We start from the raw sequence: 276,750 nt of genomic DNA on the forward strand, positions 1-276,750 counted from the left end.
GGACTTAAGAATTATGCAGTTCACTAAAAATTCATACTGTATATCATCAGTTCTAAGGTCTCTTCACTGGTTCCCAGTAGACAAAAGAATCTACTAAAAATTTTTTTCCCTATAGCTATATCGATCATGGCTATGCCATCTAACGTCTCAGTAACGTGTGGATTCTAAGAAAACAAAACAAAGCAATAACGAAACCTATACGTTCTTCAGCAGATGCACTTCGTGTAAAAAAAAGAAAAAAAATCAATTTAAATCAACCGCTCATGGGGGTGATGGAACATTAATATTATTTTTTCAATAGTTGAATCTTTGGAACGATCTCCCTACCTAAGACTCTTCCCAAAATTGAAATGTAAAGAGATGAAATGAAATGTATTACCCATAGTCCAAAACAGTTTTGGCAAAAAGAACCGGCAATAGCGTGCAGGCTAGTCGAGGCCAGTCCTTTCAGTGATATGGATTATATTAACGTATCTACAATATTAAGAGAAGCAATGTTATATGTACATATTTACAGGTTTTCATAGGGGATCATTAATACATGATTTGATAAGAGATACTTTCGTAATGATTTCCAAAAAGTGTTACGGGTGTTCATCTTGTATCACCCCTAAATGTAATATCGACCCTAAATGTAATACATCTTAACCCTAAATGTAATAACAACCCTAAATGTAATACATTTTAACGCTAAATGTAATAATCGAGTCAACCCTAAATGTAATAATCGAGTCAACCCTAAATGTAATACATTTTAACCCTAAATGTAATAACCGGAGACAACCCTAAATGTAATACATGTCAACCCTAAATGTAATATCGACCCTAAATGTAATACATGTCAACCCTAAACCATCATTATCTATGTAATGAATTCAATGACGAAATATCTGTCACACATTGACATGGCAGCAAATCACTGTCCGAAATATTAGCCTCATGACATTGTTCACGACTCCTGGTAATCACGACTATACTTACACGAAACTGGGACAATAATTGGTCTTGGGGAGGGTACACGAAATAAATCTAAAAATGCCAGTAAAGCAAAAAGAAATAGATGTATTTTTTATCATCTTTGAGTCACCATTTATATATTGACTTTTCTATGATATATGAATGTATGAGTAAGGCAAACTGACTTAACTTTTGCCCATTTTTTTTTTCAAAAAAAAAACCTCTAAGCAATAATGAACACTGAATAAAGATTGGAATACAAAATGTTTATGTGATAGCATGATAAAGCTAATAGATTTAAGAACTATGTCACATGGACCTAATTAACTTTGCAGCAAACGATAGATTTAATATGACTGTGTGGTTTTTACCTGGGTAAACAACAAAAACAAGTCTAACCAACTATTATCGTTCTTTCAAGAGTGCGAGAGAAAGTTGCGTCATATCTCCTTCGTATACCCCCTGACATTTTGCCCGATATTCTGCGTTGCTTACCCTCTCTATAATCAGGTGTATACATTTAAGGTCTTAATTACATTAAGCGTTGAATATATTATATTTGATAGGGTTGACATGAATTACATTAAGGATTGTTATTACATTTAGCCTTAAAATGTATTACATTTAGCGTTAAAATGTATTACATTTAGGGTTGTTATTACATTTAGCGTTAAGATGTATTACATTTAGGGCCGGTATTACATTTAGCGTTAAGATGTATTACATTTCGGGTCGATATTACATTTAGAGTTGAAATGTATTACATTTTGGGTTGTTATTACATTTAGGGTTGAGGTGTATTACATTTAGGGTCGATATTACATTTAGGGTTGAGGTGTATTACATTTAGGGTCGATATTACATTTAGGGTTGTTATTACATTTAGGGTTGAGGTGTATTACATTTAGGGTCGATATTACATTTAGGGTTAAGATGTATTACATTTAGGGTCGATATTACATTTAGGGTTAAAAAAGTATTACATTTAGGGTCGATATTACATTTAGGGTTGACATGTAATACATTTAGGGTCGATATTACATTTAGGGTAGACATGTATTACATTTAGGGTTGTCTCCGGTTATAACATTTAGGGTTAAAATGTATTACATTTAGGGTTGACTCGATTATTACATTTAGCGTTAAAATGTATTACATTTAGGGTTGTTATTACATTTAGGGTTAAGGTGTATTACATTTAGGGTCGATACTACATTTAGCGTTGATATTACATTTAGGGGTAATACACATCTTTCTTACATCCTGTGGAAATCCTCTCAAATCATACTGCCCGCATCTGACATGGAGTGTTTACCAGTTTCACATCTGATTTTTTTTGGTTGGTTTATAATTCATTTTTTTCAAACCATGTATCATAATTATGCTCAATTTCAAGACAATAATCGGAGACATTGTGCGGTAAAGTATGATGCTATGGATTAGGTCAAACATTACAGTTGCAATTACAAATTGGTATATAGTCTATAAACATCAAGCATTTTAAACTATGAAATAAAGGGCCATGCATGCTCTCTGGTTCCTTTGAAACAGATTGCACGCACTGATTATTTTTTGTAATGAAAATATAGATTGAACATATGAATGGTATGTACATCCCCAAACTTCTTGTCCATAAGACATACACAGGATAAGGGTGTTATGTAATGATTGTAAGATTTGTCTATAGGCACAAGTTGTCTAATTCTACATATGATTCCAATTGTTTTAGCCATTGATCCAATTAAACCTACTTCAAGAAAAGTGAACAATGAACATATTTGTGAGAAACATGTCATATTAATTTTTTTGCCAATTCAGTGAAACTTTTGTCACACATTGTCAAGACGTAATATAGACTTATTGGGAGAACCATGCATTATGGCAGATGTATACCAGTCGTCATGGCGACATACATTGCTAGGTCTTTTTGTTTTGTTTTGTTTTGTTTTGATTTTTTTTTACTACTTCCCTAGAGAAAATAGTAAGACTGACGGGACAAGGATTTTCATGGTAGGAATATGTTGTTGCTTTCAGTGCTCTTGACCAATCATAATAATAGGACAAGAAATAATTTTTGAGGGATATCAACAATCGATCCAGTCAACTATAAGAGTAGATAAAGTTATCTTTGATTCATACGCTCATGCATGCATCAAGCTATATGCATAATCAATTCATTGTGTGCGTGTGTGTGTGTGTGTGTGTGTGTGTGTGTGTGTATGTGTGAGCATGTGTCTTGTTTCAGTCAAGTTCATATGCCCATACAAACAATATGACAAGTTGATCAAGATCAAGAAAGCTGTGATTTATTCTTTTCCGAAGTTGTGATCAAACACAAATTGGCAATCTGTGATGAAGCATGTGAACTCACCTTCTAATTGCCCTGTGCAATGAATTCCACAAAATCTCTCTCTCCGTCTTTTACTTGATGTCAGAATATGTATATATATATATATATATATATATATATATATATATATATATATAATTATATATATATATAATACATATGTATAGTCATTTACCTTAGGCGCAAGGAGACCGCTACCGACGGTTTCACGTCCTTCCACTGGACGATCTTCCGTTGGGCGATCTGGACTATAACGCTCTGCTATATATTAGCATAGAGCATCTTTTCCTGAATCTTTCACAAACTCTTCGCACTTATATACATATATATATATATATATACAATGTATATATATATATATATATATATATATATATATATATATATGTACATATATATTTGTATTTATACGTGTATTTCATATATAAATATACATATACTAGCTGCCTCGGCAGCTAGGCTCGGCGTCCTTATCGGCCTTGTCAAGAACTGTAGATTTTTTTTTTTATAGTTTACGCAATTGTGGGATATGTATTTTGATGACAGTGTCGTTTAACGGTGTATAGTTTACATTTGTGTTATTGTTTTGAGCAAGTAGAATTATTGTTTGGGGAGTATTGAGTAGTTGTTTTTAACTGTAAATATTATGGTAGAAATTTGTTTTTATTTTCATTTCTGCATAGAACTTTTTTGTTTTGTTTTGTTATAAGTAGTTATTATATAGGGTTTTTTTAATTTTATTTTTATCTTTTTGGTATACAGTAGAATTGTATTTATTATCTTGTGTAGTATTGAGTAATCTTTATTTAGTCTGTTTTCAATTGATTTTAAAAGATTTTTTTGCACATTATTTTGTGTTGTTGAGAATTATCATTGGTTGTTTTATGTAGTTATGTTTGTAACTGTAATTTTTTGCGGTTTTTGTGTTTATTTTTTGGCATAGAATTGTTTTGGGTAATTTTTAGTAGTCCTTATGTAGTTGTTCATCTATTGATTTTTCTGTAGATTTTTTAATTTTTTTATTTTTTTACAATAAAGGGCAGTTCTTTGATTCACGTGAAATATTACATGCACTTCAAATATTTTCTTGATTCATGTGAAATATTTCACACACTTCAGTTATTTTTTATTCTTATCATACACTCAATTATTTCCATTCATCTATGCATTGTACATTTTTTTTTTTTTCATTTCAATCATCTCCATTTTTTATGTTGGACTAATTGCAATATAAGCTTTTTTTTATGAAAGACACATTCAGTCCACAAATCATTTTATATCATTCATAAACAATAGTAAAAATGCAAAGGTCAAGAAGTTACTTTTGTAAGTGTGTTTATACAAAAAGCCCCTCCAGATCTACATTTAAAGTGTTTTCAAATGATTATTTCATACCTTTGTATCTCATACTATATCTACTTTGCATGAGAATAACAAATCACACATTTTCATTCTTGGATATAGATTTTGGAGTCTTTAACGTAAAACTGTTAAAGCCGTTGTAAACACCCCCATTTACCCAAATCGACGTGGACCATTCAATTTTTCAATATACGCAAATCGACGTGGACCAGTTTCACACCCCCATTTACCTAAATGGACATGGACCATTTTTCTGCTTGAGCGCACCGAGCAAGTGCGAGCAGCAGCAGCAGCAGTAGGTTCGAAGACTTTTATATAGATACTTTTCCCATCTATTTCATTCATGTAGTACTTTTCTTCATTGTATTTAATCATACTGCCACCTTGAACTTGAACTTGAACTTGAACTGCCACCTGAAATTAAGAACTTTCACATTTTGCTCAACATCTACTGCAACCTTTCAACACTGTGGTTAATATTTCTAGTTCAAATCACCCCAGTCTTTTGTGCTGTATGTCAAATGCATCAACTACTCAATTAATGCAGCATCAAAGCTTACAGACATTCACATATCAACAACACACACTAGCCTCAATGCTTCGCTCTGTTTTATTTACATGTACATTAATTATATTTTGTCAAGTGAAAGGCACCAAATTTTTTCCTCACATAGTCGTGGAGATGACAATAAAAGTACATTCTGTATTCATTGTGCTACATGACAATGACCTTGATTTCCTATTTTCAATAAGTACTTTGCTCTGCATGCTTTAGCTCACAAACAAGACACAAATATGGACAAAGACTGTCATGTTTTTAGAGTTCTATTACAAATATGACAAACTTTCAATAACATAATTGAATACTCGTCTTGCATGAACAAAAAAAAAAAAAAAGATTTTTGTTGCTATGCAAGTTTTATGAAAATGAAGCTGGACTTGGTGTTTGAATTGGTGTATATACCATAAAAGATTAACAGTCATTGACTAATCTGTAAATCTTGCCGAGTTCTTCATTTAAAATTTTGACTGTCCACTGAAATACCACATGTCCATTGCGTAGTATACTGTATGTGTTAAAGTTCACTTTAAGTTCAGTGGGCAATCTGTAAACCATTCAACTCTCTCTCTCTTTTTTAAACTCTCTTTTAGTTGTCACATCTTAATTCGCATAATATCTCTGTGATATTCAGTTTTGGCTGTTGTGGGATGTGGACATGAATTTCAATCTCAAAAGAAGAAAAAAAATACTATCAACTTGTCCTGACGATATTTCACAAACTTGGAATTTAGGGTTTGATTCAAATATACAACAGAAATGCTTCATGATGAGCTCGTATAAGATATTTCGATTCCAGCTTCCACAGGGGGATAACAGATTTGGCTGCAGAAAATCACTAGATGAAGAATTCATCCCTCTATCATCATTTGAGTAGTTAATGTAATGTACTAAGTACAGTGCTATCATCAAGACTGTCTGTGCAAGAGATTTACCAGTATCAAAACATCGAAAAAAAGAAGATAAACCATTCTATTATTAAGCTCCGGAGAAAGTGTTGCCCAGTTTATAACTCGTTTCATCGTGTCACCAATAAATCTTCTGGCATGAACTAACATGATAAGTAGCTGTAGAGGCCAATAATTATCCAAAAGATGCTGCATACAATGTTTGCTGGCTCACAGACTTTCCAACCAGTAATATCGTAATATCTTCTTCAATAATCACATACACACTTGCAGATTTGAGCACTCTCTTCATTGTAACATGTTTCTGTTCCTTTTTTTTTGAAGAGCCCCCCACCCCCCCCCCCCCACAAAAACAACAAACAAACAAACCTCTTTAAATTGAACGTGAGTTTGAATGCAAAATGTTTTGAAGTTGACTTTAATTCCAAAGTTGTTGTAAAAACAATCTTGGTTGCTGTTGCTGTCCACAAACTGAATAAATTGATGTTATGGAAAAAGTCCTGAATTTTTCTTTTGCTATTCTGTGAACTACTTTGTAAGTCAACATGTGTATAGGTTGACAGATTTTCTCTAGTCCTGTGTATGCTGAAATACCATGTATTGTATTCGATATTGATGAAACCTGGTATGGAGCCCCTTCATATTTTCTACCAACTTTGGTGATTCATTCAGACAAATTATGAAAAGGATGATTTTTCTGCCAAGATGCCCAATTGGGTAATCCCTTGAACAGCTATGAACCAAGCTACCTGTCCCCTGTAATGATAATGTAAACACAGAAACACCGGGTACTACATATACAGAGTACTATTTCAACTTATGCTTCAGCTTTTATTACAGTATCAGTGTTTTGCATATTTGGGGTATAAATGTACAGCTTGAATGTTAATTTGTTTCTTCCTGCAATTGAGAATAGTCCTTTCACAGCATTGATATAAACTCTGATCATGCCATCTAATATCTAAAGTGACACAGTTTTTCAATTCTGGGTAACATATTGCTTCCTCCCCCATGTGATACCTGCTACTGATACAGTTAAGAACAACTCGCATTCATATTCAATACAGCATAACATGGCTGTATATCTCTGGATCTGGAAAGATAATGTCCAAATTTCAGTTTTGGTCCTGGAGCCTTACCCTATCAGGTAGGGAACCTACGAATGACTTCTACCAAATGAGTTTACAATCTCATCACACACATTCAAAGACATTAAAGAAGAAAAAAAAAAGTAAACCGCTGGGCCAAGTCTAGTCTAAATATGTTCCCCTTTTGGGCCACAACTGCTACTGTATTACAAAGACTTACAATCTTGACCTCCTCTGTGAGTGTGTTTACACAATACACCTGGCTGTGCTACTTCTGGATCTGGACAAGAATATACATGTACAACGTGTATTTGAAATTTTCAGTTTTGGGCAATTGGGGCTCTGTAACTGGACACATGCAAGGTCCACTTGCAAAGTTTGAATAACTTTGTATCTCTGGTTTAAAAAATTCCAACCAAGTTTGGTAACAATTTGACTTTGGGTGAGAATCTAAAAAAAAAAAAGAAGCACAATGGATGATGAAATATGCATGATGCACAATAAAGAAAAAGCATTTGTGAAAACCTGCATGGAACGTTGGTTCACGCTCACTCAAGATATATACATGTATTTACCATGCAACCTTCCCCTCACCTCCCTATCTCATCCTTCACAAACCACAAAAGTGATTGCCCAGCTCAAAACCCACAGAAAATAGGCCAAAATAAATTTCCCTTTTCTTAAGAGTGAGCTCTAAGCTTTAAAATGGTATATAACTTGTCAAAATTGGACCATCCTAACCCATTAAAAAATGATTGAAATAAGATGCATGTTGGGAGGTGCAGTTTTATTGAAAAGAAGGAAAAGAGGATGTAAAGATTAGGGTCAATAGGCATGCTGTGCATAAGTGAAAAAAAGGACACTATGTTCTATTTCCCAGTGAAAGCAAGGCCTTTCAAAAAATTATGGTCCAGAAAAACTGCTATTTCAATTTTGGGTTTGTTTTAAGCTGCCAAATTTTGACACTAGGTACAGAAAAGATTAAAGGCAGCCGATCGCCATCCCTAATGGTACGTAAACTCCGAACGACCGAAGTTTGTGCATGCAATTGCGCAATGCTACCACTGAGACAAGTGTGTGTGTGTGCGTGTGTGTGTACGCATCATACACAAACATTGAGCTGCGGTGATTGAAGGAGAGAGGCCAGAAGACGCTGCGGCGTGTGTGTGTGTGTGTGTGTGTGTGTGTGCGTGTGTGTGTACGCATCATACACAAATATTGTCACCGCGAGCTGCGGTGATTGGAGGAGAGAGGCCAGACGACGCGTGGCTCTTTTGGCCTCTCTTCATGCGCATGCGCACTGAGAGTGGGCGTCCATTCGGAAGCTCTCGTGGCTCGCTGGGACAGCCATTTTGGGTTAGGAGATAAGCACAGGGAGCTTTCTTGTAGCCTACCGTATTTTCGCTGACCCATTGAGCCAGCGCTATTCTCATTCGGGGGTCACTACATTTGATACAGAATGGGGGAGGCAGCGTGTTGCGTTCGTCTCCGTGCCGCACAAACCACTCGCCACGACTGAGTGTCTTTAATCTTTTGGGTGAGACAAACTTTGAAAATTTGGGTCGGTCAACCCAGGTGTCATATTTTGGCCCATCACAGAGAATTCTAATATGCAACTTTTTGTGGGTATTGAGGGGAGGTCACAAATATCAATTTAATTATGTCATCTTTCTTGACATATCCCGTGGGCAGGAAGAACGAACAGCAGAGAGGAAGCTGCCTTCTATCTTCTAATGTAAAGTGGCTCTACTTTCACTTCATTAAGTTCGCAATCATGAATGCACTTGACTGAAACAAGACTTATTTGGAATTACAAAATAGTACAAATAGATTTTAGCTTTGTTAGACACAACACACATGCAAACAAAACAATAACAAAACACTTAAACCTTATGATGTATGCAGAGAAATGTATATACAGCAAGCCAACACTGTTGACAACTGGCAGTTCTAATTCATGTTTCTTGACAAGAGGCCTTTTCTTCTTTGATATATTCCCCACACTGATCTTGTTGCTATCAGCAATAGTGCAGATCAGTTTTTAAGCAATACTGCTCCCTGCCCAACATTATTCTGACCCATTCACTTATATATCCACAACCAAAATCCAGCATTTCTCTTTCTTAGGCCAATTTCCAGGGTACACAACCTTTTAACCCTGATACTCCTGTCATTTCATGGATGCATTGCATCCTCTCCTCCCAAATTCTTTCTACAATTGGATATTTCTAGCTGAACTTATGACTGGCAAGCTGCATGTTAGTCAAATTTTGGTGATCATCCAGTTTGAGCTCTGATCTCAAGTGATTTTTGCCCTAAATTTAACTGGTAAATCTGCACATCATGTTGCATACCTTGACTGAACATCAGCAATTTCACTTCGAGACTTTTGTTTTGTTTTGTTTTGTTTTGCTTTTTAATCAGATATTGAATTAGAATTCAATCGAATTGACATAGTTCACATGGCTGCTAAGGAAGCACCCATGGGACCGAAGGACTAGGCAATGAGGATAAATTGCCTTGCCTAGGGGCACAACAGCTGAAGGGAATTCATGATTGACAGTAGTTTTATCCACAGAGAGTCACAACAGCTCCACAATGTCTCAATGAGATCTTAGGTATGTGAGTGGAAAAGCCTGAAATTGGTAATGCTACCTCCAGCCTACACAGACAGCGGCATAAAATAAAAGGCTGAGACAAAGACAACACCGTAAGCAGGTAATCAACAGAAACTAGGATTTGCATTTAGTTAGTAGCATTCTAAAATAAGCATCTGGTATGCAATATACATTTACATTGTAGCTGGCAAATGGACACATTGTAGCTGGCAAATGGACACATCCTCAACTGTCCTTGATACAGAATACTGTAAAACATGATATTTTCGTGTATTGGAGCCAACGGCCTTTTTTGTGGCATGAAATTTTTGAGTTGCCTCTAACAGTCAATGCATATACTCAGTAGTATAAACAAGAACTTTTGTGTGCATTTTAATATCGCGAATCTTGGCTCTCGCGAATTTTGTGAAATCAAAATGCACGCGAACATTCCTCGTTTTACAGTATACAGTACATTCACTTATAGGTGCCTGGGAATAAATTGCTACTTTTGTAAATAAGACAACTAACAAAGCTTGTTCTAGAAATGACAGAATAGCATACATCATGGCTTGTTCATAATTGTTCTCCATTATGAGACAAAAGACTTGAGAAATTTCTGCATATTCTTTGATGACAGAACTCCCTGCTGGTATATTTAATAATACATGAGTGTTCTTTTGGGCTTTTAACTAAATGATTTGTTTCTGAGAATAACAATATCAAATTGGCACAAACCATCATACAACTGATTTAAAGAAATAATAATGCACTGATAGCACTACAGTCATGAGACAATTTTTGGAAAAACAAAACAAAACACAAAAAACTCTTTCTCCAGAACATAATCATACAAAAGCAAATCTGAACATAACCTACACAACAAAAACGAAACACAGCATGAGTCCAAAATCCTGATTGTTCCAGTCATTTCAGTTGGCAAACATTTACTCTTAAGTAAGAAATAATCATGAAATAAATATGTACAAACAGAATTACTCTTCAACATAACAACACGAAAGGCTGGGCTCATTGGGGGAAAATTATCCCTACATAATCTGTATACAAAATCCTTCTGTCTTGACAAATGAAAACTTTAATCACAATATCAATGACTACAAAAATGTAACTTTAAAAACTAAGAACACGTTCACTCATCACTTTATAAGCAAAAGTAAAAATGTCAAATTAAAATCTCCAAACAAACGTAGAGGCAAAAAGTTTGAGCATTAGGGCTAAATATACTAATCTTTGTTTCTGATCCAATGCAATAATATACATGGCAATGTAATAAGAAGAGTATGTGAAAGGGTGACTAAACACTCTTAATACAGGAACAGTAAGCTCCTTTCCAAAATGTGTTGTAATGACTTTGTGATGACTACACCTACCAGATATGTTTACATTATGTGCATTGCATCATAATTTGTATGTTCTTCTCTCAGGTTTCTTAAAATCCCAAGGGAAACATGTTTGCACAAAAATATACCTCACGAGTCAAAATATCTACTCAATCCTGTACTCAAATGTCCTGAACAATCTCAGTAGCAACTCCTCTCTTTTCAACAAAATAAATTTGTGCTATCTATGAAATCACAAATTTACCCATACTACCCTATCATACTCTGCATATATCCAGAATATATTAAGTTTGGAAGTATTGGTGAGGATCTGACAGTAAAGCAGGACACATTGAATTGCAAGCAAGATGTTATGGTATTCAATCAATGCAATAAATGTGAACTGCATTAAAAGACACAGTTTCTCCAGGGGGAAGAGGAATAGCACATATGTGAAGAGATTTGTCTGCTAATATGGGGTCCCATACACTATCAATGCATGTGAGTTTCATGTTCTGAAGAACACTATGCCATCCTACACAAATTCAGACTGTTCAGCATGCAATCATTGATAGCCACAGTTGATGCAAAATGAACTTCACAGATCATGAATGACACACACTGCAGTGACACATGCCAGCACTTGTGTACTGTATGTTCTGTGAGTAAAAAGTAAAACAAAGTGTGGGTCACTGACAGTTAAGGTAATTGTCATGTTGACATGAGGGCTACCATTAGTTCATCTTTACATGAGATTGTATTTTCTTGTGTATTTTTTTTTTTAACACGTCCCTTCAAAAAGCACTTGGATGTATCGGAAATAAAGTTTCTTACCAGCATATCACTTACAAGATGAACACGCAATGAAATAGACTGAGCCAAAATCCCTCATTGAGGTGGCTTCTCATAAATCTGAACTCGACACCGAGTTGCCCTTTAGTGGATAGCTCTACCTGATGCCCAATGAACAGCACGCTGTGTAAATTAAACTGATGGAAATGCAATTCATGTGAACTGTGCAAGGAATTTTTTCAAAATGAACATATCTTTGCAAACAAACAAACATCAATTTCCAGGTTAGAAATTATGATTCTTCTCATCAGATTTTTATATATTTTATATCCTCTCATGCACTACCAAAAATACTTTAATGAAAGAAAATTACATGCACATACTTCCTAGCTGCACACTTTGTAAAGTTTAAGTATAATAATCTTGGATCCCTGCTTTTTACATTCACATACAAATTCGATGTTGTAAGTTTTGTGAACAAAAGAGTGAAACATCTAAATTCTAAAATCAACTGTTCACTGAAAGTAAACAGATTTTGCCCCTGAAAAGATCAATTGTCTGATATTACTGCATCAATAAAGTCAATTTAATGAAATAATGGACCTTTTCATCTCCAACATGTTGTTTCCAGAATTCACTTTGCAGTTGGCCTTTGACCTATAGGCTTGGCCAATTCAAAATCAAACATCAACTGACAGCAACAGATACACCTGGAGTGTCAGCTGGATGATCATTTATATCTGACCAGTCCTGTCTGTTAATAACTGCACAAACATGACAATGGTTTGAAGGAATGTTTTAAATGCTACAAATGTCAACATTTCGGCTAAATCAGAGACAGAGAGAAGAGAGAGAGAGAGAGAAAGTGAAAGCAGAGGCAGCCTTATTTGGCATCCCTGTCATTCTGTGGGAATAACAGATTTACAATTAGTTGAATGAAATAGTTATGGAGCTAGCACAAGAGCTGAGGAAATTGGAGAACTGTGCCCTTTGGTGGAAAAGGCTGATAAGTGGGCATGCCAAGATGTTTCAGTGTGGGTTAGAGAAACATGACAAGATTTAGCTTCTAAAAGAAAAATTCAAGCAGTATTGCAAACCCATTTAAAAAAGGAAAAGAAAAAAAACCAACAACCTGGAACTCAGCCAAACACACAAAGAACAAGCTTTAATAGCCATTTGATGGTCCTACAATCACAGGCAAACAAGTGTCCAAGAGGAGGTCATGTTTAGAGGATAAATCAGGCAGGCCTATTCTGCAGAATGAAATCCAATAAAACCTTTGCTTGCAAGGGTCAAAGTGTGAAGTAGAACAAAGACTGGCATACAGTGCTTGTCAGTGCCATGGGACGAAAGTGAGAAGCACACAACACTTGTCAACCACACAGGAAAGAATCTCTATTCCTCAAAGTGTTTGTGCTTATTACCAGTGGGGTATCAGGCCAGCAAGTTTGGTGAAAATCTGACCACCTTAAAAGTACATCAGCCATTCTGACATGACTGGCTAGAGAGAGGGCACAAGGTCTACGACAATCATGTCATCCATAAAGTCCAGACAAAGTCCAGGATGATGTCATCACGAGCCCCTCCCTGCACATTCTATGTCAAGGTAATGGATTGGATGTATGAGTGGGGATATAATGCAGCACGAACTCAGAGAACAGAATGTCCAGGCTAAAATCAAGGATTACTTCACCAGAAGGATACAAGCTAAAAGCAGACAATGCAGTACTGCCAGCTCTAAGTATGCACATCTTGTTACTACCATGGCACCCAACATGTGACCAGATAACAGAAATTACCCGACTTGTATGAAGCTAAAACAGATTTATCATTCCAAGATCATTGACAAAATATCCCACTCTGTGGTCACTGAAGCCATAAAAATTAAAATTTATAGTTACTGGGAAATGCTGACAAAGAAAGACACAATTTGCATGTTTAAACGGGGGAAAATACTCATTTCATTTGTGCACTTGATTTTAGAATTATTGACCATATACTCACAAATAATGGACTGATGAATAGTCATCGTAATTCCACTAGATCAACATGCATTGGACATAACAAGAAGCAAATTCTACTGTTGCATCAAATCAAAGAAAAAGTATCTTTAAAAACTTGTAGCACTTCCTCCCACACTATATATGTGCCAAGGGCTTCATCATTAAACCCTTAAAGGGATGGTACAGTATTTAGGGAGATGAGAATTGGGCTTTTAACTATTTGCGAGATTCCAAAAAACAATTATGATATAGTACAGAGCATACCATTTTATGAGGAATTCAAAGTTTATTTGATGAGAATTGGGTTTGGAATGACTGAAACATCCAAAAACAAAGTAAAACAAAGCGATTGTAATAAAGTGTGGGTCCCACACTTAAAAGATATCACTCTTTTTTGGATATCTCAGCCATTTCAAAACCAATTTTCATCAAATAAATGTTGAATTCCTCATAGAATTACATGCTCTTTCATATTTCATAAGAGGTTTCTCATTATCTCACCAAAAGATGGTAGAAACCTGAAATGAGTTCTCAACCAAAACTATACGATCCCTTTAAACTTAACATTAGCATTAATATGTTGCCATATATGTCATTACAATAGGGAGAGAGAAGCCCAGAAAAGGTTATCACTGTTGCCACAAAAAATATCATTCATGTACTTATTCACAGCTACATGCTTGCGGTATGCACGGTGTCATCCACATACATGTATTTCAAGGCGATTTCTCATTTCTGCAGTGTTCAGGATATATTCTTGTTTGAAATTAACCTACTAATGCTACGCACTTTTGTATTTTAAAAAAAAAGAGATAACCTTTACCATGTTCATATTTTACATTATGTACAGGCATTTCATTCCACTATAATAAAAGTGCATTTACATTGTTACTTTTTTCTGGAGCTCAATACCTCTCCATAAAACTTTATTCATATTGTAAATTTTGGCACATATTTCCTGGGGGTCATCTGTTGAATATGATTAAAATATGACTGAAAACAAGAAGAAAAATTACTTAACAGAGAATAAATTGCTGATCAAACTCTACCAATTAAAGTGGGACAAGACTGGCATTCCAGTAAGACTTGTGGTATTCCAACTCATGTATCATCTCTTCACAAATACAAACAGACACATTGTATATTGCAGCGATGATTTCAACTTTGCTTGAGTGAAAAACAAGCTCTGAAGCAGTCTTGTTTCAAAGGGGAAATCATGAATCTCATTCACTGTAATTTGTCAAAGACTGCCATCACTTCTTCATACCGATGGCAGCTTTTCTTGGGCACATGTTTGCCACGAGTGATATTCATAGTGCTCCCACTCCAAGGAAGCCTGACAGCACAGCATGGCATCCTGGTTGCCTGGCTTCCAATCGCTTGTATCTGGACTTGACTTCTTGTGGTAAACCACTCTCAGTCTAGGAGTGCTAGAGTTTCCAAGTTTGCCCACCAGGTTTATCGCTTCCGTCTACAGAGTCTCTTGTGCTCTTGGTGCCAGTGGACCTGTTGACAGCTGATACTGCAGTAGGATGTATTCCAGCAGCAGTGGTACATGGCCTCCTTCTCACAGTTAATACACTAAGAAAGAGGAAAGAGTAGATAAATATATCTAACAAGTTTTTAAAAATTCTCATTAACGTCAAATGGTTCTCTTCATCAGAGTATAGAACTGAAGTATGCAATTTATCTGCTACATGAAATTCACCTTTGTTTGGTGTAACCATCCACCACTATAGTCAACGGACAGTGACCATCAACACCACCCATTCAGGACTTGTGCCACAGGTCCAATCATTGAACAGTGTTTCTTTTGCTGAACTTCAAGGTCAACAACCATTTAAACCAACATTTCATGTCATCATTGACCTGCACACGATCATTTGCTTTCACTAACCATAAATGCCAGCATGAATGTCTGCTCATCTCTCATGTTTCTCAACACATCACAGCCACAATATTCCACTTGTACTACTTCAGAAGCTTCATAAGTGTTGTCCACTTGTAGCTCTAACTAAAAAGCAGTGCAATGATGTCATCGCTTATACTGTGCTTACCCATTGTTTCTTCTTTGTCTGTGAAATCTCATCAGTCAGCTTCTGAATCTGCTCACTGTAGTCTTTCTTGCATTTCTGGTCTGTCTCATTTTTAGCCCTCTGTACCTCAGCAGCAAGCTTCTCCTTGGCTTCTTTCAGTAGCTTTTCTTTTTCAGCCTGCCATTCCAACTTGGCCTGAAAGAAATACATAATATGACAAACGCATTTACTTGTACAAGCATCCCTTTACATTGCGCTAATATTAAGACTTAAAGGGGACATGTGTCATGCTAGTGTCAAGCTCTTCTCTAGAATTAAAGCCCTTGAGTATATACAATTTATGACAAGTTGTTCAGTTAGTCTGGGATTTGTCAAGTAGATTAATAGTTTAGTTTGTTGTTATTTTAAGAGTTGCATGTATGTTTTATATGACTATATGCAGCAAGCAGATAAGGTTCAAGCAGAAACTATTGTCATATTAGTAGTGTGAGAAGCAACTGTGAAAATATCTTTGCCTCTCCAAATGTTATTGAAGTTTACTAACAGCAGCTATTATGTACAATACACAAGTTACCTTCATCATGAAAATATAAAGCAAACTAGAAAAGCACTCTGTGAGTGCAGGCCTCAGCCAAGCAGCTCATTTCAACCCATACACACATGCTGAAAATTGCCCAATAATGATTGCTAAAAAAAGAGAAAACAATAATTATAAGCTTAGAAGTGTTTACTGAAGCTTCCTGCTGCACAGCTCCTCAAGCAGAGCATGCACTGTAGTACATGTAAGCAAACCTCCAATATGCGCAGCTTGAACTCCCAACTTCATTGACTCTAAAATATGCAACTTTGCATAATCATACTCAAATATGTAGTTTCCCTTGGGGTATTGTCTAAGTCTCCACAAATCAGATAGTGAATAATTTTTAAATGAGCCTCATCTGACATGCTGTTGGACAAAATCAATGAAGCATCTTCATATCAAATACTAGAGAACAAAACCTCATATCTAATGTCCTTTTCCTGTTCTTACCTTTTCAACCGCCTCCCTGACTGCCCTGTCTAATTTCTTTTTGAAATCAGCTTCCAGCTTTGCCCTGAGCTCTGAGACAGCTGTGTCCTCATCGCTGACTGTGTTCTTGTCATCACACTCTCCCTCATCAACAGCTGGGGACGGTGTGTTTTCTTCAGGCTCTGCATCATCCATCTCCTCTTCTTTCACTTCATCTGGAGTTTCTGACTGCATCTGTACATTCAGGATAAGTTTTCTGAGAGTAATCACAGAATGATGGATTCACCACATTCATCACACTCTGGCAACATTCTCAAGAGCACGACACATTTCCCATCACATCTGTCCATCTCACTATGCATCTTTCCAGGAATCATTGCATCTTCAAAAGTCAAATCTTCCTGTCTTTGGAAGGTTAGACAGTCTAACATTTTTTTCTGCTTAATGCTCATGTGTCTTATTTCTCTCTCAGTCTTTGTTTCAAAGCGTCAAATGTTGTCAGTGTTAAAGCATTTGTTTATGACATTGACCCGACATGGAGTTATCAACTGGACTTACATTCATGTGCTTCCTACCCCTGCATGTTTGTTTCACTTTCAGGTTACTACTCTAGCCCCTATGTAAATAAGTGAAGATGTAAATGGTTCCCACTGAAAGACATGTTGCTGTACAAGCAACAGAAAGAAATCTGCACAGAAGGATTTTAGCCCATATTTGGCTTTCTCACAGGCTCTTCTGAGTCCCATACCATCCTTAGTTCAGGAGTGTTTGCAGCTTGAGATTTCCTTTGCCTCATTAGTTACTTGTCCTGTTCCTCTCACCCCCCCCCCCCCCCTTGGTTCTATTCAACAAACTTATTCTTAGGGTGGACTTTTCCCTTTAATACTAAGAGTCTGGTGTTATGTGTCACTTAGGGAGAGTTCCATATCAACAGACAGTCACTCTCTCACAAACTTTGTAATTATGCTATTGTTAAACACTTAGCACTAAAACAAGTATGAATACACAAATAGCCACAATATATAAATAATTTTACAGTTCAGATTGAGAGAGGAGAGAAGATGAGTCACACTCACCCATTATAAAAGGCTAAGTCTTCTCTGAGGTACATTGAGGTGTGAACACAGTGTTGCACAAATAACAATCCTCAATATAAAATACAGAAAGCCTCTTGTGGACTTCATGAGTATCACATGATGATATTGACTATGGTACAAACAAAAGTCAGAGCAGAGTGTGGACTGACCGTTGTAGCAGGCGTCTCCAGCTTCTGTTTCTTGACCTGTGGCTCATCTACACCCTCAGGGGATGTTTGACTGGTGCTCACACTGTGGTCCTTGGTACATTACAAGCAAAATGGAAGAAAGTCAGAGTGATATTAACTGCACCTGATTACAGAAAGCAACATTTCTACATGAAGGATGTCTACATAGAAGCTTTCTGAAAATGGACATTCTTCTCAAGGAAAGAGAATACAGATATGGCACTAGAGGGTGCTGTGACTGAAGTAGCTTTTGCATGCATTGTAAATGTGTGATTAAACACACATACAGAAAACAACCATATTTGGGAAGATACAAGCAAGATACCTGGTAATACAGTGTGCAATGGAATTGCTGGATAACTCCATTCCTTCCATTGTTATCCTGGTTCATATCCTGTATAAGCTGTTATTTTCGCGAACAGATATTTTTGATAATGAGCTGGACATAGACATTTTCGCAAGATGTTGCTTTTGCGAATTGACACCGAGGTTTGCAAGTGCACTGGTAGCCTGTAGCGCATACCGACATTTTCGCATGTTGTTAAATTCGTGGTCAAACAGTGATTCGTGAAATTTGCGAAAATTAAACCCTCACTAAAATAACAGCTCATACAGACAATGGTCACAATGAATGCAATGGAAGATAACATACTGTGATTCTAATACACTTCAACTGGTATCATCACATGCATACATGTATACTATGTAAGATCAGCCCTCAAATGAGGACCTATGTATAGTCATGTTGAATGTGCAAAATGTTATATTTTTCATTTTAATAATGGGCTCCTGAATGTGTTTCTCGCAGACCTCACATCTCCTCACTACTTGTTTCCTATACTAACACCTGTAACAATTAATATGATTCATTTATATCATGTTCCCAGCAGCTACAGCAGCTCAAAAACATAGCATGGACCAAAACATGGTGCATCATAGGATTTTGGCTATTTTTTCCTCAGCTCTCAAATTCGGTTATGTCTGGCTAAGATTTATCATGGTGTATCATTGTATCTGTGATGGACCATCCATATGACAAAGGGGCTGCTGAGTTCAGGAGGCTCAAAGGTATGCTGTAATGGTTTGGCCCATTGTCTACTGCAGATGCCAGTATGTTCGCTCTCGACCTGTCATATTCTGATGGGGTTCCTCACACTCTGATTAAAGTCTGACATGTTTTTCATGTGCTGCCAAGACTTTCTACAAATAAAATGTGAACAGCAAGTGGCTTTGGAACATGTTTGTGTCCATGGTACACATATATATGTTGTCTCACATCCATCCCATTTTGGCCAGAGAGGCCTGAAATGTGATTTCTGTGGCCGCCAGGAACAAAGTGCAAATGAAGCATGCATAAAATTTAAATCTAAAGTAATGTCTTGATCAATTCACCAAGTTTTTTAACATCATACAGATCTACTGTGACATGAGCAACATACACATGCATGTGGCACCACAGTCTAATCGATCCTTATTGAACTGTACGAACCACCCCACATGAAACCTTATATGTGGGCATTACACTAAAATGTGCAGTTATTGCCCAAATTCATATCCCTTGCAACAAGTTTGCTGGGGCTATGACATCAAGAGATAGATTGCAGTTGAAAATGACAGTCTCATAGTTTGGATAAATGAAACACTAGAAAAATAGTGTTGCAAAATAGTCCTATTCCAAGTTTACAATGAATATCAAGTCAGGATGCCTTTGACCATGTGAATGCAGAGAAATAGGCAGCACAGTAAACTTGAAAGTATTTTGTGACCTCTTTCTTATTAACAAAATGAACAATGCAAAAAACTTGATGGTGAACACACTATCATCATAAACACATTACATACCCCTAAACACAGTTATGCCAGGTGCCAGATCATCTTACTCTCTCACTGTCTCTCACACATGTACATACACGCACACACTGCATGTGGACAGAAGCACATAGATATGACTGCCAGCACATTGTCACCATGCTATGTAGTCCCACTAACTATGTCTTTCTCCCCAATGGCAAATGCTATGACTGCTTTGCGAGCAGAAGTATTGGTTAGAAAGTAACCATTCTGGCAAACAAAAGATTTTACGATGATTATCTTTATGAATCCACTTATCACATTCATATATGAATGAGGAGCAATGGAAGTGTGCCAGCTGAAATATGAGGTTCTGATATGTGGTGAAATAAACATGTATATGTTCTATTACCTTCAATTTTGTTCCTAGTAATGTGGTTTTTGATTATTGGGTAAGTACTGTAAATACTGATATCTCAGTTTGAGCACCACATCGTTTACTGGCTACAGTGAAAATGTCAAATAATTTTAGTCTAATGGTACCTAAGAGAAAGTGAGCCTCATATTTCAAAACAACATGAGAGATTGTGGATGCTTCTGTAATTGGGTTACATATGTTGACAATATGACGATATGTTGACAAATTTGCACTGGGTAAGGCTCTTGAACTTACAATCTGAATATTGGCTGATGGTCTGGGAATTACTACCAGTTTTATACATGAATATAGAGAAAAAAGAAGAAAGCAGGAAGGAGGAAGAGAAATGGTGGCATAATGCATTCTGGTATCAGGATGAAAGCTCACCTGTCCAGCGTCTGTAGTCGAGCTGAGTTTGACGACATGCCTTGCCTCACTCTGGTCATCCTCCTTGTCCTCTCCTTCTTCTACACTGTCTGCAGTTCCCTCCATGCTGTCCTCTTCCTCCTCATCATCATTCTCCTCACCCTCACCAGAACTCACACCCTTTGCCTTCTTATTCAGTCTCTCAGCTGTCTTGTCCTTGGTTTTTCGTTTCCTACCAGATGATGGTCCCTCCTCTTTGGTGCCCCCTTTTTGTTTCACAGCTTTGCAGGCATCCTGGTACTTTTGCATCTCATCAACTGCTGAACGCCATCCCTGTGTCACCTTTATACGGAGATTCTTTCGGTCTGTGTCGATATCTACCACATGCACCTTCTCTATCCATGCTCTTGAAGAAAAGGGAGAAATGTACTCAGTAGTACATGAACAGAGGGTGCAAGTCATCCAACGAATAGCAATTGGTTTACTAGTCAAATTTTTGAAATACTTCCAGTAATGGCTGGGATTTTATACTCAATCAGTACAAGCAATTAAGTGTGTTTTTCAAATTATCACTAATAGCTCAGTCAGCCCATGGCTGCTTCTTCCTGTCTGTTGTTGTTTCTCTGTGTGTTGTTCTTTTCACCACAGCATGTGAACATGAGAGCATGACACATATCCCTTATACCTTCTTGCCAGGGATGGTGGACTCACCTTATACTGTATGACAGCTTCAGTATGTCACGTACCAGTGAACATATGCTTATGAACAATAACATATCGACAAAAACAATACTGTAAGAACCCTGTCAATATCTGGGTGACATTTATTCAAACACTTGTTAACAACTTGGTAAACTGAACCTGCTTTTACATGGAAAAGATCCCCCCACCCCCATACTCACCTTTGATGCCGGGACCCAAAGAACCTGACATCAACTTTATCTTGATTCTTTTGCAATACTTTAGCTGGCCAGTACCCAAATCCTGTCATCTGAGCCCAGACCAGCTCATGGGGAGGATTCTACAGCGAGATAGATAGATAGAGAGAGAGAGAGAGAGAGAGAGAGAGAGAGATAGAGAGAGAGAGTGAAACTAGGGTTAGAGGGTAAGAAAATAGCATTGAATCCATGTTTCCATTTAATAGTTCTTGAAGGTACTCTCTATCACACAAATACATCTCTTTGACATTCATCCAAGTATGGCAATCAAGATATGACATGACTAGCAATATCCTAAATATACCATTATAAGATATGCACAACATCTACAACCTCAAAAGAATGAAGTTACAATGCTCATCAATGTACCTCTCTCTACTTTTCTTCTTTCGATTCAGTCACCCTGACACGTGATTGTTCATGTTTTTCACAGAGGCACAGCAACAAGTTTTGTTGATGTATCACCTTGTCCTTGTACAAGTACAGAATTTACAAAAATTTCTTGTCATAGTTTGTCTTCTGTAAATTTTGATTGGATATTTACTCTTCCCAATGTTTCACACACGACGTAATCATTAAATCAAGTCACATAATTCATGTTTCTGTGTTTTGGCGCGACATCTTTATCATATTTTTTTCCTTCTATTCATTGTTAGTATTTCACAAGCTAGAATAGATTCTTTTTCAATTTATCTCTTTGTTGGTCAGATCACAATACTTACTTGGACATGGAGAATTGTAAAAAGCCTCCTACATTGTAATTATCTTTACTATTATTGAATCCTTTAACTGGCAACTAATAATTTTGTACTTTGCATTTGTTGGTTGTGCTTTCACTTTCATTTTTTGCCACATCTTTGTACACTAGGTTTAGAGCTCCCTGCATGTTCATCCCCCCCCCCCACCCTCCAATCATGTTGTTGCTCTTTCACTCTATTCCTTTCTTTATCCTTGTCTTGTTCTTATCTTGTTTGATGTTGCCACCCTATTCATCTTTATCCTTCACAGACTGCCTTGTATGATCCTTGGGATAATCGCTGGCCCACGTCTGCCTTTTGTCTGTTCACCCCCTTGCTTTAATCCCCTTTCTTATGCCTGTTTGGCTCCCTGCCTTTGACTTCTAACCCATCCTTTTCCATTTCATTGTTCTGTGTCCCTAGCCTTCTTCAGACTGTGTTTGTTGTGTGTAGTCCATATGTATGATTGCTTTCCCTACATGTTTATCATTTTGCCTCTGATGAAGATTCTACTAAGATCAGGAGCTCAGATCCCTTTTGACTCTGACTTCATTGCTTACAAATGTGAAAGTGATATTTGAACTCCGACATTAGTCTAAGTAAAAACTGGATCTGCTACCACATCTTGTTCTCCATGCATTATGCTTCCTGAATTATTACAAGACCAAAACATGTCACACAAGTTGAAGTGTCAAAAAGTAACGATAACTTGACCAGATCTATCCTAAATGGACCAAGTACACTGTCCAAAAATACAAAGCTGATCCAATTCATGCTATTGATGATACTTTGTCTGAACTGTGACTTTCCAGCATTTGAGCTATCTCAAAAGGATGACTAGTGAGTCTTTTGTCTTTGTAGCGTGTCGCTTGTGCCCTGTTCATAGGGAATTGGCTTTTGTTTGTGTGAGCGGCGCACCTGAGCCACGCCAGCTGAAATTTTCCGTCGGCAAAGCACAGGGGAATCAGTATGCCAGGAGTAAGTTAACTCTTTATGAGTCATGGTATAAACTCCCTGTGTGCCACATTATTCTAAGACAGTAATGCAGTCATGCTTTGGGAAAACATTCTGCTTTTTCAAATCTATATAGCTTTTATAGATTTTTGTTACCCTGGACATGTAATGAATAAATTTGTGGTGAATATGCCAAGCAATGCTTTGATGTAAATTGTATGACAAATCTATGATTGTTTTTCTTTCAAATGACTAGTAGCTATTACACAAGGCAAGTGCCAAAATGTGTCTCACCAATTTGCGTAGAAGAAATTAATGTTTATCTAAATCCCGGAAATTCATTGACCCCGCCTATGACCTTTGACCTTGTGGTGATCTTCAACTTCCCAAGGGACATTTACCAGCCAAGTTTGGTCACAAACAGGAATATGGATCAAAAGCTATGAGCCATAATCAAAACGCGCAGTAAAAACTTAACATTGAGCCCTTAAAGTTTGTTGACCCCTGTCTGTGACCTTTGACCTTGTGATGAACTTCATCTCCCCAAGGGACATCTACCATCCAAGTTTTGTCACAAACGGACATAGGGATCAAAAGTTATTTGCCATAATCAAAACGTGCCGTAAAAACTAAACATTGGGCCCTTAAAGGTAGGGAATCCCATTTGCATGCCTTAAATGAAGAGTTGTATAAATACAGTGGTATGTTGAAGAGAGTATCATTTTAGAAACTCCCATAAAGTACTGAAAGTGGAAGGTAACATTTAGTACACTTTTTGACCGTTAGATTTTGAATTGAATTTTTTTCGGGGCTCACCGTAAATTCCAGTACATTACTAGGCTACCTTTGCAGACCCATGCACTGCATGTGTGTCCATCATGTATATTTTGTGAAGAAAGTTCATCAAAACTTACAAACATTTCTATATACATTCTTGCCACACACTCTATATGTTATTACATCAGCTCTTATACTTTTAGATTTGTGTTTATAGATAAAAAATACAGAAGACTGCAACAAAAAGGCTTAAGTGTGGCTGACACACAGAACTACTGAGTAGTTGAGTTTTGTGCATTATTCAAATTGTAGATAACTGTTGACTTCCATATTTCTCAGCAGTGGTCTAAACAAGTCCCCTGAGGTTCATATTTAATGTTTTGCTGCATTTTGGGAGGTCTGTAAAAGGTATCCCCTACCTTTAAGGTTCGTTGATCCCTGTCTGTGACCTTTGACGTTGTGGTGACCTTGAACCCCCCAAAGGACATTTACCATCCAGATTTGGTCACAAACAGACATATAGATCAAAAGTTCCCATCCATAATCAAAATGCGCTGTAAAAACTGAACATTGGGCCCTAAAAGTTTGTTGACCCCTGTCTGTGATCTTTGACCTTGTAATGGCCTTCTACTCCCCAAGGGACATCTACCATCCAAGTTTGGTCACAAACGGAAATATACATCAAATTTTATGAGCCATAATCAAAATGCACTGTAAAAACTTAATATGGGGCGCTAAAGTTTGTTGACCCCTGTCTGTGACCGTTGACCTTCAAGTGACCTTCATGTTTGGTAAAATGTGTAACTTTGAATAACTTCCCTCAATGTTTGATAAAATTAAAGTCCTCAGTAGAGAGTTATTCAAGTTTTTGTAACGTTACAGATGGACGACGGACGGACGGACAACGGACGGACGGACGCCGTAGGCGATCTCTTAGTCTCCATGCACCTCCAGTGGGCTCAACAAAAATCATTGTATAGGCATGACTTTCGCACACAATACAGTGACAAAACTTAGAAATTACTCACAAATCCAGTAGGGCACACCGTTTCAGCTACAATGTTGGTAGTTAACTGACTATAAACGAATCAAACACAACTTTGCATTTTGTCAGAATCAAACATGATACCCCGGTCACACAGCACTCCACGTCTAAATCATGTACAAAAAGTTATGAAAATCTGGTGGACGTGGTCGTAAGTGGTAATTTTTTGGTCAATTTTGGTTTGGCCGTGCTTTGTACAGGGTATGGCCATTGGCGGCTGTTCCACTGCTGAAGCACTACCTAGGCACGGCTAACCACGTCCAGCCACGTGTATGTACGCAAAAAATCCATTTGTCAGTGATGAGCCGCTAAACACATGCTATTTCCAGTGATACCAACGCGTAACACGCGTCAGATGACTGTGCATCTGCCCGCTAAATTTTCGCGTCTAACCGCATCTCCCCAAGTGTTAATCACTGCTGGAACTAGGATTATCACGTGTGTTTCACGTGTGTTGCACGTCTTTACCACGTGTGCCAACCGTGGTTGTCTGCGGAGTAAAATTTTGAGCAGTTCAAAACTTTTTACCGCGTCCCGACGCCGTTCCGATTTTTCCCCGCCTCCTGCCACGTCTATAAATCGACCATAGCTCGTCTTAAACTCGACATCAAAGCGAACAACATCATCTGCTTCACGGGAGACCACTTTTAGACGGGATTTGGCCGTGATTAAGCCGTAAAGTGCTGTGTGACCGGGGCTTAAAGTTGTGTTTGATTCATCAAAGTTGCATTTGATATTTGCATAGGATATCAAACACAAGTCTTTTCAGCAACGCTCTTGCATTTAAATGCAAGGTTGCACGCAATTTGGGGCAATGACATCACTAATCGAGTTCCTCTAAATGTCAGTGTGATGCATTCTACTGGACGTTGCCCTCTTGGGAATTAGTGGGAAACTTGTTGTGGCATCCTGCCTGACAGACTTCAATCAGGACAGAGTCAATCTAACCACACATGCACTGTTCTCTGAACTCTAGCCAACTGTTAATCCTTGTGTTTTGGGGTAAGTTTTTTTTTTAATATGTGTGTGTGTGTGTGTGTGTGTGTGAGTATTTTGTTCATATTACCTTTAATATCTTGTGTGGGTCCAAGTATGAAACAGATACTGTATTATGAGACTGGAATTGATCTTCTACCCTTGTATCCCGTAAAGCAAACAGGCCCAGTACATGCCTCTGGTCATAAATGTAATCATTCATTGAACCTCATATGTATGACTTGTCTTTTTTTTTTCTTTCTTCTTTGACTTGGGAAAATAAAATAAATCTATGATTTATTTACACAAAATTCACTGGAGTCCAGGGCAGTTTTTTATCACGATAAAGTTAAAAGTCAATTGCGAAATCAATGATAACATTCCAATCTGCTATAACTCTCAATCGACTATAAGTTTAGGTTTTACAAAGAGACTTAACAGTCAATTATAGTTATAGTTGATTTATGACTTATTATTGATTTAGTCAAAATAAAAAAAACACAGGACGAGGCTGGTTTCCGGTACTGTCTGCTTAAAAACAATACAATACATTAAAAAAAATATGAATATTCATGATTGTTTGCCACTGCCACAGAAGCATAGTCTGCTAGTGCGCCACAGTAGCGCTACAGCCGCTGCAATTAAGTATGTTTGCAACAGAACTGCAAAATACATCATTCTGCATTGTATTGACGAAAGTAGGTCGATAGATCTAGCACACCTCGAGCTTGACAAAAACCTGCGTATGCACGTCATACTCTTAGTAATGATACACAATACCAAAGAACCTACGCACTACGTAGGATCTTTGATGATATACATTGTACTACATAGTATTCACTGACATGGATAATCTGACACAGAGGATTTTTGCAGTGGGACTGAAGGTGAAGGTCGTGTATGCACTGTGTCAAGTCTTGTGTGTTAGGGTTTTGGAAACTTGCGAGAGCGTGGTGACTAGCTTTTTTTTTTTTACATCTACGGCGCAGATCGGCTTTGAAAAGAATAGATCGCAAGTCTACACGTCGAAATTCTAGACCTAGTAGTCTAACAGTGTGGTACTAACAACCCGCTGTAACATTACGCCTAACTGGTTCTACAGATATAGATCGTAATGTCGTACTGGTTGTACTATAGAATTAAACTCTTTACTCTTTGTATAGGCCTACTAAACTATTAATTAGTATCTATCGACAAACTAGCTCTACGTAGGCCTACACACGTCAGAAATCACTGTTTTCCTCGCATATTCTTTGGCAAGATATGCATTGCACACGGACGCAGTTCCAGCGCTCAGTTACTTGCCCTTGCTGGCGATGGCTTGATGGGCGGGCGGGCCGAGGCGCCGGGCGCGCAGGGTGGGATTGAGACTGCTGTAGATTCTAGGTGTTTGCGTGCAGCAGTCGCGTAAGCAATGCATGCCGATCGTGAATTTCATGAAAGGAAAAGACCATAACTAGATAAAAGAAATGTAACTACATGTTAGAGAAAGTGGGCAGTTAACATACAAACATTTGTGACAGGACCCCAGCTAGACTAGGAAAGTGTGACACTCATCTTTCTTCTATAAACTGCCTTACCATGTCTCTACTTCTAGTTGATTTTCTATCAACTATAAAGTTATCATGGATTTGGAGCAGTTGTGAAAACTTATCTATAGTTGATTTGGGAGGAAGTTAAAGTTGTTTTCAACTTTGGGTCTCTTGATAAAACGGACTTATAGTTGATTTGGAAGTTAATCGTTGATCTACGGACTTATAGTTGATTTTGGAGATTAATCATTGATTTTCTGGACTTTAAAAATTAATTTTACCTTTTGATAAAACGGGGCCCAGGTGTATTTTTTGGGGATCATAGTAGTCTACCATGGGTAAGCCTGTGTGACATCATGTCATACATGTATACCTCATACCGATATTCACTCCAATGACCCAGTCATTTTCAGCAATCGTGGTAAAGACATTTATACAACGGACAGATCTTGTTAAAAACTTCATCAAATGATGGATGGCAACCCCCAAATAAAATGCTTTTGAAACTAATACATCATATCTAGGGCATAGAGAGTAATAGGAACTGTGGATGCAATTTGCTTTAGCATTTAGACTTCAAAGTAATTCATTTCCCATCCAATATTTCCTGTTCATAAATGATCAAACACACATGGTACACAGCATCATGACACCTTCCATGTGTATTGCTTAAAACAACATACTGAATCTACACTTTATGTCGCAAACTGGCAACATATTAGAACGAAAAAGACTTACACAAGGTTTGCAGAACCAGTCATGCTGTGTCCTGTCATTGGACATGATGTAGCAGTCTTTACACAACCGAATCTCAGAGAGCTACAAACAAAATACAAGAAGACAAAGATCATATGGGACAGTGGAAATAAAAGACAATATTTGGGTTTCAGAAAGACCTAGACTGTCTCTCTTCTGACTGGAATATACATAGGTTGAACAGTTCTGGTATTCTGTATATGCACAATGATAAAAAGGAAGTAACACACACTTTTAAAGTTTGTGACACAAAATCAAGCAGGAAAACTTCTATGCATGAAATTCTGGCTGTGTTGAACTACTTGTAGTTGAACAAGCTTAAATTTAGGGGTAAAGGGATGTGGCTGCTAAATCATCAACCCAAAACGATTATTTTTTTCTTTCATTCAATTTCTTTTTAACCAATGGGAGAGTTGCATTTTGATGTCATCATGACATCAGCTCATTTGCTTAATGGGGTTGTAACCAATCGCTATTTGGTGAAACTTCAAAATTTTATTTTGATAAATTGTAATATAAATTGTATTATTTCAAGTCTAGTTTTGGTGAAACTTTCTCCACTCTGTTCATCTGACTTCACACTAGTCATTGAAGTCAACTTGAATGTGGTGTGGAATAGCACTTTTAAGCCGTTGAGGACGAGTTCCGAGTATACTCGGGCAAGTGACTATGGGAATTGCGTGTTGTAGCAAAATCAGTCCGTCCTCAACAGGTTAAGTGCCCACTACGGATTTAGCCAGTGCCAAGCTCCTAATCCTCCTCTGTGTTCGATTCATTCAAACATGAAGGATGACTAACAGTGGGTCCAATCACAAACATCCAAAATTAACAATTTTTTAAATCTGATGCTTGCAATAATGGTATTCTAACCCTCAGGATACACATTGTCATGCGATCATCGGTCCAGCTTGATTTTTGTGGAAACTCTCACAATTAATTTGCCCTGAGCAGTGTGTGTGAACGACGCATGAAGACCATGCCGACCTTGTGAAAATATAATGTTGCATTCTGACGGATGAAAGAGGAAATACATGTTACAGGCAATAAATCTGGAGCAATTCAACTGCCATGCAGTCGACTAGGATGCCCATGCTACTCATGCAATCACTATATGTGCTGTACATATGCAAGGCCTGTCATTTACATTTTGAGTTCACAGATTCTGGTCACTGAAAAAAGATTGACCTTTAACCCTCTCTGCACAAAATAAATGTAACTTATGAATGCAATCTAAGGCCAGAAAATAACATTCTAACTAAATTTGGGTGATCTAACTTGTATGACTTTTACTTTTGAGTTTTTACATTGTACTTGTCATTTCAAGCAACTTAATAATTATTAATGTCTAATTTTCTCATATATGATATTACCCTGAGACATTCCTGCAAGAAGTTGCACACTAGCTGGAAAATAACCATCTAAACCAAAGTGCAGTGACCTTTGCCTTCTTACTGCCATAATTTCAGAAATGTAATGCCTTTAGTATCATTAACAAGCAGAGATATGCATGAGTAAAAGAAATGTCAAATACTGATCAATTCTGACTGTATATCACTGGTTTGTCGTCGTTGCAAACTGTAATTATCATTAGGCCAAAAAAAAAAAAAAAAAAGATGTTGCATTGGAGTAACGGGTCACTGAAAAATAGGGTAGGTAGGTAGGGATTTTTTTATTTTTTTATTTTTTCCTTCTAATAAATCCCTCCCAAAATTTCCCCCGGATCGAGTACCCCCCTTCGGCGACTGCCCCCCCCCCCCCCCCAAAAAAAAAAACCTAAAACAGTGAACCTTGCCTAAATCGAACTTGCATAAGTCGAATAATCGCCTAAGTCAAAGGTCTTATAAAGTTCTCTTCTCTTTATATTCTATTGTTTTAAAGACAAATTTTCTTTAAATCTAAGCTATTTCTTCAGTCCTATAACAGATTCGGCTTTAATAGGCAAGGTTGACTATGACTGTAGCTTTTACAACAGCTCTAAAACGTGAAAATTCTATCGTCAAATGCCAGGAAATCCCATATGAAGACTCTTTATTTTATTTTTTTTTAACCAGATAACTCCATGATAAACCTGCATTGAACTAAAGTTTCGCATAGTGATGGTTCCTGTGTAATAATAATAAACAGTCAACATACTACACCCAAGTCAAGACTGTACAGCTTCATTTCAGGCAGCCAGCAGGAGGCTACTGTAACCCTATTGCTCCGTAGATCCTTTACACCTGTCGATGTCCCGCTGGCCCCAGCTAAGAGACCCATTCATTGCTGGCACTGCTGTTAGTGCTCAGTAAACATTGTACAACTGCTGCACCGAATGTGCAGTGTTCATCTATTCTACAAATCATTTATGAGGCCGATATTACTGGAACTATACCCCTACACAGAATTTAAAGATGTTGAAATCCCTATCCTGAATGTTTTCACTTCATATTTTACTATTTTGACTTAAATAAGATAGATGCAAATTGACCCATGTGTATGATCTTTTCATCGCACACGGAGATCTCTATTACAGTCCCACATATTTAGATTCGTGTAAGTTCTCCACACAAGAAACCTATGGCAAAACTGTACACAACACATTGCAGTCTGAATGCAAAGTATACACTGTATAAATCTTGATAGAGTCTCGTCCGTGTTGGAAACAGATGATGTACTGATCAAGCGAAGCTATGCGACTTCCCGCGTACATCCCCAGAGCCGTTTTCACTTCTGGGTTTTTGCGATCGCGATTGCAATCAACAAGATACTTGATATCGATAGCAAAAAAAAAAGAAATGAAAAAACATAGGGTCGGCAGAATTTTTAGGGTCGGGCGGGTTACGCCAATGCAACAATTTTTTTTTTGGCCTTATTATTAATTTGAACATAATTCAGAGCACTTCGACTCACATCATACAGACAGTCTTCAAGAATCAACATGCACAGCCTAAACCTGTCACTGTCAGTCCCATAGTAGATGGCTGCGACATGGGTCATGGCGTCTGCATCACCCTGGAACTCTTCAATGGAACGGTACTTCTTCTCAGTCAATTTCTGTGCAAGATATATTTCCAAATGGTTATATGGTGCAACATAAATCTTCAAATGGTTAAGTGACATAATTAGCAACAGGGTAGTTTGATTGTAATCATTTAATTCAGGACGTTTGCCATTTGCTGCAAGCTGATTACTGATCTAACTTTCTCCATTCAGCAAACACCAGCACATCTGATACTATGTCTCCCATCATCTGTAAGAAATTAGGAAGTGACATACAATCACTTATCTACTCAGTAACAATACCTTAGTGTCTCACGGCCATATGAAAGATAACAGCATGTGAGAAGTTCAGGATTAGCCAAAATAGCATCAACTTCACCAAAGACAAGTCTAGATTAATAAATAAACAAACTAGAAATGTCGCTATGGCGACTGGTATGCCTCCGCCATAATGCATGGTTCTCCGCATAACTGGCAAAATATTAAAACTAGAAAAGCACTCCGAAAGCGCAGACCTCCGGCAAGCATGCAAATCATTTTCACCACTGATCTTGTTCTTCCACAGAGATATTTCCACCCATGCTGTGCTGAAAGTCGCCGATTTCCCAATATAGAAGAATTTGTTACGTCATAAACCCTCAGCTGCACAGCGCGCCTCACCCCAGCAGAAACTAGAGCACGCACTTTAGTGCGCGCATGCAAACCTCAAATATGCGCAGCCTGAACTCCCAAGTTCACTGACCCTCCCTGCCAAAATATCAAAAATCCTTCATAAATTCCCCAAAAATTCTCGGATCACTACCAAAAGTTAATCATTTGTTACTCGTGTCATTCTCAACCATTCCTGCAAGTTTCCTCTCAATCCGTTGTCTACTTTTTGAGTTATTTTGCGCACAGACAAACGAACGAACGAACGAACGAACAAACCAACGGTAACGAAAACATAACCTCTTCCCTTGGCGGAGGTAATGACAGGTTTGTCACAAATGCATTGAGTGTTCACTTTCCTTGAACTAGGTTTATTTGGATGAATGGCTATACTGTCTAAGAGTGCAGGTATTTGGGGATTTGAGGATTTGTACCCAACTTTTGACCCTTTTATAAGTTTAAAGAAGAAGTGAAATTTAGCACTTTCACTTGACCTTTGACCTTTTGGCAAGAAACTGCCAAGAGAATCTGTATTGGATAATACATGCATACACTAAGTTTCAAGAAAAAAATCCTGCAGGCATTGCATAGATAAGAGAGAAATAATGACATTTTGATGAATTGACCTTGACCTTTGACCCCTGACCTTTGACTCATGACCCCTAAATTCCCTACATGATCACTGCCAGTCAGTACATGCATATATACTAAGTTCCATGAAGACACTTTGAAATATTTATGAGATATGGAGAAAAAAGTGAAATTTTAACATTTTCACTTGACCTTTGACCCTTGACCTCATGACCCAAAGCTCTCTCTGGGGAATCTTTATTTGGTAGTTCATGTATACACCATGTTTCAAGAAAATACCTCCAGGCATTGCATAGATATAGGGGAAATAGTGAAATTTTGAGCATTTGACCTTGACCTTTTGACCTTTGACCTTAAGCATGTGCGCCCAAAAGTTGATAGGCACAACTTCGCCCACTCATACATATACATGCCAAGTTTCATTAGGATACCTCTAACAATGTTTTAGATACGCTGTCCACAAAATTGATTACAGACGGAAGGACGGACGAAAGACGGACGGACGGACGGACAACCCGAAAACATAATGCCTCTTTGTGGAGGAGGCATAAAAATTGAAAATGATGACGCATCATCCATTTTCAAAGTACAGGTAGACAAGTAACCTTGTATTACTCAATGAAAATTTTGGATACTGGGACAGTCTAAGAAAAAGAGCTTTTGGTGGGAGCACTGCATATATTATTCGCTTTCATGATATCAATAATGTATGGAAATGTATCACATACAGGCACTTGGGGGGCATCACCCGATATGCAATACAAATTATTTACACTGCAGAATTAGGGATCCTTACCTGCATCATTGTGGCAAGATCTACATGGTGATAGACCAAGTTGTAGTAGTTTGGCAATTCATTCAGGTTGAGTTTCTTTGTCAAGTCTCGAGACTACAGTCAGCATACAAAGGTAAGAGAAGCATCATCACAGTAAACTTGGGTTGAAATTGTGAAATGTGTCCACTCCATTGAGTGTGATGATCATTTATAATATGAAAGAATGCCTGATTCATATGAGCTATTTAAAAAGAATGAAGGACATATTGGAACCACTGTATCTTTACCGTAAAATTAAAAGTACAGTAAACAGGAGATTTGGCTCAAGTAGAGTCTGGATGTCTAGGCCTTCTCAATTGCATTTTTGTATACTGGTAATACAATACCTATAGCCTTTCACAGGGGTGGGCAACAGAGCAATTAACTCACCAAAAGCTCTGTGACAGAAATGCTAATTTGCATAAATATCCAATTTGTTCCCCAAAATTACTACCAGCATGGCACAGCTCATATCTCGTCTCAGCAATCATGGAATGAAATAATTTAAATGTCAAATTTGATGAAAAAGAAAGCTCTTATTCTCTCAACAAAGATGGAGGGCGCTACAAACTTCCAAAAGTCTATGACCCGCTCACCGACTGAATGTGATCAAGGCAAAGACGGATCATTCCGCTGATGAAGGCTGTATAGCATCATCAGCTGAAATTTCTGGAGGCAAATATTTTGTATTGAGATTAAAATCTTAACACCAATTTCATTACTCTCACCTGTTTGTACAACAAATTTTAGGTGAGCCATGGCTAAAAATGTGAAAAACACGTTGTAACAAGACTCATTTAAATTTATTTGTTGGTTCTAATACCTTCACATATGTGACTGTGCACCTCAAAACAAACAAAAAGTCGCCAGACATGAATTTTTAGTTAAGAACATATTCTAAAAGAGCAGACTTTAAGCTTTAAAATGATGTATAACTCGAATCAAATGGACTCTCCTAACCTATCTAAATATTGGAAAGAAAGCACAAACTCATGACAAGTGTGAACTGAGAAAAGAGGCTCTGAAGTACAATGTCTATTCAAGCGCTTAATCTTTACAAAACCGTGCTGGCTGTGCGATGAATGGGACAAAAAACAGGAAGTAAACCACCAGAGTAACGACAATGAAGGGATTATCAGAATAAAATGAAATTAAGCATGCCTCATTAACACATTCTGTCCATAATTAATGCCAACTTTCAAAAGAGTAGCACTATCCTTTCAAAAGTTATTAGAGTTGAAAGTGAAGAGTGTGGACAAGGTTTTTTCAGAAATGAAAAAGAGATTCTAAAGACACACATAATCACACTATTCTACCAAAAATGTTCGAGATAAACTGCTAAAAAACACACTTTCCTGCCCGTTTTATGATACCAAATTTTATCATAATGTAAAAGAAGACCCGCTCTTTCAGAAAATATGAAAAAGTCAAGTTCGGCTAGGTTGACCCATTTCACATATTTTCAGTCCTCACGCAAAATCAGTGTGTGCGACTTTATGTTCGTTTTGAGGTGCACGGTCACATATGATTGATGAATATATAACAAAGCTCTGTTTCAAATATCTTTCCATATCTATGCACGAAACGGTTGTGTTGGGGGGTAAAATTTCAATGCAATGTCATTCACGAACCTGTGATTGTTTGCACCGTACACATGATGGGCTCTGTGTAGTCCCACTTACTAATTCACGTGCAGTGCTTAGGCAGAATTGGTTATCATGTGTGACAGGGCACTGATCTGGATGCTGGCAGTATGACATGCCCGACTCTCACACAAGAGTCACGCATGTGCATAGACTTATGTACTTCCCTATGTCCCCCATAGTCATACATTTTGAGTCTTTTCTATAAAATAATACCTTATTTTTCTATTCTTTTCCATGCAACACTAACAGAGACTCCAATCCCAAGCGCCTTCTGATCTGGAGATTCTCCCGCCTGAAACTCCTTGCAAACGGGAGACTCCAAATTTATGTGCGCGAAGTGCACATCACGAGCGCGAAGTCCCTTGCGGCCTGGGTGGGCCCTGGAAGCTTTAGGGTTTCAGATGCTCTCTCGTGCTATCTCATGCTTATTTTTTGACATACGATGATACTAAGTAAGATATAACTTCAAGCGGGAGACACAGAGCCAGGGCGGGAGGAATTGCATCTCAAGCAGGAGAACGGGAGATTTTGCAAAAACGGGCTTTCGGCGGGAGATCTCCCGTCGAAAGCAGGAGAGTTGGAGTCTCTGCACTAATCATTACCGAATATAAAATTCAAAATCAGGAGATATGTTTAGGAGGAAACATCAGTTTACGACTTTGACTTAACTGATGCTCACCGACTATTACTGGTCAGTACATCTTCACAGCAGATATATTAACCCTAATCAGGCCAGGCTTTTTTGGCGATGCTAAAACTGGATGGGGGGGGGGGGGGGGGTTTCTGCCCCCCCGAGATCTCGGCCATCGGTGGTGTGATCGCGATGAAATTTGGCATGTGTGACACCCACGTCATAATCTACAAGATTGTGTCATAAGATTTTTTGAAACAACCAATTTCTAATTTTAATTAATTAATTATGCAAATTTAGCTCAAGATCATATCTTAGCCTATTTCAAAGCATTAAGAGTCTACTTTTTGGTCTGTATATCTGTTTTAGCATATTCAACAATTGTGCATCACAAAAACTTCCAAAACTCGTTTCAATTCTTATGTATTTCATTGTTTTTAGAATTTCTTATGTATTTCTTTGTTTTTCAACTTTTGTTTTTTCTTTATTTCTTATTGGAAATTGTCACTGACCACTTTTCTACCATAATTAGCATACAATTAATCAATGAAAGTGATTAATTGTAAAAATAATCAGGTTTTTATGACTTTCATGACAGAGCACTGTTTTCCATCGGAAATGTACACAAAATCACAAGATTGTGCCCGTTTTGGGGCGACGTGCCGTTAAAAAAATGGGCATGGCTTTGAAAAAGTATGCGCTGACGTTGCAAATTTGGTCTCAAAAGTTGCGCGAGACTTGAACGAAGAAAGTCAAGGGGCCTTGCGACGAGGCTTTCTTGCGTTACAGAATTATAGCACGAAACGTTGAGGAGGGGGCGGATTCTGCCCCCCCGGCCCTGTTAGGGTTAAGATTATTTAAAAAAAGTTAGTTCAGCACTTTCCCTTGATCTTTGACCTTTTGACCTTTGAGGCAAATCCCCCCCCCCCAAAAAAAAAAAGAGAAAAAGAAAATTTCCACATAATCTAGGTTATACATGCATACACCAAGTGCAAAGAAAAAAAAAATTGCTGGCATCACATAAATACATGTATGAGGGAAATAGTAAAAATTTGAAGTGTTGCACTTGACCTTTGACCCCTGACCTTTGACCCTATGAACCCTAGATTCTCTAGATAATAACTGCCAGTCAGTACATGTATATATACTACTTGTATGTTCCATGAAGATACCTTGAACAATTTCCAAGGTACAGAGAAAAAAGCGAAGTTTTAATATTTTAACTTGACCTTTTGACCTTTGACCTTTGACCTCATGACCCAAAACTTTCACCAGAGAATCTTAATTGGGTAATACATGTATACACTAAGTTTCAAGAAAATATCTTCAGGCATTGCATAGATATGGAGGAAATAGTGAAATAAAAAAGCTAGTATAGAGCCATGGGTAGATAGATGACTGAATACAGACGCTCTACAAGAAGAAGTCTGGAGCCCTTTGCATTAGTGTACAAACCTTATCTTTCATTCTGTTGATGACATGGTGAAGAATCTTATTAAGCTCCCACTTGCTTGTAGACACACTCTTCTTCCTACAAGCCTGCCACAGACAAAACATGAGGACACAGGACATTCATTCAACCTGGGGTTTCATTGAAATGATCTGGTGATGTATTTTCCATGCCTGGACTTATCAATCATGAAACATACTTGTTGAGACTTCTCAACATTCTATAAATGTAATACATTCAAACCTGCCCAGACTCCTGCCTAATCAAACCAGCAACCACAAATTTTGCTTTCGCTGGACAGCCATAAACTTGGCAAAATGACAGCTCAATTTTTCAAGAAGTGTCAGTCAGCTCAACATGTCTACATTCTTTTCTTTTTTTTTGCAAAAAAAAGAAAAAAAAATGAACAGTCCTATTTTAGCTTTCAACCCATCCATCCTCTTCAGTGCCTTTTAGTCCTAATGCCTCTTTTCAGAACTATGTACCGTATCTGCAAGTGTATACTAATAGTAAGCAGCACCTTTTTCCACTGGATTACATGCTGAAAAGGGGGTGTGGCTTATACACTGGTACAAGAAAGATTAGTCTAAAACCTGAGCATTCCATGTAATTATCCAACATTTGTGTGCCACTACCTCCACAGACAATTCTTGCCATTAAAACCAATTTTCCCATTAGGGACCTATATAGGGGGGTGCAGCTTCTATGCCAGAAAATATGGTAAGTTCAATGGCCTTTTAAGGGCTAACAAATGTAAAGGCCCTTTTCAAGCTTAGCATGATACTGAATGAGAAACATCCAGCACAGAACAAGCATAAATAATGATAATGATAATAATCGTAAACATGTATGTAACAAACACACACAAACAAAATTACATGAAGTGAAAGTGAAAGAGTGACAAATAGCAAATAACAAGCACACTGTCGGTATATATGTTAATTAGTACAGATATTGTTGTCAAATAGAATGTACAGTATCTCTGTGGGAAAATCAATATGACCTTATCATATCTACAAAGGACAGTTCAAAAGGTAACAATGGTCGGTAAATACTTGTATTTTTCTTTTTGTTCATGTAAATGACTTCATAGTACAGTAATCTCCATTAACCTGCTCTTCTTGAATAAAATTCAACTGCTGGAGTCCAGTTTGCATATGTATATCATTTGTTGCTATATTGGACAAGCTTCAAACATGCTTTCAGGTTGTCAAGAACAACCTCTGTTTAAAAGGTATGCACACAGTTTGAATATGTTATGAAAACTACCTACTCCGCAGAGTACCTGATAAAGGGGTATCTGGCATGGAGACATCTGCATACAATTTTTTTTTTTTATTTAAACACAAAACTTAGGGACAAATTATAGATCAGCTCCTTGAAGACTGGTCTGATATCAACCAAATGCTTTGGGAACTGGGTCTCCCGCGTATCAACTGTAGGGGGAATCACCATGTTTTTAAGGAACCTATATTTGTAGAAAAGGAATGAGGGATCTAATCATTTGGCACCCGTCTCCTGGTACATCATCACTAAGACTTGACTCTGACTATCACCTTACCTCACAGTATGGGCAGATCCAGAGGCTGAGAACCTTCTCTGGTTCAACGTTGACACATTCTGGATGGTAGACACGATAGCAGGTGCCACAGCACAACACTTCACCTCCCTTGTGACATTTGAAGCAGTACCAGTCATGGGGCTCTTCTGACTACATGTTTAAAAAAAATGAGTTGAACTAATAATCTCATTATCAAAAGCTGAAAATGCTCTGAATATCATCGTGATTGACAAATCATTAGAGCATGAACATAAAAACACATAAAAATCACTTTCAGATTTCAAAGTTATCAGTACAGTATCACTCCATGAGTAGCCCAATTTCTGTTGCTATGAAATGTGGTAAGTCAACTGGTGGCTATTGTACACAGAAGGGAGCAATAAGTCAGTGTGTAATCAGCTCACATACAAAGTGGTACAAATGACCTTTCTCTTTTTCTCAGTTGGTTAGGCACTTCACTCGTTTTCAAAGCGGCATAATGCATAAGCTTGCCAGGACGTAACAACTAATGGAATTTGTGTTCAAACAAAGAATGAACTTGTGTTTAGACCAGATGACCAGAATAGTATGTCAGTTGACATATTAGCAGGCATCCATCTCATTGTTTTGTATTGAATGCAATAACAATCTTTTTCTTTTGATAATGCCAAATACCAGGCTTGCTGTCAGGAGGATGTGCTGCAAGCACATTTAGAAAAGGATCACATGAATAATCATGACATCACAGATACTTACACTCAGTGAATTAACAAACCAAAATGCCTGTCGGTACAAATGACCTTTTTCTGCTCATGTGCAAAGTGGAATTATGAACTGGAACTGGTCTATTCGGACATCATATCACTGTCTGACTGGACACACAAGAGAAGTCAAGATTTTCTAATTTGTCTTGCCCATGTCAGCACTGGATTATCCAGTTGACATTACATGAAATCGCGTGTCCCCAAAATCTGTGACACAATTGTATTATCCATGTCTTTATTGCAATGAAGAGGCCCGCAGTAGCGTAGCTCAAAATTTATCAAAGTGAAACAAATGCAAACTTCCTAAAAATTAGATGCTGTTAATGCATGCCAAGGTATTTGATTCACATGCCAAAGCAGTTAGCTAACTGACAACTTTCACAGTAAAGAAGCATGGAAAATACTTTATTTCATTCAGAGTAAATCTCTTTATTAAATGCTTTAAACTGTGTGATCCTTACAACTTTGCAAAATATATGACATCATCAATCAACTTTCCACTTATGTTCTTACTTCTTCTGTCCTCTCTTCAGCACACCAGAAACCATCCTGGGTGGTCCCAGCCCTGCTGCCAACCTTGGACTTGGACAGTTCCTTGACCAGCAGGTTCTCCTTGACAGCATGGACAATCTGGCGCTGCGTTTCCTTGGCAGAGCAGCTGTAGTGTTTGCTCATAAATGCCACAATACGCTCCATGTTGGCCACCTGCCGCTGCTGGCGTATAAAGGTAATGGCCTCCCACAACTGGAGGATGACCTGGGGATCCGACATGCGTCGCTTAACTGTCTTTACCATGGTTGAATATCACTGTCGATGTAATAAACATTGTGTTAAATGTAGGACATTAACAAGAAGTTTCTATATTCCTAGCCCTAGTAAACTGCTAGATGAACTTAGTGACAATATAACGTTTATAATAGGTTAGCTAGCGCGGCACGCGAATACATGTGCCTGTGCGTGATGTCTTGATCCGCGGAATAAAAACACGCACTCTTGTTAGTCATGCGAAAATATCCACTTTTACAGTAGCTGGCTGTATAATACACTGTTGCAGGCTGACACTTGATTCTGTGGCACGCATTGGCACGACTCGAGTCTTGCTAGTGCGCAAACTAGTGGTAAACTGGCGTGAAGTGCGCATAAATCCGTCGTGACTGCGTGCCATGTTGGGACGAGAATTTTGAAATGTTCAACATTTTGGTCACGACAAAATTTCGGGACTAGGTCGTGAACTATGCTCAAACTGTTCGTGAACTTGTCGTGAACTCGTCGGGAGGATGCGGGAGGATGAGTGCCAGTGCGTGGCAGTGCGCGCCATGCCACGAATGGTTCACGAGTAGTTCACGACATGTTCACGAATTGGTGCGCGTCGCAGCGTGGCCGTGCCATCCCACTGACACGGTCACGTGTACTTCACGCATTGATGGCACGACTAGTTTACAGACTTCATGAACAGTATGCGCATGGCACGAGCAGTTCACGACAAGTTCACGAGCAGTTCACGAACAGTTCATGACTACTGCGCGACAGTGGCGCTCGCGTCGGTGCGGGGGTATATATAGGGCAAGAAACGCAAGAAAGTCCCCTCACCCACCCCCCCCCCAAAAAAACGACATCCTTTGTTTCTTGCGTTTCTTTTCCGTTTCTCTTTCTTTTCGTTTCTCTTTTCGTTAACTTCTAGTTCTTTGTTTCTTCTCCCTTTTTTGGGGGGTGAGTGGGGGAGGGGACTTCTTTTCTTTTATTATTCGTTTTCATTTCTCCTTTTCTTTTTCTTTTTTCCTTTTCTTTTCCGTTTCTTTATTCGTGTCTTTTTTCGTTTCTTCTTTTTTTTTCTTTTGTCGTTTCTTTTTCGCTTTTGTTTTGTTTCCTTTTTACTTTTTTTTTTGGGGGGGGGAGTGGGGGAGGGGAGTTTTGTTGTTTGTTTGTTTCATTGTCCTTTATTTTTTCGTTTCTTTTTCATTTAATTTTTTTTTGTTTCGTTTCGTTTTCGTTTCTCTTTAACTTTATTTTAAGGTTAAAAAGAAAAACAAGTGTTTTGAAATAAGATAACAATTTATAAACATGAAAACAGCAAACAACAAATATGTACAAGTATTCAGCATGTTGTCTCTTCCGCAACCAATCCAAAAATGACCAGGGGTTGGGGAGGCCCCCTTTTTATATGGCGTGCCCAAGTCAGCCTGACACTGTCCGAATTGCGCAAACTCGTCGTGCCGATGCGGGAAGTGCGTTAACTATGGGCAAACTATGCGCAAACTATGCGTGAACTCGTTGTGCCAGTTTGTGTCAATGTGGACACTGATGGGCACGCGTTCGTGAACTATTTGTGAACTCGTCGTGAACTATGCCTGAACTAGTCGTGAACAGTGCGGGAGCCTCCCAGTTCGTGCCCCAAAATGGCACGACTTGCCACGACAAAATCGTGGCCAAAAGTCGTGCAAGTGTCAGCCTTGCATTAGCTAGAGACTGGCTTCTGTACTGATATACAGTAATGCTCAGTGACACATCCCATAACTGACAATGAATACTTTGAACAGAATTTAAAAGATCTGGAAGCTGTTATCATGACTATTGAAGGCATGGAACCATGTTAAGATTGTACATGTTCCAAATCTTTGTTATGATAAAATTTATGCAAGAGTGCCATAAGGAAATTAAAAATTCTTGAAATTATATGTAGTGAACAGTATTCAACATTTAATGATTCCTAAATCATTGCAATCTGACTAAAATATCTCAGTTCAAGGTGTGCCATTTGTCCATCTGGTGATGAGTTATTGTGGCAATATGCACTAAAGTAGAATAAGTTCAATGCAGCCTGCCCACAATGTGTGAATAAACACATTACTATTTTTTTTTCCAGGATTGTTGATCATCTAACATTTCATAATAACATTTGAAAACTAGAAAAGCATTCAGAGAACGCAGACTTCCAACAAGCCAGTCAACCTATTGTTTAGTCAACTCAGCAGAGCATGCTCTTTGCGCGTATGCATACCTCCAAGAGATCAAAAATTCTTCACAAATCGGGATCCAGATTCGGATCACTACCAAAATTTAAACATTCTTTGTGTCATCATCAACTTTTCCTGAAAGTTTCATTCAAAACTGTTCACAACTTTTTGAGTTATTTTGCAAACAGACAAACCAATGCCGATGATCACTTTAATACACATGTAACCGCCTTCCTTGGTATAGGTAAACAATGTGATTGTAGCACATCCAACATATTGGGCACATATCTGCTTAGAGATATATTTTTCAGCTGTGCTTCAATTTATGGATGATGACAACAGTTTTGTATATATTACACACAGTCAGAGCATGTACCAATACAGTACATATATGTACTGCACTGGTACGATAAGCTATCACTGACACAGTAATGGTGGATATACATGTAATCAAATGCAGAAAATTACTTCCAATGTAATATCAGTGAGTCATCAAATCCTGTTTGAAGGGGACTAAAAAAGTAACCTTGTTTAATAATTTGCGTAATAATGTACTTGTGCATATGATGATCCTCCATGTAGTCATGAACCTACACGTATGTTCCAACACATTTGGGACAGAAAATAATTATTTTCAACAGATGTCACTTGTATTGTGAACATGAAAATACATTGTAAGGGGTTGTCTTTTCTTTAACTCTACAATGTATCTCTGTCACAGGCCGATTTAATCGGCCTGAAGCCTGCTACGAAAATGCTCTGGCTGATTCAGTTGGCCCTACTTTGACAGATTACTCCAAAGGCTTTGATGCTCCCACTCTATAAACTCATTTGTGATTGGCTGACGGTGTAAGGAAATGATATCTAGTGTGAAAGAAAGCTTCCTCACCTTCAACCAATCAGGAAAGCCTTCGCAAATTCCAAGAAGTTGCGAGTGGAGAATTTGATGGCAAAGGTGCAATTCGACGGATTGCATAATTTGTATTATAAATGTACACAATCAGGAGCTAGCAGTCAGGTCTGTATGCTGGCTGTAATCTATGTGCTATGTGATGATCTCATGCACCCGCATGCAACATGTGGAGAGACATTTTCACGGTTCGCTTGTGCAATTCTGGTAATTTAATGCGAATTCACTGTGCAGCAAGCATGGGTAGAGCACATCTATGTGGTAATCACATCTAATTTTTCTGTTTTTATCACAATAGAAATGCAATTCCAGAACTTACTTTGATAAATTGTACTTCTATTCCCAACAGGTAGCAGTTGCTAAGAAAACTTACAAAACTAAGTTGTTTCAAGATAGGCTCCCATGTTATTTGTGTTCTATGATCAAATAGAGCTCGCACTGTGCACCGGCACAACGTTGCATTGACTCATTGTTATGGAAATCAAATAGCGCTTGCACTGTTAGGTGAGTTTTCAGATGCGATAGCAGAATTGATGACAAATTTTTAAAAAGTGCCCGCATCCTCCTTTTTTTCAAAAAGTTGAAACAAAATATCAGGGCTGCACACTAGCACCGGTTTGACGGTCCCAGACCGGTAAAAGTCATTGTCCGGCCAGTAACTTTTCAGGAAATCCACAAGTTACCAGTTCGACATGACCAGTAGAAAATAGAATTGGCAAGGTCAGTAGATAGAAAAAAAAAAACAAGGAAAAGTAGAAATTACGCGGTGCGTAACATATGTCCCTGCCGGAAGTAGCATTTTGTAACAAAATGTGCAATATAGGTAAAAAATCAAGGTCAAAGGTCAAAGAAGTCAAAGGTCAAAATTCTGTGTAGAAGTTGTGAAGCCCTCACCTAGTGCCATCACATAAAGCAAATGGAATCGAAATTGGGTTAGAAATGGCGAAGGAGTAGCATTTTGTAGCCAATGTACAATATAGGTCAAAAATCAAGGTCAAAGGTCAAAGAAGACAAAGGTCAAAATTCTGTGCAGAAGTTTTGAAGCCCTCACCTAGTGCTATCACATAAAGCAAACGGAATCGAAATCGGGTTAGAAATGGCGAAGGAGTAGCATTCTGTAGCAAAATGCACAATATAGGTCGAAAATCAAGGTCAAAGGTCAAAGAGGTCAAAGGTCAAAATTCTGTGTAGAAGTTTTGAAGCCCTCAACTAGTGCCATCATATAAAGCAAACGGAATCGAAATCGGGTTAAAAATGGCGAAGGAGTAGCATTTCGTAGCAAAATGTACAATATGGGTCAAAAATCAAGGTCAAAGGTCAAAGAAGTCAAAGGTCAAAATTCTGTGTAGAAGTTTTGAAGCCCTCACATAGTGCCATCACATAAAGCAAACGGAATCGAAATCGGGTTAAAAATGGCGAAGGAGTAGCATTTTGTAGCAAAATGTACAATATAGGTCAAAAAATCAAGGTCAAAGGTCAAAGAAGTCAAAGGTCAAAATTCTGTGTAGAAGTTTTGAAGCCCTCACCTAGTGCCATCACATAAAGCAAACGGAATCGAAATCGGGTTAGAAATGGCGAAGGAGTAGCATTTTGTAGCAAAATGTACAATATAGGTCAAAGGTCAAGGTCAAAGGTCACGACTGAAATTCTGTGTAGAAGTTTCAAAGCTCCCATGTAGTGCTATCATATAAAGCAAACAGAATCAAAATTGGCTCATAAATGACAGAGAAGTAGCAAATTGAAGATTTTGATCACACACGGACGCACACACGGACACACGGATGGACGGACGGACGGACGGACGGACACACGGACGGACACACACACGTACGGAACCCGTTTCATAGTCCCCTGCTCGAACTCGTTCGGCGGGGACAAAAAAGCAGCCCCGATCAGGGAGAAATAGTATACAAATGATGCACAGGATAGAGTGCGTTAGTGGAGGCGTATAGCGCACTGGAGGGTATTTACAATTGTGAAACATGCACGAGGCGAAGCCGAGTGCATGTTTCACAATTGTAAATACCCTCTAGTGAGCTGCATCTCCACTAACGCCACGAAATAATCCTGTGCATCATTTGTTTTATAAAATGGGTCGAAAACTAACAGCATTTTTCACGTACCTTTGTGGGTCAATACCAGTCAGCTACATGTAGCACTCGCTCGAGAGAGTCGAGTCAAGCACGTCGCACTCGGAAATCCCGCACATAAGTACTGTACGTATAAGAGTACTGTATACGTATGCCACATAATATGTTATGCACACAAGAAAGGCCGGCCGGCAGCCCGAACTAGAAGTTGTTTATAGGATTGACAGCGCGTATAGTAGCGCGCGACGCACTTGTAACAACTGATTGAGTGCGCACTGGTACTGCAGTGCGATGGTACTAAAGTAATCAAAGCCCACGTGACTCATTTCAGCGCTTCCTATTGGCTACGTTCTTGAACCCATTTTATAAAATGCAATATATCGCATTGTTCAACAAGTTTTACTTAAGTTTTCGTTTATGTCTACCGTTGCAATTTGTACAGTAAACATATTAGTTTTGAGCGTAAGCAGTCGACGAGCGAGATGGTTATTCACACTCGCTTGCACATTGGCGCTGCTCACGCACTTCCATGCCATGCAATACATGCAATTAAGTATGTACAATGTAACTGCTGAACTAATTCCCCGACCCCCGTTTGTTCGTTCGTTTGCTTGCGATCGGTGGTCATGCCAGACAAGGAGTATTGATAGAAGCTCGCGCATTTCTGTGGTCATTTTACTCACAATTTTTTTACGCAAGATCCGGTCCTGGCTTCGCGGCAGCGTGGCAGTTGACATGTTAGAACTAGCCTAATCAACTTGTGCCGATTTTTAGAAAAAGTAAAAACATATTCAGCAGTAAATACTAGAGAATATCTGATTGCGTTTATTCTACCTTTACACATTTCACAAGTATATTTTCATTCCTTCAGAATGGTCTCATAATGAAGAAAAGCGCAAAAAAGTATCACAAAATTGGCCCTGCCGCGTACCTTTCAAGAACACTATGCACAAAATGTGAAGAGATTATCGGGAGAAGAAAAATAATTCATGAAATCATCGCAGTCCCGCTCACATTTGAGGTAGAAATCGGCCCAAAAAGGATCATGAATTTGGGCACGTCCTACACCTTTCAAGAACGGATGTACGAAATGCGAAGAGATTATCGGGAGAAAAAAATAAAAAACACATTTTTCAATCCCTTTTGGCGCGTGCATCATAAAAGATTATACAGCTGGATAACAATTCATGAAATCATCGCAATCCCGTTGAAATTTGAGGAAACAATAGGCGCTAAAAGAATCTCGAATTTGGTCCTGCATGTCGTGTTGGTCATCAAAAACTATGCACAAATGCGAAGAATTATCTGGAGAAAAATACAGTGAAACCCCGTTATAACGAGGTCCGTGGGACCGGCGATATTACCTCGTTATAACCGGTACCTCGTTATAACCGTACGCATCAAAAACAAAGAAAAACATAAGCATGACGTCATATGCCCATCAATCAAACTTAAGAACGTCCTTTGCGTTGCTATTACACAATTATGGATCGCTTTTATTGAGAGAATTGAAGGGAAATTATTTGTGAATTGAAAAAAAAAGACGAACAAAGTAGGGGTTGAAATGCGTTAATTCTTTATTTTTCTTCCAAATGTCTCATCGCATAATAGTTGTTCATACCATCTTGAGAAGTAGGCCTACTCGGCAGGATCATATTCGTGATTCTTTCTACATCTATCTCTTCCTCTTGTATTGAACCATTCTGAAAGAATGATGTCTTTTCGTTTGTGAAATGTAGTGTGAACTGACAATGAACAAAAAATCAGATTCTATAAAATGCGCTTGTTACGTTTTTTCAAGCGCAAAAACAGTAGAAACACACATACGTTGTTTACCGTAACTTGCGACGTATTTTACGCTGATGGTGCCCAACGGGAATGCGATGATTTCATGAATCATTTCGGCTGTAATCATATACAATGTATGATCGTTGCGCCCGAAGGGATCAAAAATGCGTTCTTTATTTTCTTCCAAAAATCTTTTCGCGTTTTGTACTTCCGTTCTTGAAAAATATGCGGCGGGATTGAATTTGGAATTGATTCTTTTTTACGCACAGCTGTACCTGTTGGTGCCCAGCAGAAATGCGATGATTTTATGCGTTATTTTGGCTGTAATTATATGATCGTTGCGCCCGAAGGGATTAAAATACGTCCTTTATTTTCTTCCGAAAATCTTTTCGCGTTTTGTACTTCCGTTCTTGAAAAAATGCGGCGGGATTGAATTTGGAATTAATCCTTTCTACGCTAAGCTGTACCTGTTGGTGCCCAGCGGGAATGCGATGATTTGATGAATCATTTTGGCTGCATGATCGTTGCGCCCGAAGGGATTAAAAAATATACGTTCTTTGTTTTTTTTCCGAAAATCTCTTCGCGTTTTGTACATCCGTTCTTGAAAAATGTGGGCCAGGATTAAATGTGGAAGGTTGTGATCCTTTTTACGCAAATCTGTACCAGTTGGTGCCCAGCAGGAATGCGCTGATTTCATGAATCATTTCGGCTGTAAACCTATAGGTAGTATGATCGTTGCGCCCGAGCCTCTTTTACTTTCTTCCGAGAATCTCTTCGCGTTTTGTACATCCATTCTTGAAAAATATTTGACAGGATTGAATTTGAAAGGTTGTGATCCTTTTTACACAAATCTGTACCTGTTTGTGCCCAGCGGGAATGCGATGATTTCATGAATCATTTCGGCCGTCATGGCTGTAGTCTTATACAATATAATAATGATCGTTGCGCCCGAAGGGATTTAAAATGCGTTATTTTCTTCCGAATATCTCTTTGCGTTTTGTACATCCGTTCTTGAAAAATATGCGACAGGATTGATTTTTGAAGGTCGTGATCCTTTTTACACAAATCTGTACCTCATAGACCATTCTGAAAGAAAGAAAAATCTTCATAGTGAATTGCAGTGTTACTAGAGTTATCGATAATGAACAAACCTAGAGCTATTCAAACTGTTAAATGCGTTTTTTCTTTTCTGAACACCGACGCAATTGAAAGTAGATTAACAAACGTTTTATTCAACTATTTTACGCTACTGCCACAGGACGCGTATCTCGCGAAAAAGGAAATCGAATTATTTTATTCAATAACTTAGTATAAGAGGAACATCGGAAGGTATTTCTGTGTTTTATTGCGTGGTTTAGAAGAAAACACGGACGGAACGGTACTCTGCAAAACGGGAAAGAGACTTGGATAGCGTGAATTTGGTTTTCAATGTTTCGTTTGTCGCGTGTTTGAAAGCAGCAAGTCAAGAACATGGAACCTCGTTATATCCGATCAAATTGCTTATGTTTTTCTTTATCATGATGCACCGAAATTGTCCTCGTTATAACCGGAATCTCGTTATAACCAAACTCGTTATAACCGATTAGTTCCGCCATAGGTTTACACGCGAAGGAAAACGGGACCGACGCCGTCACCTCGTTATAAGCGGTTCCTCGTTATAACCGAACTCGTTATAACGGGGTTTCACTGTAAAGAACACATTTTCAACCCTTCTGGTGCGTGTATCACAAAAGATTACAGCCGAAGTAATTCATGAAATCATCACAATTCCGCCGATATTTGAGGTAGAAATAGGCGCAAAAAGGATCGTGAATTCGGCTGTACGAAATGCCAAGAGATTATCACGAGAAAAATAAAGGACACATTTTCAACCAATTTTCTTGGCGCGTGCATCATAAAGATTACAGCCGAATGATAATTCACGAAATCATCGCAATCCCGTTGAAATTTGAGGAAACAATAGGCGCAAAACGGATCTCGAATTCGGTCCTACATTCCGTGTACCTTTAAAAACGCATGAATGCACAAATGCAAAGAGATTATCGGGAGAAAAATAAAGAACGCATTTTCAAACCTTCAGGTGCGTGCATCACAAAAGATTGCAGCCGAAATAATTCATGAAAATTAATCATCGCAATCCAGATGATATTTGAGGTAGACATAGGCACAAAAAGGATCGCGAATTCGGCCGTGTCATATACCTTTTAAGAACGCATGTACGAAATGCGAGGAGATTATTGGGAGAAAAATAAAGGATACATTTTCAACCCCTTTTGGCGTATGCATCATAAAGATCACAGCCGAATAATAATAAATGAATAATCATGGCAATCCCGTTGAAATTTGAGGAAACAAAAGGCACAAAAAGGATCTCAAATTCGGCCCTGCATGCTGTGTTTTTTTAAAAAAAGCATGCACTAATGCGAAGAGATTTTCGGGAGAAAAATGAAGAACGCATTTTCAACCCTTCTGGTGCGTGCATCACAGAAGATTACAGCCGATTGTGAAATCATCACAATCCTGCTGATATTTGAGGTAAAAATAGGCCAAAAAAGGATCGTGAATTTGGCCGTGTCGTATAATCTTTTAAGAACACATGTACGAAATGCAGAGATTCTTGGGAGAAAAATAAAAGACACATTTTCAACCCTTTTTCACTTTTGGCACGTGCATCATAAAGATTACAGCCGAATAATGATTCATGAAATCATAGCAATCCCGTTGCAGTTTGAGGAAACAATAGGAGCAAAAAGAATCATGAGTACGGCCGTGTCGTATATCTTTTAAGAACACATTCACGATCACGAAATGCGAAGAGTTTATCGGGAAAAAATATACTGTAGGACACATTTTCCACCCCTTTTGGCGCGTGCATCATAAAAGATTACAGCCGAAGTAATTTATGAAATCGTCACAATCTTGCTGATATTTGAGGTAGAAATAGACAGTGCAAAAAAGATCGCGAATTCGGCCCTGCCGCGTACCTTTCAAGAACGCATGCACAAATGCTAAGAGATTATCGGGAGAAAATAAGAACCTCTTCTGGCGCGTGCATCAGAAAATATTACAGCTAAAATAATTCATGAAATCATCACAATCCATCAGAGCACCACGAGTGTGAAATACGCAAGTTAAGTAACGTATGTTACTCTGTACGTGCGCCGATGTTTAGAAAAAGTCACAAACGCATACAATCTGATTTTGTTCATTATCATTTTACAATGTAATTCACAAACATTTAATTCTTTTAAAATGGTTCTACACACGAAGAAGAGATAGGAGTACAAAGCATCACAAATTCGACCCTGCAGTGTACTTTCAAGAACGCATGTACCAGATATGCGAAGAGATTTTTTGAAGAAAATTACAGACCACATTTCAATCCCTTCTTCTTTTTTTCTTCTTCCTTTTTGTATCAACAAATCAATTCGCAAATGATTCCTTTTTGTTCCTTCTCAATGTAGTGATCCATAAAGGCTTTCTTGTGCAATAAACAATGCAAGTTTACAAATATTAATCTGTAAAACATGCCTTTTTATTGGGGGGGGGGGGGGAGGTACATGTAATAGTAGCCGACAAAAAACATGAAATAAGTTTGCAAGTCATTTAATGCTTTTTTAGGTTGTTGTTGTTGACCAGTAAATTTTTCTGGTCGGACCAGTAAAAAATGGTAAAACGGGGTATTTACTGGTACGACAGAGACAGGTCAGACCGGCAGAAAAAAATGGGTTAGTGTGCAGCCCTATATACAAATATATATATATATATATATATATATATATATATATATATATATATATTTTTTTTTTTTTTTTTTTTTTTTTTTTTTTTTTTTTTTTTTTTTACTTGGCCTTACACACAAGTTGATAAAATGACTAGAGGTTGACTGTATGACTGACCATTTTACCAACCATACACTATAGTTAACAAGAGGCCACTGAACAAGAGACGGCAAAAGTTCCTCTTGGGACAGCCACCCAAAGCTAAATACCCCACCACTCACTTGCCAAATGTGCCTGCATCCATGCACAAGCTAACAAGAGTAGGGTAGTGTAGAGTGTTCAAAATAATTGGGGTTGCTGTCCAAAAAGGAACTCTTTCCCAGGAGGCAGTTTTATCACTCTCAGTTTCTATATCAAGTGTATATAGGAGGGGATTCCGTAAAGTCAGATGCAGTCTCCGCAGAAAATATTCCTTTGAGAACGACCAGATACAGACTGATCTTTTGGTCATCAGTGTCTACGGAGGAGAACTGTAAAAGTAAAAAAATGATCAAAGACTCCTCCGGACAGACAGATTTTTCTGTCTAGATGGTCTACTATTCAGTACTAAGTGCAGTCTACAGATTCACTAACTGCGACCAGCAGCCCCAAACGCGTAGCGTAATGGCCGGGATTGTGGACTGTAGCATTCAGGATCATGACAGGGGTAGTATCGCGGATAAATATCAACTTAAATTCAAAAAATTTCTTCAATTTGAAGACTTACAGGTGAAGTTGAAGTGTTGACAACAGGTAACGTACAACGTTTGGTTCTGCCAATAGTCCCTTTCTGTTCGAATTGATGACTTAATGTGACTGAATTGACGGCCAGCACATGGGCACACATCACATGCGCACAAATTTCAAATCCATTGACTGGATAAGATGTCTGTGTGCGCATGCATTGGCCATTAATTCAGTGTAGCTCTCCCAGGTTCCTCTCAACCAAGTCACATTAAGTCATCAATTCGAACAGAAAGGAACTATTGGCAGAACCAAACGTTGCACGTTTATAGTACCAGTCAACACTTCAACTTCACCTGTAAGTCTTCAAATTGAAGAAATTTTTCGATTTGAAGTTGATATTTACTCGTGATACTACCCCCTGTCATGATCCTGAATGCTACAGTCCGCAGCCCCAATACGCTACGCGTTTGGATCTGCTGGTCATGGTCGCAGTTACAGATTCACATACTGTATACGCTATATATTTCGCGGGGGTTTTATTTTCGCGAATTTCGCGAGTCGGGAGCTATTCGCGAAATTAACAACACGCGAAAATATTACCTTCCAGAATGAATCCCTTGCCTTGATGATACGAACATTTCAGTACTAGAATACCATGTCACGGCTTACCGAACAGACCATACTGGCTAAGCTTGTTTACGCACGTCCACGTCTACTTATACGAATACTGTAGAGAGCCAATCCATTATCGCAAGGGGACCACTCATCAGAAATCTAGTGCGATGGACTTAACCACTTCAAAAATGTTGAATTCTAACTTACTAGTTCGCAGAGTTTGGCAAGTGTTTTTCATGCAGTGTATAACTAGTATCATTCTTATACTATTATAGTAAGTTGAAAATTCACACTTTCTTTGCCACTTCATATTTTCTCTGGTCCTCCAATCGCGAATTTAACCACTCGCGAAAATGTGTGACATCGGCAATTCGCGAAAATTTATGTACGCGAAAATTATAGCGTATATAGTACTCTGCAGTTAATTACCGGTACTGCACTAAATATGATAAAGGAAGTCAAAGGTATTCAAGTTGACATACAGTGGAACTACATTGTAGTTTACTGAAAGTGGGAGGGCCATTGCAAGATTACATTGTATGTAGATTGTTTTTCCAGGGGCCCGACTTTAATTACGAGACAGGTGAATAGACTAGCGATCTAATACAGTACTATACTTAGTAGTAGACTTGTAGCAGCGCCATACTGCGTTACCATGGTGACCACAGTGCACTGCTCTGTCCTGAAAGTGAAAAATGTGCAAAACCCTCTTGCAGCTTGTATTTACATTGATTTAGGAAAAGAGAAGGAAAGTCTGTTTAAAACTAGGACGGGTGCCTGATATTGTATTTGTACAGTTTTTACCCACGCCGATGAAAATCGGCAGGGGGTTATGTAAAGGGTTCCGTATGTTTGTTTGTTTGTTTGTTTGTTTGTTTGTTTGTTTGTTTTTTTGTTTGTTTGTTTGTTTGTTTGTTTGTTTGTTTGTGTACAAGATAACAAGAGAACGGGTAAACGGATTTGCACGAAATGTTCAGGGAATGTTTGGATAATGACAGGAAAGAATCGATTAGATTTTGGTGATAATCGGTTGACCCTTGCAAATTCTGTGTGACCTTGAAGTTTTGACCCCATGGTATAGTGACCATTCCGAAAATTTCCCGTTTCTCACTTTGCGATTTTCCGCTACCATACGAAGACATAAACTCCCCAACGATCCGACTTCGCTGCTCAAATGTTCGTAAGAATTCCGAAATTTACGTTTAGGCCTATTTGAGGGACTATGTCCTTCTAGATTTATGAAAGTTCGTTCTCCGTCATCACAAACTGGCCCATATTTTGATGATTTTTCAAATTAACATTGATTGTTTTTTTCGTTGGAGGAGCATTTTGCTCGGTCGCAGTCACACTGCACGATATGCGTGCTCAATTTCAATGCGTGTGCAAGGCCGCTGAAAATGCATCGCGCTCTACACTGTTGGTGCAAAATTGCACCGGGGACGTTGCGGCGCTCGTTGGTGGCCGAATACTGGTGCAGTAGACATTTGCATTCAACCATTGCATTGAATAATTCCCGTAGACACTAATCATAGGGGTAATTGCCTAGGGGGTACGTAAATTTTGTTTTTCTTTTTTGCTTTTGTGGATACCATCAAAGATCGTACACTCATACGACCTTTGATATTTGATGATTTTTCAAATTAATATTGATTGTTTTTTTCGTTGGAGGAGCATTTTGCTCGGTCGCAGTCACACTGCACGATATGCGTGCTCAATGTCAATGCGTGTGCAAGGCCGCTGAAAATGCATCGCGCTCTACACTGTTGGTGCAAAATTGCAATGGGGACGTTGCGGCGCTCGTTGGTGGCCGAATACTGGTGCAGTAGACATTTGCATTCAACCCTTGCATTGAATAATTCCCGTAGACACTAATCATAGGGGTAATTGCCTAGGGGGTACGTAAATTTTGTTTTTCTTTTCTGCTTTTGTGGATACCATCAAAGATCGTACACTCATACGACCTTTGATATCATCACACTCTCGGCTAACTGCGACAGCCGCCACACGCAGTGTGGCGGCTGCGCCGTGCTCCCATTTCAGATCTTCATGTTGAACAAACGGGTGCCTTTGCGGCGCTATATTTCCTTAAATTTTCAACAGAAACTACTAGGAATACTTACATGGGTCGATGAAACCTAAATGACTATCATCGGCGACTGTTTGAGGCATTTCATTGCTTGTGATGCACAAAATGATGTCTTATAAGCAGCTCACCGATGTTCACAGAATTCACAATCACTCGCACAAGCACACAGAATAGGGGAGCTCTCACATTAGCGAAACTGGGGGGAAGCCGCCAGGACCGCGCCTGGCGGCGCGGTCTCCGGGGCTAACTCTCGGCTTGCTATAATCAAAATATCCCGCAAGAAAACGGCGTATTTCTCGATTTTTACCGCTTTTTCCGCGACCCGTCGCGTAGACAATACTCTTAAAACTGGACTTAATTCGCGCGCGCTTGGAAAAGTTCCGATTCTGCACTTTTGACGGTGGAATTTGGGATTTTCGATGGATTTTTGGAGGAGACTTAAGGACTTTCCTGTACGTGAATGAGTGTTAATACCGTATGTGTAATTATGTGATTTGCGTGTGATGTGACTGTAGAACCAAAGATCGTACACTTCAGTGTACGATCTTTGGTAGAACTCACTGGCTGGTGATAAAGCACACTGGCAATTAAGTGGCCGAATTCTGGTAGATGACCGAATGCACATTATGTTTACCCCGACTTTGTACTTAGGCGTGGGTCTGCCGCCTTTGACGGCCCCTCTCTAGTTTATTATGATATAGGCAGCAGAAGTGGGCACTGCAAAATGTCACACTGCAGCACAGCACTACAGCTGACAGTTGACCGCTCTGCCTGACCTTTTGATAAAGTACCCCTTGGCCCAAAGCCTCATTATCACTGACCATAACAAATCACCACCTCTTAGGGAAGAATACCACCACTGACCCCTCACTCTTTAGTGTTTCCGGGGTCGTTTTTCTTCCAAGTTCAGGGCAAATAGATCTCATTGTGTGTATGAATGAAAACAGATAAGATGACAGGGAAATATACCAGTTGCTGTCTGATTGATGCGTCCTAAAAGCCAGGCAGCTAAAAACAAAATCTGACCCCAGACTGGACGGAGACTTCGTGTGCATCTTTGACCCCTGAAGAGGAAGTGAATTTGACCACGACTTCCACTTCGCTGTCATGATCAAGCCATATAAAAACCCCGAAAACTCTGAAATAGCAGGACTTTGAAATTGCCATTGACTGTTGATTATGCTGCCCGAGATCAGCTCGTCTAGCTGATATTTTCTCCTCAACTTCATGACTTTTGGCTGAAAACTGTGAGAGGACTTTGTTTCGTCAGGCAGTCCTTATTTCTCCACAATACTGGGCTGAAAATTTTGAGAGGACTTTGTTTCGCCTGGCAGTCCTTGCTTTTCTGCCCTATGCCTCAACAGCCTGGAAATAAGCATCTTTCCCGGGAGGAGAACAGCACCGCAGCCCAAAATCAGTCTTTAATTACAACCGGCAATTAGAAACTGTTGACTCTACACATGTATTTATAAGAGGATAATGTTTGCTCAATCTTTTCCAATGACTGTCACAATGCGGCATCTACATCATTTCAGGCAAATCTGACTCCTTGCCTCATTCATACCGAGCATCCAGTCGACCTCATCCCGTTCCCGTTTCATCTCGCTCTGGACCCGTCGTGTTCGAGTTTTTCGCCCCAACTCAGCCTTCGCGCTCATCTTCGGCGACGCCATCCTCGCGAAGTGACGCACGCCATTTCAATGGATTTTCGCGGAACATTCCGGGCTTTACATAAACTGGAGATTTCGCGCCCTGATACACCGTGTTAGATTATTGGTGGTGAATGTTTTGGAATTTCCTAATTCGGATAATATCTGTGGATCCACATTATTGAGCTTGATGTTGAATAAGTCAAGAGGGGTAATGTACATCTGTTCAATTTATACTTAGTTGTAAGCATTATTCTGAACGCCAGAATAATATAAGATTTTTGTCTGTCACGGCAACGCTATAAATGACAGAATGTCGATACAGGCATGATCCTGATCGATTGTAAATAAAGTCCGTTCAATTAAGAAGGCCATTGCAAATGTAAACTGAACTGTCTCACATGTGTTTACTTTAACCCCGCTGTCTCGTAAACAATAAGTTGAATAACAAAAATAGGGGAATTGGTTATGGCATGCCTTGGTTATTGACCCTTGCGCATGCAACTTAAGCAAAAAACAATAACAAGCACTCTCACAATTACAACTACCAGTATACCAATTCTTCCTAAATCTGTAGAGGTTTAGTTTAGAAACGTCTAGAACCCAAAGTCTACACACACTGCACTGCTTTTTAGTAATTTACATTGTATATCTCACAACCCAACACTCACGCGAGACATTACACTCTAACGATACGTCGTCAATAGCCATCCACCAGAACTTGTGGTTGGAGTTTCACGATACAATATACCTAAAAACATTTTCATTAGATTTTCAATAGATTCATCGTGTTTATGGAAAGCCATGATGAAGTAGTACCACGATAAAACCCACTGCACAGGTCTTTAACGTTAGGGAGTTAAATCCCTTACCCGCACCAAGCCAGGGACGGTGCACTACCTAAGCTATGCCGCATGCAGCAGCCATATACTTGGCGTTATCAAGAAGGCAATGATTCGTTCGATCCTGGATCAAACGTCCAGAATTACTCTCCATGTCATAACTCAATCATCATTTTAGACTCTGCGTCTTGTAAACACATTATACTTTGGAAGTGCCTTATAAAACTGTTATGTAAATGCTAAATCCAGTCGCTTACCGATGGGATGCTATCACATCGATCGACAATCAATGCAAGGAACTTCCGTGTCCTCTTCAAGCTTCATGAAACACGTACGTGTACGTGTAGCGCGTACAAAAAAATACACCGCGTTTACTACCCAGCGAGCGAGCGAGCCTGTCTAGCTAGCTGGCCCAGGTTGGCCCTGTCACTGCATGCGATAACGTAGCCAGCCATACCTCCGCTGTACATATTCATCGTAATAAAAGATACATGTACCACCACCACGTCCACAACCGAACCAAGGATGTCAAGACAAAACAGTCAAGATATCATAGCACAACTAAGAGCGAACCACGGAATCTATGGGCAAACGCGCACTAGTAGTTCCATACCTCAAGATCTGTATTGCATTCGTCTCCTGTAAACGAGTTGCGCGGTATTATCCAGACTGATGCCATTTTCAGACACTTTGTCACGGAACACTTCACGACAAGTTCTACTAACTACTGTAGTAAATCGTGATGTGTTTGTTCATTTGTTTGTTTAAGAACGACTTTTAACTGTAATTTTCATCAACATAGTGATTACTAGCAATGAATGTGAGATAGGCTCAAATTAATCTGAAGTGACTAATTTCTACGGGGAAAGAATGTATTGAGTACGATACCGTGGTATATTCGTATAAGCCGATTCGCAATCTCGGCGCGCATTGCATTGTGGGTTTATGTCAAAGGTCATTGGAGATAAACAAACTTATAATAATCGTAGTCTGCACTTGAATCGTACGTGTGTACAGTGACGATTAGAATTCAGAAATGAATATTTAACTATTTATCGAAAATGGAGGCAAATGGGACGGAAAATGAACGTCAGCTAACCTTGGAAGAAATCAAATTTTGGAAAGTGGACGCTTTAAAGGATTTTCTTCGCATAAGAGGACTAAAAACGACGGGTTTGAAAGCGGAGCTGCAAGCGTTAGTCTACAGCGCAGTGCGATTTGGATACAGTGTGAAACCAAGCGAAGTTGAAGAAGAACGATCGCGGTCAAAACAGTATGCAGAATTGTTGTTCATAAACGGAAAACAAATTCCAGATCCGTTGGCGGACCTGAAAGATGACTGGTTGCCAGAAAAAGAAGGAGTGAAGTTTTGGCCACCCGTTAGTTATTTTGAAATAGCCGAGTGGTTGTTAAGCGAGGCGCCCTGCCCCAGTGAAGCAAGTAAGATGGAACGGAAATCGCGTGGTACTAGACCAAAAACGTTGCAAGAAAGATTACTCTCAGACTACAAAGAGGGAAAGGCCTTCTCTTACTTCAACAGCAAGTGGCTCCACGAAATATTCTACCACCCAATTTCAGCGGAAAGTGAAGTTTCTGTGTTGAAAGCACAATGTACTCCCTCATTGGCAGTAAAAAACATACCTCACAGCGTGTGGGTTGCCATTGACAAGTCCTCCGGAAAAATCTACAGTGCCTACTGTAGTTGCTTTGCTGGGTAAGAATCACACAAATTATGCAATGATGTTGTTGCCAGATAAACTTGCACTTAGACTCTAGTAAATTGCTGAATAATAGTTAATACGAAGGTAGACTATATTGTTTGGGACTAGGTGACTTAGGTCTAGATCTATGTGCCGTACAAATGGGCATCTAAATGAACCGTTTGATTTAAAAACCCAAAATACTTACCTTGTCTCTTCTTGCGTCCAGTTGTGGAAAATTTAGGTTTTGATGAGCGCACTGTATTTTTTTCTCCTATCCAATTGAATAAGCAACTTACACACACTCCTGCAAACACCATGTAACTCTATGGCCAACACAAATTTCAGCACTGCCCTCTATCTGACAGATTGATTTATTTAATTTGGGGGGGGGGGGGGGGTCCGCCAGTGCTAATCCCTCGAGTCGAGATCTAGTATATTTTAATAAAATATGAACAAGATCAGTGATCAGCATGATGTGAAGCACATCATCAAGATATAGAGTCTACATGTAACATGTATCCAATTGAAGGAGTGGGATGAAAAAAAGGATATTTTATCACTAGGGTGTACAGGACAATATTTTCCACAAGTTCGATAATGTTCATTTCTGTCTCCAACTATAGAAACTGCATGACACGTAAATTTGCACAGCTCATACCAATGGCTCCCCGACTGGGTAAGAGTAGGATGATACCTCCGTTTTGAAGTTTAAAACTATTATTATATTGTTGTCTATATATGTTAATTACATTATGATTTGTATTCTACTTTCTACAGTCTGGGATCTTCATGCAACCATGTTGCTGCACTGGTTTTCAAGTTGGATCATGCCTTCATGACTGGAGTGTCGCAAAATCGACATCTACCATGCACATCGAAAGTCTGCAGTTGGAATGTGTACAGTGGGGGTGCAGCTGCAGTTCTTCATGGCAAGCCAGTGTGTGAGATGCAGTGGGTGAAACCAAGCTATGGAAACAAAAGTAAGCATACTTTACTTCCTATTTTCAATACCCCCCCTTTTTTTTCTTTTTTTTTTAATCATTACATTAATTCATCCATGGATTATGAGTAATGGTTAGGAGGGATGGCATATTTCCCGATCAGAATCTTATTTCCCACCTAATTGTCCGGGAAATATAAATTTCTCCCATTGACTTTCTATTGTTTGGACAGGGTTCGGGAAATATGACCAAAAGTGGAAAATATGCCAGTGCCTGATGCCTGATGGTTAGCATGATCAAGAATTGATTTAGACCCCAAATTTATGATAAAGGAGAGGAGTAATAGAAGGTAACTTTTTTGTTTAGAATTGAATTATCTTTCTCCCTCGATAAATAGGCCAATATTTTGTTATTGTACATGTATATTAAAGGCATAGTTTAACAGTTTCTAGATTTAAAAAATCTGAGCTGCATGGTCCTACATGCTATCAGAGTATGTGATGGGGTGTAAAAATGCACCTGTGAAAAAATTAGGCTTCAATGTTATTATTTAGTGCTTCAAAAGAGTGAAAACCTAAAAGATCACCCCATAGACTACAGTACTGGAGTTATTATAGCTAGCGATAATAACTACAACTTTCATAGATATCTTGATAATGACTGGTTTTCTTTCATTATTTTTGCATTCTTGGCTGTTTTTTCATCCATCTGAACATGATTAGAGAGGTCAGGCTACACAGTTTTAGAATTTTTTAAATCGATCAGTTACGATGTTAAACAGTGGCTTTAAGCCGTGTGTTTTATCAAAAGAATTGGAAAACAAAAAACTACAATAAAGTATGAATCTAGGATGTAAATTTTTACTACTTGTTTAATAACTTCTGATATTTAATGAACTTTAAAAAAGTATATTTAGGTTGAAAGGCCTCTGAAGGAAATTATCAAAATTATTTATTATGTATTTTGGGGTTCAATGTTGATTCCATATTTTTTTCTCTAATACAGGGAAACGCAAACAGCCAGTCAACACAGCAGTAAAGAGGCTATTCAACCCAATGGGAAGCAAGGCAATACCACCAGCAAGACAACTTGCGAATGCCATGTACCCAACTTGTGAGAGATCAACAGTATTTAAGTATTTACAGGATGAAGAAAGCCACAATGTGTCACCATCTGTGAACTACTCTCCTGAAGTAGACTTCAATCTGGGACAAGAGGTAGAAGTTGAAACAAAGAATTCAGTCGATCCCGACTGTCTGACAACTTTAGGTGGCAGGTATGAGACTGTAGAGTCGTTCCTGAATGGTTTGCCTACGTGTGGGCAAGTCCAAGATAAGGTCCCCTCAGAAGGCAAAATTTCATCTTTGCTCAATATTGACATGTTTGGTATCATTTTGAAGCTTATGAGTTGAAGTTTTGATTTCCATGGAGGAAAAAATTATATTACGTAAATTTATGCAAATTTCAAGGGCTTCATTTGCATAAATGTGAAACACAGCGTTACGTATGGGACATTTATAAAAATTCATATTAATTCAAAGGAAAGCAAATGATATTTGATTAATATGTGGACATAAGAAGTTCATCAAATAGTTTAACTTGGTATGAAAATTTAGGGATTATGCAAATGATTATGCAAATTAGCTCGTGTCCTATCATGAGATGTCCCATACGTAACAAATTGAGGTCATTCTTTTAAGTTTTTTCTGAAATTGCTAAGGTTATATTAATGCCCTTTTGGAAAGTTCTAATTTATTGTTTAGAGAAATTAAATACCATAGAAAAAAGAAAAAACAGTAAAAGGAATATTTTTTATGAGGCATTGAAATAATGTTACGTATGGGACAAATGCGTTACGTATGAGACATCCTCATACATAATGCATGTGAATGCACGTAGCTAGCTGGGAAAGTCTCTCAGTACACAAATGGTCAATCATCCTGAAGAAAGCATCCCAACATTGTAGCTACTTTTTGAGTTATAGACACTTCAAACAAAACATGTACTTGACTGAACAATTTTCAGAAAGGGGGAGGGGAAAATGGCAAAATACACAATGAAAAATCAGCATTAAAGGGATGGTATAGCTTTCTGCAGAAATGGGGATTCAGTTTTCAACATTTAATGAGATGATTAGAAACCAGTTATATGAATTACTAAAGAGCATACAATCCTAAGACTAGAGGAATTCAAAGTTTAGTGATGGAGATCCAATTTGAAATGGTTGTGATATAAATATTTAAAAAAATATAAAGTAAAATGATTTTTGTTTTTATTGCAAGTGATACACAAATTTTCCTTATTCAGGTTTCAATAATAGCCACGACAAAATTCATGGGTATACATACTGAGGTGTGACTCGAATCAATGACCTGACTGCTAGACAGACATATCTACTCGATCACTGGGGTTCCACGCAGCAGGTATTGCTTATTTATAAAAATTAATATTTCTTGTGTCAAGTTGTTTTTTATTGAAACGAAATGGCAAACTGCCCTTCATCAATGGAAGTAAACACTTGAAACTATTCAATTTTTCAGTAGTAACTATCCTGATAAAAATAGGGAATACATACATGTACTCAGGTTGGTCATAAAAATATAGAATATGACTAAATATGATTATGATGGTAAATATTTGGGGAATATTGTTCCCTTGTCAATCTGGATCAGTATTTGAGTAGTTTCAACAGATTCAATTTCAATAATTATGCAAAAATTTGCTTATGGGTATTTTGCAAAATTCCTTTGCAAAATACCCATAAAAATGTCTCTCCACACACTAAACGAATGGGGGACAAAGGGCATGCATACTCAGGTTGGTCATAAAAATATAAAAATATGATTGAATATGATTAGGATGGTGAATATTTGGGGAATACTGTTTCCTTGACAATCTGGATCAGTATTTGAGTAGTTTCAACTGATTTTACTTCAATAATTATGCAAAATACCCATTAACATGGTTCTTCACACACTAAATGAATGGGGGACAAACTGTCCCATACGTAACTGTCCCATACGTAACACGTCATGTCTGTCTTTAATTAGAACCTGTAATTAGAGCTTTTTGCCTAATGACACGAAACTTACCTGTGATAATCTTGAGTGTTGTGACTTTCATCACAGTGAGTTACAAGTTGTAGAATGAAATACTTTCAGAGAGTTTTGAGGTTGAAAAAAATGTTCAAAAAAACAAAATTTTTCTGGTCCCATACGTAACGGCACATATTTTCTCTTCTAGAATATAATTGTGAAGGTCATTTTTCTCCATTTTTTGCATGATTATACTTCTCCTAGATATCAATCACCATGATAAAGTTTAATATGATCAAAAGCCATTAACACTATTTTTCAGGTCATAAAAGTCTCTGAATGTCCCATACGTAACGCGCATGTTATCTTGGACTTGCCCGTATACACAGGAGGAAGTTAATGTCGTGGAAGAACATACAAGAGGCCAAGCAGAAAATATACAGTGGGCAAAATTTCGTGCAGGAATGATAACAGCATCTAACTTGAAATCAGCCATTACAAGGCAAGCTACGCTCGATGATCCATGTTCTTCCAAAAGTCAGGACACAAAACCTATCATAGAAAGACTGATGGGTCGTTCTACTATTGATCGAAATTTACCGAATCTGAAGTATGGACGGATAATGGAGCCAATCGCAAGGAATGCATATGAAACAATCCAAAAAGAAAATGGCCACCAAAGTGTACAGGTAAAGGAGTGTGGTCTATTCGTCCATCCAATCAAGGTGTTTCTTGGAGCTTCACCTGATGGATTGGTTTCTTGTAAGTGCTGTGATGAGCCTGGAGTCCTAGAGATAAAGTGTCCTCGGACCATTGCCTTTGAGGAACCAACAGCTGAGAATCTCGACTATCTCACCATGGTAGATGGAGAAACAAAACTGAAAAACAATCACCAGTACTATTATCAAGTTCAGTGCCAAATGGGGATCACTGGACGCACGTGGTGTGACTTCTTTGTATACACCCAATCAGGATTCCATCTAGAGCGCATTTTTTTTAATAGAGAAATGTGGAACAAAGCGATGGATGTGGCCGAGAAATTCTTCTGCCAACACATTGCCCCTGAACTTGTCAGTAAAAGCCATGAACCGTAGCATAGTGTGTGCAGCAACTGTATTGAATATTGACAGTACTATGAATGGAATATAACTTAAAATATCTGGAAAATATTTATCATTCACACTACCTTTTACCCCTTAACTCTTTATGCGTTACTTTAAGATTACTTAAAGAGTGATATCCAAGAAAATGAACTTAAATACTTTTCTGAGCACATTAACCCTCTCAGTACCAGACCTTGCAAACTCCATTGACTTACTAGACATCTACATGCCTATGGTAATGAGAGGGTTAATAGTGCATTGAATTGGTCCCCCAACAGACCCAGCACCTTGGGAGAAAGGTATTGATTTTTTCGATTGTTCATTCCCAGAACAATGAGCAGTACTTCCTGCCTTTGAATTTCATGACAATTGTGCAAAATTGCGAACGTAACGCATAAAGGGTTAATGGCAGACAGAGACATTTGCAGCCTAAAATGTGAGATTTCTTCGGTTATTTATGTCTTTCACATAAAGCAGTTATCAATCTAGAACCTTGAATTAGTACTTTGTAATATTTTGTCTGAGCTAGTTCAAGGGGACATGACAAAGTCTCATCATTTTAAATTTTATCTGGTTAAAATGTATATTGCGATATCAGGCGACACTAGTTGATTAGTTTTCATACTTTACAAATATTGTATTAAAGGTATGATTCTAAGATTTCACACACATTTTGAGAAGAGTTAACATTTATTCATGCAAAGTTTTGTGACTTTTCAAGGTGTATGAACATATCAGGTTTTAGGCTGCAAATGTCTCTATCTTTAAGATATTTTTGCTAGTATCATTAATTTTCTGATTTTATTCATAGATGAAATGAAAAGATACGTGAACTTGAAATATCGAGGTAATTTTATTGGTCGTAAGCATATTGTGAGTTTGCACTGTTCAAGGAAACAAAAATCGTCATTGCTATACCTGCTACTACATGTACATGTACTTACATACATGTACATGTACATCACTGGGAAATACCTGTGCCTTGCCTAAATGACTGCATACAGATTCACACTCTTTTCTCATAGATTATTAATATCAAAATGCAATTATGCTTGCCATTTTTTATGCTTCAAGAGTTATTCACAATGACCCTGATGAGAACGATGTATTTGCTTTAATATGGAATTTAATAGACGCTAGTCTGAGATATGGAATTTAAGAGATGCTACTCCGAATCTTCACACAACTCGAATAATCGTATAAGTCAAAGAAAAATTCTGGTTCAGATAGGTGTAAACCAGTATTTATTTTATTGTGTAAAGCAACATTTGTGAAAGGATTTTTTTCTTGTTCATTTGTATTCAATTTCAGCGAGGTTGACTGCACGTATTCGTGTACTGTTCTACCTCTCCCCCCCCCCCCACCTCCCCCTTTTCTCACTTTTTTTTAGTGCTCTCTCAATCTCTCTCATGCATTCTTCACCCTCTCAACCCTTTCACTCTATTACTGCAGGCAGCTACTTATGACTTTAAAAGATAACTTGTGTAAGTACAGCACATAAGAATTTGAAGACTCAAATACAGGTGCATATTCATTACATGCATCTTTCTCTTTTAATGACATGGCCATATTAAAAAAAACATCTTTCAAATAGTTCTTTACATTCAAATTCATCATTCATGTAACCATTTTTAAAGGGAATTACTCAATGTGCAAGCACAAGTGATGGTGGGATAAACGTGACAAAACAAGTAGACTGGGAAAATCATGAGTGATCTATGAGGTTACATGTACATGTAATTTCTCTGCATTCTTGATAGCTGTTTCAATACAATGTCAGTATTACACCTACATGTACATGTAGGTAAATGTGTGTGTATTCTTCATTCTTAATTTATTTCCATCCAGTATCAGTACTAGACCTGTGTGCTCCCTAGATATAATTAAAGCAACAAACTTTAATGTACAAGACTAGTAGCCTGTAACAAAGTTTAAAACCTTTAAAATGATGGTAAAGGTTATCAGGTTTTTCATCAAATTGTAACTAAAGCCCACCGCGTACTATTGCCAAGATTCACCGGTCTTAAGACCAGAAGTGTGACGTCACAACCTTGTCAGTCTCCAGTCTTAAGACTCGGTCTTAAGACCAGTCTTAAGGATTTGACATGTCAAATTTTTTAAGACTGGCCATTGACCCACTGTGCAGAAAATGTATGCAATTTCATGTTACTTCATGGCTGAAGACCATCGTGTAGTGTTCAGCGGGCATTAAGGTTATGTGTTTTACTAAATTTTATCGGGTGTACTTATGTATACAGAAAAAGATCTACCTCCTCAATGTCTGAGCTTCAATGCATTGAAGACTGGCTCACTTCTAATAAAACAAAACACCTGAACATGTAACTGAATTACATTTTGTTTCATTTGTATAAATTTCTGTACAGACTCTCAGTAGTCATGGAATCACAAGATACATACATGTATTACCAAGTGCGGACCTAGAGCCAAAGATTATAATCATTATACAGGGAAACCCCGTTATAACGAGGTCCAAGGGACCGCCAATTTTTCCTCGTTATAACCGGTACCTCGTTATAAACGTATGCATTTTTGTACCATTTTGATATGTGCAAATGAAAATGGGACCAGTAAAATCTCCTCGTTGAAAGCGATATCTCGCTATATCCGAGCTCGTTATAACGGGGTTTCCCTGTATACTGACATATAATGTACAATTAAGCCCCCCTCTTCCCCGTAGAACCGCGCCTGAATATTACAATAATTTTCAAACAAGTGTTCAGCATTACTCCCACGTGCCGAAGATTGTGACTTGGCCTTGAACCAGAACAGCCTGGTGGGCAAGTTCCTGCCCTGCATGCAGTAGATGGCAGGTTTGAATCCCACTTCCAGTTTTTTTGTGACTTGGTGACTTGCGATATTCATTACAGATCGAACATGCGACCTTCACCACATGAGAGTAATGCCGAAATTTGTTTAACAAATTACAGTTCACTCCTATTAAAGCTTCTTTATTTACTATACAGGGCGGCCCAGAAAAAAACGGCCTAACCTATTTTCCACGGATTGTTTTTGCAATGAATGGTATCAGTGGATAAGGTAACATCTGATTAGAAAAGTGACACCAAGATGAGCAAATTTGGTTGAGTAGTTTTCATTTTCTAGTACATTTTGTCAGGTAATGTCGAGCCCTAAAAATTTTCTCGTCGGCTAACCCTAAACTGAAAATAGTGGATATTTGAGCGTACCACAGTTGTTTAGGGTAATCTGATTCAGTTGATAAATTGTATTGACTAGAGACTACTCGTAAGAATTGATCAACTTAATCTGATTACTCTTTCTAGCTGTGGTACGCCCGGATTTCCACCATTTTCAGTTCAGGGGTAGCCGACAAGAGAACAATTCTAAGGCGTGACTTTGCCCCACACAATGTACTATTAAATGAAAACTGCTGAACCAAATTTTCTGATCTTGGTGTCATTTTTCTCAGAAGACGTTACCTCATCCACTGATACCATTCATTGCAAAAACAATCCGTGGGAAATAGGTTAGGCCATTTTTTCTGGGCCACCCTGTATAACAATTGGTCAAAGTTAAATGATAAACACATTAGAAACCATTTAGCACCTAAAAGCAATGTTAGGTGCATTACATCAACAGCACCTAAGACAATGTGAGATGAAATTTAGAATGGATTGAGCATTGATTCTATTACACAAGCCAGGATTTGGAATGAGTGGGGGCACAAAGAGCAAATATAAAATTGGCACAAAATGACAATTAGATTTAGCTATATTAGTGTACACATTCAATGTTTTGGTGAATTCAAAAATTTTTTACTTGATCTACAGAAAGTGCTGGATTTTGTCCCAAAACACAATTAAACCTACTAGTACTTGCAATCATTTTGTACAACATATTTTCATTTATAATTATGACAAATGGCAAAATATCACTATAGGACCCTACATGTAGTACATACAATACCTATATGGGAACAATTCAATATTTCCAAAGTTTTCGGTATTTTCTTTTGAAAATGATTTAACAAAGCATTAAAATTATTCACCCAGCACCACAAAATAGCACATTTATAAAAAAATTTGATTTCATTCAATTTTTGCAATTTACCATAACTATCTTGTGGCTTAAAATTACAGAGGGAGCGCGCATCAACTTTGTCCCCTGCCTGGATCCACCACTGTGTTGTTTTGCTGTCTCTTTCAAAGCACGAGAGGGGGGAAAAGGATATGAAAGAAAATATTTTCGAAGAAATACTTTGTAGTATATGTAATTTTTTTTTTTTAAGTACAAAAGCAGTAAGACATCACTTTGAAGAATTGAAACTTTACTCTGTTTTGGATATATATGTACATCTTTTCCATTACAATTTTTTTTCAGTTATTTGACCTCACAAAAATATTTTGAATCATAGTCATGACATAAAACTACCACAAAAGTTTGTAGTCCACCTGAACATCACTTAATAAGATCTGGTTGCAGATTAACTAGAGCTGCACATACAATCAATATATCATCTGCGCTGGGTACAAGTGTGAGAGGCATTGTGTTGTTTAAGATTTTAAAATCTTTCAAACGATTAATTGCTCTCTCCACATGAATTCTAAGATTGGCAATAACTTTTGTCTTTTGCACTTTACTCCTTGTCATCTGACGCTTGCCTTGTGCAGCTGGTGGTATTTCAAGCGTAGCATGGTGCAAGAGTAATTCTTCCTGTATTGGAAATCCCCTATCGGCCATTACAACATCATTTGGGTCTAGGAGGCTTAGAAACCCACTTTCTCTGAAGATTGCAACATCAGATGCTCTTCCTCCGTAGGCTTTTGACAAGAAGGAAATATGCCCATTTGGCGTGATCCCAACTAATACTTTAATGGTATTATGTTTCTTATAATCTGACCAAGTTGATGCCTGCAGGTCAAGTGATCGTGGCCTCTCAATGAATATTTCCGTGCAGTCAATTATGGATCTAATGTTCCGGCAGTGCTTCCTAAATTGTATGGGCATATTAAGAGAGATGGATGATCTGTTTGGCCACACAATCAGAGGTTTTAGGGTCATTGCAAGGAACCTTAACCAAGTTGTAATTATCTGGGAGCATGTGCTGGATACAATTCCAAACAGCAATGCTAGAAACTGGACAGTCAAGTCTAATCGAAGACGCATCAGAACAAGTAGAAATTCATCCTTGAGTTGCAATTTTCTCCTTGGACCAGATTTCTTTGGGGTACCCTTGAATGGACGGCCTTTCCTGCTACATTTAGCACTCTTCCAGTAGCTCATTGTCTTTGCATGAGGCTCTACAAATTTGTACATGTCCTCAAATGCTTGTTTGGAGCTGATACCTGTACAATGGTTAACATCTTTGTCAGTACTTATGTTCTCTGCACATATAAGTTTCTTTCTGCAGCTCTTTGGTCCTTTGTTTTCAGTTTGTCTTGAAATTAATTTGTGTTGTAACTCCTTGACTCTGTGTTCAAGAGAAATAATTTTTGCCTGTTTTTGGATGCAGCCTACACAATCACAACTAGGCTTGCAATCACACTTGTAAGTGTACCTGTGATCCTCTTCAACCTTCACTGAAGCAGCCATGCCAATAGATGGACTTGGTGTTGAAGATGTAGTGGGAGTACGGCAAACTCTTTTCCTAGATTTGGTTGGCTCTTCACGATCTCTTGGTGGTGCACGCTTTGGTGCTATTTGCGGTGAAAGTTTGTATCCAAGATGAAGTACAGGATCAGGATGCGCCAAGGTTGGTTTCCCATCCGGGAAATGTTTCGAACACACTCTATCATGAGGTTTGTTTATCCAGTTTTTACCAGTTGATTGATCCTTTTGGTTCATAAGCTTATTCCATCGCCTTCTGCCATCTTGATCTTGCTTCTCAGTGGGAAATGGGAAGAGATGAAATGGAGGATCACAATCACAACACCCTAGTCCATTGAAAGTTTGATGCTTGGAGCATTTTCCCTGCTTCCACTTATCCAGCTGATAAGATCCATTGCTACAGCCGACAACTGCACACAGCTTCATGGTGATTCGAGCTGAAGTGGAAGAAAAGGAAACAAAATAATTTACGATACTATCTATCCAAACCATCTTTATGTGTAAAAACTAAAATGTGCTGGCTCTACTGCCCAGCACACAAAAGTAGGCATAATTAATCATCTTCTAGGCCCAACTGAATTAATGCATAGCTAGTTGGGCATTGAACATGAAAGAAATATAACGATACACAAAAAAATATATAGCAATATAGACCAACATGTAAGGATTTTCGATAGTTACACCGGAAAGGGTTCTGTCAATTAAAAAAAAAATGAAGGAAGCAAAGACCAAAAAGTAGGTTGCATAAAGAAACAGTGCACAGTACCATGCCGGTGCTTGTCAAATCCACCACCACCATCCTGCGGAGAAGTTAGAACAATTGGAATTGTGAACCAAATCGACTGCTCCCCGCAGAATGGGGGAATCAGGCACTGTGCATGGTTATGCAATATTACTTGCAAGCCTCTTTCATGCTCTGACGCTAGACATAGATCTGATGACTCACTCTCCACAAATGTAAACAAGATGCTAAGACATACACGCACACCGTACACAATATTAAACATAACAACTTTACACTCACACCTTCAACATCTTTCTCACAGTGACAAAAAAATGTGCTCTCTCATCCAAAGACTCCCATTTAATTAAGGTTTTACAATAACATGTCATACTCATACTATAGGCTGAGTTTACACGTAGATCTATAGTCTTCTCTAGACCACTTCTACAAGTACAAGGTCAAATTACAAGTAATATGACCTTATACGGGCACGAACGTAAAATACAGTGGCATTTGTTTGAGTGCACACTCGTGTACAAAAGTCCCAAAACCGTACGGGATCATTTTGGTGACTATGGAATTAAAGTAGGTATAATTTTTTTTTCTTTTAACATTTGGATGTTACTGTTAGCTTATGTTTTCAGCACTTTCTGGATGTTTGATATTGATGTAAACTAACAATGAATTTGAATTTGCAAAAAGTAATTTAAAAGAGTAAATATTTGAAGCAAATATTCATGAAGAAAAGGTGGTGTCATTTACCATTACTGGGTATAGTAAGTGGTCTATGAGTGCTCTAGACCTAACAGTCTACATAACAATCAAATCGACAGAATTCAGAATTCAAACATAAGAGTATTTTTGTCAAAAATCCAATTAATGCAATCTCAAACATCAGTTCCTGGCCTGTACGTAACCATGAATAAATATTGCACCTGAAAACATATTCAACATTAGGCCTAGAAATCTATGCCATTTATAGAAGTTAGAACCTCATTCTTAACAACACTAACAGTCCCATCCATTATCTTTAATATGTGATGTTTTGTCTGAAAGCCACGTTATCCGGCCTACCTGTCCTAGCCTGGACCTAGCCCCGGGGACCGCGCCGCTTCGTGCGACGGCTGTCGCAGTTAGCCTGGACCTAGTCTAAAACTGACTATGATTGAAGATCGTCTAAAATCTCACAACGCAAAAAAATAAAAAAAATAAAAAAAATAAAAAAAAAATACATGATTCATTAATATAGGAATATATAGATAAACAGATTATCAAAGGCCTAGAGTCAAGATTCACAGAATGTCGGCAAAAATTACCGTTCGTTGGTCCGCCAACATCCACAATGCATTCACGAATCACCTGTCGATTCGATCGCCCGGCCCGAGCCGCGCACGCATTGACTGTTTGGTTAATTTATCTCCAAACCCGATTTTCTCGCGCATGCGCAGTTACAACTGCGAAAAGGCTTATACGGGTGCTGTTCGTTATTCTGAAGGTTCGTTATTCCGATCGAAGGTTCGAATCCGAAACACACACCTAGAGGTTCTTACTAGTAATCTGAAAATGAAAAAGGGTTCGTTAATCCGAACATTTGTGGCGTTATTCCGAAGGTCCGTTAATCCGAAAATGAAATAGGGTTCGCTATTCCGAAGGCTCGTTTATCCGAAAATGAAATAGGGTTCGTTATTCCGAAGGGTCGTTGATCCGAAGTGATATAGGGTCCAAAGGAACCTTCGGAACAATGAGCTTTGTTTCATTTTCGGATTAACGAACCTTCGGAATAACAAACCTTATTTCATTTTCGGATTAATGAACCTTCGGAATAACAAACCTCGTCACATTTTCGGATTAACGAACCTTCGGAATAACGAACCTTCGGACTAAAGAACCTTCGGAATAACAACCTTCGGAATGACGAGCTGTAACCGAGTATACACAGACTAAAAGTAAAAAGAAGGAGAAGAAGAAAAGTAAAAGTAAAATAAAAAGCAATTAAAGTACAATGTAGAATCAATTGGAATTGTAAAAATTATGTCATTCATTTGTATGGGCAAGCGAAGTTGTGTGTAATGAAAGACAACTGAAAATCACCAGCGTTTTCATGCAACAGTGGAGTTTGCCAAGGTGAAAACTTATCCCCAATACTCTGCAATATTTTTAAATGACTACCGGTAACCGGTTTGGGTAAGCAAATTTTTAGTGAAAAGTAAACAGGGGTAGAAGCTCTTTAAAAAAAAAAAAGAAAGGTGTTGTGAATCACAATGAAATTAAATATTTATGAATTTGAAACTGTGTACTCTGTTATACATGTATATGCAGATAATGCCCTAATTTTTCTGAATCTGCATGCAAACTTTCAAAAATGCATTAAATGCCCTATCCATCTACTGCTACAAATAAATGGGTAACTATGCAAAGTGATGGACTTTGAACAGAAGTGCATTAGTAGGCGTACGTACTCCTTGCTGTGTTCCATCTTGTCAGTGGACATTGAGGAATAGCGCCCTCTTAAAATGAAATTCACGGGGCTGCCAACTCTCACTCATTGAGAGTGAGACGCACTCATTTTGGTCCTTTCTCACTCTATAACTTTATTTCATTTGCATGCACTTCTATTGATATCACTCATTTTGACTCCTAAATCATAGCATTGGTCTATGGGAGTCTCTCAACTAGCTTCCAATGTTGGCAGCCCTGAATTCATCTTACAAAATCAGATTGAGCATTTGGAGTTCAGAATCTGTTCAGTATTTGTAGCCCGCCCTGAAAGTTGTTTGTCTAAATTAAAGTAGAAAATGACAGGAACGGGACATTGAAATAACTTCTGATCAAAACTACATGTGTAGGAAAGTTATCATTATTATTTTTTTAATCAACCAGGCACAAATTAACAACTTTGTAATGTAATAATCATATGAGCTCACCTTCCTATTGCTCTGTGCATATACAAATATCCATTTTCTCCTTGTTCATTATTGATGATGATGATGATGATGATGATGACATATATATATATATATATATATATATATATATATATGTATATACATACATATGATAACATTTATATGTTCATATACATATACAATGTATATACATAGGCCTAGGTGCCTACACACACACATATACTTATATATTGCAATCAGTGGTTGCATAGTAAAATATGGAGTTTGTATTGAGGGTGCACATATGATAGAAAATTTACTTGGTAGGAAAATGTCCTATTTTACAAATAGGGGCTGAGTTTGCAAGTGACATCGCAGAACTGCCAATTTGTGTTTGATCAATGACAACTTTAAAAAGTCATGACTTTCTCAGTTTTTAGCAGAATTTGATCAAACTTTCATCCTCTTGTTCTCCTCATTTTAGTGCTTCTATTAAAAATAGATAGGTTTCCAGGGTGAAGTATTGGCTGCATTTGTGTTATTCAAGCCAGTTTTTCATAATAGATTTTTCTGTTCTCTCTCTCTCTCTCTCTCTCTCTTTCAATCAGTTCATCATGCAGCCACTGATATACCGTTATGTCGCTCCCCCCCCCCATAAAAAACAAACAAACTACAATTGCAATTTCCATGATAACTTTGAAAATAAAGAATCAATCCAAATGCAATTTAAAGGTATGAAACTATAACTTATTACCTGCACCGTACAGAATCTGATTTGCTTTAGTGGTCAAAGAGAAACAAAGGTCTAGAGAGCATGTATGGAATCCCTTCCCTCCAAGTTCTGTCCACTGTGTTCACATATTAACCCGTTCCATACTGAATTCTGAAATGCCCATAGACTTTAAATATGCATGCCACCAGGTTCCTGGTATGAAACGGGTTAATACACATGACTTAGCATCCAAGTGCTATACTGGGAAGAAACGGACTCAATGTTACACATTGCTGTGTGACCACCAAATTGAATGGGGCTTTCTGCCAAATGTTGGTCAAGTTATAGTTTCATTATCTGAAACAGCACTTATATTGTTTAATCATTTTGAAAGTTATCAATGTGGAATCCAATTGCAATTTTTTTTTTCTTTTTGGGGTGGGGGGGGGGGTGGGGGACATACTGGAGAATACTGGTAGTTGCCATCACCTGAGTTCACACACACATGGCATAAGTAAAGTGAAATGAACATTAGAATGACAATTATAGTGAGATTAGACAAATGTTCAAAAGGATACAGCCAACAGAATACAATAAGTAAACTCACATGGCAACCTATGGTAATGTTTGATTTCTACAGAAGTGTCAGTCATATGTATGTGACTCAATTGATGCTTCAGGAAGCCTCCTCTCTCAATACATATCACAAATATATCCTTGCATATCAAAGTCAATCTGTCAAATACACCATATTCAATTAACTTTAGTTCTGCTTGTTTGCATGCAAAGAAAATGTGCAGCGCTCTGCATGCAGTATGTACATAATAGTTGGGGAATATAATGATTTTTATCATGTTCCATTTTGTGCCATATAAAAGGAAACTCTTCCTGCCTCTATACAGTCATGATTTACAATTTGTCTGAATGTTTAAACTTCTGGCAAACTTGTTCTTGTGCCAATGTCCTTATTCAAAGTAACATTCCCTTAACCCTAACTTACCTGGGGGGGGGGGGGGGGGGGGGGGGGGGGGGGAGGGCCATAATGGCCCCCCCCCTCGACGAATTCCGTGACCATTCCGGTGCGCAAAATTTTTTGACCGCGCGCTCGCTGACTTTTTACTTTCAGGTCTCGCGCAACTTTTGAGACCAAATTTGTCACGCCCGGGCATACCGTTCCGAAGCCACGCCCCTTCAAAAAATTTTCGTCAACCCCAAAATTGCTCAAAAACGTGATTTTGTGTACAAAGTCAATACAAATTGTGTTTTTTCAATTAATTCATATAAAGAGTCATATTTTTAATTTTCACTGCTGAAATCAATTTATTTTAGTATAATTATGCTTCAAAAAATGTGTATGACAAATTCTGCTGAAAAAAACAACAAAAACAAAAGTTCGAAAAAACAAGGAAATACATAAAAAAATTGATAAAACAATAAAAAACATAAGAAATTAATTTTGATACTGAATTTTTTTTTACACACACATGTTTGGAATGTCACTAGGAATATTCACACCAAAAATTAGCATTCCATAAGCTTTTGTAAGCCAATTACAGACGAAAATGAGGTTTTTGCTTATATTTGCATAATTAATTGATTTAAAATAGAAAATGCAAATTTTTTGAAAATTTAACTTAACAGTCTTGTAGATTACATCCGGCTTTATGTTCATGCAAAATTTTGCGGCGATCGCGTGATCAACGGCCGAGATCTGAAGGGGGGGCCATAATGCCCCCCCCCCCCCCCCAGGAATTCAAGCTCGCTAAATAGCCCAGGTAAGTTAGGGTTAAGGAATTGATTGCCTCTTCATTTCACACACACACACACACACACAAAACAACAACAACAACTAGGAATGGAATAAAAATGAAGTCAGTTTCACACATTATGAGCCATATTTGAATACTTGGTTCACTTGATATCAATATGCACATGCAAATAGCCACAACTAATAATATTGAAAGGACTTATTCTAAAATACTTCTACCATTGTTTGTTTCAGACTCTGAAATCCATACTTATCCTCAAATTTTGAAGCTAGCTTTTACTTCTTGGTAATCTTTCCTGTTTTATGTTCGACATTGTAATTGAAACAGTTGTATAAAGCTACAGTGTCTAATGGTATCAGACATGTGAATATCAAATAATTGTTTGAAGTTTAAAAAGAAGAAAACTAGATAACTAAGCACACAAAGAAAAGTAAGCAGATATATGGTAGAATAAATAGATGTATGTGCTACCGTAAAATGGAGGTGGAGAGGGATTATGTTGATGAGGCTTTGCCTTAGTCAATATTACACTGATGTGACAGCTTAAAAAAACTGTCTTGCTGTTTTTAAACATTTCTGTTGGTTTCTGATGGTTTTATTTTTGTTTTTCATATCAACTTCCTCCTCCTCCCCCTCCCCCTCTTCCCCCTACCCCCACCAAATTAAATCCTACTTTGAAAGCTGTTTGCTTAATCAAAAGAATTGCTTTAACTTAACCTTGTCTGCTCATGTTTGTTTGTACATTTACAGAATATCATATATGTAAAATATGCACTTTAGAAACTTAAGAAGAATATGCTATGAACTCTACAATTGTCTTTTTTTTCTTCTTGCTTTACACTCTGAGGCTTTGCATAATGTGGAGGGGTGCTCATGGAGAAATGACCCATTGTCAAATTACAGGAAGAGTCACTCAGGAAGCATGCATAATCAATTGTCAGTTATGAGACTTATGAGTCTGCAAGGGGTCCAAATGTTGTTGGATCTGGACTTTGAGCCATGTTATTTGATGCAAAATATGTACCATGTACAGCCAAATTCTGCAGAAATTCGTTAACTGTGTCTAGGGCTGAAATACAGAATTTGGCCGTAGAGGGTCAACTTGGATGATCAACAGATATCCAACTAGAAAAGCACTCTGAGAGGGCAGACCTCCACCAAACAGATCATTTCCACCACTGATCTTGTTCTTCCATAGAGATCAGTGATCTCCACTCATACGTATACATGATGAAAATTGCCCCTTTTCCAAAAATAGAAATCTTTTGTTTACATCATCAGCTTTCAGCTGAGTGGGGCCTTGCCAAAGCAGAGCACACACTTCAGAGTAGTGTGCGTATGCAAACCTCAAAAATACAAGCAGCTTGAACTCCCAAGTTCATTGACCCTACCTGCCAAAAGATTAAAAAAATCCTTCAAAAATTCATAAAAATTTCCAAATAACAACCTAAATTTAATCATCTGTTCCATGTGTCATGATAAAACTTTCCTGTAAGTTTCATTTAAATCTGTTAACAACTTTTTGAGTTATTTTGTACACAGACAAACAAACAAATAAACAAACAAGCTAACGCCGGCAAAAACATACTGTAAAACATGATATATTCGCGGAATGACATTTTCGCGAATTGGAGCCGACAGCCTTTTTCGTGGCATGAAATTTTCACGAATTGCCACAGGCGTTCAATGCATATAGTGTAGACAAGAACTTTCGTGGGCATTTTAATTTTGAAAATCTTGGCACTCGCGAAATTCATGAAATTAAAATGCACGCGAATATTCCTCGTTTTACAGTAACCTCCTTGGCGGAGGTAAATATACGTGTGGGTTGAGTGAATGCAACAATATTAGGAAAACATATCAGTGAAAGTTTGTGGAAAATGGGACAGCCCATTCAAAATTTGTGAATTTTTAAAGTTATAGTGCAGCCATCATTGGATGAGAAGACTACTATAGTTTGTGACATCACATACTATGAAGAACAATATGTGACCGTCCACCACAAAACAAACAAAAAGTCGCACCCCTTGATTTTATGTGAGGACTCAAAAAAGGTGAAATGGGTCAACCAAGTCAATATTCAGTTTTCCATATTTTCTGAAAGAGCAATTTTTCTTCTACATTATTCTGAAGTTTGGGATCATAGCATCAATAGGAAAGTGTGTTTTTAGCAGTTTTTCTACTACCCTTTTTGGGGAGAGTAGAATGATCAGTTATGTCTTAGAGGCCCCTTTTCATTTCTTGAAATCCTCTGCACACTCTTTACTTTCAAGTCTGATAACTTTTGAAAGGATAGTGCTACTGCTTTGGAAGTTGACACTAATCATGGACAGAATGTGTTGATAGAACATGCTCAATTTCAGATTAATCTGTTAATCCCTTCATTGTTGTTGCTCCATTGGTTTACATCCTGTGTTTTGTCCCTTTCCATGCACAGCTGGCACAGCTTGTAAAAGATCAAAGGACACCAAAACCCAAAGAGAATGTGGATTGAGTGAAAGCAGCAACATTAGTAGAACACATCAGTGAAAGTTTGAAGAAAATCGGACAATCGTTGCAAAAGTTATGAATTTTTAAAGTTTTGGTGTTGGAACCACTGGATGAGGAGACTACTAGAGGTTATGATGTCATCTGTGGACAACAATATAAAGGAAATATAGCGAGAATTCCACAAAAATTCATTTTTCATAAAAGTTTCACATTCCATCAACTTGATACTGACATATGTTAAGGGCAGAAATTATTCCCCCTGCTTTCTGAAAGCAGTTAGTCATGTGCTCTTTCATTATGCTAGAAAAGTGATTTTTTGTGGAATTCCTTTCATATTTTCTTTATATTGTTGTCCACACATGACATCATAACCTCCAGTAGTCTCCACATCCAGCAGTTCCAACACCAAAACTTTAAAAATTCATAACTTTTGCATCGATTGTCCGATTTTCCTCAAACTTTCACTGATGTGTTCTACTAATGTTGCTGCTTTCACTCAATCCACATTCCTCTTTGGGTTTTGGTTTCCTTTAAAGCGCTTGAATAGACCCTGTACTTCAGAGCCTCTTTTCTCAGTTCACACTTTTCCAGAGTGTGTGCTTTCTTTCCAGTATTTAGCTATGTAAGGGGAGTCCATTTGAATTGAGTTATACATCATTTTAAAGCTTAGAGTCAGCTCTTTCAGAATCTGCCCTTAACTAAAAAGCTGTGTGTGGCGACTTCTTGTTCGTTTTGTGGTGCAGGGTCACATATGAGGAAAAAAGATAAAGTACATTGAACATATTTCACTTTTCTACCATAATGAAAGAGTACTTGACTTACCTCTATTAGAGAGCAGAGGGCATAATATTATCCTTAACATATGTCAGTAACAAGTCAAGCGAATGTGTACTTTTCTTCATATTTTCTTTATACCGTTCTTTGCATATGATGTTACAAACCGTAGTAGTCTTCTCATGAAGTGATGGCTGCACCAAAACTTTTAAAAATTCATTAATTTTGAATGGATCGTCCAATTTTCCTCAAACTTTCACTTATGTGTCCTATTAATATTACTGCATTCACTCAATCCACATTTAAATTTTACTTTTATTCCACTTTAGGTTCAACAAATAATCAGAGTGAGTATCATAGTTTGAAATGGACTGCAAAAAAAATTGATCTACACTAGACAACACATGTAAGCTTTTTCCACTTTTAATTGCAGCTCATAGCAATCCATCACATCACAAGTGAAAATGCATTCATCTTGAACATTCTGTCATAAACAAGAATACATCATTACAATACATATGGTTATGTGCACATGACATGGCAGACACTTGCTAACGAGTAGCTTGACTATGGTTACATGCTTATTGACAATTCATTACACACAGCAGACTACTGGGCACAAACATGAGAATATACTAAGTGCCACTTTTTGTAGATTATGACTTGAAAGGTTGACTACTATTAGCTTGTTTATCAATGTTACTTTCAATATTTGAAGAAGTAAGATGGCACATTAATTCAAAGAAGCTTTAGCTGAGCAGAAAGAAAAAAAAAAATCAATAAACCACCAACTCCCCCCCCCCCAAAAAAAAAAAAAAAAAAAAAAAAACAAAACCAAACCAAACCAAACCAAAACACCACCCCAGCACATTCAACCCAGAATTCCCCACTACCTGACACAGCAATAACTTTGTCTTTATGTCACTGGGGAAATTTGAAGTGCTACAGTACAGTTGGAATATGTACATCAACTTTTAATATACAATCAATATTCAAATAATTGAACAGATTGCCACTTTGCATTAAGAAATCTGTAAAGACTGATTATGTACAAGAACCAAGATGATATTAGCATGGTATCGATATGCACTTCATGGACAAATAATTCAGTCATTAATATATCACAACACTGAAAATAAACTTGTCAAAATAGAACATGGTAAAACAGATGCAGAAAGTCTTCTAAGAACTGTCTTTTAAACTGCAATACTTACAGACCGTAGGCACAAAAACAAGTTATAAATATAATATACACAAGGCATGAAAAAAATGTAAGTATAGTAATATAAAAAAGTAATTGCTTTACTAAGATATATAGTCTTTACACAGAGATGTAGCCTTTAAAGGGAAACATATCATGATTTCACCATGCAATGGCTGAATAACTGGCTATAAAGAGATGTAGCTTCATGTTAGTGAAACTGACACTGCTTTAAGAGCACTAAAATTGACTTCCATACTACTACTTGGTATTCATCACTGGCTTCACAGCAGTTCTTAATAGTATTGGCAGGCGCTACTTTCTATTCCTAAGATTCTTTAATCTAACATTAGTGATACTCTTCACAATAAAGTTAAGGTTACAGTTCGTTATTCCGAAGGTTCGTTATTACAAAGGTTCTTTAGTGCGAAGGTTTGATATTCCGAAGATTTGTTAATCCCAAGGTTCGTTAATCCGAAAATGTGACAAGGATTGCTATTCCGAAGGTTCATTAATCCGAAAATGAAATAAGGTTCGTTATTCGAAGGTTCGTTAATCCGAAAATTAAACAAAGCTCATTATTCCGAAGGTTCATTACGGACCCTATTTCATTGTCGGGTCAACGAACCTTCGGAATAACGAACCTTTGGAATAACGCCACAAATGTTCGGATTAACGAACCTCTAGGTATAGGGAATTTGTGTGTTTCAGATTAACGAACCCTCGGAATAACGAACAGCACCCAAAGTTAAAACATCTCCCACACTTATCTTCTATAGAATTTGGAGATTAATTAACAGCAGGACATTTTGTTGGGAATTTCACATGGATCATGAAAATATGGGATGGCATGTAGAACGATATGTACATTACAGCATTAATGCAGGGCTTGACATGAGTGGAAGCCCAGCGGCCTAGGGCTACCAAAAATTTATATCAGGCCACCAAATTTCCAAAAAAGCTGTTGGTGGACCAAGCGAGCAACTAAAATTCAAAATGGCGCAAACCAGAGGAAAAAGGTTAGCGTTCATCTCTGAGTAATGTAAATATTACAATACAATTACCTAAATCGGCCTACATTTGTAACTTCATGAACAAGAGGCAAGACTCCGAACATTCAAGTTGATGGTATCAAAATATATTTTGAGAGAAATTATATTGTGGTATTATGGATCAGTTGGTTTAGAATGTGAAATCTTTCAAAAGCAGTCATCTCTAAATGTCCACTTTGCTCTAACTTCATTAAAAAAAAAAAAAAAATCCCCACAAGGACAGACCCACAGTACCACTCTGTACCCAAAAGGGATCCACAAGATACAAGACATACACACTTCTATTTCTTCCCTTAACATCTAAAAAACAGTAATTGTAGATGACGTTATGATTTCTGATAAAGGTATGTCTTCTGAGTTTCATGTAATTTACCTACAATGAACAAGATGCAAGACTCACTACATCAATGCATACAGTCTTCTAGGAACTTACCGGTAATAAAATAATTTTTGAAAAATCGCGATTTCCTCCTTGTGTAGCAACACTAAAATATCAAACTTATGTCCCCAGGAGTACTGACACAAACAAAATCCCATAGCTCTGCAGAACACAGTAAACATAAAATCTTAATGGCTTTAAATGGCACATTGTCAAGACACGATAAAGCATGCATACATGTATACAAACTGTTCTTATCTATACTATGTATACCTGTGCTGTTGGGGTGACAAAACCTCGTATCTAAAAAATGTGAAATGTTCAGGAGAGTGTAAAAACATGTCCGTAACGCTTCTTAAAATGAATTATGCAGATTCTTGCAAAACTGAGTGGACATGTTGTGTGATATCACATTTCAGCTTTGCATTTTAATGTAGAACAAAATTTGACCTTCACATAGTGTGCTACAAAAACTTTTACATCTAAAACGTTACAGACAATACACTATAAAAGAGGTGGAAATTTAAAAAAAAAATAAATGCTCATTTTTCAAAAAAGAATTATTTTCTTCCTATACCAAGAAGGATGATGTTCAAAATGAGTCATCAGCTATATTATAGCATTTATAATTACCTGAAAGTCATTGTATAGTGAAAATTCCTACTTCAGATGACTAACATGGAAATTATACAGAACACACTATTTCAATAGCTAGAATTTTTTTTTTCAAAATTGGACCAAATTTCTTTATCATATCAGTTTGATATGACCCTTTCTGAATACTTTCCAGGGTAAAACAAAGTTGTTTCTTGATTTTCATTTCTTCACCCTTGGGTAACATTTTTCATGGAATTGCCTGTAGGATTTGGACAGGATTATTTAACAATTAATAAAAAAAGTGATTTAAAAAAAAACCCCACCAAACTTTGAAATACTAGGTCTTGTCAACCAAGTGACAATACGCAAGATATGAATGAAGAGAAAGCAAGAAGAACAGTACATTATATGACCAAGCACAGTCCAACATGAGAAACAATTCTATGAATATCAGTCATAAATTTGAGAATGTAGAAAGAAAAAGTGGAGAATTCATTCAGACGTGATTCTATAGATCCAAAATAACAGAGACAAAATACTACTAATTTGCCATTTTATGGTCCTATAAACCATAGGACCACAAGATGGTAAATTAGTAATATATGTATATGTGTTTAAACACAATTAAACGTGTGTAAAGATGTCACAGCATTACTTGAATTTTAGAACTGCCATAAAAAGCAAGTCCATATCTGATCAATTACAGAAACATGTGCCATATACAGTATTCGAGAATAGAGGTCTTGTATTAAACACAAGAAATATAGATATCAATCTTCTCAACATTATGCTTTGTCCTTGAATATGTAGATAGCTATTTTTTCCTGAAGTAGCTTAGAAGTGAACTAAAAACGTAAAATATTTAACTAGAGATGCATTCAGGACATAGAAAGGGCTTTCTCCTATAAAAGACAGCAAGCAAAGAAACTAGCATATGTACACAATCATAAAAATATATCAGCCTATTTAACAGCCTATCTGTCTCCTTTACCTTATCATACCAAAGTTCTGAAATAATGATTCCATATCAAATGTTCTAAATTACAGGAAGCCACCCAACCTCTCAACGGCTTTGTTACCATAAACATGAGGGCATCGTCTTGATCTAAGCAGTCAGTAATAATCTTAAATAAATTTACAACAAAGTATTTCATCATTTTAAATACCGTTGTAATTATAGCTCCACACCTTAAGGTAAACAACTATTAACTAAAATGGTTAACAAGACAGAACTTACATTTGATAAAAACTATTACAAGTGCACTTGTGAATGTGAAAAAAAGGCATGTGAAAGCACCTCATAACACACTAAAGCAACACATCGAATAAAAAACTGCTTTCATGCAAATGAATGCTGATTTCAAGTTTCCTTCTCCTCTCTTTGTGGCTATAAAAAGTAATAAAGTAAAAAGAAATTAATTAATTTCAATAAAGACTGAACATATAGTATGCATACCAACAAATTTTGTTCTTTGCTGACAAATTAGAGAGCAAGAAACAAAGGAGTCTTTTCCCATGGGGAGCTGATATTGCTTAACATTTCTTCATTACAAAGCCTTTGGGCTACAATGATTACTAAGCTCTGTAATTTACAACTCTATACAATACATAGCCTGGTGCAAACTCCCTAATGCACACAAACAAATACATTCACAAAACATGGACATCATAAGTGGATTGTATAACATTGCACATTGAAAACGTAATATCACAAAACTGAAACTATACACAATTATTAGGAAGTTAATTCTCAGAGGAGTCTGCATTCAGCAATTATCATAACATACATAGGAGTGATCTGATTGCAAAATGTTGACCTGGATTTATCTTGCTTGCAATGAAATATCAGAAAAAGAAAAACAGTAACATGACATTTGTTCTATAAGTTGTTGTTTTTCAAGAAGTCAAAAAATTCTTGGTTTCTTTCCTTTCTCCTCCCATAGTACATGACCCTAAATACACCATGATTCAGTCCATGGGAAGGGGTAGATGAGCCCAAACTATCATTTCAGAGTTAGAAGCTTTACTCAGTCTCAGGTTTGCTCAGTCAGACTCAAATGCAGCATTTCCCAACTGCAATATGTACAAGACATTTGGCTCTACAAAACTTTGCTTGCAGTAACCAACATGCGAAGTGAAACATGCCATCACATTTGACGATTAGCGCGACCTAAACAACAAGGTTAATTAATCCAAGTTACTCTGAAAATTGAAAAACCTGTATCATATATAAAAGCAACAATACGGGGTAAAGTGATTCATCATCACAAAACTATGAGGCAGTGTGAGGAACGTTGAAGAGTACTGTTTTCATACCTACTCTCACATCCAGACATAGTTCTGGATAGTTGGAGGGTTTGGCATTCAATCCTTATTCAGCAGACACAGCTCAGTTTCTAGACTAAAAGACACACTACCTTTACAATAAATGCAAGGTGTGTAAATCTAATGACAAGTATCACACTTTTTCAGAGACACAAAACACACATTTGCTCCACACACTAATTTCACTACCTTTTCCATCATCTACACACTACTAGCTTGCAATTCACTCATATTAAACTCAGGCAAACCTTAACCCATTGAGGACGGGCTGATTTGGCAACAACACACATTTGCCATGGACACCTGCCTGAGTATACTCGGGACTAGTCTTCAAAAGGTTAAGGTCTCAGCACTCATAAAAACACGAGATCAAACTAGAGACTGAATACAAGCTTATCAAAGGCAAATAATCTCTCTTTTTTATGTACATGCAATATGTCAATTCATAGCAAACCTTTATTTGATCTCGGACTACTCACTATTTGCATTTATTACAGCATTGTTCACATTCTCTAGCACATCACAGACACTTGTATGTACAGCTTTTGAGTAAATTTCAATATTGATGCATCAACAGATTTCTGAAGGTAACATGACTGGTAGGTATGTTTTCAATAGGTAACCTTGCCTAGCCTTACCAGAAACAATTTCATCCATATTTTCATGAACATCTTCAAAAAAAAAATTCTAATGCCACAGCAAGCTGGATGATTCATATTGTAATCACTTATAAATTCATGCTAATTGTATATTGAGTCAGAAACTCAGGTGATACTTCTTTCCTAATGCTTTTTCAGGAGTATATTTGCATTGATCTTATCAATTTCAACCAGAAATCAGATGATTTATATCAGGAATCGTGAATATTTAAAGATATTTCCTGCAAAATTGAAGTTGGGTGAGAGGCGGCAGAGGCAGAAGAGAAAACAGGAGTGAATAATCACATTGCACAGGGAGTGAAGCAACCTTATTCATGACTACCAGTACTCAAATGCTTTCTTCACACTCATAAATTAACAAGTACAGCTGTATATCATGACACTATTTTATTGCGCTGTACAACAAATGTGACACAAGCTTCTGACTTTTTCTCTCTTTTTTGTCAAGATTGAGATCAAAAGATTTAGCATTACATAATTGAAGATGATTGTAACAATATGGCAGTACTTCTTTTGAAATACATAATGTGAATACAGACTTTGAGGCCATTTCAAGAGGTTTGCAATTACAGCAATTTGCAATGATTTCATTTACTAAGGCAACAGACAGGAAACAACAATTAAGTTGTGAATATTCAAAATGTCACTGCAGTCGCTGCAATTTATTGCAATTTACAGTGCTTGCAACACCATTATGAAATGGGATACAGAATGAGCAAATTGACATTAACAGAAATGTTTCAGATCGACGGAGAGCTGAATGATAGTTGTATCACACCATTACAAGGGACTTTACTGTTACAATGTACATCTCAACTTGAGGCGAAATTGCTGATGTCTTCATATGTATGGCAGTCAGCTGATCTTTAAGTATGGGCTTGAAGTTCAGCCTTCATGGCTCAACATGGGTTGGAAGCTTACTGTTCATGATGTGTGTGTGTGTGTGTTGCCCTTTAAGAGCTGTTTGAAATTGACAATGAAAACTCCCAAATGGTGTCAGCACAATCCACATCACATGTCGATAATCGTGTCCCAAAAATGGCTTTCAAGAAACATTATGTAAATCATAACATTTTATCATTATGTCTTCTGTTATAACTGCAAAGGGTAATAAGTTCACAGTTATCCAATAATGGACAACTCGTAAGTTACAAATGGAACATGACTTTCGGGAATAATTCATATGCTATCTTCATCAGACAATATATGAGTGAAGTTAAAAACTCCACAATTATTCATAAATACACTTATACGATCCACAAATTGACAAAAAGCCATTGCTTTGCTAACTGAGAAAGCATGCTGTATCTATGTGTACAGCCAAACACTGGAGCTTTGTTGTGTACAGCACACAAAACAACATGCATGACCAGGGAGCTTGTTTTTTCTTCTCCTTCATCTTCCAGGAACAGTGTTTTTCAAACAAGCAAGCATCCTGTTTAATTCAATTGTAAATCATGCATTTAGTTAAAAGTAAAATCTGAATCTGAAGAAAGTTAGCAAAGATTGTTATCGTGTACATCTGGCCCAAATGGCATTTTTATATTTAAGCTGGCAATGCTGGGTAAGCTAAACTGTGTAACATTCTACTCTGGCTCTCTAGCATGTTGGAGAATGCTACCAGTCATCAACTGAGTTCATGCAAGTTTACAATCTCCAAACCACAGAAGTAATATTCCAGTTTGTTGTAAAGTGTTCAGTTTTTGTTGTCTACAAGTCCTCTGCAGTTTTCACTTTTCTGGTAAGGTGAATATATGAGCTACTTTCTGAAAGCCTCCAAACTGCTGGTTCATGCTGATACTCAGTTGACAGCCGCCCTGATCTCTATGACCAGGTAAACAAAATGACTGGTGATGTAGGTCACAGAATCATGGTAACTGGATTACTGAATAAATTAGAGAATACAAGGCTCATGAAGTTTGACCCCGTTTACAGTGAGCGAAAAGGCTGGGTACGGCCGCGGCCGAGCCCAGTCTTCATTTCAGTGTAAACGCGCAAAAGGCCAAAACAGCCACGCTCTGGAGGTGGTCTCGGCCGCGGCCGAGCCCGGCCTTTTCTCCGTGTAAACGCAAACTGGGCCAAATGCAGTACCAAATTTAGTCTGGCTTCCAGACCCTCTGTCCGTACTATTTCACTGTTCAGGATATTAATGCCCTCAATGTCGAAAACTAGTATAGTTTAAGGTAGTTTTGTCCTGCAAAGGATTTTTCCTTCGGCAAAGGTGGTGACTTTGTCGACGCCGCGGAGTCCAGTTGGCAAAAGGTCCGGAAACCAGACTATACGAAATTGCGTTTGTTACCAAGCAGAGTGCCACTACGACAAAATATTGAAAGGTTTGAATTGAAAGCCCGGGCCGAGCCCGGCAGTGTAAACGGACAAAATTGCCGCGCTCGGCCCAGCCTCGCACTGTAAACGGGGTCTTTGCTGCCTTGCGGTTCATCAAGCATTCTTCAGTCTATGTACAGTGCAGATAATGTATCCTCCTTGTGGGTCCAAACAAACTGAAGTGAGCATACTGGAATTTTCAATCTGTCCCCTCGATATCTGTTTAACAAGAAGCAGTGTAAGTGTACATCAGAATCCCTTGTATCCGATGGGTGGTTGCCAGAGATGCTATACCTCAACAATCTCAGCTTCGTCTACCTTGGTCATGCCCTCAACAGAATCAATGGTTTTGGTAGGAATCTCATCCATGGTGGTCTGCAGGGTGGTCATAGTGTCAGTGTTGGTGTCAGTGAAGGAAGCAGCAGGGACTGCTGGCTCAGGAGGGATGTGCTGGATAGAGGCAATGCGCTGCATCTCTGGTGACAGGTGGTCTTGGATGCTTTGCAAGTAACTCTGTCGTGGATAAACGTAGAAAAATAAGATTTGAAATGATAACTGTACAATCACACAACCCAAAAAACGTCATTCTTCTTTCTTCTTTTTCCTTCCTTCTTTGTGATATACATTGTAGGTGATGTGAAGCAAGTACAGAGTACTTCAATGTGGCAATATGAATACCCTAAAAATAGTGCAAGATACACTAAGCCTATAAGAGTCTATTTGATACCAATTTCATTTTATTTACACTCATTCCATTTACAAAAATCTGAATAAAGGGTACCACTAGGCAAAGGACTTTGTGTGTTTGATATATATAATAGACACACCACTCATAAACATGAAGTGTGACTATTTCATCTAAAAATTACTACCAACTCAACAAAAGGACAATATTTGTTCAATCTTCTGCTAGGTGATGCTCCACAATGATACATCTCTCCATGCATTCATGCAGCATCATGAATCAGTATATCACTGGCCCCTGCATGCACCAGTCAAAACCAATGCAAGTGCATGCATAATAATAGCTAGCCTGTACCAGGTCTACTCTATCTGTGTGCAAGTTACTAATACTTCAAAGCACTATGATACTGTTGTGCTGCTTGAAATTTCCTTCTGACATTGAAAGTATGAGACTCTACATTTCTAATGCCTGGAACCATGATTAGTCATTTACAGAAATTTATAGATTTTAAACCTTAATAACAAATTCTGATGTAGAACGAAGTTCATCGCCACATCAAATTGAAAGGTGTACATGCATTGGTAGCAGTTCCACATATTGCATTTCTGTTCATCAGAACAGCCACAACTCAGTCATCCTCTTCATTGAGTTGTAAAGAAGACTTTTCTTTTAAAGACAGGAGAAGGTTTACAGGTTTTTTCCAAGTATTTCTCACTTGTGAATTAATTCAATTATCTTTACAGTCATCCATGGAGAGTTTTTCTTTTTGTTTCTTCAAAAGTGCATGTTTATCACTTGCCTTCATGAACCTTTCTTCAAAGAAGATGCACCATGAGCATTATGCAGTTTCAAAATCATCCAAAATAATTTTATTCACATCTTCAACAAATTCACTCAAAATTACTTTATCAAAAGAGAATTTATTCTACTATTAGTACTAAATATAGTATAATACAAGGGGTAGATACTGTTCGTTAGGAGGAATAGGCAAAACAACAGACTGACTAAGTTTTTCATGCTTTCCTTAGGTAATGACTAAATCTACGATTGATGAAGTTGTGCGCATGACTCTGGCCTGACCATCAATAACTAGCACTAAGTTGCAGCTATCAAGCAAGTCTATAAGGCACTTCATTTGCCAGAAATTTGTATCTTATCTTATTACCATTAATATCACCCTGAATAGAATGTACTGTATGTCATCAGAACTGGATGAAAGAAATCAACCTCAGTTCATATCAGTGATGTGATCGTCAGTTATATATTTGTTTGAGAAAACACAGACTTCACAATCCTTTCTTTATCTGTCTGATTTTAGAAAAACCTTTTTTTTTTTTAAAATCTGTTTATGAAAATCAACTCATGTGGAAACATACAATGTAATGTGGAAATCTCTTTAAAAACTGAAAACTGAAACTATTGAAACAAAACCAATTAAAAAGAGATTGCTGTCCTGCTACACATCTAACTGCAGAGGGGCCAGACAAGGGTACTTGTTTCCACATTCCAGCAGAACTTTGCATACAGGGCATACACATACTGCCAGAGAAGGCTTCTCTGGCAGGCCTCATGTACCGGAAAAGAGAATGACTAATCGATACCCCATCTCTTCATCTCATCCCACAACCTGTGAGAGTTTCAGGCTGTTTGAACTGGCAATGAGTGGCCTAGAGGGTAACTCCATGGATGGGCTTTTTCATGAATTAAATCAATATAGCATGTAGGTTGAGGTGTATGTGCAAGAATTTCATTTGCCTCAAAAACTGAATTCTTGCCATGGTATGAAAACACATGCTTTCCAAAACAAATGCTTTCCAAAACAAATCACCAATCTTTGTAAGTTTGTATATACATCTTGTAAAGTCTGTATTGATGACACTGTGAATCCATCAAGTGCAGCATTTCAATTTTCATTCAAGTGTATGACACAATGTGCCTGGTTGATACCATTTGCTGACCGAGGAGTCAGTATCATTCGTCTGTTTTTCTTGTGTGGGTACAGGTGGGGGACCACTTCACAGGGTTAGCACAGACTCTTTGTGATGAATGACCCTAATAGAAGGTGGGACCCAGCTTTTATTACAATTGCTTTGTTTCACTTTGATTTGGATGTCTCAGTCATTCCAAAACTGATTTTCATCAAAAAACTCTGAATTCCTCTTAATAGAATGGCATGCTCTGTATCATTTCATAAGTGTTTTTTTTTTGCACTTCACAAAAAGTTAAAGGCCCAATCCTTATCCCCACAAATACTGTACCATCCATTTAACTGCAATCTCCCGAGGAAAAAAGTATCAACACACCAGTGACTTTGAAATTCTGCAGCTCGTCTTTCAATGCTCACTCAAAAAAAATCAAACCCTAATCTATATCTCCAGTTCTTCAACAAGTTCTAAGGTCTCTTCACTGGTTCCCTGTGAAGAAACAAATCTCCTTTAAAATCCTTTTGCTGATATATCTTCACCCAATCATATTAATGAGTAAATCAGTCACATGCAGGTGCACTTATATTTCATGTACCAAAAGTGAAACATACATGGGGTGATTGAGCATTTTTTCTTAACACGTCTCAAGCTGTGAAATGATCTCCTAAGACTATTTGCCAAGTTTTCACAATCAAGGCAAGTTTAAAACAAAACTCAAAACACACTTGTTCAACCTTTAATCACTTATGCCTTATTTGTATTAGTAATTGTTGCCTAATTGCTTCTCTGTTCCTGTGTATCATGTCATGTGTAGTTGGTTGTTTGTATGTAAGTGCTATGAGCATCAAAAGGTGGACCTGTGTGCTATACAAGTAGCAATCATTACTATTATCATTCTGGTGTCCAAATCACAGTTAATCTACAATTAACTGTAACACTGTCACATGATTGAAACCTGGAGTTGCAAAGGATTTCTACCTTTTAGTGAAATACCATATGCACACGCAAATACCATTGCCATTGGGCAAAAATAAAGTGCATTTTATAGGTTATGCAGGAGGGGCTGGCACATCACTCTTCTTTCAGCAGCTGGTGCCCTCCTGTGGGTCTGCTGTTGCCTAGCAACAAGTACACACTCAAGTTCAAATCCTTTCAGCTTGCCGATTTGTCAAAACAAGATCAGCTTTGAAAACAGCATTTCAGCTTTGTTTTCATGTCATGCAAATGAAATCCAGTAACCTTATACAATATCTTACGAACTGCCATATATAAAAATGTTCACTCCCAATCGAAGGCAACATACAGATTTCATGAACAATATCCTAGTAAGTCAGAATCATTTTGTTGGATCACACATTCACAGTATCCTTTCAAAGACAATGATGCAATCTGCAAAGTCTTTGCGAGGAATTTTTTTTTTTTCTGCTTTTCAGCAACAGTCATATCCAATACTTATCTCCAGTCTGCATAAAACAAACACTTGCAGTCACACAATGAATTTCACATTAGTACATGTACATGCAGTGAAGATTTAAAAGTATTCTATTCACCTTCACATTCAAATTTAAAGGGTGTGTACAGTTCTGGTCGAGGTGAGGATTTAGCTTTTAACATTTTGCGAGATATTCAGAAACCAATCTTTGAGGATGTCAAAGAGCATGCAATTCTAAAAGGTATCAAAAGTTTATTTGATGAAAATCGATTTTGAAATGGCTGAGATATCCAAAAATAAGGTGAAACAAAGAGATCCTAATAAAGTTGTGGCATGTCGCCTTTTATTATTATCACTTTTTTGGATATCTCAGCCATTTGAAAACCAATTTTCATCAAATAAACGTTGAATCCTTCTTGAAATTACATGCTCTTTCATATTTCATAAGAGGTTTCTCATTTTCTCATTTAGAAATGTTCAAAACATGAATCCCTTACCTCAACCAGTACTGTACAGTCCCTTTAAAAGTACACTGTAATCCTAGCAAAATCTTGGCACATCTTTCTCAGCAGACACAGGAATATGAGAGAGTATTGCTAGAAATTTAACATTGCCACAAAATACCTGATAAACAATATAACCATGGTGAAAATGGTGTGATGACTCAGCAGCTATCTGTGGGCACTACACAGTTGTTCAGATGGGGAGAGTGTACCATCATGGCTTCATTCTGAATTTTATGACACTGAAAGGATAAATCTTTGCTCCACCACATATTCAGCAGCCAACGATCAATAACTTACAAGGGCATTTTTTTTTTCTGTGCAGATATCAGGGACATTTGTGTGCTTGAGTGTGTCTCTGCAAGTGAGTGAGTGTGTTTGTGTGTGTGTTTGTGTGCGCATGTGCATGAGGCTGTAAACAGATGTGAAGGTAGGTCATTATCCAACCAGAACCAACTACCCTTTTTTCCTATTCAAGGATGATGCGGTGATTTTTCAGTGGGTTGTAAGATTCCAACCATTTCAACTAAAAGCCCTGTGAGATATAAACAGACCACAGAACTTGGGGTAGCCTCCACTGAACATCCCAGGAACATTGTTACCCCATGACTGGTGAGATGCATGACAGTAGACAACCTCCGGGTAATCTCTGCAGGAACCCAGGGTAAATTTTACCCTGGACCTTTTTTTTTGTGTGTGTGTTCAACAAGAGGTGAGGCTTTCATACGTGCAATGACACTGGACAATCTGACCAAAAGGACCAAATCAGGTTCTGACAAATTATATGTTTTGTCATTCAAACGGTCATAATTTCCTGAGACTTATCCATTTATACTGAACACTTTCCTTGATCTGTTTGGGGTGTGAGAGTACTTGCAAAAGAAGATTTAGAAAAATCTGAAACTTATAAGAATATAAGTCTGAAGTGAACATTTCAATGCATTTGATCTGCAAAAAAAGTCTGAAGAGTGGGTTTAGGGTAGAGTAAAAAAAAAAATCTGAAATCAGAGTAAACTCTGAACGCTCACATCCTTTTCTTTTGCTCTGGTTTTGCTGACTTTTTACCTTCCTGAAATACCTTTAATCCAACCACACCTTCCCAGATGCCTGCTCTTAATCTTTTGTTAGTGGGACAAATGCAAATTGATACATTATTTTTCTGCAAAATAAGCTAATTACAATCAACTTTTGTAACAGATATCATCAACAGGGTAGCATGACATGACAATGAAAATATGCATTTAAGAAATGACATAAAGAACCTAGTACTGTCTTGTGATTACAATCACTTACTTGTGTCACTATGTCAGCATTTCGGCTACGTGCACGGTAGAGATCACAATATTTCTGCACCCTGACTTCTTCCCTTGCCTCTCGCTGTCTCATCTTCTGCAGCTCCACTCGCCTTGTCTTTGAATGCCCTCGAACTGTCATTATAACAAAGAGACAGACCAGCCATTACAATCCTGAACAATGTAAACCTGAGAGCCAAGGAAAGAATGCATGTCATCAAATCAGATGAGGTTATAAAATGTTGTGGGGCCTTCGAGACAGGGATCACACAATCTACTTCTTATAGAATAATAACAAAACAAACTTAACAAAAAATCTGTACTTGTATTTTATATTTTAGGTACAAATAGATTATGATCTCAACTACTCTTAAAATCAGAAAAAAAAAGCCACATCACAAAATCTTTTGACAATAAGACCAGTTGAACTGGCTTAGATTTCAGGTATTAACTTAAGGTCAGCTGTCCTTGATGACCAGAAAGCCCCAAAGTGGGATATTCTCTTTCGGTATAACTTTGAATCACCTATACATAGATACGTTTACTTGATGCTCATAACCATAGAATTTCTTGCGTTTGAGAAAAGATGCCCCAATGGAGCACTGTGGTCAGTGGCCCATTGAAAAGATAAAGCTTGTGGCTGAGCTTAACCCTTTGCAAGTGCTGCAGAACTGCTGCTTGTTTAGTGCCTTACAGCATTTGCATTCAAAATAGCTTTAAACAAAAGTGCATACAAATGTATCAAACATATTCAATAGTACTTAAGTCATGTATTTGTTCCAGAAGGAACAAGTTTACTAATCATCGGCTATACTTCATTGTGCTTGTGGTGCTACAAAGTCTTATTCACAAGGATTCACACTTTCCCACTAACACATGCAGTATACTACTTTGCAAGGGACTATCGTCACCACATGTGGCATACTACACACTTCTGACACTTATCAAGTGGTGCTCATTGAATCAAGCTACAAAAACTTCCTATTACTGGTTATAAGCAATACATGAATAAAGCTTGTGGTTAAGGAATAATTTTTGTGTTATTCATAATGAGTTGACAATGATGATACTTGGGCACCTGCATGATTATGCCTACGCTTGTATGTTGCTGGAAAATGTACCAGGCAATATGGAAATATTCAACAGAACTTTACCCAGGATACTGTCAACTGATATACATGTTCATCAACAAGGTCACTATATGTCTGTAGCATCAAATTAACAAATGTTGTATTATAATTCAAACCCAAGCCTGGCAACCTGTTAATGTTTACAGCGCACTCCCATTACAACAAAGTCCTCAGGACTGGCATTTTTTTTTCCACTATATCGAACAGTCAAACAGTAAAGTACATAAAAATATAGATAATTTTGGGACCTGAACTTTCATTTCGTTGTAATGTGAACTTGGTTACAACCGAGTCTGTTATATCAGGAGTGCACTGTACACCAGTACAAGTACAGTCAAACCTGTCTATAGTGGCCATCCAAGGGAAATAAAAAAGTGGCCACTACAGGTGGCCGATATAGACAGGTTGGTGGCCATTTTGAATTTCAACACTTGCATTTCATAATAGCAGAAAATATCGCATGTTATTCTTAAAAACAACAACCAGCAAATAAGTTTGCATGTGCAGCTATTATGGGGATTTTTGTTGCACAAAAATGTTGCCTGCTTCTGTTCTTTTGGTTTTAAGAACAACATTTCAGACCTGAGGAACTGCTCTGTTTCGTACCGGTTTGCATGAACTGGGTTCATGAGTGCTGAGTTCGATGGAGACTGATAATGTGTGAAGCTTACGTAAATAACAAACAGTACCCAGACAAGTACCATATTGTCCTGCATGGTTCAAAGGAACTTAAACACTAATTAGTCGGCATTTTAGTAAAATTCTAAGATGTTACGAGGAGTTGTCTTTGCCTTTGTAGCATCTATTCAGGGCGGCATTACTGAAGCCTAGATCCAATCTAGTCAAGTTAGTGGTAAGACGGCTTTTCGTGGCAAAGAGCTGCATTACTTTTGTCAATGGTGTCTGTGACTGAGCTAGGACTCGGTAGAATTCACGCAAGGAACGTAAAAGACATCGTATTCATGGCTGATTTAACGGTTCAGCTGAATTTTTCTGGCCGCTATACGTAGGATATTCACCACGGGATACAAAATGAGTGGCCACTGGCCGCGATAGGCAGGTGGCCGCTATATAAAGGGTCCACAATACAGTAATTTCATCCAGGGGATTTTTCAGTGGCCGCTGTAAGCAGGTGGCTGCTATAGAGAGGTGGCCGCCAAGACAGGTTTGACTGTATTTGTGTTAGAACTCTGGACATTTTTTATTTACTACCTGGTAGTTTGCTTTACACAGGAACGTGAGTTCTGAGAATGCCAGTGGCCAGCTTTGAACAGGTGAGGAAAGCTTGCATCTGGGATTGCCTACTATGGTGTGCTACATGAAGAATGCATAGTGCATTTTCACCAGCAAGAAGATTCCAAAGCATGTCCCACTTTAATCCAATTCTGATAACATGCCTGATTACAATACAGTAGGCTGTAGTAAACTGAAGAGAAGTTGCAACTATAATGTACACCACACAAATTCAGCAGACAACTTGAAACTTGTAGAGTTAGTCTATAGTCCGCAAAATAGTAAGCTGGTAGAAAGCTTGGACTTTGATGGCTGTAAATTCAGCGTTAAAGGCATTATTTACCATTTGCAGATGAAACAAAAACCCTGATTTAGTGCTTCAATGTGGTTCTAAAATGTGAGTTAGGGATAAAAACAAGCAATGTAATAATTTGAATCAGTATAATTAATGTTAAGTATTGTTAAGTATAATAAGTGAACAATAGTTATTATAGAGTTGTTTCTAGACTAAACTGTCTACAGTTATGGTTTAGGGCAAGTCCAAGCTATTTTGCACCAGTAACGCGTGGGACATCACAAGAAGATTTAGCCCTATATTGCACTGTTAAGATTGAAATTTCATATGTTGGGTTGCTTTTGATAGCTAGTAGGTACCTTCATTCAAAACAATTGAAATGATGAGAATCACACATTCAGTATTTAATTTATGCAAATTTATTCTCCAGTAACGCATGGGACCACAAAAATTGTCCTTTTTTCTTCCTTTACTTTTATCTCAATTATTGTGAAAATACTTGGTATACTATAAAATCATTACAAACATCTTTTTCTACAACAATAACTGTACCTGAAACAAAACATTTTAGAAAAAATCATGAAACTGTTCTCTCAAGGTCAATTATAGAAAGATAGGTACAGTAACGCGTGGGACAAGTAACGCGTGGGACATTTTTGTCACTATGAATATTGTGATGTGAATTGCACATTTGCTCAGAGAAACTTTAATTTGGGGTAGTAATTAACTAAATAGATGTATTTCTAATAAATTCTTGCAAATATTCAAATGATTTAGACCCATCAGAACAATAGATATAATAAAAAATATGAAATGCCTGTGTTATCCTTTATTTTTTTGACATTTGACTTTGAATGTGACCTTGAAAATAGCATGCAATGATCTTTTGTGAATTATTCATCCAAAGTGCAACTTTTCACCAAATTTCGAGTCAGAATTCAGAAAATTACAAAAAATCCCTCAATAATGTACACATTTCCCATAGAAAACTAAGACTTAGTACACCTCCATTGACTTGTACACAAATCGTCCCACGCGTTACTAAATTTAATTGAAAATTGCAAGTATGAGATTTATCAGACTAACTTTTTATCTCTTGGATATGATTAGGTCCATTGTGAATTTGGTCTTTTGAAAGTTTCAAGTCAATTAAATCATTAACTTCTATGCAAATGAGAAATAATGACCTAAAAAAAGTAACGCGTGGGACATGCTAATTTTGGCCCATCCCTCATTTGCATATTAAATCAGTTGAGAAACTGAAAATCACAGTCATTATAACTTATGGTCACCATACTTATTTTCAGAAAAAACTTGTAAAAATTAAAAGATATATTTTAAAATGCAGAATTTTTGAATGTCCCACGCGTTACTCTAAATTTTAATTTATGCAGATTAATTAATTTATTGCTGGTTATGGGGAAGGATTTTTACTTTTTCTTTATGAAATTCATGTATTTTAACTTCTTAGCTTTAAAATGATATCAAGTTTATGTAGATTGACCCATTTTGAATTTTCAGCCTTGTGTGATCAAATAGCTTGGACTTGCCCTTTAGTGAGAAAAAATAGTGATATCTTAGATCTTATATTTTACGCTTTATTGCAAATTTAGGATGTTTTGTGATACAACATAAATGTGATATCTTGTACATTTTTTAAAATCACTGCTCCCAATGGCATAGTACCTTTAAAGTGAAGAACTTTGTAATTTTCGACAAACAAAAAATTGGTTACACATAGAGTACACTGTACCGGTACACTACATGTTTCAGTTTGCACTACCTGCTACACACATAACCCAGTGCCTGTCACAACAAATTTCTTCATGCCTTTTGGAAACAGCAATTTAGCAGGAAGTTTGCATGCTCCACCCTCAGATAGGTATTGGCACATATTCACTCAATTACAATATGTGTCATCCCTGGGTCCCGTTGCATAAAACTTTTTTAGCAACCTTAGAAAATTCAGGTTGGGATATGCCCAACCTGAATTTTTTAAGGTTGCTAATCTAAGAATGTAAAATCCGTTGCATAAAAACTCTGGTTGGGAGCTTCCAACCGGAATTTTGTGATTTCAACCGGAAAAAAATCCGGTTGGAGTTTTATGCAACGGGCCCCTGATCATTCACAAGGAAATTTGTGGTAAAACCTACTGATATTAAAGGGGCACAGTGAACGCTCCTGATTTCCTTTATATTTTGTTCTAGTCACAACTGGAACTCATTCTTTCACTTGTGTTGTTTTTGTTTTTTGTTTTTACTTTTTTCAGTTCAGTGCACAATGGTACCAAATATGAATGAAATGCCTGTCCTAATACCAGCAATGAAACATCTTCTTGAAATTGAATAAACTCCCTTTTAAGAATTTCCTTTCATTGCGCAACACAACAAAACTAACGAACAAAAACTAAACACACACACATAAGGAATGGCCTCACCTGTAAATTCAATAGGGAGTGATTCAGGCTTTGTATGCATCTGTCTGTTTTGACCCAATCCAATTCAGTTTAGGGTATAGATGTCACTTATGACCTAACTCACCAATTTGCGAATCAGTTAGTGGGTTTTTTTTAAAAAAAATAAATAAATTGGTTGCGTAAAGACAGAATGCTCCACTACAGCCAGCATGGGATGTTTTATGTGTAAAACTGTACATAATACATGTTACCACTGAAGTTTGGGCAAGGAGGTACTCCTTGGTTTGGGGCACTATCATGTAGCAACCATAAGCAACTACAATGAAACAATATACTGCCACGCATTGCTAAAAATTAGTATAATATCAAGAGCTTCAAAACAAACACAGGGGCTCTTTGAAACAAATAAGTTGAGCAACAATCATACTCTGTGTCCCATTTTTGATGAAGACCCAAAGATATACACGTAAAAGCTACCAGACATTCTAAATGGGAGATCCAGACATATTTCAATGTCAAGGAATCTTAAAATATCCAACAGAAGCAACTCTCCTTACAAAAAATAGCATGATTCATGATTCCATATTTATCCCTAGATGTACTTCAGAGTGTAGAATCATTTCCCTTCCAGTAATCTTTGCAGACACGGGGGTTAACTCTGCACGGAACTGTTGATCGAAATATGTCTTGACTTCCAGCCTTTAACGATTGTACAGCTGCTCTTTCAGTGTTTGTCTTTAATATTAGGGTCAACATCTTACAAAACGCAGTGACTTGTGAAAAAAAAAAACAACTTTCACCTATTATACTTTTAAAAGGAGACAATATGATTGCAGGTCTGTCAAGTCAAAAGCTTCTTCCATTGGCCGTGTTTGCACAGCGTTGAAATGTCATGTAGATATCACTGAAACTTTCCACTTCCTATCAGGTTAAGCCATTGGATCTCCGGACAGGTATCATAAAAAAAAAAATCATCAAAACTTGGAAGATTTATCAGTGAACAAAGAATGCGATTGCAGGTTTTCCCACCATTCACAACTTTGTTTGACTTTAATCAAAGTTTGATTTCAAAGTTAGAGTGAATCATATGGAATTTGTGTCCATTTGTGTCTGCTGATTTGTGTAGTTTGACTCACAATATGGATATAGTGAATTTACAGAGCAATTTGTCTTGTTTGTATTGTATCCTCAGGCTCTGTGATACGATACTAACTTGGTGAATGTCTATTCAGTAAATACATAAATCATATCAAAGCTAAAAATGTTGCCAGGAACAGAGAATAATGAAGGTTCAATAGCACCACAGAGGGAGGAAGGGAAAAAATCTTTACACATGTGCAATGCTCTTACTATCATTCTATGAGCTGATTTGTACAATTGTACGAGTACTGTACTGCAAAATATGATTTTGAATTGCGATAGCAAACTGTTCGAATTATACATGTGTACTACAAATACATGTTACCTTCAAATGACTACAGCAGAACTTTGAATACATATTGTAGACTGAGCCATGCACGGCATATCGTAAATATAGCTCTCATACAACATGTTAGGCCTACAGTAGATGTGCATACGGTAGGTATCAGAGCCATCATTAGATAGCCATGTTGTGCCATACACTTGTAGCTCTCAAACAGTGTTTTCACAACAAATAAGCTCGATGACTATTCAAATGCCTTGTCTTTGTTTTCACAACAAATAATACTGTACAACTACACCAATTTACATGTATGTACACATTCACAATTGTGTGTTATCTCTATTATAGAGATACACAGTGTATAATGCATGTAGGCCTAGACTGTAGATCTCACCATCCTCGAGATTCTAGAGGATTAAGAGAATATGCACCTGTCATGACAGCCCTAAGAAGTGAGGAAGGTGAGAGGGATAGTGCAGAACTGAGGGAATATCAACCTAACCCATGGCATAACCAGGTGACCATAATTTGTCATCAGTGATAAACAAATCATTTCTATTGAAACAACAATTTAAAATTTCTTTTTTTTGTAGGTGTCACTGATCTGGGATTGAAGGGGCCCTATAGCACCAATGGAAAGCTGTAATGTATAGACATTATTGCACCACGTAAAACACAGGGTGACTGGTACTGATATTCCTGCTTCGAATGTTAATATAATACCATGTTTTTTGTTGTGGTCATTCCTTTATCTAACCTCGATGAAACTTTCATTGTTTTGTCTGATGTTCTCTATTCCATAGTAAGCTTGAACATGGAACATGATATTACAGCAAAATCTAAAATATGTAATTATTTAAAAGGTCCCTGCAATCCAAATGTAAGTTGACCTCCATTGATGCATTTTGCTATGTACATATCCAGATCACTAATATATTTTTTTATTTGATTTGTATGTAGGCCCTATATATGTATTTACTTATGACAAACTGGTTGTACATGTTTTTCATGTTCTAAACATTTTGATTTAAACACCAGTCATTTATGTATATAAAAATCCTGCACAGAATTTCCTGTAATATTTCTACTGGGCGATTAGAATGAATTGAATAAACTGAATTTAAATGAACTTTGTGAAAATATGCACCACACATGCATGTATACTTTCAAACACTTTTTTCCCCCCTCAAAATCCTCTAGATCATTTTCTAGCTGTGACATCCTCCTCCTGTAATATATGAGTTGATGACTAGACACGATTATGTTCCTAACCATTCGTTGCTATGTGGAATCAAAAAATTGTCACACATTTGCATATTAAACAAAGACCATGTGAAGCTGTTGCAAGTGCAGGTAAATGAATAGCAAAATACTCTGAACACATACACACATAGTGACATACTGTAGGCCCCAATACAGTTGGATACAATATTATCGTCCTTGACAACTAATTATCGTTGCAGACTTGTACTCATTCACATCATTCTGTAGACAGAAAGGAAATACATGACAGAGAAACACTGTGTATGTATTACAACAAATGGTCACTCATAGATTTCAGCACTTGCCAGCTCTGTAAGTTTTACAGATAAGTTCCTTGTACATGGTAATTTCATTTAGTTTGACACTTTGGAGAGCCATCTTTTGTGGGTGGAAAAATAAAGAATATGTGAAAATTTTAAGTTCACAAAACTATGTCATGAAATTAGTAATTAGTAGGGTTTATCAAAACAGACATACCATTATACTATAGAAAGACCCATTCAATGATATCTGACCATTTTGTTTAATGGCAAAAAGACAATTTTTGTCAGTCCTGTCTAACTAATTTATGCCATGCTGTCCTTTTTACCATACCATCAAAATGAGAATGAGACAAGTCAGTTCTTATAGACCAGACATGGCAAGTGTGTTACTATTCAGAGACAATTACCTCTTTGAGAAGTCACTGGGGGGTTGCCAGAGGCCACCTGTTTTAACAGGCGATACCCAGAATGGCGGCACAGGAACTGGTTGTCACCTGACTCACCCTCAACGTTCTGCTCTAGGCTGCTTGAATTTTTATTTGCCAGGTTGGTCCAAGGCTTGTCACATGTGTGCAGGTAATACAGAACACCTCACAAAGTGTGTCTTTTTCCATACAATATGTAGATTAAACCCTATAAATTATAGGCCACGAAATGGGGGGGGGGGGGTCCTTTCCCTGCCATTTTCTGCTTTTAAAGGGATGGTATAGTACTGGTGGAGATCAGGATTGGACTTTTAATTTTTTGCGAGATACAAAGAAACCACTTTTGAAATAATACAGAGCATACCATTCTATAAGGAATTCAAAGTTTATGAAATGAAAATCGGTTTTGGAATGGCCGAGACATTAAACAAAGTAAACAAAGCGATCCTAATAATAGGTGGGTCCCACCTTTTATAAGGATTGCTCTGTTTTGGAGATCTCAGCAATTTCAAACCCAACTTTCAGCCAATAAACACTGAATGCCACTTGCAATGGAATTACATGCTTCTTTCATATTTCATGTAAAGAGGTTTCTCATCTCACAAAAAAAAAATGTAAGAAACATGAAGTTAGGTCTCAACTATACGATCCCTTTAATCAAGTGAAGCAAAATTCGTTGAAAAAAAAAATTACAGCTCACCAGCATCATCAGACAAAGCACTGATATGAAAGCATTAATATTTCACACCCTTTAGGACAGCAATAATGTACATCATTATGTTGTCTCTAAAAACAGCTATTGTTTAATCCTTACATGTAATTCCTTGCATATCTGTCACTTTCACTTTGTACTTAAAAATAACATGTTGTCCTGATCATATATAACCAGTGAACTTTTCTTTTTATTCATTTGAAGGATGAAATATCTTATTTCCTTCATACATTTGTACATCACCTGTAAACTACATACAGTAATTAGACTGCATGCAAATAAAAACATTTCCAACTATTTATTCAGTTCACCTTCTCAGAACCAATCTTTGGTACACAGAATATTGAGTTGGATTTCAAACAATTATGATTCAACTCAAATACAAATTTGCACTGCCAACCATATCCAACATACAATGCTGTCAGGTAGATTATTCTGAGAGCACAGGGATCATTTCCCTGGTAAAAATGCTCAATACCAAAGACATACATATTGCACCAGGCCATTTTCAGACTTTATTGCTTTGCAAATGGGTAGTATACAATCATCTTCCTCATTAAAGTGACAAGTCACATTATCTGCTGATGGAAACTAGAAATGTCGCTACAGCGACTGGTTATACCCCCGCCAAACAACATTTCATAAGCTTTGGTCAAAACAACATTTCATAAGCTTTGGTCAAAAAACTGAGGAAGTAGTTAAATCCGCAAGATCTTTCCTTGATCTTCTGCCATTAATATGCCGTTACCATGGCAACGTACTTTCGGGTACTGTCGAAAAATGCGTCTTGCACATCTACAACCAAAGGCACACATCTGTACCAAGTTTCATGGAAATTGGGCAAAAACTGAGGAAGTAGTTTGCAACACAAAATTTTCCATCATTTTGGCTCATAATATGTGAGCTGTTACCATGGCAACATACTTTTTGTCACTGTCAAGAAATGTGTCATGCTGACCTATATCCTAAGACAAACATTCAATATGAATTCCATGAGAATTGGAAGAACACTGATGAAGCAGTTTTGCCATGAAGCATTTTGCCCTATATTTTACCAATAACATGCCGTTACCATGGCAACGCACTTTTTGCCACTGCGGAAATATGTGTCTTGCACATTAACATATTCAGATGAACATCTGTACCTAATTTCATAAAAATTGATCAAAAACTGTGGGAGGAGTTCGCGACGCAAGATTTGTACCCATTTTTGCCCATAATATGCCGTTACCATGGCAACGTACTTTTGGGTACTGTCAAAAAATACGTCTTGCACATCTACAACCCAAGGCACACATCTGTGCCAAGTTTTATGGGAATCGGTTGAAAACTGAGGAAGTAGTTCGCGACGCAAGATTTGCAACGGACCGACCGCCCGACCGCCCGACCGCCCGACCGCCCGCCCGACCGCCCGACCGTCCGCTGATTCCTATATACCCCCTTCAAACTTCGTTTGGCGGGGGTATAAAAAAAGTGGGAGGGTACTTAGAGCAGTATAGGTTCCCTCTGCTGTATTGTGATTTAAAATTGTGATTTAAACCTTCATTCATAAGAATGTTTCCTGATAAAATGTACATGTTCCATTTCTCATTATCTCTCCTTCTCTCCCTCCATCCATCCATCTTTTTCCTTTATATAGCTACTTTGAACTGTTAACATAAATTCCACCCAAACTTTGACATGGCAGCATGCACAATATGCATGTAGTAATGATAATAATAATAATAATAATAATAATAATAATAATAATAATAATAAATAAATTAATTAATAAAAACATTGGATTGTACTGACTCTCTAAACTGAGATGACTATTAGTGATTGAATGCATAGTGCAAAATAGACAACATGAGGTTAGTGTTTGGAAAAAAAGGTACATACATGTACTCTATGTACATACACATTCATGACCAACCTTTCATGTGTATCAATGGTTTCCTGATGAAACAACATACGTGTACTGCAATTCACAAACTCTCTGGTACTGTAGAGGTGGATATTTTCGCACGACTAATTTTTCGCGCTTGGCCGGGTGAGAAGAGTTTCGCGTGTTTTTAATTCCGCGGAATCAAGACATCAACCACTGGAACATACATGTATGGCATGCAAAAATATTCATGTGCTTTTATTTTCGCGCTGGTTTCAGGCAGCGCGAAATGCGCGAAAATTTCAACGCCACGAAAATTTCCACTTTTACAGTATTGTACTCTTCCACCCTGGCTGATACAGGGTGATTTTCATGCCATAATGTGGAGGTACTTATTGTAAGTGAGTTGTGTAAGGAAAGCTACACAGCACATGTACAATACATTCTGCAGCCAGCATCGAGCAGCAGAACTAAGACTAGAACATGGTGGCTTAACTTGGTTTGTATCCTATTCTGTTGTGGATGCGATCCAATATAAAGTGTAGTGCTTATTAGGAGGCTATGGCCCCCTTACTTCAAAATGCTACATGCTAATGAATACAATTTAACATAATTACCTTCTACATTGGAATGCCACTGCTAGTTCTGCTTTTTCTCCATTACGTGAAATATATATTCCTTACCTACCAATTCCTGTTTTCCATCTTTAGAACATCAATACGGAAGGCATTAGCTACTTCATGTGGCTACACCATTAAATTGACTCTCCAGAAGAAACTGACATCAGCTAAGTTTAACCCCATGTTCAGATGCACGCCAGTTTATATGCTGATTCGTTATCAAGTTTTAGTTTAAAACGATGCTCTGACCGTCGTTTCGTTATACGTCGTTTCATTAGTCAGCATTCAGATGTATAAATTTATCGTATAGCTATACCGTTTTAGTATAATTTTTTTGTGTGTGACTGAACACCTGTTAGTAATGGGAAATTACCCTTCTCAAAACTCACCTTGTTTATGGTTAAATCCTTTTGCAGTAACCTTGAACTGAATGATGATTCCTACAAGTGACACGAACGGCCAGAGTGCCAATATAAGCCAGCTATACCAGCAAGGATGCAGGGATTCTGCCAACCGAAAGCGATCGTAGACGTAGTTCACCATCCGAAATAATTCCAGGTAATAGTCCGTGCATGTGGCCACAATGGCGCCACCAATCAGAGACGTGGCAAGAATGACAAACGTTCTCTGGAATTTGAGCGTGAGGAGACCAAAGATGACGCCAAGCCCAAAAGCAATGCCGATGGTCACCAGGAGCTGGTCCACATGGATAAACTGTTCCAAAATGATCAATACAACAATAGCAAGGAAGAGCCCCATGTGCACCCCTGTCATGAAGAGGCCTATAACCTGGATCAGCATGGTGATCAGACCACATAACAGGCCCACGGAGAGGGCAATACCAGCATTGGCTCCTGTTGCTAGGCTGCTCTGTTCCTGGCAGATGAGGAAGGAGACCACTGAGGCTAGGATGAAGCCCACCAAGAACATAATGGCCTTGAAGCAGCGGTATCCTGAGAAGAACAAAACAAGAAACATGAAACCTTTTTTAAAATACATGTAGTAGGCTTTGGATTTGAATTGTGTCTTATTACATAATACAAAACACGAGATGCAGCCTAAAAATCTAATTCAATGGAAAAACAACATTCATTTCAGTTTGATCATTCATGAACAGCAGGTATTCATATGATGATTGGTTTAGAAACCTCTCTTACTGACAGAAAAGCACCTTAGTGTTTGGAAATATTTGACATAAGACAGGTGGGCAAGTCCATGAAAAAAGTTACCTCAGGGTGAAAAAATAAATTTCACAGACTTTAACTGAATTTATGTTCAAAGCATTCAGAAAAGCCTATATTTAGATAAAAAAATTAGAATGTTTAAGCCCATCTTGTCTGCATTTTATTTTTTTTCTACTGTCCATGGAATGCACTAAATGAAACAAAAAGAATTTTTCAAAAATATATTATATTAAGAAAATCACAGCGTATTGAAATTTGGTGATTTCTACCTTTTTGAAAGTGTAATGTCCGTGACGTTTTAGGTATAAAAGTTTTTGTACAGAGATTAAAATTGATCCAAGTTAAAATTGTAAGTTAAAATTTGGTTTGCAAAGCTAGAATATGGTGTTACACAAGATTACAAATTAAATTTTGAAACACACGAATACTTTTCCAGTAAAATGCGTCACGGACATTACAATGTTATAAATCCCATAGACGTCACGGACATTACTAAGTATGAAAAATTTAGAAATACTTTTTAAACAAGAGACCCGCGGGTCTAGCGCTCACCTGAGTATCGCAAGTTCACCTTTCACGCAGTCACTAATCTAAATTATTCACAGCTCTACCAAAATTTGACGAGGCATTCTCAAGTGGAAGATGAAAATGTACAATAAGGGCCCAATTTTTTCAAGATTCCTTAATTTGGGGGAATTGGGGCCCCCTGGGGCCCTCTGGGTGGGGCATGGTGCCCAGTTTGATAAATTGAGATCCTGACCACCTAGGGATGCTACCTGCCAAGTTTGACAAAAATCCATCATGAGGTTTTCAGGAAGAAGATGAAAATGTACAATTCAGGCCTCCATTTGGACCCTTCCAACCACCCCCCCCCCACCCCCAAGAGGGGCACCCCTGGATCTCCTATGAACAAACTTGAAACTACAGTCATTACTGTACTCACTCATAGTATTATCTCAGCTCTATAACTTCTGATTCTAGAGAAGATTTTTAAAGATTCCTTCATTTGGGGGGTTTGGGCCCCCTGGGGGCCCCCTGGGCAGGGCATGGTGCACATTTTAACAAATTGAGATCCTAACCCCCTAGGGATGCTACCTGCCAAGTTTGGTGAAAATGGGTCATGGGGTTCTCAAGAAGAAGATAAAAATGTACAATTTAGGCCCCATTAGGACCCCTCCTCACCCCCACCCCCCCCCCCCCTGGGTCCAAAGGGGGGCACCCCTGATTCTGCCATGAACAAACTTGAAACTACAGTCATCAATGTGCTAACTCATAGTATTAACCTAGCTCTATCACTTCTGGTTCTAGAGAAGAAGATTTTTGCGGATTCCTTAATTTTGGGGGGTTTGGGCCCCCTGGGGGCCCCCTGGGTGGGTCATGGTGCCCATTTTAACAAATGGAGTTCCTAACCCCCTAGGGATGCTACCTGCCAAGTTTGGTGAAAATGGGTCATGGAGTTCTCAAGAAGAAGATGAAAATGTACAATTTAGGCCCCATTAGAACCCTTCCCCACCCCCCTCCCCTGGGTCCCAAGGGGGGCACCCCTGATTCTGCCATGAACAAACTTGAAACTACAGTCATCAATGTACTAACTCATATTATTAACTTAGCTCTATCACTTCTGGTTCTAGAGAAGAAGATTTTTACAGATTCCTTAATTTTGGGGGGTTTGGGCCCCCCTGGGGGCCCCCTGGGTGGGGCATGGTGACCATTTTAACAAATTGAGTTCCTAACCCCCTAGGGATGCTACCTGCCAAGTTTGGTGAAAATGGGTCATGGGGTTCTCAAGAAGAAGATAAAAATGTACAATTTAGGCCCCATTAGGACCCCTCCTCACCCCCACCCCCCCCCCCCCTGGGTCCAAAGGGGGGCACCCCTGATTCTGCCATGAACAAACTTGAAACTACAGTCATCAATGTACTAACTCATATTATTAACTTAGCTCTATCACTTCTGGTTCTAGAGAAGAAGATTTTTACAGATTCCTTAATTTTGGGGGGTTTGGGCCCCCCTGGGGGCCCCCTGGGTGGGGCATGGTGACCATTTTAACAAATTGAGTTCCTAACCCCCTAGGGATGCTACCTGCCAAATTTGATGAAAATCGGTCTTGGGGTTTTCAAGAAGAAGATGAAAATGTAAAAAGTTTACGCACGACGCACGACGGACGACGGACGACGGACGACGGACGACGCACGACGGACGCCGGACGAAGGGCGATCGCAATAGCTCACTTGAGCCTTTGGCTCAGGTGAGCTAAAAATGCTGAAGTTTTGTAATTAAACAATGTTTTCTGATTATCAATCAATCTGTTACACAAGACTATCAATTAAGTTTTGAAACACAAGAATACTTTTCCAGTAAAATGCGTCACGGACATTACAATGTTATAAATCCCATAGACGTCACGGACATTACGAAGTATGAAAAATTTAGAAATACCTGTAAATAATGATGAAGTTTTCTAATATTGCCTGTAATCTTTCTTTGTTAGTGTGAATGTGTGTGTGTGTGTGGGGGGGGGGGCAGGTACATGTATGTGTGTGTGTGGGTGGGGGGGGGGGTAATACCTTGTTCATCAAATCTTTACCCTTGCCTTTAATTTGTTTCTACTTTCATTATCTCACCAACCTGCAGTTGGGTCGTTCGTTTGAGTCAAGTTCTTAACCAAAAAGTCAGTGAAATATTTTGTAGCTCAAATCACTGCAGTTCATGGAGATGGATGTACTGTTACATTCATGAAAAGACAGGGTACATCTAATCTGTTCGTCTATAGCAATGAAGAAGAGTCTTTCATCGAGAAGACACAGATAATTGAGTGTCTGTCTTCTCTATTTAACAATGGACAATCGAAATAGATGTTCCTTTAAACAAAACTTTGAAGCTGAATAACTAAACTTTTTTACAAAATAGCAGTAGCAGTAGCTCACAATCTACCCTGTATAAGAATTGCATCTAGGCATTTTTTGCTTTGGTTATGTGTTCTCTTAACTGTACTTAATTTTGTGGTATAATGAACCACTTAAATTAGTCTGTATTGTACCATGATTGTACATTCATGTTTATTATTGCCACTTAAAGAAAATCATGTATCAAAGAAATGCTATATGTTGTACAGCTAGCTCATACAAAAAAGATGTCAGCAGAAAGAACTAAACAAAAAGTTAATCATTTATTATGTTCAAGGTTCATCAAAGGTGTAATATCTGTAACATCCATAGGCTTGTTCCTATGCATATATAAACAAGGAAAAGTAGAAATTACGCGGTGCGTAATATATGTCCCCGCCGGAAGTAGCATTTTGTAACAAAATGTGCAATATAGGTAAAAAATCAAGGTCAAAGGTCAAAGAAGTCAAAGGTCAAAATTCTGTGTAGAAGTGTTGAAGCCCTCACCTAGTGCCATCACATAAAGCAAACGGAATCGAAATCGGGTTAGAAATGGCGAAGGAGTAGCATTTTGTAGCAAAATGTACAATACAGGTCAAAAAATCAAGGTCAAAGGTCAAAGAAGTCAAAGGTCAAAATTCTGTGTAGAAGTGTTGAAGCCCTCACCTAGTGCCATCACATAAAGCAAACGGAATCGAAATCGGGTTAGAAATGGCGAAGGAGTAGCATTTTGTAGCAAAATGTACAATATAGGTCAAAAAATCAAGGTCAAAGGTCAAAGAAGTCAAAGGTCAAAATTCTGTGTAGAAGTTTTGAAGCCCTCACCTAGTGCCATCACATAAAGCAAACGGAATCGAAATCGGGTTAGAAATGGCGAAGGAGTAGCATTTTGTAGCAAAATGTACAATACAGGTCAAAAATCAAGGTCAAAGGTCAAAGAAGTCAAAGGTCAAAATTCTGTGTAGAAGTTTTGAAGCCCTCACCTAGTGCCATCACATAAAGCAACAGGAATCGAAATCGGGTTAGAAATGGCGAAGGAGTAGCATTTTGTTGCAAAATGTACAATATAGGTCAAAGGTCAAGGTCAAAGGTCACAACTGAAATTCTGTGTAGAAGTTTCAAAGCTCCCATGTAGTGCTATCATATAAAGCAAACAGAATCAAAATTGGCTCATAAATGACAGAGAAGTAGCAAATTGAAGATTTTGATCACACACGGACGCACACGGACGGACACACGGACACACGGACACACGGACGGACGGACACACGGACACACACACGTACGGAGCCCGTTTCATAGTCCCCTGCTCGAACTCGTTCGGCGGGGACAAAAAGTTGTACATTGTATCATCAATATCATTCGAATATCAGAGATAAATATCAATATTACTGATTATATATTCTTCATGTTATGATTTACTTATGAAGATTGTTTCATTTGTCAGTATTGAGCCATTGTTTGATATCATTTCATTTTTGTATTATTACATTGCATCATTCATATAACATGTTTATTTTTACCTTGGAAGGTGAAAAGAGAAGACATAAATATTTCAGAGAAATTATTTAAAGCTGACATGATTTATTTCATGCCATTGTATGTTTTAAAAAATGAGAAAACATGAAAACAAAAGAAAAAGAAAGTAAGTAACTGACTGATATTTCATATATTTTCAAAGTGCATAAGATTGTAATGTCCGTGACGTTTTAAGACTTTTCTCTTTGAGTTTTCTTTTCAGTTTAAGTTTTAGGGATTGCTTCAATGACAGTGTTTATGTATTCTTAGATGATTGTAGAAGACATACCATGTAGAATAGTCTAAATTGTGAAATACTTTAATTTTACCATATCTATATACTTTTATTAAATAATATTGAGTTGTTTATTGTTGCCATGGAAACTGAAAAACATTGTTTATTTCACAGAATGGACTAAAAAGTATCTTTATGTACCCTACAGTCCTTTTGCTTCAGAAAAAGCATAAAAAAATAGTTTTTCACTAACCTTAATTTCAGTTTTTAACAAGTGGACAAAAGTGTAATGTCCGTGACGCTCAAAATGTAATGTCCGTGACGCCAGATTTCTTTCCATCATTGTCATTTGAAACACTTTTTAATTTAAATTTGTTTGAAATATGTTACAGCAATATCAAAACATTCATTGTAAAGGAAAAATGTCTTATTAAGATGATTAAACTCACAGAGTTTGTAAACTATTTGTTGGCATGTAAAGAGTTGAGTCCGAAAAATGTAATGTCCGTGACGCACAACATTTTCTGGCATAATTAAACAACGATTGTATATTTTTTTCTTATATTCACAGTGTTGTTTTATCTAGATGAGTGGTGTGTGATCACCAAGTATTAGCTTCAAATAAATGTTTTCTCTTTTAAAACTAACCTCATAAAGTGTCAAAAAATGTCTGAAATGTAATGTCCGTGACGCTGGACTTGCCCAGGTCATAAAAGAGGGAAATGAACAGCATCCTGTATTTTGCCATACAAAACATAGTTCACTGAATTGCAATTGTTTGGGTATATCCTCCACGCACTGCATGAAGTAAATTTGCAAATTAGATCACCAAGTAGATTTCAGTGTCTTACCTTTAGCTAAATTATACAACAGTTTGATAGTATGATTGATTAGACATACATCATGAGTTCTATTTACAATTCAACCATAGAAAAAATTATTTTCAAAAATCACAATATCAAAAATGCATTTGTTTGAATTTGGTAGGAATAGATAGTTCATATTTTGCTCCAGTAGGTCAGGTTTGGTGTAATTTGTAGATGAATGTATTAAGTGTGTAAAACATACAACCATAAGCTTTATAAGATGGCCTGTTGTCTTATCCTTTGAACTTCAGTATTTCAAAAGGCTCAACTTTCAATGCTAATTGTTATGTCGTGATGCAGACACTCTATCCCTTTCTGAGGTGACATACATTTTTCACAGTAATTCAATTCACATCTCGAATTCAGTCTCTCTAGGCAAAAGGGAATATTATCCTGTTGAAATAGAATCATTATTGTATCAATGGTTTAATACAACATATGACACCTACACATGTAAGTTACTATACCATAATCACTTTGTCACTTGCAGTGACAATTCAAATTTTGAGGAGAAATATTCTACTGTCCTGAAAACATTCTTAGAAATATGTCTAAAACCATTTTTTTTTTCTTTTCCAAGGAACTTCTGCAGGAAAATCAAGTGATGTGCACATCGATAAAAGGGCAGAAACATATCATTAATTACATTTAAACTGTAAATTGGAAGTTTATTGAAGTCTACATGATGACAAGTAAACCAGCATGTAGAGTTTATGAAGGCAATGTACAGTCCCTGACTGGTTTCATCTCTCTTAACCAAAAACAGAGGTCAACTTGGGCATAATCCACAGCTTGGATTAAAATATTGCTTGCTAATTGCAATAATGACACTTGTAAATAAGATACCAGGTGTATGTGGGTTTGTGATTAAGGAACATGCTTCTCACAATCCCATGTTGCCTGATTAGGTTGTAGGGATTGCACAGCTGTGTACTGAAGAATGTTGGGTGGGGCAAGAAAGAGGGGATTGGCATATGAGAAGGGCATGCTAGCCACTTGACACTTCAATATACCAATCAAATCTTATGCAGTAATGTGTATTGCAACACTATCTCTCAGAAGTGTGGTTTCATGTATGGCGAGCAAAGAGCATTAGAGTCATATTATTGCTTGGTGATTGCACTGTAAGCTCCTCAAACATGATTGCCCTGCAAGGGGAAGGGTAAATTCAGATTTTTATTGCACTGGATCTATGTTTGTAATATGTCAGACGGAGAGTTCATTATTGATGGCATCAAGAATATGTGCTATAAAGATAGCCCTTTGAATCATCTGTTAAAGGAAAAATATAAACTGTGATCCACAATACTTGATAGTGATAGTCACATAACAGTGTTGTTATATAATAAGTATTTCAAGTTTTCTAGACTGCAGAAGCTTTCAAACAATATGAAATTCAAATTACAACAACCTTTCATTGCACTAAAAACAACTAGACTCTTTGAAATGGTTTCAAAAAAATAGCTCTAATGTTCAGAAGTAGTTACTGTAAGCTTGCTGGGATCAGGCATTCATACATATTTGTAGTTGTAGCTCAAATTAACATGCTTCAGAATCAAAATACCAATAAATGTTTCCAATTTAAAAACAATTTTGTATATATCTGAAATTTGAACAGGAAGTAATCATAATACTAAAGCCCCTACTTCTTTTTGGCAGTGAGCTTCTCTAATAGTTTTCCTAACTCTAGATAAGCAATCGGAATTATATCAGTCAGTAGCAATGGGTTACAAATAGTAAAGCTTTGAATAAAACTTTAGGTCCGAGGACTGAACTAATTCTGTGATGTAAATTTTGTACATGTCATGAAAGCTGATTCCTTGTAAGTGTGGACTGATATGACTACAGATAAGGATTTGTGCAGGTCAACTTGTCCAGTATCCTATGTATGTACACAATTAGATCCCATATCAACACATAAAATGCCAACAACAATACACAGCTACACAATGAAGAGGCTTTCACTGTGTATCAAAATTCTAGCTGTGTATAAAGGGAATTTTACTCTGCATTGCAGGTATCAAAGTATACAGAGCTAAAAGATAAAGATATGTATCATATCCTGATATAAAAAAAGATATCATGTTGTAGTCTAAAATCATGAATTATGCATTCACAGAGGATATGCATCATATTCAGAAATCATAGAAGGGATACTGACCTACCCCTCGAAGGACTGGGGACACAGGTGTTCTATGACGTCAAGCGCCATGCTCAATTTTATGCGTGATGCCTCGGGTTGGTGCTATGCTCAAATTTCATGCTTCAGGTATTGAATTTAGGAATCAGCAAACGTGAATGAATGAAGACTTTCGGTATTGAATTAAGAATCAGAAAAGATGGATGAAGACTCTCATGCTTTTCACTCCCTCTTACCCATCTTCCATTAGCTGAAAATTACATGCAACCCCAAGCTGTAGGAATAGTTTCCAAGATAGCATTACCCTTACAACGACAATGAATTAAGAAGACAACCTTTATAAACATACAATGATAATGAGTTGAGCATTGATCATTGACTATCATACCTGTGTTCAATATGTACAAATTATCACTCCCTTTTCAAGCATAACTTCATAATGTTCAAAATTAAACGCTTTAAACTAATTGACTTGTGAAAATATCAGCAAAGAGCACTATTTAACATTCTCATTGAAAACATCAAAGACGCTAGGTTAGTAGAATACATATTTTGTATTTTGTTGAAAGTAATTTTGAGTTATAAAGCATCCAGTACACATCATGGTCATTACTGAAATGTTTAAAGTACATGTCATTCATGCGCACATCTTCATTAAACAACAGTGATTTACTGGAATATTATAAATGAACTGTCAAACTGCAAAGTTTTGCTATCACATAAATAAACATTATTGTTCTTGCTCCCTGTAAATGAATGAGAAGACATTCAATATTAACAATGGTCACATTAAACTTGACATCTAAATGTCATTATGAGATATGCTGACATTCATGAGATGTGCTGAGTACAATACTCAGCTGTACAAAACAACAACAACAACAAACATGTACAACGTACTTTGATGACAAATGTTTTGGAGGTGAAATTTGAAAAAATTCTGCAATCATGTTTATAGACCTAAAAAAAAAAAAAAAAATCCATAGAAAGAGACTGAAAATTAGTCTCTTTTGAACATGTTTTCAAGCATGATTTCTTTAACTTTAGATTTCTCATTTCAATGTTAAAGATTAATGGTAAAAATAGCATTATGCAATGTATTGCATTAATGCCATCACAGTAACAGCCCTAATTCTGATTCCCAATTACCCCTACATGTATACTTCTGAAACATTCAACACCCAAAACCAGTAAGACCTTCCGCCAAGAAATAATTATCATTCATATGATTTTAGATATACCATTGTGTATGAACTTTTATTTTTGTCTTTGGTACTGCCTAGATAAGTTTGTAAATACCCTCAGTTTGTTTATGACACAGTACAAGACATTCAAATTACATCATAATATACACCTAAATGTACACCCTGGTCTTTCTAGGGGCTCCTCAAGTTCCCATGTACAGTTTTGTACAGTTACTGTATGTGCAACAATTATTATTTGGCGACTGTCTGCTCTATTCTTGTGTACATTGCACATTCAACACAATGAATCATGATGCTATGCTTTCATGTCAATATATCACCCTTGAAGCAAAACAAGGCACCTACAATGGCTATTTACCAGTAATTGTTTGAATTCTATGTCATGAGTCATCCATGCTTTGTATCACAGGTTGCTTATATGGGTTTAAAAGCTGTACTGTACGTCTTGTCACTTTTCAGTCTGTTGCTGTGGATATTGCTATTGCTTGTAAATATGCAATTCATTCCTATACTGTACATACAAGAGACATGCGTTACCTCCAGCAAAATTACTGCGTACAATTAAGCACGACCAGTATACAGGGGATAATATACATGTACACATACTTTTTTTTTTCATTTACTAGTCACATTTTTTCTTTTCTTTTGGGGTTGGGTGGGGGTACATGTATGATCTCAATTATGAGAACATTATAACATCTGATGTTTGTTTGCTACAAGAGTAGGTTGAAATGCTCGCTGCAAAAATGTTTCCTTCTTTAATGAATATATTCAAAAACATCCTACCTTGGCAGAAAAAGATTAATTACCTTGTTAAAAAAGGTAGCTTTGAACTTATTCCTTCCTTAGTAGTTAATTCATCAAAGTTTAAAAACAAATGAAGGTCTGAAAACACAAGTGTTACTGCAGACATAAAACAAGGCAACACAAATTTCTGATCCATTCTTCTTTCCCCTACTGTCTAGAAAGAATCATGAGTCACCAAGAAGAACCAACAAGGCAAGTCTACTGTGTGTTTCCAAGACTACTTAGTACTTTAAGACAATGTGTATCTATCAATAGCACAATGAAAGTGGCCAACAGCACTGTACTAATGGCTGAGAGACATGATAACTGTAACATAGCACGGAACAATTTTCCTGGTATTGCATATGGCGATGAGATTGGATATGACTGCTATACAAAATGTTACTTGGGTAGCAATTTCACTGCGTGGAACTGTATACCATTTTGTTCAAAATATAAAGTATGTCTATCAACTAAAAAGTGCTATTCAATTTCAAGAAGAAGAAATTATTCCCCGCATAGTCTGAGTTACATTATTTCATTTGTTATACTATAAACCTAGGCTGCCTTCGTTTACTGCATAGTATGAGTTACAGTACATTATTTCATTTGTTATACTATGAACCTCGGCTGCCTTTGTCTACAATTACCTGCACAAGTACAAGTATGGTGTATTACTAGTTGATTAAAACATTGAAACTGAGTCAAGAGCAAAAGAGCTAAAACTTGTATGTGATGTTGTATGTATGCATTTCATGGTAACATATTTGCACAATGCACTGGGCACTAAATCATACTGTCATTATAGTGCCACCAAAGTAAGGGCAACTCTTTTTTTTCCCTTTCCTTTTTTTGGCTAAAAGAGACATATTGCCCAATGTCTTCCTTTCAAATAAGTAAAAATGAACTCTGTGTCCTATGTGAATTGTTCTCAAACTGCTTGAATCTATGAAGTTGCATGGGATGAGCCATCATATTATCTTTTTTCTTCAGCATCTTTTCTTGAGATCATATTTTTAGGTGATCCGAGTATTTACCATATGGTGCTGTTTAAAACCAAGCTTCACCTTTATTCAGCATACCATGTATCTACCATGGAAATCTACAGAATTACTTTGGAGATATATTAAAGAAAAAAAAAAACCCAAAGAATTACACAGCCAGGATAAGTGGGATGGATCACATATTCTGTAAGTATTATGCATTAGTGTAGCAGAGATGTCTGATCTATGGAAATGTCTGGATGGAATCCACTCAGTCTGAACAAAATGGCACTGGCGAGAGCCATGCATGTACATTGTACAATAGCTGATGAGTCACAGGTAGACTAGAAGCTAGAGCACAAACAGGTAATGTGCAGGAAAGTGAACTAAATCACCGAGACAGGTTGCGTCCTACTGACGGGATGGAGTATGTACCAGGAAGCCGGCTCTGCCTGCTGATAGCTGCTATCAAATACATGTGGGATTTAAACACTGAGGAGTGGCACACTATCAAAGCCTGGAGCACTTTTTCAAAGGGTTGACCAAGTGAAAACTAGACACTATCATGATTTTACTTACAGAAGACAGATATGGTCACTTGTATTGGTGTGACACAACATACAGTAAACATTGATAACTTTCTCGTTACAAATCTTAATGTTTAAGGATCAATGCCCTATGTCCAAAAGGATGTGCACATCCTTGATACATTCACAGCAGAGTCCTGGATACTGCAATCTCTCGTACACGAGCCATATAAAACTCACTGCCTGGGAAAATTTCATTGAAAATGTTAACTTTGTGATATTCAATTAATGGTCTAGACCTATCATTTTCAATGTCTACATGTATAGTAAGCAAATAATCAACGTTGGTGAAGGTGATGGGACAAACTATCACTTCCGAGGCGATCTGGATGTAGCTATCTTTCCGAAGCGCAGCTGAGGAAAGATAGCATACACATTCAGATCGCTGAGGACGTGATAGTTTGTCTCATTGCCTGAAACTAAAAGTTGATTATTTGCTTTATATTCCACATCTAGGGTCCTAGAAATTCCGGTTTTATTCCACATCTGAAAACGTTTTAGCTGTCTTTAGGTTTTTTGGCTACGTGTGCGCGTAGAGTAGATGACAAAACAATGAATTTGCTGCGCGCACCGCGCGGCACCGAAGTGAAAGTGCGTTGCACTGTGTACTATCAAGTGACCTAGGTCACATGATAGTCCACAGTGCAACGCACTTTTATTTCGCGCGTACTCATCTTGCATTAGGACTGTGTGGGCTGTGTGGAGATCAGCGAAACAACAGGGACTATCAACATAGAGTGTAACGAACTTTTCTTCCCAGGTGATGTGATGGGCAAAACTACGCTTCATCACGTGATCAGCTCTGGACCAATCCTATTGCAACCTTCTTAGTATGTGGAATATAAAAATCAATATCAGCAGGTCATAGTTTAGAATAAACTAACGAACATGCTCACTATTAAAGTCCAAACTGCATTGCTGGAAATAAAATGCACTGGGGTCAGTCCCTCTTCAAGTTTTCTTCATAGCTGGAGGCAGTTTGCTTGCAAAGGCACATGGCAGTTGCTGAGCCCCTCTAGATTTCTGATCTAACCAATCACTCTGCCACTTTCTTTCCTCTCTCTCCTGTGAGTTATTTTAATATTACCCACACAGTGATACTTCCTGCATGCACATTATTTCAGTACAGTGCTCACCCGCTAATCAGGAACCACTTAAAGGAAACCCAAACCCAAAGAGAAATGTGGATTGAGTGAAAGCAGCAACATTAGTAGAACATATCAGTGAAAGTTTGAGGAAAATCAGACAATTGATGCAAAAGTTAAGAATTGTTAAAATTTTGGTGTTGGAACTGCTGGATGAGGAGACTACTAGCTAGGTTATGACGTATGTGTGGACAACAGAAAATATAAAAGACTTCCACAAAAATTCCTTTTTCATGAAAATTACACATTCCATCAACTTGTGACATTCAGTTAAGGGTAGCAATTATTCCCCCTGCTTTCTGAAAGCGGTTAGTCGAGTGCTCTTTCATTATGCTAGAAAAGCGAATTTTATATGTTTATTTCAATAACACTGTAATGTGCACTTTCATTGATATTTGCACCTTACCCGTATTTGAAAATGTTCAACCATGCAGTTATCTTTCACATATAATGCTGAAGACATTAAAATATTGCACAAAAAGAACCACTTACCAAAGAAATTAAAGATAATTCCAAAGATGAAGCTGATGCCACACACAATTGCTGTAGGTACATTGTAGTGGTAGTTCATCACTCCACATTCAGGAGGTGGGAGGGTGGGGGAGAAGGAGGAGGGAAAGATGGGACCGATGGTGTCATTGGAGATATCCATTGGAGCCTGGTACGAGTAATCTGAAGATGACGAAGATATGACAGAGGGGTCCATGGAAGAATACCCTTTGTCTGGTGAGCCCCCAACTGATTATGACAAGCTGAGTTATGCCTTCCAGGTGTCACGGGTCATCTGTGTTGTTGGACAGCACTTGCTGAGATGGAACTTCATGCTGTATGCTGTAGTAAGCAAAGAAAAAAGGAGGGGAAATGTTGCATCATCAACCATCTGTTCACTACAGAGCATTGCACTCAATGTACTACAAGATTTCTTTTTCTTCAGAACATGCAAAAAGGGATGATGTTCCCACTTAATGATAGTCAAATATACAATTACGGGCTGTTTATTTTTTCATCATTAAAATTTAAGAACAAAAATAACTGGACTTTTAACGTGTTCATGCCAATGATTTTACAAACTGACATAACATTAAGAGAGAAGAAATTTGCCCATCTTCCATAGAACCATTGTGAATATGGTAGAAGCTTCTACAGTACCACTACGTATGAGATATGACTTTCATCAAATCCCTTTTTCTCATTTGCTGCTCTCCTTTATTTTCTACTTGATTTACATCAACAAAGCACACATTGTGCTATCCGCTTTCTTTCTTTTTGAAAAAAAAAGAACACCAGTAGTAAGTTAATGTTTTCACAAATGTAGATAGCTATACCAATGTTAAATAACACAAGCAATTATAATACTATGAAGGAAATATCTTTGAAAAAATAGTTAATTCTTTTTTTTTTTTTAGTTGCAAATATTAAGTATTGAAAAAAGGATTCATTTCCAGGAATGGTTGCCTTAGTTTGTTCCCATCATTATGGCAAATTGATAATGTGTATTTAATGGTCATTTACATTAAAATGTATTTCAAGATATCAAAACAATGCCATCTTTCAAGCTAAATTGTAAATGCATTATAAGAAATGCTGTAACTATAACAAGCTCTCAAATTACAAATTACAGTAACATACAAGTACACTTGTATCAAATACCAGATCAAAAATATATATGGAGTTTGACTATCAAAAATATTTCCAGCAATATAAATCTCTTGTATTATTATGTTTTCATTTATTTAAAAAAAACAACACTCTAACATTGACATTAGAGGTGGGCTATAGAGGGTGACATTTTCAGAACATGCTCATCACACCTTAGTTTGATGACTTTTTGCCTACTGACACCATTTTTGAAAAAAAGAACGAAAAAAATGCAAAATCCAGGGTGCCCCCGGCCGAAATCGTAAAAAATCCAAGATGGCCGCCGTTTCGGCTTTAAAAAGACATTTTTGGCCATAACTCGGCTATTTTTTGGTCTATTGTGATGATTTTGGTGTCTAACCCCATGTTTTAGGGGTCAAAGAAATGGATTATCATGATAGTTTTAGTGTAAAACCTAAGCTTCTATGTACATGAAACTAACCTTTTACCCATATTTAGGGTTAAATTTCCTTCTCCTTTACCCCTACCCCCAACCGCCATTTTTTGCACTTTTTTCCGTATTTTTTTCAAGTCATGTTAACTACCATACTCGTAATAACAAGTTCTAGCAATCTGTTTTTTTTTTTTTACTACCGACAATACAGCAAGAAATATACAAATAACTTACAGTATACATGTACGTGTCATGCCAATACTGGTCATGTGGCTAGTGCATTCAGAATGCATGATAACTGTGGAACCAGTACTGTACTGTATCTGCTTTACAGTGTCCATTAACATTTTGGTCCTAAGACCTTTAACAATATAAATAAATAGATATGATAATAAATATTCCTTCTCCTTTACCCCTACCCCAACCGCCATTTTTTGCACTTTTTTCCATATTTTTTTCAAGTCATGTTAACTACTTTCATACTCTTAATAGCAAGTTCTAGCTATCAATATGGTGTTTTCTTGCAACAATACAGCAAGAAATACAAATAACTTACATTATACATGGTTTACATATGTGTCATGCACTACAGGTCTGAATACCAAATGTTTATCAGCACTACAAAGCAGATACAGTATAAGCACTGGCTTCTGTTACAATGTACCATGCATCCTGAATGCACAAGCCACACTATATTATATACCGATATGTGCATGACACATATGTAAACCATATATAATGAGTTATTTGTTATTATTTATATATATTGTTAAAGGTCTTAGGACCAAAATGTTAATGGACACTATAAAGCAGATACAGTATCTAATACTGGTTCCACAGTTACCATGCATTCTGAATGCACCAGCCACATATCAGTATTGGCATGACACATACATGTATACCGTAAGTTATTTGTATATTTCTTGCTGTATTGTCGGTAGAAAAAAAAATGGATTGCTAGAACTTGTTATTAAAAGTATGGTAGTTAACATGACTTTAAAAAAAGGGGGGGGGGGGGGGGAAGGCAAAAAATGGCGATTGGGGTAGGGGTAAAGGAGAAGGAAATTCAACCCTAAATATGGGAAAAAGGTTAGTTTCATGTAGAAGCTTAGGTTTTTTCACTAAAATTATCATGATAATCCATTTCCTTGACCCCTAAAACATGGGGTTAGACACCAAAACCATCACAATAGACCAAAAAATAGCCGAGTTATAGCCAAAAATGTCTTTTTAAAGCCAAAACGGCGGCCATCTTGGATTTTTTACGATTTCGGCCAGGGCACCCCCGGATTTTGCATTTTTATCGTTCTTTTTTTCAAAAATGGTGTCAGTAGGCAAAAAGTCATCAAACTAAGGTGTGATGAGCATGTTCTGAAAATATGACCTAAAATTGACCCTCTATAGCCCACCTCTATTGACATGAACTGTTTCTAACTGCATTATGCCTGTAGCTGACTCAAAGAAGTCAACCAGCAACTCTTAACTTTATACAAAACAAGCAAGGACTGTATCCTCCTCTGTAATGTTGATCAAGTAGCAAATACCTACTGTATAAAGGCTACTTTAACAAACTAGGGGCTAAAGACTATCCAATGGTGACCATTAATATGGGAAAACATGATTCATATGAATACTCAACGCCAACCATTATCACTGTCTGTTTACTTATGCATCACAACATATTGGTAAAGAGTGTTTCCGTTCAATACAACTTTATTTACTTTTTCATTCTTTTGCTAGAGGTTTCGTACTCAATAACAAAACTACAAAAGATGAACTGTTGCATGAGATCAAAAGAACCTCCCTTTACAGACCAGATTGTACCGCAAGACAAACCCACCATGTTTTCTGAGTAGCAAGATGGGGGGGAAAAAGCAAATCAAGAATGCCAATATTTGCCCATCCACAAGAACCACACTCATACATATGTAATATCAAGTCAAGACTTCAGAGAATCTTTATGAGTCACTCCAGAAGCTGCATGAGTCAGATGCTGTACATAGCCCACAACAGGGTGCTACACTGGGTGTTGGAATACCTGCACTGCATACTTTACTGCCCATGATAGAAACATCACATTTAAAGTCAACTTGGAAGTACATGTAATCACAACTTAAAGATCGACTTTGTCTAACAGGCACTGATGCTGGCATTTCTTACAGGTCTTCTTTTTTTTTTCAGTTGAGCACTTTTTTTCACTATACAGTTTCTAAACTAATCAATTGAGATGACTAAGGAGTTAGATACAATTGTCCAAAACAAAAGTGATAAGAAAGTGATTCATCCCACTCCATACAATAAGCTACCCCGGGTAATTATCACTGACAAGCTCAAACTAGTGTGCCTGTATTCGCTCATCACAGCCAAGATTTTATGGATTTTCAACAGCATGTTTTGCTTTCATAAACTTGTAATACAGATGTATAATGCTTAATTGAAATAAATAATGGCACATTTCATCAACCTTAGGGAAAAAAAGTATCCCTACATATATAGCTTTTTGGTTATATGCTATACAGTCTGTTGGTTCATTCAGTTAAACATGTTTCCAAGTTCTCTTTTTTATACAATTTGTAGGATGAGCATACATTATACAACACACACTATACAATTCACTCAAGTTCAACTACAAAAAATGCTCCAGAAATCACTCAAAAGTACAACTTTGATTAGACCTTCAGATAGAATGACCCCCAAAACAGAAAAACAAAAAATAACCTGCTTCTTATCCATTGTGGGGCATGGCCAGGATTTATTGGCCTGTCAAACAGACAGACAGACAGACAGACAGAAGGGCAGGCTACAAGGCATCAATCCATTACTGCACATGCTAGTCCATGATACAAATAAATTCCTGGTGACAAAGAAAAGGAGATGACAGCAGAAAGATTCCAATCCAATAGCACCTGAAGATTTAAATCCAATAGAACCAGTGGTAGAAGTAAATTCTGATTATGCAACATCTTGTCTAGCTTTGTACACTTGTGCACAAATTATCCGTCTCATGGATGGAGACCTGCACATCATGCGCAGTACGCTTTCATAATTGGCTCAGATCAAAATAGACCAGGAGTGCTGGTGTCAAGACCACACAAAAATTATGATCCGCTGTCTACATACGCACATCTACAATCTTTGTACACTGTATGTCTCACAGCACATACGTTCTGCAGCACAATTCTTGCAGCCACAAATAGATGGAAGCCCTGAATGACGACATTTCACATCCTTCCCACCCTCAAACTTGCTGCCTCTCTCACTTTCTCTGCCCACTCCCCTCCCTTCCATGATGGCACAGAGCAAGACACTACCTACATACATTGTATTATGCATCCCATAGGGACGTATGTGCATTACATCAATGTAAAAAAAAAGAAAAAAAAAAGAACTTCGTGTTGTAGCAGAACAATACTGAAAGAAAGCATGTCTTTGTTTATAGGTGCTTAAAATAAAATGCACAGCATTATGCCACATAGCTGGAGTTCCACCTTAAAACAAGGGTGAAAAATAGAGTTTGATCCACACCACAGAAATTAAAATAATACTGTGATGAATAAAACATCATTGGATCATTTATCCTTCTGACAAATCAAACTTTCAAAATGCAATCTCGGGCACACAACAATCACTTTAGAACAATAGTTGGATAAGGCAGTTAAAACATAAAATGCATGATATGTACTAGAAACTTTTCCCTATGTTTCTACAACACAATTTTCACAAACACTCTCGTAAAACATGACCATGATTTTTTTTTCTTCAGATTTTTCCGACACTTGGGGTAGAACTCTGTAAAATTTTACTTTGTTGTTTACCAAAGCTCTCCTGGCCGAGAGCCAGCAGCCAAAAAAAAAGGCATTTACTCTTTATAGTTTATTTTAGACACATTACAAGACTTTCAACCATGTGTGTGTATATATCCATGCATATGTATTGGCATATTGTATGTTTGGCCTCACTAGTGGATACTGAATTATTTAAACAGGTAGCATTCAATATCAAATACATTGGTACATCAACAAATAATGAATGCCATAAGCTCAAGAAATCTTGTGGAAATGGAGGTTTTTGCATGAGAGCACTTCATCCTCTAGTAGGACAACTTGACAATGATAAAAAAGAAGAAACACATCCAAAGTGGGATTTTAATTGAGCTGTAAAAACAATACACAAATGAAGGCAGCCACATCTGATGTTACTCCACATTCCAATGAGATGTACATTGTATGCAAGTAAATACAATGTAAACACACATTTCTGAGACTGAGAGAACTATACTGGTGGGCTCCTCATGAGTGTCAGCAATGAGTGTAGTACAGTGCACATTCAGAGCCTCATTCAGTCATCCTTGGCTAACCTTGCAAACCTAAACTGCATTATACTGTAAGTAGGAGAAGACAACCCATGGGTTTCAGTCTTTGTCTTTATCACAGCGTCCTTAATTGACCTGAAGTCAGGTGGGTTGTCCCTTCTTCTGTAGATAAATAGTTGGGCCAATAAGAAGGGTTGAGTCACTCTCAGCGGTGGTCAATTTCATTATGCGATATCAAAAGAAAAAAGATACTTCATTCTAATAGGAATGGAACCAGAACTTCCTTGGCGAGTCCCACATGTCTGTAGCTGATTTACAGTGGATCCGCACATGTCATGGAGAACGTTGGCCACTTCCTGCTCATCAGGCTACTGGCGAGAACTATGCAAGTGGCTCAGAATTAGATTTGCTTACCAAAGTAGCTTGCTAATTCTGGAACAAATTACAGTGGCTTTAATCCCTGTGCAGGCAAGAGTGTGATGACTCCTATCACGGGCACACAGTTCTCTCAGAGTCTGATTGGAGGCATGTGGACCCTTCAGCTTGCTGGACAAGGATGCACAGCTGAGCTGGAAGGGGAGAGCATGATTTTTCTTGTCAACTCCAACCGAACACACTTAAAAAAGTGTATACTACACCTGTGATGTAGGAAATCTTCAATAAATGTGTAACTTATGGTGAATTTGGGAATGAAGCCATGAACTATTGCCGTGTGTATTGTGGGGAATGATGATGATTGCTTGTTTTTAACTCAAAGCATACTAAATCTGAATGTCTTGCTTTGCTATTCAACCCATCAAAACCTTTCTACACTCAGCAAAAAAAGAAAGTTAACACTTTTTCAAGTTCATATTTTTCTTAGAAGATTTTGACATAAATCACTGTATCACATACCATATTGAAGATAATTTAATTGGCTATCAACCTAGTGGGTCAATAGTAAGGGAAACTTTACGCATGAGTGCACACATTCGTTTTTGTCCTCTAAGGCACAAAAGTAAAAATTGCAAAAATTGACATGTTCTCTTTCGTTTGCAAATGCCCTTTAAGAGAGCAATGATAACAAATGATCAGTCTAACACAATGAGACATGAGTAAAATAGCAAAAGTAAGTTTTTTGTTGTATCTATCTCTTTATAACCTCAAACAAAATCAAAGTCGGAAACTAAAAAGGGAAAATAAGAATTAATATCAACTTGAATTTCACATGACATAGGGATTAAGGGCACAAAGATGATTAAATGAACAGAATATCTTTACTTAATTCTTGTAATTTAAATAATAATCTAAGAATTCATGAGACATACTGTAAAACATGATATATTCGCGGCATGAAATTTTCGCGAATTGGAGCTGACAGCCTTTTTCGTGGCATGAAAATTTCGTGAAGTGCCAATGGCGTTCAATGCATATAGTGTAAACAAGAACTTCGCGTGCAATTTAATTTCGCGAATCTTGGCGCTCGCGAAATTTGCGAAATTAAAGTGCACGCGAAAATTCCTTGTTTTACAGTATTCAAGAATGAAATCTTAGAAATCAATTCAAATTCCTTTCATTTTTATTAATATTGCTTCTTCTCTCATTTCATTTGAATTTGGATTTGACAGAAAATTCTTTATTTTCCTCCATCATCTTTTAGCCTTTATTGATCCTTTGGGCTTCAAAGATATTATTAAGATCATAGGTTAATTTTTGCAACTTAATTCATGTTCTTTGTTGCGTTAAATTTGTCTTTTGTTCTTATTGTTAAATGGAGAGCACTTACGCATGAATGACAACTTTTTCATTTTGGCAATTTTTACTTTTGTGCTTTGGAAGAGAAAAACAATGGCGTTCACTCATGCGTAAAGTTTCCCTTTTTATTGGCCTACCAGGTTGATAGCCAATCAAATTACCTTTCAAATGGTATATAATACATTAACTTTCACTCAAATGTTCTATGAGAAATATAAACTTGAAAAAGTGTTTACTTTCTTTTTTTGCTGAGTTGTACATACATTGTACAAAGTGACTCAAAAATTCTGTCTCAAAAAAACTTAACCTCATTCTATTCTGCAGTGAAACTAGGCTTTACAAACGCTATGGCATTCATAATGTGTGCGAGTATCAAAAGAAAATGTGATTTTCTTTTTTTTTGTCTAACATCATTGGTGTCATTCTGTAGAGAATATTTTCTCTTTCTTTTGAAGTTTATTCATTTTGGGGGTGGATTTCTTCTTTAAGGCAGCTGACCGCAAGAGTGGAAATGCTAAGTTTGTAAATTTCACACATTTTATGCTAAACAAAACTACCAGTATCTCAGAAATGATAACATGGGAATACTCTTAGGTACACGAAAATTTATGCAAAAAACCTGCTCACCTGCAAAAGAGTATGACAGATTCACTGAAATTTACCACGAGCAAAATTTAAAGCAATTGGCAACTTTCATTAAAGGCATTATTTTTGAAAGGGCATAATGCTCTTTCAAAGTAAGTTCTTGTCTTGAGTAGACAGCAGGAAAAACGATCTCATTCTTCCCCTGTACACAGTCTAAGTTCAACAATAATCATCAGTAGAGAGATGTCTGATCTCAAGCAACCATCGCAACACTGAATGCACATCAAAGAGCATTGCTTTAAAAAAAAGATGACTTTACACAGACCATGAATATATTGTGCATATAGACAAACGTGGTCACAAGCTAACTACTTTGGTATTTTTGCCCCAAAAAAATAAGGGAAATACATACATGTATGCCATATATGGAACAAGATGGATAAAACTTACTATGTAAGTAATACAAAAAAAAAGTGCTGATGCACTAGAATAGTATTACATCTATCAGGCAACAATAAATCACAGTTCCTACATTCTACTTTTTTACTCTATCTTTCCCTCTTAATATTGCAAAGTAACCAGGAATGAGTCCCTTGCAGCTTCTAATGATATATCATACAGCAGTTTCCCTTACAAAATTCAGTAAATGTTTACTATGCCATACCATGACTACTTTCTGCAGTGATAATGGTGATATGATCACATCTAGATGCATCAGACACAAAGATTTGCCATTTCAATTAATACAGTATTTTCAGTACACATCCCATGACATTACTGACAAGTTGAGCCAAAATTATCAAAGTTGCGAGTTTGATACCACAAAACAATTTCAGTCCTGACAGTGGAAAAGGGAAGGACTAATTAGCTTTTTCTTTTTTTTCAAATCATAATTTTCAGTGCCTCATTTGCACAACGTAAAAAAAAAAAAGCAGCATCAATGTCATCAGGTATCACGGGGGTCAGGAGAGGAGAGGCTCAGGCTCAGTCGATGTCCAAAAGGTCCTTTCATACACAATAGCTATCACGTTTCTGATCGTCACGCCAAAATTGATCATATTCCCTGCCATTTACATAAGGCCAGAGAGATTCATTTGGCTGAAAGCAAACAACTTTAAATCTATAAAAAAACTGCACGTGCCAAAGTGATGAACGTTACGTAGCATGACCCTAGGCATCCTCACCCTGGATCTAGTGCAGCGAGTTGCATCATGGGAGTAAAAAAAAAAAACAAACTCTGTGCGCCATAACATACACTGCATGAGACATATCATTATGAGGGCTTCCCTAAAAAAAAAAAGAAAAAAAATCAAGATGGACTCATTTTAGCATTGTGATGCAAATCATGATGATTTAATAGTGATTTTTGTGTCCACATATAAGAATTACTGGTTATTTGCAAAAAGCCATCAAAAAAATCTTTACATTCTAGTGTGTGAGCACAGCCCTGTTGACCCCTGTACTGATAATATCAAGATTGAATCCTTCAATAGAGAGAAGATGAAAGTATTGACCACCAGGCAGCAAGCATTTTGGTGACCAGCTTTTCAATGTTGTTGGTTTAAACCCGAGTAGGAATCAGCATCGGATTCTTGTTCTCTTTAAATGTAATCGACTCTGAAAAGAATTCAGTTTGAATTTCATTGTTAATTGCTGAGAAGCCTCAAGAAATTAATGAGCCATCAAAGGAGTTTGTATTCTGGCTTAACCCGTTGAGGACAGGTTGATTTTGCTACAACACACATTTCCCATAGACACTGCCTGAGTATACTCAAGACTTGTCCTCAACGGGCTAAAGGTACTTCATTAACACTACGTACAAAACGTATGTCCATGCTATTATCAACTTGCACTATCTAACAAGTAGTGACCACAGGTTTATCCTACCACCATCTGAATCTTGGCAAGCCATGGGCAGCATCTCCTATCACAGAGGAAGTGGTTTTCCTGAGTCTTATTGATTGCCTCATGTCATGTGGGTACTGAACCCAGAGTAAAAACTTGACAGATCAGAACATCTCTGCCTCCCACTCCCTTCACACTGGACTCCCCCCATCGTTCAGAGTGTCACAAGAGATCTCATCCTCTTTTACCACTGACCGTCCACACTGGTGTCTGGACTGTCCCTGAGCAGTAGTGGCCCGAACACTTGAAACAAAACTTTGTGCATGAGCACAATATGAAGAATACAACTGGGCGCTATCAATTATGGCCCTACGTCACTCTCCCTTCATAATTCTGTCCCTGGACCTGAGTTACTTTGCAGGAAAGGTGGGGGGGGGGGGATCCCAGTGAGCATCCTCATGACGGTATTGGAGGGGAAAGTCCTGCGGTGTTAGGACCAGTGTGAACGTAGGGATTGTGACCAATACTTTATCAATAGCACAGGCCACTCTTTATCTGCCTTGACTTGTTATCCCTACAGTTAATGTGTAAAACATTACTTCTATCTCTCTTACACAGATACGGGAAGTGCTTATCTCTCTCTCTCTATTTGTCCTCAACTCCCTATTATCACATTGGGATAACCACACAAATTAGTTACTTCCTGTCTGTGAACTACAGGTTAATGAACTTCTCAGCTGGTGAACTGAACTTGGTTATGCACAATAGTCTGCACCCTTTACCATTTCCAGTACCATACTGGAATATTCACAGGCTATACTGTTACAGGTTACACAGCAAGCTACGGCTCAGTCACATTCTCATTACTTCATCACTTTAAAACTTTTTATAAAACGGTTAAAAGATCCTCATCAAATGACTGGCTGAGAGCAATCACGTACACAAGATTATGCACGTGAAAGTTCTTACAATGTACATGTATCTACACAATATGCATTGGATGCCAGTGGCAATTTGCGACAATTTCATGCTGTGAGAAAGCCCGTCGGCTCCAATTCGCGAAAAATTCATGCCGCGAATATATCGTGTTTTACAGTAACCTGTCTTTCATTTTGCCTAAAATACACAGCGGGCATGAGTTTCTAACACTGACCGTATACTAATGACCGCTCAGAGAATGTGGCTTGCTGTAATCATGCTCAATGAAGTCACAATTGCATACTTTAGCAATGCACACTCAGTCAGTTACAAGCACGCACTCAATCACCTATTTACCATAAACAAGTTCATGTTCAGTACCAGCATGTGAACATTCTTCAGCAGACATCTTGGCTTTTTCAAAAAATGGCTTGAATATATAAATTGGTTTGAATGGCTTGCACGACGATTAGAGCAGGCCGTTTATTGTCAGTATATATGCATATAATGACACAATGCAATTATGTTCGCTTTCAACATGTAATATGGCACAACTGAGTATTTGCGATAATAAACCCCTAATAAGCCCGGGGTTAAAAACCAGAGATAAAACTCAATGACCTAAAAACTCTGGAAAACCTTGTGGCTCATTAAGGAGCATACATTAATACCAAATTATTACAAATAAATTAAACTGGTCGTGGTGAAGATGCAAGCTAGAATGATTTACTACGCACGTTAACGCCACTATTATATGCCCAACATTGAAAACCTTACTCTAACAAGCCATCTGTGGCATTCCGGACCATTCATACGTTGGATTCTCTGGCTCCGACTGAATGCGTAAGCATGAATACATTAACGAACAAACAACATTTGCCTGCTATACAAACGTAACGCAGGCAAAGAATAGTCTGTTCTATAACTTCAGCATCTTACAAACACAACTCACACTTTAAAATTTCCTTTACACCTCTCCTTAACCTCACAGAAGAACAACAGTAAGCATGAAAACATCAGTATATTAAGGAATGGCTTGTACGACGACTAGACTTCAAAGATCAGGAACAAAGCTGAACGGAAACAATCAAGTGTGAATACAACACGTGCACGAATCCTAGCATCTGTTTACTTTCATTTTTCTATCTAAAGAGCATATAATTATGAAGAATTTTAATATAACTGAAATATAATTGATTATTAACAATTTTCTGCTTCCCAAAGTATGAAAATAATTAATTATTATAAATAATAATAGTAAAAATGAAATTTTCTGGGAAATATCTTATACAAATCTGAACCAACTGGAATCATATTGTATAAAATCAATGATTTATACTTGAAAGAACTGATACATTTGGAATTATATGAGAAAATACAGAGCAAAACAATATAAATGAGAGATGTAATAAATTATATTTGAAATGAGTATAAAGTCTTATGATATACCACAGGCAATATATATCAAATATTATTTACTGCAAATAATCCACGCATTGTAGATTACAGAACACACCTCAAAAACCCCAGTCTATCTTCAAACAAATAAAACTTTTGCCGGGACAATTACATAAACCCTGATTCGGTAATAATCTCTGAAAAAGAAAAACATTTATCAAAATTTATCAAAAATAGGAAATGTGCAAAGAAAAATGCCTTTAATAACCATATAGATTACCGTACTCCTGACATAAAATATAGACCAAAATCGTACCATACACAACACAGGAAAAATCGTGGTACGCACAATGTACTTTGTCAAAAAAAAAAAAAAAAAAAAAAACATGTTAAATCCCATAACTGTAAGTTTGATGTCTTTCCCTTCAATAGTAACACTGCATAACATATTTAAAACACAAACCTGTAAAAGAATGTCATCAAAAAGCACATGATTTTAATGTATTACCAAATCATTCTTACAAAGATGATGATCTACTTCAAAGTGCTTTGTGTTTGGATGGTCTTATGTGTTACTTAGTTTGTTTTTTTTTTCCCTTATAAGTTATACAGTCATTCTGTATGGCCAGATAGCCAGGATGTGTGAGCAACTGAGGCAAGCTAAACCATGGAATGTCAACCAAATTCAGCAAGAGCTGTTTGATGTAGCCATCAAATGTGTACTGCCTTACCAATTACAGTGCTGATCAGCATCAAATGGCAGGACATTCGCAAACACTTATTCACATCCTCTCTCTGAAGACCGTGCTGTCTCCAGATATATAGAAAGATTTGAGAATAGATGATAGGAACAGGATGCAGCGTCTTGAGTCTGAAGAGGAGGAGGAGGAATCTTTCCTCTTTGAATCGCTTCTTTCCCTCTGTTCATGTCCCCCCCCCCCCCCCCAGCTCTTTCCTGGGATGACAGGAAAAGACAAATGTCTGGGGAAAGAACTGATAATGACTAACATCAGAGAATTTTATGTCTCAGCTTTTCTAATCAATACTTCAAGGGGCAGTTGGGACATCAGTATAGTGTATTTTAGCCAAATATTTCGGGGGGTTTTATTTTCATGATTTTCGCAAGTCGGGTGCTATTCACAGATTTAAAAACATGTGAAAATATGAGCTCTGATCCTGACACGAGTGTGAGGTGCATGCATACATTCTGTGTTTAGTCCTGTACTGTACTCCACAATCGCAAATTTAACCACTTGCGAAATTGACGGGAAGTCCCAATACATAACTAGAAATGTTGCTTTGGCGACTGGTATGCCTCCGCCATAATGAATGATTTTCCTAATAGGTGTAGATAGTACATGTGGACAATGTGTGATTACATTTTCACAAAATTGGCAAAATATTGAAATGACAAGTTTGTCACAAATGTGTTGAATGTTCACCTTCCTTGACCTAGGTTTAATTGGGTGAATAGGAGAGCATGTATCTAGGGATTTAAGGACTTTAACTTGACTTTGACCCATTCATACATGTAGGCATTGAGTAATTTTCAAGGTACAGGTGTGGAGAAAAAGTGCAATTTCTGAATAGAATAGTAAATTGTTACCATTTTCATCTGGCCCTTGACCCTAAAATTCATAAGATAATCACTTTCAGGTAGAACATGCATAATATGTACTAAGTTTCAAGAGAACTTGAGCCACTTCCGAGATACGGAGGAAAAAGTTAGTTCAGCACTTTCACTTGATCTTTGATCTTTTGACCTTTGAGGCAAAAAAAGAAGAAAAAAAAAACTTTCCAGAGAATTTCTATTAGGTTACACAAGCATACACCAAATGTAAAAAAAAAAATAACCCTGCTGGCATTGCATAAATATGAGGGAAATAGTAATATTTTGAAGTGTTGCACTTTACCTTTGACCCCTGACCTTTGACTCCATGAACCCTACATTCTCTAGATAATCACTTCCAGTCAGTACATGTATTATATACTATGTTCCATGAAGATACCTTGAACAATTTTCCAAGGTACGGAGAAAAAAGAAGTTTTAATATTTTTACTTGACCTTTTGACCTTTGACCTTTGACCTCATGACCCAAACTTTCACCAGAGAATCTTAATTGGGTAATACATGTATACACTAAGTTTCAAGAAAATATCTTCAGGCATTCAATAGATATGGTGGAAATAGTGAAATTTTCTGTATTTGACCCTGACCTTTTGACCTTTGACCTTTGACCTCATGACCCAAACTATCACCAGAGAATTTTAATTGGGTAATACATGCATACACTAAGTTTCAAGAAAATATCTTCAGGCATTCAATAGATATGGTGGAAATAATGAAATTTTATGTATTTGACCTTGACCTTTTGACCTTTGACCTTCAGCATGTGCACCCAAAAGTTGATAGGCACAACTTCACCCCCTAATACACATACATGCCAAGTTTCATTAGGATACCTCAACAGGTTTTGATAGTTACCTTGTCCACAGAATTCATTACGGACGGACGGAAGGACGGACGGACAGACGGAAGGACGGACCTGACGGACGGACGGAAGGACGGACAGACGGACAACCCGAAAACATAATGCCTCCGGCACCACTTCGTGGCGGAGGCATAAAAAATTAGACCCGCTAAATATACGGCACATACAGTATGCCAGATGCAAACCCCTTATATTACACTTTCATGACCACAGTTTCATACTTGCAGCTGGCTTGCTTTGTTATGCCCAGTCCACCGACTTGGTAAAAAATCTCATTGCACTAAAATTTATATAAAATTAAAAAAAAAAAAACAAAAAAAAACAGCAGAACAGTAGGTGTTTTTTTTTTTTTTTTTTTTTGCAAAAACAGTAGAAATCATTCAGATCAAAACTTTCAAAACGCTTCTGAATTTTGATAACAAATATCGTTTGTATATTTTCATGTTTTTTCTTGGTAAATAAAAAGATTTTGTGTTTGTTTTGCACCACTTAACGTTTTACAGACCATGTACCAACCAAATGGCACAGGCTCCAAGTCAGATTTTGAAAGATAATTGAGCATGTAATGTGAAGAATAATTTAACATGTGTGTGCAAAATGTTGATGTTGATGCTGATGTTCTCATTCACACATGCTGTAAAGCTTGACATACAAAAGCCGATGAATTGTGTGAGATAGCGATCAGATCAGTGGCGGATCTACGGGGGGGGGGGGGGGGGGGGGGTTTAGGGGGTTTAAACCCCCCCCCCCCCCCTTGGGCTGCCAAGTAAAAAATATAATGTGCATAGGAAAACGCCACCATAATGTCCAGACGCATACAATATGTTCCTGTAGCACTCTGTCTCAGGCTCAGCCTCGGGCAATAGGTTTTAACCCCCCCCCCCCCCCCACCAAGTGAACATGTGTTAATTTTTCTATGCACATCACTGTGATGCGCACAGAAAAACGCCATCACGTATCTAGACCCATTTATGATGCAGTGCGCGGCGCAAGCATGTAGCACTGATGACGGTGCGCGTATTGCATCGGATGCATGCAGTGCGCGCGCGTATTGTATTGATGCAGTGTACGTATTGCACATTACATACACGCCGGCCTAGCCCTAGCGCTATCGCCTATCGACAAGCGTATGTTCCCGGGACCCAGCCGGCTCATCAACTTTGCGATTTACAGAATACCCGTCTGTCATGGAAATTCACGTCCCCAAAAAGAGAAAGCAAACGTCTGTGAAAGACTTTTTCAGGTAAGCCTACACTGGCTACAGTACATTACTGTTCAATTGTATTTTGACAGGCGAATGCGAATGCAAAATGAGGTGCGTAACGGTATTATGATGTGCGTAAGTAATTCGCTCGTGCAAGGTGAAGTGAAAGCATTTCGAACCTGCGTGTTGGGTAAAATACTAGTACAATAGCACTGTAGCCTAGGCCTACTGCAGGGCTGCCAACATTGGAAACTAGTTGAGAGTGAGATTCCCATAGGCCAATGATATAATACAGGGATCAAAATGAGTGAGATCAACAGAAATGCATGCAAATGAAATAAATGTTATAGTGAGAAACTGGCCCAAAATGAGTGAGTCTCCTTCTTAGTGAGATTTGGCAGCCCTGTAGTTCTAACGTTACTCTACAAAACTATATATCCCAACCACTGACCTAAAAGTAAAAGCATGGACGGGAGGTGGCGTATGCGAAAGATGATGCCAGTCGCAGCAGCTTTTCAGCCACCATAGGCGGACCATGAACGCCGACAATGGGCGCATGCGTGCTGCGAAACGCATGTTGTCATGGTCCTAACATGGCGGTGGCATCACTTTTGTTCGCAAATCAGCACGCACGCCCCCCGTCCATGGTTTTAGGTCAGTGATCCCAACTGTGAAGGCAGGGAATCGGGGCTGCCACTCAAAATTTTCATTTCCCCTACGCCGCATGCGTATTTTCCCCTACGGACACCATTTTCCCCCTACGCCCTTGCCTAAAACCCCATTTTTCACCTACGAAACCCAGTTTTCCCCTACAAAAAACACTTTTCCCCTACAAATAACCTTAAAGTAGTAAATGATAGTTGCCCCCGGGTAGTTGCCAAGGAATTTTCAATGTGTGTTCGCACTGGAGAATGCGAAAATTCTTTGAAACCCTTTGAGAATTGAGGGGTATTTTTTAAACTTGCCCACAGAATTGAAGAAAAGTTTCAGAAACATCAAATCCCCCTACTTTCCCCTACGGAAGATCATTTTCCCCGTAGGTATCCCCTACTAGCTACGGAGGTCCATTTTCCCCTATGGTAAGGGAATTCCCCTACGAGTGGCTGCCTTGAACGAAGTAGTCGAAACTAAGCGATTCCCCGGCCGTTTTAAATTTTCCATTCACTTTGTAAACAGTGGCGTAGATTTGTCTGGAGGAGTGGGAGGATGACTGCGAGAGAGCGAAGTGACCAAGCGGGGGAGGATGTAGGAGGGAGTGTCCCCCCTCCACGGTAGGAACTTTTGGCATAAATTAGTCACTCATACACCATTTTAATCAGGTTTTACAGCTAAATCCCCCCCCCTCCCCCAAAATCAGCATTTTATCATGAAAAGTGTGCGTGTGTGTGTGTGTGGGGGGGGGGGTGATTGTACAGGCCATCCCCCTCTCTCCAAATGTGGGGGATATTATATCCCACATCCCCCCCCCCCCCCCGATCTACACCCGTGGTATACAAAAATGACAGAGGTCATTTTCAGCTTGATAAAGTGAGACTTCCCTAAATCTTCTTTGAATAGATGTACAATTACAAATGTATGTTAACTCCAATAGTCTGTTAAAAATTTGCACACGTAAAGTCCGATGTAAACTGTAAGAAGAGTAAAATATTTATAAAAAAAAAATCGAATTTTTAATTTTTAATTAATTTAATAAATTTATTCATAAAATCAAATTTTCGCTTGTAATATTTCTGATACAAAGTTATGGAAAGCTATTTTATGGTCAAAATATACTTTGTAACATTTCTATCAATTATCTCAGTTACAATAAAGTTGCCGCACTGAAATTATTTTTTTATGTTTTTTTGTTTTGTGAATTTCTTACGTATTTCTTTGTTTTTTACCTTTTGTTTTTGTTGTTTTTAGCACTGAAATTTAGCACTGAAATATGAATTTTTATAAATTGTAAAAACAATTTACATTGAGTTTGTACTCAAAATCACATTTTTGAGCGATTTTCGGGTTAATGGATTTGTTTTGTGGTTTATGAACAGTATACGCGGGTGCGACAAATTTAGTTTCTAAAGATGCGAGATACTTTAACGAAAGAGTAATGAAACGTCCCGGCTGTGTCATGTCGCTTTGCGGACTACCACTACTACCTAGGGTTAAACCTGTTCTGGAGTTCCCCTTTAATAATATTCTTAAAATTTCTTAAATGCCTGATCTGTCTTCTGTTTATTTGTACTTTGCAGATGTGCGCCGACTGTAACTGAACATAACCTGCACTCGGACATTCCTGGTGATGGGACCACCCCCACTGTTACTGATCACAGTAATACGCTTCAAGACAGTGGTTCAGTACCCCCGAGTGACCCAACCCAGGCTAGCAGCACTACAAGAACAGAGGTACCATACCACTGGGACATTGGGTTGTTGGTGTCGGGGCAGTCGTCTGACAGTGATCGCTATCACTACTTAACACATAGCTACCAAGGACGAGAGTTTGCAACATATGAGGTCACAAAGAAGGGCAAGCGAGTCCCGCTCACCTTTCAAGAGTCATGGCTCAAAGACTATGAGTGGCTTTCATACTCCCATTCACAAGGTGGAGGCTACTGCAAGTACTGTGTCTTGTTCCAAGCCAAGTTGGCCAAAGGAGTGCTTGGAACCCTGGTGAAGACCCCATTCAAGAATTTCAGCAAGGCCAAAGGCAAAGATGGCATTCTCACACTACATGATGCATACAAATACCACCATGAGGCAATGGTGATAGGGAAGGCTTTTCTGGCAACATACAACAACCCAGAAGCCAGGATTGACACTATTCTTGACAAAAAGGGCCAGGCGCTTTCCAGTAAGAACATGCACATCCTCTCAGTGATTGTAAATACCGTCAAGCTGTGTGGCATGGAGGCCCTACCGTTACGTGGTCACAGAGATGACAGAACAGCAGACCCGCTCACCAACCGAGGAGTCTTCACTGCAATTCTAGAGCACGCTGCCAAATGTGATCCGATCCTCCGGGAACATTTGAAGGAGGGAAAGAAGAACCAACAGTACACATCAAAAACAATACAGAATGAGATCATTACTGTCATTGCGGACTGCCTGCGTGACAACATCTTGGCACCTCTGAAACACGTGAAATACTTCAGCGTCATTGCTGATGAGGTGACCGATCCACACGGAAATCAAGAAGTACTGTCACTATGCTTGAGGTTTGTGGATGTCACTGATACGAAGCCTCACGTCAGGGAGGTCTTCCTGGACTTTCTTCATCTACAGAGGGCGACTGGTAAGAGGATTGCAGAATCCATCTTAAGCCTCCTCGACAAGCATGGCCTTGATGTACAGGATATGCGTGGGCAGTCATATGATGGAGCATCTGCAATGGCTAGTGACAAAAGAGGAGCTCAGGCCGTGATCAAAGAGAAGAACCCACTGGCGCTGTACACGCATTGCCGCTCACATGTTCTGAGCTTGGCCATTGGCAAAGCATGCAAAGTAGAAGTACTACGCAACATGATCGACGTGATTAATGAGATCCATCTCTTCTTCCATCTGTCTCCGAAACGACAACGCTTCCTGGAAACGATACTCGGCACCTATGCACCAGAAAGCCGCGTTCAAAAACTCAAAGGGCTCTGCAAAACGAGATGGACAGAGAGGCACGACTGTCTGGAAATATTCCGTTCTCTGTATGAGTACGTATTCACATGCGTACACGCCATGGTGCAACCAGGTGAATATGCAGAGATCGAGTCATCGTGGGATTGGGATGCTGAAACCCGTACCAGGGCTCAGGGATTCATGGCCTCTCTCAGGAATGGCCGCAACATCATAGCCCTGGTCATCCTGGTCAATGGTCTGGATACGGTGAAAGGCCTGAGCACCAAACTCCAGAAGAGAGATGCTGATGTGGTTGCCGCCTACAACCTCATCGACACAGCTATTGATGAGGTGAGAAGAATGAGAGCGGACTTCGACTCGGTCTGGAGGAACTGGTGTACAGAGGCCGAGAGGATTGCTGCTGATGTTGGGGGAGAGATCGCGGTCCCTAGAAGAGCCAAGCACCAGACACACCGTGCAAATACTCCAGCTGACACAGCCAGGTTTGTATTACTTTATTGTATCTCCCGAACAGAGTTCGGAATTGGAGGGATACTATGGATTTGGCCTCGTCACACCGCTGAGTCCGCGGTAGATATATTTTATTGTGAGTGCTGTACTGGCCACATTTCTTCTCGGATTAACTTCAAATTTGGCATGGAGGTGCATTATGGTATGCTTTAGTTATAAAAAAAAAACCAAACAGTTAGTACATTAATGCTCATTTAAAAGTCATATCATGGCATGAATGGGACGGGGCTATTTATGTAGCGTACAGTTTCCACACAGCTACCATTATACCTTTCTTGTAATGCGCCTTAAACAGAGACAATATTCTGATGGTGTCACCAGTGTCTCAAGCCTTTGCAATGTTCGTATTTTGCAGTGAGTACTACAAGAGAACTGTTGGGATTCCTTTCATGGACAGCTTTCTACAGGAGCTGGGCGACAGGTTCTCGGCTGACAACCGTGCACTGAAGTCAATCATGTCACTTGTCCCTCTGGTGATGGTAGGGCTCGCGGATGCCGAGTCACTGGCTGAGGATCTGCTCTTCTGGGAGAAGGATCTCTATTTCCCCCTGGCCCTGAAGGTACGATATGACACTTTACATTTAACAGTGAAAAGGTGGTGGAGATTGTGCAGATATTGTATAAAATGAATCTTAAAGGCACTGTATAACAGTGTTTCCAGTTAAAAAATCTGAACTTCATGATTCCCCATGCTACCAGTGTCTTAGATGAGGTCTAAGAATGAAGCCCTGAAAAAATTGCAGTTCAAAATGATCATTAAGTGCATTTGAACAGTGAAAACCACTGAGAGACCATTCCAGTTTTCCCCATAGACTGCTGTGTAGTAGATTTTGAGTCCACCCCGGACGGGTAAATCATGTGCTCTCAATCGGTACACAATTTGTTAGTGACAGCTGAACTGTCTAAATTTATGTGTTCTAGGGTGATTCTTGGTCCAATTTAACACTAACATATGTGTCAGATAGCAAAGTTTGATACTTTTTTAAATGGGGATTCCACAATGTTATACAGTGGCTTTAATATACGTTTATTTCTGTATTTTTTTTTTTAATTTTGTGCTTTCAGAGAGAGCTGGTACGCTGGAAGAGTTTCTGTACGGCACTCTGTCAGAAAGGTGACGTCCCTGACAATCTGGTCGACACCCTGCCACTAGCTGATGGTGACGTCTTCCCCAACATCAGGGAACTGATCTTAGTTGGCTGCACGTCACCAATCGGATCCTGCGAAGCTGAGCGTTCATTCAGTGCCCTCAGACGTGTGAAGACATACCTCCGTTCCACCATGACAGAGGAGAGACTGGCGGGCCTCACCTTAATGGCAGTACACTTCAGACATGCAGCACAGCTAGACACGGCAGAGGTGATCAAGCAGTTCGTCAGGGTTAACCCAAGGCGACTCCTGTGCAACTCCATCCTATTTGACTAGACCACATATTGTCGATGGGCTTATAAAAGCTCGTATCTCAACATTTTGTGAAAATGACTTTTTTGCAGAAATATGAAGTTTAAAGGTAAATGACATGATTGGGAGAAATAAAAAAATGCCTTGAGAACCAAACTTGCTAAAAGATGTACCAAAGATACACCAGCTGTAGTGTACCTCATGGCTGGGAGGATTAACATTTGTCTTGAAATTGTTTACATTAGGAGAATCGAGCATTAACATACACTGTTAGTCATAAAGGTGGAATATTTTTGTTAGTTTCAATCCTTCCACTTAAATCATTGTAATTTGAATACTTTCAGAGCATTAAAGATGATATTTGGACACAATGTTATTTAATAGTTTTTGCTGAGTTTAGATGAAACACCAATGGTGTAGATCATTTCATGCTTCACCGAGCACTGGTTTTATCCAGTCACAACAATGTGGATGATGGTGCAAAAGTTTTGTGCGCCCCGTTTTGCACACTTGCGAAAATTTATAATTTTCAATGTTCCAATTTTTTTCTTTCTCTTTCCTTAACGTAAATCATAACTTGAATGATTTTTTTCATGCTTCGCTGAGCACGCAGAAATGGTTTATTGGAGATAGGACATTTACAAATCTGCCATTAATTTGTGATCAGTCATGCGTAACAACTTGTGAAAGCCTTGTTTGATATTTTTTTTTTTAGTTGACGGTCATTTACGCATGACTGAGCACAGCATAAAACGAAGTTGGTAAAATTCTGGTTTTGCCAAAAACACACCTTTTTTCTTGATGTGCTCAGTGAAGCGTGGTAAAATACGTGATAGTCACGGATTACCTTATGGGATGAAGAACAAATTTTTTACACTCTTTACCCTGGTGAAAATTCTGCTTTTGTAGAATGGGGGCGGTTTTTTTTTATTAACAATTATTCTGAATTTTTGACTGGATAAAACCATTGCTCAGTGAAGCATGAAATGATCTACACCATTGGTGTTTGATCTAAACTCAGCAAAAACTATTAAATAACATTGTGTCCAAATATCATCTTTAATGCTCTGAAAGTATTCAAATTACAATGATTTAAGTGGAAGGATTGAAACTCACAAAAATATTCCACCTTTATGACCAACAGTGTACCAACAACATTGAGTAAGTGTCATTCAATGACACAAAGAGATCCCATAAAAACGTACACAATTGTCGCAAGTATACTGATGATAATTCTTACCTAATGAGTTCACATCTGACCACAATTTTTTCACAGTAGAATCCTTGCATATAGTTAACTTGATTTTATGTGAAGATCGAAAATCGAACTAAATTGTATGATTGTAGCATAACAAGTGGCACCTGTGAAAAGTTTGTTTATTTGAGTCTCAAATTTTATGCACAACCTTCAATTGGCTGAATAAGCAACATTTAGTTCTACTTAATTTTCATTTCTACTTCATTGGCCTGAACTCCAGTATAATCAACATCGCAGAGTTTACTTTAAGAGTTGTGGTACTATGCAATTCAACATACAGTAAACCTCGGATAAGTCGACGTCGAGTGAGTCGAAAATCACTTAACTCGAAGCAAAATAAAAAGTCCCGATTTTTCCCTATGTATTTTCTCTAAGAAATATTTGGATAAGCCGAAGTACGAGAGTCGAATTTCGGCTGTGTCGAAGTAAAACATTCAGTCCCTTTTGTACAAAATACACGTAGTTTACATCACTTGAGCCGAAGAAGATTTGTCTGGCATTCTCACTACATTTAGAGGAGAACAAAAAATCGGCATGTCGCAGAACCCCGTCCCTGGCCTGCTGCTGGAAAGCATGCACACTCACCGTACCGCTCTGCACGCATGTCGAATACATACACATGTATACATGTATACACACAGCACATCGATCCATATACATTATCCATACACACAGCACATCCATACTTTATCCATGTCAAGCCAGAACTCCTTGGTCAACCAATCGCTGCTTTAATATTTTAGTGACAGGCCAAGTGGGCGGAGCTTGTTTGTGCGTGCCCGGCTGGCTGTATACTTTTGTTCAATGGAGGTGGGATGGGCCTGGGAGAGTGTTTGTCTCAGGGTAGGTTGACAGAGATGGCTACCTATGTTGCACCATAGACATAGCACATGCACATTGCCACATTAGCGCAGACATTCTCAGAACTACGTTTAACTACTAGTATTGATACAAATTCCATGTTCAATTTAGAACAAAATAAGAACATTATCTTCAAGAACAGACAAATTTGAATGCAAACACACACACGCACGCACACACACACACACACATGCATGCAAATGTACTATAATACATGTACATAACTGTGAGTCGGAAAAAAAAATCGACTCTCGCGAGAGTCGAATTTCACTTAAGTCGACGCATTTTTGTCAGTCCCGAGAGCTTCGACTCATGCGAGGTTTACTGTATGTTACACTGTCTTAAATCTACCTTTTTATCACGTATCTTTCCCAGTTACTTTTCATTTGTATCTCATGTTGTTAGAGTTAGACCAAAAAGAAAGAACGCACACTAGAGAGAAAACAATTCAAGTGCAAATACTGTGTGAAGATATAATAATATTCAACTCATCTGGTAATTGATAACCAAACACATGATAACTCTGGATATAACTGTGTTTTAAACTGTTATTTGATCTTATTCTAATAAGACGTAATATCATGGACTGCTTTTTATGTTCTCCATTGCGTTAGTAGATGCCAGGAAAACATCACTTACGGGGTTCAAATAGCTAAACAAAAAAAAACAAAAAACAAAAATCGGCGCGACGCCACGCGGCTCCACGTGGCTCACAGACATCGCCTTGTGGACGATGCCCTGCATCGCCATTGGGACATCACAAACCCAGGGACCGCGGATCAGCCAGGGTCAGCAAAAAAGATAAAAAATAGAGCATGCAAGTATGCTTAAAATCGCAAGCTGGCAACCCTAAAAATGAAAAATCTCCCTACTGTGGGAGGGGGGATACCCCCCTCCCACACCCTCCCCCCCTCGCTCGCTTCGCTCGCTCGGGCTTGGTCGCTACGCTCCCTCGCAATACCCAGCTCAGCCCCTCAAACCCCCCCCCCCTTGGAAAAAAGCTAGATCCGCCCCTGCAGATTGTGTGGTGTGAACTGTGTACATCCATGGTTTTCATGGGCACAAAAAGAATTGAGCAGCCAAACCAACCACTGGGCATAACCTTTGACAAACTTCGTGCTACTACAAATTGTACATTGTAGATACCTATGCGGTATACTCTCCTCTATCAATGCAAGAGTTCCACTGAACAACAGTGAATGGCTGCTCACCACAGGTCAGTGAAACTCACAATCTGAGAGGGCACAAACAGCATTTGGTAAGCAGTGAAGCCAACAGCTCTTTATAGGGCTACCATTGGCAGCGCCAGGCACTTACTGGATATGGCTGCTATATAAACCACATTGAAGATACTTTTACATTGACATTACATTGGAGTCGCAGTGTACTCAAGTCTTTCTGGCACTCACACAAGCACTTCTGGCACTATCACATTGCTTTAGGGGTGTCACTCACAAACAGGCAACTCTCTTTTTCTCCAGTGGTTGTGGTAGCTATCATCCTCTTTTGCGGAGAGAGGTTTGAAAAACAGCTATCACACACTTCCCTCGTGTTTCCGAAGAATTCTTTAATTTTAACCAAAGTCTTCATGAAAAACTTCAAATCCTCCCTAACAATTGCCTTAAAGGGGTAGTATAGTTTTGGTTGAGATGGGGCTTCAGATTTCCATTTTTTGAGAGATGAGAAAGTTCTTATGACACATGAAAGAGCATACAATTCTAAGAGGAATTCAAAGTTTATTTGATAAAAATTGGTTTTGAAATGGCTGAGATATAAAAAAACAAAGAGGTCCTAATAAAAGGCTGGACACACCTTTTATTAGGACCACTGTGTTTTACTTTGTTTTGTGACATCTCAGCCATTTCTAAATTGATTTCCATCAAATAAACTTTGAATTCCTCTTAGAATTGTGTGCTCTTAAATATTTCATAAGTTGTTTTTAATTATCTCGCAAAAAGTTAAATTCTGATTCCCCAGCATCTCCACCAAAACTGAAGGATAAGTCCAGACCAGTTAAAATTTAGTATGAAAAGAAGAAATAATATATGACAAGCACAACAGTGAAAATTTAATCAGAATTGAATTAAAAGTTAGAAAGTTATGAAATTCAAAAGATTTGCTTATTTTTGTACAACAGTTCTTGAACAGTTAATATGAATAATATGTAAATAAGTGAGCTGAAGATGTCACCAACAATTTTCCATTGAATATGTAAAAAAATAGCAAAAATTAATTTACTCCGGTCTAAAAGTATAACAAATAATGTTATTCCTGGTTGAATGATTTAGAAATAGTAAGTCAGATATCAGGATTTGAGACAGGGGTATAATTGTGTTTGATCAGTAACTGGAAATTTCATTTTATGTACATTACCAAGGAGCTTCAAACACAAAGCTCCTTGACATTACAGTGGCAAATTGTGAGGACATGACATTATCAAGGAGCTTTGAAGCTCCTTGACATTATCAATTCACTTTTTGCATAAAACATATTGACTGTTCAAGAACTGGTATTGGTAAAACTACACAATTTCATTACTTTCTTAACTTTCATCCAAATATTATTAAATTTTTACTCTGTCTTTTTGGACTAACTTTTACATTGTCCTGGATTTTCCTATGAAGTACAGACATGTACACATAGAGTAAATGCAACATTACATGCTAATGACCTGATTTCAATGCAGTGCTGACTGATTTGTTGTAGTGCTAATGAGAGCTTTGATGGAGGGAGAACTTACTAAAACTCTTCTCCCCTATCAGCACAGCTTTGCAAGTATTTTACATTTCAATGTTACAGGTGAGAAAAAAAAGTTCCACACTTGGTCTCTCTCTCTCTCTCTTGAGTTGAATGGTTATAACTTGATCTGATTTCTGCATAGCTTTTCCCATGAAACAATAAAAATGGGCATCTCTCCATCAATCACTGCTAAAATGCTCTAGAAAGAGCAGAGTCCAGCAGAAGTCAATCAAATTAGTGTTTGAGTCCCACATACACATTGTATCTGAAGGTATTTATATGAAAAAAAGTTCATTTTCTCTCCCTTTAATACCATCTACATGAAAAAAATTCTTTTCCATTTGATTTGCCAACTTTAAATACACTATTTGATGTTTTAAAATGATTTCACACTGAGGCTTTACTAGCAGGGATGCATTGAGGGTTATGTCTGAAAAACAAAAGTTCTAGCTCCCTGCAACTGGTATCACCTACAACCCATTTACTATTGGGATGAGAACAGTGGAGTGGAAATGTATCTACCTGGCATTATGTTATATACGGTTAACTCATTGAAATTTGCATGGCACAGGCAATTCATATGCTTGAGGTCCTTGTTAATTGTGACATTTTTAACATTCAGTCTAGCTTGTGGTAACCTAGCCTGGCAAGTAATGGGTGGCAAGTTGGAGCCTAACAAGGTTTTACTAAATTACTTTCCATGTTTGTGAAATAGAACAGATTAAGCATCTGATCTTAGATACAAATAGCACAGATCAAATGTAGTTACATGCAAAAGTACATTTCCACCTTGAAATAATTTTGTCATTTCAAGTTGCAAGCTAAAAGTATGCATTAACAGCTTGTAGGAGAGCAGTTACTCTTATGTATCCGGTCCTTGTTAACCATGACATTTCTTAGAGACAGGAAAGTTTGGTGGTTGTGACGCTGCCTGGATAGCGTAAAAGGTTTGAGCTGAGTTTACAATGATTTCTGTGAGAAACAAAAGATAAATCAACTATTTTCATGATAAACAGATTTTGTTTACCTTTTTAATTTAATGATGCACTTCACAATATGACTGGTTCTGGCATTACATTGCCCTCCACAATATAATAATGTCTAGTAGTAAATGGGGGGAAAGGTTGCAAAAACATTGCCATCTTTTTGAATGGAATGAACTGAGAGCAAGTGCACTTACCTTATCAGGAACTCTGTGCACAATTTTAGCAATGCGGTGAAGAACACTTACACTGTAATTTCATGAACTTAAGTTTTCCCTTTACAGAGGGCTTTCTGATATCAGCACTTCTACAGACGGCAAGAAATTGGCCTGCAGACAGACATGCTTTAATTTCTTCAACACAGCCATGAAACTGCACTATAAACAGTTGACTTTCTCAAATGTCACAAAACTGTGAAAAAGAATGCCTTCATAAACCAAAGAAAGAGAACATCTAGGGAAGATGAGGAAGGGTATTAAAGAAATCTGAATTTGATGTTATTTGCTCTGAAATGCCAATCAATGGCTTTGTGCCCCTAAGAGATGCAGGGAGTTTTGTGTTGTAGCTACCCATAAACAGGGACTGACGCCAAAGCTGAGGACTAGCAGGGAGGGGCACTAACCTCGGCTTCTTATGCGTGCTTGATGAAGGAGATGTAGAAAACAAGGCAAGTCTGCAGAAACTGCTTTAAACAACTCAGATCATGTGGTGCCAGAATGGTTTCTCTGTATTCTCTCACATTATGACAATTGATAGAGCAAATACGCTTGTATAATAAATATGGCAGAAGAACCTCAGAGTGTTGGTGTCTACTTCCCTAAAACTCCTCTTCTTGAGGTAGCATGATCAATCAAATGTCTGCTTCTCTTCGATCTCAAAGTCTCTCTATCTCCCTCATTTTCTCTCTATCTCCCTCTTTAATTTCAAGGCTTAAACTCCCCTGTCTACAAATGTTCCAAGTTACAAACGTGTTCCTATAATATTTGTATGTGTATGTGTTTATACAAGGCTTTAGTTTCGACTAAGTTTGTTTTCTTGTGTGAGCTTTGTGCAACTAATAGCTGATAAGCAGTTCTGGATCCTTCAAAGTAATAAAGCACTTATTGTAATTTGTCTTATGAAGTCATATTTCACAATTTGCAGGCATTTACTGTATTTACCTGATAACATGCATTCAAAGGCAATAAAGTTAAAGCAATGTCTTCCTATCTCATAGAAACATAATGTGGCAGTTTGGAACAATGGGTTGGTTTACTAATGATGAATTAAAGTATATGGATACAAGTCCTTTGGAGGACCTGGTAAACAGCTATTCCATCTACCACCACATTTTTAATACCCTTCAGTACGTGGAATCCAGTTTGCATGCATTATTTGTTATTAGATTATGGATCAAAAAACTTTTCCACTAGTTATTGGTTGAATGAGCTTCATTATCATATAATGTACATATTTTCAACTATTTCAGAATGTTGGCCTGTTTGACACTCCATGGTATATCATATAACATGCGAAGAGATCCTTGTCATTTGAATGGTTGTTTGACACTGATCATTCTGCCCATTTCACAATGACATCATCATCCCTGCAATGTGACTTCATTTACCGTGCAATTTTGGGTCCATATGATTTCATCCATTGCACACTCGCTGAGAGCTGCATGTAAAACGCTTGCGTTTGCAGTGTGACATGCGACAGCGCGCTAGCGTAAAGCGCTCAGTGAACACTCACGCGATCTCAGATCTCTCTCTGTTTCTAAATTAATAAAACATCAAATGACAAGGATCTATCTTAGGTGTTATATAAAACAAATAATAAATGTTTTTCATTCATGCAATGGACAGAATATTTCATTCGGTGAAAGATGAAATGTTTGATCCATACAACAAGGCGCAGCCGAGTTGAATGGATCATTTCATCTTTCACCTAATGAAATATTCTGTCCATTGCACTCATAAACATTCATTATTTGTATACTGTTTGTCACTTTTTTATGATAACATTTTCCAAATACACTGTAGTACACCACCTGTGACATGATGTTGTGACATTGCATGCTGCTTCATATGGTCACTTTGTGAAATATGACAAAGCAATTGTGGCATTGCGCCCTACTTCGCACAGTCAGTAGGATCCCTCCACATCGTCGCATCTTCCGTGTACCACACAACTTCTCCCCTAATTTTTTCCCACCTTTTGGTTTAGATTTTTATTCAAAATATAAGATAAATATCCTCTGCCTAATTTGGAATTGCTGGTTAAAACTATGGGCCTCAGAGCCTCCAGGAGCATTATTCACCTTGGAGCTGTGCCTCTGGGTGAATATAGTACTATTTTGGAATTACTACTGCCCACAATTTTAAGCAGAAACTATCAAGGTAAAGTATGTACGCATGTCCGGCAGGCCTCAGAGTAAGCTTTATGTGGTCAGCAATGTTTGTTACAAAGGTATGGGACACTGTACATATATACACTTTTGTAAATTGGCGTGTGTGGGGGGGATGAACAAAAAGGTTACTACACATGTACTTTAACTCTTCATTATAAACAATAATGCTAGACAATCAGTATTCTCGAACATCATAACCATGACTGAAATGTTGAGATACATTTATAACATTTTCCTTTCAAGTGCATTCCCACCCAAGACATGATTTCAATATTCACTAGATCACATTCAGGGTGAGACCTCCATACATATTGTAGGCCCCTACCCCATAGTATTTGATTTCTGCCTTTCATTCCAGCTGGGTATAAAGTTTGTTTCCCTGTGGTGTCCAACTAATGGTATACCTTTTTCATATTTCACTTCAATCTGGGCTAAGCCTGGGCTCAGTCAGTGTTCAAGCTAAGCTTCGCATACAATATGACTGTCATCTTTTGGGGGGAGCACAAACTCAGTGAGCGGTGTACCAAGCTGTTTGTGAAGTTTGTGAATGTTTGTGAATGTTTGTGAAGATATGAAAGTGCCTGGGCACTCTTAGCTTATCCTGAACTTTGCACACAAATCTTCAACCTCTAGAAGCTCCTGTTATATACATTGTATTGTAGTATAGACCTTCATTTTGCAATGCAAACATCTATTTTATGATCACTTTCAATATTAAATCTCATTTCTAGTATCAATATCTTGTTTCATACATTATGAACAACAAAATAACAGTATGTGCATGTATTTCCAGACTACAAACTGGCACATAACAAAATCAGGTTTAGGCTCTAAAAGATTATTCTGACAGTCCTATTTCAATTTGGAACATCAAGTGGCTTGACAGACATGTATAATTTCAAAAGTTACCAATCACAAAAAGGACAAATAAATTTGCTCTCAACACACATAACTGTCAAAGCACTTGCAACTTTGAACATCAGATATCATTCAACAGCACTTAACCTGCATCACAAGACAATAGTTCCTACCAAACCTGTTCCTTGAAGAAACATTAGATGTATGAATGTTTAAAACTAATTTCAATTTAACAGATACATGCCTCTGTAGTTAAAATACATGGTACCTTTGTGCAAGAAAAGAGAGTTGCAGCAAATTAAAAGAAGTTGTCTGATGGTGCACTGTGAGTGGCTGTTCAAAGAATGGCCCATAACATGAATTCCCAACCTTCCTCTTGTGGTGAAACCCTTTTGACATCTGACGTCTCCATTAGACTGAGAAGTTCATCAGACATCTACACAATGTATCTTCCTGTATCCCCAACATCAATGACAAGTGATATGCAAATTTGTCATCAGTGAAAGATGCTACTTTTAAAGAGACATTAATGAAATAAAATATTCTTGGTACACATTACACATTATGACACTTACACTCAAACTCCAATGATCTGAACACAGTGTACTGTAAAACAAGGAATGTTCGCGTGCATTTTAATTTCGCGAATTTCGCGAGCGCCAAGATTCGCGAAATTAAAATGCGCGCGAAAGTTCTTGTTTACACTGTATGCATTGAATGCCAGTGGCAGTTCGCGAAAATTTCATGCCGCAAAAAGGCCGTCGGCTCCAATTCGCGAAAAATTCATGCCGCAAATATATCATGTTTTACAGTAATCCATGTTTCTGTTTCCACCACACATTGTAGTTCTTACATTTTTTGAAAACAATCTTATGTAAAACATATATTTCCAGTCTGATTACAGGTTGAGGGCCACTGACTATTAAAGAATGACCATGGGTAGTAACTTGCCGGTAGTTGCTGTTAGCTTGGCTCGAGCAGCATCTTTTGTGACTGAACAGACATACATGGGTACCTCTTTGTGAGTGACAGTCTGTCTCAAATTGTAGGTCACATTTCTGCATCTGGTTACAAGCATTTTTCTAGTCACTGATGTACAACCTGTACTGGACAATAAAAGTTCTGATGTACTGTATCACTCTACCACTACGATCAAATCAAAATGGGATGGGCAACACTTCATAGCTACAAATGTATCATTACACATGTACATGTACAGTATGTATTGCATACACCTGGCTGAGATACACACACTAAATAGTCGTACATGCAGAAGATCATAATGAAAACCATACAATTTTGAAATAATCTTGACTTTTTATGCCTTTAACTTGGTAGAGCACTTGCACTGGACTGGATTTTCTGTCTGCTTATCACAAATGTAACATTTCTTATATTGGTAAGAATCATAGAGATGAATGCACTTAGAGTTTAAAGGTCCTGTTTACCTTTGGGAGCAGTGATTTAAGAATGTTCAAGATACTAGTATCACATTTCATGCAGATATGTGTACGTCTGTTGTACCACAAAACATCCTACCATATAAAAATTTTGCAATAAAGCCTAAAATATAAGGAGATATCAGTATTTTTCTCAATAAACCATAACTGTACGCGGTTTAGTCTAGAAACATTTGTATCATAACTATTGTTCACATTTTATTATATTTAACAATATTTAACATTGATTTTACTTATTAAAATTTTTACAGTGGTTGTTTCTATCCCTAACTCACATTTTAGAACTATTTTAAAGCACTAATGCTGGGTTTTTGTTTCATCTGCAAATGGTAAATCATGCCTTTAATGGGATAATCTTTGTGGGATAATCTTTGTAGGAAATCTTGTGCATTTTTTTCTTCTTCTTCCTTTAGAATTATTTTAACAACCCTCTTCCCAGTGCCTATCTATAAAGCAGCAATAATGAAATTCCTGTCCAAAATTTAAATTTAACTGGAGAGAAACAAATGTATGACTGTGGTACCATCATGTTATGGAGGTTCTTTTTTATATGTACAAATGATCTTTATAATGTATACAATGTACTTCATGCCAGTGCTGATGGTTTCAAAGGACAAGTTCACCTTCATAGACATGTGGGTTGAGTGAATGCAGCAATATTAGTAGAACACATCAATGAGAGTTTGAGGAAAATCGGACAATCCGTTCAAAAGTTATGAATTTTTGAAGTTTCTGCTCAGTCAGGGCTGGATGAGAAGACACTATAGCTTGTGATGTCATATGAGTACAACTATATAAAGAAATATAAATAAAATTCAAGATATTCTCACTTTTCTCATATAATAAAAGAACACTCGACTTTTCTCTTTCAGATGTCACGGGAAATAATATTACCCCTAATATAAGTCAGTAACATGTCGAAGAAATGTGCACTTTATTCAAAAAGTCAAGTTTTATGAAATTCTCTTTTTATTTTCCTTATATTGTTGTACGCATGTGACATCATACACTGTAGCAGTCTTCTCCTCCAGCAGTGATTGCACAGATACTTTAAAAATTCATAACTTTTGAATGGATTGTCAGATTTTCCCCAAACTTTCATTGATGTGTTTTACTAATATTGCTGCATTCACTCAATCCACATGTATATGAAGGTGAACTTGTCCTTTAACCCAATGCCCTGAATGCAATGTACACAATGCTGCATAGCTATCAAATCAAAGCTTATGCTACAGCAGCTGTGACTACAATTGAAAGTATCATCTATTGGGTAACCATGAAAGATTATGTACACGTTTGTACAGTGTACATATTGCATGGTCATTTAATAAATTGTGTATCAATTTTTAATAGCCTATGACATTCTAGTCATTAAGAAGACCTTGTCTCCCTCTTCCTTGTTTGGTCTAACACTGATAATCATATTTTGTTAACTGGTACTTTAACTTGTACCTGCAATTTGCTCTATATGGGGTTGAAACATCCTGTGTATCTGTGTCCAACGCCATCTGTATTACTCTGGGGTATACTTCCCCAGTTTTGAAAACTCAGTAAATGATTGAACAGTATCAAAATTACCACAGGAAAAAGAAAGAAGATACATCATTGACAAATAACTTGACATTGCCCTAGCTGTCAAATTCCAGCAGGCATGCTATCTTTGGCTTGTGATCAGCAACCTCTTGTCAAGCAGTGGTGTAGGATGAAGTGTGTGTGTCATGAGGAATGTGAATGAATAGTGATAGGAGACTGGCCTGTGGCAACAAGATATAATGAGCTGCCATTCCAAGATGAGAACAGGCCGCTCATAGCTCACTACATGCTGTCCTCCTCTTGAAGACATGCACGTTTGCATATCCACAGTACATCCCTCCCTTCAATACATACACATGTATTTAATTTTGATTTCAGGACTATAAAAACAGTTCATCAAATATAACCATGTATGGTTAAAATGATCATCATCAAATTTTGCTTAGTTAATCTAAAATAAAAATATACATAGATATGTTGATAGATGCACTGGTAATATTAAATATTGATAGTGACAGAGGACCAAGAAATTACACCTTCACCTTAATAAAGTAGATCACGAACGTTTGGAAAATAACCTGGACAATCTCTGTACCATTCAACAATGGATACCCTAATGTATTTGTTTTGCTTACTGCTGTTGCAGATATTACACATAAATCACATGATTAATAGGCAATCTAATCTAATTTTTCTCAAGAACCATAATGCACCTATGCAAACACAGCAAGACCAACACTACACACATCTGCCAGCTATGCAAGAGACATGTGCTTGGAAAATTGTAATGGCTAGGTTGACCTGTGATGTCATTGGGGATTGCCATGGCAACAATTTGCCCAGTCCTGAAGCCAGTGTGAGCAGTAACCATGTAATCATCTAGCAATTTAACATTCTTGAATGCCAGACATGTTGAACAGCTCACTCTACTCTGTAGAAATATCAGTATGGTCTTTACCACTTTATTTTTAACAGCATGTACAGACTGTACATGTAACTGTTGATTGTCAGAGCCACTAGATGTGAATGTCATTTACGCTGACATTTTAGTTGGAAGTTGAAGGGATGACAGTTGGTCCTCAAACATACAAACAAACAAAAAACACAGAGAGGAAGAAGAGTAATAAACATGTCTACTATTATTTCTTCAACTATATGCCCCAACCACCCTGACAGAGCTGATGCATTGTAGATAATCGGTGATGAGTGAGACTTCTACATGTACTCCTACAATTTGTCATTCCCCCCCCCCCCTAAATTATCCCTTATCAAACTAACATACACTGTGACATACAAGTGCACTGTACAGTTTATGTCTGCCTTTATAGTGCAAAGTTCATTCAGACTTGTGCGAGGTCTCCAACAATGGTTGCAGCCATCTGGAAATCACACGAGATTGAAAAAAAAAGAGAAGATTTCTTATTGTTCCATCCACTCAAAATCTGTTCATGAACATAGAAACTGTAAAGGATGTGTTATGGTACATTAGCCTGTCCATAGAATCATAACAAAGAATGCCTTCATCAGTAGCCTCCAGTCAATACTTTCATTTGCATCTGTGTCACAATACAGTGTGAATGATAACACCTTGGTCACAATATACAATACCATATGTACCCGGTAGTATGGCAGTGAGAAATCTTCTCATCATTATAGATCTTGCATTTTTAACTCATTGTGCAGTATGGACCGTACAAATATCTGGCATGAAATGTGGACCTACAATGTAAAATTACAATCTTTTACTGAAAGCAATATCTATGTCCTTCAAATTTACATACGTACATGTATCGGGTGTAAAATATAAAGAGAAGCATGACTGTCTCATAAATAAACAAGCCCACTAGATACAATACTGTATAGCCAGGTGCCCGCACCTCGTCAGGGGCCCGAATACCGTCACCCCGCTTAAAATCGTTTTGAGCGCACTGAACAAAAATGTATGCCCGGGACTGTGTTCTGTACGCTTGAAACTTGGCAGGACTACCACAACCAAGCAAATTGTGGTGAAAACCGAAGTTTTTCGCGAAAATCTGAAATTTTAATAGGGCTATAGGAATACGTGTTATATGTCACCCGCACGCATCTTTTACGTGTATGTCTATGGGAACATCACGGTCACCCGCACACGTCTTTTACGTGCTAAGTCTATGGGAGAGCGGGTGACGAGTTGCGGGCCCCTTCCTTAGCGCGCAACTTTTTCGCATCGTTCGCCTTTGACGACGATAGCTGCAAATTTTCAATATCGATCAGTGAACTTGTGATTCCATTGGAATTTTCAGCATTTTTCCTGTATGTGAGTTGGATTTCAAAGAATTTCAGTGGCGAAATGTGATTCAATTATGGGCAAACATTAACTATGACGAGGTGCGGGTCACCCAAGTATACATGCAGTGTACATTATAGAATGGGTAGCGAAAATCCTGCGATCTCATTGGTCGAGAACAGTGTGTTGATTTTCTACTGGCCACATGCTGCCTCACAGAGTAAACATGTTATCGCTTACTTGTAGCAAGAGTACGCGCACTCGTAGCAAAGGTTCGCGCACTAAGCAAGTGTTCGCGCACTCAGTATGATACGCCCATTGGTTAAAAAACCATGCATCTGTCTAGTATCATGCAGCGAACTTTTCAAGTAACTGGGAACAAAAAATCAATGTTCATATGATTTATGACAAGTTGACTGAAGCTGGATGAGAAATGCAGTTCTTAGATCTCACAAGACCACACACACACACACACACACACACAAGCACAGACAGACAGATAGGTCAGGGAGGTAAAATACAGACAGACAGAAAAACACACACACATTTCTCAATAACCAACTTCTTTCAACTTGCTACAATCATTAGCCCCCATATTGAGTGAGTCCCCATTCACATAACATTAGACGGCTAACTTTGGTTCAAAGTTTTTAAGTGTCTATCATACATTGTATGATTTTGGTGCAATTTGGTTCAGTGGAATTCAAGATATCTACATGGATACGGAAGTACATTAGTGCCAGTACTTAAGTGCCCATTTTTGTGTTCACAGAGTAATTACATAATTATACACTAAATAGAATTTTTGGCAATCATGCACTTTAGGGCCCTGAATTATCGATTGAAGATTTTCCCCTAATCGAGCAGTGCATGCAAATTCGAAAACCTATCAAGCACTGCAGGTTCGACAACATGTGTTCTGGTATGGAGTGTGGAATTTCGTGTAGGGATGCAGTGTGTGTGTGTGCACCTAAGGTACCGAGTACGTGGCGCCGTTTGCTCTACAATAATTGTAGAGCAAACGGCGCCACATACTCGGTACCTGAATTGTAAATGCCCTTCCATGCGCCGCGTGATCGAGCAGACAGGGTGCTAATGCACACACACACACATGCGCCGCACCTGCATGGGTGGTTTGCGCGAATTGCAGCAGTGGCAGATGGATGCAAGAGGCATAAAAATATCTACATGATTAACGTGGCTAGCTAGGATGTTAAAAAAACGGAGGCTGTTCACCTGTCATAGCACAGACTTCCTCACACTTTGCACTATCTGGCAATTTATCTGTGATGCAAAATTGTATTGCAAGAAATCAGTGTGCGGTGGGCTTAAAATCATGTGAATAAGAAGGTATGTAAAACTTGTTAATCCTGCAACAGAGAGCAATGGCATGCGATATCGCTCATTATAAAATGGGTTCAAGAATGTAGCCAATAGGAAGCGCTGAAATGAGACACACCTCCTTCCTTTACTTCAGTACAACTGCACTGCCTGTAATCCTATGGTAGATTGCCGATCGTCTGTGCGCGCGGCGGCTCCTTTGATGAATTGCATGCATACGCGTACGCGCTGTCAATCCTGTAAACAACTTCTAGTTCGGGCTGCCGGCCTTTGGTTATGGTTATGGTTAGGGTTAGGGTTAGGGTTGGGGTTAGGGTTAGGGTTTAATGGTTAGGGTTAGGATTAGGATTAGGGTTAGGTTTAGGGATAGGGTCCCCGATAGATTTTTAGTTTCCCCAATCTGTGCCGTCTAAAAAAAAACACGCCGGAGGCCGGCCTGTCTTCCCTTGTAACATATGTGGCGTACGTACGTATACTGTACTATACGTACACTTTGTACAGTACAGTAGACCAAGCGTTATGGGACCGGACGCGTACATGGAGTCACTTTGAAGAGCAAATCCAACGATTTAGCAGGTTAATTCTCACGCCGTTTTCAGAGTATGTTGTCTAGTAGGCCTATATGAGGAGTCTATATCAAGTCTTTAAGGTAAAGGGTGCATATTCTATGTAAAATAAGTAAGTTTTCATGCGGGTGTCCGGAAACCCAACCCCCATTATACTTATACTGTATGTGCGGGACTTCCGCGAGTGCGACGTGCGTAAAAGTTTGGGACGAACATCTTCGGACGTCTTGACCCACAAAGGTAAGTGAAAAACGCTGAAAAATGATGTTAGTTTTCGAATTTTCGACCCATTTTATAAAACAAATGATGCACAGGATTATTTCGTGGCGTTAGTGTAGGCGTAGCTCACTCTCGGGTATTTACAATGTAGTGCAACATGCACTCGGCTTCGCCTCGTGCATGTTTCACAATTGTAAATACCCTCGAGTGCACTACGCCTACACTAACGCACTCTATCCTGTGCATCATTTGTATAGTGTTCCATGAAATACATTGTTACTGTACCTACTAGTCAAAATTGCAGTGCGAGGAGGGCTTGAAACAAATATACTTGTCAAATGGCATTCCCTACAAGAACTCTGTGGTGCGTGGTGGTTCATGGGATATCATCATAATCATTCAAATGACATAACAGGATCCGATCAGCAGAAACCATTGACATATTTAAAAAGCTTCTGAAGTCATGTATGTTCGCATCTTGTTAGGTGATCCGAGTATCCTCTCGGATCACCTTCTGTATCTGTACTGATTCTTTGTTTTTTTTTATTCTTCTTTATTCTATTTTCTATTACAAATGTGACCGTGCACCTCAAAACGAACATAAAGTCGCACACACTGATTTTGCGTGAGGACTGAAAATAAGTGAAATGGGTCCACCTAGCCGAACTTGACTTTTTCATATTTTCTGAAAGAGCGGGTTTTCTTTTACAATATGCTAAAATTTGGTATCATAAGACGGGCAGGAAAGTGTTTCTTTTTTTTGCAGTTTATCTCGAACATTTTTGGTAGAATAGTGTGATTAGGTGTGTCTTTAGAATCCCTTTTTCATTTCTGAAAAACCTTGTCCACGCTCTTCACTTTCAACTCTAATAACTTATGAAAGGATAGTGCTACTGCTTTGAAAGTTGGCATTAATTATGGACAGAATGTGTTAATGAGGCATGCTTAATTTCAGTTTAATCTGATAATCCCTTCATTGTTGTTACTCTGGTGGTTTACTTCCTGTTTTTTGTCCCATTCATTGCACAGCCAGCATGGTTAGGTAAAGATTAAGCGCTTGAACAGACACTGTACTTCAGAGCCTCTTTTCTCAGTTCACACTTTTCCTGAGTTTGTGCTTTCTTTCCAATATTTAGATAGGTTAGGAGAATCCATTTGATTTGAGTTATACATCATTTTAAAGCTAAGGTCTGCTCTTTCAGAATAATGGTCTTAACTAAAAATTCATGTCTGGCGACTTTTTGTTTCTTTTGAGGTGTAGGGTCACAAATGCTATACTTATTATTATTATTATAACAGCATTCTTTGTTTCCAAGTTTAAGCTTCTCAGTGCCGTCATTACAGTTCAATTTGAGCAGTTGAAAATGAATTTTTACAGCTATAAATATTGCTGGATGCACTCAAAAACACTGTGTGACCGAGACTTAGGGTACTCGTCGATCGCTAAGCATTATCAGCGTGCATGCATTTGTCTAGGGGCCTGTTATACGTGCACTCCCTGATGAAGTTAGTGAGCCACTGTCGCGACATCGCCAGGGTATGATGGCTTTAAACAGCAAAGAACCATAGGACAGTGGCGGCTGTTTTGCTCTTGGCGGGTAGTGATGGTAATTCGTTCACCAGTTTCATGGTATTTTCGAGTGCATCACGCAATATCTATGGCTGTAAATTCATTTTTTGACTGCTCAAACTGAACTGTTATAATAATGGCACTGAGAAGATGAAACATGTAAGAATTTCTACTGTTATGTCATTTGAATGATCAAAGAGTAGACATCTATCGTTTTGGGGGTCATAATTGATAGAAAGACTGGTCTGTACCTTGTCGTCGGGGATGTTCCACGGAGACTACGTCTGGCTTCATGGAATCCCCTCCTATACAGACCAAAGGCTGTCGTCCTGGCTCCTGTAGGGCTGCTCTGCCCGCTGTCGCGCACGGACCAAATGCTACCATAACCCCATTTTCTTACAGCTTTTTTACAGTCAAACAAGTTTGACATGATATGACACATTATGTAGCAATATTTGGGGTAACTTTCCCACATTGTGCAATTGAAATACTCACATTTAACTAGGCTAGATCGTAGAAATTTGTATCCATATCGCTGATATCTCAACATCGCCGTTCGCTAGCTGTCAGTCGCCATTTGATACGTGTACATAAGCCATGCTCTGGCCGAAGGGACCATTCCCGTTACATGTGCATCACATTTGATTGGCTAACAGATTCATAATATGTTGCAGAGCTGTTGCGAATGTATCGACAGGCTAGTAGTTGTGTGTTTCCCAAGAAAATTTCACCCAAATCTTGGATATTTCAAACAGCTGGTGAGTGCATTACAATATTTATGAAATGCTGATTTTACAAGATAAGTTTGAATTTGCAGATTCAATATCCATACACAGTATGTGGCTTATCACTTTTTTGACATTTACGGCTCTCCTCTGTATAGGAGGGGATCCCATGAAGCCAGACATTGCCTCTGACTCTGCTGCGGAACATATCCCCGTCGACAAGATACAAACCAATCTTTTGGTCAAGGTTTGAGACTGCAATCAATGCTTGTAACTGCAGATATAACATACCTTGGATAAACATACCTTGGATGTGGGCGTAAAGTTAGACTTAACTTATTTGCTCCTCGATGTTGTCATTACATGACATTAATAACTTTTTGTTAGACGCTGTGCAGTATTACATGGACAAAAAAATATCCCATCGGGGTTGTATTTGTTCTTGTCTTGACTCCAGAACCTCTCTAGGTTTGACTTGAAACTATTCATGGATGGGCTGTCAACTACAAATGATGGCAACTTATTCCACTCACTAATAACTCTTTGAGAGAAAGAGCACTGTCTCACTTTGGACTTTACATGTTTCTTCAGTATCTTAAATTTATGACCACGCGTCCTTCCTCCAATTGAGAACTCAAAAAAGTCTGAAGACTTCATATCATCAATCCCATTCACAATCTTAAAAATCTGTATCATATCAGCTCTATGCCGTCGATATGCCAATGAAGGCAATTTCAAGTGTTTAAGTCTTGCTTTATAACTCCTAGGTCTGAGTGGACGTATCATTCTGGTAGCTCGACGCTGTACATTCTCTACTTTTACAACATTCTTCTTCCAATGAGGATGCCACACTGACGAACAATATTCTAATGTCGGTCTAACAATAGACTTGTACAGTTGAATAAATCCTTTCTCATTGAAACTAGAAAATGTATGGTTAATAATTCCAATCCTACAGGTGTACGATTCGCTGCAGTACAAATTGTGTCCACATGATGAGTAAAATCTAACTTCTTGTCGCAATTTACTCCAAGATCTTTTACATTGTACATACATGTACATGTATGTAGCTAATGGAATGGGCGGGTCTGATTCATCCATTGTATAATTGACACATGGGTTATTCCTTCCATAATGAATAACTTTACCTTTTCCTGGTTAAAAGGAAGCTGCCACTTTTTTTACCATTCCATCACTCTGGTTAGATCAGCTTGCAGATTCAGTACATCATCACTGTCATAGTGTATATCTGTGAATACAACTTGGTATCATCAGCAAAAAGCTTAACTTCAAATCTGCCACTTAATAACACATCAGAAAGGTCGTTTACGTACAACAGAAACAAAATTGGCCCCAGAACGCTACCTTGTGGGACTCCGCTAGATACCGCAGTTTGTGAAGATGAAACATCACTGACCACCACTCGTTGTGATCTTTCACTTAAGAAAGACTTAATCCACTTCAAAAGATTCCCAGTGATCCCGTACGCTTCTACTTTCCCAATCAGTCGTTCGTGAGGTACACTGTCAAACGCCTTACTATAATCTAAATATATACAATCGACGTTTCCGCCATTTTCTAATACTTTTGTCCATGTTTCTGACACAGATAATAACTGTGCACCACAGCTTCTTCCTTTCCTAAAACTACATTGCTCCTCTGTAAATAACAGATTTGAGTCCATGTGTTGTACAATTTTGTCTCTGACCATGGTTTCCATTAACTTGCAAATATTACTAGTCAAACTCACCGGCCGATAGTTATTTGGTTTCTTCTTATCTCCTTGCTTGTAAATTGGAGAAACATTAGCATTCTCCCATGTCTTTGGAAGTTCACCTTTTGACATTGACATAGTAAATAAATCTGCAAGTGGTTTCGAAACACAATCTACAATTTCTTTCAAAATACGATTCTGCACATTATCTGGACTGGGGGATTTTGTTTGGTCCAGTTTCAATATAACATCTTTCACGACTTGTTCTGTAAAAATGACTGTATCTAATTGTACATCATGAATCCTGGGATCCAGAACTGGAACATTCGATAAGTCTTCATGTGTAGAAACAGAGGCAAAAAAGTTGTTCAGTGTTTCTGCCTTTTCTGCATAGTTTACTGCTCTACCTCCATCTGGTTTCTCCAAAATACTTAAATAGGGTTTGAATTTGGTTTTGCTTTGCACTTTGTACCTCCAAAAACTCTTGGGGTTACAACGCAATTCAGATATCAGTTTGCATTCAAAATCCCTTTTTGCTCCAGATACCACTCTAGTTACTTCATTTCTAGCTTTTCTGTAGCAGTCTCTGTCTTTCTGACTTCTTGTCTTTTGATAACGACTCCAAGCTTTATGTTTTATGACAATTGCTTGCTTAACAGAACTATTCAACCACAGAGGTTTCTCCTTCACTCTTGGTTTGACTTCAGGTACAAACTTGTCAGTAAGCATTCCAATTACATTCACAAAAACATCATTTGCAGTGTTAATATATCCTTCTGTATCCAACACATCAAAAATGTCATTGTCACACATGTTTCCTCATACCATCAGAATCTCCTCTAAAAATGCATAACGTTCAGGTTTCTCAGTAGATAAGTAGCAACCTGGCAAATACAGTTCAAATTCAAGAACTAAATGGTCACTCTTGCCTACTGGGAAGATGTGTGTAAGGATTCTACCATATCTTCTTGGTTAGTTAAAACAAGATCCAAAATGTTTGACCTCTGCCCATCTCTCAGTCTAGTAGGCTCATTTACTAACTGCATCAAAAATAAATCCTGAATGACTTGAACAAATGCATTTGCAAAGTCATTTGCACCTGTTCCCTATACAGCAGGGATCTCCCAATCAATATTTGGTAGGTTAAAATCACCCACGATAAGCAAATTCTTGTACTGAGAATTCTCAACTTCTTGAAAGAGTTGTAACAAAGCTGTATTATTAGCTTCGAGGCTATTTGGACTTCTATAAATGCCGCCAAACAGTAACTCTTCATTGCTGTCCTTCACAGAACACCAGACACTTTCTTCAAAGTCAGATTTATCAAAGAAAACTTGTTTACAGTGAAGACTCTTTCTGTAATAGATGGCAACTCCTCTTTGACACTTGACAGGTAAAAACAGACTATATCCCGGCAACTGAAGTTCACTTTCATCTATTGAATACAAACTGTTCTTAGGGTATATTTCCACCAATGCTATAATATCTGGATTGGTAATGGAAATCCTTGCTTCCAATATAGATTTCTTGTTACTAAGAGAATCAACGTTACTAAATACACATGATAAACGATTAACACAGTTTCTTCCTGCAACATGTATATCATCACTAAAAACCTGACTGTAAACCTTACTGTCAACTCTACCTTTGACATCTGCAGTATTACTGTCCGTACTCTTCTCGAAAGGGCTGGCCTCGCTTGCGGGGGGCAGGATCCTTTCTATGCTGGGACCTATAGTCCCCTTTCTTTACTGTCTTGTTTCCATGTATTATCCACTCTCCTTCACCTTCACCCTGTTCTCTCTTCAGTTCCCTAACCAGTTCTCTCCTTTCAGCTCATTCCTTTGTTCTGTCAGGCTGGATATACAGTTTCTCGAAGTCATTTGTAGCGAAACGTAGTTTGCTTGCCCTTGCCTTGGTGGCGGTACAAGATTCAACAGTTGAGAACTCTACCAGTAGGGGGCATGGGAGGGATTTCTCTGATTCAGACTCCTGTTCAGGGTTCCTCTTGCCCAGCCGCTGCACTCGCCTAACTTCGTAGTCCACCTCGAGACACTCTAAGACTTGGCAGACTTCGGCTGTATCGTGGTATGTGTGCTCCTTCGGATCCTCAGAACTAAACTCTGACAAACCTGATATAATGATTTAATGTTTTCTCTTTTCCCTTTCCCTGTCCTCAGCCTCTTTTCTTGGACAATAGACTCGACGGTAGATTCAAGCACATCGCTATGAAATTCAAGCACATCACTATGAGTTTTCACGTCCTTAGACTTTATGGTGTCTTTCAAGTCCTTCATGTCGGATTCAAGCTTTTTACACAAGTCTTCCACCTTACACCATTTATCACTTATAGCCTCCAATTTGTGTAACCTCTCTAAAATCTAGAAATATCTTATCGTAGATACAGCTGTATACTCAACAGTAGAAGAGCAAACTTTTAACAAAGACACTACTGACGTTAGAAGGTCTAGTATGATGGGGGGTTGTGTACCCGGACACTTACAAGTTGAGATTTAACTGTTAGGGCCTAGCCCTAGATGAATTTTTCACATTGCCATTCTCAATAAAAATATTCAAATAGATTCTACACAATGATGAGGTTCTGAAAATGAAACTTAACAGTTCTTCCAAAGCAAGGCAAACAAAATCAATTTTTGTCGTAATTAGAGAACTTAACTGAAACCCTTGCAAATATATTTTGAACGTTGTAGCCAGCCTGTGTGTATTGTCTACAGGGCCTAGATGCTGGGAATGGATTAACACTGAGGTTTGTTGTTTCTGACTCAAACACGCGCACAAGTTTCACATTGCGCGTGTGATAGAATATTACGCGCTTCTTCTGGTTGACAAATCATGAAACAAATCACCGAATTCTGCTTTAACGTCAATTATCGTATGGTCGCCACTGCGGTAAGGTCGCCAGACATTCACATCGCATGTAACGCGCGCCGCGATCGGAGATCAGCTTGGGCGACGGATTTTCATTACCCTCAAAATACATTCGTAATTCACCTTTTTCCTCCGTAAAAACACAAATAATTGTAATCAAAATATATTTTACCATTTGGCATATGTAAGAGGTGATAAAACCATTTTTAATGTGAGGATGTTTTTGATTTAGAATGGATTTCAGGTTGCAGACTAAGGGAGGTTTTCAAACGTGGTGACGGACGATGCATCCTTCATTGAAGTGTGTGCATAAACACACATGCTAATAATATGTGGCAGGCTATGCATGGGCGGCGAACTAATTCAGTGCCGATATTAGTTCCCCAACCCGGAAGTGCATAGGAAAATATTACACACAAGTGGCGACCATACCGTACTTGACGTTAACGTTAGAGAAGTTACCTAAAAAATTGGTATAAATTTAAAATATTTATTCAAAAGCAATTGTATTTTATGCTTATTTTATGGGATTTTATTGTGTTTGAGGAAGTAAATTTTTAGTCCGGTCCCACAACTTGTCCGGTCCGACCACGTATGGTCATAACACCCAGAACCAGATCTTAAACACCGTGCAGTCGCACGTTTGTGCAGCTCTTGTGAGGTTCTAACAACTCATCTGGCATCTTCTCCCGGTTTCAAGTGCACACAAATTACTAACCCGCCGATCAGCCGCCGCGCGACTTCAGTACAACGACAGGGCTGTATACAGACCCCTTAGCTACTGCGACCAGCAGCCCCATACGCCGCGCATAGGAGTATGGGGCTGCTGGTCGCAGTTAGCATTAACAGTAACACTTACCACTGCGGTACCAGACCCCCTAGCCCAATGTTAGACTGTAATAATTACACTAACGTTAGAGTTTCTAAATTAAAGGAAGAAAACGTTCATACCTCATCCTTCGTTCAATATTCCGTCAGACGGTGGACATGCTCCTCAATATTTTACTTAGACGATGGTCTCTTCCAAGACGTCTTCAAAATGCAATAGACAGACAGTCACGGTAAACATGTAAGCATAGTAGTCATACGTACGTACGGCCATAAATACGGGCGGGACGCACGGCGTTGACGACACTGACTGCGCGCTGGCGGCGGCATTGATCACAGCATACTAGCAGAATATAACCATACCTGTGTGAATGTATAATGTTCACTGTTGGTACCGTGTAAACTTGCGGTGCAATCGAATTTTCGGCCTACTACAGTAGTATGTGTGTAAGTCAAGCACTAGATGGCGCTCTTCCATATGCAATCAGCCGGATTTCTGTGGGGTTTGTTTGTTGGGCGTGGTTTATGAACATTGAAGGTGGAAGTCGGGCACCTCCCTGGGCGTGTGATGGGGTGGACTAATATAGTCTTATACCTTCCAATCCAGTATCATTTTGATTATAAGCTTTAACTTTTCATTTTTCTTTTGAAAATTTCATATTGTGAATCTAAGGCAGGGGAAAGGAAGCAGAATTTCATATATTATTATATATAATATCATCGCCGACCGTATATGATATATATTCTTGGTGGCAGATATACTATCGCCAACCATATATATACTTCAGGTGGCAGATATAATTGCCATCCATACAACCAAACCGAGTTCCGAGCACGGAGTTCAACCTGTCTTACTACAGTAAGATCACTTCTTGAATAGGCCTACGGTGCCACTGCCTGGGGCCTGTCTTACAAAGACTTGTGATAGAAATCAATCACAAGTTTTTTGAGAGCTGCAATGCAAGTTGCAATTGATTTGGGGACTTGTGATTGATTTGAAGGCTTTATAAGACGGGGCCCTGGGATCCGTATCTACAAAAGGACATAAACAGACTAACAAGTGTCCGAAGAAGAGCATTTCTATTCATTTACAGGAGATTATGTGTCTAGAGACAATGGCTTCATCACAAACAAGCTGGCTGAATTGCATCTTCCAAGCTTGATGGAAAGAAGAAAGAACCTCAAACTCACCCTCTTCTTCAAAGTGGTCGGGGGGCTGGTGCCAGCTCTCCCACTTCAAACTTTTGTTCAACCTACAAAATTGAGACCACGTATCCGTGTCAAGCAATTTGCAAACTGTGATACTGTTAATATCCTATATAGACAAGTGAAAAATAACAGTAAGTGTTTTAATCAAATAAGAGCACGAACAGAACAATTTAGGAACTCATTCTTTCCATCTACCGTCATCGAGTCGAACCACCTGAGTGATGCCACTATCAACTCGCCATCAATCGCCTCATTCGAACAGGCCATTGATGGAACCTCCTAATTACCCCTGCGCCCTCTCTCGTCCGATGTGTTATGCCCAATAGGGCCCTGCATCGTACACATCCAGATAGAGTAGCGCCTCCTTTAATTGGATGTGTAATGGGGTGGAGCTATAATTTCATATACTGCCATTATTTTTTATCATACTCATTAAAAACAAACAAACAGACAAAAAAACAAACAAACAAAAAGCCCAAAGCAAAACATAGCCGTGCATGATTAGTGTTTGTGAATGTATTTTGTATCACTGACTTTGTCCGAAATGATTCAATGTAATCATTTAAGTAATATGAACATATGGCAAGAGGAGTGAAATAAGATATGATTTAAAACAAAAATCTGAAAAAGTAGATTATCTTTATAAATCTTAGTTCCAATATGTACACTCAGTGAACACTTTTCCAGTTTATATTTTTCAAAGGAGACTTTGAGGAAAAAAAAAAACCTAATGTATCATATACCACATTGAAGGCAATTTAATTGGTTATCAACCTGGTAGGTCAATACCGAACGAAAATAAAGCTATGCGTGAGTGAACACATTCATTTATGTTGTCCAAGGCACAAAAGTAAAAGTTGCAAAATTTGATGTGTTGTCATTCATTTGCAAATGCCCTTCAAGATAATAACAAAATACCAATTTAACAGAATGAGAGACATGAATGAAATAGCAAGTTTTTGTTCTCTTGTACATGTGTATCTCTTTATATCCTCACATGAACACAAAGTGGGAACGTGGCACATGAAAAGTTAAATCTTGCTGTAGGCCTACAGTGTGTACATGTTCTTACAAAATCAAACAAATGAGTGTCCGACATCAAACTCATCAAACTATCAGCTTAAAGAGAGGAGAAAACACTGAGGAGAAAAGATGTATGGAAGGACAGATGGATAGATGGATAGATAGGGAGAGATGGAGAGAGAGAATAAATGAGAGAGCGATAATGGATGTGAACATGAAGCATTCTAAGCATTGTAGAATTTCATCCTTTACACAATATCTCTTGAACTTTATTAACCTCCATTGTTGAACTTTCTGTCTCTTGTTTGTTAACATTTTGTTGTTGATATTGGTGTTGGTGTGCACACCATTATATACATGACAAAGTGCATTATATATATATATATATATATATATATATATGACGAGTTTGTTTGCAAAAACCGATAAGTCCATATTTGCCAAATGGAGATATTTGCGATTAAAGGTCAAGAAAAATGAGAATCATAAGAATTTTTTTGCTTCTTTTGACCATAACTTCAAAAATGTACCTTTATATGTAGTGACCAATATATCATTTAAAAGGTATTATTTTGTACTTTATTACAGAGACCGTACTTTAAAATCTTCAAAAATGGACTTATTGGTTTTTGCGAACAAACTCTTCATATATACACACACACATATATATATATATATATATATATATATATATATATATATATATATATATATATATATATATATATATATATTTAAAACGGTCCATAGGGCAAATACTGTATACGTCTGAAAACGAGGTTATCTTAAGGGGAGTTCGCTCCAAAGAGGAAATTTTTCAATGCCATCAAACCTATCTTACCGACTGCCTGTCTATAGTACCAGTAGCCACCTGCCATATACGACCACTACAAAAAATTCCCTCCAAGAGACAAATGGTCACTCTTTTCTTCTCCCTTGGGTGGCTGCTATAGACAGATTTGACTGCATACTGATATATGTATTTGATACATACAGTCAAACCTGTCCATAGTGGTCATCCAAGGGAGACGTAAAGAGTGGCAATTATGATATACAGTGTATGTATAATCATTTGATCCATACAGAAAAGAGTGGCCGTTTTAGACAGGAGGCCGCTATAGACAGGTTGTGCAACTTTTGTGCGCATTGCCTACATGTAGGGCCTACATGTGAAGAGTTTGTTCGCAAAAACCGATAAGTCCATATTTGCCAAATGGACATATTTGCGATTAAAGGTCAAGAAAAATAAAGAGAATAAGAAAAGTTTTGCTTCTTTTGACCATAACTTCAAAAATGTACCTTTATATGTAGTGAGTAATATCTCATTAAAAAGGTATTATTTTGTACTTTATGACAGAGACCGTACTTCAAAATCTTAAAAAATGGACTTATCGGTTTTTGCGAACAAACTCTTCATGTATCATCGTTGTACACATCTATACGTACTTTCATGTACTTTCATGTACATGTATGTGTACATGTATGCACATGTGTGTTTTATGCATTGAACAATGCTGGTACGTGTTTATCAAATAGTTGCACAGTAGCATGTGTACAGTCGTGAAGAAAGCTTAACACTAGTATATTATTATGACTGAATGAGTGATGAATGCAGTGGTGGCGATCACTGAACGTTGTTCGTGAATGACTGGCATGGCTACAAAGCAGAAAAACATGCTGAATTATCGGCTCGGCTACGGCTCTATCGGGTGTGTGGCTGCTATAAACAGAATAACATCTACCACAGGAAACAAAATTTGTGGCCGCTGGCCGCGTAAGACAGGTGGCCGCTATACACAGAGTCTTTAACAGGGCTTTTTTCGGGGGGGGGGGGGGGGGGGGGGGTTTCAATAACCACTATAGACAGGTGGTCGCTATAGACAGGTGGCCACTAAGGCAGGCTTGACTGTATTATCATTGTGTTACATTGTGATGTGAAACAAATATTTACTAAAATATAATGACATGAAGCACAATTCCAATCTCTTAAAATTGATTGATTGGTATGTCCCTGGCACACACATAAAGGATTTACGAGAAAGAAAGAAAAATTCCTAAATGATGGCAAATGCTGTGCATACCTTTAACCTGTCCTTATTACAGAGTATGTTTCTTTGTTTTGTGTATGTCTTTGGGCAAAGGCAACATTCTTTTGTCAGCAACAGTCTGGGCAGAATAGCAAAATAGTTGAATTAATTGCCATTGAACAGAAAAAGCAAAATGGTATTTTCAGAGTGAAAAGATACATTGTATCAAAGCAGGTTAAATGTGTTTGCACACATGAAAGAATGCACGATAGTCTACACCTCACACAGTTTCAAATGTGCACTGAAGTTGGATTTATTAAAGAAAACCACGACTACATCAAGGTAGAAATGAAGCTTAATGCACATTAGATTCTATGGACATTTAGAACACACCTTTGTCATTGCAAAATACCAGGTACGGTGCAATGGGATATTTTGGTTGTTCGCTGACAATATACTTCCTTAAGTCAATATAATCTGCACACAATGTAAATCTGCTCTTCTGAAGCAACATACAGAAGGGATACAAACATAATGAAAAAATACCATGGTAATGAATATTTGAAATGAAGAGAAGATACTTTCAATCAAAGAAAAATAGCTGTCATGACATAATTGCCAATTTGACATACTAAAAATTATTCATCTGGAAACACACTGATGCAAGCATAACATCACCTCACCATGCTAAGGATAATCATATTGACTTCTCTGAATAATTGCAGTATCTTAAAAGCAAAAATATCAGATGAACTTGACAACAGCAGCCATTTTTAATAACATTAACAGGAATACTGAGTCATTTATCATGATACACACACAAACACACATGTACACAGTCATATAACTTTACACAACTTGCAACTTGACACTTGATTAATTAGTATGGAATGGTGATGGACATAATATCAATGGCATATACATACATATTGTATGTGTTTCCATGGTCACTGGAAAGGGTATAACTTGATAATATCACAATATCATGACTGATATATATTACATAGGAAAGTGGATCAATTGAGGAGGTTGTGACCATTCCATTTTCCATGTTATAGCAAATAACTCATAGTAATCGCTAAATGCATTGCACACACATACGCTAAGACATGTATATGTGAGACTTTCTAAAACATGTTTATGATATTAATGCTGAACTGTAAAGTGTTGCAGAGTATTAATATTCTAACCTTTCAAATGAAAAAAAAATAAAAAAAATAAAAAAAATCCCAAATGAAATAACTTTTTCCTAGTTCATCTTATTTTTTCCTGAATATAAGACTTTTCATATGCAGTGTTCCTCGCAGACATAATCATACATTGTCCTGTCCAAATTTGTGTGTTAACTGTCGGTAATGCACATACATGTGGGCACGTGCAAACTGCATTGTACATGACACATTATTTTTGCAAATGTGGAGCAGGTGCCACTGAATTAGATTCAATCCATGGCAATGCACATGAATGAGCAGTACACCGTATGAAACTTGCAGTAGACTGCCCTTGACAGTACTCTGCGAGTGTTCTGTGCACTGCTAGCAAGTCGCATTGCACAATGCATGTAATGTATAGTTGGGTGTCCAACACATTGACACCCTAATGTTATCAATAGATAATTAAAATATCTCACAATTTGCCTGAAATTTTACTCACATGTAGAGAGAAAATACTCTGAATTCACAAGGGTGCATTGAAAATGCGATTTGCGGTGCACGCTCCAAGATAACTGCTTCGAACACGTGGGTTGTCATTTTGATGCACTCAGTCGCGCTGTATTTTGAAACCAACACCCCTACCCTCTATGGATAATATGTGTGAAATGTATGTAATGCTTTTCCTATGTGTATTTATAATCTACGGTATCATTATTTTGCTCTTAATCTTGTTTATTATCGGGTTTTTCAGTAATAATCGGACATCATCAAATCCCCAGCGAATAATGCAAAACCACTGTGCGTAGTCGCGTGTGTGAAAGTACGTTCTCTACGCGCAATGCTATGAATAGAGGGGTGTTGGTTTCAATGTACAGTGTTGATGTGTTGGACACCTACTATACATCATGTAGCATGCAACACAGTCTGGGTCTTTTACACCGTATGCAATCAGTGCAATGGGTGAAATGATGGGGAAAATACAATAACAGCACATAACAACAAGACTAATGTCACACATACCAATTCCCAGTGTTATTAGGATCAAGTTGCAACACGTCCTCATCTCTCCTCGCAAACTATTCATTGTTATCATAATCGCCATCATGCAGCTGTTTCGATCTGCCCCTGTTCATGAAACTATGCCGCCGGCATTGCCGCAACAACGGTATAAGCAGCAGCGTCTTGGTTGTTAATGTTCTGCTTCAGGGTCAAAGTCATCTATTAATATTCGCCATCACTGTTTGAATTTGAGGATCATGACTCAGTATCCTTTCCTCATTCTTCCTCGAAAACTCAGATCAAGAACATTATCGAACATTTTCTTTCACGCAATAGTTTGGGATCGAGCTACACTACAAAAGCTATGTGGAAGCAAGGCGTGTGTCTGCCAGTCATTGGAGCACATGACTGGTTGGCAAAGAGCATGAGATACTTGTGATGTCACTGACATCAGGCTGATATCCTTGGCAAAAATAGGTCATTCAACAAATCACTTTTTGGCTGCATTGTACTCATAATTTCTTGCTCAGGATTGCAATTAGCTACAAAAAAATAGGATATCTGCATAAGGTATGAATTTTCCTCTGTAAACATACCAAATTTGACAGGAATGAAAATCTTTGAGACACCAGTTTAAGTGTGTCATAGTAATAGACATAAGCAATGTAACCACAACTGCATGTGTGTGTGCGTGTTTACTCATAGTGTGGGTAGTTACTTTGTATCTTATCTTTCTTATTATACAATGGTGCCATTTGGGACTGAAACATCTTTTGAGCATAATCCTTGTATACTTTTGTGCACCTTGAAGAAACAATGATACATCATGTATGAAGAGTTTGAATGCAAAAACTGATATACACGTATCCACTTCTATCAACTTGAGATATTCTCAATAGAATTTGTGAAAAAACAAAGAAAATAATAAAAATATATCTGACAATCAAAGAAACCTTTTCAAAAATATTTCATGCTTTGAAATGAGCGAAAAATCACTGAAAATATTTTGTTTTTCTCTACTTGATGATGATCTTGCTTAAAAAAACAAAATCTCTCTTTTTTTTGGCAATCAGACTCTTCATACATACCTGCAAACAAGGGTAGCTGAATCACAGAAATGAAAGGGAATGGCTTCTTTTAAAGTACAGTGTATTACACATCAGTGACTGCTTGCCAAATTGTCATGGCCACATATTCAACCAAAGTTGTTTTTTTTTTCACATTAAAAGAATGAGTTGAAAATACAAACTTGAATGAATACTGATATCTGTTGACACATTAATAAATATTAAAGTAATTTCTCTTACTTGCTCTAGCAAATGCTTAGTTGTGGTTCCAAAAGCCAAGAAACTTTATTTTTGTGCTTGTCAAGACATAACTAAAAAGTATTAATACTGAATTTTACATATTACATATTGCAAATGCTCTCCAATATCCATATGTTAAGGAATAATGTTGCTACAAAAACTGAATACAGTGCACTCTCGTTATAACAAACACGGTTATAACGAAATTCTGGTTACAACGAAAGAAAAATTCAGGCCACATTATCCTCTCTATGTTTTTTATTACCTCCACCAAGGGAGGCGGTTATGTTTTCATCGACATTTGTTGGTTTGTTTGTCCGTGTGCAAAATAACTCAAAAAGTAGTGAACGGATTTGGATGAAACTTACAGGAAAGGTTGAGAATGACACAAGTAACAGATGATTAAATTTAGGTAGTGCTCCAGGAATTTCTATGGATTTTATGAAGGATTTTTGATATTGTCACAGGTAGGGCCAATGAACTTGGAAGTTCCAGTTGCGCGTATTTGAGGTTTGCATGCACGCACTAAAGTGCATGCTCTAGTTTCTGCTAGAGCGAGGCGCCGCGCAGCTGAAAGTTGATGACATAACAAAAGACTTCTATATTGGGAAAGTGAGCTACTTTCAGCACGCACGTATGAGTGGAAATCACTGATCTCTATGGAAGAACAAGATCAGTGGTGAAAAAATATACTGTAAAATGCATGCGAAAGTTTTTGTCTACACTATATGCATTGAATGTTAGAGGCAACTCGCGAAAATTTCATGCCTCGAAAAAGGCTGTTGGCTCCAATTCGCGAAAATATTGTCTTTCACAGTACTTGGTGGAGATCTGCGCTCTCAGAGTGCTTTTCTAGTTGTTTATTTGTTCGGTTATAATGAAATTTTGTTATAATGAAAGAAAATTACTGGTCCCGAGAACTCTGTTATAACGAGAGTCCACTGTATAATCTTTATACAATTTATCTGCAGGGCCTCTCTACTGTCTATCACTTGTTAGAACTTTTCAAATCTCAGTAGCACATTTGATGTGTCTTCCCAATATGTGGGTTATTTTTAAACCATTGATATTCTTTGAGTAGCATGGTTATATACATTCGACAAAAGGCGAGGGACAGGCAACAGTAATGTGTTTTGTGCCATCTCTAGCACAGCAATGCCATTCTTCAGGCTAGGCTTTGCATTTTGTGATGCATTGTATCTGATGAACCGCAGAGAGAAACTGTATTGAGACCACTGTTTCAGTTCAATGAACTGTTTGGGGACAGTCATTCATACCTTTTGACACCACAGTTCTCTGGGACTCTCTGGGAGGCCAGCTCAAACAGGGGAAAAAAAACTCTGATCACGACCTCTCTTGTGTTGTGTCTAGATACATTGTATATTCATATCATGTTGTGTCTAGATATAATTCATAAAGTGTCTAGATGCCCTGGCAAGTCATCATATCTTCATACAACCACATGCTATTGGCCTGTTCTGTATGTCATTATGCAAATAATCCCAGCATGTGTCTCAACATGCATTCCAACATTCCCACCTATTCACAATGTTGCTCATTAGTATTGGTACATGACTGGACACAGTGAGTCTGCAATAAATACCGGAGACATTGACAGCCACACCTATTTCTGTTCCTCATTTTTTAGTCACTAGTTATATTGTAACCTACGATACAACATCTTGACTACACATTGCAAAATTTCAATCAGTTTCTATTTTCTCAATCCCTGCATTACATTTTCAGGCAAGTGTCGCAAAAAGGGTATTTCTCACCATGGAGCATAACATAGATATTTCTGCCATCATGAAATACAGTTTGTTTCTTTACAAGCTGAATGCCATAGAACATCAACACGGACTTTATATATTTGCTATATGCACTGATATATTTAATATGTGTCAGTATCATCTTACTTTGAAAAGAAGATTTTTTCCACAATCCCCATTAGACACGTTCCTGCAGCCATTGAGAGCATTGCCACACCAAAGAAGACGTGGGAGGACATGTAGCTGGTGCGAAGTTGAACAGATGCACATGGAAATAGGAATATGAAGAGTCCCAGCAGAAGCTATGTCACACAAGAAATAAAGTTCAAATGGTTACAAACCCCTCAGCCTGGAGACAAATATATTACACAGACTGCATAATTAGTGTAAACCTGTGTGACATTTTGCAAAAAAAGAGGAAGAAATACATTGCCACATTAATTCAAGACTTTCATAGAGGTAGGCCTACCACAGTATCTCCATAATGCCCCAGTCACATAGACATCCCGGACCACCCCGGACCACCCCGGATCTGATCCAGGGTGATCCGGGGAGAGATCCGTGTTGACGCCGGGAGGCCAACACGGCAACTTTTGGAGGTAAAAAACATCCAGCGTCATCCGGGGACTGCCGTGTTGGCAGAGTAATCCGGGATGGTCCGTGTGGCTGCCGTGTAGTTGCCGTGTTGATCCGTGTAGATGCCGTGTTGGTCCGTGTAGACGCTGCGCTCTTCCAGCCTTATCCGTGTAGCTGCCGTGTTGATGCCGTGTGTACAGCCGCATACAAACGCTCGTCGACGCTCCATCGAGGTCTAAACTATCCCGGAACTCCCCGGATCATCATGTAGATCCTTGAGGATCCGTGTTTCTATGTGACTAGGGCTTAAAGCATGCATGGTTCTATTGAAACAGGAAATCACCTATAGATGATGATGGAAGCCTGTGCTGTATGTAGTGAAAATTTTTCATGTTCAAATACAACAGAACACCTCACATATCTAAAGTGAAAATTGTCTGGGGAACTGAGAACAGAGACCTCCTTCCTCCTGTCTGAGAATGAGCTCAAACTCTATTGTTAAGAAACTTTCATGCTTTCTTGTATATTGTGGCCCTCTTCAACTAATGCAATGATAAAGGAGGTCTCGACAATCTGCCCTAGAGTGTTCATGTATGACAGACAGGGCACACTGGAAGACTCCATTGTAATTATTATCAAAAGAAACTATAAACAAGAAAACTTGAAAACAAGGTGTACCTTCTCTTTCAAAAATATAAGAACTTTGTATTCTATACTTTGCCAACAAAAATAATAAAGAGTATTGAAAAATATGCGTCACATATTGTGTGCCAGCCTCAATCTGCTTGAGCTGACAGGAGGAGGCCATAACATTATTAAATTGTTATACCGGTATGTGTTTTCATGATACATGTTATACAGTAGATTGGTCAGTCTTACTGACTTGTCATAAATCTATGATTACAATAATATCCCAGCTTGATTTCACCATTTTTTTTTTCCTGGACGAAAGTTACCTTTGTATCAAAATGGTAAATGGAATGTACAAAAAATACTTCACTGTAGAAGTTGTGACTTCTGATGGCGCCTTTCAATTCCTGATGGAAAACTCACATCTTTGGGAGAATCTCCACAAATTCTGCTTTCTTTGTCATGTTTCTAGGTGCTGGAACACTGTTACAAACATACAAGAAAGCTAGCCACTTAGCTCTAATTTCTGAGTACCATTTCATTGTCTAACTGATAAGGAGACATACCTGTAAAAAGAACATGCAGACAGTGGCAATGCCAAGCCAGCTGTGCAGGGAGTAGAGGTTAGTAATTCCATTGTGGTTGTGGAATTGGAAAACAGCTACAAGGCCAATGATGATCATGACTGTAGCAAGGGTTAGAGAGCCAGCATGTATGGACTTGACAGCCATGCGAGGAACATCAATGCCAGTGAAGACACGGTACACCATGGTGGCTGCAAGCAAAAAAGAACAGACTACACTGTAAAACACCATTATATAGTTCGTGTAAAACTATAATTACCCATCATTGTCCAACAACCTTATACCCATGTTTGCAGAAGATATTTCTTACCTTGTATCAATATAGTGTACAACCTTGTATTTTGAACTCTTAGTCAAATCAATTTTCCCTTTTTCCAAACTGTATCCAAACAATATTTTTCTTTCTTTTACATGCTTTCCCATACAAGCTTATGATTCAAAATGTTCATAGCAATCAATGAGTATACAGATATATTATATGTCTCAAGGCTGCACACACTTTGCTCATATGAAATGAAATGCACAGGGAATACCTGCAATATACTCAAACGATTAGTGCAAACTGTTGACTGCTAAACAATTTCTACAACAAATCTTTAACTTTGTATCTAAGATGTGAATACTATCTTCTGTACAGTTATTACTAAACTTTAAATGATTACAGTGTAATTCCATCTTTCCAAAGCTCTTTTAATGTTGTCATAAGCGGGGTACCCTTGCATACCTCATTAAGTCTAATATTTGTTATTTGTACTTTAATGTGTACCATGTAGCTTTAATAGACAAGTTGTGATTAAAACTTCATACAACTAGTAGTATGTAGCATTGTGTCTGTAGTCTGAGGGCATGAAGACCTCATAATTTGGTCACATAACATTACCATTTCCATACAGAAAGATCATCCCTGTTGTCATTAGCAAAGGATGTAGATTAAACTCGCTTGAGCTGCCATCCCAAGCGAATCCTCCAAGGTAGCGTCCCATCCACAGACCAATCAGGATGCATGCTGCAAGGCCTAGTGCCTCTGCCACAACCACCAGGGGCACAAATAGCTTGGACATGGCTAGTTGCAAAGATGGGCTGTCGTCAGCAGGAATGTCACACCGTATCAGGAGATCTCTGCCAAGAAATGAAATTTTTTAGTCAAAAAAAGAAGTATATAGTTGCACTGAATTAGGTGAGTCTTTAGGCTTCTCTGCATAGCGTGAACATGTTACATCCCTTTACAAATCAGTACGGCCATAGAAAAAAAATGATAAAAAGTTAGCATTTGCAAATAAAAAACCAACAATAACTAGATTCGAGAATTTGTCAAGACTGACAAATTAGGTGATCCGATGTACAAATGATTTCTGAGATTCTCATTGAAGAAAAGGGAATCAAACCTTTCATCTCTACAGATTTAAAATGGAAAGGGCATATTATGTTAACAAAGAGACAAAATGAACCTCATTTTAATACACAAGATGGCGTCTTAGGAAAAAGCCATTGTCTGATGACATTATCTGATTAGAAAGTTGTTATTTCACGAAACGTTCCATATGCCCTGGGCTAAATGGTTGCAAAATATGGGAGTGATAAGGCATGTAATTACCAAGATACAGGACAAAGTATTCTTGACCCTTAACCCTATATACCAGCCAGCCTAGATGGCATCTGAGTCAAAAGTCGTCGTTTTATGAAATGATCCAGGCACCATGGTCCATTTATATACAAAATCTGTCCTCGATTGAGCATTTAGTAAGCAAGATACAAAATAAAGAATATTTGACCTTTGAACCTCATTTGCACAGCCAAAATGGCGTGTGACCAAAGCATTGTTACTTTACAAAATGATCCATCTATCAAGGCCCATGTGTGTGCAAAACTGTGCAAAACATGGCGGTGAAACCATATACACTAATGAGGTTTATACAGAATGCAGTATATTTGACCTTTGACCCCACTTAACGCAGCCAAGATGGCATCTGAGAAAAAAGTTGTTATTTTGTGAAATACAAATTGTAATTCTAGAATCATTGTCCTTACGTGTGCAAAATGTGGGAAAGATAAGACGTGTATTCACGGAGATACAAGATAATCTTACACTTTGGACCTTTGACCCTAATTTACCTACCCACGATGGTGTCGGAGGAAGTACTTAGTAGTTGTTATTTTATGAAATGATATTTGTGACATGAACTAAACATGTGCAAAATATGGGGTTGATAGGACTTGTTGCTCTTGATCTATTGCACAGAAAATGGAAAAAAGAAAGAAAAATAAAGAAAAGCTATTGTATAGAAATTTGAAGGACAAGCATAAAAAGATCAGAAAAAGATAAAGTTAGGAAGGGAGAATAAGACTTACTGAAGAAAAATAAAAATATAAGGGTTAAAAAAAAGCAAAAGAATTGGCAGGGGCAAGCCTCGAACACAGGACCTTTAGATTAAAAGTCCAATGCGCTATCCACTGACCTACATGTATTTCATCCCCAGTAGGCTCTGTGTATTAAGCAAAATGACGCTACATTGAAGCCAAGTGCCAATTTCAACCAAGTTTTTCGACGTGATCCCGACGTCGTATGAAAACATGGAGGGCACATTTACAATAACCCAAAGTCTCAGCTACAACATATTAAAATCTGGGAGAAATTCACCGAAAGGTAAGTGAGCTAGTGCTCGATAAAGACAGTTATGTCAATTTTCATTTCCAGAAAAACTGCACTCCCATAGAGATAACACGTAAACTGCTCAAATTTGACAAGGTTACATTCAATCCATTTTTACGAGGTGATGACGTCATCCAATCAAAATTTTGATGTCACAATTCAAAAAGAGCATTCAATAAGCTACAACATACTGAAATCTGGGTGACAATTGACCAAGGATAAGTGAGATATGCTTGAGTGAACTTGAAATTTGATGACGTCATTTTGAAAATTTGCCTTTTTTATTTCATTGAGAAATTTAATATCTTTTAATCATTTTTCCAGCATCGCCAACCCATGAAATGACATGTACAGCTCATCAGCTTTCAGAATATGTAAAGAAAATGGAGGGTCACCGTCCATCCTGACAAGTAAAATCTGATTTATAATTGGCGCCTTTTTGGCATAGTTACACTGTGTATGGCCACTGACGCGCGCAGAATTTCAACTTTGACGGGCCCGCATGACGTCATATTGAATCGGATTGACTTGAAACTTGGTAGAATTAATCCTTGACATTTTTACACATCCGATCCATGTGAAAAAATGGGGAATTTCTATTGCATACGAGCTGTGCGTGCATATATGCGCGCGCGCGTCCGTCCATTTTTTTTCAATTTTTCAAAAAATGCTCCAAATGATCTGAAACATGTGCAAAAAAATTTTGAGCTCGATTTGAGCATGTCAACATTTCAACGCGCGTATGCGTGCATTTTAAGTGTAGAGATGAATTTTGAGAATATGAGTGGAAAGCGCTTAATGTGAGCTATATGAGACGTAAATTTGATTGGGAAATTCCATTCCATTATTGAGATATGAACGAAAATGTGATTTTAGATAATGACGTCATAGTGACGTCACGGTCGACTAATCACAATGATACATTAGATCTGTCGTCTTTGGGACATGATACATATATAGTGTGAGTTTGAAATTGATAGTCGAAGAACTTTTTGAGTTAACCTCTGCACAACTTTTGAGGAGAAATAAGAAGGAGAAAGAATCCGTACAGAAACAGAAGGTGATCCGAGAGGATACTCAGATCACCTAATGACAATGTATACAGTGTACACTGTACCATCCATTAGTTTTAGTTTCACCATCACATCAAAAAGCACTCTGAGTTTTGTAATCTAAGGTTACTTTCAGAAATATATGATTTTGTTGAGACTGGATAAAATCTCTACACAGGATTCAATCTCTGGATGATGCAGGTTACAAGCTAGGCACAAAGAGCATGATGCCAAATACAATGACATAAATGGTATCCCGGGGTATCAAATGAAAATCAGCCATTTTGTTGAATTATTTATTTTTTTTAAAAAGGTTGTACCCTGGGTTGCCAAAAAGTGGAAATTATTTTGGTGCTAGAGCTAGCGGCGCTAGCCACTACACTGCAGTGCACTGAAGCACATGCTATTGCTAGCACAGCGTGCCATGCATGCCATCGTATAACATGCACTGGCAGGGGAGTGACTATGTACACGCACACACAGAGCATGCATTTCTCTGCAGCTGTCATCGAGTGGACGTGAGGTGGCGCTACACAACACGGTAACCTGGGGTACAACGGTACCCCGGGGTAACGTGTGATGCATCATATGTAGAACTACATCCCCAAATTATACCCTTTCCACAACATTAGCAACAAGGAAGTTTATCAGTCTTTATGGGTTCTCTATATGAATACAGAACATAAGTGTCTGTCTCCAGTTAGTGTCAAAATTGTTCAGATCTTACAGAAATTATAGTCAAATTAGGACACATGTGTTAAAGCTGGGAAGACACAACATCACACTGTTGATAATAAATATGACCCTTTTGTACAATATGCACCATGTCAACTTTTGGTCTTACATATTTTCACCCAAGAGTGATAAGGCGATCACAACAATATGAAAGTCACATGAGACAGAATGTCATGACTTTGACTAGATTTTAGATTTTATTCGACTCTTCCGACCCCATTCCAGGGTATGAGAGTACAACACATAAATACAAAATATGGTTATAACAATATCAAAGAATACATGTTTGTGATATATTACAATGATGTATATAAAATAGTCTATACCTACTAAACATATATACAGTGATATATACAAATTGGCAACCAAACAATCGTGACATACAACTACAAAATATGTACTAGAGATCGAGTATCACTGGATGCTTAATTTTTCTACCACTACAAGTTACAATATTTTCTTTCTTGACTACAGTACACTCAACTTGTTCAGGCTTCTGCAAATTTGCAAAATATGACATGATCAGCCTCACAAATAACACTAATCTTTTAAGCTGTCCTAAATGCGAGCATGAAAATAATCTGGACATGTGTAATGAGCAAGGACGTTTAACCAAATAATGATTGCTTAAATATAACTGCCTTTCCTTTTCAAAGAAGGGGCATACGAAAACATAGTGAAATTCATCACCTGTTTCATGCCTATCACAACAAGGGCATTGAACATCCCTTTCATCAAATGACTGTACAAATCTTCTATTATTAGCTGGCAACTGATTTGACCTACATCTAAAACGGCTCAATGAAATTCTATCCCTCTTACTCAAATCTCAAATGGGGAAGGCGACTCTCTATACGGGTGACTCTCTTTATTCATGCTAAAGTGGGCGAAAGGGTGAGTAAAAGCTGACAGTGTTAGATTTGACTGCCAGCACCACATCATATTGCCAAATAGCAAATGTTTAGTCGATGTAGACAATCAGTACAATCTAGAACAGGATTGGTTAAAAAATAACCTTTCTGAGAAGGAAATGACATTGCTGTGATTAAGGTATAATTTGTAGACAGAAATGATGAATTTTAGGAAGGAATCATTTTTAGACAGGAATGATGAACAATAGGCGTGTCTTCATCAGCCCGAAGTTCAAACTAGCGGGACATTTTGCGGTCTTAGGAAATAGCCCGATACAGCGAATGTGCATCTTCATCAGCTCGAACAGCCTGCTTCGGGAAATTAGTCCGAAAATTGACGCATGCGCACTTTGCAATATTACTCTGCCTGGCTCGCGGTTCGAAAGTGGATTTCCCCGCTCAAAATCTCCTATATCACCGTATGTACGATTCTACAACCAGGGAGGTGAGCAGTACAGCAAATTCTCTCCAAAGGGATATTAATAACGCTAGTAGTCGCTACTCTTTCTTCTGCCCAGTGAGGCATTTGATATGAAATTAACGAATTGCAATGTCTAAACAAATCCCAAATGCACACAATCTGCAAGAATCTCCAGCTATAGGTAGAGTGGACCAGAAGAAGAAGTTTACAAAAAAAAACCAGCTAGCATGCACGGCACTGAGTTTTAATAGGGAGGTGAGAGAAATCACCTCCCTGGTTTTAAAGATGACAACAACAGTCACTTATAGGCTAATAGGCCTATAGTACACACATTTTGATCCTTGAATACACCGTGCGTGTAATGTACTACAGATGTAGTACTATCCACAATCATTAGCTTGTACATACGCTTTCCATTGCCAGCTGGCTAACCAGAAGCGGTGAGGAATCGAGAAAATTTCGGACTGATGGAGACGCACCCAAAATAGCGCGCTATTTCACGAATAAGCGCTCTAGTTGACGAACTAGACCAAGATTTTGGGGGAAATTTTCCCGATCAAATAGCGCGCTATTTGCGTCTTCACTACACAGATAGCGCGCTATTTTGACATCGGACTAGTTAGGTAACCGCAAGATAGCGCGCTATTTTGAAACTTCGGGCTGATGAAGACACGCCTAGTGGAAGTGCTTCAGCCAAGATATATTTACTTACTTTTACTTACTTACTGCCCATTATGCCTCCTGGCATGTAGGGCAGCAACGAAGGTCCTCCACTCTGGTCTGTTCTGGGCTAGCTTCTGGACACCTCCCCATGTCAGGTTTAGGGATTTCATCTCTTCCTCAACTGTGCGACGCCAGGTGGTCTTGGGTCGCCCTCTTCTCCTTCTTCCTTCAGGTGTCCAGTGAAGGGCAACTCTTGGGATGCTTTCTTTTTCTTTTCTCAGGACATGTCCAATCCAGTTCCAGCGCCGCTTTGTTATTATTTCTTCCATACTGTCTAGTTGACATCTTATCAACAGCTCTTCATTTGATATTTTGTTTGGCCAAAAAATCCAGCAAATCTTCCTCAAGCTTTTGGTGTGAAATACCGACAGCTGATGAATATCATTGGCTGTTATTCTCCAGCATTCTGCACCATAGAGGAGGGTGGAGAGAACGCAGCTCTGGTACAACTTGAGTTTTGTCTTGATTCTGTACTGTTGTGACTTCCAAATATTATTTAAACCTCTGAAGGCGTTCCTAGCTTTGTTGATTCTGTTTTTGATATCACTGTGTGCGCCTCCGTCTTGTTTTACAGTACTGCCTAGATAAATGAACTCATCTGTTTCTGGTAGGGCATCACCGTTTACATGGATTGGTAGTGGGTCCGAGACATTTAAGACCATCACTTCAGATTTCTTCTGGTTTATTTTCAAGCCGACTTGTTGTGCAAAGTAGCTCAGCCGTGTTGTTTTCTCTTGCATATGTTGGTGAGTGTGTGAGACTAGGGCCAGATCATCAGCAAAGTCAAGGTCTTCTAGTGCTGAGAAGAGAGTCCATCGTATGCCTCTTGTTTTGTCTTCTGTTGTACGGCGCATTACCCAATCAATAACGACGTTGAAGAGCAATGCTGACATCACACATCCTTGTCTGACTCCAGTCTTTACTTGGAATGCCAGGTCGCTATTCCCCACCCTGCATTTGAATTTGGTGTAGATCACCTTGATGAGTTCCACTATGTGCTGTGGGATTCCATACATCCTCAAGATTTTCCACAGGCCGTCCCGGTGTATACTATCAAAGGCCTTTTCAAAGTCAACAAAGTTGATGTATATCTGTCTCTGCCACTCCGTGCACTGTTCAATGATGTTACGTAGTGCAAATATTTGGTCTATGCACGATCTCCCTTTGCGGAATCCTGCCTGTTCCTTCCGCAGCTTTTCATCGACTGCCTCTGTTAAACGTTGCACAATAATTTTTGCCATAATTTTACTAGGTACTGATAGAAGTGTAATTCCGCGCCAGTTATTACAATTTCTCAAATTGCCCTTCTTTGGTATCTTTATGATAATGCCTTCCATCCAGTCAACAGGTATCTCTTTCTTCTGCCAAATAGCAGTGAAAAGTGGTTGAAGTAGTTTGGAGGCCATGTCAGGTTCTGTCTTGAAAAGATCGGCATTCAGATTGTCTTGGCCAGGGGCTTTTCCACTTTTTAGGGTCTTAATGGCTGAGACAATTTCCTCCCTTGTTGGTGGATCTATGCTTATTTCCAAGTCATCTCTTGCAGGTGCTACATCTGGTTCTGTTGTGGGTGAGGGTCTGTTTAGCACTTCCTTGAAGTGCTCAGCCCAACGAGCTTCCTGTTGTGCCTCGGTTGTTAACAGCTGACCATTTTTGTCTTCTATTGGCATCTCAGTTGCTCGTCTGTGTTTTCCACTCACTACTTTGGTGATCTTGTACACTTTCCCTTGTTCTCCTTTTCTAGCTGCTTCTTCTGCCTGGTTTGCTAGATCATCTAGGTATGCTCGCTTGTCAGCTCTGGTTTTTCTCTGCACTGTTTTGTTTGTTTCTTGGTATTGCTTCTTGTATCTTTCCTTCAATCTTTCAGACTTGGTGTCATTTATTTTCTTCTTCAGAGCCCTTCTATTTTCAATTGCTTGCCAAGTGTCTTCACTTATCCACTCCTTCTTCTTGTTGTGTTTGTAACCAAGGCAAGATTCACTTGTCTTCACATAGACTGCTTTGGTCTGCTCCCACATGGTGTTGATATCCTCTGATTCTGTCTGGTCCAACATATCTGGTAATGCTTGGAATCTGTTTTTTAGTTGCAGTACAAATGAACCTTTGACTTTGCTGTCTCGCAACTTTCCAACATCAAACTGTTTTTTGGCTGTCTTCTTGGGACCTTCTTTTCTGAGCTTTACTCTCAGGAGAGCTGTAACCAAATGGTGGTCGCTACCAACGTCAGCTCCACGTTTAACTTTGACATCAAGCAAAGAACGTCTCCAGGTGCCATTTATCATTAGATGGTCGATTTGATTTCGATCCCTTCCATTTGGAGAGTGCCATGTTAACTTGTGGATCTCCCTGTGTTGGAACAAGGTTCCGCCAATGACCAAGTCATACATGGAGCAAAATTCTACCAACCTCTCCCCATTCTCGTTCATTCTCCCGCAGCCTTCTCTACCCATTGCCCTGTCATGTTCGGTGTTGTTGTTTCCTACTTTGGCATTTAGGTCTCCCATCACTAGTTTCAAGTCATGTTCCGGTGTAGCTTCTAAAACAGATTGAAGTTGTTCATAGAATTCATCCTTCAAGCATTCTTCGCTGTCGTTTGTTGGAGCATAGCACTGGATAATAGATGTGTTGATTTGTTTCCCCCTCAATCGTATCTTCATAAGCCTATTGCTGATAGGTTGCCACTCTATTAAGCTCTTCTCCACTCCTTTCTTCAAAATGATGGCCACTCCTTCTCTATGTTGCTGGTCATCCCTTCCAGAGTACAGCACCGTTTCTCCTGTGGATGTTGAAAGCCTCCCTGATCCTGTCCATCTGCTCTCACTTACTCCTAATATATCTAACTTATATCTTCTCATCTCTGATGTTACTTGTGCTAATTTCCCTGTATCATACATTGTCCTAACATTCCAGAAGCCTATTCTAGTTCTAGTTTTGGCATTCAGAACTTCCACCTTCCTGCCATTGGCTTCCTTTCGGCTTTCACCAATGGCATTCATCCTAGCATCTGCCGATAGCCCTGGAAGTCCATTACGCCTAGTAGTGTTGATTCCTTCTGTAACTTACATACTGTAACTTTGACCCATCCAAAGCCCAAATATGCAAATAAAACCACAGGTTCATGTGCTTGTTTTTCTTGGACTACAGGACTTTGATGCATATGACATTCTGCCGTCCAGTACAACTAGAATTATCACTGAAGGTGATTAATACCCCCGCCCCTAATGTTGCTTTACAGTGTGTGATGTCTGAGGGCAATGACGTTAATACCAAGTTTGAGCACTTGTCAAATTTGAAACAGAATAATTTTAGTTTACTGTACAATTACAGAGTTGACACTACTGAGTATAAAACTTACAGCAAATAGAAACATGCTTTCCCCAAGCATTACTACACTTAAAGACCATCATACACACCAAATTTGACCTTCATAGCTTGAATGGTTTATTTTGATTAAAAAATTAGTGGTTACCATGGCAACACATTTTCCTTAAACTAACACATTGGTGTCTTGCAAAACTACACTTCTAGACCTTTATACTTGGTACTAAATTTGACTTTAATTGCTTGAATGATGGAAAAGTTATTCGATCTGCAAGGTTTTGGCAAAATTGTGGTTACCATGGCAACAGCTTGTGTGACAAAGACAAAAACTATGTGTTCCACATCTACACCTCAGGGCCATAATGCCTACCAAATTTGGTTTCAATTGCTTGAAAACTATGGAAGAAGTTCACTCCACAGGATTTAAAACAAAACACGCAGTTCCCATGGCAACGCATTGTCCGATACAAATACAAAGGACATTTTGTAAAACTACACTTAAAGAGCATCATACACACCGAATTTCACCTTCATAGATTAAATGATTGATTGATTGATTGATTAAAAGGTCTTTATTCACATAAAATCTGAATCGCGATCAAAAGTCGAATTACACAGATACAGAGATTATACAGCAAAACAGATAAAATAATAACATAATCATAATACATAAAGAATTACATTACAATGGTTCAAGTTGATACAAAAATGAGTGGTTACCATGGCAACACATTTTTCTTACATTAACACATTGGTGTCTTGCATAACTACACCTCCCGATCATCATACAATTGATACTAAATTTGACCTTAATTGCTTGAATGATGTGGAAGTTATTCAATCCACAAGGTTCTGGTAAAATTATGGTTACCATGGTTACCATGGCAACGCTTTGTCTGACAAACACAAAAATTATGTGTTTCACATCTATGCCTCAAGGCCATAATGCCCACCAAATTTGATTTCAATTGCTTCAAAACTGTGGAAGTTGTTCACTCCACAAGATTTCAAAGAAAACATGCGGTTACCATGGCAACGCTTTGTCAAGTACAAACACAAAGAGTGTCTTGCATAACTACACCTATAGATCATCATAGATACCAATTTTGAAATTGACTGCTCAAATACTTTGGAAGTTATTCAATCCACAAGGTTCTGGTAAAATTATGGTTACCATGGCAACGCATTGTCCGACAAACACAAACAAGAGACCCGCGGGTCTAGCGCTCACCTGAGTATCGCAAGTTCACCTTTCACGCAGTCACTAATCTAAATTATTCACAGCTCTACCAAAATTTGACGAGGCATTCTCAAGTGGAAGATGAAAATGTACAATAAGGGCCCAATTTTTTCAAGATTCCTTAATTTGGGGGAATTGGGGCCCCCTGGGGCCCTCTGGGTGGGGCATGGTGCACAGTTTGATAAATTGAGATCCTGACCACCTAGGGATGCTACCTGCCAAGTTTGACAAAAATCCATCATGAGGTTTTCAGGAAGAAGATGAAAATGTACAATTCAGGCCTCCATTTGGACCCTTCCAACCACCCCCCTCCCCCCTACCCCCAAGAGGGGCACCCCTGGATCTCCTATGAACAAACTTGAAACTACAGTCATTAATGTACTCACTCATAGTATTATCTCAGCTCTATAACTTCTGATTCTAGAGAAGATTTTTAAAGATTCCTTCATTTGGGGGGTTTGGGCCCCCTGGGGGCCCCCTGGGCGGGGCATGGTGCCCATTTTAACAAATTGAGATCCTAACCCCCTAGGAATGCTACCTGCCAAGTTTGGTGAAAATGGGTCATGGGGTTCTCAAGAAGAAGATAAAAATGTACAATTTAGGCCCCATTAGGACCCCTCATCACCCTCACCCCCCCCCCCCCCCGGGTCCCAAGGGGGGCACCCCTGATTCTGCCATGAACAAACTTGAAACTACAGTCATCAATGTGCTAACTCATAGTATTAACCTAGCTCTATCACTTCTGGTTCTAGAGAAGAAGGTTTTTGCGGATTCCTTAATTTTGGGGGGTTTGGGCCCCCTGGGGGCCCCCTGGGTGGGTCATGGTGCCCATTTTAACAAATGGAGTTCCTAACCCCCTAGGGATGCTACCTGCCAAGTTTGGTGAAAATGGGTCATGGAGTTCTCAAGAAGAAGATGAAAATGTACAATTTAGGCCCCATTAGAACCCTTCCCCACCCCCCTCCCCTGGGTCCCAAGGGGGGCACCCCTGATTCTGCCATGAACAAACTTGAAACTACAGTCATCAATGTACTAACTCATAGTATTAACTTCGCTCTATCACTTCTGGTTCTAGAGAAGAAGATTTTTACAGATTCCTTAATTTTGGGGGGTTTGGGCCCCCCTGGGGGCCCCCTGGGTGGGGCATGGTGCCCATTTTAACAAATTGAGTTCCTAACCCCCTAGGGATGCTACCTGCCAAGTTTGATGAAAATCGGTCATGGGGTTTTCAAGAAGAAGATGAAAATGTAAAAAGTTTACGCACGACGCACGACGGACGACGGACGACGGACGACGGACGACGGACGACGGACGACGCACGACGCACGACGCACGACGGACGCCGGACGAAGGGCGATCGCAATAGCTCACTTGAGCCTTTGGCTCAGGTGAGCTAAAAAACATGTCTTGCACATCTATACCTCAATATCATCATTTACCCCAAGTTTCATTTAAATTGCTTCAAAACTGTAGGAGGAGTTCGCGACGCAAGATTTTGCAATAGACCAACCGACCACCAGACCGCCCGACCAACATCACGCTGATTCCTATCTCTTCACACTATATGTGGCGGGGGTATAAAAATGATAGCGTTACAGGATCAAGGCCATAATAGGCAACAAAATCTGCAATGGTAGATTTAAATCCCCATAATTCTTTCAAAATCCACTTTATTTTCTCCAAATTTGCAAGAATTGCAGAGAAAGGTACCCAAAATGAGGAAAAAGTTTTTAAGTTGGGGTTTATACTCTCATTCTTGAGCAAGCAGCGCCCTCACGTGGCAGAAACCACCAAAATCTCTCAAATCCTTGACAGGAACGCTTTCTGTTTTGGGTGGGCTAAAGGAGAAGGTTAAAAAAAAACTTATGCAGTACATTCAAAACCCATGTCATTTTTATCAAACTTGACGAAATTGTAGAAGAAGGGCCACTTAATGCAGAGAAGTTGTAAAAATGGGTGGTTCATGTGCTCGCTTCTGTGCTAGCAGCGCCCCGTGTGGCAGAAATCATTGTAATACCCCAAGATTTGGTCATTAACCTATCCAGGGATGCCCTGATCGGGTGGGTTCAAAAACCTCATGCTGTACATTCAAAACCTATGTCATTTTCATGAAAATTGACAAAATTGTAGAAGAAGGCTTACTGATTGCAGAAACACAAATAAAAATGGGGGGTTCACATGCTCATTTTTGTGCTGGCAGCATCGCCATATGACACAAATCATCCTAGGACCCCAAGATCTGGTTAGAAACCTATCCTTATGGGTGCCCTGATTAGGTGGGGTTCATGAATATCATGCTGTACATCCAAAACCTATGTCATTTTCATGAAACTTGCTGAAATTGTAGAAGAAAGATTACTTAATGTAGAACAAAGTTCTGTAAAAATGGGGGGGGGGGGGGGGGGGGGGGGATTCGTGTGCTCCTTTTGTGCCAGTAGTGCCCCCGTGCGACAGAAATCATTGTAAGACCCAAAAATCTGGTCAGGAACCAATGCAGGGATACCCTGCTAGGATGGGTTCATGAATCTCATGCTGTACACTCAAAGCCTCATGAATCTCATGCTGTAGGCCTACACTCAAAGCCTCATGTATTTTTCCAAAAGATACTGTAAAACATGATATATTCGCGGCACGAAATTTTCGCGAATTGGAGCCGACGGCCTTTTTCGTGGCAAGAGATTTTCACGAATTGCCTCTTGCGTTCAATGCATATAGTGTAGATAAGAAATTTCGCGTGCATTTTAATTTCGCAAATCTTGGCGCTCGCGAAATTCGCGAAATTAAAATGCACGCGAACATTTCTCGTTTTACAGTAATAATAATAGTTGTAAAAATTGCAGTGATAGGGTGGATAATATTCAGAAAGGAAGGTCCATGTGCGTTTTTGTTATTTTTTTTCCTTGCACAGCCCATGATGATATTCATATGGATGCAAGTGTGGAAAACCCTACACTGACACATTTGTTGAATTGTTTTGTTTTGTTTTTGTTTTTTGTTTTTTGGTTTTTTTTACCCACTTGCTGTAACTGTGCAGAAAGTGATACTGGAAGAAGAAGAAGAAATGTAAGGATATGGGAGATTTGACATTAGCCTGTCCTCCAAAGGGGGAAAAAAATCTTAATATAATCAATAGTGTTGATTGTAGATTGCATTAGTTGGTTGTTGCAGTGGTTGGTATGTTGTAAACTACAAGTGTATGGTGATGTACATTGTACATTGAGTAACCCCCCCCCCCCCAAAAAAAAAATATATATATAATAATAATAATAATAATTATAATTCTTTGAATCTCCTTTTGTTAACACTAGATTTGGAAATCAAAATTAATATCTGAATGGTAAAGTGCTAAATACATGTCTGGTAATACTTTTGTGACCTTGTATTTTGTAACAAAAAAACCCCCAAATAGTTATGACAAGTTTAGACCTAACTTAGATTTTAATAGAGATACTCAGTAGATAGTTTTTAGTTGTTAAATTTAAAGATGAAAAGTGTGCCATATGTTTGGGGTTGTTTTTAACACCTACATGTAGTCTAGAGAGACTAGTAGTCCCCAACTAGATAGTACTCAACTTGATCATGATGATACACAGATAATGAACTGCATGTCATAAAAAAGATTATACGGAATGAAAATGGAAACAGCTCAGTTCCACTTCCACGATTCGAAATTCTGTCAATCCGTGCTGTGCTACCATGACCATGCATATAATTTTATGCGGCTCGGACCGCTGAATTGTGCGTAGTACGTAACGCTGACCAACCTGCGCAGCTAGGATGCGCACAAACATAACTGAGGAACGTCATTAAGCATTGCAATACATGGGCTCTGTAAAACTACCGTTTTGTAAATTTGCTTCAAAGTGACTTCACAGCATGGATTATTCCATAAATCCTTTACCAGTCAAATACATGTAACAGAAATTCGAAGGAGCAAATGTCATATTTTAAAGTAGATGGCATGTACATGTTCATGTTAGAAAAAGGAAAACCTATTTTACTTATTTTGAAAAATGAGAATCGCTTACGAAATTACATCTACAATGTACAATAGGAGAAAAAAATTCAGAGCATCTCGGCATGGGGTGATGGTGTACATTTCTGTGTTTTAAAAACAGATATTACCTAATTTTCTTCCTGTGCCTTACACCCTTTCTGAGAAGACTCATGTTATGTTATGTAATGGGAGTGTGCCTGTATTACACTATAAATGCAGTGTGTGTGTACCCTTACCATGAATGTAGTGTGTGCAACGCATACAGTGCATGCAGTGTATACTGTATACGCTATATATTTCGCGGGGGTTTTATTTTCGCGAATTTCGCGAGTCGGGAGCTATTCGCGAAATTAACAACACGCGAAAATATTACCTTCCAAAATGAATCCCTCGCCTTGATGATACGAACATTTCAGTACTAGTATACCATGTCACGGCTTACCGAACAGACCATACTGGCTAAGCTTGTTTACGCACGTCCACGTCTACTTACGAATACTGTAGAGAGCCAATCCATTATCGCAAGGGGACCACTCATCAGAAATCTAGCGCGATGGACTTAACCACTTCAAAACTGTTGAATTCTAACTTACTAGTTCGCAGAGTTTGGCAAGTCTTTTTCATGCAGTGTATAACTAGTATCATTCTTATTTGCTAGTAAGTTGAAAATTCACACTTTCTTTGCCACTTCATATTTTCTCTGGTCCCCCAATCGCGAATTTAACCACTCGCGAAAATGTGTGACAGCGGCAATTCGCGAAAATTTATGTACGCGAAAATTATAGCGTATACAGTAATCTCATCTGGAACAGAGTACAGATAAGCTGGGGGGAGGGGGGGATGACAAATGGAATGACAATGGCTCACGCAGAATCTGAACATATACAACTGTATTATGTCAGTCAGACCGCAGCACGAACGGTAATGAGCAGTATGCTTCACATTTATCGTACTTCTCGTTTCACATATCTTGCTGTTCACTTCAACGAGAACTCGCGAGATTTTGCGAGGAAAGAGGAAGGGACCAACAAATTGTGAGGTCAAACAGATCATGCGTACAGGACATGGAAGGATACTGGTGTGATTTGATGTTTGAGAAATGCTCTTTTGTTTGATACATAAATTTCATATCTTTGATGTTTTTTAGGTCTCCTAGTAAGCAATGAAGTTTGAGCAATTTTCAGACTTTTTGTTGTCCTGGATTTGATTGATTTTCTTCTTTCCATGGACCTGACCCGTGCAAAAAAATGAATTTTACTTCTGTTCGTGATTTAGGCTTGACGAAAAGCCAAGCTAATAGCAAATGTAATAAAAAGTTAAAGTCACAAGGTTTTAAAGGGATTTTAATAGGTTCAAAGAACGACAGAATCACAAAGTGTACAGGAAGTTGCTTGAATGTTTTGTACACGTACATATGGTGGGAAATCGTATGGTTTTTACTGGCGCACTGTTCTGTCATCGCGCATTCATTTCATGTTTGTTTCATGTCTGGTGTGCTGTGAGGGAAGGAAGTTTGTTGAACTTTGCCAGCCAATCAGCGTGCTCCCATCAGTCTGCGACTGAAGATGTTTTGCACTCTCTGACTTCTTTCCGTGGACCTGACCCGTGTGAGACATCAACTAACCAAAGCTTGTTATATCTCAGCAGAATATATGCTAGAGATTCATTTAAGCTCATAAAAATGCAAAGTCGCTGCAAAAATCATAGTTTTTTGCAGCCCTGAACACATTACTCTATTTTGTTTTGTCACAACAGATTTTGTGTCATAATTACAATGTACATTGATTTTCATCCTTAAATGAGAACTGATTTTGTATCCATGAGAAAGAAAAGTTCTTGTACTTTCAGATGAAATGAGTTTTGCTTGGTTTTTAACAGGCGTATTGCGATAATGAGCTGTGAAATGGTGGGGTATTGTAATTGTATCTCATTACGTATTCATGCCATCGTTCGGCATCCATACGAGTACAATAAATGAGAGCACTTTCCACCATGCTGCGGTCTGCTGTGCACATGTACTTATACATTGTTTGGTTAATTAACACAAATTAACACTGCCAAAAAATCAGAACAAAAAGGTACGCAAAATCAAGCATCCCAGCAATTGTGAACCTCTTGAATTCTCTGTAATTGTATACTTGTATACATCACTCAACTATAATTAGAACAGTAACAAATTTTATTATGTATCTTTCATATGTGAATTGATAAGAATAAGATGCGTGCAATTAAGTAAGTATTTCAACAATTATGAAATTTTTGAAAAATTTGTTATTTCATCATGTATTTGCATTTGGAATCTCATGATTTATATTTCTTATAGAGTTGGGCAATCAAGTTCTCTGGTAATTGTGAAACTTTTGAACATTTTGCAATAACATTACTCATTGGCAAGTTGAACAAATAAAGCCTCATAGTGCCCACTGCATTTTGTAATTTGTTAAACCAAGAAATAAATAGTTACGTAGAATTAATTTTTGAAAATTTGAATTGCAATTTTTATATTTGAATGAAATCTGATTTTAATATCATATATTGTTGAAATTATATCTGTTAGTAATAAGGATATAATGTACAAATAGATTGAAACCGGCATTTCTATCTTTACGCTGTTTACATGATGTATGTACATGATCATCTGTTTATATAGGTATGAGTGTATGTCTGTGTATGGTTATGTTGATGAAGATAATATTTAAGTAAAAGGGGTATGTTACATTGATTTGTTTTTTTCTGGATTCGTTGTAATTTCATTTTTGATATATTTTATATATGATATACACACATGTACAGTCAACCTCGGATACCTCGAATTTGTCGGGACTGAAGAAAATGGTTCGACGTACGCGAATTTCGAGGTACGCGTACGTCGAATTTTCTTCGACTTATCCGATGTTTATCGATGTTCGACGTTTATCGATGTTCAACATGGTGTCTGTTATAGTGCCTACTGATTGTTTGCATGCTTGTCAATTGGAATTGAATCAACTTTTATATGAATGAATTGAGTGAAAATCGGAAATGAAATGAAAATTTCAGAAATAAAGATTTTGGTGGCCCGATCGCGCCACCAAAAAAAAAAAAAAGGTCAGATGTTTGCCTTTATACTTTTGAAAATGAACAGCGGTAACAATCGGCCCCGTAAGATGCTAAAATAAATGTCAGAGGTTTGCGTTTAATTGTGGAAATGAATGACGGTAATATTCGACTCGGTATGATACTAAAATAAATGTTGGATGTTTGCTCATACTTTTGGAAATGAGTACAATAAGACTCAGCTCTGTATGGTGCTAAAACTAATGTCAGATATTTGATTTTGCGTTCGGAAATAAATAAGGATAACATTCGGCTCCGGAAGACGCTGAAATAAAATGTCGAATTTTTGCTATGACGTTCGGAAATGAAAAACAATAACATTCAACTCCGTACGATGGTTAAATAAATGTCGGATGTTTCCTTATACTTTCGAAAGGAAATAACAATAGCATTGGCTCCGGAAGATGCTAAAATAGATATCAGATGATCGTTTTTATGTTCGGAAGTGAATAGCAGTAATATTCTGCTCCATCATGTCCATACGATGCTAAAATAACTGTCTGATGTTTGCCTTTAAATTTCGAGATGAATAACAGTAACATTCAGCTGCGTTTAATGGTAAAATTAATGTTTGATGTTTGCTTTGACGTTCGGAAAAGAGTAACAATAATATTCAACTCCTTACGATGATAAAATAAATGCTGGATGTTTGTTTTTACGTTCGAAAGTAAAATTGCAATAACATTTAGCTCCGGACGATGCTAAAATAAATGTTGAATGTTTGCTTTGATGTTCTGAAATGAATAACAATAATTCAACTCCGTACGCTGATAAAATAAATGCCGGATGTGTGCTTTTACGTTCGAAAGTACATGTCAATAACATTCAGCTCCGGAAGATGCTAAAATACATGTCGAATGACTGCTTTTACGTTTGGCATGTTTGGAAGTGAATAGCAGTAACATTCTGCCCCATACGATTATAAAAAAATATTGGATATTTGCTATGGTACATTTCGAAATAAATATCAGTAACATTCAGCAATACGTTTGATGGTCCAAAATGTCTGATGTCTGCCTTGATGTTCAAAAATGAAAAACACTAACATTCGGCTCCGTGCGATGATAAAATAATTGTCAGATGATTCATTTCACTTTCGGAAGTGGGCAGCAGTAACATTTGGCTCCGTTCGATAATGAAATAAATGTCGGATGTTTGAAATGAATAACGGTAATATTCTACTCCGTATGATGCAAAAATGAATAACAGATTGTTGCTTTTAACATTTGGAAATGATTAATGGTATTAATCCGCTCAGTTAGATGCGAAAACAAATAGCGGATGTTTGCTTTCACGTTTGGAAATGGATTAGGATAGCATTCAGCTCCGTAAGATTCTAAAATGAATGCTTGCTTTTACATTTAAAAATGAATAACGGTAACTTTTGGCTTTTTACAATGCTAGAACAAATGTCGGATGCTAACAAATGTCAGCAAATGCTCCCATTTTCTCATTTCAAATGTAAGTTTTGACCTCCTGAATATATAGGCATCAACTTTTATAATAATCTCTATGCCTATTTGTCTAATCTTAAAACCCAGAATAAGATGATTGAATTTTCTATTCATTTGTTTTAGACATGGGCATCTGTATCACTTCAATAATGCTTAATATTAATTTTTCTACATTTAGTAGGACCGATTTAGTTTTTCTAATGTTTTTCCTGATTTTTTTGTGTGTGTGTCACCAGATTTTACTTTCGACCACCAGAAAATAAAAATCAATGATATTGGTGGCCCGATAAAAGTTTGTGCGGAGCCCTGTGTATTCTGTTCTTCATTGTGATCGGCCTATACTTCCAGATTTTCATAATCGCATTGCTGGAAAAAAAAAAAGTTTCAGTGCTTGCGTTCTCGGGGAAGAATAAATGAAACAAACTTTGTGAAAGGCAAAAAAAAAAAATAGTTTAAAAAAAGGCACTACGCCAGGAGATTGATGTTTTGACAGTGGAGCGTGATTAATGGCAAAGATCTATATAAACTGTCAATGTAAGCAGGTGCGCCCCGACGGTTGAGAAATCTACGCGCACGGTATGACTATCTCGATAAAAAATCAGAACACAGTGGTTAAAGAAAAGCAGATGATGGGGCAGCGCGTAGTGCTATCGTAAGCACTCCATTGGCACGGGTGTTATGTGCCTACCATGTATGTGTGTTGGTAGGTGTTGGGGATTTTTCTTGTCAGCTGTGTATCGGGTGGGTATTTCTTAATTGGGCGTGCGATTGTTCTGGTATCAGAATATTTACAATCGAGTGTGACAACATTTGTGACATGTCTTCGCTGTCTTCGTTGTCCACGCGCACTTAATCGGAGATGCTGAGTGATGTTTGCAATTTCGATTCGAGCAACATGCTGGGAAAAACAATAAGTTAATTAAGATCGGGACATTAGATTTCCCTTCGAGGTAACCGAACTTCGAGTTATCTTTTTCGAGCTACGCGAATTTTAATACACGGAAACTCCATAGGAACAATCGGGACTTTCATTTTGCCCCCGAGGTAAGTGATATTCGGCTTATCCGACGTCGGGGTAGGGTATCCGAGTTTGACTGTATTTCCTGTTTCTCACTGTTGTGCGTGTACCAGGTATGTGTACAGTTTATTTACATGGTATGTCCAATTGCATACTACCACCATGTGATATATTTTTTTTCTGAAGTGCAGTGCAATAGTAATATGATACTAATGATATACAGCGTGTCCCAGAAAAAAACGAAACCGGGTTTCCATGCAACTTTTTACTATCGAAATCATACATTTTCTCTATGAGATATACATCAATGGAAAGATAAACTCTTCTTCTTTCATTTGATGTACAACTTAATGTTCATTGTTCATGCATGACTGAGTTAGAACAATGAAAAGTGGTGTTATCAAATTTTCATTTGCACGTGCAAATGGTGACTTTAAGTGAATTTTTCAGACTTATAACATTACGCTTTTGAAAAACAAAGTTCATAACCAAAATATTCATATTTTCTTCTTTCATATGAGACCTTACGTGTCAAATATGAATAACGCATGCTTGAGAAAAATCTGTATGAAAGCATGCTTTATTTTTACCAATTCTATGAATAAGCGACAAAACAAGCATTCAGCTCTCCCGTCTTAGCATTAGACAATGGGCTCATCTGCACTATTGAAATCACACAAAACAACCGCAGTGCTACAGTGAATGTTCGGGGGGGTTACAGAGAATGCTGTATGAGACGGACAGCCCTTTGTTCTCATTTATTTAGAATATGAGACATAATTACTAGGTGTTTCAAAAAACATTTCCCACTTTTGATTCTTAATAATTCCTAAACTATATCTCAAATAACATTGTCATTGATATGAGTTATAGCTGAATAGTGTACAATTTTGTCTGAGGTAGTTTGAATATGAAAGCATAAATCAGTTTCATGAAATCCATAATTAATTTCACAGTTAGGTTTCAGATTTTGCTCTGTTTTCAACCCTCTGTACAAAACGTTCACTTTGCACAGGGGTCAATGGGTGTGTGTGGGAGTGTGTGGTTAACACCCTGACAATGGTCCTGAACAATGGCCAGGGTTTGAATGCTTCATTATCTATTCATGAGAAATTCCACTATCACAACTAGTCTTTATTCAGCCTATGGCAATATCTGTGTAAAGTCAAACGCGTGCCGATACTGTCGTTGAGTGGCGACAGTGCTCTCCCTACTTCTGAAAAACGAAATTACAATGAAAATCTTCTGTTCTGTCGTAAACATGGTGACAGGAAGCAAAGAAAATCAATATAGAGCATACACTTGGGTATATGGAGCCTTAAATAAATCTACTGTGAAACAAATTGCCCCAGTGGAAAATGCTGCTGAACTCTTTACCAAAAATGATCTCTTTTTATCGAAAAAGCGACAAATTTGTCAGATTAGTAGACAGTTGTAATAACTATTAAAATGAAGAACTCTAATAGATCATTTATGCTTATTTATATCCCAGATTCAGTGATATTTAAAGAAAATTTGAAAATGATTGTCAACTGGAATGAAATGTGGTGTTTGCAAGCACATGGAAACATGTGCTTACTTTTTCGATGTGCATATGTTTTACCCTTTACCGTGCATGAATTCAGACTAGCAGTGCCCAGGGCAATCCACATGAATTATTGATTAAGCATTCATGTGCCAGGGAGCGCGAGACTGACGCCTCGTGAACAGGTGGTTCAGGCATGTCCATTGTTCCTGGCCATTGTCAGCACACACTCACATACACATCATTGGTTCCTGTGCAAAGTTCATTTTTGCACAGAGGACTAAAATTTGACCAAAATCTGAAACTTTACTTCAAAATCAATCTTAGATTTCACGAAACCAATTCATGCTTTTGCATCCAAATTGCTTTCAACAAAATTGTACACTATTCAGCTATTACTCATATCAATGACAGTTTTATCAAATGAATAGTTTTTGCACTGTTAATAATCAAAAGTGGGAAATGTTTTTTGAAACACCTAGTATTTATAATAATTGAAGACTAATATCGCGAGTATTCTCAGGCTGCACACAGTCCAATGGCTACGGGTAATCAACAATAACATTACAACAATGATACACATTTTGATGATTTTATACCTCAAACTTATTATAACTGAACAAACAGTTGTTCATTCCTCCCTACATTTCCCTCACGCGTGGTTAGTCCTTCATCACTGACAGGGTTTGGAAGTTTTTGAAGGGGGTGGCGAAGCAGAAAGAGAGGGTACATCACTTTATTTATCACTGAACTTGCGCTTCTAACATTTCAAAGGTGCAACTGCAGAGCAAAATGTTGTTGTTGTTGTTGTTTTTTTTTTTGGGGGGGGGGAGCTCGGAAGGTGTTTTTTTTCGCTCCGTTACTCCCACCCTACCTTCCCAAACATTCCGCTGATGAACACCCTTTGCTCTGTAGTTAGCTGCATGGTCACGCAAGCTCATGATCACGCGCTAATTTAGGACCCTATTCACAACCGAATCGTCCGTAACATTCCCTTTTACCCCCTCCCTTCATGTTTGTGGAAATTCATTGAAGCATGAAGGCCATTGTTATCTGCCAAGTCGGGCAGGAGTCGGGAAAGCTAACTGCTCCTTTTTTACTATCTATCTAGGATCTATCTGGGTAAAATGTAAGGATGTTTTCAATTCAAGTTTTCTCGAGCAGGTGTTGATCATTTTTTTTACGAATGGGATATCATATGAAAGGAAAAAGAATGGATATCAAAGCTATGATTCTATCTTTTGCAAAAGATTGCTGGAAAAGTCTGAAAAATTCATTCAAAGTTGTCATTTGCTCGTGCAAATGAAATTTTAGTAACGTTAGAACCACTGTCTATTGTTCTAACTCAGTCATGCATGAATTATGAACGTGTTGTGCATCGAATGAAAGAGGAGAAGTGTATCTTTCAATCCATGTACAACTCATAAAGTAAATATGTGATTATGATCGCAAAGAATTGCAATGAAACTCGGTTTCGTTTTTTCTGGGACACGCTGTATAGTGCTGAAAGGTGATTTGATATCAGTTTAGTAGAATGTCTGTTTGTTTTTTGAAGGATATGAACTGTTGTATTTTCGTTTTTTTCCATTATATGGTACTATATACATCCGCTGATTTAATGGTTTGTTTTTTTATTCGTTATGCTGCATGTGGAAATTTATTCTGCTCTAGCTATTATAGTACATGTAGACTAGATTGTCTGTTGTTGAATGTCTGTATAAGTATAGGTATCTATGTATGTTTACAGCAATATCACCACATGTGTATCGAGTTTTAATCTTGTGTAAATGTAATGCGTAATCATAGGACTGTAAGGAATATGATATTGGTATGACTGAATAATTTAATACTAGGTTTTTTAACTTTTTGATATTTTCCTTAACTGTGAATGTTCTGAATTCTGTAAATACTTAACATTAGTTAGTGTAATCATGCATGTACTTTTATTCTGTACGCATGACACTTTTAGTCTGCGGACTTACTGTTAGTGTTATGCTTCTTTTGATTTGAAATAAAACCAACTAGACTAGGCCTAGATGATAGATCTAATTATTAATATTAGAATCTACTTTTAAATTTACAGTAACTTAGTTTTTAGGCCAGCCAGGGCCTGGGGGGTCTAAATTATTTCAGGCTTCTAACTTCAGCACAGTCAAAGAGAAAGAAAATAAGATGAGAAGGAAGTTGAATTCAAAGGGGATTTGTTTCTAGTAATCTACATAATTTATAGGCCTAATTTGATAAATTAAATAGAATAGTATTACAAAAAGTGTATGTTTTACAATCATGTATTAACATTGTGGACTTCTCAAAGTGCTCATTTTACCTTAAAAGAAACATAATATTGAAATTAAAATGGTAATATGTTTTTAATTGATAAATTCATCTTAGGGATAGTAGAAAGTAATTGTTTTCATGATAGTATTTATTTTTCCATTTCATTTTTTTAATTACCGGTATGTATACAAAAACTGCAACCCCAGTATTTGATTTTGTTTTGTAGTAAAAATCCATTTTATTGTGCAATATTCATGATGGATAATTCCCATTTTTTCATATATCTTTTACTGTTTTGTAAACATATTATCCGTCCATCATCTAGTCAGCAAACAATCTTGACAGACATACAGTCACACGCAGGAAAAAATTAACTAAAACGATAAAAAAACAGACGCATCAAGATCACTTTCTTTCTTCCACATTTTACTGTCGAGCCGACGTAATTATTGTGGTTAAACACCAAACAGGCGGCTGTATCACAGACTACAACGATCGATTATCATCGTTATATCACTCTTCCACATAATCGATCATCCATCATGCTACACTGACACAGCCGTCGATCGGCGTACTTTTGAGTCAAAATTAGCTACTTTTCTTCTGTAATTGACTATGAAAGTTCATGAAACCGTCAGATATGGTCCATCTTGACATTTCTGATAGCCACAAGAAGTTTTCATTGACAAATTAAGGAAGGAAATGGTAGGTGTGCATGGTGTGCATTTGTACATGATTACCAGAATTCTTACCTAAAAAACGTCCTCCAATAAGATCGATCCTGCTCGATCCCGACTCAGGCTCAGCCCAGCCACATGGCCACTACAGGTCTGGATGCTGAGTGCTGCTGTGCTGTGCTGTGTCTCCTTTTGGCAGTCCGCCGCCAGTACAAGGAATGCAGCTAACAGTAACACTAACAGTTGTCGTGGGCTTCCAGACTGCCGCCTATGTGAAAGCGCTTCTGTAGCAGTGGAATCCACATCCGGCAGACACGCATCTGCGTTTTGCCACCAAAGAATTGCTGGTAAAATTACGGGGCTAGAAAAAAGCGAGAAGAAAATCCCCAACGCAAAAAGGCAACGGAATCGGCATGTTATCAGGTGACAGATCACGTGATATCAAGTAAGGTTTAGGCGTCACGCATTCTATTTTTAGAATTCCACACAGCATGCTAGCACACAGAGCTTGAGGAGAGCGTGCGGAGCTGGCTCTTGGGAATTGCACAATCACTATGCATGAGATGAGTAGATAGATTTAGAGGACTTAGAGGAGCATCAAACTGTGAAAAGCTTAAAAAGTGCCCGAGACATAGCCATAGGTTCGAGAAGAAAATCGACGAAACATAGACATAGCTGAGAGAAATGACGGTTCGCGGATCGCGATCGCGCAACACTTCTCTGTGCCCGATTACTGAGTAAACTAACCCATTGGTAGTCACTGTGCTGTGTGGGCCATGTCCATGAGGCCGGAGGAACTGGCAAAAGACGAGCAGAGAACGACGAGAGACGGAGAATGGTGGGTAACGTATATCTGTACAACTACATGTAAGTGGACAGGTGGGTGGAGATGGAAATTGACAACAAAAAAAGAAGCATGCAACGCAGCGTAGTAGACGGTATGTCAGTTCGGGAAACCCACTCACAAGGGGGGCCCCTCCTTATAAGTAACCCGTCCCCCTTATAAGTAACCCCGTCCCCCTTTTAAGTAACCCCCGGGGCACCCCTTATAAGGAGTCTCCACGCTTTTTTGCAATGCAACACGAAAATGAAAGGACTGCGGCAATTCGCTTCATTATGTCCATAAAGCTTCACAAGTTTCCTAGTTAATGTCATTATGTGTTTATATCCTCAGAATTCTCTTGACAATTTCAGGAAAAGGTCTTTTTCTTTCTTATCTGTGAAATACAGTGTAGCATCTGAACATAGAACTGTGACAATGAAGACGGCTTCATGAGGAGTCATCGGGGAAAAGTCTTGAAAGGTTTAGCTGTCTACAAACTGTCCACAATGTCAAAGCTACTTAACTCATTTCTTGGCAAGCTACGGTCTCCAAACCAGCTGTCCCCTGATGTAACTGGCAATACACCGTGTCCAGAGTGGGCTGGAGCAGCTGATCAAGAAGAAGACGGGTTCCTGCTGGTTGGGGAGACAGAGAATGAGCGAAACACAGTCCTCCCACCACACATGGTGAGAAGGAGTGAAAGCTGGCAGGGCAGTCCTCCTCCTTACCATACCCAAGTGAGTAGGAATATCATTGTGCGCGTGTGTTTGTGTGTGTGTGTGTGTGTGTGTGTCTATTTGTACTGGAAACTGATAGTTATCGACTAAGGGTCTGTATTAAGGTGTGTCATCACTGGTGCATACCTTGTAGTTTTGAAGTAAATTTGAAGTAGACATATTAATCAACCGACTTCATGAGACTCATCATGTCTAATTTTACTAAATGACACAAAGAATGGAAAAAGGACATCTGTTCTAACTTTGCTGCCAATGGCACACCCATTTTACTACCAAACAAATATGAAACCAATGGTTGGTCAAATCCAACACTCGCTTTCATATACACTCGTAGGGGCTTCGCTGCACTGTGTTGAAGAGTGTGCTCTCAGCATACATATGTAACTCCCTTGTCATACAAGAGAGTGTTCACAGCAAAGAAGTAACGGGTAATGTCCAAGGTGCATTGGTCCAACTTGTAGCATTCCTCATTCCCTTGTAACAAATGTGATTGAACAAAGTTACAGGCCAGTTGTACCCTCTGATGTTGACCTGTATATTATCTTAACAAGATATTGGGAGAACATGCTACAATTGTACACCAATCATACAATGACATTTTTTAATGACTTTTTGAACTGGATGTCAGAGTTATCATTTTTATTTTGTCTCACTATTCAGTAGGATGTCATTGTCCGTAACCCAAGAATTACGCACTTCATGTAATACAAATACAGTATGAGTCATATGGCAATGAATTTAATTTCAGACAAGATGTAACAAAATCATATACTGACACAATGAGTGCTGATACACAGGTAAGCTTAGTGTTGCAGAGGGAAGTGTATATACAAGTGTATTCACATTGCAATGTTAACTGCAGCTGCATCTTTGAAAGTGCACTTCTTTACTTCTGGATGACAGGTCCAACAAAGAGCCAGCTATGATCCCAGTTTGCTGGCCAATCAAAGTGGGCATTGGTCAGCGATGATCCATCAGACAGAGACACTCAGCAGCCCATGTGTTACGGAAAGCACAGACTGTTCTCATCAACGTCACCAGAGCTATGCTGCTTTAATGATGGAGGATGTGCCATTCAAGCTGTCTGATCAGATGAACTGTGTACAAATGCTCTCCAGAGACTCCTCATATTTTGGTATTCCCCAGTTGAGCAACTATAACCCAAGCAAGTACATTTATGACTTTGAACATGAGCACAGAGTTATACGGGAATTGGACAATGTGACTGAAGACATAACTGTTCAAAGTGATGTCACCCGTGAATAATGAGCTCCCAGTGAAAAAAAAAGAACAAGAAAGAGCTCCGCATTGTCATGGAGTGAAGTTTCTTCATATGCCAGCTGTCAATTATTAACTTCAAGAATGTATCATTTCTAATTGTGTGCATGGTATTCTAATTCATTGCACCACACTGTCACAAAAAGAGTGTATTTCCCTGCTAGGGGCTATATATATAGTATACGCCATATGGAATATTAGTGTGATACAGTATTTTGTGACTTGGGACTTGTGAGACATTTATCTGCGAGTGGTTGCATTTGCGACTGAAAATCACATTAATGGAATGAGAATGAAGTGCATGTGTACACTGTATTACCACCTTTAGAAAAAGTCGGCGATTTCCCACCTTGGATACTTGGTACAGGGCATTTATGTTACGCAAGGCATTTTATTCTATTTTTTTTTTTCGTCGTTATTGTTTTTAGTGAGTTACTAATTTCACCAATAGGTCAATTCTCAAAATTCATGAAAATAAAGACATGATAAACTTGACTGCACTTACAAACAGTTAATGGAATTATGTCAAGTACCTGTATTTGTAAAAAAGAGTTTCTTTTCGAGTACTTTCACAAGCATGGCTTCAGTTTAACAAACTTGTCTGTCTTCCACATGTAATCAATGGTTGAAAAAGTACAGTTAAGTCTGATATGTAAGGCATTACCTTACATGTAACTGTGGAAGTGGAAACCAGGATACTTACGTGAGTCTGATGTAGAGGATTGCTGCAGCACAATGCTTTCCAGTACAAGTACACTTGCATTGTAGACAACTTTATTGAGGATGACCTTTTAGGACTAAGAAAATTGAGCTGTCTTGTAAGTACAGGTTTCATTTTCTCACCTCATGATTTCCTGCTATATAGCAATACTGTCTGAGTCACAAATCCTGTTTGTACATGTCTCATATACACAAGTTTTACTTGGCTATTGGATGAAATGATTTTTGCCCACGTCCATTGCAATCATAAGAATCTCCTATGACTCTGAGTCTTCATTAATTTGCAGTTACATCCCATACATCACTTTCTGGCAAACAGTGTGTTATCTTGCAGTCAAACACTTATGTGTTTATCCATATCCCATGAAATATGGTAATACATGTGTATTTCAAGGAAACTATGGACATACTTATCTACATGTAGTGATGAATGCAAATGACAAGCATTGTCTGCCCAGTTTGATCTGCAGTAAACCTTGTGTGAGGTTGACATACACAGGACCGGAGAAAGTCTGACATTCACTGACATGAACGTCACCTTTCAAAATAACAGAAAATTCGGCTATGAATCTCATCAGTAGTTTAATGTACACTTGTATTCACAAGCTGTAAGCATGTCTGTTGCAATATGAAAACTGGTGAAACATTAATTCATTCTGAGAATTTGGATCCGTTGTGACAGTTAAAGCTTAGCTTTGCTAAGATTTGTGTGTGTTTGTGTGTGTGTGTGTGAAATTTCCCTGTGTTTCCATTTCAGTTCTTCACATGCACTGGCTATCGAGACCTTGTCACAATCACCAATGACATTAAAATTACTGTACTGTATATTAAAAATAGATAGCCCAAAGAAAAGTTGATTTTACTCCAGATCTATTGAGATGTGTTTGATAAATTATACATGTATTGGATACATTGTCTGCTTGGGACACAGGAATTGATGCACATACAATGTGTACTTTTTAGTACAGGTATCACTCCAGCCACAAATGCACTCCCTAGTAACAATTACAATTAAAATTGTAGATGATCATGATTGTTGATGGTATTGAAGATACAATTAATTTTTGCGTTTAAACCCCCCCCCCCCCCAATTTGACTGCAGATTGATGAACAGTCAGAAACTGCCGACCAAGGAGTCCATGTCTAAGAGTAGGAGACACGCACATACACACACACGCATTTGATGACACAATCATAAAAATTCTTCAAGCATGTCTGTGTGCAACATGTTCATTCGCTGGAGAAGTCAACATTGTATAAAGTTGAACCACATGGCTGATGATTAAGGATTCCTGTTACCATGTGTTCCATTGTTAGTTTTAGAAGTGAAAGTGTCTGTGGATTTACAAAGTATGCAAAGCAATTGACACAATTTTCCCAGTTCGAATCAAATGATGAATTGTTCTGTTATTCATTGGTGCCCTCAGAGGGAAAACAAATCTCAGTACTAACATACAGTGTATATGTCATTGTAATAAAGCAAATGGCTACCATGGTGTGCAATGTTCTTTACATGGGTGTAATCCTCATTGGACAGAAGTATCTTTAAAACTTTAAACAAGCAGATAAAATGTGTATTTTCAAATTGATTTTGAAATAAAAAGAGAAACTAGTTAAGAATCCAGCCTTCACACTCGCATTGGTGGAATTTATCAAGTCTTGATTTTGTTACTTCCCATCAATGGGTGATATTTCCTCTCTCTCTCTCTTTCTCTCTCTTGTTATACATATATGTGTACATGTGTATATATATATATATATATATATATATATATATATACACAACATATATATACATGTATATATATTACACACACATATGTTCCAAACATTTTATTTGACCCACGAATTGGCAGTAATACAATGTAGTAGTACAGTAGAAGGAATGTCACGATAGAGGAATGCATTAAAAGCCAATTGGTATTTATTAAAAATCCAAATTTTCGGGGCCTCCCTCCATGCAGGGATGAAAATGCTAAGTTATCTTCACAGTGATACATGTACATGTATTAACAATGGTATTGATGTCCTATTAGTGTGCGTGATTTCAGTATAACCAAAGCAATTAAAAAAACAACAAAACAACAACAAAAAACATATGCATGCCAACTGCCCTTATGAGAGTGACATACTTGACGTCATAATGGAGTTAACCTCACACTGAGACGGCGCGCGCTGCACAAAGGATCAGAATGAGACCATGAAAACAATAGAAGCGTCATGAACAAATGGCAATGGAGTGATTGTAGTGTGCATGTATGTATATATTACACAGGAGAGAAGAGAGAAAGATATGAAGGGAGGGAAGAAAGAAAGGAAAGAAAGAAAAAGAAAATTAAGAAGGGGGCGAGGAAAATGCCGAACATGTGGTACTAGTAATGTGCATAGACCAAGTACGTTGCCCAGTGTACTACTATGAAGACCTAGATTAGAGGGAAATGATCAATGGTAGCAAGACAGATGGATTAGTATCATCAGAATACGTATGGGCTGAGCCAGGAAAGATCTTTTTTCATGCCCATTTCAAAACTGCGGTTCTGAACACTGGATCACTGTTCTGCCCAATTCCCGTCTACAGCCGATTTGTATCCCCCACCGAAGATGCATACAGCTACTTTCTTTGAGCTAGTAGTCTACCATGTATAGTGGTATTGGTAAGGCCTACTGTGATGGCATGTCTTTCTAGCGTATAGATCAAATAGTGCATTTACAGATCTCTGATGTTTGCATGTGTGTGTATGTGTGCGGAGAGAGTTTGGGTGTCCAGACCCCTGAACATGTGAATGCAGGCCCCACCTTTACCAAGTGTATTGTACAGCTACATTTGTTTCATTATTCAACTCGACTATTAAACATTGTAAACACTGGGAGGTGAATTCATCGGATAGACAACTTTTGAGAGTACACGTATTTGCAAATTTAGACCAAAATACAAGTATATTTTTGTACAATAATAGGAAAAAATGACTAAATCATACAAATACAAAGTAAACAACAGATGTATCTACAACACATTAGAACAGTTCATTTGTATGGGTAATTCATATGATTTGAAGTTAACTTTTTATTTCAATACAAAATAATTACCTGTGTAATTTGCCAGTCGATTATAACAGCTTTCATCAGTGGACTGACCAGTCTTTGACCTTGATCACATGATGGTCGAATAGCATGTCACAGACTTTCCAAAGACTTAGGAAACTGTTTCATAGGTCAGAGACAGTAATGGCTGACCCTTAAGTAGTAGAGGAAGAAAATCTACACACTCAATAGGCTCTCTCAAACTGCAGCTATCCTCGGTGGGTTTGAAATAACATCAGCCATGTCAAGAAAGAAAAGTGATCATGAACAAAGACAGCACTACATCAGTAAAAGGACAGATTGTACTCCCTTATGTCATAAGAGTTTCATTCCCTGTGGAGGAATTTCAAAAATTTGGCATTTAGGGTTAGCTTCAACCCAACTAGGACACTAATGTCAATGCTTAGTAGCACTGAAGGACAAACCTCAGGACATCACTTGTACCATGTAGGCCTACAGGATACCTTGTCAAGGAAGGACAATTTAATTGAAGGTGTTAGCCTGGGATTGTACATCACGAAAAGGGAATGCTCATCTAGGACCAGATTTCTTAACACAGATGTCCCACTTTGCCTCCTCTGAATTTTTCAGGCACATTTACACTGTACCTCCTGAACAGCATGGGGACCTAATGCACTAAGAACCTCAATATCATGAAAGGGGAGTCAATGAAACAATTTATATCAGAGCCTATCAATCATGTCACAACAAGGACAGGGGACACTTCAAACTTCCAAAGGTCTATGACCCACTAATCAACTGCCATATAATCAAGTTTAAGACTAGTCAGTGAGCTGATGAAAGCTGTAGAATTGACAGCTGAATATTGAGGGAGTAAATGTTTCATATTGAGATCTAACTTAGTTTTCACTTCTAATCATATTTACAAAATGCTTACAATGAATTATTAGTACAGCACCTAATTGTCCTGACTGGGAGACACCCCTGTTGGTACAATTTTATAAAACGATTTAAAAAAAGAATCACTGGACCATCAATTTTAATGAAAAACTAGACTTGTCAATGAAAATGTGTTAGAAAATGTGTTGTTCTGTTTGTTTTACATACATTTGATGCAAACTTTTTGTTATTTCAATAAACGTTAGAACTCTAAATTTCATTTTATCTCCATGATGTCTCAACGGTATAACTGAGAAATAAAGAGGAAAATATTGGGATAGCTAGATATATGTATTTTGCTAACAAGATCTCAGAGTATTAACTCCACAGGACAGTACTCTTGGCCTTCAAGACATCATTCATGGACTTTAATGTGGGTGTATTCACACACTGCCTAGCTGTGATGAACTTACAACAATATCTGAACTGTTCGGTTAAAAGAGACATTCTGCTGTAGGACAAGCTAATGTGCACAGTCACCTTGGATGCCTGTCTCTCACTTGTTCCTTATATTGCCATGGTATGGTCTTTCATGACATGAGATAAAGTACATGTATACTGTTATCAACATCGTTGAGCGGCTCAAACATATTCGCGGGTTGTTGAATTTGCGCTGCGTAACTGTCAACCCATTCACGATGTGCAGAGAAAATTGTGAAGATATTTTCGCGGGATTTAGAATTTGCGCTAGCCAGAAGTAACGCGAAATACACGAAAACTACATTGTATTATGTACCGCAAAAATGTATGCATTTACAGTATTGATCTTTGACCATGCTGTTTGAGAGGAACAAATCTCCTGACCACATGACATTGCAATTGTTCCTTAAAAAGAAAAAAAAATCTGATGAAAAATCATGTTACCATGTGAAACCCAGGATTCGTTTACTTTATGTTTTGCTTGATACCTCTTGCTCCTAAGATAAAACATTTGTTTCTTTCTTTTTTTTATGGGGGGGGGGGGGACTTTTGTAAATAGAGGTGTTGTCTATTTACTCATTTGCCAGTGCAGTATAGGGTACAATGAAATATTAAATATGGCTTTGTACACAGGATGTGATTTATCATTTTGCTTGAAACTTGGGAAAAGTAAACTTTTCATATTAAAAGTGTCTAGTTCAATGACCTTTGACTGTGAGCTATTCTGCCCAATATTAGGGAGCTTTAGATTTTGACGCGCGGACGTTTGAGCCGACGCTCGGCGCTGGACGTTCTCCTCTCCCTGCATTGTGAGGAGAAATAGCTTTAGATTATGCTGGGATGCAACGTATATAAAAAAAAAAAAATGTTGCAAACTGTGCGGACGTAAAAATAGGTCAGTACGTGTAGTGAAAAACTCAGGCGACGCAAGCTAAAAATAGATCGACTTTACGTGCGCTACTGCACACGCTAAGAACATGTTTTTTTCCTTTGAACGTCCGCGCGTCTAAAATCTAAAGCTCCCTATTAACCCATTGAGGACGGACTGATTCTCCTACAACACACATTTCCTACAGACACCTGCCAGAGTATACTCTGAACTTGTCCTCAATGGGTTTAACAGCCACATCTGCATCTCATGTGGTATGCCTGGCCAGGTACAAACCAACAAATTCCATTGAAGAGTTATGGTCATCATGAGATAATGGGGCTTGGGACAGACAGATGGTCGGACAACTCTAAGACAATGTCTCAGGCACCCTTGGTGAGGAAGCATAAAAAGTTAAACCTTGCAATCATGTTTTGACTATCTATTGGTAACCAGTTGCATGCCTAGTGAGCATTTATCAACCCGATGGCAGGGATGCCAACCTAGGGCTGAAAAGGCATGCTTTTGGTGAAAAAAAACAAAAAAACAACCAGCAGTATTTCCAACTTTTCTACAAATAGACCTGTGTAGAAGTACAATTTGGGAAAAGCAATATTTTCCATGAAACCTGCAGTATTTGGGCAAAAAAGTATAAAATGCAGCAATAAAGTAACAGTTGGCATCTCTGCTACAGGATATTCGACATCATGTTTGTAAATGAATCTTCCTCCCTGACTCTTTGGCATTTCTTTGACACGTCACTTCTTGCATGTCCAGTTCTATCAGGGTGCCCATGCCATCTGTTTCATCTCCAGCACACCAAGCTGCAGTCTCCAGGAGGAATGTCATTTCCACAACATTCATGGTTGACTAGAACAGCTGCCACATAAGCCACACCTGATATGAACATGATAAAGATGAACAAATTCTGAGTCTCCACAAACTTGCTCTTGGTGTCGGTACAGTTTCATTTACACACCAAGAATAGTTTTTCCCAAAATGTTTAACATCAATTGAATATATTGATGACAGCCATTTTCTATGGGTGACACATCAAACAACTGAACAAGAATTACTATGCAAGAGAATGATCCAAAATAATCTTACACAAGCTTCGATCAAATGTGATGTTCTGTATGGTAATTATGTATGCTCTATTAAACACTGTATTATTCAAGAAGGTTTCTTAAAACTCATAATTACATAGAGTCAGCAAATGCAGAAAACATAGTGAAACACTGTGTGAGAGTTTGATAAAAATTAGACAGACTTTAAAACAAAAGTTATGTTTCGATTCTTTCCATGTGTGGCCCTCTCTAGAGAGGAACAAATTCTTTATGTAAATAATTATAAACTTAAAAGGATTTTCAGAAAATGAAAGTACTATTGATGTAAAAGAGCACTTAATAGACAACTCCAAAGCAGACATGGAGAATAATTTTCTATTACAATCTGTCATAAAAAGGTCAAAGGAATGTACTTTTCATTGAATTCCATATTGTACTTTTCATGAAAAATCTATGACTTGTGAAATTCCTTTCATCGTTCTTGATATACCAATTTAATGCTGTGAAATAAATCATGCTTAGAGAGAGAAGCATACAGAATAAACCAAAATAATAACGTTTCAAAACTTATTAACCAATTGCTAGATTTTCCTAAATTTCTCACCTCATGTTTCACTATTCTGCACTTGCTGAATCCTCATCTATGTTTCAAAGCTGCTCTTAAAGGTAGGGAATACCTTTTACAGACCTCCCAAAATGCAGCAAAACATTAAATATGAACCTCAGGGGACTTGTTTAAGCCACTGCTGAGAAATTTGGAAGTCAACCGTGCTGAGTTATCTACAATTTGAATAATGCACAAAACTCAACTACTCAGTAGTTCTGTGTGTCAGCCACATTTAACCCTTTTTGTTGCAGTCTTCTGTATTTTTTATCTATAAACACAAATCTAAAAGTATAAGAGCTGATGTAATAACATATAGAGTGTGTGGCAAGAATGTATATAGAAATGTTTGTAAGTTTGATGAACTTTCTTCACAAAATATACATGATGGACACACATGCAGTGCATGGGTCCGCAAATGTAGCCTAGTAATGTACTGGAATTTACAGTGAGCCCCGAAGAAAACATACCGAAAAAAAATTCAATTCAAAATCTAACGGTCAATAAAAATGTACTAAATGTTACCTTCCACTTTCAATACTTTATGGGAGTTTCTAAAATGATACTCTCTTCAACATACCACTGTATTTATACAACTCTTCATTTAAGGCATGCAAATGGGATTCCCTACCTTTAAAGACTGCATGATATAAATGCTTTACAAAGTGAAAGCAATGTCATAGACTTAGTAAACTAGAAATGTCACTATGATGACTGGTATGTCTCCGCCATAATTCATGGTTCTCAAAATAGGTCTTGAGTACTTCTTGACAATGTGAGATGACAGTTTCACATAACTGGCCATAAAATTAAAATGTTTGTCACAAATGTGTTGAGTATCTTTGAACTAGGTTTAATTTGGATGAATGGCTAAGTTGTTTAACCCTTAAAGGGCCGGGGGCGGAATCCGCCCCCTCGACATTTCGCGCTATAATTCTGTAACACGAAAAGGCCTCGTCGCGAGGCTTCTTGACTTTGTTTGTTTAAGTCTCGCGCAACTTTTGAGACCAAATCTGCAATGTCTGCGCATACTTTTGCGAAGCCACGCCCATTTTTGTAACAGAATGTCGTCCCAAAATGGGCACAATTTTGTGATTTTGTGTACATTTCCTATGGAAAACAGTGCTCTGTCATGAAAGTCATTAAAACCTGATTATTTTTACAATTAATCACTTTCATTGATTGATTTTGTGCTAATTATGGTAGAAAAGTGGTCAGTGACAATTTCCAATGAAAAAAACAAAAGTTGAAAAACAACGAAATACATAAGAAATTCTGAAAACAATAAAATACATAAGAATTGAAATGAGTTTTGGAAGTTTTTGTGATGTACAATTGTTGAATATGCTAAAACAGATTTACAGATCAAAAATTAGACTCACTGCTTTTAATTAGGCTAAGATATGATCTTGAGCTTAATTTGCATAATTAATTTTAAAATCAAAATTCGAAAACCCGGTCTGAGCATAGCCAAAAAAAGCCCAGCCAGTAGGGTTAAGAAAGTAGTATTTGATAATTTTCCCTTGACCTTTGACCCTTGCCCTTTGATCTCACGGCTCACAATTCTTCAAATAATCACTAACTGGCAAGTTCTTCCTTTTTCATTACAATTCTTTGAGCTACAGTGTATTTTCAAAATATGGGAAAATTGTGACATTTGAACATTTTCCCTTGACCATTGACCCCATGGCCAAACACTTTCCCAACAGAATCATGGTGCAGTAATGAATATAATAGGGCATACCTAGTTTTATTAAATTCATTCATTGAGTAATCTCCCAGGTTTGGAGAAAAAGTGTAACTTCAGCATCAAATATTAAAATTTTAGTACTATAACATGCCCTTTAACCCTCAACCTTAGACTCCATGACCAAAAAATTCTCCCCAAACCACTATCAGCAGTACATGTGTATATGCATGTATGTACTATTAAAGTTTCATGGAGATACATCGAGCCATTTCTGAGATATGGAGAAAAAAAGGTTTAACTTTAGCATTTTCACTTGACCTTCGACTAAAAGGTCCAAAGCTTTTCCTAAAGAATCTTTATTGGGGAACTGTATACACTAAGTTTCAAGAAAATACCTGCAGGCATTGCATAGATATGGGGGAAATAGTGAAATTTCAAGAATATAGACCTTTGACCTTGACCATGTGCACCCAAAAGTTGATAGGCACAACTTTGTCTACTCATGCATACATGTGCCATTTTTCATTAGGATACCTCAAACAATTTGGAAATTCATTATGCTATCCACAAAATTCATTAAGGACGGACAACCCAAACACAAATTGCCTCCAGCAATACTCCATGGTGGAGCCATACAAACAAAGGTTTTACATCTGAACATATTTGAAAAAAACACCTGTAAACATCTTATGTTTCTATAAGGGCAACCTCAATATATCATTGTCATATTCATGCTTGTCCGTTCAGTAAAATGTAATATGATCTTATTACTTTTTGTCACCTCTTTGTGCAGTAGGCCTAAAGGTGCATTTGTATTCACAGAAAGCACAGGATATTCTTACCTTGTTTCAGGCAGATCAATACTTCAATGCAAGATGTATGGAGACCTCAAACCAATCCACCCAGATTACTATGAAGGAAGTGAAATCCTTTCTGTTCCATAGTAAGACATAATGATAAACAACAAAAAAGGAAGTTGATTATTTCAGTTATGCTTGTTAACTTGTTGTACTCTTGTCATGAGCAATGGTTGCAACACTTCTATGATTAATTACTGAAGTGAATTGAGACATAGACATGATTTTTCCATGACATCACATATTCACAAAAGGATGATATCTAACATACTAGGGGTATACCTACTTCTAATTTTAGATAAATGAAAGTTAGCCATGGGAATAGTTTTGCTGGTTGTGACACATATTGTAGCTGAAATGCATGCAGTTATCAAGCACTGAGTCATATGTTATTCTCCCTTTTCTAGATGAAACAACTGTAAAAGATAGAAAACATGGTTTCACAATTCTTTTTCTTTTTAGTGGTACAATCAGCCATCAAAACATATCATTTCTTAACCAAGGGTGGCCCATAGTCTATCGGCTCTGGGCCACTGCAACATTGCTAACGCAAAGCCTTGAATATTGTATGGTAGAACAAAGTTCTACAGAGCATTCAGTTAAAACGAACACTTGGTTTGTCATTTATATGAATTGTTTTTTTTTTTTTAAAACTTCATGAAAGATAAAGTGACGTGTAAAACTTACATCAAGCTGTCTTTGTTTTTCCAAAGCATCAACCTCTCTTGCATTCTTCCGAAACTCTTTTTGGATGCATTTCCTGTAGTAGTTTTTGTCAGAGTATGTTAGCTTGTTGCCTTCACGGAGTAACTGCCGGTACAACCCAAGCACAGCTGTCCTGCACCACAATACATGAGCCGTAGACATCATGCAGCTTTTACTGTTGGTCTATTCCCAGTTGAGATAGTCTGAGCATTGAAATAATCAAGGGGAGACAAACAAATGGTTGATATTGATGATGGTTTTTTCAAGTGTCACTTAAAAATTTCAGGAAAGTTTAGTCAAGGAACACAATTTTTCCACAAAAAAAAAAAATCAGTAAAGTCATACTAAAAAATATGAAATAAAACAATAAAGACCAATTATGCTAAAATATCTCCTTCATGGTCATATGAAATAAGTCATCTCATTACATCTAGTGGAACATGCCAATCAATTTAAGCCCATGATGAATTGCCTGCACTGTTTACCTGCAGCTACTAACACAATTGTGCATAAAATTGTTCTTCTACGTAGGGTTGTAAATCAATAAATCCCCCAAAGACATCATTATTCCATGAATATTGTACAAGCCTACGAGAAACCTCTGCTAAGATTCCGATATATTTATGCATTTCCTTAAGGTACCAATTGAATACACCTGTTATGATATAGAGATCATTCTTTTGCTGTTGCAGCGCCAATTTTGCAGAATATTACTACCTGGTACTCACTGACTATTACTATGTTGCCACACAAACTTACGGCTCAGACATACGCTAAACATTTTGTAGAACTTTGAAAAGGTATACAGGCATCTTCTTTTTTTTTCCAGATGTCTAGAAAGTTTTGTAAAGCACATAGAGAATCATTTGCACTAAAATGTTAATTCTATTTCCACAACAGCAAGAGTAACCATTTTTGGACGTGTAATGAAGTGAAATATGAATGCAAATTATGTTGGATTAACAGAAACTTAACAATTAATGCCAGTATGAGAATAACAGAATGCTGGTGGAGTACAAAAGGGTATTAATAATATTTTATTATATACAATTCCACAAACATATTAAAGTTTTAAAGCCGTAGAATAATTCTAGTGCCTAGTGGAATCCCTCAAGAAGCGTAGCAACCACACTCCAAAGGATCTTTGCTTACATGATTACACACTCTCGATTACTCACCTATCCCCAATTATATTTACCCAATCAAAGAATGCTTACTCTGCATTATCTTATCTTCAACTTGGCTGCTCGAAGCTTGTTGCAGTTACGTGCTAAACTAGACAGAGTCTACAATTTTGTACCTACTTGATTGTAGTTCCGATGGCAAACGTGTAATCACGTGACGGAAGGTCACCTGATGATTTTGCCGTGTAAACAAAGTATGGCACATGTACAGTGCATGGGCTGGCTGGATGAACAAGTTTCGCCGCGCGCGCAAGACCGCACGTCCAAAGGTACCGGGTCGCGACGCTACCGTACCGGGTCAGAGCACACCGCCGGACTATCGCTATCGGATTGAGAGCGAAAAACTCACATAAAATACGGCTCCGCAACCGCAACCAGCATCCGACCACAGTTCTGTAAGTTGTAGATCTAACGTTACTTGTGTTTAATCCGTGTCTTCAATGGAGCCATAATTAAAGCCCTCAGATTCTTTGTCTTGAACACACACGTAAAAAAAGAGAGGCCCAAGCAATGATGATGTGGCCTGCCTGCGCCTGCGCCTGAGAAGTCGTTACATCCCCCACATCACACCACGGCCAGCGCGGCCAGCGCCACGGATAAGCGATACAGTTGTACGTAGTGTCGCGGCTCGTACGCATACGGACGTACGATGCGATGGAGAACAAAGGCTCCTTGCGAGCAGCCAAACTCAACGAAGTAACAGCGTTGCCTTCTTCACCAGACAGCTAGCTTAGTCCAGGCAGTATGTAGTACAATGCTATGTTTGTAAACAGTGAGTGAGTGTGGTTGCCTAATTTCGTCGTCACGTGATTATGAAATTATGACATCGTGTTGTGTGTAATATTAACGTCAGTTTCAAAAATAAGATACAGTGTAGAGACCCCCATTGCCCTGTTCTAAACTGTTGTTAGGACCTTAAGGTCTATCTATATCGATTCTGTCTGCCAGTGCTGGTGAAAGTCATCTGATATGGTGCATGCTTCCAAACTCCAAAGCCTAAAAGACCACAGAACTCTTAAGAGTTCTGTGCACCCGACCCGCGCCGCATGCTCAAAGCAAAATGGCGCCGGAAGTGCTCCAAAGAGAGCGCGGCGTGTGCGTTGAGAACATACCGTATAGACCGATTCTGTGACGCGCTATGTGTATTTTTGGCATGGGCAGCGCCATTAACGAGGTGTCTCAGCCGACCCCCCCTCTCCTCTTCCCCACCCTCTTCCGCGCGCGGAATGAAAAACTGATGCATGGTCGTTTCAGCCAATAATAGGCGCAGGGATGCCAAGTTCAAACAATTTTTATGAGTGAGATTTTCATGACTCTGCATCTCGGCGAGCGCATGTGCGCGCGAGCGAGGGCGTGGGAGCTGTTTTTCCCACCTGTGGCCTCCCATAGTAGGGAGCTTTTTTAAATTTTTAGCTCTTAATGGTGCGATCAGGTGCATACTTAATAGAATATTTTTTACTTATTTTGAAAGACAAAAGAAAATATACATACAATTGCAACTATCACTTTAATCTTTTGAGTTGTGCTCATTATTATAGGCCCAACTTGCAGACTTCGCCCGATGCGTGAGATCGTGAGACGGCCCCTAAATGCTTGAGTCTCACGCAGAATGCGTGAGACTTGGTAGCTCTGTAGGCGTCTCGTACTGAGTGCGCGAACGCTTGCTTAGTGCGCGAACCTTTGTTACAAGTGCGTGATAAACATGTTGCCCGGGGGTGGGGGAGAGCAGGGGGGGTCAGCTGAGACACCCACTATGGCTGCGCCCAGTGCCACAAATTGTCTGCTGCCCTCAACGAACCCGAATCGGTCTATTACAGAACCTGCATCGTATTGCGTATGACCTACTGCCTAACGTCGTCTGCTGCAGAGAGATCTTATGCATGCGTGCGCTGCTGGATTGTAGCAGCACGGTCGATAGCATACAGCTCTATGGGGCATTCACATTACGTATAAACACCCAACATGCCCTTTCGAATGTCGCCTTGGTGCCCCTCTGACTGACCTAAGTGCCCTGGCCTCTTGGAAAAAGTGCCCTTTTCTAAATGGCCTTGCTCCTCCAAAATCCTATTTCGAGGCCTGAGACAATCAAGGTTCTGTGCATCGGGTACCACCATTACTGTATTTATTCTCATTGGTGTTTGTTGCATCAAGTTGTTTTTCATTGTAACTGATTAACCAACAATGCACACTGGCACTGGTCCGACGGACCAGGACCAGTAAAAGTCACTATCGGACCAGTAACTTTTTCAGGAATGGACCAGTAAAAAATTGAAAAACTGGGTACCTACTACTGAAAAACTGGTCCGACAGACCGGTTTGACCAGTAGAAAAAATGGTTTAGTGTGCAGCCCTGGATTAGGAAATTGGTCTTCAACAAACTTGCTATTCACTGATTATGGCATGTTTTAGTAGAAGCCATATGATGAATATACAGTTGTTAGGGGCATACAAACTGTATGCTAATGTACCAGTACAAGTTGTACTCAGGTTGGAAATAAAAATATGAAATATAATAAAATATGATTATGGTGGTAAATGTCCTTGGAATTTTGGTTTCTTGACAGTTTGCATTCATATTTGAATAACTGCAACTAAGTTTGATTTGGTAATTACATGTGTACACCAAATTCCAATAAATACACTGTAGGGTTTCCACACACTAAACAAATGAGACAAACTGTGCCATACATGTATATAACTTCCTGTATCTGTCTTTAATTGGAGCTTTTTGCCTTATGACATGAAACTTATCTTTGATAAACTTGAGTATTGTGACATTTGTCACAGTGATTTACAAGTTTTTTTGTAGCATATTTTCAGAAAATTTTAGGTTGAAAAAGTGTTCATTTTTTTTCTGATCCCATAGTAATGGCACATATTTACGCTTCTAAAATATTTTTTCAAGGTCATTTGGTCACCATTTTGTACATGATTATTATTCTCCTTAATATAAATCGCCATGATGATGTTCAATGTAATCAAAGACCCTTTACAGTACTTTTTCAGGTCTAAAAGCCCTGAAGTGTCCCATACGTAATGTGCACACTATCTGTGACATAGGATGAATGCCTCAGAGACATTGGTGTGTATTGTGTGAGTGGACAAAGCTACACATATGTATGCTTATTGAAGACCAAAGGTCTAGGTCAAATGCAAAAATGTTGATACTTCTTCTATATCTCCACAGTGCCTGAATGTATTTTCTAGAAACATAGTGTATTACTGGTACCTGATTAAGATTCTCTTGGAGAAAGTTTTGGGCCAAAAGGTCAAAGGTCAGGATAAAATGCTAACAAGCATCTAACATGTATTTTTTCCCCTCCATACCTCAGGAATGGCTCAAGGTACAGCACCTTCATAAAATGTTGCACGATTGCCTGACACTGATTACCTTTGGAAATTTTTTGTCGTGAGGTCAAAGGTCAAGGGTCAAAGATGCGGTTATAATGCTAAAATTACACTATTTTCTTCAAACTCTATAAATGAATTATTATACACTGACAGTGTGATTAAACTTGGTACAGTTTATTTACTGGTACCGGTACCGTGTATTACAGTTGTACATGTATTTAAAAAGGTACAATTGTACATGTATTTCCATACGGTGATTATGTACGAAAAGTTTTGGGCCATGGGATCAAAGTTCAAGTAAAGTGCTCAAATCCCTGAATACCAGGTACCCGCTCTCCTAAACAATATAGCCATCCATCCATGTTAAACCAAGTTCAAGGAAAGTAAACACTCAACACAGTTGTTTCTTCTTCTTTTTTTTTTTTGCCAATTATGTGAAACTGTTGTCTCACATTCTCAAGATGTACTCAAGACCTACATATGTATAGGGAGAACCATGCATTGTGGCGGAGGCATGCCAGTCGCCTCAGGGACATTTCTTTCTTCTTTTTTTTTTGTGATCATGTGCTTTATGAATTACATTGTAGCTTGTAATAAGGTGATTTCAACCTATGTATTTCTTTTCTTCAGCCTCTGTCAGAAACGCCTATCCAGGGAGTGTACTCACCATGTTGGATTTTGCCATCTTTGCTGTCACCTTTGTGGTGTTTCTCATTGCGCTACTCATCTACTTCTATCCAGTGAGTTCAAAGCTGAGGCTTCTGTGTTCGTGAATTGTCTTGGTGATCACTGAAAAAGAAGTCCTTAGAATCTTTCAAATTCATGAAAGAATCTTAAAATGTAAAACTTTGCAAAATCAATACCTGTTTCCCACACACTATGTATGTGTGTTGTATGTGTGGTGGTAGGAGGATTACAAATTCTTTGTTTTGCTTTCTTTGTTTTGTGCTGTTTGTTGTGTAGCAAAGCTAGGCCGTAACTTGGGGGTTTAGCAACCCCCTCCCCCTGTTTGTCAGCAGCAAAGAATAAATGAATAAATAAAAAATAAAAGAAATGAATAGAAAAAAAATGAGTAGTGGAACCCCCCCCCCCCCCTTTTTGCCAGCAGCAAGAAATAGGTATCAGAAACTTTTTATTTTTTCACTTGTCAGCCGATGAAACCCAAAAGTGGCAGGAAAAATGGAAAAATATTGCACAGGGAGCCTCTTTTTGTTTTATTTTGTTTTGTTTTGTTTCAATTTGTTTTGTTTTTTGCTTGTCAGCTGATTAATGGCACCAGAAATGTTGTTGGGGTCCCCAATGTGGCAAATAGACATCATAGAAAGGTCTACTTTTTCTTTTTCTGAACACTTCCATAAAAATCCTAGTTACGTACCTGTATTGACTATTAACTAGCAATTGATGTGATTTTAAAATTTTAAAATTGTGCGACCAATGAGTGTGAAAAAGAATGATTATAAAGATTATGATCATGAAAGAAAACAATTATTATGATGATCTGGATGATTTTTTTTTTTCTTGTACTTTATAAAACCTTTCCACTCTGTAAGAATGTTATGTAAAATGCAATGCCACCTGCTTTATCATTGTCTTGGACAGACATCCTGTCAACATATCACTTTCATTAAATCATACTTCTTCTTCTTTTCTTTTTTTTTTTTGTAATGGCAGACTGCTCCTCCAAAGGCTACCACAGTTCCTGGTGTAGCTCCATCTGATCCTGTGTAAGTGAGTTTACTCCATCATTTAGCGAAACTTAATTCATTCCCACAAGTAAGCACTTGTCATATGTTCATTCTTTTTTTTTTTCCGGGGGGGGGGGGGGGGGGGGGAAAGGGAGTTCAAATGCAAGTCACAGATATGGGGGATTTACTTGTATAAAGCACAGCTTTGTAAAAAAATATTTGACGATGAGATCCTGAAAATGTTGTGTTATTCAAAGTAGGACATGGCCATGCTAAAAAGCAGATAGTGTGATGAACACCACTGGTAATTAATTAAGCTGTAAAAAGTGAGAGAGAGAGAGAGACTTTTATAATCAGCTTTAGTTTTGAAATTTTTGAAATAAATGTAGTCCAGGTGTGCTTTGTCTTTGACTTGTATTGCTTTCATCTTGCAGAAAAGGTAACTTGGATGAAATTGCTGATGCTGGCAGTCTGCACCAGTTCCTCGTCAAACTTCATGCTGAGTTTGGAGACATTGTTTCCTTTTACTACACTGATCAGCTTTGTGTCAGCATTGCCTCCCCTGAGCTCTATAAGGAGCACCAAGCAGTCTTTGACAGACCACGTAAGTTTCATTTTTAGCTCACCTGAGCCGTAGGCATTGCTGGCATTGCTGGCAACCAGGGACAGCCTGGTGATATTGTCGCTACCTGGAAAGCAATAGAAGTCAGATTTGATTCTCCCTAGTTCCTTTTTTCAGACATGTTTGTTAAAAATGTAGATCAGCACAATTTCATTTGCACAGAGGATGGACAAATTGAAGACTCATACCTTATGATAGGCATTGTTTTCAAAATCGAGAAAAAAATATACCTGCTGAAAGCAAGATGTTATTCAGAGGAGTGAAGGTTCAGGTGTGAGTTTCTTCAATTTTCTTCATTGTTAATTTACAGATCAGCAGTTACAATCTTGAATTTCATTTGTAGAAGGAGAGAAATTGAAAAAAAAAACTCACATCTGAACTCTACCTGCTGTTTAAGAATTTGTAATAACAAATATTGAATAGAATCAGTCACATCTAGAGATGGTCTTTCTCTGAAATGGTCTTTATCATGGTCTGTACATATTGTATGGGTTTTCAGATGGAGGATTATATTCAGTGGCATATCTAGGGGGGGGCAAGGGGGGCACGTGCCCCGGGCGCCACTCCTTGGGGGCGCAAAAAAAAGAAGAAAAAAGAAAAAAGAAAAAAGGAAGAAAAAAGGAAAAAAGAAAAAGGAAAAAAAGAAGAAGTAGTAGAAGAAGAAGAAGAAACAACTCACCGGAAGGGGGGGGGGGGGGGGGAGGGGGGGAGGAAGAATGGTGTGGGGGGGGGCAGAAAACCAAATCAAAAAAGATAAAAACAAAACATAATGATGACTCGGACAAAATGACAATGTTTATTGTGTTCACACAAGAATTCCATGTTATGTAAGCTGAAATACAACAATTTTCGGCTTGCTCGCTGCGCTCGCTCACTAAATTTTATAGAGAAGAAGAAGGTGAGAACAAAATGTGATGATGGCGCGGACAAAATGACAATGTCTATTGTGTTCACACATGTCATTTGCCAAAAAAAAATCAAACAAGATAAGAACAAAACGTAATGATGACGTGGAAATATACACATTTCGGCTCACTCACTCGTACTAATTTAGAGTATTTCTTCAAGTCCTCAGTTTGTTGGTAAAAATCGTTATCTATAAGGCCGTCACTATATCTTGATTAGAATTGTAAGATTTGATAAGCAAAAAATGACAAGAGTTCCATGTTTTGTAAGCTGAAATACAAAAATTTTCGGCTCGCTCGCTGCGCTCGCTCGTCTCACCAAAATTTATCAAAACAAAAAGGAGATAAAAACAAAACGTAATGATGACGCAGAAATATACAAATTTCGGCTCACTCACTCGTACTAATTTAGAGTATTTTTTCAAGTCTTCAGTTTGTTGGTAAAAATCGTTATCTATAAGGCCGTCACTATATCTTGATTAGAATTGTAAGATTTGATAAGTAAAAAATGACAAGAGTTCCATGCTTTGTAAGCTGAAATACAAAAATTTTCTGCTCGCTCGCTGCACTCGCCCGCCAAAATTTATCAAAACAAAAAGGAGATGAGAACAAAACGTCATGATGACGCGGAAATATACAAATTTCGGCTCACTCGCGCGTACATGGGGGACATTTCATGAAGCAATTTGTCAGATATCTCGTCTGACAAACTGTTAAAAGCTACTGAAATCCTTGCTTCTGATTGGCTGAGAGCAAATTTTGTCCGACAAGTTGTCGGACAAAATGCTTCATGAAATGCCCCCCTGATTTAGAATATTTTTTAAAGTACTCAGTTTCTTGGTATAGATAAATCGTTATCTATAAGGCCGTCACTATCTTGATTAGAATTGTAAGATTTGATAAGCAAAAAATGACAAGAATTACATGTTTTGTCAGCTGAAATACAAAAATTTTCGGCTCGCTCGCTGCGCTCGCTCGCCAAAATTTATCAAAATTCATTACATTTAAATCACTTTCAAAAGACCCCTTTTAAGGGCTTGAAAAGCATATCATGTGGACTTTGCTTAAAGTCCCTACCGGGACCGGGTTGGGGTTGAACGCTAGTCTTTTTCAGAAATTAGGGACGCAATTTTCGCGCTTGCCCCGGGCGCCGTTTTCCCTAGATACGCCACTGATTATATTCACTTTTTAATTTTGCAGTGCATTCATCCTTTGTGTGTTTTGGAGACTGTTCTTACATTAGACCTCATTCCCATCTTTATCTCATCAGCTCTTCTCTTTCAGCTCTTTGAGCCACTGATAACCACAGACAGCATCCAGTATGCCAATGGGGCTGACGGCAGGAAGCGAAGGGATCTCACTGACCGATGCTTTGGATTTCAAGCGCTCCAGAACCATGTGTCTGTTTTCAACAAGGTACAAGTGAGACTTCATGAATATTGAACAAAACAACAACAGCAGCAACATATATATTGTAATATATATGTATATGATAGGGCTTTGTGTGTTGATGTCCTATATGTGTGACCATCATAACTCATGCACACAAAAACATATTTCACTAGTGGAATTTGATAAAACTGGGTAAACCGAAGCGACAGATCAGTAAATATTTTCGCAAAGCAATGTGTTCTTTTATGTCACAGAAGTCTCAATGTCAGGAAGTGAGGAAGGTGTGTATGGACCTAATTTGTAGCTTCATATTATTTTTGCATTCAAAAGATCTATGCACATGATCTTTGATGCCTTAAGTGATATTAAGATATGTTGTCATGGAGAAAGTGGGATAATATATGAGCCATGATATACAATGTATGTAGATTGTAGTCATGAAAAATGCAGTGCAAAGGATATTGCCCTGCATTGCAAGGCATTGTTGGACATAACATAGCAGAGATGCAATTCTTAATGTTGAACAGATTGGCATGCATGACATCATATTGTGTACTCTTTCTTAGATGTGTCCACCATTTAGTGGTAGTATGAGTAATGGAAAAATCAGTTCGTAGGTAAATTGGTATTCATGTCTATTCTATTAGCAGAACAAATGGGTAGAGGTTACATTGTATTTGAAGGGCTCAAGAAGTGTTTTATTGGATTGTCCTTTTATATTTCAAATAGTGAGAAGTCCACTTCATATTCCTATATACTGTAGTGCTTTGATAGTAAGAATAAACTTTAATAGAATAACAAACAAATCAAGAAGAGAGATACAAAAAGTTATGGAATTTTGAGGCTTGGTGTTCTTATGGGAAACAGTTACATTGATTATACTGTGTGCAAAGTACGACAGATATTGCAATGATTACACTTCATGACAACTCTCCTTCAGATTTGCCCGTGAAAATATCATGTAATTAATCTCTTTGGCATTTGTACTCCCCACCAAGTGAATTGAACCACATGTTAAATTATTTTGTGTTGTGTGTGTGTGTGTGTGTTTTATGTTTCAGATCTCTAGAGATTTGGTTGGAAAGCTCTCAGACTGCCCTCCCAATGAACACATCCCTCTTCGTTCCACCTGCTTAGACACTGCCATGAAGGGCATCACCATAACATCGTTTGGAGATTTTTTCCAAGATGGCAAGGCTCTGTCAGATATGAGAAGAGACTATGATCATGTATGTTTTGATCTTTTTAGTCAAAGTGAATTGACACTACTTATTAGCACTTGAAAGGGAAATCTGGGTCAGGTAAAAGTTGTCTGAAAAAAAAGAGGAAAATCTTACAAGCACAATGCAGAAGTTTTGATCAAAATCAGACAAAAAGTAAGGAAGTTATGACATATTTAAAGATTTGCTTTTTATACAAAATCATTCTCAAACAATTTATTTTAATGTGCAAATGGTGAGCTGTCATCACCTCGCAGTTCTCTTTCAATCTTGTGCAAAAAAGTGATGAAATTTTATGTGCTATAAACGTGTAAAACAATAGTCACATTCAAATGTACAAAATAGCGGGTTAGCGAGTACACTGCCAAACTTGGGGTTTTTTGCAGCCGTTCACAAAACTTGAGTTTGTTTGGATTATTTTGATTTTTGGTTTTTTTTGCAATAGTTCGTGCATACAGAAATAACCACCCAAATACCGATCAATAAATCTCTTGTTCTTGTGACTCACAATCGTGTGGAGAGCACACTTGTGGCATACACTTTGAATGATTGGATGTAAAAACCCAAGTGTATTTGGTTGACCTCACTGTCACCATGGGGCAAATTAGTGCACTGATTCAGAAATAAGAGCAAGATTTCGTGGGTTTAGCATCGCACTGTTGATCACACTAATTAATGGGGGTTTTGTGTTTACACTTGAAAAAACTTGAGTTTGCTAGTGAGTTACAAATCTTGAGCTTTATACACTGCTAGTTGTGTACATGTGAATCCCCCTAGTGTTAATTATGGCTGAATGTCTACAAAATAATGAGACTGGGTTTAAATTGCATTTCAACCTCAAGTTTTCAATTCAAGGTTTTATGTACACATTATATGACAAGCTGTGAAGCAGTGATATTATTTTATGATTTGTATTTTCATATCAGCTACTCAAGAACTATTTTGTGAAAATTAGTCAAACTTCACAAGATCATAACTTCCTTTCGATTTTGATCAAATGACCGCTGATGTGCTTTGTAAGATTTACCCTTCCTTTTTCAGACTAACTTTTAACTGGCCCAGAATTCCCCGTTGATGCATGTGACATTGAAATAGTCTTGAAGGACAAGTCCACCTTTATGTACACAGATTGAGAGAATGCGGCAATAGCATTAGAACACACCAGTGAAAGTTTGAGGAAAAGTGGACAATCCATTCAAAAGTTATGAATTTTTAAGTTTCAGTGCCACCATCACTAGATGAGAAGAATTTCACTTTTTTCCTCCATACATCTTGGAAATGGCTTACAGTATCATCATGAAACTTTATAGTACATATGCATATCTACCTGACATTGATATTTTGGAACTTTTGGGATCAAAGGTCCTTTCCTTCAATGCGCATAGAGACATTAATCTATTTTTGTGATATGCGCCATATAAATATGGTTTATTATTATTATCATTAAAGGTTCGAAGGTTAGGTTGAAATGCTAAAATTCTATTTAATGCTGAAGAGAAACTATTTCTCCATACCTTAATGATTACTTAGTGCATAGGAGCCTACACTTAAATGAACAAGGTATATGCAAGCATTACTGCACAATTATTCTGTTCATGGAAAAATTTTGGTCGTGGGGTCAAATGTCAAGGGGAAATGTTCAAATGTCACAATTTTCCCCATATTTTGCCCTGTTCTCTTAAAACAATTTAGCCATTAATCCATATGAAACCCAGTACAAGGAAAGTAAATACTTTACACATATGTGACAAACATGTCATTGATTTTTTTTTTCCCCCAGATATGTGAAACTGTCATCTCACATTGTCAAGACATACGTTAGACCTACTGGGATAACCATACTGATGCATTCTGGCGGAGGCATACCAGTTGGCGTAGCAACATTTCTAGTTCCTTTTAACTTGAAAACTTCATAAAGGCATGTTATTATGAAAATGCAAAATTTTATGTTGCAAAAGTCACAATTATTGTACTATCATGAGCAATTATAATCTATAATTATAAGCTACAATAATGCATCTTGTGTGAAAGTGAATCATCCTTTTCAATGTTTTTCTGTCTTGGTGTTCAAGGTGTGGGCAGATCTTGAATCCCGGCTTGGAGGGATCATGCCAGAACCTGGGAGCAAGCGAGAGAAGGAGTTTGATGAAGGTGAATATGGCTTTCCATTTGATATATATATTCATGATTTGAGTTTTGAACTGATTGACAAATTGCCCTACATCGACACAAATAAGCACTGAATTGATCAGTGTTTTAGAAGTAGCCATGATTAAAAAATCATGGGCGTACGTACTCAACACTTGCTGTCGGGCAAAAGCTCAGTGGTCTAGTGGAAATGACGCCTGTCCGGTGATCAGGAGGTTGTAGGTTTGAATCCTGCTCGAGTAGTATGCCCATGATTTTTTGAATTTGAATAATAAAGCAGTACCCGCTGCATGCTATAAGGACTAGAACCAACACTTGCTGTCGGGCGAAAGCTTGGTGGTCTAGTGGAGATGACGCCTGTCCGGTGATCAGGAGCTCATAGGTTCGAATCCTGCTCGAGTATGTATGCCCATGATTTTTTTATCATTTCTACTACTAAAACACTGATCAATTCAGTGCTTATTTACGTCGATGTAGGGCAATTTGTCAATCAGTTGCAATTAAAACATCTCGACGGAAGAATTTCATGTATTTGAATAAGATATAAGTTGTAGGTATTTCTTATTTGCTTGTGCAAAACTAAAAAGCAAGCATTACGCAAGACTTCTGGATAAAATGTATTTATGTGTTATTGTTGTGCCTGTGGTTTTTTCCAGAAACATGTAAGGAATAGTGATTTATTACTCTGATAAATGCCACCATGACACAAGATCATGTGGGGAGTGAGATCTGTTTCACCCCTCATTTTGAAATTGTCTATCTGTCATGGATGTCTGCATAAGAATTTACCAGAACTGAAAGCGGCTTTCCAAAGATACGAGTCATCATCATCATTGAATATAACCATAGGAGACATACCATATATCCAATGCAATGTAGATACATGTAAATGTAGCATAAATCAGTATCTGCAAGTTTTGATCCTAAAAGACTTCCAATGGCTATCCCATGTTGAGTGAGGTGATAGGATAGAGGTGATTCAAATACTGGTGCATATGAGTTTGTATACTGTAATGAGATATTTGATTTTTTTTTTTGTAGTTCATGTACTCATTCACACTCATTTACAGCCCAAGACAGGATGCAAAATGCCATCAGAAAGGCCATTAAGCAACGTCGGGCCAACCCCGCCGATCAGGGCCAGGAAATCTTTCTGGATGTACTGCTGAGGGCTAACTACCCAGAGTCCAGGCTGCTTGCTGATGCCATCACATACTTTGTGGGTGGCTTTCACACCTCTGGCAATTGTGAGAACATACGTGATCCCTTATATGACTGTTTTCTCTTTGCAGTGGGTTCTCTATAGGCAGTGAAGATTTGACCTGGGTATGAAAGACACAAACTCCCACTGTTTATACTTCAAGGAGGCAAAATCAATTTGAAGTAATAGATTCCAGCTTTTGCAATTTAAGGTTGAGTTTAAGCAACATTAATGGGAAAGGTTACATGTTCTGCAATATTTCTATGGTATCAAAAGAAAGATGCATTTGCTGAAGAGACTGTAAAAAAAAAGAAAACAAAAGATCATCATACAAATAGAGTCAATCAGTTTCCAAGACACTGCCTTTGAAATAATCACAGAGCAAGCAGTAAGCCTACATCTTTTTCAGATGCCCAAACTGTCATGTTTCATGACAATCATGACAACAAATTCAATATTTCCCTTCCTATGGAAGTTTTCCAGTAAGTTCCTACTTTTGGAATGTTTTCAAGTGCTCAATAATGCATAGTTCAAAAGTGCTCGACTGTAGCACAAGGAATCCTGTGATGTTAAACAGATTGTTCTCTGCCATTTCTCTGCAGTGCTTGCCTGGGCCGTGTTCTTCCTTACTCAAGATGAAAAGGTCCAGGAGAAATTGGCAGATCATGTGACAAAGATTGTTGGGAAGACTGGTGATGTTACAATGGATCATATTGCAGATATGACGTAAGCTACTTTTAACAACCTCAGAAGGATTGTCTCAAAGGTGGATGTAAATTTGTTTTTGTGTTTTATTCCCTTAATTTCAAGTTCCACTTTGCAGCAGACAGTAGTCTTGCCTATGCATTTCATTATGTTAGCTCCTTATTCCCTGAAGTAGTCACATGGTCACACCAGAAATATTTGTCCAGTGATGGTCAGATAGTCATCATTGCAGCTTGCCTTTATATGTCAATGATATATCCATGCCAAAAAAAGAAACTAGATTTCCATTGCCTTTAACACTATATTCTTGTAGTTTTGTGTAATGGTGTGAATAATAATAAGCAGTTATAATAGTAAAAGAAAACTGCTCATTTAAAGGCAGCCGATATTCATCCCTTATAGTACGTAAATTCCGAACGACCGAAGTTTGTGCATGCAATTGCGCAATGCCAGACTCGGTGCTATATCCATAAACATGTGGGACAATGCTGCCCCGTGTGTGTGTGTGTGCGTGTGTGTGTACGCATCATACACAAACATTGTCACCGGGAGCTGCGGTGATTGGAGGAGAGAGACCAGAAGACGCGTGGCTCTTTTGGCCTCTCTTCATGCGCATGCGCACTGAGAGTGTGCGTCCATTCGGAAGCTCTCGTGGCTCGCTCGGACAGCCATTTTGGGTTAGGAGATTTGTAGCATAGAGCTCTTGTAGGTTAGCGTGTTGTTCGCTGACCCATTGATCCAGCACTATTCTCATTCGGGGTCACTACATTTGATACAGAATGGGGGAGGCAGCGTGTTGCGTTCGTCTCCGTGCCGCACAAACCACTCGCCACGATTGAGTGCCTTTAAATGCTACTAGTATGCCTTCCGTAAAATAAAGAAATGAATAAAAAAATATGCATCTAAACTGACAGATAGTTTACAAGGTCATCTATGATGTTTTTTGACTGCATGATATTTGTTTACAGTAGAAGTCGAATACCATATTATCACCAAGTTGTGTGACAAAAACCATCAACACCTCAAGTAGAGAGGATACCAAGGTTTGTAAACTCATGATTAGTGGTACATAGAGATTTGCTGATTTAATTATTTTTTCTTCAAACACAGATATTTGAGACAGGTTTTGGATGAAACTCTCAGAGTTTCTGTTCTTGCTCCATTCGCTGCCCGTGTCCAAGATATTGATGTCGTACTTGGTGGTCATGTAATTCCTAAAGGGGTAAGTGCATCTTTCAATTAACAGAGCATTGGTCATGTTAGGGTCAGTTTAAATCAGCAGGGTGAATAGAACCAGGTGTGTCTGTCTCACACAAAGATAGACATGAAAAGTACAATGTATATTAAAGTATAACAGGTGCTGAGTCCACATGCAAAGAATGAAACTGGTACTTTCCTCATTTTCCTCATGATTTCTGCAATGTTTCAAGATATTTAAATCTGTATTTCCATGGAATCGATTGAACATGTAGACATTTTTCACATCTTGTCCATGCACCAGAATTACAATTTATACCCACAATTCACTGTACACAGCGGATGACATAAGAGAAAATCAGCAAATGAGGCTCAAATTTCATATTGTACAGTAAAAGGTCTTACATGAACGTTGTGAACGTTGTGAACAGTTTATGCAATCAAATATTGTGATAAATTGACGTCTTCTTCTAAATCTTAGGTGAAATGTGAATTTCTTGGCATTTCTACATGTGTGTGTCGCATTTTTGGTGAATTCAGCTCATACAATGCTCTGAAAGGGTAGTCTACAAAGTCCTGCGCTTATTGAATGTCATTATTACACAGAGATGTGCGTGTCCAGAATTACCATACTGTCCGGTCTGAATACTGGTCTGTATATATACAAAGTCTTTCTAGACTTTTGACATACAGTCCAACTTCTCCTGTCTGGACATGTCGGGACCAGCATTCATCCGGATAAGGAATTTAATCTTATAGTAGGATATGGGAGACTCAATGTTGCTTCCTTCCAAATGGTAGCTACATGCACATGTATTAATTTTGCATGGACATGTCATGTCCTTGTCAGCTTGTCTGTGTTCAGAATTCTTTGAGAATTTGCTCAATGAACGATTGCCTGTACTGTGCCCTGATTTAATGCACTGTCAATTAGATATGTTATGAATAATAGTATTTCAGCCACTTGATACTGAAAAGATAGTCTGTGATGAAATTGCCAAGCTAGAATATTATGCTTTTATTGCCAGGAAAGAAGAATGCTACCTTTACAAATGTTATGTTTCTATTGCCAGTAAAGGTTAATGCCAACATTTTAATCATGTACTCAAAGGAATACTGGCAGTAAACAATTTTGCAGCTAATTCATCTAATAGACTTTTCTCCCCTTTATGCTTTACAAACAGACTCCTGTTGTGCATGCCCTTGGTGTCTCTTTGTGGTCAGAGAAAACATTCCTAACCCTGAGGTGTAAGTATTGTCCTCAGTTCTTTATAATATGAATTTTTAAATGTTGTTGAGGAGGCATTTGATTCAATGTGTGCATGAACCTGGCGGATCTGATACGAAGTAAATGAAAATATGATAATCTCTTCGAAATAGGGAACAAATTAAATGACACTCCGGCAATTACACCAATATTGACAGGCATCTAGATAAGTGATTGCTCAATATGAGTGTTCATTTCTTCAAATTAGTCAGTGATTATTACAATACATATTCAAAATTCATTCAAAAGTAGATAAGAGTGTGTTGTGGAATCCTGATAGCACTATGAATGACATGCAGCGACATTAAAAAAAAGGCACTGTATGTATGATGAATTTATTAGAGAACCGTGATGTTTCTCAGATGTTTTCTTAGGATAGTAAGCCAGTGATACAAGTAGCTGCTGAATATCAAATGAAATGTACCTCAAGGTAAAGGTTTTGTGGTGATGTATTTTCTCAGCCCGGCAACCTGCTATGAAAGATGAAAATGCATAAAACCTCAAGGCAGGCCTAACAGAAAAACAGGTTTTGTGGTCTGGGATATTTGACAGGCAGTCCAGTTGGATTTCAAGCACTGGCGTAGCCAGGGGGGGGCGATGGGGGCGGTCGCCCCCCCCTAAGATTTGGACCGGGGATTTGGGAGGCGGAAAAAAAAAATGCGTGTATATCTGTATGCATGCACATGAAGCGGGTCTCCTTTGCATCTTTCATCAAATAAGATATTTTTTTTGAATATTTCACTAAAAGTGTGCACCAGATCGTTGAATTTCAATTCAAAATATGCAAAATCTCTCCCAAACCCTCCCCCTCTGTGCCTCTTTCCCTAGCTTAGTACACTTTTTAGATTTGCAAAAAAAATATGAATAGTTCTGAGTGCACAAGACTTATCACTTATATTCCGAAAACTCAAGGTTCCCTCATGTGTAAGGGGAGTTTCCCCTTTTAATCGACCCTTTCCTCCCTCAGTCCCGCCCCCCATCAGTTGTTTTGTGTTTTTTTTTTTTTTTTTTGTGATTTCCCAAATGTTGATTCCATCAAATATGCGTATACGAGATATCTCAATTTCAACCTTAAAAAGGCAAAAGCTCCATCGGAAGGGAAGGGTGGAGATAACACTCGCCCTCGACCCTTTCCTCCCTCAGTTCCCCCCCCCCCATCAGTTGTTTTGTGTTGTTTTTTTTTTGTGATTTCCCAAATGTTGATTCCATCAATATGCGTATACGAGACATCTCAATTTCAACCTTAAAAAGGCAAAAGCTCCATCGGAAGGGAAGGGTGGAGATAACACTCGCCCACGCCTTCTCCCTGCTCGCCCGCCCCTCCCCCCCCCCCCCCTTCCGCCATGCATAGAAGTAGACTGTGGCTATACCCAGATCGCTTTATTTCAATAAATTCTAAAACGCAAAAGCTCCGCGAGCGGGAGGGGAAATCCCCCTTCCCCTAAGCTCTACCTCACTAGACTTTATACATACACACAGATGGTGCACATTCGGAATAAGAGCTAAATTCCGTGATTTTAACACTTCGATGAAAAAGTATTGCACCAAAAATGTGCACCAGATCGCTGAATTACAGGTCTGAAAACGCAAAATCACGTTCGTGTGGGAGGGGATATGCCCCTATCTACACCCTCGTGTGCATGCTTTTTCTGTTTGATTGCTGAACAGACAGCGTTCATGATATTCAGTGTAAGAATTAATACAAGAAGATTATTTAAATGATACCATTTTATAGGCAAATTGTTCAATAATAACCTACACTAAAATATACTGCAACCATAAACAAGTGGGACTGTTTCAACTCGTTAAAACATGCAAAAACATGCATCAAATTGCACCATTTGCAACATCAAAATGCAAAAAGTTCTCACCCTCCCCTCCCCCTTCGCTCGCTCCGCTTGTTCGGGTTCAGTCGCGTTCATGATATTCAGTGAAAAGAATTAATACAAGAAGACTATTTAAATGATACCATTTTATAGGCAAATTGTTCAATAATAATCTACATCAAAATACACTTCTACCAAACAAATGTTACTGTTTCACGTCGATAAAACGTGCAAAAACATGCATCAAATTGCACCATTTGCAACGTCAAAATGCAAAAAGTTCTCCCACACCTTCCCCTCCCCCCTCGCTCGCTCCGCTCATTCGGGTTCAGTCGCGTTCATGATATTCAGTGAAAAAAATTAATACAAGAAGTGTATTTAAATCATACCATATTACAGGCAAATTGTTGAATGATAATCTACATCAAGATATACTGCAACCTTAAACAAGTGGGACTTTTTCAACTCGTTAAAACACGCAAAAACATGCATCAAATTGCACCATTTGCAACATCAAAATGCAAAAAGTTCTTAACGTGGGAGGGGGGACACCCCCTCCCACACCCTTCCCTCCCCCTTCGCTCGCTCCGTTCGCTCGGGTTCAGTCGCATTCATGATATTCAGTGAAAAGAATTAGTACTAGAAGTGTATTTAAATGATACCATTTTATAGGCAAATTGTTCAATAATAATCTACACCAAAATATACTGCTACCAAACAAATGTTACTGTTTCACGTCGATAAAACGTGCAAAAACATGCATCAAATTGCACCATTTGCAACATCAAAATGCAAAAAGTTCTCCCACACCTTCCCCTCCCCCCTCGCTCGCTCCGCTCATTCGGGTTCAGTCGCGTTCATGATATTCAGTGAAAAGAATTAATACAAGAAGACTATTTAAATGATACCATTTTATAGGCAAATTGTTCAATAATAATCTACATCAAAATACACTTCTACCAAACAAATGTTACTGATGATATTCAGTGAAAAAAATTAATACAAGAAGTGTATTTAAATCATGCCATATTACAGGCAAATTGTTGAATGATAATCTACATCAAGATATACTGCAACCTTAAACAAGTGGGACTTTTTCAACTCGTTAAAACACGCAAAAACATGCATCAAATTGCACCATTTGCAACATCAAAATGCAAAAAGTTCTTAACGTGGGAGGGGGGACACCCCCTCCCACACCCTTCCCTCCCCCTTCGCTCGCTCCGTTCGCTCGGGTTCAGTCGCATTCATGATATTCAGTGAAAAGAATTAGTACTAGAAGTGTATTTAAATGATACCATTTTATAGGCAAATTGTTCAATAATAATCTACACCAAAATATACTGCTACCTTAAACAAGTGGGACTGTTTCACGTCGATAAAACGCACAAAAACATGCATCAAGTTGCACCATTTGCAACATCAAAATGCAAAAAGTTCTTACCGTGGGAGGGGGGACACCCCCCTCCCACACCCTCCCCTCCCGCCGCGCTCGCTCCGTTCGCTCAGGTTCAGTCGCGTTCATGATATTCAGTGAAAAGAATTAATACAAGAAGTGTATTTAAATCATACCATATTATAGGCAAATTGTTCAATGATAATCTACAGTAAAGTATACTGCAACCTTAAACAAGTGGGACTGTTTCAACTCGTTAAAACACGCAAAAACATGCACCAAATTGCACCATTTGCAACATCAAAACGCAAAAAGTTCTTACCGTGGGAGGGGGGACATCCCCTCCCACACCCTCCCCTCCCCGTTCGCTCGCTCCGGTCGCTCGGGTTCAGTCGCGTTCATGATATTCAGTGAAAAGAATTGATACTAGAGTGTATTTAAATGATACCATTTTATAGGCAAATTGTTCAATAATAATCTACACTAAAATATACTGCTACCTTAAACAAGTGGGACTGTTTCACGTCGATAAAACGCGCAAAAACATGCATCAAATTGCACCATTTACAACATCAAAATGCAAAAAGTTCTTACCGTGGGAGGGGGGACACCCCCCTCCACCACCCTCCCCCCCTCGCTCGCTCCGCTCGCTCGGGCTCGGTCGCTTCGCTCCCTCGCAGACTAACCGCCCCCCCTAAGATGAAATCCTGGCTACGCCGTTGATTTCAAGCTATTCCAGACTTTACAGACAAAACTTCCATGTTGATAATGCATATTACTGTGAAAGGCTCAGCCTGCTTACCCTATGTAACAGGAGCATGGATAATTCATTACCTTCACAGGCTTACAATGTAGGCCGTACATGGTATCTCAGGATAAAGGTTCTTTTTGATCTTTACCAACTCTTTTTTTTTTACCTGTGAAAATTGTTCAATTGATTTTGAGTTATCATCAATATAGGATGTTTCAGCCTGCTGAGTGCATGAGTGCTTGCTACTGTACTAAGTGTGTCAACTCTTGTTACAGCTCACAGGTGCACAAATATCTTGCTAGTCGCTACATACGCAAGTGAAGTTGCTCCTTTTTCAGAATGTATTTGACATCAAGAATTAGTAAAAGTTCAGCACTTTTGTACAGATTATGACTTCTGTAGATGATGATCATAGATGATAATGATTATATTGAATGGCTTTAATTCATGGAATACCAGGGCATTTTGCACTCATTAGGGCCAATTTTCCATGCTATCCCATTTGTTGCCACATTCCTTTGAATCATGCTCTGACTTTCTTCCTTCAGCATGATAAAAAAGACTGTTTAAAGCCATTGATTCAAGTTTGAATTTTACCCATTTCCTTTATTCTTCTTTGCACATATCAGATTCAACCCAGACAACTTTTCTGCAGAAAATGTGAAGAATCGGCATCGCAACGCCTTCCAACCATTTGGCTTTGCCGGCAGACGTGTGTGCCCTGGGCAGCAATTTGCTTACAAGGAGGTGGCCATCTTTCTGGCATGGTTTGTCCGTGCATTCAAAGTCAGCCTTGTGCCAGGCCAGGAAACAGAACAGGTGTTCGGGCTTGTATCACATGTGGCCAATAAGAATGGTGGCGATGTTTGGCTTCTAGTTGAAAAGCGCTGAGTGAGGTAAACTTGTAGGTGATAGAGGTATAAACCTGACTTCAAGATTGACATATTTCATATCAATTTTTTTTTGTTTTTTTGTTTTTTTGTTTTTTTTTTTGTGACATGCCCTTCTGGCAAAGGTGCCTTTCTTGTCCAGAGATACACATAAGCTCTCATTACAGTACCATGGCATTTTTATGAGGTTAATTCTCTGTAAGAGTTTAGTTTATATGTCTGAGTTAAGGTATTAAGAGAAAAGGATAGGGAGGGTGCATATTATGTAAAAGAATTCATGTTCCTGCATGTAATATGTCAATGTTTCAAAGAAAGTAAGGAGAAATAGAATTGCATATATATGGGACTCCTGTTGTAAAATAGTCCTTGGGACCAACAGTTTTCTTTCAGTAATTTAGAAAATTCATCTGTAATCAAATAATAGAGTATTTAAATATGTATTGATAAACTCTGATGGCCTAAATTTTGCTTGGTTGGAACAATGGTTTTGCTGTAACTGTGTTAGTTATAACAGGAGTGCACTGTAGTGGATTATGCATTAGTGATATTACTGATATTCTGATTAATGTGCAAGAAGTAATCTCTGAAAAAAAAATCACAAATTGTATGGAAATTTCATCCAATTTCTGTAGTATCAGTTGAGAGCAGATGATATAATGTTTGATCTTAAATTGACAATTGATTCTCAGACCAGTTATGTGTTATATTAACTTAAAGGTTAGATCATGTTTTTGCCCAAGTGGAACAAAGGAAAGTTAGTTTTGCGCCCAGTAAAATCCACAGCTATCTTTTTTTCTCTCTCTCTCTCTCCAACACAACAGGTTTGATGGTTCTGTTTGAGTACCTGTGGATCAGGAATTGTGATTTTAATGAATATTTGATTGTGTTTTTTTTTTTTTAAATTCTGAAGGCAGAGCTTGTACACAGTGCACTCCTGTTATAATGAACATAATTATAATAATTTTTTGTTAGAACGAAGTGAAAATTCAGGTCATGACTGAGAGATTGAATTGAAGCATTTCAAATCAAAGTAATTGCTTGGATAATGAAACTGGATATTTCAAACTATTAAGTTTGTTGTTAAAAGATAATGACATAAATTCCAACATTGTCTCAGTAGGAGAGCAAATGAAAGCATAAATACCCAGCAGTAAAATGTAAATGCTTAGCAATATTCCCACATGGATATCAGTACTTGTACCAAGCTCCTGAAATATGTATGCTTATTTCCTAAAAACAAGTATGTCGAAATATTTTGATCAAATTTCTGTGTTGTTCATTTCACATCATAGAGGCAATAGGTAAGATGTCATTGTATGTTATGGAGTTTTCCCCTAAAGCATACATCTGTTGTGTATACACATAGTGTATATTCAGTGATGTCATCTTCAAAAGTTACAGACAAGACAAAAACACAAGTATGCTTACTTCTTAGAACTTTTCAATTTCTATTTACTCTTGATCATTTGGAGATGTTTGATTACTATGGAATTTCATATAAAGTATTGATATTTTAGTATCGTAGCTCTCCAAAAACATATAATTTAGTGTACAGTGCACTCCCGTTACAACAAACACGGCTATGACGAAATTTCGTTATAACGAAGTAAAACTTCTGGTCCCCAAATTATCGCCATTAAAGTCTATGGTACAAAATTTGCTTATAACAAACACAGTTATAGCGAAGTTTTTGTTATAATGAAGTCTTTTACGAGCGCCACTGACAAAAAACAAAACAAAGGAAATGTGCTCCGTTAAAACGAAATGAGGATCACTTTCGAAAGTACATAGCGGAACAAGCATTTATATCGTCTCTGCATGGGCGAATGTGTCACATCGCTGTGTGTTCGCTTGGTGTGTCACGCACAGTTTCCGAGGGGAACTTGCATTATTGTAATACAATAATCTGAAATTGAATAACTATTTGTTTTATTGTTCACATAGCTTTCCAGTGTATGACGAGTATTCAACAAACAGAATATGATATATGCCTGGCTTCCTTGTTTTCGTTCTATATTATATTTGTTCGGTTATAACGGAATTTTGTTATAACGGAAGAAAAGTGCTGGTCTCGAGCATTTCGCTATAACGGGAGTGCACTGTATATAGTTAGTTGTTAAAAGCCAAGTGAATGTGTCACTGCCTACAAGCATTCATTTCTTTCTATAATGTACAGTCCCACACTGTCTGTACATTTTGCTTTATGAATGTGATTAATTTAGCATGTCTTGATTTCATCTTCATAGTCATTCATTTGCCCACCATATTGTTTCATTTTGATGGTAACAAAACATTCTGAATACCAGCAGTACTTGACTTTACAAATGACAGATGTCTAATAAAAAAAAAAAGAAGAGATATGTGCTTGTAATTTTGATTCAAAAGAGTGAAGCGGCCTTGAATTTCTTATTTGTGGAAGTAGGCCTAATTCCTTGTACAGTTTGAGTGATGCACATGCAGTCCACAAACCTATCATGTTATTTTTGCTGTAAATGTAGAGTTCCTAGTAGTAAAGCACCTTGGGAGCTATGAGGGTTGTGGATATGCTTACAAGCAATTCAGAAATGCTTCTCAGGACTTGACCTCTGACTGCTATATGAGTGATCAAAAAAGCTATACATACATACACAATTCTCTGGTGTACTGGTAGCTTTTATAGATCTCTTGAGAGAAGGGAGATATTTGAGAATTTACAGCAAGACCTTTGAGGGACATGACAAGGTACAGGAAAGGTGTAGGAGATGCAACTGGCAATTTTTTTTGACATTCTAATATCTGTCATTCAAATACATCTAAGAGCAATACCAGCAAGATGAAAACGTGACGTGAGAATGATAAGGGTGTTAAGGTGCCTGGACTTGGAACACTACGGCTTCAGTGGCAACTTAATGCCCTAATCTTCCTTGACTCACGATAAAGAAGTCTGGAACATTTTCTACAAGCACGTACGATCCATTTTATCATATGCTTTGCTCAATTCTGACAAGAGTGAAATCATGACTCTGATTATATGTGGCTATTTGTAGATAGGTGGTACTTTGTAATGACATAGTTTCCATACTGTTAACCTGTCTGTATGCTGTCTGATGAATAATTCATAAATGATATTTATTCATTCAAGATCATGTGTGACTGCTTGTGCAATCATTGCAGATGTAGTCTTACCTGTGGTTATCTGCATTTGCTCTCCTTTTAGCTCAGAGAAACATCGTGCTGCCGCATGTTAAAAAAATCACAATGTTGAGAGATGGGGCAACTGCATGGCATCCTCAAGCTGGTAATTCATGGTCTTATATTCTTTGTGACTAAATGCTATGTGAGACATGATCACAAGAGTGTCAGAAAATCTAGTTTGCATTGATATTGTGATCTTGAAGTGTACACTTTGGCTGGCTCCCAGCTTTGAAGCTGAGTTGATAATTAGTGAAATGAACAGAAAACATGGTAGTGAGTGAAGTGTATCCTAAATTCATTCCCACTTTTGCTGAAATATACACGTACAAGTGGTTTATAAGTGGCTTAAGTTGCTATCCTTGTGTCTTGTAAGTATCACTGGAGTTGTATAACATGATACAAACTGTAGTGTGCCTCCTAAATTCACCATGAATATTTTATCTAATTCTGTCTGTTTTGTGAAAGACATTAAATGCTATTTTTCCATAAATACATGTACTTAAATTCAAATGCCACCTAAAAGTATTTTTATCTGTGCAAAAAAAAAAAGAAAAAAAAAGTGAACTGACATCTCTCTTTCAGGATTGATGTTCAAGGCATTTGCAGTTAATTTTCATTGGAATATATCATTTCTGGGAAAGAAGGATTTTATTTTGTTACTTTGTTGGGGGTGGGGAGGAAGGGGTTGAAAATGTTGGAAACAAAACTCATTATGACACTGCCTTAATGTTATGGTTAACATTTTATATGGGCAAAATCAGTAGATATTCAGTAGTAATGACCTTCTGTCAAGTCACTGATCACTGAATGGGTTTGGAGTTATGGAGAAGATGATTGATATACAAGTATATCGTACTGAAGAAAAAGTAAAGCACGTTGTTTTGGCAGGGATCAACCACACTTGCACGACGAGATTTAAAGGACAAGTTCACCTTCATAGACATGTGGGTTGAGTGAATGCAGCAATATCAATAGAACACATCAGCGAGAGTTTGAGCAAAGTCGGACAATCCGTTCAAAAGTTATGCATTTTTAAAGTATCTGGGCAATTACTGCTGGAGGAGAAGACTACTACAGTGTATGATGTCACATGCGTACAACGATATAAGGAAAATAAGAAGATAATTTCACAAAACTTGACTTTTTGAATAAAGTGCACATTTCTTCGACATGTTACTGACTTATGTTAGGGGTAATATTATTTCCCCTGACATCTGAAAGAGAGATCGAAGTCGAGTGTTCTTTTATTATGTGAGAAAAGTGAGAATATCTTGAATTTTCTTTATACTTTCTTCATATAGTTGTACTCATATGACATCCCAAGCTATAGTAGTCTTCTCATCCAGCCGTGACTGAGCAGAAACTTCAAAAATTCTTAATTTTTGAACAGATTGTCCGATTTTCCTCAAACTCTCATTGATGTGTTCTGCTAACATTGCTGCATTCACTCATCCCACATGTCTATAAAGGTGAACTTGTCCTTTAATAGGTTACATGCTTACTATCAGCTGTAGATGTTGAATGGTTCACCTGTGCTGAGAGTCAATGGAATCATTTGTTTAACTTATGACCACAAGTAAGTCTTCCTCACTGGAAACAGATATATTCATATATGGTTTCTGTCTGTTGAATCCCTATCTAGATTGTAGTGCTACATTTCTGTAAAAGTCCCGATGTATCTTGACTGTCTACTACACTGTTCAGAAGGCTGTCCATTCTGACTCACTTCAGTCTCTGTTTTGCATGTCATCTTGGTGTTCATTCAAAGATATGGTCTGGTTTTATTTGTGATCATGTCTAATTCATGGCTTACCAAACTATAGGTTGGTCTTTTCTTTTTCTTTTTCTTTTAGTGATATGTCAGATGATGACACCATGCTTGTTTTATATTTTTTGTGCCTCCGCCACGAAGCGTTGCCAGAGGCATTATGTTTTCGGGTTGTCCGTCCGTCCGTCTGTATGTCCGTCCGCATTCGTTTACACGATAACTTGAGAAATGCTGACTGGAATTGTACCAAACTTGGTCCAAGTATAAAGTATGATAGGGCAATTACTTGATTAGATTTTGGGTGAAATCGGCCAAAGTCAAAGATCAAGGTCAACTCATGAAATTGTATCCGTTCATGCGATAACTCAAGACTGGATCAAGCGAATTTCCCCAAACTTTGTCCGAGGATGATGTATGATGGGTCAACTACATGATTAGTTTTTTAGTGAAATTGGAGAGAGGTCAAAGGTCAAAGATCGAGGTCAAATCCTAAAATTTATCTGTTTACATGATAACTCAGAACTGGAAGAAGCAGCTTTCACCAAACTTGGTCCAAGGATGATGTATGATGGGGCAATTAGTTGAGGAGATTTTAGTGACATTGGCAAGAGGTCAAAGGTCAAAAGGTCAAGGCCAAATGCTAAAAATGTTGCTATTTCCCCCATATCTATGCAATGCCTGAAGGTATTGTATTGAAACTTAGTGTAGACATGTCCTACTGTGTAAAGATTCTCCAGAGAGAGTTTCATGTCATAAGGTCAAAGGTCAAAATGTCAAAGGTTAGGTGAAAATGTTGCAATTTCACTTTTCTTGCAAATGGTTCAATGTATCTTCATGGAACTTGGTACATATGCATGTACTGACTGGCAGGGATTATCTAGGGAATCTAGGGGTCATGGGTCAAAGGTCAAGGTCAACTCCTCAAAATTGTACTGTTTCCCTCATATACTAGTATATCCAATGCTTGCATTATTAGTTTTAAAACTTAATATATACATGTATTACCTAATGGAGATTATCTGGGAAATTTCCTGCCAGAAGGTCAAAGGTTAAGGGTCAAAGGTCAGGTTTAGATGAAAAAAAAAATCTATTTTGTACTGTAATTACACTCTTTCTTCATACCTTGAAAATTACTCAATGCATAAACTTATAACAGGGTTGGTCAGAAGTCAAGTAAAATCCTCAATTCCCCAAATATGTGTACCTGCACTCTTAGACAATTATAGCAAACCCAGTTTGAGGAAAGTGAACATTCAAGACATTTCTGACAAACCGGTCATATCAGTATTTTGCCAGTTATGTGAAACTGTCATCACACATTGTGAAGACATTGTACTATACACCTATTGGGAGAATGCATTATGGCGGAGGCATCAGTGGCCATAGCGACATTTCTAGTTTCGTTTTCATTAATTCAAAATAAACTGTCCGTTGTTATGAATACAATACCAAATGACCACAGATATAGTCCTCACAAGATCTTTTAGAATCAAACAAATGTGCATTACCTCGATTCGAGATTATTTGCTGATGACAGCATATTATCATGATACATGTAAAATCATATTGTAAACATTTTTAAATACAATGTATATCTCTTGAACACATAGTTGATTTGGGCATTACTTGTAGTACAATTACCATGTATATTGCTTTGTGAAACTCATCATTTTACATGGATAGATGAAGTTCAGAAAAGATTTTGAAAAGTATTTGTCATCGCTACATGTCATACCAAATACCAATGGTCAAAAGGCTTCATCCATCTGTGAGATATTTGCTTGTACTCACTGAAATAAAATTTTAAAAAGTTGCAAATAGACACTTGTCATACTGGTGTATTTATCATTCTTTCAGTAGAATTCTGGTTTGATTGTTGCTGAAAGTGTGAGCCAGGCCTAAGTATAATGCACGTAGTAACTTCATGACTGCCTCCCGTGCCATACAACACATATGCATGTATTGCTGTATTGTGTCATTCAAGTTCTTTGTGACTCTGTACTCAAAGGTGTGCACAAATCCAAGCAAAGTGAGCGATTGACCCTCTGTTAGTAGCCAACTCAACTGCATATTCTGTGATTTCTAGTCTATAGAAATTGCCTATCCATATCGGCAATTTTCTTGATAGTGATGGAATGATGAAATGCACCTGTTCGCTCACTAGTAAGGAAATTAGAGTGAAAGGCACGTTGATATCAGGTCCCCTCCCCCTCAATCGACCTGGAAGATACGACGAAAATAACGGCGAAATATTTCACGTCATAACCTGAAATTTACGAAGAAAATTCTTCTCGTCTGTACTCATTCTCTGGAAATGACTTATTATCTTGACTATAGCGGCCGATGAATCAACATTATAAACGTCAACCTATATATATGGCGTCTAATATCACAACACACTCTGAAGACAAAACAATTTTCAAATATGTCATCGTATATACTCTTATGGCACATCATGCTACCGCAGACAGATACTAATTATTTCTCATTCACTATTCATTTTGCAGAAATATACCCGTTAAGGAGGAGGGCAAACACATTATACCCATGCTCATCGCCCATGCATGCACTTCCTTAAGAAGCATTGATTATTAATCTATTTTGGCGTGGGAGATGAACTTATCTTGTCGATGAATTTTTTGATGAATACACCAACTTCAAACATACCGAAGAGGGGATGAGTACACATCGATACATACCGGCATACCAGTCGACAACAAAACACATGATGAAAAAGCAGTTTTGCATTAAATTCTTGTGACCATGGTAACCAATATTTGGAAAGTCAACGTTCAATATTGACCATTTCTACGAGCAACTGTCATGCTTCTAATTCTACCACTCTTTTGATCTACAAAATAAGTGGAGCCACTTCCTGACTTGCATTCTTTGACGTACATGCTATAATGCAGCCAGCTCTTTTTGAAAATTTGTTTTCGCTGAAGCGAGTGTTCATTTCAATAAAAAGTTCGATACGTTGAAGTACAATGTATTAAAGCAGACGCAAAGGGTCACATTGAAACTCGGCCTTTATGCGCAAAGTCAATCGATACACTTAGTAAACTCAAGACTATTTTTCGTCTGAACCTCAAGATGGTTGAATTGAATTCTGAAGAATCGGTCGAGGTACTTCAAGCGTCATTCAAAGAAAAAGAACAACAACAAGAAACAAACAAACAAAAGACACTCGCGGCATTTCAGCGCAAAAAAAACCCCTCAATAACGAATCACAAAATTTTATTCTGAAAATGAGATGAAGAGAGTAAAATAATCGTTTAAAAGGAAGTTACAAATATTTCACATCTCCCTCCCCCTTTGCTCTCATGGATTTAGGTATTCTGAATAACTTCAGGCATGATAGAAGAATAAACCTCGTTGATATTGATACGTTGAAGCACTGAATACTAACCGGTTTCAGTTTGCAATGCACTGTGCATCGGCAATAATTCTAAAGAATTTTTTCTTCTTGCTATTTCCGAAGATTATACTATTTTCTCGAAGAATGGTGTTAAAATAAAATTTTAAAAAAGAGACCCAAGTATGTATTTAAGTGTGGATGAGTGGATGTAGAAATATAAAAGTAGAACACAGTGAATGCAGAAATATAAGTAACGGATCAGTAAACTTTGACTAAAATTGGACAATTTGTTCACAAAGTTTTTTATTTTAAAAGTTTTTGTACCAGCACTGCTGGCTATATAAAATGATATTTACATCAATATTATTCATCATGTCATCACAGTAAGAGAACTTAATAAAGAAAATATAGAAAATTGAACATATTTCAATTTTCTAGCATAATGAGAGATCACATGGCTAGTCTCTTTCAGAAAGCAGCCAGGGGAATGATAGTACCCTCAACATACACGTCATCAGTAACAAGTGGAAGGAATGTGCACTTTTGATAAAAAGGACATTTTGTGGAATTTTACGTGTATTTTTGTTTATTGCTGTCAAACTGTAATATCATGAATTGCTATAGTCTCCTCATCCAGCAATGGCGATACCAAAATTTTGAAAATGTCAAGTTTTGAACGGATTGTCCTATTTTCCTCAAACACCACAGATGTGTTCTACTAATATTATTGCATTCACTCAATCCACATATTTGATTTCATTTCAATTTTATGAGAATAAACTCTGTAACTCTAAGTAAGTTTGCATACAGAAGTAGTATTTATGCTGGCGCTATTATGATAGTTTTTTTTTTCTTAAAGGGACACTTCAAACGATTTCACATCATGTAGTACATAAATCGATTCAAGTGCTTTGTATAGATTTGTGGAATTTACTATGTTCCTGTAGCAGATTAGCCAAGACTCTGAAAAACCCAAAACATTCCCAGTAAAACACTGAACAGGGATGATGACATCATAGGAGGCTTAACTACTCCAGTAATGTAGCAGTGCAATTCCATTGTAATCCCACTCGCTTAACACTCAGCGGAGTTCGTTTTTATTTTTTATAAAGTTTGAAAACATCCTTGTTCCTCATTCCAATCACTGAATAAATTCTGTAACTGTCTGCCCAGTATAACCAATATTTGTAAATGGTCAAATGCATAAATCTGAAAATTATCCGGAAGTCTCCTTTAAAAGGGGGTCTGTTCGACTGCAAGCGCGCATTGTAGAGCCTTCATCAGCGTTGATTACAGTGGACATATTGTAGATTAGAGTGTACAGTAATTATCATTCACTTCGAGGTTCTTGGATAGTTTCCATGGTTTCTACGACGAATCTTTCTAAGATCCCCTACGTAGCATATGTTCTATATAACTATGTTACAGTCGATACTCCCATTTGGGTTTCTCATAAAACAAAACAGCAAAGTCTGGGTCATATTCTGATAATGCAAAACGATGTGTATCACCCGTTCCTTTATTGGTTTATAGAATTAATTGCTGGTCACTGAGCAATCAGGAAAACACTTCCATCATCTTGATGACACTGTAAATGAACCACAGCCAAGTGCATTTTATTTTCGTCATGTTAACGGCTGGGTCTTGGGAATTAGCCTTTGTATCATGCTGTCTCTGCAAAGAAAGGCACGCTGCGCTTTTAAACTTGTACAATGTCATTTTGCTTATGATACGGAGAAAATAAAATAACTTAAAATAACTATTAAGAAAATAAGTCCATATAAAATAGTACAATTTGTTCATGAATGGTTTACAAGCTTCTTTGGCGAATGTAATATGATCTTTCTAAAGCTTCTCATACAGTTCCATAGAAATAAGAACATGTGTTAGGTAAGACCAAGGGTAACATAATTCTTCAAAAGCTGAAAAGTTTGGATTACATCACACACGAGTTCAAAAGGTCAAAACATTTCTACCACGCATCCTACACCACAGTATGGTGAAAGAGCATGAAATACACTTTTTTAAAAAACACAATGATGGAACAAGTATAACAATATAAAGGAATGCGTTTACTTTGCTCTTTACCCTTTACCTCTACTGACTGTAAAAGGAATTGTTGTCAGTCGAAAGATACATAGCCTGATATAGGGGCGCTCTGGAACTTTTTCCTCAAATTATCATGAATAATCAGGTGTGGACAACTCAAAGAGGGATAGAACCTCTTTGGGACAACCAATAACCATCCTGAATCTTGCCAGCCTTGCAACAACAAATGAATGAAAGCGAATCAGGGCAATTACCACCCGGCTAAATACTGGTTAGTGATAAGGTTAGAGTAAAGATAGAGTTAGGGTTAGGTTAAGGGTTGGAGTTTGGGTTAGGGTTAGGATTAGGTTCAGGATTAGGATTAGGGTTAGGGTCAGGGGAAAGGGTCCGGGTAATTGCCCAGGGGGTGATTGCCCTAGACCCTTTTCAAGAGGCCGAAAAACGTTGCGTGAGCGACAAAGGGGAGACAATGCACATAGCTGAAGATGAGAGGTGACAGAATGAATCACGCGCATTTTAGAATATGATTGAGTCTTTCGTTCGGCAGAGAGCTTCCCAGCAAGTTCCATCTCGCCGTTTCACACTGCGCATGCTCAGAATACGCCTTCTTCACAAGAGAAGGAACATACTAATCCTCATCCCCAGTGTCATTGCAGAGTAAGCTGAAGTGGGAAGCGGACGTCAACGCCAATATTCATGGACTTGAAATTACTGTCATACTGTTGATTTTCTGTAATATACACTGACGTGAACTACCGTCGAGAAGTACCGTCGAGAAGAAATATTGAAGTTTGAGATCGCTATTTACACCAGTAAAGTGGCATAGGCCTACATACAGCATTAACAATCAAAAGTAATAACAAACCCAGATCACATTTCAAACAAGTTCTAACAACATCAGTTTTGAAGCCACTTTGAATCATATCCTCTCAAGGGTGATTACATAATCATCTCTCTGTGTAGTGACTATTTCAGTGAAGTGAAGTGAAGCCGACGCTGCAACTGAATCATACCTTCGGTAACGCAACTCCTCTAAACATCTTCAAACAAAATAGCGGATACCATTACTGATGCATGGTGAGACAGGCCTGATCACTGTATTTATTCCCCCGTCAGCTTTTGTCTTAATCTGAAATCGATATCGGCAAAAATGAATCAAACTTCAACGACTGAGGGAGTGGACGATTTTGCTATCTTGACAACCGTCATTTACAGTCTGTTCGGCGCAGTTGGTATAATGGGCAACGGCCTTGTTCTTTTCGTTATCGCAATGGTGGATGATCTCCGCGATGTCGCAAACCTTTTCATTGCCAACCAGTCGCTCGTAGATATGATGACATCTGTTCTTCTCATTGGAAGCTACGTCATTCCTCTCCCGGCGATGCCGCGTGATTCTCCTCTCTTGGCACGATTCATCTGCGCCTTTTGGAATACAAGGTTTCTCTTCTGGTCTCTGATAGTAGCCAGCTCTCTAAACCTCGTGCTGATGACTTTAGAACGCTACTACGCCATAATGTACCCGATCCAATATCGGAGCCAGATCAACTCACATCGCGCAAAGGTAATCGCCCCTATTCCCTGGATAATCGGTTTTCTGTATCAGCAAAACCTCTTGTGGTTTACCTCTGTCGAAGACGACATGTGCCTGCTATTTCAGTTTCCCAGTCGGTTACATCTGGTCAGTCTCGGGCTTTTGGGTGTTTTTCTGGAGTTCATTCTCCCCGTCATTGTTGTGATGTACGTGCATGTCGGAATAGTGCGTAAACTACGCAAGAGTGTGGTGAAGAGGGCTGAAGGCGCCACACATGATAGAAACAAATCTAATTTTACAGCCCTGGAGCGCACGACAGCTGACGCCAAGACCAGGGCTAGGAAGAACGTCATAAAGACCCTCTTTTTCATTTCTATTTTCTTTGTGATATGCTGGACCCCTAATCAAGTAATCTACATGTACTACTCTATTCTAGACAAGAATTTTGCAGACTTGTTGCTTTATAAATTATCGGTTTTTCTAGCGTTTGGAAACATGTGTATCAATCCATTTATATACACCTTCCAATATAGGAGATTTCGCAAGGGTCTATCTAAACTTTGCGGCAAAACGTCTAGAAAGAATAATCAATCAAACATTGCGACAGTGAATGACGAGTCTTGTACAACAGTTCTTAATCAAAACTTTAACATGTAATTAAGTTTAGCGCGTCACCGACAAACTTTTCTTTTTGTCATTCAAATACGCTTATTATATGCCTTGTGTACTCTATGATGTGTTCTATAAAATGTTTGGTTAGACAGACATTGTTTTGTATGCTAGTTATATGAATGTCACAGTGTGCCCTTGACACTACACATTTTCGTTCACTAGATTCGCCGTATTCATAATAGGGCATATAGTTTGCATGAAACTGCACAACGTTTACCTTGACCAATGAACGTATAATCATTTAGCCTATACGCAGACTCGCGTTAAAGCTTTAATGAATTTGTGTCTATTTTAACTAAGCGTTTTGCATTAAAAAAAAAACTGTTTTTATGAAAGTGGTGTCGTTATAAACTTAATCCATCAATTTCAGAACACGAAGTAAAACAAAAAAATAGAACACAGAAGTTATACAGTCAATGCGTATCAGGTTTTTCTTGTATCATGACAATTCGTGTGACACAAAGTGTTCGCATAATTAGAGTATAAAAATCTGATAACAGTGAAGAAGTGAATGTAACGAGTTCTAATTTGGTCACGAAAGGTGAGTAGCGATATAATATATCGGAAATTGATGTAGGCCTATTAAGTTTTAATATGTAGAATAAATATGAGAATGATCCAAATTACAAATTCAAATAGTGAACGTAAAAAATCGCACTTTACACTGTTTGCCCAAAGCATTATACACTGTAGTACGATGAAAACTGACTGACAGATATCGCAAGGTTCGTAATTATTAGTCATAAACATAGACTGGTCGGTCGTTATTTCGCATAATAGTGGCACATGTACATTCTTTGTGCCGTTTCCAGTGGCCAATTAGACATTCTCGCAGAATTTTAGGCAGCATTTGCATCACGATAAAAATCAAGCGATTTTCAACAAGCGGTTTTTTTAGCAATGAAGATTATACTGTGTTCAGATTCAACATAGGCCCTACATCATGTATCAAACATCTTTCTTAATGTTTATAAATATCATGGTTACATTATCAAGTCTGTTCTTTATCTAAAGACTTTGATGCAATACTGGCATTGATAGCGAGAAAAATAAATATAATTTCGGTAAGATCTATATATTGGATCTGAAAACAAAAGAAACTTGCGAAGCAGGAACAAGGAAATGTAATATCTTTTCATATGATAATGACCCTCGTTAATGCTTAGACCGTATAGCTGAAGAATAAGTTCCTGAAAAGAGACAAACCTTCACCCTACATGCCCTAACGACTGTATACATAATGTATATTCGACGAGTATTAGCTAACTCATCAGCAATGTGGATTTAGGGAAAGAATGTCTCGCTGAATTTGCACTCATTAATCTTTATGATCATGATATTTTGAGTAATATTAATACTAGACGTGCGATTGCCATTTTTATGGATTAATTGGAGGCTTTCGATATTCTGTTACGTTCAAAACTTTTGTCAAAGTTGAATTATTACGGAATGAGAGGCACAACCCATCTTTGGTTAAATAGTTCTTTGTCTAGCTGAAAACAGTTTTCTATGTATTAAGGGTATTCCTCCGATCCCAAAATCATATCATCAGGTCGATCCTTGGACCATTATCATTATTTACATAATTATATACACATACAATGCGGTAACTGTTTTTAAAAAGTTTATTCTATGCGCCAACGTGACGACTTTAATTGCTTCTCATGAAAACGTACAGACTTTGGTCAGTAACGTTAATATTCATTTGTATTAGAGGTTATTAGCTGGTTTTATAATAAGTTACTGTTGTCTGAATATTCTGAAAACTAAATTTGTTGTTAAGATATTAAGCAAAATAAATGGCCTTGTGATAATCTAAAACTCTATGTACATTCATAAAGGTCCTACAGAGCGATGATCCGTTGACATAATACACCTCGAGTACAACTCGATAAATACTTGACATAGGATCCCCATATCATTTTCTTTGCGGTATAAGATACATTGTTGGAGTTATGCACGTTGGCTTTCGAAACACGATGAATAATTTCTTACTACAGTAGTCTCTTGCATTCTCTACCCATCGATGTAATGAACAGTTGACCTCAAATTTTGTCATGTCAATAATGAATGAACGCAAAGGTTACAAATTGACTATGTTTCGAATTCTTTTATAGTTGTCACGCATTATACTGTCATAGTTATGTTAAATAGTTCAAAAAAAAATAGCAGAGATCAAATCATCTCAAGAAAATCATATAAAAACTGAAACAGAGCGCAAATTATACATCTAAGATGTTTGCAAAAGGAGAAAATGAAACGCATGTAGTGAGAAGTGATTTAATCATAACTACAACGACATAATAACAAAACCCGGAACGACATCGCAGCAAAGCACGGGGATTTTCAAATTGTTCTCGGTGACAGCCTCTCTCTCTCTCTCTCTACACACACACACACACACACACACACACGCACACACACACACACACACACACACACACACACACACACACACACACACACACACACACACGCACACACATATAATCTTGGAATTTTCCTTGTATTGGACTTCGAATGTTATGATGTTATAGAAGGAGTCTCGAGTACGCCATTAAATTTTGTGTATATAGTTCCAACAAGGTTTTTATTATTTTGAGAATAAAAACCCTGTTGAGGTGCAAGGTATATATATATATATATATATATATATATATATATATATATAGTGTGAAAGGTGTATTTTCAGTTGTTAAACATCTGGGCCGTCGCATCTTAGTAGTGTGTAGGTGAGAGTAAGGATGAGACGATAGACGTAGCTTGAATCCTCACGGTTTAATTCTTATTCTCGAGCTTTCGGGCCCTGCCCTTTATCAAGACTGAGGATCAAAGAAATTGGACGAAACAATAATGATGGGTACAGAACATGATATAGATATTGTCTTGATCATTGTTATTTTTTGTATACAATATCCATGTTCTGTATCCATCATCATGGTTTTGTTCGATTTCTTTGATCCTCAGTCTTGATAAAGGGCAGGGCCAGAAAGCTCGAGAATAAAAATCAAACTGAGGATTCAAGCTACGTCTGTCGTCTCATCCTTACTCTCACCTATATATATATACACACATACATATAATATATATATATATATATATATATATATATATACACATATATAGTTGTTCTCATGCGTCCCATTCGGGTCACTTAAATTTCATTTTAAAATTCATTTTTTAGGCCCGAAAAGGATATAAGGGTAAACATAACAATCCATTTTGAATCGCAGTTGCCCGATTGGGCCACCAGAAGATAACTGTTTTGGAAATTTGGTGGTCCAAAGTTAATTTTTAGTGACCACTGGCCACAGCTAATGTCGAGCCCTTCGATATATATATATATATATTATATACAATGTATATATATATATATATATATACATATATACATATATACACAGAAATAAGATCTGTTTAACTTCAAAAGAAAAGTTGACCTTAATTTGGTCAAAAAACTACGGGCGTATATTTTAATCATCTTTACAAAAATCAATTGCTGCTGGGACTTCGCACCAAGACATGGAGAACGCTCATTCGCAGTTATTGCACCCAAGTTATGGATTGATCTCCCCATTTTTTTTTATACGAGAAGCCCGTCAGTAAAATAATAGTTACGTCACTTCTGAAAATTCACTTTTTCCATAGCTTCCCCCCCCCCCCCGCCACCAATATACTGAGCGTAGACCTAATCCTATTACCTGCCCATTCACTGACAAACACTGATGTATGTCCTTTATACTTCTTTACTTATGTGTAATTTGTTATCATCTCTCATTTTTCTTTTTTTTTCTTTTCTTTCTTTTCGTCTCTTCTCCTTTGCGCTTAGAAACATTGTATTCGGCGCGTTATAAATGATAATGTATCATTATTATTTAATTATCATTGTTCTTTTTTCTTGGTTGGTAACTGATTAGCACACATAACACTCTTAGAATTAATGGAACACAAATTTCTTTATGGCGTATATTTCCTTCAAATATTGACAATCTCTCGACTTTATTAATATTTTGCTAGAGTGATCGCCATCGTCATTATAGTCAATATTGCCCTGCGTTATATCAAGAGTCTTGGTCTTCAGTCATGGACTGCGTTATATCAAGAGTCTTGGTCTTCAGTCATGGACTGCGTTATATCAAGAGTCTTGGTCTTCAGTCATGGACAACCTTTTCATGCAGTCATCAGATAGAGAGAGAGAGAGAGATGAGAGAGAGAGAGAGAGAAAGAGAGAGAGAGATGAAGAGAGTATACGTGAAAACTTAATAGTGAGAAAGTCTCCCTATAAGCCCAAGATAAAAGTACAGGAAGGTAGAGCAAAGTTTTAAATTCCCGTGAAAGCCTGAAGTCACGGGGTTTGCCCTTTAAAAGCCATTCCATTTCTCTTCTCTCACAAGGAACTGTCTAGATACTGTAGAATTAATAACTTTGACAGAATTTTATGAGCAAAGCGTGAATTTCGATATGTGCACGATTTCAAACTCAGCGGCAACAGGGCAGACGCAACTTTTAATTCCTACCTGTCACAAAAACGTGACAAAAAATGATTATGAGTACAGTTTCTGGGGTGTTTGCAGGAAAAACTGTTTGCAATGTTTCTACGCAATAAGATCGACTCCTTTGTCGTGTTTCCTGTCCTGCCACTTTTAATCTATAGAATATTTGTCAGTATATCATCATCTCACGAACAGACCTCAACCAGCTTGTACGACAGTCCGTTTTATTTCATTTAATTTCATTATACCTTCCTCAAAGAAACCACGTTGTCCTGAAAATATAAATGAAATTCTCTTAGAAATATACATTAAGATAAAAGCAAACAAGAAGACAGAAGGATAATGTGATGAACAAGTCAGGCATTGAAATACTAACGATATGGTGAAACTTAACCTGTCGTGGAACGTTAAGGTATCAGCAATGAAGAGTCACGTACACGTTTATAAGGGACTTGCTTAAGGGGGAAATTAAAATTAAAACAAAAGAGGAAGCACTCTAGAATGCTACGTGAAATTTCGAATGGCAGCAATCTCCACCAATTTCCCCTCGTGAAAACTCACGATTCATCAAGATACGAAGTTTTTCATAATATGTTTAGAATAACATTATACGTAAGCTTTCGAGGCGACGGAACGTACTAGTAATCATTTTCGCTTGGAGCAAAGGAAAAAGCACTGTACTATTCACACAGAAGTACATGCAGCACATAAAATAAAATGGAATACTTTCAACGTCGAAAGTTTTATGACTTGGGTGATGGTATTCAGTGTTGTAAGTATTAAATCAATCATTGTTCAAATTCCTTACAAACAAAGTAATCTCAAAACGACTTCTTAAAATAACAGTAATACGTACGGAAACGAAAGCATTGTATATTTAGGTTTTGTTTGTGAGAACAGTCGAGTATTATACACGTAGGTAAGCAGAATAAAATTCCTTTGTACTAGTCTTGAAAGAATGTTTACGTTGACGTCATAATACGGGCGTTGTTTTTTTTAGACTTGTTATATAATCATAATATACACAAGTAACAATATAGGCCTAACATGCCTAACGTTGATATACTTGTATACACGTTTGTGTGTGCGTGCATGTTGATCAAGGACAATAGATTGATAGAAACTGATTTATTAGTGCACTTTCGCCTCAAACAAAGGCCCAAGGGTGCACGTCACGAGACCGACACCCACGAGTCATATAACAGCCCACGAACTATGCAGCCCATAAGTCATACAGCCCATTAACGAGTCATACGTACAGCTCACAAGTCATACAGCCCACTAGTAATACGGCTCACGAGTCATACAGAGTTCGACACTACGCAGAAAAGGCTCACGAGACCGACAATATACGCAAAGCTCACGAATCCGACACTACGCAATAAAGGCCAACTCCGCGGATACTCGAGCTCTGCAGTGGCATTTGGGCATAAAATATGCCCTTTCGTTCTCATGTATCCAAACTGCATTTAATTTTTTGTTGTTGTTGTTGTTGTTTTCCCCAGTCTGAAAAAAGATGGAAATAGTTAGTGAGATATCAATAAGTGTAGGCCCATATTAAGGCCTAATAACAAAGAGACACATTAAAAACAAATATGTAGTGTTTATGAAGTTTTATCTGTAGTGGACCAGGAGGTAGACTGTACTTCTCAAGAAAGAGAAGAAGACCCCCCCCCCCCCCAAAAAAAAAAAGGAAAAAAAAAGAGTTTATGTTTGATTTTGCTCTAAATAGCAAAAAGCAACTAGCATGGGCCGGGTGGACTCTTTTCACTGTTCGGGATACCCAATTCACCTATACATCGTAACCAAAGCAAAACGTCACGCTCATGGTGTCTTGTATTTTAAAGAAAGAAGAGAGAGAGAGAGAGAGAGAGAGGAAAAATTGGTGCTCTAATGCAACAAATGATTTGCCCCAGACAATACTGACATAAATCAAACATAATAAATCTTAAAAGTATCAAACAAGAATATAAGATATACCATAAAGAAGTCTCCACGATGGAGCTCATAAAGTCTCCACGAGGGAGCTCATAACGCCTCCACGATGGAGCTCATAAAGGGAGCTCATACAAAATAACTCCACAAAGGAGCTTATGCAAATATTAATTATTAGAGTGATATTATTCAGTACCAGAAATAATGATCACGTCTCAAAAAAAATTCATAATAAAAGAATGCTATAAGGTGACAATGGGTATGAATTACCTCATTTCCTTCTCTCAAACTCGAATAACTATACACGCGAGCGTGTACCGCACACCAACTCACCCACGCACATACACTCAAACACACACAGCCAACCACGCACACACATACTAATATCAGAGGTCAACCCAAAATGATATACAGTATTAGGCACACACACAGTTACATGTATTGCAATATAAAGAAAATAACTATAGCTATCATTCACGTTCATACTATAATAAACGCGTCATTATCTTTGGAAAATCATATCATTTGGTATGTCAAAGCTGAATAAAAGTTCATCATATCTATCGAGGTTATGGGTCAACAAAACACATTGGTTCCAATTACCGAATCTTTGAAGGAATTCCCCAGCTTTGCCCTACCTACCATTTATTAAGAATTATTTCCTTTTCATGAGAGAACTTAAAAGTGGACATTATTTCAGATAAGGCAATGGGTATTGTTATCTATGTATACAAATGTATAGGACAAAATGCATATATTTTGAATGAATGCATTTCTCAAGCTGTGATATTACGATAAAAAGTGAATGAAGTGGCAGATAGTTGATATCTTAATACATGTATAACAGTGTATGCGGAAATATGAAGATGGAGAAAAAAACTATAACACTCTTGGGTTTATAGCTGGTCATGAAGCATACGAAACGTCGTTGTATAGAGATAAAAAAGAAAAGGCTCTTGATTTCCGGAACACAAAACTACATGCTAAAATTTCCTAACACAGGGCATTTTGCACTAATAAATAACTGGCCCTAGATTCCTGTAAATTTGTGACGAATATAAGCGTACATTGTACTTCTGTCATTATGCATGTACTTCTGAGATATACAAAGCTCTATTGAAAAGACACATAATATTATGATACCGACACTTCTCATAGTCTCCCTTTCAATAAACACACACACACACACACGCACATACACAAATAATAAAGTCCGTGTGTCTGTCAAGCGCAATGCCAAAAAGATGCCACTAAAGGGGGTATCTCACCGGGCTTGAAACTAATTCGCGATTATTTCGCGACTCCAGATTTTGCTAGTTGCAGAGACGTCTCCGCGACGTCTCTGAGACGTCTCCTGAAAATTACAGAGTCTCCGATTAGTCGCAAGAAATTTAAAGAGGTTCGATTTTTCGCGAAGTCTCCGCGATGTCTCCGCGATGTCTCCGAGATGTCTCCGAGACGTCGCCGAGACCTGCTGGAGACCAGAAAAACTGGTGAGAGGTCGCGGAGACGTCTCCGCAACTCTACTTGACGCTGTTTGACCTACTTTAGAAACCACGTGACCCACCTGCCTGCTGACATCCTGCCTAGATCAAGTCAGGTGATCCTGCAACGGCTCCCTCATATTTGAATTTTTTGACACCTGCCATAACTCGTCTCAGAGACGTCTCCTTGGTGAGACCGCAAGCCAATTTTATGTTGGAGACGTCTCCGCGACTGCTGCGACTGATAAGTTGGAGACATCGCGGAGACGTCTCCGTTGGTGAGATATGCCAGGCTGACACTTGCAGGACTTTTGGGCACGATTTTGTCGTGGCAAGTCGTGCCATTTTGGGGTACGAACTGGGAGGCTCCCGCACTGTTCACGACTAATTCGCGTATAGTTCACGACGAGTTCACGACGAGTTCACGCATAGTTTGCGCGTACTTTGCGCATAGTTTACGCACTTCCCGCATTGGCACGACGAGTTTGCGCAATTCGGACGGTGTCATGCCGACTTGGGCACGCCATATAAAAAGGGGACCTCCCCAACCCCTGGTTATTTTTGGATTGGATGTGGAAGAGACAACATGCTGAATACTTGTACATATTTGCTGTTTATTGTTTTCATGTTAATAAATTGTTATCTTATTTCAAATTACTTGTTTTTCTTTTTAACCTTAAAATAAAGTTAAAGAGAAACGAAAACGAAACGAAACGAAAAAGAGAAACGAAAAAGAAACGAAAAAATAAAGGACAACAACAAAAAACAACAGAACTCCCCTCCCCCACTCCCCCCTAAAAAAAATAGAAAAGAAAAAGGAAACAAAAAACCAAAAAAGAAACGAAAAAGAGAAAAAGAAACTAAAAAAAAAGAAAAATAGAAGAAACGAAAAAAAGACACGAAAAAAGAAACGGAAAAATGAAAAAAAGGAAAAGAAAAGGAGAAATGAAAACGAATAATAAAAGAAAAGAAGTCCCCTCCCCCACTCACCAAAAAGAAAAAGAAAAAAAGAAACGAAGAAATGGAAGTGAGCGAAAAGAGAAACGAAAAGAAAGAGAAACGGAAAAGAAACGCAAGAAACGAAGGATTTCGTTTCTTGGGTGGGTGGGTGAGGGGACTTTCTTACGCTTCTTGTCCTACATATACCCCCGCAAAGACGCGAGCGCCACTGTCGCGCAATAGTCGTGAACTGCTCGTGAACTCGTGAACTGCTCGTGCCATGCGCAAACTGTTCGTGAAGTGCGTAAACTAGTCGTGAACTGCTCGAGCCATCAATGCGTGAAGTACACATGACCGTGTCAGTGGGAAGGCACGGCCACGCTGCGACGCGCACCAATTCGTGATCATGTCGTGAACTCATCGTGAACTGTTCGTGAACTATTCGTGGCAGTTCGTGACAGTCGTAGCATGGTGCGCACTGCCATGCATCCTCCCGCATCGTCCCGACGAATTCACGACGAGTACACAAACAGTTTGCGCATAGTTCACGACCCGGTCGCGAAATTTTGTCGTGACCAAAATTTTGGACACTTTAAAATTTTCGTCCCGACATGGCACCAGTCCCGACGGATTTACGCACACTTCACGCCAGTTTACGACTAGTTTGCGCACTGGCACGACTCGAGTCGTGCCAATGCGTGCCACACAATCGTGCAAGTGTCAGCCTGGCCATACTAGCTTTGAAAAAAAAAAAAAAAAGCTTCTTGTACAGCGGATGAAACCCCTATGTTCCCACAGCAAATGTTACGCAGTCCGCCCTCTGGCGACCATATGCATCGTAACCCATGTTATCCACATTCCACAGGGAGCTAGCTGGCCCCACTCATCTCTTTGTATTGCTTTGTATTACATACAGATCAGTGGGCTGGATACACAACTCCTTAAACATATCACACGTAAGATCTTTTGGTCATATCTGTGGATGGATTGACACTTTTCATGATTTATTTCAATAGCAGACCAAATCTGTTTGCCATTTGAGAATATCTGTACAAAGTCCTTCGGCAGCTGTCGTTTCCCATGCATGCAGGGACGACCACCAAGACGAACATTCAATAGACCTATTCTTAGATTTCCCACCACTCCACAAGTTATTCCCGATGAACAAGATGTTTGCACTGGAAATTACTTCGGACTTTCCATAATCTATTTGCTTGGATTGCTATAACTTTCCATTTTATGTACATCATTTAATGATTCAATGTCAAATATCATGATTTAATTATTTCTTTTTCCTGCAGGATCCATTGTGAGACACAAAATAGTTTTCTTGCGCCTGTGATCTGTCTCTATACAGTCATGATAGAAAAATAACTGGAACTGACTCATTCTATCATTCTTACTCGAGTAAGGCCATATATTTCTAGACATACTTACAGTTCTTTCAGCTTCCGTGGCATTCCACCTCCTCCAGTGTTCTACAATATACACAATGGAGCTGCAGCCATCATGGTGAAAACTTACGAATCAGGCGTCAAATCCTTGGCACTATATGGGTGTATGAGAAGGGATGGCGTCCGATATGACAGGATTTAAGAGCGGCGGCTAGGAACTCGATTATGCGTCTCTTTTCTCACGGGCAATCCCTTCTACCTCGAAGATGTGCTTTACACGGCTTGTTCCAGTTCAGAGCTGCACACGAGTCACCTAAAATTCGTCACCCACCCTTTGCTTTTCTCAGTACATGGTATATAGTACATCTGCCAACACTGGAAACTAGTTGAGAGTGAGACTCCCATAGGCCAATGCTATAATTTAGGAGTCAAAATGAGTGACATCAATAGAAATGCATGCAAATGAAATAAAGTTTTAGAGTGAGAAAGGACCAAAATGAGTGAGTCTTACGCTCAATGCGTGAGAGTTGGCAGCCCTGTTAGAATGTGGAGGCAGCTGCCGCTGCATTGATTGGAAACAACTAAATCATTCTTCCTTGACGCCAGTGGGTGCATGTTATTCCCCAGACAGACAACACCTTTTATACACCATTCCATAACAGACCATTCTTGTAATGTATTACAGTTCATGGTTGTTTCTTTTCCCACAGCCTAGTGGTATGCGAAGTATTTTATCGATCTGTTCCCTCCATTTTAGAAATTCGGTTGGTTATTTATTTATTTTTGAAGTGTATTTCTTGGTGTATAAAAAGACTGACCATGCAGTACGTACCCAGTAAAGGACTGAAAGGATCAGTATACAAATGAGAATATAAACAATAATCAAATACGTCTACAGTGCGGTGGCGAATCCAGGGGTGGGGGGCGCCCCCTGTATTTTTTGTAAAAACAAAAGAGAAAAGAAAAAAATGGGGGGGGGGGGGGGCTTTCATTTTGGAAAGGCGCCCCCTCTTCATGGAATTCTTGGATCAGCCCCTGCAGTGTAGGGCCTACATACAGGCAAATGTATAGTTGTTGCTCTGTAGGGCAATCATTATTGTCTCCGACAAGCTTTGTGGTCTAAGGGGCAACTAATTTGAATACACATTACGGAACCGGTCTCTTCCGAGAAGGCTCTCTGTTATCCTGTACCTCTTTATTGTAATGGAAACAGTTGTTGGGTTATTTCTTCCCGACTACTTTTAAAGATCTCATCCATTGCATAGCTGAAGTCAGTCTGCCGGTTTACGTAGCTGCATAATATTGTTACAGTCACGGGTGACTGGTTTCACTCTGTTGATTAAGAAGGTAAATAGTTCTACGTTGGCATAATTTTGGTCGATTTGCAAAGTCATCGACATGACAATCAAGCTTGAAAACACGGGTGTCACGGATGTAGAATTACATTACAATGTATTGCATTTAATGTCACCGCTAAAATCTTGCCGTTGACAGAAGAATAAAAAGAACTTCTAAAATTGTCATGAGCGTGAACGGACTCTGAAGAAATACTGATACGCAGAGGAGTACCATAAAGTCCTTACATGTTGTTTATCTTCTTTGACTAATAATAATTAAAAAATAATAATTTCGCTTCAAGGCACATTAATACGCTGATGACACGCTAATCTGCTGTTCTCATAATATTCAGAAAGTTGTTGAAAATGTTTTGAATAACGCACTTAAAACTCGGAATCATGGATTTGGCAAAGCTGTTGATCATGTTACTTGGCACAAAATTTGATTACATGACGGAAAAGGCAACACAGAAATCAAGGGAGAAGTACCCATCTCGGGTGAAAAGCTTCAAAACTCTTATTAACAGTTGTTATAAGATATTGTATGTGGATGTTCACATTGAGCAAATGTGTAACATTGTCAAGTTAGGCCTATATGAGCCAACTTGCAAAGAAGAAGAAGTGTGCTTTCATGGTGTTTCACGTTTATTCTCATTACTGCTTTGATATGAAATCAACGTGAACAGAATCGAAGCTAAAGGCCGTGTCAAACCTTTCCGGGCAAGCTTGTTGCAAGTAGGGATTTTCAAGTACGCAGGAGAATTTTCTGCGGGTGGACAAGAATGTTTGCGAGTTTCGGACTTGTGTCTTACCTGCTAGATGCGTGCTACTTACTTTCTACTTGCGTATACAATGTACTAGTATTCCGTGTGACCTGCGTGAGAGCTTTGAAACCGACCCGTTTGCTATTACGAGCTACTTACGGGTACTGCGAAGTACCTGCGTTGGAGTTGCCTGCGAGTTGTTTCCGGTAAGGGTCACCTACTGGTGTTCTGCGTGTACCTCTGCAGCCAAACCCCCGCGACTCACCCGGAACAAGTTTTGAGCATGCCCAAAGCCTTGCCATACCGTATCTGAGGAAGTTTTGCGGGTTGACTTGCGGGGAAACAACTTTGCTACCCGGAGCTCTCCGCAGTTGGCCCACATCTGACAGTACCTAGCACGTATCTCATCCGTAGTTGTCCGGAGGTGCGCACGCAAGTCTGATTTACCCGCAACAAAGTTTTGAGCATGACCAAAACTTTTTCCGGGTGAGTCGCGGGGATTGCCCGCAGAGGTCCACGCAAAACACCAGTAGGAGGCCCTTAGCGGCAGCACTTCGCAGACAACTCCCATACAGGTACTTCGCAGTCCCCGTATGCGGCCAAGATGATGAAATTCAGTGAAACTTCTGCCCTTCCTTCAGAGGAATTCCTTCGCTGAGTTGTCAGCCCCCACGCGCCTGGCACGCAGGTCACACAGAATACTCATGAGTAGAACTTAGGCAGAACGCGTCCAGCAAGTAAGACATATGCAAAACTTGCTCATGGGTAAATTATCGGTTGGGCTATTACCACTTGGTCTAATCACCAGGTGGGCTAACACCATTCGGGCTAAACCCAATTGGGCTACAACCACTTCGTCTATTTACCATTTCGTCTAATTTCCACTTGGTCTAATGACCAGTTCGGCTAATACCACTTAGTCTAATTCTCAGTTAGTCTAACACCATTTGGTCTAATTTCCACTCAGGCTAATTGCCACTACGTCTAATTTCCACTCAGGCTAATTGCCACTACGTCTAATTTCTACTCCGTCTAATTTCCACATGGTCTGATATTCACTTCGTCTACATGCCACTTGGTCTAATATTCATTTGGGCTACACCCATTTCGGCCATTACCACTTGGTCTACATATCACTTAGTCCAACTTCCATTTCGTCTAATTGTCATTTGGTCTAATTACCACTAAGGCTAATTACCACTTGGGCTAATCGTCACTTGGTCTAATTTCCATTTCGTCTAATTCTCACTCGTTAGTCTAATGCCACTTGGTCTGAATAAGAAACATATAAGGAAGTGTTAACAACCGTTATATATTATACAACTCTATGATACACACACATGCGTGTGTTTTTATCTTACAACCATTTTACAGCAACCTAAAACACAACTGATCATTGCAGAGTTGAGCGGGGGGAAGGTGCGGGAGGGGGGCTATCCCCTTCCTACACCAGGGACTTTTTCAAAAATCTGTCTACAAGACTTGTATTTCAGAGCATCCAAAATGGTATATAATTGCGCTTTATAAATTGTTTTCGACGGAACCACAGACGTAAATATACAGTGCGTCCCAATAAAAAGGAAACCGGAATTGTCAGTTATTTTCCCAGTAAAATAGAACAATTCATGTCATATAATATATATCATCACAAAGTTTATATCTTCCTCTTTTAATATGACACTTAGTATATAGTATATTCATTGACGAGCAAGGAGAGTTTAAAATTTGAATTGTCAAATCAAGTTGCACAGTATAAATGGTCATCAAGATTTGAAAGGATGCTGCAACGTTTGTTAACAAAGGGAGGGCTCATTAGCAATTCTTTCATCAAATTTCTCAATGAGAATGAATACGGTTTTAAGTGCAAGCTTTCACTTGCGTGCCTGATCATGCAGCTAACAACACAGCAAAGAGTTTTCCTAGTAGGACCCATGAGGGGTAGAGCACAGATGTGCGTGGACAGGCATGGTGGACATGTTGAGCGACCTTAATCATGTGGGACTGTTTCAAGTCGATAAAACACGTAAAAATGCATCAAATTGCACCATTTACAACATCAAAATGCAAAAAGTTCACACCGTGGGATGGGGAATCCCCCCTCCCACACCCCCCCCCCCTCGCTTGCTTCGCTCCCTCGCATCTAACCGCTCCCCCTAAGATCAAATTTTTGCTACACCGGTGATGGACCCCACTGATTAGTAGGCCTTCACAGTAATCTCGCACAGGCAGAGCAAGAGCTAAAAATACCACGATTTACTCATTCAATGATATACTAATATTTCATTTTCTTACTTATTCTTTTTTAAAGAAAATCCAATATTTCACCAAAAGTGTGCATCAGATCGCTGAATTTCAGGTCTGGAAAGGCAAAATCTTCCTCGTGTGGGAGGGGGGATACCCCCCTCCCACAATCTCCCCCCGCTCGGTTGCTCCGCTCCCTCGCAGAGGTATTTCAAAAAGAAAAAAAGGTCGTCATTCTTTTAAGGTCTGATTTTCCACCGAAAGTCATCTGACAAGCAAAATAAAAAAAGTAACATATATTCCATATTTCATATTTTTGCTACCACTTTCCTCCCACTTTACATTTCATGCAAAATAGTGGGACATTCGATCCCTGTAAAGTGTGTTTGAGGGGGGTGGAGCACCAAGCTTTTCTCCCCCCCTCCCCCCCCCCCTCCCCCCCTCCCCCCCCCCCCCCCCACGGTGCGCCGGTCCGGTTATGGGCTTGTAACTGTGGTGATGGTGACTATCGCCGATCATCCCCCACTCCTCAGTATACAGATTTACGCCGTTGCTATAGGGCCTACTACTAAATATTGGGAAAAAATTAATGAATAAAAGTAAATAATTCAAGCCTAATTAATACACGCATTTAAATTGTGAGCTTTCACCCGGACCCTTTCAAGAAAAAAGATAATTAACCATTTCACCTGTTTACGCAATATTGAACTTGAAATATAAATCTGTTTTTGAGCCAACTTCTGTTCTGTTCTGCCATGGACGTCACTGCCCGTTGGCGATCACTGATGCAGTATGTTTCCGCCATCTCCCTCTATCGTCGCACGAATGCAGCAATGTAGATCCTCTCTCGCCGACTAATCCAGCCATTGCAGAAAGGAAAGTGAGTCGCTGTCGTCCACGTGATCTCTTCCCATTCACAAATCCAGACAGGACTAGATGTTCAGTTTGCCTCTTCCTCACGACATGGCCCAAAAACTGCATCTGGCGTTTCCTGATGGTCGAGAGCAGCTCACGTTCAGCCGACACCATTTCTAGTACTTCTGTGTTTGATTTTCTTTCCGTCCATGATATTTTCAACATTCGCCTGTAGCACCACATCTCGAGCCAACTTAATTACCATATTAATCGACACGTAGAATCAGTAGTCTAGAGTCTGTGGTAGCCCAACTGGTCATTAGCCAAAGTGGGAATTAGACCAAATGATGATTAGACGAACTGGCAATTAGACCAAGTGGCTATTAGACTAAATGAAAATAGACTAAGTGTAAATTATATGGCGATTCCTTCATCACTCGCCTGGTGGAAAGTATAGACACTATTCTAGCAAGCCATCCAGACGTCGGAATTGTCATTCTGGGTGATGTGAATCGCCTTAATCTCACTTCACTTATAATGGACAAAACCTACGCCAAGTCGTTGACCAGGCAACAAGGAATGATGCCATTCTGGATAAGATCCTCACAAATATTTCGGACCTCTACAACCCTGTCAAACTGATAGCTCCACTTGGTCGCAGCGATCATAATGGGATTCTATGGGAACCCAACTGTGCCCCCAGTAAACATGCCAATAAAACAAGACGAAAGGTTGTACGTCCAATGCGTGACTCTGATATCAGGCAGTTCGGTCGCTGGATCACCGGTAACAATTGGTCGAGAATTATCGAAGAAAGTGGCGTTCAAATGAAATGTGATAAATTTTATGATGAACTCAATACAGCCATAGATTTGCACTTCCCCTTAAAATCAGTAAAGATCCACTGCAGAGATAAGTTGTGGGTAACATATAAGGTCAAAAGCTTGATCCAAGACCGACAGCTAGCGTTCCAAAGCAAGTCTGCAGACTGGCGACGCTTGAGAAGCAAGGTCCAAAGAGAAATATGCAAAGCAAAAAAAGAATACTACCAAACCCGCATACAACGTCTCAAAAAGGAAAACCCGCGTGCGTGGTACCAGTTCATCAAGGTCACGACCACCAATGACCAGGTTGATACATCCATCGAGTTGCCTGGCATACATCCCTCAGACAATCAAGAGTTAGCAAATGCTATCAATGAACATTTTGTCAACATCTCGAGCAATACCCAAGCTCTTGACAATCGGAAACTACCTGCATATCGACCATGTCTCCCTGGGGATATACCGAAAGTTCAACCTTGGAATGTCTACAATGAGATGAAAAGGGTCAAACTGGGAAAGAGCAATGGCCCTGATGGTATTTCTTCCAGGATTGTGAAGGAATTTGCCTTAGAGCTGAGCACCCCACTGGCCAATATCATCAACGCTTCATTCGAGGAAGGCTGCGTACCAACTCAGTGGAAAAAGTCCATAGTAGTCCCAATTCCAAAGGGATTTCCACCGAAGTTTCCCGAACTGCGTCCGATATCACTCACAGACCACTTCGCAAAGCTTTCTGAACTGTTCGCGTACAAACACATCCTGAATGATATTTCTACTAAGATCGACACCCAACAATTTGGAAGTCGTCCAAAACTGTCGACAGCACACTACTTGCTCAACTTCATGCAATTCCTTCACAGCAGTGCAGACAGCTCAGGGACAGTCTCGACAATGGTGATGACAGACTTCACAAAAGCTTTTGATCTCGTCAATCACAATGTTGCTATCACAAAATTGCATCAATTGAGCATGAGAGATTCATTAGTTCCTTGGATGTGTAGCTTTTTGAGCGACCGTCAACAGATGACAAGGTCAACTGTCAAACCTCCTGACTCCCAGTGGTGGCGTGCCACAGGGCACACGTCTTGGCCCACTGGTATTCCTGGCAATGATCAACGGTGCACTCCAGGAGACACCAGCAGAGCGTTGGAAATACGTAGATGACATGACCATTGCTGAGAATAAGAAAATCAACTCTGCAAGTGTAGTCCCGGACATCCTCAGGGAACTCAGTATAGGTGGTGTGCCGAAGCGGACATGAAACTCAACCCTTCGAAATGTAAAGTGATGCGTGTCGCGTTCACCAAAACACCACTCCCACCCCTCCAGCTCAAGCTGAACGACATCGTACTGGAAGAAATAAACGCGGTCAAGCTCCTTGGTGTTACTATCCAAAGCAACCTTCGTTGGGATTCACATGTTGACGACATTGTCAAGCGAGCTGCGAGGAAGCTGTACGTACTCCGCGTCATGAAACGATACAGGGCGCCATCTGAAGACCTACTAACCATCTTCACTAGCTACATCAGACCAGTCTTAGAGTATTGTGTACCGGTATGGCACTCATCCATTACTAATAAACAGAGTAACGCAATTGAAATGGTTCAAAAAAGAGCGCTCCGTATAATCCTAGGTAATGGGTATGACTCATATGAGAAGGCCTGTGTGATGTGCAACATTACTTCCCTCTGTGATAGAAGAGATGAGTTGTGTCTGAGGTTCGCTGCCTCACTCTATGCGAGATTTCCAGACTGGTTCCCGCCGACCCAGAGCAGCTTCAGAGCCCTAAGACATAGCAACAAACTCAGGGAGATCAAGTGCTGGACTGAACGTTATACAGGAACAGTGCAATGCCTTATTTGACAAGGATTCTAAACTCAGCTTGAGATCGGTTGTTTAAGTTTTCAAGGAGTAATTTTGTCGTACGGTCTTTTTCTCTATTGTTTTGTGTTGACACATATTATGCAGTACATAACTCACACCACAGGATGAGAGATGCTTGTCAGGTTTGAATAAGTTTGCAAATTGATAGGTTATTGGTGGTTAAGGTTGAATACTAAAAGAATTGCATGTTATTATTATTTTATATATACCGTATTGTGATATATTGCAAATATAACACAACTTGAAGATTGAATATACACATATAACATGCAAAATGTTTTTTTGGTAATGATAGGCCTACCAGTCAGTGTGATGGTTTTGATAGTTATAAGTTTTGAATCTTAAGCTGTAGCTTGTTTGTTTCAGTCTTTAATACGCTTTTTGATTTTTTTTTTTGGTTTTTTCCCCTTTTGTAACTTCTTAACCCCGTCTCTCTCCCCCCTCCCTCACCCACTCATTTTCTTTTTCTCTCCCTTTCCTTCCCCAGTTACATATTGTTTTATCACATACACGGGCATTACGCGCATTACAAGAAATGAGCAAAATGAGATATAAATTTGATTTTTTTGTGATTTTAAGAGGTCTTTTTGTTAAGCCTCCGGAATAATAATAGGTTATTAACAAGCATTGCAATAATCAGAGTTAATAATGCAATGATTTGTTTCATATGTAGTATGTTTTAATCAAAGTATGTCGTTATTTGGGCGGCAAGACCTCGTATCTGCAATGTCAAATATTTAGTCTGTCGTGGTGGCCTTATATATTTGGGGTGGAGCAGCAAAAACTTGAACGGGACTTTGACTTAAATTGTCTGACCAATAGTTTGAGGAAGTCATTTTCACCAAAATTTGAGATACAAGGTCTTGTCACCCAAGCGATCATAATGACATTGTGATTTATTGTTGATATAACACAATTTGAATTATAAACGCGGGATGGAATTTTATTTTTCAGTAACTACAATTTGTTGTATATTTATCTTATATATCTTATGATATATGGTTTTATATAAATGTATTTTGGAATATATTATTGGTTTTTAAATGTAAATGAAGTGAATAGTATCATTTTCAGTGTGATAATTATTGATATGTATAAATTCTAAATTTTATTCGGAAGTTTGTGTTTGGTCTCAGATAACAGTTCTAAGCGCTATAAATTGTTTTCCTGTCTCCACCCTTCCCTCTCCCCTCCCTCCCTGTCCTCATCTCTCTATTTCTCTTTTCTCCAACTTCACACGAGGCCCTGCAACTTTCATGGGTTTTACGTACAGTATATACAGTGAGCAAAATAATGTTATGCATCTGATTTCAGTACTGGCGTTGGTTTGAATTGATTTGTTTGTTTTTGTATGTTTTCGTAATCAAGTATAGTAATATTTTTCCTTGTTCAAATAGATAAACGGTGGAGGTACATGACATGACCTTTTTTTATGAAACTTAATTTTCATGTGCAATATCGTATCCCTGATATCTGTTGGTCATTGTATCTTGTAGTTTTTTCTCATATTTCTATGTCCTCACATTTACTCATGTAAAATATCTGTAATTCAGCCTACGGGCTGCAAGAGATGTTGCCAAATAAAAATACCTTTACCTTACCTTAAATTAGACCAAGTGGTTATTAGCCCAAGTGGTTATTAGACCAAGTGGTTATTAGACCAAGTGGGAAAAGACCAACTGGCATTAGACCAACTGGTGTAAGACCAACTGAACATTAGACGAACTGATATTAGACCAAGTGCAATGAAACCTAGTGGCAAAAAAAAAATACATTAGACCAACTGGCAATTAGACTAAATGGGAATTAGACAAAGTGACGATTAGCCCTAGTGGTCATTAGACCAACTGGTTATTAGACCATGTGGCAAGTAGACCAAGTGAGAAGTGGACCAAATGGGTTTAGCCCGAATGGTGTTAGCCCAACTGGTGATTAGACCAAGTGGCAATAAACCAAGCGGCAATAAGCCCAAAACTTGCCCAAATCCTTGTCCGCCCTCAGAAATTGTCCGGTATTTATGCTGGAAAATCCCAACACGCAACAAGCCCACGTAGCTTGCCCGGAAAGGTGTGACAGGGCCTAAACATGGTTGCGGGTAAAGATTTGCTTGCGCATCTCCAGGCAACTACGGGTGAAATACGTGCTAGTTACTGTCATGTGCGGGTCATCTTCGGAGTCTCCGGGTAGTAAAAATTGTTCTTCGCAAGTCGCACGCAAGGCTTGCCCGGAAAGGTGTGACACGGCCTCAAGGTCTGCGAACTAATAGAGCTACGGTCAGGGTGATGATAAATAAGCTTGTTCGGATCATACTAGACCTTCTATAAAAGAAGAAAACAATGTTTATGTTCAACTTGAAACCAATTTCCTATATGTCTGTGAGCCGCTTATGCGATTTCTCTCCAACCACAGTAGTCCAAATTTGCTTATCTTGTGTTCAGAAGATGCGATTTTTGCACATGTACATGTAGTTTTGACCTGTAAGAAAAATCCTCGTCACGAATGATTGCTCCATCCTGTGAAACTCTCATAGGCCTACTTTGCCTTTGTGCAGATTGGTGTGATAGTGTGTGAATTTTTAATGGTCTCTTCTCTGCCTTCATTCTCTGGCGCCATTCTTTAAATATGGTCAGTATCCATGTCATTATGTGTTGAGATTTTGCGATTGTTGATGGTTTCATTCGTGTTTTCAATCTTTCTCTCTTGTATCTACTCTTATTTTTCATTATTATCATGACTATTGTTATCATTATTATTTCTATTATTATTCTACAAGCGGCGAATATGAAAAATAATAATGAAAAAGAATAATAATCATTGTTATCGTCATTATTATTATTATTATTATTATTATTATTATTATTGTTATCATTATTATTATTATTATTATTGTTATTATTATTATCACTATTATCGTTATCATTATTACTATAATTATTATAATCATGATGTCTCCGTCCCAAAGGGCGTTTTGCTTTCGAGTAGTCTGTCCGTGGTCCGTCCGTCCAGCACGTCATTTAGCGTTTTCACACACTAAAAAACCCCCAAACACAACTAAACACTGCTAGATGGCTTTTCTTGATCGGGGATGCTACATCGTGATGAAGTGTAGATGCACTGACAAGATTTTGAGCATAATCTCGTAAGGTCTAAGGTCACTGAACTGAGGCTAAAGATGACAGCAGCTGTAACTTCATGCAGGAAAGTCGAATGGTAATATAAGTTGGCAGGAAGCTAGGGTAAAACTAAACAGTTATCAGGGGCGAATCCAGGAATTCTATAAAGGGGGCGGGGGTAGGCCTTTACAAAATTAAAGGGGGTGTACGCGCCCCATTTTTCTTTTTACTTCTTTTGTTTTAACAAAAAAATAAAGGGGGGGGGGGGGTGGTGCGCCCCCGCCTGGATCCGCGACTGATTACTCTACGTTGTATCGACTATATCGTGGTATACATGTGGACAGTAGGCACCTCCATAAGTCTCGAGTCATTGCAGAGAGGTCATTTCTAGCATTTGTCTCGTCACTATACTTCACCTAGATATGTCCACTGATAATGTGAGTTGGACAGGGTAAAAAAAAAATCACCTGCATTATTTGCGTGAACATATTAGAGTTGATGGGTCAGAGGTCAGTGTCAAAGATCACTGTACTTTGGTTTCAACTGTCATTTTCGAAATTCAGCCAGGTCAACAAAATTTAGGATAATTTGTCGGGGGTTTCGGCCATAAATTTCCCAAGTCCAAGATTAACGTTTATGTAGCAGATGATATATGAAAATCAGTACATACTTCATGGTGTGCAGAGAGGACGTAAAATATCTCCAGATATCAATTATTTATATCAATATATACTCTCCGAATATCACTCCTCAGGTAGTCAAAATCAAGTTTGTCTTTTGGTGCCCTCTGAGACACTTGTGTTATCGCCAGAATTCCTCATCTCCGAGTGTGAGGGTACCTTCTACAATACAGCTTGGCCTCACTATACTTCTGGATTTGGAAGACCTCTTTGAAATTCACTATTCGGACCTTGGGCCAAGCTCTAAACCCTCAATTAACGATTCCTGACAAGCTTAGTCGAAATAATGATTAGTCATAGATGATGGGAACGTGAAAGTTTAGAAATAAGTCTTTGGATCAGGTGAGTAATAGGTATATATAGTACTGAACTAACTTTATGTTTCATTTGTTAATTGTATGTGTGTGGGAGATATTGATGAGGGCAAATGATAATGAAATGCACTCTATCACTGTCAACTACATCTGCAGAGGTTATTTCCTTAATCATACCACTGAAGACCAAGGATTCAAAACAACAGCATGGACCTGGAATAATGGCATGGACTTCTAAGGCAGTAGTGTAGAGACAGAGCTCACAGTGACAAAAGTCAACCAAGAAGACAAACACACAAAAACATACTTTTTAGGACTTATATTTACCCAAACTAATCATTCAAGACATCATACAAACATCTTCTTTAATCATCTTCATTTTTCACAATTGTAAAATTTCTTCATACCTGAGGGTCATGCAAACATTAGCATCTCATTCATCACCTAGAATGGATTCGAGTATTTGTACAAATATAGACTACAAATATATATCAATTTATTCTTATATATATGTTGAAATATATTGTAATATAACACCTGAGAACTACCATGCAGAATATGAGATAAGATGACAGAACTGTGCACCTGTAGTGCGGTTCGTTGTGAAAGAAAGCATCAATCACAGTCTGTTCTGGTCATGGCTGGTGATCTGTTCTTTACTTGATCAACGTACCTTCTCATTTTGCTCACTGTGGTGTTTGATCGTCAACACCATGATTTCCTCAAACTCAAACTTGTGTATATGCCTTACCATGAGTGTACACTCAATACTTTCTACTATTCTTATGATAGAGAGGTACAAGAACAAATTTCAAACATAAGAAAAAAAATGTGAAGAAAAATGCACTATTATTCTATTTAAGCTAGGTTTGTGTAACACAAAAATTTGCAAAGACATTATATGAACCCTACACTTAGGCAGCGCAATCTTGGCACAACAAATTGAAGCAGCTGGAATGTCTTAATATTTTCGATGGGAAATGAAACTTGTCATGGTAGTGATACATGTAAACTGTACAGAGCAAAAAACGACAACATTAAGGCTGTGAATCACAGACACAATTAAAAGATAGATGCTGGGCAAAAGTTCACTCATCACGGGTAGAACATCAATGGAAAAACAAACACAAATTGTTGTGGTCCTCTAGCCAGATCTACAATTTGAACTGCATTAGAACAGTATGTTAAAATGCTTGATTTTCTTCTTCTTCTCTGTAGGGGGAGGGGGTTGGTAAATTGAATCCCCAGCCCAAATTGGAATAATGATCTATACCATATCTCTATTTTTTACATAAAAATAAGAAATTGGTTCAACCTTTCCCTTTTTCTGGAGGATTTTTTTTTTCTTCAAAATTTCATTCTGAGTATTTTGAATTACTCAGTATCTATAATTCTCTTGTAGTTGAAATGGATAAAAAAGCTGCATGAAATTGACAAAAAATTGCCAGCAACATCGAAAGTTGAGATGACCCAAGTCTCATGGATATACAATCATTCATCGAATGTACTAGCCACAAAGTAGATAATTGATTGTAGGATTCAGAAAATGGCATTCTGACAGCAAATAGGATCAATACTTTCCCAGTGGAAATCAAAAATGCTTGCCAGAAAGGGCCACTACTGCAATGAGCTTCTAAAAATCACAGAAAGTGTATCTGAGGCTGGCAGATAGGCACCAAACAGCATGCATTATAGGAGCTGCAGAATGTTTTTTAAGGGTGGGGGGGGGGGGAAGGGCTGCAGGTCAATGTAAGAAGGAATCTAAGGATGAAACCTTTGGAAAATATGGGTATTGTGATATTTTCCCAGATTTGTTTTTCTTCAATTTTTAATATTACTGACCCCCCAAAAGTGGAAAGTGGAGCATATGGTTCTAAGCTGTTCTGCTGCTCAGGTTGTCGGGGCTGACAGTGTACAGAGATTCTTAGGAAGGAAGAAGGAGGAAACACTGATAAATCTGACATGGTTGGAATCCTTCACACAACACACTATTCCATCATTTTGGCAAGGACAAGATAGACCATTCTTTCATCCCCCCCCCCCCCATGACTGTTTTTGATTTTTCATGGCACACACAAAACAACAGCTATATGTTAAAGCTTAAGCAAATCTTAAGTATAAGCATAATGGATACATCTTACAATAATCATTCCTCCCATACTGGAATAAGAATGAAAACATATGAACTATCAGCATCTAATGAAACAACAGTTAACATACCATTATCCAGCCTGCGTGGGAAATGTATTTATAAATCTGCACATACATTACTACTTAGTAGAAACTTTACATACAGGTATGTCATGCACAGATGTGACAAAAACTTAGCTCCATCTCATATATACTGAAGGTTTATTTGGAGGGGTTTCCCTGCCTCCAATCACAATAGCAGTATTGAGTTGTGTACTTTGAATCAAGTATCAGTTTGACTTTCGGGAAGGAAAGCAGGTAAGTTGAGGTGTGCTTCCGTTTTAAGTGGATTGGACTTTCACAAGGTTACTAATGCCTGTGAAATGAATACATCTACCAGAGGATGACAATGAAGTTTGTGTTTGTTACTTCTAACAAACACAGAGATTGAGACTGTATGTAACTTAAACATGAACTCCAACAATTTCACTATACAAGTATTAGCATGAAGGACAAATAAGTAAACTTCACCCTGGGATGCTGTAGAATACATCAATACGAGTTGAACCAAATGGTACTACTCAGCCATTTAGTGAGAGTTTTGTCGGACAGTAAGAGGTTGCTGTGTTTATGAGTTTGATTGGGAAAGACATTCATTCATATAAGATTACTCAAGATATAAGCTCAAGGACAAGACAGTTAAAAAGATATAGAGTCTCTCTATCTAATTATTACTGTTATGAAGTATGAAGAAGTCATGTACAGTGGACTCCCGATATAACAAAGTCCTCTGCACTGGCAGTTTTCTTTCATTTTGATATAACTGAACGAATAAACAATGAAAAACATAGAGCAGATAATCTTGCGATCTGAATTATTACTTCGTTGTAACCGTAATTTCGTTATAACCATGTTCGTCATAACAGGAGTGCACTGTATAGCTTTTTAGTGTGAAATGTACTTTTAAAACAAGATGAGAGCTAATTGAATTTTGTACAATTTGTGTTTGAACCATTAATGACCTGACTACCCACCTCCAAAGTGCTGTAGCCAACACTATACAAATGGTACTTAATGAGGGAGGATGCCTAGAGAATGTTAAATCTAAAAGGATTTGTTATGCCTTCATGAAAGGTTATAAGTCCCTTGACTTCATTTCCAGACTTTAACCTCTTCTTAACAGCACAAAAAATCCCAAGATTTTTGACACACTATTTCATAATTTTGGCAATAACACTCAATATTATAATTTTGGCAATAAAAGTCAACATATTTTATATAACATGGGTATAAGTCGAAGTACTTTGAGAGTAATGCTAACTTCAACTTGAAATTTTGTGGTAGCCATTTTAAAAGCATCATCATCAAACCCAATGTGGGCAAAGTGCAGCTGTTACACCTCATATGCGCAGATCATGCATGTGCTGCTCCCCTAAATCACATGCATTGGACATTCAGGTTATGGCATTGTATAGAATATAATTTAAAAAAAAAAAGGCTCTAAGTATTGTGCTACACATGCAATTATTCAATCATGAAAGTGTTCTCAAATGGGGAAAACATCCCCACAATGTTCAGCCCATCACAAATCCATAATATATGAAATGTTGATGAGATTGTGTGGTATGTTAACTTTCTAATATGTACAATGCACAGCTTCTTAATCATACACTCATAGAAGAATTTCCAATAATTAGGAACACATGATTTACAACAGGACAGTCAATAAGAAAACATGAATATACTTGAAATGCTGCTAGATGCACATTGTTGAGAAAAATTGCATAAAATATTGCTGCTGGTGTCAACAAAACGTATTGACACTCCGTCTTTGGCAATACATGTCTTCATATAAACATTAGAGAAAGAAAAAAAACCTTTGAGAACACCTAAATTTGCCAAAATTTTTAAATGGTGTAGCAAATCATTTCATGCATGTTCACACATATTTCATCCCCCCCCCCTTCAGATTTGTTTCTGGCAATAGCATTACGTGGTACTAAATACGTCACAACAGTAAATTGTCTCCTATGATGTTACAAAGTTATATGACCATTCCTCATCTTATTCTTTGATTTACTGATACATGTTAAGCACATGTATTCTTTTGTTGGTTAATTCACTGCTTCTCTACATGGGAATTCTTATCTGACCAATAATAATTAATTTGTATAATAACATACATATTTCCCTTATCACTCATGGCCAAATATGACATTCCTATGGCTTATAAGTTTTTCTTCGATTTGTCTCCCTCTGTACACATTAAATTTGTAAGATCACAACTGCTGATCTACAATTTTAACAAACATGTTGGAAAAAAGGAACCAGTGGGAATTGAACCTGTCATCTACCATGTTCCAAGCAGCGACATTACCACCAGGCTATATCCCTGGTTGCAAGCAGTGGCACGATGAACTTGAAACAAATACTCAAGCTCGGAAATTCTGAAATTGTTGTGGTGTCCAAGGCCGACAAGGCATATCAAATGAAAGCAACAGAATATTGAGCAGAGGGGTGAAGATGTGGGGTATGAGTTTTTCCTCCTTTTGTACAGAGGGAGACAGATTGATGAAAAACTCAAGACCCCATATCTTCACGCCTGTGTTTCATAATCTCTTGCTTTCACATGACATTCCTGTTGGTACGATGAAAATCCTTCCTCATTCACATTGCAGAATAATAAAATGATACATGAAAAGCAAAAAAATCTTGTTTCAATCAAGATAATGCACATATGGATCCTGATGTCACATTTTCTCCCAAATATGTGAAAAAAAAGAGTTGTCTCTGCAACAGATTATATTACAACTGTTTTCTTGAAGCCCTTTGGCCTTCAAGCCATTTTCATGTGATCTTCCTCACACACATGTGAAGTTTTGTTAAAATAAACTTCCACTTAGCAAAATGTTCCTTTAGATCAAGTTTGACGAATTCACAACAATACAGCAATTCCATTTACTCCAATAAACATTGATTATGATAGGTAGCCAGTGCATACTGACATATTCCTTAACAAATGCACAGGCATAAATCTAATTTTCACAATTTTGACACGTTTACATGAAAATTGTGGAACATTTTTTGCTTCATGTTTGATCATATACATAGTGAAGCTGTCGATGTGGTTTACAGTTAATCTTAACTCCATGTTCAATATCAAAACATCAAGGATATTTTACTCCTGACCAATCAACGGAATTCTAAATCACAATTTACATCCTCTTACCAAAACGGCTGTAACCATTAAAACTTTCTACATCACAATATGAGTGCATGGGATGTGCAAGAGTTTGCAACAGAAGCAAGATTTTCCACAACAGCCTAAATAAGCACAAGTATGTTTGATGACTGTCTCTTTCTCCACCCCCCCCCCCCCAAAAAAAAAAATGGTCCATACAAGTCAGTGTCAGGGGTAAAAGCCTTGCAA

General features: G+C 38.2%; 6 protein-coding genes and 1 long non-coding RNA gene across 7 annotated transcripts; 3 read left to right on the top strand and 4 right to left on the bottom strand.

Annotated features, from left to right (window-relative positions):
* Positions 1-11,192: 11,192 nt before the first annotated feature.
* LOC139738486 (zinc finger MYND domain-containing protein 11-like) lies at positions 11,193-57,335 on the bottom strand. Its single transcript, XM_071649113.1, has 13 exons — positions 57,257-57,335; positions 40,131-40,424; positions 38,875-39,024; positions 37,319-37,402; positions 33,569-33,661; positions 31,444-31,587; positions 28,537-28,617; positions 21,743-21,861; positions 20,862-21,246; positions 18,248-18,337; positions 17,023-17,235; positions 16,014-16,187; positions 11,193-15,537 (listed from the first exon to the last, which is right to left on the bottom strand). The coding sequence occupies exons 2-13, from the start codon at positions 40,410-40,412 to the stop codon at positions 15,415-15,417; spliced, it is 1,938 nt and encodes a 645-aa protein (XP_071505214.1). The 5' UTR covers positions 40,413-40,424; positions 57,257-57,335; the 3' UTR covers positions 11,193-15,414.
* Positions 57,336-57,921: 586 nt separating this feature from the next.
* On the top strand, positions 57,922-66,605 carry LOC139738507 (uncharacterized). The gene is made up of 4 exons (XM_071649133.1): positions 57,922-58,713; positions 59,480-59,682; positions 60,649-60,993; positions 66,544-66,605. The coding sequence occupies exons 1-4, from the start codon at positions 58,061-58,063 to the stop codon at positions 66,603-66,605; spliced, it is 1,263 nt and encodes a 420-aa protein (XP_071505234.1). The 5' UTR covers positions 57,922-58,060.
* Positions 66,606-86,969: 20,364 nt separating this feature from the next.
* LOC139738487 (transmembrane protein 198-like) lies at positions 86,970-164,784 on the bottom strand. Its single transcript, XM_071649115.1, has 5 exons — positions 164,643-164,784; positions 118,770-119,108; positions 105,133-105,696; positions 93,098-93,231; positions 86,970-87,772 (listed from the first exon to the last, which is right to left on the bottom strand). The coding sequence occupies exons 2-5, from the start codon at positions 118,981-118,983 to the stop codon at positions 87,548-87,550; spliced, it is 1,137 nt and encodes a 378-aa protein (XP_071505216.1). The 5' UTR covers positions 118,984-119,108; positions 164,643-164,784; the 3' UTR covers positions 86,970-87,547.
* On the top strand, positions 136,296-140,344 carry LOC139738491 (52 kDa repressor of the inhibitor of the protein kinase-like). The gene is made up of 4 exons (XM_071649117.1): positions 136,296-136,324; positions 137,032-138,891; positions 139,275-139,479; positions 139,985-140,344. The coding sequence occupies exons 1-4, from the start codon at positions 136,296-136,298 to the stop codon at positions 140,342-140,344; spliced, it is 2,454 nt and encodes an 817-aa protein (XP_071505218.1).
* LOC139738492 (lysosomal membrane ascorbate-dependent ferrireductase CYB561A3-like) lies at positions 162,639-200,993 on the bottom strand. The gene is made up of 6 exons (XM_071649118.1): positions 200,967-200,993; positions 176,678-176,916; positions 175,780-175,988; positions 174,155-174,309; positions 165,711-165,772; positions 162,639-162,925 (listed from the first exon to the last, which is right to left on the bottom strand). The coding sequence occupies exons 2-6, from the start codon at positions 176,856-176,858 to the stop codon at positions 162,639-162,641; spliced, it is 894 nt and encodes a 297-aa protein (XP_071505219.1). The 5' UTR covers positions 176,859-176,916; positions 200,967-200,993.
* An 8,035-nt stretch (positions 200,994-209,028) lies between these two features.
* On the bottom strand, positions 209,029-214,827 carry LOC139738499 (uncharacterized). The gene is made up of 3 exons (XR_011711451.1): positions 214,624-214,827; positions 213,922-214,012; positions 209,029-210,615 (listed from the first exon to the last, which is right to left on the bottom strand). It is a non-coding gene; the product is annotated as an uncharacterized lncRNA (long non-coding RNA).
* A 1,271-nt stretch (positions 214,828-216,098) lies between these two features.
* Positions 216,099-236,905, top strand: LOC139738500 (cytochrome P450 20A1-like). Its single transcript, XM_071649125.1, is given in 13 exon segments — positions 216,099-216,220; positions 219,807-219,916; positions 220,848-220,900; positions 221,296-221,465; positions 223,659-223,804; positions 224,842-225,009; positions 227,073-227,151; positions 228,219-228,395; positions 228,952-229,075; positions 230,165-230,276; positions 231,436-231,478; positions 231,481-231,499; positions 236,121-236,905. Coding segments are annotated over 12 exon segments (1,425 nt in total). The 5' UTR covers positions 216,099-216,220; positions 219,807-219,844; the 3' UTR covers positions 236,383-236,905.
* Positions 236,906-276,750: the final 39,845 nt, after the last annotated feature.

Source organism: Diadema antillarum, unplaced genomic scaffold (genome assembly GCF_040938485.1).
Source record: "Diadema antillarum isolate AM-2024a unplaced genomic scaffold, OU_Dant_1.0 seq00000746_RagTag, whole genome shotgun sequence".
NCBI lineage: Eukaryota > Metazoa > Echinodermata > Echinoidea > Diadematoida > Diadematidae > Diadema > Diadema antillarum.

What these genes read in the sequence shown, in the direction of transcription:
- LOC139738486 (XM_071649113.1), bottom strand. Translation starts at nt 40,412, where the DNA reads ATGGTAAAGACAGTTAAGCGACGCATGTCGGATCCCCAGGTCATCCTC. An exon ending in ATCTTGCCACAATGATGCAG is followed by an intron (nt 31,588 to 33,568) that starts GTAAGGATCCCT and finishes TATCTTGCACAG; the next exon opens with AAATTGACTGAGAAGAAGTA. An exon ending in TTGAAGACTGTCTGTATGAT is followed by an intron (nt 28,618 to 31,443) that starts GTGAGTCGAAGT and finishes TTTTGTTTGTAG; the next exon opens with CTCTCTGAGATTCGGTTGTG.
- LOC139738507 (XM_071649133.1), top strand. Translation starts at nt 58,061, where the DNA reads ATGGAGGCAAATGGGACGGAAAATGAACGTCAGCTAACCTTGGAAGAA. An exon ending in TACTGTAGTTGCTTTGCTGG is followed by an intron (nt 58,714 to 59,479) that starts GTAAGAATCACA and finishes TACTTTCTACAG; the next exon opens with TCTGGGATCTTCATGCAACC. An exon ending in AGATAAGGTCCCCTCAGAAG is followed by an intron (nt 60,994 to 66,543) that starts GCAAAATTTCAT and finishes CACGTGCCGAAG; the next exon opens with ATTGTGACTTGGCCTTGAAC.
- LOC139738487 (XM_071649115.1), bottom strand. Translation starts at nt 118,983, where the DNA reads ATGGACCCCTCTGTCATATCTTCGTCATCTTCAGATTACTCGTACCAG. An exon ending in AGGATTTAACCATAAACAAG is followed by an intron (nt 93,232 to 105,132) that starts GTGAGTTTTGAG and finishes TTATAATGACAG; the next exon opens with TTCGAGGGCATTCAAAGACA. An exon ending in ATGCTGACATAGTGACACAA is followed by an intron (nt 87,773 to 93,097) that starts GTAAGTGATTGT and finishes TATCCACGACAG; the next exon opens with AGTTACTTGCAAAGCATCCA.
- LOC139738491 (XM_071649117.1), top strand. Translation starts at nt 136,296, where the DNA reads ATGACAGAGGTCATTTTCAGCTTGATAAA. An exon ending in GTCATTTTCAGCTTGATAAA is followed by an intron (nt 136,325 to 137,031) that starts GTGAGACTTCCC and finishes TGTACTTTGCAG; the next exon opens with ATGTGCGCCGACTGTAACTG. An exon ending in ACTCCAGCTGACACAGCCAG is followed by an intron (nt 138,892 to 139,274) that starts GTTTGTATTACT and finishes CGTATTTTGCAG; the next exon opens with TGAGTACTACAAGAGAACTG.
- LOC139738492 (XM_071649118.1), bottom strand. Translation starts at nt 176,858, where the DNA reads ATGTCCAAGCTATTTGTGCCCCTGGTGGTTGTGGCAGAGGCACTAGGC. An exon ending in TCTGCATGTTCTTTTTACAG is followed by an intron (nt 174,310 to 175,779) that starts GTATGTCTCCTT and finishes TGTGTGACATAG; the next exon opens with CTTCTGCTGGGACTCTTCAT. An exon ending in CGACCACTTTGAAGAAGAGG is followed by an intron (nt 162,926 to 165,710) that starts GTGAGTTTGAGG and finishes CAGGTTTGTCAG; the next exon opens with AGTTTAGTTCTGAGGATCCG.